Below are 288,358 nucleotides of genomic sequence, written 5' to 3'. Positions count from 1 at the left end.
ATAACTGGAAAAAAAAGAGGAAGGCCTTACCGGAATCCATGAGCAGGGAGGCTGCGAAGCCAGTAAGTGGGCAGCTCGGGGACGATATCCCATGAAGCGGTCTAGAGTGTTGGCTTGTGGAGGCTGAAAAAGAACTGCCAGCGTGCATGCAAGAGGAGTTGCACATGCATGGTACACATTTTAAAGAGGAAACCAAGGGAATGGAGGCCGACAGTAAGACGCTGACTCTGTAATGGGAGAGGCTGCGGAGAAGACAACGATAGAAACAAAATTAACATGGAGCCAAGAAATGGAGCAAGAGAAAGAAAAAGAACTATAAGAAAAAATACAAGGTAAAAAAACAGACACAGATGGTAGATAAGGAATATTTTGACAGTCAAATAAATATTGTAATGGAAACAATAATGGCTGAGTTAAGTACTATTTAAAAAAAATACAAGAGACAGATGTAAAAATACAAAGAATGGAGAACGCTATGGCAGACATGAGAAAGCAAAGTGATGAAGTGGAAGACTGAATGATAGGTGTGGAAATGGAGGTGAATGAATTAAGAGAAAAACTGGAAGATAGAGATAAGGAGATTAAGAAGACACGTGACTTAATGGCCCAAAATAATTGACATTTTAGAGAATTTCAGCAGATGTAATAATATAAAAATAGTTGGCCTGAAAAAAGGTGAAGAAGGGGCAGATATAGAAGGATTTATAAAAAGATGGATCCCACAGATCTTGGGAGTAGAAGAACTCCAAGATGAGATAGAAATTGAAAGAGCTCACTGAGCACTGGTGCCAAAGCTGCAACCACAGCAGAAACCGTGATCCATACTAATAAAACTACTGTGATATACAGCAAGAGAAAAAAATATCGGAACTGGCAATGAGAAGAGTGAAAGAAAACAAGGAACCATTGGAGTTTTTTTTTAATCCAAATATTAGCTTTGAACTTTTAAAGGAGTTTAACAAAAACTAACAAAAATGGAGAAAAGGTTACAACTTGTGTTACAGCATCGAGCAGTATTGAAGATATTCATCCCTGGTTGGCAAAATAGACTGTTTTTAGATCCAGAAGAAGCTTATCGCTTTGTAGACTGATTACCAAATAAGCAATAAGAAGAGGAAGGAAATAATAAAAGGGATGTTAAAATAATAAGTTGGAATGTACGAAAAAAAGGCTTTGTTATATTTTTAAGAATAATATAGAGATTTCTCAGGGGGAGGGCTGGGAAAGGGGGAAGACCTGTCCACTGCAAAATCTGTTGACATTTGTGGTATATACCACAACCCACGTAGAAAAAGGAGTTGTGGTTGTCTTGCGAGATGGTAATGGCAACTCAGTAAAGGGGGATTTAATGTTGTTTTCTTTAATATTATTCTTTGGTTTTCTTATGGTTTTTGTTATTTTCCTACTCGTTGTGTCGTCATGATTAGTAAAGAGTAGGAACAATCTAAAGAGTAATTTTAGAAGAAGGAAGATGGAGGAGTTGAAGAGGTGGGATAGAGGTGAAAATGGATGGGTAAGATGAATACATTGAACTATATAACTATTAATATTAATGGAATTCACAATCAAATTAAGAGAAAAGAGTTACTGACATGACTGAAAAAGGAGAAGATAGACATAGCATTTATACAAGAAACACACTTAACTGAGTTAGAACACCACAAACTGAAGAGAGACTGGGTAGGTCATGTAGTGGCATAATCATACAATTCAAAAGCTAGGGGAGTTGATATATTAGTTAATAAGATTCTGCTATTAAGATAAAGAAAGTAATAACAGACCCAGCGGGTAGATGCATAATGATGATGTGCCAGATTTATTCAGAATCTGAGAACTTGTTGAACATTTATGCACCTAATGAAGATGACCATGAATTTATGCAGGACATTTTGTTAAAGATAGCACATGCACACGAACACATTTTAGTAGGGGGCAATTTTAATTTTAATCTTGACCCATGAATAAATAAAACAGGGAAGATTATTATAAAAAATAAAGCACCTACATTTACATTGAACTCAATGCATAATTTGAAGATGGTTGATATATGGAGAAAACACCATCCAAAAAATGTTATTCAAACAGACATAAAACTTATTCCAGGATTGATATGTTCTTGTTGTTGGCTCAGATTCAAGGGAGAGTTTGAAAAACCAAATATAAGGCAAGACTTTTATCAGACCACTCACCTTTGTTATTGAGAATTGCTTTAGAGAATATTCCGCTGAAAACATATAGATGGAAGCTAAACTCCATATAGTTAAAAAAGCAAGACTTTCGGGAATATGTAGAACAACAAATTAAAATATATTTCAAAACAAATGCAAATTCGGTAACAGACAAATTTATATTATGGGACACAATGAATGCCTTTATTAGGGGACAAATAATTAGTTACACGACCAAGATTAAAAAAGAATATGATCGGGAAATAGAACAGTTGGAGAAAGGGATAGTAACTATAGAGAAAGATTTAATGAGGAGGGAAGATATAGAGAAAAAAAAACTGACAGAGAAAAAAATTAAATATGCTACATTGCAAACCAACAAAGTGGAGAAAAATTATGAAAACAAAGCAAAGATATTATGAATTAGGAGAGAAAACTCACAAATATTGGGTTGGCAACTGAAAACAGAACAAACCACAAGAACTATCATAGCAACAAGAAAGGAGGATAAACAGATCTCATGTACCCCATTAGAGATTAATGGAATTTTTTTTTAAAATTATCAGCTATTGTATCAAACAAAAAACCCAGGGAAGAATGACAAAATAGATGAGATTTTGTCAAACATTGAATTGCCCCAATTACAACTGGAAGATCAAAATAAATTACTGAAGCCCCTGACAAGAACAGAAATACATGATACACTAATGACATTACCAAATAATAAAGCACCAGGCTAAGATGGATTCCCTACAGAGTTTTACAAGGTATTCAATAATCTATTAATTCCACTCTTCTTAGAGGTAATGAAACAGGTGGAAGAGTCCCAGAATTTACCTGACTCATGTAAAATGGCAATAATTACAATAATTCCAAAAATGGGAAAAGACCAGTTGTCACTGACTTCATATAGGCCAATATCTTTACTAAATACAGATTATAAGTTAATAGCAAAATTACTAGCAAATAGAATAACAGACTCTGTACCAAAATTAGTGTCACTAGATCAGACAGGATTTGTTAAAAATAGAAGAGCAACAGATAATGTTTGTAAATTTATTAATTTAATTCATACCGCACAAATAAATAAAACAACAACTGTGGCAGTGGCTCTTGATGCAGAGAAAGCTTTTGATAGGGTGGAATGGAGTTACCTGTTTAGAGTACTACAGAAATTCAAATTACTGGAAAAAATTATTAATTGGATCAGAGCACTGTATAATTGTCCTTTGGCAAAAGAGGTAACAAATGGATATGTTTAAGACCATGTTAAATTGAGTAGGACAACTAGACAGGATGTCCATTATCACCTTCTCTGTTTGTTTTGGCTATAGAACCATTGGCAGAGCTGATAAGAATGGAATCTATGATAAAGGGAATAAAAATAAAAGAGGAAGAATTTAAAATTAGCTTGTTTGCGGATGATATTATAGTATATTTACAGACCCAGATAAGTCAATAAAAAGGTTATTTACAAAATTGAAAGAATATGGGGCGATATCAGGATGCAAGATTAATATTTATAAAAGTGAAGTGATGCCAATGAATAAAGTTGATTATACAAAATGTAAAAGGGAATCCCCTTTTAAATGGCAATTACAGGCCATACGTTACCTAGGCATCAGGATAGATAATAATTTGAATCATCTGTATAAATTAAATTACCAACCATTAATTTAAAAAAATACAGGAAGACATAGAGAAATGGAAAGATTTACCATGAACTCTAATGGGAGAGTAAACTGCATCAAGATTAATGTATTTCCATGGCTACAATATCTGTTCCAAACACTACTGATTCCCTTGACAGGGGAATTTGTTATGAAATTAAATAAATTAATAAGAAAGTTTTTATGGAAGGGTAAATGATCAAGAGTAGCGTTGGAAAAATTAACATGGGTGTAGAAACAAGGAGGATTGGAGCTACTAAATTTCAAAAACTATTATAGGGCAGCACAATTAAGATATCTATCAGATTTTTATCAGATGGGAGAAAACCCGGCTTGGCTCAAGATAGAATTATATAAATAGGAGAAAAAGTCCCTGAATATTTACACTATAAATGGGTTGAGAAACTGGTGCAATTAACAATCTACCAATACTACATCATATACTAAAAATATGGAGGAGAATACACCTGGAGCGAAAGATGATAAATGATCAAATACCAAAAATGTTACTAATGCAAAACCCATTAATTCTTTTTACAATAGACAACTTATTTTTTAAGGAATGGGCAAGAAAAATAATTTAAAGAAAAAAAGATTGCTTTTTGGGAAATAATTTATTGACATTTGAACAGTTAAAAAATAAATATGGAATATCACATGGTACAATATTTTCATACTATCAGTTGAAAACTTACTTAAAAGAAAAGTTGGGAACTAGTCTAAGATTACCTGAGAATAGCTGCTATGAATATTTAATTGCAGATGCTGCGATAGTAAAAAAATTTTATCACAAACATGTATAGTAAATTACAAATCAAGGAAAATGATGAAGCAATATATAAACCCAAACAAGGTTTAGAAAAACATTTAAATATATGAATAAAGAATGAAATATGGAAGGAACTATGTGCAGGGGCCATGATTGATGCAATAAATATGCAGTTTCATATGATACAATTGGCTACATAGATTATATGTTACACCTCAAAAGTTAAGAATGGAATCCAACAATATTGTAAACAAGAAATTGAAACAATGTTACATGCAATTTGGACATGTACAAAAGTGAAAACTTTTTGGGAGGTTTAAACCTAATATTAAATAGAATTACAAAAAATAGGATACCAAAAGACCCAAAAATCTTCTTGATAAACAAAAGATAAAGAATTAGGTCTAAAATTAGACAAGGTTCAAAAAAGATATATGATGATGCTCTTGCAGCAGCAAGAAAGTGCATAATGATAACTTGGAAAATGGAAACAACCTTAAAAATACAACAATTTTGAGAAGCTGATGATGGAAGGTTCAAAAAAAGGGTCTATATCAGAAATGTATGCATCGTTGCAAGAGAAGATGAGAAAGCCTGGCCTACTTAAAACAAAGAGTAAATGGGAGAAGGATTTAGACCTCCCTATTTCTCAAAAGGAATGGATGATGTTGTGTGAAGATAGTGTAACTAGGTTAATTAATGTAAGATATAGTTTAGTTAATTATAATTTTTTACATCAGTTGTATTTAATCCCAGAGAAGTTGAAAAGATATGGTTTTAGATTTGTGTTTTTAATGTGGAGAGCAGAAGGGTACATTTATATATTCAGTTTGGACTTGTGACAAGGTGAAAGTTTTTTGGAAGAAAATTATGGAGTTTTGGAGCATTTATTCAAAATTGAATTATTATTTGATCCATTACTTTTTTTATGACGAATTTAAGAGAAGGTTTAAAACTGGATAAGTTTCAAATAGCATTTATTCGTCTGGCTCTGGCAGTGACTAGACATTAAACGATGGCATAATGAGTTGAAATCATGTATTTATTTAGAAAAAAATAACATATAAGTTACATAATAATTATTATTTTATTTAACTAAAATTTGGACTCCATATTTAAAATGTATGGATTTAAATATAGTTTAAGTAGTTTATAGATATGGCACACTCCACTGCATGATTTATACATCAGGCTCCTAACTTAGGGGTAGTAGGGTCTTTTTTAATTGAGAGGTGGGGAGGGGGGAAGGGGTAGTAGGGAATTACTAAGTATATTGATAATAATTTATTTTAAGATGTTTTTTTTACATGTTTGTATTTTATAACATATAAATAAAGTTTAAAAAAATACAAGAATGGTACATAGAAATGAACAAGTGCATTCCATTAGAAAAAAATTGCCTACAATCTAAAAGACAAATATCCTCTATTTAAACAAATTTGGGAATCATACATAGATGACACAATTTCTTTTCCTTTTCTTTCTCTTTTTCTATTCTTCTTTTTTTAATTTATTTCTTCTTCCTTTTTTCTTTCGTTTCTTGCTTTATGTTATAAGGGGTAGGGAGAGTGGGGAAGGGGAAAAGGAAAATATCACTATATTTTAATGCTAAATATTTTAAATATTGTTACTAATGTGGTTCACAGTGAAGTATTAAATAAAAAATTATTAAGGAAGGGAAAAAAATGAAGTTGTTGAGAACTGAAGGTTCTGCAGTGAAAGGTGGGTGGTGTCCTTCACACTTCTGTGAAGCATTGCTGGTGCAGAGGGGAAACTGGTCAGAGTGGGTGAGAGAGAGGATAAAAGGGACAGGCAACTGGGTTATGCTGATGAACAATCTTCTGGTGGATTGTCAGACAAGGCTTCTCTACCCACAAATGAAACCACAAATAAAGGGACAATATGCACAAAATCCTTTTGCCTTTGATTTTGAGACTTTATCCTCGAGAACAGATGGTGCTGTGAGGAACTGACCCTTTTACACTGAAATCACTGCATCCTGCCTTTGCTGTGTGTATCCACCCACCCCACATGGTGAGTTCAGCAAAACAGATGCAGCGACTGTTGATCTGAGCTGCTCTGGAAAGTTTTGAAGTGGCCATCTAGTTTAGTGTCTCTCAACTCCTTCATGTCACTCTTCCTGCCTCCACAATGGACTCCTTCCACCTCTCAGTTGCTGCCTCTCATTACAATCAACAGGTTTTCTTCTTCTCTTTGACTTCTCTTTCCTCATTGGCTTTCTTCACCCTTGCTGGTGGTGCTCTGCAGTGAGGAAGGGTCTCAGCCAGGTCTTAATTTAATTTTTAATTTAGATATAGCAGTGTCAGGCTCTTAATCCCATTTGTCCACACTGCCCAAATATACCAATTAACCCTCAAACCCCTATGTTTTGGAGGGCAGGAGGAAACTAGAGCATCCAGAGGAAACCTATGCGGACACGGTGAGAACAAACTCTTGAGACAGCGCTGGATTCAAACCTGGGTCGCAGGCTCTGTAATACCATTGTGCTCACCATAATTGAATATGAAAAGACCTAGCTGAACACCTTAGCAGGGATGAGATGTAATTAACAAGCTCAGAACTATTTCCTGCTGAGAAATAGAAAGTGCCCTTGAGGGAGGAGAGGGTGAGTGGATGATATTCATTATTTCCCCAGCCTGGGTTTTAAAAACCATCATAAATGGCATGGAAGTACGTCACACATGGCATTTCATGCCCTTGCCCAGGCTGACATTTTACCCGGGAATTTCAGGGCTGCTCAATTTAACCATGAGGGGAGATATATACTATATATCCTTTTCCTGATGGCATTAGTGAAGTGCTTTAGGTAAGAGTTTGCTCATTCATGTTGAATCTCTCTGATTAGACTAATTATGCATAGTTTCTATTGCCTGCTGGTCGGCTTCTGAAACAAGTTTGGAAACAGCCAAGTGAGGAAGACCATCATTCCAGCTCTGTACAAGATGCAAAAGGCGCTTCTTGTAACAATTGCCATCATATAGAATGTAATAGTTTGCTTTAGATCAATTCTTCAGATCTTCAAGAGTCAGAGTCAGAGGGAAAGCCACGTTGTGAGGAATGGTGCTAGCGTTCTTAATCTCATTTTCGCTCAATGTACAAAGATAACAAATGGCCCTCAGTGCCTTGATCCACCTTCCTGTGTGGGCTGAGGCTGTGAAGGTCCATGGATCCACCTGTGCTCACATCACTAGGCAGTCTCTAGATAATGTCCAGTGCAAAAGACAATAGATTTTCTTCTCCTGAACACCAAATCCAATTTCAGTGATCTTGCCTGCCATCAACTACGAGACAATTACAAAACAGATAGACCTCAGATGGATGTTGTAGCCAGTTGAACTATTAGGGGAGCCCAAAGGGAAAGAAAGGCTGAGGAGGTCCTGCAAGGAAAGTTCAGGGAATTAGGCACTAGGTTGAAGGATAGGACCTCCAGGGCAGTGATCTCAGGATTGCTACCCTTGCCACATGCGAGTGAGGTAAAAAAAAAAGAGTAAAATGTGGGTAAATTCAAGGTGCAGGAGGAAGGGCTTCAGGTTTCTGGATCATAGTTTCATCTTGTATTCATGTGTGTGAGTTCTTTGACAACACGTGGATGAAGGAAAAGGTTATTTACTTTAAAGTTGATGTAAACAGCCCATGAGGCATGGCATGAGGCTGCAAGCCTCCATTACAGATCTCACTTACTTCAGTCTCCTGCTCTGTGTCAGCACTTGCTGGCAGCCAAGTATAATCAAACACGAACTATATCCTTAAGATCTTGCTAGTAGCAAATGCAACCATGATCATGTTCATTACATCTCCCTTTCTTGAAACAAAAATAGCTCACTTTTAACTAACCTGTTTTCTTTGTATAACTCTGCAATTTTAACTTTAACACCAGGAACTTACATTTTCATTATTATCAACATTGTTAACATTTTTAAAACTTGTTTTGTGTGTTCACATTTACGTACACTAAAACCTGAAGAGTGAATAAGATAGCACTACTTCATTCTATAACAGGAGTCTTTAAGTTTGCTCAATGAGTCTCTTAGGAGGATTCATGTGTCTTGATGATCTCCTGACTGATTGTCCTTGAATCTGAGTTGTTGCTCAGCTGTGTATTCAGGTTGTTCAACAGTATCAGTCTTTCCATCTACTGTGGTTGGTCCCATTTGAAGATCTTGACCATTTCTTCGCAGAGCAGCACCTTCATCTGTCTGAATGGTGTATGATCTTGGTTGGACTTCACTCAGGACTTCCCTTCTGAGTCCTTAAGTTTGGTTTGTCTTTTAGCCTTACTTGATCACCAGTGTAGAGTTCCTGTAGGTTTCTTGTTCCTCTGTCAAAGTAATACTTTTGCTTTTCTTTCTGTTGTTCTTTGAACTTCCTCACTTTTTCCCCCTCTTTTGTTTTTAGGAGGTTCTCCTGAATGGGTAGGTTTGAACTTAGACTATGTCCCATAAGGAGTTGTGCTGGTGACATACCACACTCAAGTGACATTGTGCGGTATACTAGCATGCTCTGGTAGAAATCCGTCCCACTGTCTTTTGCCTTGTTCATCAGTCTTTTCACTGTCTTTACCGATTTTTTTCATTAGGCCATTGGACTGTGGAAAATGTGGACTTGACATGATGTGTACAAAGTTCCATTCCTTGGCAAACTGTTGGAACTTTGAATTGCAAAATTGGGGGCCATTGTCTGTGAAGACCCTGCTTGCCACGCCATGTCTGGAGAATATGGCTATCATACCTGTTATTACAGCATCTGTAATGGTGGTGTTCAGTTTACACACCTTGGATACATGGAATAATAGTCTGTGACTACAAGATAGTCCTTCCCTTGACTTTCGAATAGGTCAGTGCCTGGTAAGGTCTGTATGGTGCTGGGTGTGGCTTTAGTGGTTCTGCAAGATTGCTTGCTTGATATTTCTGGCATATTGTATAGTTTAACACATCATTTGTTATATCATTGTTGATTCTTGGCCAGTACATCACCTCTTTTGCTCTATCCTTATACTTTTCGATTCCGAGATGTCCCTCATGGATTCTTTTTAGCATCTCTTTTCTCAGGCTCTTTGGGATAAGGATTTTATTTCCTTTGTAAATGATGTCTTCAACCACTGATAGTTCCATTCTGCAGTTCCAGTTCTCTGAAATGTCAGGTGAGCAGTCCTGCTTCACGTTGGGCCATCCATCCAAGATGTTTTTCCTCAGTTGTCTCAGTGTTTCATCTTTGACTCTGACTTTATGAGCTCCATTTTTGCATCTGATATGGGCAGTGCACTTGTGATCATATCCACAAAGGGGTTCACATCTTCATCCATTTTGGTGTTTGCAGGCTCTCTTGTGTTAACAGCTCTAGACAATGTGTCTGCTGTGTTTGCTACATTCAGTGTCTAGTGTTGCAGCCTAATCATCATTCTTTGTATTCTCAGTGGACATTCATTTAATGGCTTTTGGAACAATGAATCAAGGGCTTATGGTCAGTCTCTACACTGATTGCCTGTCCTTACACAAACTGATGAAATCTTTACCAGGCGTATGTGATGCTGAGCAGCTCCTTTTCAATTTGAGCGTATCGCATCTCCACGTCTGTCATTGAGCAAAATGCATTCACAATGAGTTGCCAGTCATCATGTTTTTGCAGAAGAACTGCACTTAGCCCACTATGTGATGCATCTAATGATATCTTGATGGGTCTCGCTGGGTCGTAAAACCTCAGAACTGGTTCCTCTGTGAGCAGTTTCTTTAGTTCCCTCCATGACTTTTCATGGTCATGATCCCACTCCCATTCAATGTTCTTTTCTGTTAATCTTCTCAATGGAGCCATCTTTTCTGAGAGGTTGGATATGAATTTACCCATATAGTTGACCATTCCATTAAACCTCTATACATCCTTTTTGCATCTTGGCATGTTCCCAATGGCAGTTACCTTTCTGGATTCTGGTCTGATCCCCTCAATGCCAATAATATCTCCAACAAATGTTAGTTCTGTCACCCTGAGCTGGTGTTTCTCTCTATTCAGCTTCAGGTTTGTTTTCCTTGTTGCTTCCAGCACTTTCCTTAGTCTCTCATGGTTCCCCATACTATGATGTCATCCATTGAGGTATCAACTCCGTCCAGGTGCTCATAGATCATATGGATAGTTTTGTGATACATTTCAGGCAATTCCGAATGGTCACCTTAGGAATCTGTATCTGCCAAATGGACTATTGAACGTGCACAATCTTTAACTTGTTTCATCCAATTTCGACTGCCAAAATCCTAATGTTGCATCTAACTTGCTGAAAAACTTTGCATTTGCAAACTGTGACATGATTTCTTCACGTGTCGGAAGCTTAAAGTGTTCACTCTTTATTGCTCTGTTTAGATTTCTTGAATGTCCACAGTGATGAGTGAACTCACCCACTCCATTGGCTCATCTATCTTCTGAATCACATTCAAGCTTTCCATCCTGTCCATCCTCCTTTAGTTGCTTTTGAAGCACAAATAGAACGTTTCTGCATGGATGTATTATTGATGGTACACATTTATCCACTCTGTGTGTTCTCCTGGAAAGCAGCCTAGGCCCTGAAAGAGGTCATTACACCCTTTCATGAGTTCATCATAGACTGTCTCTCCTTTGCTTTCCACAACAAGGGACTCTTTTCAACCAGGTTCACTTGTTCACAGGCTGTTAAAACCAGTATGGTCTGTACATCCTTTTGTACCATGATGAGTGCTAGCATACGCTCTCTGTTCTTGTGTTTCACTTTGACCATGCATTCTCCTTGCACTGGTATATCCTATCACCTTCACTTTTGTTCCTTACATCTTTGGTTTGGTTCTGATCTTCTTAAAATCAGTCTCTGATATTACATTAATTTGTGCTCCAGTGCACAATTTAACTGAAATGTTATGTCATTCACTTTTAATCTCAACATCTAGTCTCTGTTTTCTTCTTGTTTTTATTTACAAAGTCTACATAAAATTGCTTTGTTGCACTTGGTTCCTACAGCAATGGGCATAATGATTGCCTTTGTTGCACATATAGCATGTTTTACCATATACTGGACACTTTTTTTGTTAGGTGTTGTGTACCCCATCGACGACATGGCTTTCATTTGTCCCTTTCATTTTTGTTTACTGGCCACGTCTCTCTTTCCACTTTGGTGCTCTTTTTGTTCTTGCTCACTGCATCCACATTGCAGCTAGTTTCACTGAACAGCTCTTTTGCCGGTGTTCTTACAGTTTCTGTAGCCCTACAGAGTGCTTTGGCTTTATTCAGGTCTAGATTTTGCTCTCTTAGCAGTCTTTCTTTATACCACACACAAGTCTGTCTTTTATCAGCAAGTTGGTCAGTCCACCAAATTCACACATTTTGCTTCTGTTTCTTAATTCAGTCACATACTGATCAATACTTTCTTCCATTTCTGTACATGTAAAAAATCTGTGTCTCTCATGTGATGTTTAGGTGTGCAGTATGCCTCAACCTATTCCATTACATTTTGTCTCCTTCAGCAGCAAATGTGAAGTTGTTATGCACCTCCAGGGATTCATCACCCAGTCACTTTCTCTCATCAGCTCTGAATGCCACTAAATACAATGCAAATGTTGTTTGAATCTGTTCCAATTTTCAGCCACACTACCTGTCAGCTGAAGTTTCGCTGGTGGGTGTAATCTTTCCATTTTTCACTTTGTTAGTTGCTCTTCACTGATCAGTTGCTGACTTTAGATTTTACCTTTTAAAGTATTTCTTTCTAATTTCCTTCATCCCACTTCTGACACCATGTTTCATCTTGTATTCATATGTGTGAGTTCTTAGACAACACATGGATGAAGGAAAAGGTTCTTTATTTTAAAGTTGATGTAAACAGCCGATGAGGCATGGCATAAGGCCACAAGCCTCCATTACAGATCTCACTTACTGAAGTCTCCTGCTCTCTGGCAGCCATGTATAATCAAACAGGAACTATATCCTTAAGACCTTGCTAGTAGCAAATGCAACTATATTTACTATCATTACGTCTTCCAGGAAAGATGGGAACTGTTCCGATGGGACAGTTTGCATTTGAACTGGAAGGGGATTAATATCCTTGTGGGAAGGTTTGCTATTGCTGCTCCAGTGGGTTTAAACTAGATTTGCAGAGGGAGGGGAACCAGAATTCCAGAGCAGACAGAGGAGTGAAGGAGGGAAAAGATGATGTTAAAATTGCATGCACTGTTAGAAGTCAACAGGTTGAATGTGGTGGAAATGCTTCTATTTCAATGCAAGAACTATTGTAGGAAAGGCAGATCTTAGGATTGGTATGAGGAATTATGACATTGTAACGATCAGTGAAACTTGGTTTCAGGAGGGGCAGGATTGGAAGCTCAACGTTCCGGCTTACATTGCTTTAGATGCATAAATGTTTCTTTCCAACAGTATTCATTCAGGAAACGGGCACAGAGTCATGGGAAGTAAGGAAAATAATCAGTGAGCTCATGAACCTATACAGAATAAAGAGGAGGAAGTGCTTGCTGTCTTAAAACAAACAAGGGTGGATAAAGTCCCAGGGCTGATAAGATATTCCCTCGGACCTTGAGGGAGGCTAATGTAGAAATTGTAGGGGCTCTGGCAGAAATATTTAAAATATCTTTAGCCATGGGTGTGATGCCAGAGGATTGAAGGGTATCTTATGTTGTTCCATTGTTTAAGAAAGGCTCCAAAAGTAACCCTGGAAATTATAGGCCAGTGATCCTGATGTCAGTGGTAGGTAAATGTTTGGAAGGCATTCTAAGAGATCGGATATACAATTATTTTGATAGCCAGGGACTGATTAGGAATAATCAACAAGGCTTTGTGAGTGGTAGGCCGTGTTTAACCAATCTGATAGAGACTTTCAAGGAGGTTGCCAGAAAAGTTGATGAAGGAAAGGCTATGGATGTTGTCTACATGGACTTTAGTAAGGCCTTTGACAAGGTCCCGCATGGGAGGTTAGTCAGGAAGGTTCAGATGCTGGGAATTCATGGTGAAGTCATGAACTGGATTTGACGATGACTGGACGGGAGATGCCAAAGAGTGGAAGCCTGTAACTGATGGTGTGCCTCAGGGAATGGGTGCTAGAACCATTGTTGTTTGTCACCTATATCAATGATGTGGTTGATAATGTGGTAAATTGGATCAGCAAGTTTGCAGATGACATTAAGATTGGAGCTGTTGTGGACAGTGAATAAAATTTTCACAGCTTGCAGAGAGATCTGGATCAGCTGGTAAAACTGACTAAAAATTGACAGATCTAGTTTAATGCAGACAAGTATTTTAGAAGGTCAAACCAAGAAAAGATGTACACAGTAAATGGTAGGGCACTGAGGAGTGTTACAGAACAGAGGGATCTGGAAATCAGGATCTGCGCCAAGGTGGGGGTATTCATGGGCATTGCCCCCCAAGTGAGGTGCTGTGCACCTCCATATGGTCACAGCCATTGCTTGCTGTTAGTCCTGCCCCCACATAGGTCACTAGTGTACATCAAGCATCACTAGCGTGTCGCTTGATGCACATGACTCTCCACCCGCCCTCCCCATCCCCACCGCATCACTAGCATGCGTCAAGCATCAGTAGCGCCCGGTGAAGCTTGACACAATAAAAGCAGCGACCTTGCCTCTTACATCGGAGGGATGGATGGTGTTAACATTCGTTGGCATCCAACAGCATCCCCCCCCCCACAAAGGAGTTTATGAGCATTCCACTGTGCCCCCTTCTAACATGATAATGCCCCCCTTTAACATTAGTTCTGGAGCCAACCCTGCTGGAAGTACAGATACATCATTTCCTAAAAGTAGCGTCACAGGTAGATAAGGTTGTAAAGAGAGCTTTTAGTACCTTGGCCTGAGTACAGGAGATGGGATGTTATGTTAAAGTTGTATTGGTGAGCAAAATTTGGAGTATTGTGTGCAGTTTTAGTCACCTAACTACAGGAAAGTTATCAATAAGTTGGAAAGAGTGCAGAGAAGATTTACTAGGATGTTGTCCAGATTTCAGGAACGGAGTTACAGGAAAAGGTTAAACAGGTTAGGACTTTATTCCATGGAGCATAGAAGATTGAGGAGAGATTTGATAGAGGTATTTAAAATGATGAGGGGAATAGACAGAGTAAATATAGATAGGCTTTTTCCACTAAGGGTAAGTGAGAAACAAACCAGAGGAGGTGGGTTTAGGGTGAAAAGGGAAAAGTTTAGGGGGAACTTCTTGAGGTGGGAGTATGGAACAAGCTGCCAGGTGAAGTGGTAAATGTGGGCTCAATTTTAACATTTAAGAAGAATTTGGACAGGTACATGGATGGAGAGGTATGGAGAGCTATGGGCAGGTTGCAGGTCAGTGGGTCCAGGCAGAAAAATGGTTTGGCATAGACGAGAAGGGCCGAGGTGGCCAGTTTCTGCGCTAAAATTGTTCTAAATAAGGAAATTATAAGAATTACCCAATTACTTAGCTGACTTGTTCAAGATGAAATATTCTCACACCAACAGGTTCAGGAATAGTTGCAACCCCTCAACTATCAGACTCCTTCAGAGGCTCATTTAAGGACTCGTATTTTACTCATGATTTATTACTGTATGTTGATATTGACCTCTGCATTTGCACAGTTTGTTTGCAGTTCTTTCTTTCTTTGAGTACAGTTTGCAGTTACCAGAAATAGAAATTCTGCCTGACAGAAAAAGTATCTCAGGGTTGTACGTGATGTACTTTATGTACTCTGACAATAAATTTTAAACTTTGACTATTAGTCATTCTTCTTGGCCATTCATGACAAGTAAATGTATGCATTCAGTAAGCACTCCTGTGAAGTGCAATAGGATTTTTTATTACTTGAAATGATGCTATATAAAGGAAGTTGATATTGTTGTTGCCTTCAGTATACAAGATAATCGACAAAAAAATGCTCAACCTTTCGCTTGCTAGGGGCTATGGTTCCATGTGGTGTGAACTGCCTCAATGCAATATGTTCTCTGAAACCAGTCAGCATATCAACAGAATGAGCACAGATTAAAAGCAGCCACATCTCATTATGCTATCCAGTGCAGGCCAATTTGAGAGGCAAGCACATAATTACTAAAGTTCCATTAAACCCAAATCAAACTCCTTCCTGCACTTTAAGGGTTCTCTTTTAACCATCTAAAATTTTAATAGATACATGAGTCAGGTCTTTTAAAACTTCGAAGTCACAATGAAACTGACACAGATACTGGACTGAATTATAATTTCTGAGCCATTGAACATGTATTAGAAAGGAGAACCATAATGTCAATTGTTGAGGTATCGTACAAAAAGGATGAAGATGTTTGTACGTTAAACATGGAGCTACAAATATTGTGTTATTGAAGGAAAGCAGAGGTATGTCACACAATCTCTTGTACAACAGCTTTTGAACATTTGCTATTGAACAAGGATGGAGGATGTGTTGCTCAGCAAGAGGTTATACCTTTTTGATTTTCTTACACACACAAACCCCCAGCCCACCCAGAGAGAGTATGGGCAGATTAACAGAACCCATAGCACCCCAAATGTGCACAAGGGTTCTTGCAAAGTCTAAAAAGAAAATCCAAATATGTTGAGGAAGAGATGCATTAAAGAGTGAACTTGCATTTATAAATTTACTTTTATAAGCCCAGGAGATTCAAAGAATTACATTCATTGCAGTATTTACCAAGTTAAAAACACTGACAGAATATAGGAAATACAGAAGCGAATTTACACATCGTCAACTCCCACAAAAATCAATTTGTTTTGCTTCAGTTGCTATTGATTAAAAGAAAAACATTGTTCAGCAGAAATAACTCTTCTTCAATGTAGTGCAGAGGAATCATTTAAATCACCTGAGCAAGCAGAGGTTCCGTTTATAATTAGTCCAAAACACATTTAAACTGATATTGCAGTACTCCTTCATCCTGCCCATCAGACAGCACTGTACAACTGGAGAGCTGCCTTCCACCAGAGCAGAACACCCTGAGAGCAGCCCCTCTAACCAGAGCAGCACACCCTAAGAGCTGCCCTCCAGCAGAGCCCCACACCCTGAGAGCTGACCCCCACCAGAACCCTACACCCTGAGAGCTGCCCTCCACCAGAGCCCCACACCCTGAGAGCTGCCCTCCACCAGAACCCCACACCCTGAGAGCTGCCCTCTGCCAGAGCCCCACACCCTGAGAACTGCCCTCCACCAGAGCCCCACACCCTGAGAACTGCCCTCCACCAGAGCACCACACACTGAGAGCCTCCCCTCCACCACACATTGGCATGAGCCCAAATGAAGTTAATGATGTGATAAAAATTGGCAAAAAGGTGTGAGAGGATGCTCACTGAATTTGACACAAGGAATTAGAATGGCAGTGCTTCTGCTGGTCTGGACCTCTCAACGCTCCCCCTAGGGCCCTCCCATCCATTCCTACTGTTGGCAACTTCTTACAGGCTTTAAAAGGCCTGTTAAAGAGGAAATAATGTTTCATTTACAATCCTGAGACCACAGGGCCTGGGCCCAAGATGGTAGTGCCTTGGTTCAGCTTTGGCCTTGAGGGGTTGCAGACTCTGAGGGAGAAGTGGACAGGTACAGGGCACCACTAGTGGGGACGGATAGCCCCCATTAAAAAAGGAGAGGAGATAACCCTAAGGATGGTGACCACTGAAGTGGATCAGTGAGGAGTTCTGTGGCTGAAGGACACACACAGGCAGCGAGCTGTTGGAAACTTGTGGGTGAGAAGCTGCAGGTGTCTTGCAGTCAAGGGACTTGCACCAGGCTGCGGGCTACTGGAGACTGGCTCATGAGAACCACATATCAGAACCAGGATTTGAGAGGATGCTGAGGGCAAGAAAGGCTCCTGAAGGGCCCTAGACGCTGAAGACTTCCTCATCATTCATCGTCAGATTGATCAACAACAAACTCAATCAGGGACTCATTTAAGGACTCATTGATTATTTAAATTTCTCTCTGTATCACACACTGTAAGGTCACTAGGCACTGCTAATTCTAATGGCAAAACTTTGTCTGCTTTATGGCAGACTAAAGGTAATTTAGTGTACTTTTACATTTCTGTTTTATTTCATGATGAAAAATAGCATATGATCTGAGAATATTGCAGTGATATGACTAGGCTTTTGACCAAATGTCTGATGACACAAAATCCATGTGATGGCATTTTGCACTCAGATTTGAATATGTATAATTATTATCATTAGGAAAAGGATATGGGACGACCAGGTAAAGATGGTAACACTGTAACACAGGAAATAGGAGCAGGAAGAGACCATTTTAGCCCACTCTTCCAACAATGCAACCGTGCCTGACAGATGAGAAAGAGTTGGAGGGATTTGCGCTGAATGCAGGCAAATGAGACTAGTGTAGGAGGGGCATTTATCTGTCCAATCTTTCCTTAAACATAACAAGTAAGAATTTCAATGCACATGTACATTGTGTAATGTTTCTTTGGCTTGGCTTCGCGGACGAAGATTTATGGAGGGGTAATGTCCACGTCAGCTGCAGGCTCGTTTGTGGCTGACAATTCCGATGGGGGACAGGCAGAGCAGTTGCAGGGGAAAATTGGTGGGTTGGGGTTGGGTTTTTCCTCCTTTGCCTTTTGTCAGTGAGGTGGGCTCTGCGGTCTTCTTCAAAGGAGGTTTGCTGCCCGCCGAACTGTGAGGCGCCAAGATGCACGGTTTGAGGCGAGATCAGCCCACTAGCGGTGGTCAATGGGGCAGGCACCAAGAGATTTCTTTAGGCAGTCCTTGTACCTCTTCTTTGGTGCACCTCTGTCACGGTGGCCAGTGGAGAGCTCGCCATAGAACACGATCTTGGGAAGGCGATGGTCCTCCATTCTGGAGACATGACCTACCCAGCGCAGTTGGATCTTCAGCAGCATGGATTCGATGCTGTCGGCCTCTGCCATCTCGAGTACTTCGATGTTAGGGATGAAGTCGCTCCAATGAATGTTGAGAATGGAGCGGAGACAACGCTGGTGGAAGCGTTCTAGGAGCCGTAGGTGATGCCAGTAGAGGACCCATGATTCGGAGCCGAACAGGAGTGTGGGTATGACAACGGCTCTGCATACGCTTATCTTTGTGAGGTTTTTCAGTTGGTTGTTTTTCCAGACTCTTTTGTGTAGTCTTCCAAAGGCGCTATTTGCCTTGGCGAGTCTGTTGTCTATCTCGTTGTCGATCCTTGCATCTGATGAAATGGTGCAGCCGAGATAGGTAAACTGGTTGACCGTTTTGAGTTTTGTGTGCCCGATAGATAATGTATCTGACAATCATTAATGAAATCCCAGAATTCAAAAGAAGGTGGGGAGGGGAGTGTTTACGGTAAAAAGTGTGCAATTTTATTTTTAAGTTTCATTGCATGTATAAGGCTAGCATTGATTATTTAACAGTTTATTGCTGCAGTAGAGGTGACGCATCAATTTTCAGTTCAGTCTGCAAAATAAATGAGGCGGGGGAACATGAGAGAGGGTCGGAGAAGTGGCTGGAATTGTAGGAAGAGCCCATTCCAATCAACTCGGCAGGAAAAATGAAGAACTTGTTTCCACTAATCATGCATTTGGTATTCCAAAGGTTAACATGCCTGAAGAGAAACAGGCTTTGGAGGCAACAAGCACAAAGGGTTATGAATCACACTTGGACACTGTTTACTTAACATCAACATAAACTGAAATACAGGCAGGAATGCAAGTCCACATCCTCACCAAGGGAACGTAATGATGGCTGGTAAAAAGATTGCATGGATTTTTCCACTCTTTCTTCTGGAATATTTACTTTTTAACCCATTGGGAAGATTTTTCAAGCTAATAGGACATTTCTCAACAGAAGAGTGGATCTTGACATAGAAACAGAATTCTTATACATTTTGCTCTTTTCTTTTAATGTCAGCTTGGCTGCTGTCCTGAGCTCTTAGCCAGTGAGTCAGGATCAAGGCCTGTTCCAGACTGTGAGCACATGATCAAAATGACATTTCAGTGGTTTACAGAGGAAGCCACACACTGTCTAAACCAGCACCTTCCAGAATAGAAACTGAAATAAAACCATCAAACAAAAAAGTGTGCAGATGCTGGGATCAAGTGCAATACATAAAAATGTTGGACGAACGTAGCAGGTCACATGGCATCTATAGGAAGAAAAGGGTAGTACCTTTCTCCAGCATGTTTGTCAAAATAAGCCATGCCTCCCTACTCATGGGTAACTGGGAAACGACTCAGAGAGTAAGGGGAAAAGTTCTCCTGGTATCCTGCCAATGTTTATTGCCTTCTCACACAAGGATTATACAGGTTTTTGTCTTGCTGTGCACAGATTGTCTAGGGCATAGGCCAAGACAAAATTAATGACTTCATTTGGAAGGCTGTTAATGGGCAGTGAGGTAATCTGGGATCCTCAGATGGAATGAAAGGCATTACATAGATGCTAGTAATTCTTCAAAGGGGCAAGTAAGTAATTTATTTTCTGATCAGCAGTGCCAAACACACTGAAATGAAGCAAGTGTGTATTGTGCATAGTCCTGAAATTCAGCCTTTGAAGTTTGTTGACTTGAACTTCAGGAGCAAATTACAATATGTAGACACTTTCTCCCCAAATATTTGGTGGCACGGACCTGAGGAACCAAATCACTTCATTTTGTCCTTCCCACGGTCTGCTGATGGACACAAGATTGAACAGTTTTGTCTTTCATTCCATGAGAGGGACAGTCATGGTTGCACATAAGATTCCCTTTCTGTGGCAATTCCATAAGAAATAGAGCCCATCAAGCTTGTCCTACCATTTGAATCATGGCTGATGTATTTTTCTTCTCAACCCCATTCCCCTTTGATGCCCTCACTCATCAAGAAACTATCAACCCTCGCTTTAAATATCCCCATAGATTCACTGCCCTCTGGCTGAATAAATATCTCCTCATCTCGATTCTAAAGGGAAGTCCTTTTATTCTAAGGCCTTGCCCTCGGGTTCCAGTCATTTCTACTAGTGGAAATATCTTCTCCACCTCCACTCTATCCAGCAGCTTCAATTCCACTGACGTTGGTGTGGGTTGAGGAGGATGAGATTGAGGACAGGTTTCTGCTCTGTGCCCATTTGCTTATGAATTGAACATTGTGCAATCACCAGAAAACCTCCCATTTCCCACCTTCTATGCCCATTTCAACCATAAGAACAAGAAAGAACCACCACTGCCACTCCCATATGCCCTAATGATTCTCTCCTGTCCATATCTGAGGATGGCGTGTGGACTGCCTTCAGGAGAGTGAATCTGAGGAAAGCATCTGGCCTGGACAGAGTACCCAGACAAGTATTGAAAATCTGTGCTGACCATCGTACCAATGTATTCGTGAATATCTTCAACATCTCACTCTGGCAAGGCATGGTACCCACCCGTTTTAAACAGGTATCCAACCAGAGTGTAGTAACCTGCCTAAATGACTATCTACCAGTGGCACTCTCATCAACAGCGATGAATTGTTTTGTAAGGCTGGTGTTGAAGCATATTAGCCCCTGTCTGAGCAATGACATGGATCTATTCCAATTCACATATCGTAAAAACAAGTCTATGGTGGATACCATCTCACTAGCTCTACACAAAACCCTGGACAGCAACGATGACAGCAGGATGCTCTTTATCGACTAGAGTTCAGTATTTAACACCATCATCACCTCAAAACTGATAAGCAAAGTCCAAGATCAGGGACTCAACAACCCACTGGGTAATTGGCTCCAGAATTTACTCACTTCCAGACCACAATCAGGGAGGGTTGGTAAGAGTATCTCCTCCACAATCTCCATCAGTATCAGAGCACCACAGAGCTGCAGTCTTAGGCCCTGCTCAACACATTTTACAGCTACAAATTCACTGACAATATCACGATAATGGGTTGTATAAAAAGATGAGTTGGCATACAGAAGGGAGATTGACAACTTGATTGAATGGTGCACCAACAACAACCTCACACTCAGTGTTACCAAAACCAAGGAGCTGATTGTTGACCAGGATGGGAAAACCATAGATGTATAATCCAGTGATCATTTGGACAATCAGATGTGGTGAGGGTGAGCAAATTTAAGTTCTTGGGTGTCACTATCTTGGAGGATCCTTCCTGGACTCGACACATGAACGACATCGTGAAGAAAGCGTGTCAGCGCCTCTACTTCCTCAGGAGTTTTTGGTTTTTTTGGTATGATACCATAAACCCTGGCAAATTTCTACAGAGGTGTGATGGAAATTAAGCTGGCCGGCTGCCTCACAGTCTGGTAATGGGAACACCAATACCCCTGAGCATAAAGTTCTGCAAAAGGTAGTGGATACAGCCCAGGACATCACAGGCAAAACCCTGCTCACTATCCAGAACATTTACAGGGAACGCTGCCGTTGAAGAGCACCAGAAATCATCAAGGATCCACACCAGCCAGCACATGCTCTGTTCTCGCTGCTACCATCAGGAAGTCTTGTGTGCCACAAGACTCACACCACCAGGTTCAGGAACAGTTGCTGCCCCTCCACCATCAGACTCCTCAATGACAAACTCAATCAGAGACTCATTTAAGGACTCTTAACTTTGAATTTTATTGATTTTTAGTTTCCCTCTATATTGCAGTTTGTTTACATTTCCTTATCTGTTTACGTGTACAGTTATTTTTGCATTACCAATAAGTGGTAATTCTGCCTCCGCCACAGGAGAAAGAATCTCAGGGTTGTAAATGATGTCACGTATGTACTCTGACAATAAATATGAAATCTGATGAAGTTGGGCCATGTCAGGCTGAGATCACAAACTAAGTCGCAGTGACCCTGGGTGGCACTCACTGTAACGACTACTTTGGCCAAATTGATTGAGAATGAACAAAGAGAATTTGGAATGACACCAGATGCTGTAATCTGGAGCAAAACACAATCTGCTCCAGTAACTCAACCTGTGGACCACCATGTACGAGAGAAAATGAAAAAGAAAATGTCTTGATGAAGGGTTCTGACCTGAAACATGAACAATTCTTTTCTTTCCCCCTCCTCCAGATGCTGGTCGACTTGCTGAGAAGGCGGAGGCACTCAATGGGTCAGGCAGCATCCGCAGAGAGAAATGATCCACCACCTTTTCAGGTCTGGACTCTTTTTGGAGACTAAAGTGGGAAGGGGAGGTCGTAAGCTGGGTGAGAGGGTGATGGGATATTGGACAACTGGAGAGGGGGAATGAGAAACTGGAAATGGGGGGGTGTTTGAGAAAATTACAATGGGAGCAGCAGGTAAAGGACAGGTAAAGTGTGTATACGTGGAATGAGAGTTGACGGCAATCAATCTTTAATAGCAAAATTGAAGAGAAAAATGTGATCAAATGCGACCAAAACCATTGTGGAAGCTGGATATGAGACATAGTGAGGGAGCTGCTCATGAGGTTGGAGCTTCTCCAATGTGGGCAGGACAGAGGCAGAGAACGTGCCAAGGTTGGGTGGTCCCAAAGTTAATGGTGGCGTAAGGTCCGGAATGTATGTGGAGGAAGAAATGGAGAAGGCCACAGAAAGCCCGGCAAGGGAAAAGGAGCACAGGGATAGCTCTGTAAGTGTTTGAACAAGAGTGAGCTGTCGAACAGATATATATTACATTCTGATATCTCGAGCAAGTGGGTGCTCTGTGTGAGTCTAGGCAGTGAATGTCAGCACGCTTTTTAAAGATAGTGGGAGTATTGTTACGTATGCAGCTGATGTCTACAATTCATGCTTCTGAATGGCAGGAGTTGGAGATGGGGACGGGGGCAGCAGTCACTGTGCAACATGCAGTCAGGAGATTGAGAGCTGAAACCTGCCACTCAGGGACATGAATGAGCATGGTTCTTGTCGTTTATAATGCCATTTGCATTACTTTGTAACATGTTATCCTGCCAAGCACTCTTTAAATGAGTATCTATTAATTAAAGGGTATTTGTACAACATCCACCATAACTGAATGCTTTGGGTAAGATTAGAGGGAAGAACAGAGGTTCAGAACATTGGCTGCTTTAGCATTTTTCCATGAGCGTAATGTTGCCATGAGAAGTTTCTTCCAACCAGGAAGGCTCATACTTAACCCTCTGGCAGAAGGAGAACATTAACCTTGACAGCCTGTGCTATCGTTCCACACTGATGGCAAGGAGGATTGGAGCAGGATTGTAACGGTGACCTCATTCATCCTGTGGAATATACGATCACTGATGTATTGCAAGCTTTGGTATTAAGTTATAAGTTACTCTCATTAAGTATATATTGCCGAACTAACAAACTTGCTTTAAACTATAATCAAACAGGAATTAGAAAATTAATAATTCTAGTTTTTGCGACTTGATAAGTTATTACTAAATAATCCCAATGAGTTCTTCAAGAGAAACAGTGAAACTGGAGCATCAATTAAATCTGTACAAATTGGTGACTGCATTTCCAACTTCAACTCCATTTACACTTCCTGCTGCCTCTGAGAAGCAGGCCAACATATTAATGGATTAATGCCACCCCAGCTATACCCTCTGCTCCCTCTTCCAGTGTGTGAGATCACACATCACCTGATTTGAGGACAGTTTCCTTCTTGTTACTAAACTCCCAAATGAGGCTCAGACTGGTAAAATAAGGTTGCCCTTGCCCTATCCAACTGATCTCTGTCTGCAGTTCTGTTACGTGTTTAATTGCTGCACTATGCATGGGGTGACCAACTGGAATGCGTGCAAAATAACATTTTTCAGAGTACCTCGTTACACATGACAATGCATGTCCATTTCTGAGGATGACATGTATGCTGAATCCAAGAAAAGCATCTGGTCCGGACGGAGTACTAGGCTGCATATTAAAATTTGTGCTGACCAACTTAAAAATGTTTTCACAGATATCTTCAACATCTCAATCTGGCAGGGTGTAGTTCCCACCTGTTTCAAACAGGCATCAATCACACCAGTGCCCAAGAAGAGCGTATAACCTGTCTTAACGACTATTGACCAGTAACTCTTACATCTACAGTGATGAAGTGTTTAGAAAGGCTGGTGTTGAAGTATATTAGCTCCTGTCTGAGTGACATGGATACATTCCAGTTTGCCTATCGTACCAACAGGTCTATGACAGATGCCATCTCACTGGCTCTACACAAAGCCCTGGAACACCTGGACAGCAAAGCTGCATTCATCAGGATGCACTTTATCGACTGCATTTTGTTATTTAACACCATCATCCCCTCAAAATTGATCAGCAAAACTCTAAGACCATGGACTCAACACCCCATTGTGTATTTGGATCATGGATTTCCTCATCTTCAGACCACAATCACTGAGGATTGTTAAGAACATCTCCTCCACAATATCCACCAGTACTGGAGTACCACAGGGCTGTGTTCTTTGTACATATTTTACACCGATGGCTGTGTGGCTCGGTACAACAATAACACCATCTACAAATTTGCCGACAATACCACTGTAGTGGGTTAAATAAAGAAAGGTGATGAATCAGCAAACAGGAGGGAGATTGAAAACTTGGGAGAATGGTGCACCAACAACAACCTCGCACTCAATGTCACCAAAACCAAGGAGCTGATTGTTAACTTCAGGAGATGGGAAAACCAGAGGTGTACGATCCAGTGATCACTGGGGGATCAGAGGTGGAGAGGGTGAGCAAATTTAAGTTCTTGGGAGTTACTATCTCAGAGGATCTTTCTTGGACCCAACACACCAATGGCATCGTGAAGAAAGCACATCAGCCCCTCTACTTCCTCAGAAATTTTCTGAGGTTTGGTATGAGATCAGAAACTCTGGCAAATTTCTACAGATGTGTGGTAGAAAGTGTGCTGACCAGCTGCATCATGGTCTGTTATGGGAACACCAATACACCTGTGGTAAAGCCCTCCGAAATGTAGTGGACACAGCGCCAAGACATCAGAGGCAAAACCTCTGCCACCATTGAGAACATCTACAGGGAACGCTGCGATAAGAAAGCAGCAGCAATCATTAAGGATCCACATTACCCAGCACATGCTCTGTCTCACTGCTGCCATCAGGAAAGAGGTAGTGGTCCCACAAGACTCGCACCACCAGGTTCAAGAACAGCTGCTGCCCCTCCACCATCAGACTCCTAAACAACAAACTCAATCAGAGACTCATTTAAGGACTCCTACTTGAGCATTTTATTGATTTTTTAAAATTCTCTCTGTTTTGCACAGTTTGTTTACATTCATTATTTGTTTATTAGTTCTTTATTTGTTTACAGGTGTACGTTGTGCAGTTTTTTTTGCTCTACCAATAAGTGATAATTCTGGCGTGCCGGCAGGAAAAAGAATCTTCGAGTTGTATGTGATGTCATGTATGAACTCTGACAGTAAATCTGAAATCTGAACTTGATCACTTAAGTGACTACACTTTGTGAGGAGAATAACTGGATCCCCCAACACCTCTGATGCGGGTATCCACCTTGGCCCTGGCCACCTGCAGGTAGAGCTCCTGATGCCTCCAATGTGAGTTTGCATCCCAGCCCCTGCTGCCCACAAGCCCAAGCTTCCAAAACTTCCATTGCTAACCCTCATCCCTGCTGACTAGGTGCTGGAGCCACCATTGCCTTCACAGTGACCACGACTGCAAAAATATTGTAGCCCCCAACACCTCTATCGATGGAAGTCCCAGTCCTGAACAACAACATTCAAGGACCCACGCTGACTCCATTACCGGTTCCCACACCAACTTCAGTGGGGGAGGGGGGAGGGAGCAAGCGAGTGAGCGAGAAGGGACAGAGCGAGTGAATGAGCGAGAAGGGGAAGGGACGGACCAAGCAAGTGAACGAGTAGGGGGAGGGCACCATGGGGGGGGGGGGGGGGGGGTGAAGGAATCAGGGCTCAAAACACCATTTTGTTTTGTTAGTGTCGTGGCAACTGTTTAGAAACACATGTAAAAAGTAATTTAAATTAAATAAAAATCAATTATTAAAAGTTTTAGTTATTACTACCCATTTATTCTGCAGAACCCAGTTTGGGGAGTGCTGCCATAGAACATTACAGCACAGAAAACAGGCCCTTCTAGACTGTGCCGAACTATTATCCTGCTGCGTCCCACTGACCAACACCCAGCCCATAGCCCTCCATACTCCTCCCATCCATTTACCTGTCCACAGCCTTTCTTTCATCAACTTTCCCAGACCTCCTTGAAAAATATCTATATGTTAAACATGAGATACTATGAACAAAGCCAGGTTGACTATCCTGAATCAGCCCCTGATTATCCAAATACTTGAAAATCTGCTCTCTGTGACCACCTCCTATTGATGTCAACCTCACTGGCCTATAATTTCCAAGCTTATTTGGAACCTTTTTAAAACAACAAAACATATGAGCTACCCTCTAATCCTCTGGATCCTCATATGTAGCTAAGGACATTCAGAGTCAGGGACTCTACAATTTCTGCATTAACCTTCCTCAAGGTCTGAGGGAATACCTTGTCAGGCACTGGGGATTTATCTACCTTTATTTAAATGTTTTAATTTACACATATAGCATGGTAAAAGGCCCTTCCAGCCCACAAGCCCATGCTACCCAAATACCCCACTTAACATACAACCCCTGTCCATTTTGAAGGGTGGGAGGAAGCTGGAGAAAACCCATGCAGGCATCGGGAGATAGTACAAGTGCCTTACACACAGAGAACTTGGGTCACTGTTGCTGTAATCATATTGTGCTAACTGCCCATGACAAAAGATTCTTAAATATTTGCTTCAAGACAGTAAGCATTTCCTCCTCTTTAATCTGTGTAAGCTCCATGACCTCACTGCTTGTTTGCCTCACTTCCCTAGAGTCTGTGCCAATTTCCTGAGTAAACACAGCTGCAAAAAAAACCATTTAAGATATCCCCCATCTCTTCTGGCTCCATACAAAGGTGACCACTCTGATTTTCAAGGAGGCCAATTTTGTCCCTCACTATTCTTTTGCTTTTTATATACTTTAGAAGCCCTTAGGATTTTCCTTCATCTTGTCTACCAAAACAACAACTTCTAGCCCTCCCGATTTCCCTCTTAAAACTTTTTCCTGCTGTTTATACTCTTCAAGTACGTCATTTCCTCCTTAACCAGATCCCCAGTATCCCTCAAAAATCAAAGTTCCTTATGCCTTTTATCTTTGCTTTTAATCCGTACAGGAACAAACAGCAATTCACCTTGGAAGGCCTTTCACTTACCAAGTGCATTCTTGCCAGAAAAGAACCTCGCACAATCTTCACTTTTTTTGATCCTTTCTTATTTCCTCAAAATTGGCCTTTCTCCAATTTAGAATCTTAACCCAAGGACCAGTCATATCCTCATCTACAATTACAGTAAAATCCCCATTATCAGAATTTAATCAACCAAAAACTCATATAACCGGCAAAAAAAATTGAGGAAATAAAAAAATTCAAAATAAATAAGACTGGCTGGATGGACCCCATGGGGGATCTCTGAGACCTCAATGGACACACATAGGTTTGCCCCACTGAACTAGAAAGGCCCGTCAAAGCATGTGCATTCTTTTCACTGTTACATGGAGGCGAGTGCGGTTGTCAGTGCAAAGAAAGTGCACCAAGGGCCTGACTGGGACCCTTGTGTGGAGGTGAGTCAGGTTGCGCCGAGGGCCTGACTGGGACCCTTGCATGGAGATGAGATGGGCTGCGCCAAGGGCCTGACTGGGACCCTTGCAAGGAGGTGAGATGGGCTGCGCCAAGGGCCTGACTGGGACCCTTGCATGGAGGTGAGTCAGGCTGTGCTGAGGGCCTGACTGGGACACTGGAGTGGAGGTGAGTTGAGCTGTCAGTGTGAGGGCCTGATGGGGACACCAGGATCAAGAGGCAGCCAATACCGCTCACTGCATGGCGACTCTCCCAAAGTTTCTCCCTATTCATGCCTAGTAAGAGTTTTTGTTTTTATTAGCATTAGGTATATTAGTAAGGCTTTATATGTAAATTTGGGCGGGGTGGGGGGTGTTAATTATGATGACATCACTGTTACAGCGCCAGTGACTAGGGTTCAGATTTAAATTTAAATTTTGTAAGTTTTGGGAATCACTTGATTAAAGTGAACTTTACATAATTAAAGGCAACAATACTGATTTTATTTTCAAATTCCTTTACATTTTGCCTGTCTTTTATATTTTAAATGGAGAATTCTTAAATGCAAGTGTATTAGTTAGGCATTGGAAGAGTGAGTCTCAGTCAACCAGAAAAGTCACATATCCGGCATCCGTGATACCTGGAGGTGCCAGATAAAGTGGATTTTTCTGTATTTTGAAACTAAATGGCATTATGATCACTGGACCCAAAATGTTCTCCTTCTGTCATCTGTCCTGTCTCATTCCCTAATAGGAGATCCAGTATTACACTTTCCAATTGGTACCTCTATACATTCCTGATACATTTGACCAACTCTAACCCATCCGGTCCTTTTACAGTATGGGAGTCCCAGTCAATATGTGGAAAGTTAAAATCTCCTACTATCACAACCTTGTGTTTTCTGCAGCTGTCTGCTATCTCTCTACAGATTTGGTCCTCCAATTCTCGTTGACTATTGGGCAGGATTTAATACAACCCCATTAATGTAGTCATTCCTTTCTCATCCTTTAGCTCCACCCATATAGCCTTGGTAGGCGAGCCCTCTGGTCTGTCCTTCCTGCCTGAGCACAGCAGTGATATTTTCTCTGACAAGCAATGCCACTCTTCCCCCTTTCATCTCTTGCTCTATTGCGTCTGAAACAAAGGGAGCCCGAAACATTGAGCTGCCAGTCCTGCCCCTCCTGCAACCAAGTTTTGCAAATGGCCACAATGTCATAATTCCATATGTCAATTTGCTCATCTGACTTTCCTGCAATACTTGTTACATTGAAATAGATGCATCTGAGAACATTATTTCCACCACACACAAACCTCTATATCCAGCATCTTTTCTCTCTTCCACTCCGCAATCTGCTCTAGCCCTCTGGTTCCCATTCCCTTGCAAATCTATTTTAAACCCCCAACATGTGCATCAGTTTATGAGCAATGAAACCTCACAGACAGCATAAAAATAAATGTTCAAGTCACCTGTTTGAGGGATATTCTGAGTCTGATGATGCCATCAAACTGAAACATGGACCCTGATTCTCCCTCAACAAACCTGCTGAGTGTTGCCAGGATTGTCTTTTTACATGTTTTAGAACTGCTTCTTAAGAATTAAATGTTGATCGAGACCAGAGGAAGAATGTCCCCTCGTCTTCTTCAAGTACCACTGATGAACCTCAATGACACTGATGACAGTGACACATAAGAGGATATACCCATTGGTAAGACATGGAGTCCCATTGGCAAGACATGGAGTCCCATTGGCAAGACATGGAGTCCCATTGGCAAGACATGGAGTCCCATTGGCAAGACATGGAGTCCCATTGGCAAGACATGGAGTCCCATTGGCAAGACATGGAGTCCCATTGGCAAGACATGGAGTCCCATTGGCAAGACATGGAGTCCCATTGGCAAGACATGGAGTCCCATTGGCAAGACATGGAGTCCCATTGGCAAGACATGGAGTTCTTGAGCTTCTGGTGAGAGATATCTAATTAGAAAAAGACCATCTTCAAATCTATGCTGTAGTAATGAAAAAGCTTCCTTTTATTCCTTACATTTTGCTTTATTGATGATTAATCACTTCTCCCTCCTTGAACTCAGAGACCTTCTTCCCACCATCACCTCCTTTATATCAACATTGGACTCCAGAAGAGCTGCTATTGAATCACTGACAAATGGTTAAATAGTCAGATTCCATCGCCATATTGATGGCGATGTTTAGCTTTGATAATGTGGGTGGTGCAAATATTTTGTTTGTAAAACAAAATGTCTCAAGATTTTAAGATCAGAGATGGATGAACTGCTTCTCCCTGATAATCTGTGAAACTCTCTGCCCAAGGAAGCAGTGGAGCCTGCCTCACAGGTCGACAAAATTTTGGAAGATTAGAGGAATTAAGTGTTGGGGGAAAATAGACAGGTAAGTCATGCTGAGTCTATGGCCAGATCAGCCATGATCTTATTGAATGACGGAGCAGGCTCAACGGGCCAGATGGATGACTCCTGCTCTGATTTCTTATGTTCTTTTTCAACCTATCATCACCCATGAATAGTGCTATTTCACCAATTCATTACCTTGCTATGGAGCTCTCAGGAAATGTAAAGGTCTGTACATGGAAACTTCCATCTGCTGGAGTGAAAAGGAGTTCTTGCGGTCAGGACGATCCCACCGTTCATTCCACCTGGCTGCTGAATGAGCCAATAGCAGCCTCTTTGGAGAGGGTGGAGCTCGAGTCAAAGACCTACCTCTTCTCCATTTGTGGGGTAACCATCAGGAAGGTGGGGCAGGCATAAAACTGGACCTGGAATGGAGGCATCCATTCCCTCACAGGGGCAGAGGGAATCTACAATTCACTCCTGGTGTGCAACAGGCATGGTAGAAGCTAAAACTTCCAAAGCAGAGATGTTTTTCAGCCTCATTCTGTGAAGCATGACCAAACGACCCTAAAAACATCAAGAGATACAAATAAGTTGGTGGAATGAGGGTGTATAAAAATCATTACTTCCCACTATCACCTTGAGATTCACAGAGCCACTGGAACAAATGCTTCTTGTTTATTCCACTAATTATATTGTGCACATGTAATAAAGCAGAATTAGAGTATGATTCACAAAAGTGCTGGAGAAACTCAGCAGGTCACACAACATCCATAGGAAGTAAAAGGGTAACCTTCATCCTTTGTATCAGCAAAAGGCAGGCAGAAGCCTGAACTAAAAGAAAGGGGAATACATAAATGCTGGAGAAACTCAGTAAGAGAAGCAGCATCTTTTTATATTCAAGTGCCAGCCTGCTTTTTGCTCATAACTTGATGAAGAGCTCGGGCGTGATATGTTGGCTATCTTTTACTTCCTCGATGCTGTGTGATCTACTGAGCCTCTTCAGCATTTCTGTGCATTGCACTGCAACCCCTGCACCTGCAGACCTTTCTGTTTAACTGAGGTGTGACTCAGTCCCTTGGAACAGGTTTGAGGAGCTGAATGACTGGCTTCTCTCCCTTGTTCACATGGTCTGGACACAGCAGTGACGGCAGGTACGGTCACTGGGAAGAAGTGCTCTCTGCCTTTTATGATAACTGGACTTATCTTCTGCTCTTGTCTGTTTCCAAATGTTCGAAGGAGGAAGTGGCTCTTCCAACAAGTCAAGTACAACCCGAAGAAACAGCCAGATATGACACACATACAAACAAGTATTCATAGTTTCAAATAAATCTTGTTTTGTGAAATTGAGAGACTCGGAAGGTTAGTGTGAGCAGTTTCCGTGCTTGTTCAACATTCTCACTGCCCATGGGAAGGAGGAGGAGCCCATGTAATTAATTCTTCGTCCCACGATTTAAAATGAGCATTTTAAGCCATAACCCACTTTAGAATTACATAACAATAGGTCAAATGATAATTAAGTCAAACATATCTTTCTTTTTGTTTTGCTCAGGAGAATTGCATTACCTCTCAAGGTCCCATATTCACATTGAGTCCCTATTATCAGACATTATCTCAGCCCCATTGTAAGATAACAGGCTGTTGTGATTAAAAAAATCTTTTTACCATGAATGGTCCCACAACAAAGAGCGATAGCCTTTGTTCTGAGAAGTGCGTCTGAGAGTGCAGGGCTCTGCCCTCTCCACTTTGTGTAAGAGCAGCTTTCATCTCAGTATCCTGATCAAATCTCCCATTGACCTATCACAGAGCAAGGTTTCATTGCGCAAAGTGCCAGACAGAACAACATTCTAGTCTGTGGCCAGGCACCCAGTATTTGGAAAACAAGCTGACTTCACTCAAAAGCTTGGAAGTAAAAGGGAAGTTTGGCATTTTTTTTAATTACACAAAGAAGATCAAGTTACCAAGGAAAGTCATTTGCAAAGGAAACTGGAAAAATGACACAACTGTGGCTCACAAGGGAAGTCAAAGCCAACGTAAAAGCAAAAGAGAAGACGAGCATACAAGGAAACTTATATAAGTGTAGCGTGGAGAGCATTCTGGCTGGTTGCATCACTCCCTGGTGTATGGAGGCGCCAACTCTCAGACAAGAATAAACTGCAGAGGGTTGTTAACTCAGCCTGCGACATCACAGGCACCAGATTTCACTCCATTGAGGACGTCTACATGAGGCGATATCTTAAAAAAGCAGCCTCTATCCTCAAAGATCCCCACCACCCAGGCCATGCCCTCTTCACTCTGCTACCATCAGGGAAAAAGGTACAGGAGCCTAAAGACGAGCTCTCAGTGGCACAAGGACAGCTTCTTCCCTGCTGCCATCTGATTCCTGAATGATCAATGAACTAAAGACACTGCCTCACTTTTTGTGCTCTATTATTATTATTTTATTTTTTATAGTAATGTCATAAGATGGTTATAATATGAACATTTGCTCTATGCTGCAATCACTGAATGTCATGACAATAAATTTTGAATCTGATTAGTGGCAAGATAGACGATTGGTAAGTGTTCAAAAACGTTTGAACTAAAAAGTACATAAGGAGGGAAAAAATGAAGGATGAAAGTAGGCAAGCAAATAATACAAAACCTACCTGTTTCAAACAGACATCAGTCATACTGCTTCCCCAGAACCTGCCTAAATGACTATTGACCGGTGGCGCTCACATCAACAGCGATGAAGTGTTTTGAAAGGTTGGTGTTGAAGCATACAAGATCCAGTCTGAACAGTGATATGGATCTATTCCAGTTCATCTAACATAGCAACAGGTGTGTAGCAGATGCGATCTCACTAGCTCAACACAAAGTCCTGGAACACTTGCACAGCAGGGATGCATGCATCAGGATGCACTTTATCGATTGCAGTTTGACATTTAACATCATTACCCCCTCGAAAAACTGACCTGCATACTCCAAGATATGGGACTCAACACCCCATTGTATTATTGGATCCTTGATTTCATCAACTCCAGACCACAATCAGTGAGGACTGGTGAGAATATCTCCACAATCTCCATCAGTACTAGAGCACTACAGAATTATATTCTTAGCTCTCTGCTCTACTCACTTTACTGTGTGGCTTGGTTGAACGACACAAAAACTTGGCCAAATAGTGCAACCTTGCACTCAATGTCAGGAAGGTAAAACCAGAGGTTTTAATCATTGGGGATCAGAGGTGAAGAGTGTGAGAAATTTAAGTTCTTGGGAGTCACCATCTTGAAAGGTCTTTCCTAGACCCAACACACTAATGGCATCATGAAGAAAGCATGTCAGCACCTCTACTTCCTCAGGAATTTGCAGAGATTTGGTATGACATCAGAAACCCTGGAAAATTTCAACAGATGTTTGGTGGAAAGTGTGCTGACTGGCTGCATCGTGGTCTGGTCCCCAGACCAGACCACTTGTAAAGCCCTGTAAAAGGTAAAACGCTGTAAAAGGTAGTGGACACAGCCCAGGATGTCACAGTAAAAACCCCTCCTCACCATCCAGAACATTGACAGGGAACACTGCCATCAGAGAGCAGCAGCAATCATCAAAGATCCACATCACCCAGCACATGCTCTATTCTCGCTGCTGCCATCAGGAAAGACTCACACCACCAGGTTCAGGAACAGCTGCTATCCCTCCACCATCAAACTCCTCAACAACAAACTCAATCGGGGACTCATCTAAGGACTCTTTTTTTTGGACTTTATTGTTTTTTTTCCTCTCTCTATTGGACAGTTATTTTTTTTTTACATTTCTTTATTTGTTTACATGTGTACATTGTGTACTCTTTTATCTTTGCATTACGAATAAGTTGTAATTCCACTTCTCCAGATTTTCAAGGTTGTATGTGATAGAACCTTAATAATCTGACAATAATCTGAAATCTGAAAAATCTGAATGCTGGCATTCATGTCAAGAGGAATAGAATATAAGAACATGGCTGTTCAGGGTTTACAAGGCACTGGTGAGACCTCACCTTGAGTATTGTAGGCAGTTTGGACTCCTCATTTGGGAAACGATGTGCTGATGTTGGAGAGGGTTCAAAGGAGGTCCTCTCGGATGATACCAGGAATGAAAGGGTTATCACACGATGAGTGTTTGACAGTTCTTAGCCTGTATTTGCTTGAATTCAGGAAAATGATGGGGGATCTCATTGAAACATTTCAAATTCTGAAAGGCATGGACAGTGTAGGTGGAAGGATTCCTGGACAAGAAAGCACAACTTTAGTATTGAAGGGCGTCCATTAAGTAACAACATTGAATGTTCCAATGTCAGGGAGTGAGTTCCCTCTCTCTTCTTCCTAGTTACTTCTGTTCTTCACCCTTTGCTCTCTCCCATCCTCCATTTTTATCCCTTTCCCACCCAGCCCCTCCCAATCTTCTCCCTCTCCCTTTTTAGTTCCATCCTCTTCCACCCACTGGATTTTCCCCTCCCCCCAGCCCCTTCAGTTATACCTGGTTTCTCTTCATACCTCTATTGTCACTTTATCAGATACCTGACAGATTGTGGGTTTGTCCACCCTACTGTATATGAATCATCTTCCTTCAGCTGACCTCCATTTCTGGTATCTGCCAATCAACTGTCTCTGTCCGTAATCCTTCACTCCTTTCTGGTTCACCAATCCCCTGTCCAACTCCTCCCACCCTACCATACCAGCCATCTACCCTCTGCACTCATAGTCTTGACGAAGGATTTCGGTCCGAAACTTTAACACTGATGGTCCTCGGCCCGCTAGGCTCCTCCAGCAGGTTGTTTGATGCTCCAGATACCAGCATTGGCAGAGTCTCTCATGAGTCTCCAAATGGTGGATGATTATTAGATCCTCACCTCCCACTGCTCAATGGAAAACTTCAGGTGAAGTCTGGAACTCTGCCTTTATCAGGTCTTGATGCTCTGTATTACTGAAGACTCGAGATTTGACAGGAGTCTGTTCCTGCTACAGAATTTGCATCAAGTTTATATTGCATGCACCAAGGTATAGAGAAAAGGTTTGTTTCCTGTGCTGTCCAGCAATTAAACAGAATGTAGAGTTAAAGAGAGAGCTTGGAACTGTTAGAGTGGAGGGATAGAATGAAGAGTGGTTGTAGTGTGTAGAAAGGGGAAATCTTCGGGCAGCAACTCACAAAACGTTGCCTTATTCCTGTACCAGTTTTTTCCACTTGGGGGCAGAATCAGAATTTATTATGAACAAGTCACAAAATTCATTATTCTGCATTACAGGTGCAAATATTGCTGTAAATTACATTTCAAAAAAATTATTAAATTAGTGCAAAAGAAGGGAATGTGAGGTAGGATCTGTAGTTCATTCTCCATTCAGAAATCTGAGGGGCGAGTTGAAGAAGCTGTCCTTGTGCTGCTGGGTGTTTGTCTTCAAGCTCCTGTTCCTCCTTCCTGATGGTGGCAGTATGAACAGGGAACAGCCTGGGTGTGAGGACACCCCAAAAATTGAAGTTCTTTACCTTTTCCACTGCTGGTGTATGTTTTGCTGTTGTCCAGGTGATCCAGAGCTGAGTGGAGAGCAATTGTGGTGGTAGGCGAATTGCAGTGTGGCCATGACCAACCTCTCAATGCATTTCATCACAGTAGACACAAGTGCTGCTGGACAGCTCACCCTGCTCTTTTTGGGCAATAGGATGATGAATGCCTTTTTTGAAGCAGGTGGGAATCTCCGACTGCAGCAAAATGAGAGATTGAAAATGTCCGAGAACACTCCGGCTAGATGGTTGGCACAGATTTTCAGTAGTTTGCCAAGCCCTGATTCATCAGGCCCTGATTCCTTCTGAGGGTTCTGATGTCAGCCTCAGAAAGATATCACAGGGTCATCAGCTTCTGCAGGGATTCTCATTGGTTTGGGTGAGTTCTCCTTTTCAAAGTGAGCATTAAAGATGTTCAGCTCATCGGATAGAAAAGCATCCCAGCCATTTATGGTGTTTGGCCTCATCATGCTGGATGTAATGACCTGCAATCCTTATCTGACAGACTGATGTAGTCTGTGTTTCTTAAGTACCTGTTTGGCTGTAGCAAGTAAGAATTTTGGCAGTATCTGTACATTGTACTTATGTACAGTATATGACAATAAACTCTTATCTAAACAGATTAAGGATAGCTGGTCCAATTTCTGTTTGCAGGTCTTGATAAGTGCAACTCAGCTGCTTTTAAACAAAAGAGTTCCTGAACCTCAAAAGTTTTCATCATAATCATGTGTTGAAATTGGTGAACCTTTAAATAAACCCATCTCAAAAATGAGCAAGTAAAGTGAGTAGACCTGCGAAGCCTCCAAGAGGTGACACCACGGTTACCATTGCTGCCTCCCAGCTCCAAGATCGACCTCACTTGGGTAGTGTCTGGAGTTTGCAGCTTGTATCCATGCAAGTTTCCCTTGGGCATTCTGTTTCTTGCTCACATACCCAGAGACATGCTGACATGTGAATTGGATGCTGCAAATTACCCTGTAGTGTAATGGGAACATGAAGTTCAAATAAAAAGGGAGAAAAGCGAAGCTGGAAATATAAGTCCAGAGTTCATACCAAGGGTATTTAAGAAAACAAGAAAATTATAAAAGGCAACACTGCAGGACAACTACAGAGATGACAAAACCAGAGTGAGTCAGGAAGGGGCAGATCTTGCAGCATTCAAATGCAACAGCAAGTTGAGGGAGGGTCACGAACATGATATGGTAAAACTATAGGCTCCTTGTCTGAATTCATGGGTTAATAACATTCAAAGAAATCAATGGTTCTAATCTAATAACAATTAAAGAGGTGTGGTTGCTTGGTGATCCAGGCTGAGGGCTGAATAGTAGGAGTATTTGACATCTTGGGCAAAGAGAAAAGGGATGAGAACATCAGGAATGAATAAAAACACACAGAAACTCTGGATGAATTTGGCCAGTCTTGCAACTTCCACAGGAGGTAAAGATATATTACTGACATTTCGGGCCTGACCCTTTCTTCAAAGTGTAAGCAAAAAACAAGAAAACATCTGAATAAAGATGAGACTGTGTGGTGGTACACCACCGGCCTACTGCAGGGGGCAACCTCTGTACCTGCAGGAGTGTAAGGGGACAGGACAACACCTGGCCGGTTGTCAATCAGTCGGCCTGAATGGATCAAGCCCCACCCAGTCAGGTGTCAATCACCCTCCGGGCTATAAGTCTGCGACAGCCTCCCGAGGCCTCACTCAGAGTTGCTGCAGCCACAGCCAGCCTGGCTCTGTGGAAGTCTTTGTGGATTAAAGCCTGTTGTTCAGTCTTTACCTTGTGTGTGTCTGATTCTGGCTAACAGCGCACCACAATTTAATCCACAAAATTTTCTCACGGCTGCCATGGAAAAACTCCTGTGCGCAGAGAGCCTCGAAGTCAACCCACGCCACCCAGAAGTCCAGGCACACTTCGAGATCTGGCAGCACGCGGTCGAGGCAATCATCGAGGCACACAAGGGTAAGATCCTGGACTCCGATCAGAAGAAGTTGGTCCTACTCCGATCAAAGCTGGGTCCCCGCACCTTTCAGGTAACCAAAGGCTGCTCCACATAGAAGAGCACAATGGACACTCTCAAGAACTAGTACAAGCCCCCCCCCCATGAATGTGGTCTGTGCAAGGTACCTCCTCAACACCCAAGCCCAGCAACCGGGGAGACGGCTGAGTCTTACCTGGGACACTTGCGAGAATTGGCACGACCGTGTCTGGCTGAACCCGGGGTAGATGCAGAGGAGGTCGAGAGGCTGATCCGGGATGCCTTCGTCCAAGGGCTATGCTCGAGGGCCATCTGGCAGAAGCTGCTGGAAGACAACATCTATGCCCTAACCAGGACTATGGAAGTGGTCCAAATCCTGGCAGTAGCAGCACTGCATGTCAAAGCCTTCGATTCCAGGTTCCCCCAGGCTCCTCATGGCCCTCTCACACTGGAGCTGCAGCCCCAGACCAAGCTGGGAAGGAGAACGTAGCTGTGGCAGGCGCCCGGCGCCCCTGTAAGTACTGTGGGTCCTGGTGTGGGTCAGATCGATGATCGCGCCTAAACTGCCCAGCCAGGAACTAGTATTGTTCCCAATGCGGCAAGAAAGGCCACTTTGCAAAAGTGTGCCTCTCTAAACCTGCTGGCAGGTCAGCCGCCTTCTATGACCACCCCACCTACCCCGCGGACCACCCCACGTGTGCATGCTGGGCAGCGCCATTGTCCCCGCGACGACTTCCCCCTTCTCCGATTTTGACCACGCAACATCCAGCCCTGCCAGCGACCGTCACAGTGTGTGCCATGAGCATCTGCACCAGCCCCCGCCCTCGCTGGCACCGCTCACTGAGAACTACAGTAACATCACTTCAGGCTGAAGGTGTGAAGTCATTTCTGGCTGACGTAACGACATCACTGCTGCCGGCCGTGATGATGTCACTTCCCCGGCGCAGTGGACACAGCTGGGGAAGGAGGCCAGCCACGTAGCAGCTCCCCACGTGCCGCCGCCATCTTAGGCCAGGCAGTGCCTGACACGGAGGACCCCCGATGACATTGAGAATGACGTGATCAACACGGACGATGAACAGGCCACCCTACCAACGCTCCCCATACCTCTGGGTGCCATTAGCTGCCACATGCTGCACCCAACGATCGACGGCAATGTGGTCAACATGGGCGATGAGCAGGCTGCCCTACCGACGCTCCCCATACCTCCAGAGGCCATCGACTACCACATGCTACACCTCACGACCAATGTCGACGTGGTCAACACGGGAGATGACCTGGCCGCCCTATCGACGCTCCCCATCCCTCTGGATAACGAAGACTCTGGCTCCGAGACGCTGACCAAGGACATCCCCCACGATCTCCAGCGCTCGATGATGGACGTGCAAGTCAACAGGCAGGTAACAAAGTGCCTGTTGGACAGTGGCAGCACCGAGAACTTCATTCACCCGAGCGTGGCCCACTCCCTTAGTTTAAAGGTCCACCTGTTCGAATGCCCTCGCCACCAAGGATAAGACTGATGGCACCCTTGGGCGCTGCTCGGTCGATATAATGGTGGGAGGGGAGACTTACACAGGATTCAGGTTCCTGGTCATGCCCAAACTCTGTGCACCACTCCTCCTGGGCCTGGATTTACAGTGCCACCTGCAGAGGGTCACCCTTGCCTTCGAGGGGGCCCCAACCTCCATTCACGCCAACCTACCAGCCCTGGCCAACCTGTGGCCTCTCCACACTGCGCATCACCCCACCAGCGCTCTTTCCACATATTGCGCTAAGCTGCAAGCCGATTGCCACCAGAAATAGGCGCTATTGCGCTGCAGACAGGGACTTCATCAAGGTGGAGGTGCGGCAACTCCTGGCAGAAGGCGTTATAGAGCCCAGTAACAGCCCTTGGAGAGCCCAAGTCCTGGTGGTCAAAGGTGGAAGTAAGTTGAGGATGGTCGTGGATTACAGCCAGACCATTAATCGGTACAAACAGCTGGATGCCTAACCCCTGCCGAGAATCGCCGACATGGTCAATGAGATAGCCCGCTATCGGGTTTTCTCCATGATTGACCTGAAGTTGGCATATCACCAAATCCCTATCCACCCGAAGGACAAGCTCTAGACCCCCTTTGAGGCAGACATGCGCCTGTACCAGTTCCGCCGGGTTCCTTTTGGGGTCTTCCAGCGGGAGATGGATCTCATGGTAAACCAGCACAAGCTGAAGGTGACGCTCCCATATCTGGATAACATCACTATCTGCGGCCATGACCAGCAGGACCATGATGCTAACCTGGAAAGATTCTTCCAGACGGCCGCGGAGCTGAATCTCACTTACAACAAGGAGAAGTGTGTGTTCAGCACCACCCACCTCGCCATCCTGGGGTACATCGTGGCCCATGGAGTTGTCAGCCCAGATCCAGAAAGGATGCGTCCGATAATGGAGTTACCCCTCCCCCCCACGCTAAAGGCCCTCTGCAGGTTCCTGGGCCTATTTTGTTATTACTTGCAGTGGGTCCCTTGCTTCTCGGACAAGGTCCACCCACTGGCCCAAGCCACAACTTTTCCCCTCCTACCTGAGGTTCAGGCAGCCTTCACCCGCATCAGGCAAGACATCGCGGACACCAGGTGGAGAGCGATGCCTCCAAGGTAGCCCTCACCGCTACCCTCAACCAAGATGGGCGCCCTATTGCTTTCTTCTCCAGGACCCTCCATGGCTCCGAGCTAGGGCATTAGTGGGGAGAATCTGATGAGGGAGTCATGGAGTGTGGAGAGGGGAATATGATGTCACCCCACATCACTCCAGATCTCTGCCAAGGTGAGGGATGACTGTCTTGGAAGCAGAAGTTGTGGACTCTGCTCGAGTGGTGATGATAAATAATGATGTCACTTGGCAAGGCTTACAATTTACAAATCTAGAAATGTGGAGGGGGTGAGAGAAAGTTATTGCAACAACCGTGGTGATTTTAATCATGATGTGAATGGAGAAATCAAATTGGCAAGTGCGGCCTCGTCTCCTATTTGACCCACCTCTCCCACTCTCTTCCCCACTCACTGCTCATTTACTCTCCCCTCTCCTTCACTTTCTCCCTATTTTCCTTTACCCTTTTCCCCCTGCACTTACACCCCTCTCCTTCTCCACACACATCCCCCTACTTCATTCACTCCTCTCCTCTTTCACTTGCACTCACCCCTCTTTTAATCTCACCCCCTCTTGCTTAACTCACCCTCCCTCCTCAACACCCCATCCTTTCTGCGGGGATTGTCACTTCTGCGGCATGACCACTGGATGGCAGCGCCGAGCAGTTTCCAGCTGCTTGATTCGCCTGCACCGGGACCCACGCCCACTCCAGAGCTTCAGCTGTGACCAGGAACTTATTTTTATCATGAAAAAAAACATGACCAACACTTCCTGGTCACAATAATACACTTCTTTCCATTCTCTGGTCCATCCTGGAATTGCTAGATTGTGACCTGCAAGGTTTAGTGCTGGGGTTTTTAGTGGGCTTATTCTCCATGTGGGAGGGAGGGAGACTTTGAACTTGTACCTGTGAGCTGCAGTGGGAAGGAGGCAGTGCAGCTGATGGTGTTGTGACAATCCAAAATTATGTTTCCTCTTTTCAAGATTATTAATAAAAGGTATTGATTGTGGAGCAAAATTGTGTTGACACTGGATAGAAAAGAAATTACTACAACAAATGATTTTTTTAAAATCTGGTGAAGCTCGGAGGGACAGGCAGCATCTGTGGACAGGAATGGAGGGACGACATTTCAGGTCAAAACCCTGCTTCAGGATGGGGTGGGGGGTAGGGCGAGACTGGCAGTACTAAAGAATAGGAGATGGGTCAGTCGGTGATTGATGAACCGAGGAGTGAAGAATGTCTGAACCAAAGAAAGTGAAGTTGGGAGATGAGATGCAGGAGGGTAATAGATGGAAGCAGACCAAGGGAAAAAGGAGGAAGATTGCTACTGTCATAAATAATCATCTTCAGTTCACCTATATTTGGGCACATTGAGCCATGCTTTTGCATTGAACAAGATTCCATATTCCACAAGATGAATAACTTGGACACCCAAGAACCACATCCATTGATGGTCACGGCTGTGGTTCCCCTGGGGTCCCTGCCACATGGAGACAAGGGCAGCAGTCCCAGAAACCTGAGGGTTCAAACAGGATTTCTCAGTGTGATGGTGTTGAGGGATCAGTGTGTACCAGGACGCTGGGAAGACTCTGTTCTTCCTTGGGTGGCTGATTAATGGGCATCTTCAGTCATAGAACTGAGAAACAGGTCTTCAGTCTGGGAATGGTATCTGCAACCATTGGGACTGAAATGGAGATCCAGGAGACTGACCAAGCAGCCTATGATCACTCACCATCTCTTGTTGGCTCAGCAATGAAAGGCCATCAACTCTTCTTCACTCTCCTTAGATGACCTGCTGAGGTTTTCCAGTCATAATCATCCCTCTCTCTCATCTTTCCAGCATCAATAGCAATCTGAAATGAGGGAAGCAACTCAGAACAGATTAAATATACTAGAAAATCAAAGGTCAAGAGGGCACTTTTGGTAGAAAAGTTATCATAGAAACTGCAGGTGCATAGAAGGACCTGGACAAAATGCAGACAAATGGGACTAGCTGAGAACATCAACTCTGTCGGCATGGATACATTGGGCTGTATGTCCTGTTCCATGCAGTCTGATTCAATGAGAGGCTGGAAATCAGAAATACAGACAGAAAATGCTGAAAGGCAACATCAGTTGAAAGAGAAACAGTCAACCTTCCAGGGACAACATCCCTGAGATGTGAGTGCCCTTCCCCGCTCTCTCCTTCCCTCAGCTGATCTGTCAATGCAATTCTGAGGTGTTTGTCACATCTGTAGTGTTGAGCATATTCAAAGATGACAGGTATTAAGAAGTATGAAGATTGGAAAAGAAAGTGGAAGAGATAATGGCTTCAGCAGTGGTGCACAACACAAATGTGCTGGTGAAGTTCATTCATCCACAGGAAGTAAAAGGAAACCAACACTTGAGGCCCAAATCTCTCTCCGTCACTACAACACCCAGTCAAAATGCACAGCGTTCTTCAATAGGATTTCTCCCTGATTTTGTACATAGTTCTCCAATAGATATCCCAAGAGAGTTCATTCATGATATGACATTGTAAAACACTGTATAGTCCTTGGGTGTCTAAAACTGTGTGGGTAAACATCGGTGCAAAGAGTGCTGTTGCAGTACAGTATGTCCATCTGGAAGAGATAGTAAGCAGTCTACAGGAGAAACAGCTCCTAATTAAGGCATTTAGCTGATCACGCCTTCAGTATGCTGCTTCCCCCATTCAGGAGCTCAGGTTGCGAGGAGGAGATAACTGGGGCTGTTCAACCAAACTGACGTGATGTAGGCAGAGAAGTTTACAGGGCTGTGCATAAAGATTTAATTTTAGGTAGGAATTTCTCCAGGAATTTAAATTTGAAAGGATGATGAATGAGCATGGCTAGTCATAAAAACCCCATGTAAGAATTGGTTTTAACATCACGTTAAGGGTGGGCATGGCTTGCATCTATTCCTGTTTACAACTTCTCCATAAACTATCCATGACCCCATCCTAAGTTAGCTTTGGGTGACATCTGTGGCTAGCCTTGATGTTGTGAAACCACTATTGTACATATTCATTATATGCTAATACGTAACATTTCCTGGTTGACCCTGCTTCCACTGGCCAGCTCGTGACTCATCCCCTTTCTTCCCCCATAAAAGGCTGTCATGCCACAAGCCTGCCTCCAGTTTAAGTCTGAGTCAGTGTGTGTGACCAACTCAAGGATGCTGTCCATCTCTTGCAAATGAAAGTCTTCAGTTTTGATTACTTCAATCTTTGTGCAATTGATTGTTCATCAACTGACGAAACCGCAGTCCGAAAGCTGGGCTCTCTGAGAGCTTACACTTGGAGAGAATGCTTTGCATCCATGAGGCTGAATCCCTTTGCCCATGCCAGAACCTTGTTGGGAAATCCATCTGGGCAATCCCAAACACAGCCAGCAATTGGATTTCTTAAATCTTCTCATTTCATCTGAGCATTCTGAAGATCTTAAAGGTACTTCTGAGTCAGTGGTCATTAGTTTACACCTCCTGTGACAACGGTCTATTGACTGCATGACTGGAAGTAAAAAGGTCCTGTATGAGTTGATATTTCTTCTTCCTGAGGGAGAAGTATCCGAATTTTGACTAAATCATCCACACTCCAACCCAAAAATGGAAGGTGAAATGTGATCCTTTGACAAAGTGGCCGGCCAGAAGACTCGTGTTGCCTGGAGCAATCCCCCTCCCCCACCCACTAGCTTTGGCACACATTCCGATTTGTCCCTAACTCACCAGGTGCCTCGATCCCAAGCCCCCAACTTCTAGATGAGTTAGTGCTGCTAATCAGTGGGATTTCTGATCCCAACAGAAGTGAGGGTTGTGGTAAATTCAGGGCCCAATCCTTCGAAAGAGAAAGGGGAAAATTAAGGAGAGAAATGGTCCCAGTTGGAAGATCAGAGAGCTGGGATTATTTTCCTATATTCCAGGGAATTAAGTAGAAATTTAATAGAGGCATTTGCAATTATGAACGGTCTTGTTAGAATAATCATGAAGAAATTGTTCACACAAACGTACTGTAAGATCATTGGCAAAGAAACCAGAAGCAAGACAAATAAATATTTATTAACACTAAATTGTTTGGACTTGCAATGAGTCTCTTCCTCTAAAGGCAGCAGAAGCAGTAATAGGACAAATAGTCCCCAGACAGGTTCCATTCTACAAGGTCAATGGTGATTGATTGAAACTGCAAAACCTCACTCTTGCTTATCTCAATGATCTTTCAAGTCCTTGCTTATCAACACATCTATCTTCCACTGCTCAAAAGATTAAAACCTTGTGTTTTTGATTTTTAAAAAAATTTATGACTATCCCTTTAAGCAAAATTGTTGTTTTCAGTCTTACCATAGGGTTTGCATCTCATTCTTCAAAGAATCATGACAGAGATGTAAGCTCGAGATACTTTTCTTTGAATTCACCTTATTTCGTCTTAATCTCATCTTATTTTATTTTTGTATTTGTTTAAAGTTGAATATCATTATCATTATACACCATGCTTTGTTTACTCATCATTATGAAAATCTCAATGCAAAGTTATGCAAAATGTTTATTTGTTTTATCATCGAATTAAACCTATTTACAGCTGCAACTATGAAGTTTGATTTAGTGAATTAATAAGATCGTCATTAGGAATACCGTCGCCATGTTTCTTTGAAAAAGACATATTTTGAAATTGGGAAATACTAGAACTTGGAAAGTGTCATCTCTAACTGCCTTCAAAATATTCAAGGCCTCTGCTTCAAACACCCTTCGAGGAAGAAAGATCCAAATACCCATGACCCACTGAAAGTCAAATAATCACCTCATCTCAGGTTTGAAAGAACAATTCCTTATATTGTGTGGATCATCCCACATGAGTCGACATGGTCTTCACGTCCACCATACCAAGACCTATCAGGATCTCATACAGAGCAATCAAGCTACCTCTTACTCTTCTAAATATTTTTTTAGACACAGCACTGTACAGGCCTTTCCGGCCCACACTGCCCAATCACATCCAATTGACCTATAACCCTGGTCCATTTTCAAGGGTGGGAAGAAACCAGAACCCCAGGGAAAAACCCACACAGATATGGGAAGAACAAACAAACTCCTTACAGACAGCACAGGATTCGAGCCCAGGTCCCGAATGCTGGCGCTGTAACAGCATTGCACTAACTGCTATACCAGGGGTTCTCAACCTTTTTCTTTCCACTCACATACCTCTTTAAGTACTCCCTATGCCACCGGTGCTCTGTGATTAGTAAGGGATTGCAGTATGTGGGTGGAAAGAAAAAGGTTGAAAACCACTGTTTTAATCATTCCTAATTAATTCGTTATGTGCACGATTTCATAACTCCAAAGGAAATGGCCAATGACAATTTTTCTCAAGTAAAATATTTCAATAACAATTGGGTCGAGAGCAGTGATTCTCAGACTTCCCTTCCCACTCACATAGCACCTTAAGCAATCCCTTACTAATCACAGAGCACCAATGGCAGAGGGAATACTTAAAGTGGAATGTGAGTGGAAAGTAAAAGGTTGAGAACCACTGTGCTAAACTAACCGTGGTGCCCATACAAGCAAATAGGATCTTGGCCTGGACAACCTTTCCTCTTGAGACAACCCGCCCATTCCAGGCATTAGTTTAATAAATCTCCTCTGAACTGCTCCCAATGAATCAACTTCCTTAATCAGAACAAAACTACAAACAGAACACAAGGTGTGTTCTAAACACAGAAATGCTGGGGAAACTCAGCAGGTCTCTCAAGGTGTGGTCTAATAGTGCCCTAGATAACTTAATTACGACTCTTCTGCATTCAGGTGTGCTTGCACCAAGAGCTTCCTGTTGGCTTTACTTATTATTTGCAATATTAGCACACTCACTTTTTTTTGTAAACGAGGGCATCAAGATTTCTTTGCATCTCAAAAAGTTCTGAAACCTTTCAACATTTCCTACCAATGTGGATAATTTCCGATATTCTCGGAGTTGCCTGCTCTTTGCCGACTCACAGCTTCTGCATGTCCTTGAGATCTCCACTTATGCCCTTTTCTATCCATTTTTATTATCAGCATCTTTTGAAACCATAAATTTGGTGTCTTTATTCATAATACAAGTGTAAAAGGTTAAGGGCCCAGTACTGCCTTCTATGGCAACACCCCTACTACATCTTATCAACTAGAAAATGACCCATTTAAGCCGGCTTAGTCTCTGTTTCCTGTTAACCAGCAATCTTCTAACCACACCAGTATCACCTCCTACATTATACTTTTGATTCTACAGCAACCTTTTACATGACTCCTTCTCAAATGCCTTCTCTGTAGTACATCCTTTATTACTTTACCCTCAGCAACTGTTACTTCTTCAAAGAATTCTAATAAATTGGGCAAACATTCACAAAACTAAGCTGACTGTACTTGATTACCTTGACTTATTTAATGCCCTGCTGTAACATCTTTAATAATTGTCACTAACTACTCCATCAAACCTCAGCAGGTATGCCCTGGAGCCCTTAATAACTGGTGGCACCATGGCATGGGTTGGATCGCAGAAGGCTTCAGAAAGTAGTAACCACAGCCAAGTCCATCACAGGTTCACATCCTTTGAAGACATCTGCACAAGGTGCTCCTTTGATGACATATCTTACATTTTTACATATTATTATGTGACAATAAAAGGAAACTGAACCTTGAAGACAGCAACCATCACCCTGGTCACAACCTCTTCTCACTCCAGGAAGAAGGTACAGAAGCTTGAAGTGCAACACAAATCATAAATTACCCCAGCTCCACAAAATACAGTCTGCACTAATGTAATGCCGTGGTTTATTTCCTTCTGCACTATCTGTAAATATTTATCGTCTACCTTTTATATTCATTAACTCTTTCTGTACTGGAGTATTTAATGTACACTATTGGAGTTTTGTTTTTATGCAAAGGTACCTATTTGGTTGCAGCAAGTAAGATTTTGATACATCGTACTTGTACTTGGGACAATACATTTTTTTATCGTCATCAGAATCCTTTCCCTGTGATAGATGTGGTACTAATACTAATTTATTGTTCTTAATTCAGGTCAAATGGAATTTTCTCCCTTTCTGGGAGGTTTGGAAAATGAAATTAACTGTTTCATTTTCGAATCCTTCGAAAACTAGCCTCTTTTAAAACACAAGGATTGTCTATCAGGGTCCAAGAACTTGTGTAAAAGTCAACCTCATGTAAAAGTTGATCCTTTATTTTTGGCCCCTCAAAAAAGCCTGGAATTTTCCAGATGGCTCATGTAAACGTCAGCTTACCTCAGCTTCAGCTGCCTTCAATGAAGATTTCCCACCTGGTCCCGGCTGCCCACAGACCAGAGCTCCCGACGCCTCCCATGACGCAGATACCTACACTGGTCCCGACCACCCCCATTCCGGTGTCCATACTGACTCCCTCGTCAGTTTCAACCAACCTCAGCTTCCGCAAGGCTGAGACCCTGGATTTCTCCACTGCTGTATCTCACAGGCTAGTTCCCCCCACCACCACTCTTTACCCTTCCCTATCCCGTCACACCTCTCTCTACTGTAAGGTAAAACATCATGAGATGGGAATGTGTAAGGAGTTACCCTGCCCTGTACAGGGCTGTAACAAGATGTAAATGCATCCTTGTACTTACAAGATAAGAGAGACATTGATGGATTGAGAGGCAGGAAGCTAGCAGGGAAAGGATAGCAACAGTTTTAGTCATTGGACAAGTAATGATATGATGATGTTCTAAGCATGTATCCAAGGGTATAAAAAATCACCATTTTGCTGATAACGGCAGAATGCATTCTCCGACTAACATGTTTAGTCGCAAGTGTTACAATCCGGTAATAAAGAACAAAGAACCCTGATTTCGACTCAGCCTGGTGTTTGTCTCACTCATTCATGAACAAAGCAGACCTAACAATTTGGTGACCCCGACGTGATGGGTGAGTGAACACTGGACAACGGTTTCTGTTTTTTCTGACAATCATCTCAGCCGGCTGATAAAAAGGTCCAGAGAAGCCTGTTTTAACAAAATTCTCTTTTTTTTTAAAAATCTTTATGATTGTCAGTAAGAACTGGAGATCGGACAAATTAGACGACCACAATTGAAGGTCGCATGCCAGGATTGTAACACGTAAGTGATTACAGACAAGATAAAAGTCCTTAAGGTGTTTGAATGACATTTATTAAGTGCTTCGCAAGAAACTACTAGAGTTTAAAAGTCTTTATTGTGTCGTTGCAAAGTCCAATAGAGTGAGAAGGTGGTCTATAAACAATTGAGGACCTGAGTTTTCTGCCCTAAACTGGTTATTAAGAGGAGAAATCTCCCACGTGAAGGTTGGGCTTTGAAAGAAAACAAAGGTTCAGGCTTATTGGCCTCAATTGTATCTGAGAGACTGACTTATAAATGTCCGGTAGGTATGATAATGTCTGTACACTTGAGAAGTTAAGAATTTATTTCCCCAATTCGCCGTGGTGGACACTAGAGACCTTGAGACAACAAAAAAAGTACTCAGGGACGCCTGCCTGGTGAACAAGAACGACGACAGAAGGCTGCGACAGCTGTGTCCGGATCAGGTAGGAGATATTAATGAAAAAGTTGACAAACTCCTAAGAGTCACCCGGTTTATTCGAAATACTTTTGATAAGTTAAATGAGGGTATTCCCAACATCACCAAGGAGATAAAGTTACGTAAATTCATAGATTGGTACAGGGAAACAGGACAAAAGTATAGCCCAAATATTTGGTTTTCTAGTTGTAATTTAACTTTCAGACCCCTTTGGGAAAACAGAGAGTGGATAACGAGCAATCAGAGTATACAGGACAGTCTGAAGCCAATTGGAGGACAAGACTTAGAGACTGTTCCTTTAAAAGATATTAGTCATCCAGCTTGCAAGGAGACATTTTTAAAAGCAATTTTCGTTGACATAGATCCCCTAAACGGACAAGAACCTAAATTAAAACAGGCATTAGAAAGCGGTCCCGCAGCTATGGCTGTACAGTTGCCTGCTAAAACTTTTGACCAAGTTATTAAGGAAATTAATCAGGAATTAGAGGAGCGAAATACCAGTAATGCGGCATTGGAAAAACAAAAAATGCTCCGAAAATGTGTAGACCGCTGGAGGAAGAGGGGTTGGTTACCTGGGGGGCACTGAGATGTTCCTGACAGGTGAGGGAAACAAAATTTTAAAACGTAGAGGCTTAGATAAGCTGGAAGAAACAAAACACAGAAGGGAAAGGAAAAGTGCCTGTTTCCAGTTTCCAGCCACGAAGTGTCCGGGTTTGCTCTCTCCCTCCCTCCTTTCACCCTCCCCTCTCTCTCTCTCTTCTCTCCCCCTCTCTCTCTTCTCCCCCCCCTCCTCTCTCACCCACTCCCCCTCCCAATCCCAATCTGTGGCGGTGCTGCCCTGAAATCCCCAGGTTGGGCAGGGCAGAGAAATACAATTTGGTTTTAATTTTGTGCCCACAATTCCAGCTCCGCATCAAATGGGATCCTGTTTTATCCTCTCTCCCTCCCTCTTTCCCGCACCCCCACCATTGCGGGATCAGGGCAGACATTGTGGGCTGACGTGTAGCTCACTCGAGGTGGGAGGGAAGGAAGGAGTGATAGTTCCCAGTGGTGGGAGACCCAATCTGATCCAGACCAGTGATCACAGGATGAGAACCTTTTAAAACCTTTGAAACGAAAGTGTTAATCTGAAGACTTTTCTCCCAGTGGGGCCAGTGCAAGGCATTTTCTCTCTCTATCTCTTGTGCTCTGTGTATCTGCCTCTCTATCTCTTTCTCTCGCTATGCTCTCTCTCTCTCTCTCTCTCATAGTCTCTGGATGTATGTGATGTCATGTATGTACTCTGACAATAAATCATTTATAAGTGAGTCTTATACAATTATACAAACGGGACACAGAAAACAAAATCTTTAATCGCGAGTCAGCAAAAAAGAGGGTGAGAGACAAGGAGATTCAGTACCGCGATGTCCTAGCTCTATTTGAAGAATTTGGTCTCCCTGGTAACCCACCTGTTACTGCCCCTGTAGAAATAGCTTGTAGACCCCCGCCCTATGCATATGTGGAGTCACAAGGTGCCCCTGGCACCCCAGATGGGATACTGGAGTCACGTCCCTTATATCCAGATATTGAGACACTGGGGTGTGACAAGAACCTCGGGAATAGGGACACATCAGACGAGGTACAGGCCCCTTTAATAAAAATAGAAGGGGGAGTAATAGATGTAGAGACCCCTCTGGAGTCCAAGAAAATAGAAAAGGAGTTAGAGATACAGAAATGGAACATGAAAAAGGTTCAGGATAACATTAAAAACTTAAACAGAGATATTAATGTGCTGGGGCAGATCAGTGAGGATCAAAAAGAATTAATGGTAGGTGTATTGAAGGAAGTGGAAAAGATAACTACAACACTGTCAGGAGAATGGTAATAGGAGTAAAGGACGAAAAGTGTAGTACAGATGAGGAAACGAGATACGATCCACCATGGGAGGAAAGTAAAAGGAAAAGACTCGGGAGGGAGAAAAATAGACATGCCTACCTGGACATAGTTAGGACAAAAGAGAAAGATGTGAAACAACTAAACTATGGCCGAAAAGATTATCTTAGAGATGAACGTGACCAATATACCTTTGACCCTGAGACATTGGAAGCTGATAGGGACAGTGACAGTGACGAAGAAGAGTCAGAACAAGGTGGGATAAATAAATGCATGCCAAGAGTAAAGAAGGAGCAGAAATCCCCAAAATTGAGATATCAATGCCCATTACTGATCACGGGACGGGGAACTCAAAAATATTTACCCTGGTCACGAATGGACTTAGAGAGTTTAATGAAAAAACTACCTCCGTTGAGTAATGGGGCTAGTCCATGGATTTCTTGTTTTGAGCAAGAAACCTGCCAAGAACAATTAGCACTCGCAGATGTCAGAACTATCATGATAAAATTAAAGGCAGAAGGGGCCCTGAAGCAAATAGAGAGAATTGTAAGAAGCAGTAAATTGGGGGGATGAAATAGAATTTAACCCACTTCGGAATAAATTTTGGGAAGCACTTAGAGAAACATTTCCTACACCCTATAGTTTGGATGCCTTGGTAACCCTTCAACTAAAGGAAGGAGAGACTGCACACGAGTATTTCACTCGAGCATGGGACTTATGGGAAACAGGGACTGGAGAAAGACCCGACCACAGCCCCTTAGGAAGGGCTCACTTTCGTAATGGGATAATAAACGGACTACCTGCTACGGTTCAAGCAAAATTAAGGGACATTGTGGGATTAGAGACAATGTCAGAGGATTTGTGGAAAAGACACCTGACACATGCAATCAAACGACATCGTCAATCAGAGCATGCTAAGTCAGAAAGTGCGTCCCAGAAGGAGGTGGACAAAACAACCGATAAATTGGTGAGAGCCATAGAACATATAGGGGTTAAATTAGCGGCCCAACAGATAGTCCCACAGGTCATGGGGCCAGTGATAAATCCGGGACCCCAAGTAAGAAATGGTTGGGAAAGACAGCTAGGTACAATGTATAGAGGGGAACATGCAGTATGCTGGTACTGCCAAAATCCTGGACACTACCAGCGGAACTGTCCGGAGGCTGGGAGAGCAAGGGGAAAAAGATTACCCTCTATGAGAGGCTATCGGGGAAGAGGAGGAAACTTAGGAGGACAAGCAAGGGGTAGGGGTGGACACATTGATGGGCCCCAGAGAATCGGGGGGTGGCAGAGTGATCAACAAGTCCAGGCACCTCAGTGTAATGACTATATTGAGGAAGGTGCTGAATTTGATTATTGAAGGTGCCCAGGAGAATCAAAAATCACGCCTCCCTGGGAGCCACCAAAAATTTGGGGGACGGTAAATGGAGAAAAAATTGAATTTATGGTTGACACAGGGGCAGCAGTTACGACAGTGATTAAAAAACCCCCAGGGAGCACATTTTCGGGCAAAACATTATCTACAATAGGATTCTCCGGGATAAGGGAAACACAGCCCTATACAGATAACATCAACATGACATTTGGACGACAAAGGGTTAAAACGCCTGTCCTGGTTGTGCCAAGTTGCCCCATTAATTTATTAGCAAGGGACATTCTTACCAAACTAGGAATAACCATACAATGTTCTGAGAAGGGCCTTCGGTTAACATACCCAGGGGATACAATAAGACGGGGAGGACAGTTTATAGTAATGACCCCATCTAATGCTTCAGAAGACTCTGTGGAGGTTAGTATTTTCTGGAGTCGGCTACTGTATGATGAACCAGGCCCAGGGCTGATTAAACAGTTTTTTGAGTGGAGGGCCAGTATTCCTCGGTATGGGGATTACCATTCTCCACTAGATCCTATGCATGTTACATTAAACTACACCATCCACCCGGACCAGGAATATGAGGAGAGGTGGGACTCTCTAAAAGAAGGGAAGACAGAAACGATACATTGTCCATTTATCTTTGTAGGTAAGGAGGGAATAGCTGCTATGGTTGTCATGACAGAAGAACAATGGAGTGGTTCTGCTTAGGAGTGGAAAGTGTGCCTCATGTGACCTTGGGTATTGCCAAAGATCATCACGCTCAACAACTGGGTCCGATGGTAAAGGAAGCGATAGGGTGTGAATACAGGCAGACAGAAATCCCGGGATATTCCACCTCGGAGGGAGGAAAATTTGTCAGACTGAATATTGAAGCATGGGACCAGGTAGTGAATGAGAAAGTAGAAAGAGACCGAGCCATAGAAGGAGAAAATATTGATCACAGAGACTCAGACAAATATCTTTCTAATCTGAGTCCACATATATGGACAACGGGGCCCTATGATGTGGGAGTAATAAAAGGAGAGGTATTTCTAGAATTGGCCAACCCCGGGCAGAAACCAATATGGAGAAAACAATACCGCTTGTCGCCCAGTCAGGAGGAGGGTATTAAAGGAACGATAGAAGGGTTAATGGAGTCAGGGGTTTTAAGGGCGGCACCTGACAGTATGTGGAACACGCCCATCATGCCTGTTCCCAAACCGGGTAGAAAAGACTGGAGGATGGTACACGACCTCCGGGAGATTAACTTGGCTACCAAGACCATCCAGTCCCAGACCCATATGTAGCACTTAGGGCTCTGAGTCCGGAGCACGAATACTATACTGTCATTGATCTGGCAAACGCATTCTTCTGCTTGAAATTAGCTGAGGAATGCCAAGACTGGTTCACTTTCACTTACCAAGCACATCGGTACACATAAACTAGATTACCTCAGGGTTATAAGGACAGTCCAGGACTGTTCAATCAGGCCCTTAGCGAAATCCTAATGAAATTAAAGCTCCCGGAAGATGTTACACTGATTCAGTATGTAGACGACCTACTATTAGCAGGGAAAACGCCACATGGGTGCCTGACAGGGCAGCCAAACAGGTTACTGGTTATCATGAACATATACAGGGGATGATTTTGAGGTCCCATAACAAAAAAAATGAATCTGAAACTAAGGAGACTTGTAGCAGATTGAATGACTACACAGATGAGTTTTGTGGAGGAAGAGTGCTGTACAACTGGCTCCCCGCTAACTGGGATGGTCGGTGTGCTCTAGTAACCCTTAATGCGCCAGTGCTGATTGTCAAAAGGCAGGAGGGAGACGAGGATTCCCTAGAATTGCGCCACACAGAGAGTTGGCTGTGGAGAAAAAGGAGGAGTGTTGGACTCTTGGGGCCGGGAGGAAGGAACCCTGATGGGATATGGATTGATGCCATTGGCAAAGCCCGGAATATTCCGGACGAATTTAAGTTAGCCGATGAGATTGCAGCTGGGTTTGAAAGCTTTCCTGTTTTTAGTGCAATATTTCCCATCACTGTAAATAAGAATGTTAATAGGATCAACCTTATTCACTATAATGTCCAGCGCCTTGCAAATTTGACCAGGGACGTTGTTGAGGCAATACATCAACAACTGTCAGAAACTTCCCTTATGACACTTCAGAATAGGATAGCGATTGATATGGTCCTGGCAGAGAAAGGTGGAGTGTGTGCTATGTTTGGAGATCTATGCTGCACTTCTATCTCTAATAACACAGGGCCAGATGGATCACTCACTAAGGGGTTAACGAAACTTAGGGCATTGGCGAAAGAATTAAAAGCCCAGTCTGGAGTCTCCAATCCTGTTTTATCCTGGTTACAGGGAGTGTTTGGGAGATGGAGCACATTGTTAGGACAACTTTTGCTGGGTTTGTTCATTTCTGTATCAATTTTTATCACTTGTGGCTGTTGTTGTATTCCATGCATTCGAACGCTGGTCACGAGGACCATAGAGAGAGCCTTTGCTGACCGTGATGAACTGCCTCCGAAATATCAAGCTGTGCAGGCTGTGGAGCAAGACTATCTCACATTACAGGAGACGGAGAAAGTTGCTGAGATCGATCTGGAGTCTGATGGGGAATGTGATGGAAAGGAGGGATTGTGAATTAGATTGTTACACATATAATTTTAACCTTGCTTGTAACCTAAATATTATAACCTTGATTGTAGAACAAATATTATAACATTGATTGTAACACAAACATTATTAATCAGATTGTAGACCATATGTTAACTTGGGTATTTACTAATGTACGGGGGGTTAGCTAGTTTTTTGCTTGGGGGCAAATGGGATGAAACTTGTAAACGGGCAATGGGATCGGGGTGACGGATGGGGGGTGTACGCAAAGGAGGGTTGGGGGAGCCCTCGCCCACCAGCCGAACTGCCCTGTGAATAGAACCCGTATAGAGCTTGGCAATAATAGGCGAACTAATGTAACGCGGTGGTAGCATAGTCAGGGCGAGATTGTCCTCTAAAGAGGACAAAGGAGGGATTGTAAGGTAAAACATCATGAGATGGGAATGTGTAAGGAGTTACCCTGCCCTGTACAGGGCTGTAACAAGATGTAAATGCATCCTTGTACTTACAAGATAAGAGAGACATTGATGGATTGAGAGGCAGGAAGCTAGCAGGGAAAGGATAGCAACAGTTTTAGTCATTGGACAAGTAATGATATGATGATGTTCTAAGCATGTATCCAAGGGTATAAAAAATCACCATTTTGCTGATAACGGCAGAATGCATTCTCCGACTAACATGTTTAGTCGCAAGTGTTACAATCCGGTAATAAAGAACTGATTTCGACTCAGCCTGGTGTTTGTCTCACTCATTCATGAACAAAGCAGACCTAACACTACACAAGCCCCAGCTCTTCCTTCGAACTCTCCCTTTCTTACCACTATCCCCACCCTTTGTGTTTTTACTTAAGTCACTGTGTTTGGCAACTTTTGAATTTTACTCCTTATGATATTAGTTACTTGATACGATGTGTGTATTAAATGCACTGACTCTACTTTAATTCATAGTGTTTTTGTTCTTTATTAGTTCAGAGATCATTTGGACTTCCGTTAGTGATACAGTATTATGGATTTGAGAGTGAATTTCAGCCCTTCAAAAATAATATCCATATAATAGTCGACCCCATAAATTTAACATTAAAAATGGTCTAGAAAATTTGACTTTTTCCACAGGTGTATAGGGTATTTGCTTGGAACTACATTTTATAAGGCCATAAGACATTGGAGCAGAAATAGGTTATTCCACCCATCAGGTCTGCCCCACCATTTCATCATGAGCTGATCCATTTTCCAACACAGTCTCACTGTCCACCCTTCTCCCCATAACCTTCAATGCCCTGGCTAATCAAGAAGCTGTCGATCTCTGCCTTAAATACACCCAATGATCTGGCCTCCACAATTGCATATGGTAGCAAATTCCACAGATCTACCACCCTCTGGCTGGAGAAATTCTGATGCATCTCTGTTCTAAAGCAGATGCCCTTCAATCCTGAAGTTGTGCCCTCTTATCCTACACCCTTCCACCATGGAAACGACTGTTCCACATTTACTGTGTCCACACCTTTCAACATTTGAAATGTTTCAATGAGATCTCTCCTCATTTTCCTAAATTCCAATGAGAACAGGCCAAGAGCTGTCAAACACACCTCCACCCAGAAACTCCACTCATTGTTGCTCTGCCATTTTCCCCACTAGTGCCCCCTTCCAATCTACTTTGGCCAGTTCATCTCGTCTCCCATTGTAATTCCCTTCACTCCTCTAAATTATTATTATTTGAGATTAAATCAGGTTGGATGGGCTCACAGAGAAGCAAATCAAGACACAGGCTAAACAAACAAAGGATGATCTTTTTTGCACGTATGGGGAAATTGTAACAAGGAAGAAGCAAAACAACACTTGATACTAAAACAACAGAGGCATTCACATCAGATACAGTGATCTCTGATACCAATGGCCACCTACTCTCTGTCTTTATTACACAAGTGCAGTAATATTAGTAATTTTTTTTAAAGCATACAAACTTTTCTTTAAGACTACATTACAAGACACAAAACACATTCAGAGCTATATCTAAAAACCACCATTAGCACGTGACAAAAAAAATCTGTGAGAAGCAGTAATCTCTATTACTCAGTATTTCACATCAAATTAAAACACTATTTTCATCATCAACCACACACGCGATCCCCTAGGGGGGTCCAGCATTCCCGGAACTCAGCCACCATCCCCTTGGACACTGCAAGCTCCAGGTCCAATGCCACATGGGCCCGGACATAACCCTGAAAGAAGGGCAGGCAGTCAGTGCACCACATCCCTCAACCGCCCGCCACTTCGACCTGTGAATAGCCAGTTTTGCCAAGCCCAACAGCAATTCCACAAGCAGATCTTCCGAACACCCGACCCATACTCTGCTCTGGGCCACTGTAGAGCAGAAGTGTGGGGCTGAAGTGCATCCAGATTTTGAGGGGCAGCCCTTCCAGATAGGCGAAAAGGGGCTGCAGCCTCACACACTCCACAAAGATGTGGTACCCCATCTCCTCCCGGCTGCAGAAGTGACAGGCAGCAATATCTGGTGACTAGCACTAAGTATTCCCACACAATACTACAGTATTCCCACACAATACTACAGCCCTGCTCTCAGTGTAGTGCACATCTTACCAACGACTTCTCTACAGTTCATGACCTGGCATAGAGCAGCATTCATAGTCAGGACCAAGGAGCAAAGAGAATGAGTTGCTGTACATGGTGGACTTTTAAAATGCAGTAAGATGGGAGCTCCAGCCCAGGTAATCACTACATCCAACCTTGGTTAGCAGGTGATGCGACTTCCGACTAGGTTCCAGATGGAGAGGTCACGTAACTCTCCACAATTCACATTCTGACCGGATTTCAAATGGAGAGGCCACATGACCTTCCACAATCCACATTACAAATACTGACAAATTTGTTTTTAGTTTCTCCTTGTTAAATCTCAAATTGAACTCAATCGTATTGTGATCACTGTCCTTTAATCTAAGCTCTCTAATCACCTTGAGTATATTGCACAACACCCAATCCAGTACAGCCAATCCCCTAGTGGCTCATCAACAAGCTGCTCTAAAAACCATCTCATAGGCTTTCTACATATTCTTTCCCTTGTAAACCAGCCCCAATCTGGTTTATCCGATTTGCTTGCATGTTAAAATACCATAAGATTGCCTTTCTGACATGTCTTTTCTATTTGCAATCCACATCCCGGCTTCTGTTTGTAGGTCTGTATATAACTGCCAACAGTGATTTTTTACCATTGCTATTTGTTTTTGAATATTTTATTTTTGACTCATGAATTCAGACAATACACTTTCTTTCAACAGTTATGTATTACATACAGAGTCCATTTTCCCCGCCATCCCCCAATGTAGCCAAGAATAAAATTATGTAAATCATGCAAATACAAAAACATAAATCCCAGTGAGGTCATTGGACCCTTGTGAAAAACTAAAGGAAAAAACTGAAACAAAATCCCAGGCACATAAATAAAGAGAGTGCAAGGAACAAAAAACAAGATCACATTGTCTGTGCCATGTCCCACTTCTTTGATCCCAATCTTTTCCCTACTGGGATGGGTTACTTGATTTCCTTCATTCCAAAGGGGTGAAAATTATGTCTGTGTACCTATGAGTTTCAAATAAGATTGCTGCACCCCAACAAATGTATCATGTTTCCTCCTTAAATTGTACGTGGTTTTCTCCAGGGGAATTCAACACTTCATTTCTGTATTCCATTGTGAAATATTTAGTTGGGAGTAAGATTTACATGTGACTGCTATATACTTCCTGGCTACTGACAAGGCGACCTTCACAAACTGAATTTGGTACTTGGACAGTTTAAAACACACGTCTATAATGTTCCCGAGAAGGTACAATTCTGGATCCTGTGGAAAATCCACCTTTGTATTTTTTTCAGAATGTCCCCCAAGCCTTCCCAGAAGGATCTCACCTTTGTACACAGCCAGGTTGAGTGGATAAAGGTTCAAATCGTCACAGCACATCTCAAGCACATTTCTGAAATTTCTGATTTAGATCGATAGAGTTTATGAGATGTCAGGTACAGTTGATGCAGGAAGTTGTATTACACAAACCTGTACCTGGCATTAATAACAGCTGTCACGCTGTCGAGACACAGGTCTGACCACCACCCCTCATGGATTGTTGTGCCCAAGTCCGACTCCAACCTTCCCTTTGACCTGTGTAAGCCTGGCTTTGGGCCCTCACTTTGGAATATGGAATACATTATAGAGATGAACTTACCCACATTTCCCCTTTGAAGTCACTACTCGTGGGCAGGGTCATAGATGGTCCCAATTTGTCCCTTAAAAAAGATCTTAGATGCAGATATCAAAAGAATGTTCTATTAGATAAACCATATTTATTCCTCAACTGCTCGAATGACATGAGCTGCCCTCCCTTGTAACAATCTTCGACACATCTGATCCCTCTCTGGCACCAGATGTCCAGGATCTTATTGACCAGAGTCATGGGTATTAGGTTGTTCTAGGTCAAGGGCGTTTTGGGAGGTATCCCCACCTTCAATCAAATACATTGATTTATTCTTTGCCGCGTCTGAAGGACATGCTTTAGTTGGAGGGTTATCATGCTTTCTTTGAAATTAGTGGTCCCATTTGTATATAAACTCTCCTGCTATCTTTTCACCTATGGCATGTAATCCAATTTGAGTCCAGGACGGGGGTCCCACTCTCTCAAAGAGTGAGGCAATAAACCTCACCTGGGCCGCCCAGTCATAGTTTTTGAAATCTGACAATTTTAAACCCCTCAGTTTGTAATCTCAAGTCAAATTTTCCATGGAGATTTTAGTCACTTTATTGTTCCACAGGAACCTCTTGACATAGCCTGTACGTTATTGTCTATAATCCCCCTTCATCAAAGGAAAGATCTCACTCTTTATGCCCCAAGAACTTCCCATCATCCTCCAGTGTGGTCCTCAGCCTGGCCAATGACCCCACCCCCACCCTAGGTCCATCTTTAGCAAATAGGTCGATTTTGTATTCCACCTGGCCCACCTTGAACCCCTTTATGTCTGGATCCTGCCGCATGACCTCCACCAGCAGCTCAATGGCCAGTAGCCCTCGTCATTTCTCATCTCAACCCACAACGATTGCATATCTTCAGATCCTATGTCATGTCTTTCTATTTATTTACTGTTGTTCCTTATCAAGAGAGCCACACCACCCCTCTGCTTACCTACACTGTAGATCTTTGGTCATTCAGCTCCTAATAACATCCATCCTTTAGCCACAACTCTGAGATGGCCATAACATCATCATCTTAGATGATTATAACTTTTCAGAGTTCCTCCTATCTTCTAATTTCCAATTTTCAGACATTTCTGGGATATTACTCACTTCCATTAAATATTGCTTCATAGCTCCAAATCATCCTCTATTGTCAAAAAAAACAGAGGGCTACAGCAAGAGTGTCAGAGTAGCTCTTGCACAGTCATTATGGCCTACATCACTACTGCAAGTAACGACAATCTCCTCCAACATTCGAGCAACATTATGTGTTGCTGCTGCTTTCAAAAGTCAATACCATTTGCTGCTGTGAGACTGGGGCTGGCAAATGACGGTTTACATTTGTTTTTCTCTCTCACTTAGGGAGTTTTTCCCCCTTGAATCTTTCAAGTGAAGTCTGCTAACAGTTGACTCAGGAAATGAACTGGTACCACAGTAACCACATGGTAACTGCTCTCACTCTCCAAATCACGGATGACGCTCCATGGGCACCCAAGGAGTGAGAACCTTTCTCCTTGCACAGTCACGCAGCCACAAGAGGCTCAGAAGGCCCATGATAAAGATGCTAGCAAACTGCACACCCTCCAGATTCCACACAACATGGAAGCTATCCTGTTGACATTCAGTGAGCCACTGAGGGGCTCACTGTTGACCAGATGCATAAATACCCAGCGGGAAGACATTCATCAGATGAGAAATGACACCCCTGGCTCCTTTCAGACAGGTAAATACCCAAAAGGTTCATGATCAAAAATACATCCAAAACACCACCCGATGGGACTGACACTGCACTCTCTATCTAAATGAACCAAGGTTAGTGTACAGGCCAGCAACAAAATGAACTGCAGGAAGACTACTCACTAACCCCTCTGAACCACGAGTATGTATCACTTGAGAGGACAAGAGCAGGAGGACTAGGGAAAGCTGACACTTGTACGTTTCCTCCCAGCAACCTTCGTCACGGGGTCGAAATCCAGGGGCTCCCTCCCTCACAGCAGCCACCTTCACTGGGAGGACTGCAGTGAATCAGAAAGGGTGTGTTGGTGCACTAAGTGCTGGCCCATTTATTATAGAATTTACAAAAAAGGGTTGTGTGAAACTCAAAACAGGCCACAGGCTAATCTGAAATGAGAAATCAGATTACTTGGGCATTTTGACTCACGCAAAAATGAATGAGGCAAATTTACTGGTAGTGTGCAGCAAGCATATTTCACCACTGCAATATAATACCTTGACGAAGGGCTCAGGACCAAAACATTGGTTTTCCTTCCTATAGAGGCAGTGTGACCTGCTGAGCTTCTCCAGCACTTTTCTGTGACCACAGTGACTGCAGACTTCTCCTGTTTAAAATTTCTCCTTTTCCGTTCAGTCTGGATTTGTGATGTGGCTGAAATGGTGCGTGCTCTGCAGAAACAGTCACAGGCGAGACTGCAGATGCCTCACACATGCCAGAATGGGGAAATCTTCAACACACCTCTCATCCTGTTAATTATAAGACAGCCCCTATTAAAGTGCTAAACAACTTCACAATGATTTCTCAAGATAAACATAAGATAACATGAATGTTTCTGCAGTTCAGAATCAGTCTTAGAGGGCTGCAGCACTGAACCAGGCCCTTCAGCCCAACTTGTTTGACTTATGCCCCTCTAAACCTTTCTTATCTGCAGCTTTTGAAATGCCTTTCAAAATCTAAAATTGTACCCGCTTCTGCCACATTTATTTTATTTCCCCAAGCACAGTAACTTTTGGCACAAAATAGGGCAGTTCAGCTTTTGGTGTCCGTCAGCTCTTTGTCCAACTCAGTGATGCCTGACACTGCTTAATCAATGAAACACAATGCCTTCCTGCTGAGCTGGAGGTGGTCATTGCAGGGCAAAATCAATTGGGAATATGGAATGCAAATTTAGGCTATTTGGTTTTTTTTTAGGTTGATCAGTTTACTGCAGAGTAAGTGCTTATTACTGCAGCCCTTCCTTCCTGTCAGTCCTCAGAAATCCCCCCCCCCCAACTGAATCCCAAAAAGGGAGCCCATTCCTTCATACAGTAATCCAAAACTAATCCTATTGCTTTATAGCTCCAAATCATCCTCTATTATTCACTCCGAGGAAATAATAGCCTCTGGTTTAATTACTTCCTTCAACAGTTCACCCTACCTGTAAATTCCTCACGAACACAAGAAAATAGTAGCTGGAGTCCTCAAGTCTTTCCCACCATTCAATATGATCACAGCTGATCTGCCCCTACCTTAACCCCTTTCTCTGTGCTAGGTCCCCACACATTTTAATATATTTACCTCACCAATAAATTATTGTCAATATTCACCAGCATTGACGCCTTAGAGAAACACACAATTTCTATCCATAGATGCCATCTGACCTGCTGAGATTCTCCAGCAATTCTTTGCCTGCACTGACTCAATAACAGATGTAAACAGATTTTGATATTTCATCTGACCAAGAGCCTTTTTAGTTTTAAAAGCTTTCATGAAGTTCATCCCACATTGCCACAATGTTGGACAGAGATGTCGTGCGAGAGTTGGACTGAAGATTTGGCCAAACCACAGAAGAAACAAATGTCAGGGGTCAACCCTCCAATCTGCACTGTTCCTTTGGATAGACCGCAGGAACATTTTGTTACTTAATCAGTATTTTATTGGGGCAGCACAGTTGCTGTAGCAGTTATAGCACCAGCAATCGGGTCTGGACTGGGGTTCGAATCCTGCGCTGACTGTAAGGAGTTTGTACGTTCTCCTCATGTCTGTGTAGGTTTTCTCTGAGGCTCTGGTTTCCTCCCACCATTCAAAATGTACCAAGGGTGTAGGTTAATGGGGTGTGAGTTGGACAGCAAAGATTCGTGGACCAAGGTAGCCCGCTATTGTGCTGTCTGTCTAAATTTAAAATTTTGTCTCCATTGATCATATTCCTCAATGTACTGTACATGAAGCCCACATCAATACATCTCAAGAAAAAATATTTATTCCCATGGTATCTTAAAATGTATTTAGAGCCTATAAAATTTGCATAGCAATCTGATCTCCGCAGTCTGTTGGTAACTGTATCAGGTCTGCTCCTAACCAATGGTTTGCAAGAACAGTTTAGACCGAGAAGTCCTAACACAATGGAGAGAAAACTGTGACTCAACAGTTTGTAGAGATCAGCTACAGAAAATCTGCAGAGATAATTTCATGTTATTAATCAAAGCTTGACACTTGGTTCATCCAGTTACTGTATAATTATCTGGGTCTAGGAGGTTGGCACAGCCCATACAGGTGATAGAAAACTCTAGTGTTCAGTTACAAAGCTCTGCAGGGTAAGGTCATCATCGTCAGTGTCACTGGTTTGCCTTGCCATGCTTTCCTTAAAATCTTTTAACCGTTTTGGCCTCAACTTTTTCCTCATCTTTCTTTCTTCTTCAGGCAGCAGAGCAGAAATGCATATTAGTTCAGTCCCATTCATCTGGTTGACTCTATAATTGTGTCTTTGGGAGGAGAGCTTGGTGCACAGGACTATGGTACAGATGACAAAGATGGTACAGATCCCTGCCAGAATAGCAATGACTATGAGGCACTGAGTCACAAGACCAATTTTTTTTGTTGCTGCTTCAGCAGTTGTAAGTCTTTTGTAATTTCTGGTGGTGACTTTGGTGACCTCATTGACAAGTGGAATGATTGACGTTACATTGCCTCTGTTTGATGTTGTGCTGGTAGTGGCAGCAGTTGAATGGAAATCGGGAGGTTGCCTCTTTGAAGAAGTCATCACGCTGGTTGGAGGAGATTGTGTTTTCTCCTGCACACCTGGGACAATAAACCCATCAATCCCTGAAGCGTTGGTGACTGGAGTAGAGAATGATATGATCTCAGGTATCCCCGTGTCATTCACAAGGTCATCTGTTGTCCAGTGTTCAGTCCTCGGAGAGAAGGAAGTCTCCTGACTGGAATTGGTCTCTGCCTCATGTCCAGGAATGGAGGAATTGACATTTTGACTTGCTTGAGACAGATGTCCTGTTGTGGAGTAGAATAAGGTTCCTGTTGTTGGAATGCCTTTTGTGGAAGTGAGTTGGTCAGGACTTCTAGTCGTATCACCAGTGGGTGCTCTGGTTGGAGACAGAGGTGAAAGGCTTGCTAAACTCACTATCCTGCTTTCAGAGTAACTGCTGGGGCTTTGGGTCACTCCAGTGGAAACTGGCTCAGTTGAATCAGATCTCTCCAGTGATTTCCTTGTGGTTTGTTCCAGTGCCTTTATACTTGTTACAGCAGAAGATGGTTCAGTTGTATCAGATTTCTCCAGTGATTTCCTTGTGGTTTGTTCCAGTGCCTTTATACTTGTTACAGCAGAAGATGGTTCAGTTGTATCAGATCTCTCCAGTGATTTCCTTGTGGTCTGTTCCAGTGCCTTTATACTTGTTACAGCAGAAGATGGTTCAGTTGTATCAGATTTCTCCAGTAATTTCCTTGTAGTTTGTCCCACTACAACCATACTGGACACAACTGTAAGAAGCAGAGGAAGAATGGACCACAATGTCTTCATGACTGCAAGGAGCTTTCCTAAAATAAACCACAAACATTTAGAAATCACTCAATTCAGCAAGTCCATCTTCAATTATCTCATCTTAATTAAAGCTTAGAGTTCCAAAGCAGAGCGGCAACAATTAGTGACACTAAATCCGCCCAGATTCTACCATCCACGAGGGCTGAGTTACACTGGCCAATTAAACCTACCAAGCCATACATCTTTGCAATTTTGGATTTAAAAGTTCACAAAAGGCCACATGGTAAAAAAAAAAGTGACCAGTGACACAGGGTTGCTTGATGTAACAAGCAAACCAGGTTAATTCACAGCGGCTTCCTGCTGTTCCAGAAGCTGCCTTACCATCAGTGGATGGATGGGAATCTGATACAGACAGTTGCTCTCTGGTGTTAATGCCAGCCCTATTAAACCTGACTTCCATGGCCGCAGTAATTGGCCTGCCTTTGGTTCCCGATGAAATATTACAGTGTCTGGTAAATTTCAAAGTCACATATTTCATTTAATTTAGAGATACAGCATGGCTTCTCCTCTTTTTGCCTCTGGGCACCTTCCAAACGTATGGCATTAACATTGACTTCTCTGGTTTCCGTTCTGCCCCTCTACTACTTCTATCTCTATTTCTCTCCTCCCCTCTTTCCCTATCCCCTAGCTTTGCATTCACAAAGCTTCCCCCTGCCTTGATCCATTCTCATCTTTCCTCCCCTGTCCTGCTACCTAGGTTCAATTATCACCCTTGGTCTGTTGCTCCACCCCCCCAGCTCTTTCTTTCCATCTTCCCAGCCTTTTAATTCAGGCGCCTGCCTGCTGTTTACTCATTCTTTGAGTAAACAAAGTATGTTTCAGGCTCAGGCCTGAAACATCAATTATACATATTTTGACCTCCTACTGACATTGCGAGACACGCTAAGAAAACCCAGAATTTCTGTCTACCATCACAGTTTCTCCATACATTCCTGTTTCACTTCAGCATGGTGACATGCCCTTCTGGACCAGGAAGGAGCCCAATCCACACAACCCCATGTGACCACACAACCCCATACATCTTTGCGATGTTGGAGGAAACTGGAGCACTCTGAGTAAACCCACATAGTCACAGGGAGAACACACAAAATCCTTACAGGCAGCAGTAGATCCGAATCCAGACCATTGGCGCTGTAATAGCGTTGTGTTCGCCGCTACACTCGTTCTTCTGCTTCACTTGCATTTTACTCCAGATTATTTAAATGAATTTTAAACCTTCCTAATATTATGCTAGGATTCCATTTCTTTGACACTAGTCCCAGCCTCAAAATCACCTGTCCAGTGACTTAATTGCCTCCAGTTCTCTGGACTAGTTGACTGAGCAGTAGTTTGCTTGTTAATTCATTAATTCCTGTACATTGTATTCAGCTCGGTGGATGTTGTTCAGAACTAATTGACTAAATGAAGTTTTTTTTTCTCTCAGCACTGGCATGCCTGCAATCGTTTTAGAATGTTGAAATGAATTTCAAATGATGCAAGAATTTGTGCAACAGGATATCTGAGATAATCACGATGAGTTTTGAGCTGATGCTGGCACTGGGGTATCTGAGTGTAACCTTAAAGCAAGCCTCAACAACCAGACTTTGATGGATCAGTGGATAATGCTGTAGTCAGTGGCACTGCCTGGAAGGGAAGTTCCACAGGCTGAGGAAACTGTTGGTCAGATATCATCTCTGCTGCACAGAGAGGGTACTGGGGAGGTTGCTCCAGAGGCTCACAGCTAACGTAAACATGTGGTGAGCAGGAAATGCTGGAACTATTTAGCAGGTCAGCTAAGTTTTCAAGTTTTCTCCCCTCAGATCTGCATTTTCTGCTTTTACTTCCGTATTTTTTGATGCTCATAAACGTGATGAAGTTCTTTTGTTGGGGAATTCTGTTAAAGATCTGACAGACATGGAATGGCCTCCTCTTGTACTGTAGGTATATAATGATGACATCAATAGCTTGACTTACATGCCAAATATCTCACAGAAATGATTCAGTTACAAGCCCAGTGCACGTCTTTTCATATCAAGCATCTTGCAATATTAATTTCACAGATGGCCTACACTTCCCCTTCAGATCCCAATGGAATCTTGATTGTTTCATATGGGTGATCTTGGTAACATTGTCTTTTTTTAAAAAAAACTTAATGCTCATGCACCTGTTTTGTCAGAATTCACCTGACATAATAAGATCAAAAAGAGATGTGGCATTAGTGGTAACCTGGATGTATTTTTGAGACTCCAGTTAGAACCATACAACACAACAGTCCAGAAAAAAGGCCCTTCTTGTCCCACTGACCTGCACCCATTCCATAACTCTCCAGAACCTCTCCCATCCATGTATCTATCCAATTTATTTTTAAAACTTAAGAGTGAGCCCGCGTTTACCACATCAGATGGCAGCTCATTCCACACTCCCTCCACACTGAGTGAAAATGTTCCCCTAAACCCTTTTCCTTTCACCTTAAAGCCATGTCTTCTTTATCTCTCCTAACCTGTAAAAAGAGCTTACTCACATTTTATCTGTCCATACCCCTTATAATTTTGTAAATGTCTAGCAAATCTCCCCTCATTCTTCTACACTCCAAGGAATAAAGTCCTAACCTGTTTAATTTTTCCCAATAACTCAAATTCTGGGAACATCCTAGTAAACCTTCTCTGCACTCTTTCAATCTTACGGATATCCTTTCTGTAATTTGGTGGCCAAAACTGCACACAATTCTCCAAATGTGACCTCACCAAAGTCTTATTCAACCTCACCATAGCATGCCAACTTATGCACTTAATACTTCGATTTATGAAGGCCAAGAAGCCAAAAATTTTCTTCACCACTGTTGACCTATGACGCCACTTTCACAGAAATAAGTATCTGAATTCCCAGATCACTTTGTTCCTCCTCACTCCTCAATGATCTACCATTTAATGTATATGTCCTATCTTAGTTTGTCTTTCCAAAATGCAGCATCTCACACTTGATGCATTAAATTCCAACTGCCACTTTCTGACCCAGATTTCCAATTGGTCCAGATCCCTCTGCAAGCTTTGAAAGCCTTCCTTGCTGTCCACAACACCTCTAATCTTAGTGTCATCAGCTGGTTCAAATTACTACATTATCATCCAGATCATTGATATGGACAAACAATGGTCCCAACACTGATCCCTGAGGCACCACCACTAATCACAGTCTGAGAAGTTATTTATTAAAGTATTGGGTCTCATAAATATAGCAGCGAGATCACAATGAACATTTATCATGTAGTTTTCCCTAATCAGAGACAAGAGGTTAATTTTCTTTAGCACTGATTGGCTAACTGGACAGGAAATGGGACTGTGCAGAAATACATTTGACAATGAAGTGCTGTCAGATCAGCTGACTGTGATCATCTACCACAAGGTTCCCACTGCATCAAGGAGAAACGTTTACATATTTGAATGACTGGGAAACAAAATGTAGGCCCAGAATGAGGCAAGCTAAGGGGTGACTTCCTGATCCATAAAATCAAGGAGGGCATAGATAGAGTGAATGCTCACTGTCCTTTCTCCAGGGTAGATAATTCTAGAACAAAATGTCACAGGCTTGAGAGAAGAGCGATTTAATAAGAACCCAAGGGGCAACTTTCTTCCCCACAGAGACAGTCGCCCTTATTTGGAACAAGCTGCCAGAAGAAGCAACAAGTAGTTGGTTCAAATCACATGTTTGGATAGGAAGCTTTCGAAGGCTATGGACCAAATGCAGGCAAATGGGACTGATGCACCATCAATGACTCCAAAAGGCTGAAGTTGAACAAACTGATAAGTTTGAAAACTGATTAGCTTTAAAACAAAGGCACATCCATGCTGCCTGACTGTTCTGCACTGGGGAGGGGCTTTATTCTGGACCCTTTGGGAGGAACCACGGGTACAGTCAGCCAATGGGTGTGCCCAGATATACATACAGTGGTTTACCACAGAGACCAGCCCAGAATGTCAACTTGGACAGCATGGAAGAGTAGGGCCAAAAGGTCTGTTCCATGCTGTATGATCCTTATCGCTCTAACTTTTCCACAATGAGTAAAAACTTTAACGAATTCCAAGTCTGACATGATGATGAGCCAATCACCTGCCATCTGCATACATCTTTGTCAAGGAATACTCACCCCTTTTCTCCATCTGCTAAGTTTCCAAATCACCAGAAATCCTTCCCACACTAGATCTGTTCAACAGGATTTTGTCCTCCCTGAAGGTTCACCCGCTCTATTCTACTCCCTCATGGACTCAGCTGCACTCCATTCAGTCAGGGCCAATTCTGATATTCCTGCTGCTGACAAGGGCAATGCCATTGTCTTCTGGTGAACTGGTCTCTGTGTCACAGATGCCGAGCGTCGGCTCTCAGCCACATTCTCATAGCTCCCTCTAAACCATGACCTTACCATCGAATCATAGCTCAGTCTCCAATACACTCCCACGTCACATTTTCTTGGAAGATCTTCCCTTCACAGTTTCAAGCCTCACGCTGCCCCTGCCTCACAGTTTGCTTTTATTTTGTGTCTATAATCTACCAGTAGAGATGTCTGTCAAGGCTCATTGATTTGGCCTGCTCCACCAAACTTGTTTCTTCTCACCTGGTCCACTCCCTTCCCATTTACATCAGTAATATTTCTGATGGACTTCCTCAATTTCTTGGTTGCAACCAGTACCTCTGCATGGTGGGCACACATTCTCTCAGAACCTCCATTCCATATCGAGGTTTGGGAGCCCATGGCTTCTTCATTGAACATTTCTCCCTGATAAGCATACATATGGAGCTCAAAAAATTGACCCCATCTCCACCCCATCTTTGTCTTCCCACATCCTTCTCTGATGCTCTCCTTCCTTTTCTTGATCTCTGCATTGCCATTTCCACCTATCTGCAAATATCCAGTATCAATCCTACAGATTACTGCAGTTGTGACCCCACTTCTTCATGCCTTCTTTAAGGACTCCATTCCATTCTCCTTATACCTCCATGTCTGTTACACTGATTAAAGTTTCCACACAGACTCCTCTGAAGTGCTTAACTTTTTCCTTAACCCCGATTGTACTCTGCCACAGTGGGCAGAGCCCCAAGATCACAAGATAAAGGAACAGAAGTAGGCCATGTGGCCCATCAAGTCTGCTTTGCAAATCCACCCTGAGCTAAACAGTTCTCACATCTTGTTCCAATTTCCGGCCTTTTCCCCATATCCCTTGATACCCTAAATAGATACCTATCAATCTCTTCCTTAAACTCCCCCAATGATCGGGCCTCCACAGCAGCATTCCACAAACCCACGACCCTCAGGCTAAAGAAATTTCCCCTCATCTCCGCTATAAGACTGTGCCCTCTTGTTCTGGATTCACCCACCAAGCGAAACATCTTATTCCCATCCTTTCAGCATGATCACATCTCATCTATTTCCCACACACCTCTTCTCTCACTCCCTCTCCTGTTGGGCAGAGCAAGATCAGAGACCACCCCCCACCCCCCACCCACTTCTTGTTGAGTAGATTCCATTTTTCAATTTCCCTCAGCTCCGACAGGATACCCCCACCAAATAGATTATCCTCCCCATCAAAGATCTGTCTACACGACTGACAAAGCACTTTTTTGCACTATTGTACCAGAAAATTATGGATTTTTAGTGTTTATTTATTTATCTTCCTTTTATAATATTCCTTTTTTCCCCTCTTGTGCTACATAAATCAAATTGTCGATACCATGTTTTATGCATGTGGGAAGCTACAGCGCGTAAAATTTTCTGCACTAGAATGTAGGATGTGATACTGGGATTTCACTCAATTTGGATGAAACATTTCAACAAAACTTTGTACTGGCTGATTGCAGGACAATTACGTCCAACCATCTGTTAGATCTTTAGCTCCAGCTAACACAGAGTTAATCGACCTGTACCACGCCTGAGGTTAGAAAGAAGGAGAAGCAGTAAAACACCAAGTAAAATAAAAAAGTAAAAATCTTGCATCCATTTTGAGAGCTTCCAATGTGCAAGGTCTTTCAGAACACTGAATTTTAGGCTATTTGACACAAAGCAGTTGAAGTTTAATTTATTTGTTTTCAGCTATGATGTTAAGTGGTTTGCCTAAAGAATCAATCTATATCGTATTTGAAAGCTTAAATTGTATTACACCTGGAGTTTCTTACAAAATGTTCAAATTGAATTCAAACATTGAAGAGCACAATTACGAATAAAGAAAAACTTACGGCGTTGTGAAGATGATGAAAAAAAATCCTCTTGGCAATCGCAAAAGAGCAATAGCAGCTCATGCAATCCAGTCTTTGGTTTGCGATGCTATCAGCTGATAAGGTTTCTAATAGGTTATTAAAAATAAGTTGTTCTGGTTGAAGGCACTTGAAGTCCACAGAAAGCTACAACAAAGCTTCATGCGCCATTTACTTTCAAAATAACCAGTTTGACAGAAGATCAGGAAATGTGTCAGAATGAGCCTGGAAGAGAAGTTGAGGTTTCATGAGTCATTTGAGACAATGCCACACAAACGCTTGATTTCCTCACTTTTTATAAAATGCAGATGAGACAGCCACAGGATTTTGTTGGAATGGTTTAGGCGGTCAAAAAACAGAATAAAATTGAGGGAGAAATTAAGTGACAAGCATCTGTATACTCAAGGTATGTACTCACACTTTACTGAGTGTCTATATTGTGCAAAACATCACCCAATCTGCCTTTGGTTTCATCACAACAAGCATTGAATGAAAATCAATAAAAATGAATTGTCCTTCATAGCACATAAGCAGACCCTTCAGCCCTGTGTCTGCGCCAAATGTGATGATCAAATTGAACTAAACCTTTGCTGTGTGTGAATGAAACGTACTCCTCTGTTCCCTGCATATTCATTTGTCTCTGGATGCCTCTTAAACACAATGATCTCATCAGCTTCGACCACCACTGCTGACAGCCTGCACCTGAAACTCACCATTCTCTGTAAAAACATTTTGCTCCCCCTACATCTCCTTCAAATTTTCTCCCAACCCACTTTAAACACATATTCTCTTCTGCGAGAAAAGTCCTGAATGTTCACTCCACCTACACCTTTCATAATTTGATAAACTTCTCCCCTCGGCCTCTGATGGTTGAGAGAAAACAACCCTTTTATGAGTTTCATTAGGGTGCTCTGGTTTCCTCCCATTCTTCAAAATGTACTTGGGTTGGAGGTCAACTGGGTGTAATTGGGCAGCATGGGTTCATGGGCTGAAAGGGCCTGTTACCGTGCTGTATGTCAAAATTTAAACCTAAATTTGTGCAACCTCTACTTATAGCTCATACCCTTTAATTCAGGCAAAATCCTGGTAATTTCTTCCATGCCCTTCCCAAACATCCACATCTTTCTTGCAAGACTCCATGCAGCCCAACCAAAGTTTTAATTCAAGTTTATTTCTCATCCCATTGTACCAGTACAATCTGACGAAACAGCCTCCTTTGGTCTACAGTGCAAAATAGGGCAAACACACATACACAATAACACATATACAGACAAGTACAGTGTGTTTGCATATTATTTAAAGTAAATATTATCAATAAATAATGACGTCTTGAAGAGCTGCTTTAGCAGTTCATCTGCAATCTCACTGCCTGTGGGAAGAACCTTTTCCTCAGCCTGGTGCTTAGAGCTCTTTCCCAAAGGAGAAGCTGGAAGATGCTCTGGGGGGTGGGGGGGGGGGGCCGGGGTCCTCACAGATTTTGCGCGCTCTCCGTAAACAATAATCCCAGCATCCCAGTAAATTACATTGATGGGGGTGGCATGGAATGGACACTCTGTCCTCTCTGCTCCTTTTATAGTCTTGTGAATTAACCTCTGATCCAATTCTCTCCAGCAACTGTAGAACACTTTGATGCAGCTGGCCAGGATGTTCTTGATAGAAAGTTGATAGAATGGTGGCCAGTAGCCTTGTCCACCTTAGCCTTCTAAGGAAGTGCAGTTGCTTTTGCACCTTCCTTACAAGTGAGCAGATGTTGTGTGTCCAGGATCGGGTACTTTTAAGGTGTACTCTGAGGAACCTGGTACTCTCTACCCTCCCCACTACTGAACTATTAAAGTGGAGGGTGGTCATCCCTGGTCTTCCTGAAGTCCACAATCAACTTTTCTTATCCATGTTGCGATTCTGGTTGTTATTCGTGTACCATTTCACAAGATTTTCCAACTCTAGGTGGCTGATGAGGCCAACTACTGTCATGTCATCTGCAAACTTGATTTTCTTGGAGCTGGATCTGGTGACGCAGTCATGGGTCAGCAGTGTGAACAGGAGCAGATTAAGCACACAGGCCTGAGATTTGCCTAATGATGGTGTTGCAACATAACTTCCTTTGATATTCAATGCCCCACCCTATGAAGGCACCTTCTTTCCCACCCTATGCTACTTTCAGTGAGCTATGGTACCTGAACCCTAGTTCCCTCTGCACAAAAAAATGCTTTTAAGAGTCCTGCCATTAACTGTACTTTTTGATCCAAGTCATTCATATATAATCACAAAGAACAGGTTCCCAACATTTATCCCCGCACAAGTTCACTGGTCACAAGTCTCCAGCCAGAATTACTGTCCATCCTTCCACCACTCTCCTCTGTCTTCTATGGGTCAGCTAATTCCATATTCAAACTATTAATTCACCATAGATCTCTTGCATCTGTATCTTCAGAATCAACCTACTATGAGAGACTTGACAAATGCTGTACAAGAATCATTGTGGACCAAATCCACTGACCTACATTCATAAACCATCTTTGTCACCTCCTCAAACCTGCCCTTTACAAAGCTACGCTGACTGTCCTTACTCTGACCACGCCTTTCCAAATATGCTAATACTCTATAAGTATCTCCTCTAATTGGTTCCCTACCACTAATGTGAGGCTCCTCATCTATAATCTTCTGGATTATCCCCGTTTCCCTTCTCGAACTAAAGTACAACATTCACTGAGCTCCAGTTCTCCAGATCCTCTCCTTTGGCTCGTGAGGATACAAAGATTATCATCAATCTCCTCACTTGCCCCTTTCAGTGACCTGGACTCTATTCCAGCAGGCCCCAGGCACTTATATTAAGGATCTTAAAAATATGCACCACCTCATCTTTCTTGATCTCAAAATGCCCAAATCAGCATTCTCCACACCATGCTCCCCACCACTATCCTCATGTCCTTCTCCTTGGTGAACACCAATGCAACGTTCTCTGACTCCAAGCATAAATACTCTCCTTTGTCCTTGTGTGGACTTATCCTCGCTCTAGTCATCTTCTTGTTTTTAATGCAAGTATAAAATGCCTTGGTATTCTCTTCAATCCTGCTTACCAAGGACATTTCATGGCTCCCTTTAAGCTTCCTAATCTCCGACAAAAACTCTTTCCTGCAATCTTTATATTCATTCAGGATCCTATCCCATTTTAGCTTACCAAATTTTACATCAGATTCATTTTTCTTTTTGACTAAATTCCCAACCCTTCCCCCCCCCCCCCCCCCTTTTCCCTTGTCATCCCGTTCTTCTCTGCACTGGACCCTAATTAGTTGGCTTCTTAAAGCAATTCCCAATAACTTGCCCAATAACAAATGCGCCAAATAACTCCCTTTGACTCCTGTCTAATAATGTCATAATCTGCACCACCCCCCACCCCACACCATGCGTTCCAAGATTATCCTCCTTTACAGCTATCTTGAAACTTTAAGATTAAGTGTTATTAGTATTCCCAAAATGTTCTCCCATTGGCCACCTGGCCAGGCTAATTTCCCAGTACAATGTCTAGTTTGGTTCCCTTCCCTGGTTGGACTGCCATCGAGTTGCTCAGGAAACCCTCCTGGATTCACTTAACAAATTGTGACCCATCTAAGCCTTTGATGCTAAAGGTGTCGCAGTAAACATTGAAGGAAACCCTGGATTGTTGGAGGTGGCAGGGTAGGTGAAGGGGAAAGATCAGATGTTGCAGCTCCTGTGATTGCACGGGAAGGTGCCATAGGGCTCATCAAATAAGTTATCAACTCTTCTTTATTCGCCACAGCTCATTGATTAACTGAGCAATTCCAGCATTCTGGAGATCTTGGGTTTAGTGCAGTCCACAAAAATGCTGGAGAAACTCATCAGGCTATGCAACATCATAGAAAATAAAAGGCAGTTGAGGTTTGTGGCCTCAGCCCTTCCTCAGGAGTGCCAAAAATCAGGCAGATGGCCAAATAAAAATGTGGGAGGGGGGAGGGAAAGAAGTACAGGCTGGCAGGTAATAGGTGAATACAGGTGTGAGGGGAAAGAAGGTGACGTGATGGTGACAGGGCAAAGAAACATTACTCTGACAGGTGAAGGAAGGGAAAGGGCTGGAGGAAGGGAGATCGAGAGATAGGGAAAGGGTGAGACTGGGGGAAGGGTGAGCAGAAATTGGAGGTCACTGGTTCAAGACTGCTGAGATGGATCACAAGGTGTAGCTCCTCTAATTTACAGTTGGCCTCAACTTGACAGTGCATGAGGCCATGGACAGAACACGTCAGTGCAACAATAGGGTGTGGAATTGAAGCGGTTGGACACTGGGAGGTCCTTGCTGCTGCAGTGAACAGAGCGAAGGTGCTCAATGAAACGATTCCCCAGTCTGCATCCAGTCTCCCAGAAGTAGAGGTAGAGGAGGCTGCATCAGGAGCACCAGGTGGAGCAAATGACTCAGGTGAATTCATAGTGTTGCTTCACTTGGAAGGAAGGTGAATAGTGGTAAGGGAAGAGGTGCAAGTGCAGCACTTCTTATGATCACAAGCGCAGATGCCAGGGCAGGAGGGAGTTGGCAATTGGTGGGAAGAGATGAGTCGATGAGTGAATAGCTGAGATAGCGATGGCTATGGAGAGGTGAGGGGAAGATGCATCTGCTAGTGGGATTCTGTTGTAGATGGCAGAAGATGTGGAGTCTGGTGGGGCAGACAAAGGAAACCCTGTTCTTGTGTCCATGGGAGGGACAGATGTATGGGAAGTAAAGAAGATGCAGTACTAAGCTGATGGCAATAGATGGGAGGCCACATTTTCTGAAAGAGGAGGATATCTTCAACGTCCTGAAATGGAACATCTCATCTTGGGAGCAAATTCAGAGAGACAGAGGAATTGTGAGAAAGGAATTGAATCCTTACAGGACACAGTATGGGAAGAGGTGTAGTCAAGGTAACTGTGAGAGTCAGTGGGTTTTTGTCTGACGATCAGCTATTCAAAACTTTTTTTTGACCATGGCCCCCTTAGGACTCTACTCAAAGTCTATGGGCCCCCTTCCATATGAAGCAGTTGTTTAGTTGGGTTCTTTTCTCCTAGCGACTACATAAAACCAAAAAAAAAATTGTATTATGTGAGGTGAAGGAGAACAAAGCTTTTACTCTGAGTGTAACAGCTGTGGCTTGTGATTCCAGAACAAACAGGCAAATAGGAAATTATTCTTATTAATCATGTAGGAAAGACGAAAACATGAACATACCTATTACAAACATATAACAATCTTAAAGCACAATAGTTTGTTCACAGTAAGTTATGAGGGAATCTTAAGCATAAACTCGAGAATGTGAATACTTAAAAAGAACTTTAAAGTAAATCTTATACAATTAAAACATTTAGAGAGATCCTTGAGCTTGGGGTTCTTGTGCAAGTTTTGTGAGGTTTGCCTCCCAATTGGATAGTGAGGTCAAGGGTCACCTCTTGTCATGACATCAAGTCTGTTTCTGGGTTTTGTCAACTTCCTTGCTGAGACCACATCAGCTATGTTGAGTAAACAACAATGAACAATATTTTGGCCTTTCCCATAGTTTTGGAAATCTACTCTTAACCCAGAACTCTTTTTTAATTCAATTGATTGAACTTCCAGTGTGCAATTAAATCACTCTGAAGATCTATCAACCTCTCTTGAATTTCTACATTCACATTAATGGGTTGTTCCTCCAAAATCTCTCAGATCCAACATGTGATAATGAAGTTTGCTGCAGATCTCTGTGTATTGGCTTTAGGTGTTTCACATGAACACATCATCATCCTTCAGTGCTGCTGCTTTTGCGTTCAGATTTGGGAATTGTAAAAATCCCCCACATCTGACATTGCTCCAATAGACTCTGAGCTTTTGAAGGAAAGAAACTGCGGCTTCTTTACTATCACTTAGCTTGTTGTGTTCACCTTGCAAGGTCTTGTTCAATAAATTGAGTTTGCCCAAAATATCTGCCAGATAAAAACATGTTTTTCACCATGCTCACTCTGAGAAAGAAATAATCACAAAACAATTTCCTTTGGACAGCTTTAAGTTCATGACGTCAGATTCTGTATGGATTCTGAAGGCAAAATAAGCGACTCAGCGACGTTATGACCGTTTCCCCTTTCAACAATCAATTTGTCCGATCCAAGAAGACCCTTCTCTAATTTCTGCAATGTTTCAGTTATCATCTGTTTGAGTATTGGCCTTCTCTTGAAATTATCTCAGGGTTTTGAAATAATCCGAGGGTTTAATCTTTCTTCTCTTTATGTATGCTGTTTCAGCTTGCTTAGGTTTATGCCTTCATTTGAAAAGGAATCGAAACAAATCAAACACAGAGGCAACAAAGAATGTTGCAGTGGCGTCATGAAACCATACCAGTATCCCATTGGCTACTGCTGATGCTTCATTGTGGCTGAGGAACTCATTAAAACTGAAAATAACAAAAATGACCTCTTACAAAACAAAAGCATTTCTAACAAGTGTTAGCTCAAAAATCTGCTTATGGAAATAAATGAACAATACATACCTTCTTCAATAAAAGTTAGCAGAAGGCGACACAAATTCACAACCTGTTGTGAAAACATGAAGCAGAATGAGAGAACTTGCAGACACAAAAAAAATGGAGCAAAACTTTTTGGTCTAACACGCATTTCCTGGAATTTGAAGGCAATCAAACAAAGGAGGAAAGCGACGCGGAAGGCAGTTAATCTGTAGGTGCTCTGTGGTTAGTAAGGGATTACTTCACATGGTATGCGAGTGAAAAAAAAAGGTTGAGAACCACTGTTCTAGGTTGTCTCCAAATGCCTCCAACCTTGAAAAAAATCTTGTTGCTTGACAACAGTGCAGCAAAGTCCTTTCCATCTTCCAAAAAATATTTAATCTGTTCACTTTCAATGCCTCTTAAACACTTTGGGCCTTATTAAGGATTTCAGTCTGTGGCAACTTTCCCCCCTCTTTAAATGTGGTGTAGCCCCCTGGGGGACCTTTATAGACCCCATTGAGAATGGGTGCTGTAGATAATTTGCCTCCTGAAATGAACAGAGAGACCGAGAAAGGGGAGAAAATTACTGCAGGTGGATGAAGTGAATTTATGGTCTGGATGAAAGTTAGCAGCAAAGTTGACAAGCTCATCTGTGTGTGTGTGTGTGTGTGTGTGTGTGTGTGTGTGTGTGTGTGTGTGTGTGTGTGTGTGTGTGTGTGTGTGTGTTGAGAGAGAGATGCACAGTGGCAACAAGTGACCACACTTCGTACAGGTAATCTTGTCACAAAGAAATTCATTGGATGCTTTTCTTTTAAAAAGTTAATTTTTAAAGATACATAATTACAAGCATTATACCCTTTTTTGTAGTGAAAAAAATGTTTTTTTTTTGTCAAGTGTTGTGGTGATACACCACCGGCCCACTGCAGGGCGCAACCTCTGTACCTGCAAGAGAGTAAAGGGGACAGAACTACACCTGGCCGGCTGTCAATCAGTCAACCTGAATGAATCAAGTCCCACCTGGTCGGGTGTCAATCACCCTCTGGGATACAAGCCTGCATCGTCCTCCAAAGTCTCTCAGAGTTACTGCAGCTACAGCCAGCCTGGCTCTGTGGAAGTCTTTGTGGATTAAAGCCTGTTGTACATGACAATAACTTAAAGAAATTTTTAGCAACACCTAAAAAATTCAATCTTACATTTAATGAGGGCAAATGTGTGATCAATGTGACAGAGTTACCCATTCTGGGCTACATTGTCCGCAAGGGCGAAATCCGCCCTGACCCGGAGAGAATGGCCCTCCTTAAGAAGTTACCACCCCCAGACTCAGCAGAAGCCCTTAAAAGATGTATGAGATTCTTTTCCTACTACTGCAAATGGGTTCGGGACTACACCACGAAGGCATGCCCTCTGTTTGACTCTAAATCTTTTCTGCTCTCTCCAATGACCTTGAAGGTTTTCAAGAGAATTAAAGCTGATATTGCCAAAGCTGCACTCTCGTCCATTGACGAGGATGTCCCATTTCAAGTGGAAAATGATGCCTCAGATTGTGCCTTGGCAGGAACCCTTAATCAAAATGGCAGACCTGTGGCATTCTTCTCCCACACGTTACACGGACCTGAACTTAAACATCCTGTCATTGAAAAATCCCAGGCTATTATTGAAGCTGTTCACTACTGGAGACGCTTTCTAGCCAGCAGAAAATTTACTCTTGTCACTGATCAGAAATCTGTAGCCGACATGTTCAGTACTAAACACAAAAGTAAAATTAAGAATGATAAGATGGCACGCTGGTGAATAGAACTCTCAACTTATAATTATGAGATCCAGTACAGACCGGGCAGGTTAAATGATCCCTTTGACGCATTGTCACGATCTGCTGCTGGTGCTCAGCTGGAGGGGCTAAAAGAGATCCATAGCAGACTGTGCCACCCAGGAGTCACGAGATTCTTCCATTACATAAGGGCTAACAACCTTCCTTACTCTCTGGGAAGAAATCAGGAAACTGACTAAAAGCTGTCCTGTTTGCGCAGAATGCAAACTGCAATACTCCAAAGCTTTGGAGGCCACTCTCATCAAGGCAACCCGACCTTTTGAGAGGATTAGCTTAGATTTTAAAGGGCTGTTACCTTCCAACAACAAAAATGTATGTTTCCTTACTGTAATTGACGAATATTCCAGGTTTCTCTTTGTGATACCCTGCCCTGAAGCCTCGTCAGCGTCTGTCATTAAGTCACTTGACAGAATTTTCATCATTTTTGGTTTCCCAATTACATTCATACCGAAAGAGGGTCAGCATTCATGAGTGCCGAACTGCGGCGAGCCCTACTATGAAAGGGGATTGCCACCAACCGTACCACAAGATACAACCCGCAGGGCAGGTTGAAAGGGCTAATGCTAGTCTGAAAGACTGTTAATCTTGCTTTAAAAACACATAGTTACCCTGTAACCCGGTGGCAGGAGGAGCTACTTTCTATTCGGTCTTTATTGTGCACTGCAACAAATCAAACACCTCATGAACGTATGTTTGCCTTTCCTGGGAAATCAGGAACTGTGATGGACTGGCCAGCATGTTTATCTGAGCCTGGAACCGTGCTGCTGAGGAGCCATGCTCAGGCACGTAAAACAGACCCCCTAGTCCAACCAGTTCAGCTTCTGCATACTAACCCCAACTACGCTCATGTTAAATTCCCATACTACCCCTAAGAGATCTGGCCTCACCTGGTTCACCCCTTCCTTGCACCCCTACTCAGAGTGAGCCTGAGAGGTTGGACTCATCCCCCCAGCCTGTGACCCCTAGTAAGCTTTCAGAAGGCCATGCTGAGGCTCCACTGTCTCATGCTGGCGATTCTGGAGTGGGTCCAAAAGTCAGTCCTTCCCACACTACAGACCCAGGACCTGTACCAGTTCCCAAGGTTGCAAAGGAGCCACCTGTTTTGACACAAAGCACCTGAATTCATAAACAACCTGATAGGCTGACATATTCATAAAACATCTCATTATATTTCGATTGCTTGCTAAATACTGGCATATTTTGGCTGTTAGAGTATCTCAAGGCCAAGCATGGTATCCATGTATCGCTTGCTTCAATCTTTCCTAGCAGCTGTCCTTTTGATTTTAACCCTTCTTCTGCTGGGGGCAGACTGTGGTGAATGTCTGCCAAGCTGCCTGTCTCCCCTCTGGCAAGCCTTGCTGTACTAACATTGGCTGGGCATTATCTCTACCGTTAAGGACACTCCCCTTGGATATAACTGTATATGCATCTATTGTCTTTCATTATTGTACCATGAGTTTCTGCTAATAAAAGCCATGATTATTGTTTGACCACATCAACTTTGTCTACTTCATCAACTGGCACTTCAAGCCCCAACTACTCTCAAGTTCCATGACTATGTACTCACCCAGACTCTATTCCACAGCCACGTTGCCTTCCTTGCCACTTGCCTCCAGCGCCATCTTGTTCCAAAAAAAGTTTAACCAGCTGATTTTCTCAAGAATTTTGTGTTTCTACTTCAACCATGGTGTCCCACAGATTTTCGTGATTTACTTTTTTTCTCCTTTGATTCATCCCACCTTCTTTGTCAAAGTAGGGTCCCAGCTATGCCTGCCATTTACTGGCTTTATGGAGCAATCCATGCTGCAAGCCAACAAACTGTTCTTCTGCTACTTGGATGACGACATTGGTACTGCCTCGTGCACCTTGAGCTTGTCAACTTTATTCACTTTGCTGCTAACTTTCACGCTGACCTCAAATTCACTTGGTCCATCTCCCCTTTCTTGATCTCTCTGACTCCATCTTGAGAGGTAAACTTTCTGCAGACTTTTTTTAAAAAACAAAACTACCTTGACGACACTTCTTCACACACAGTCCCTTTTAAGGATTCTATTCCTTTCTCCCAATTCATCCGTCTCCGTCCCATCTGTATCCAGGACAAAGCCTTCCAGTCTGGATCATTTGAGATGTCCTCTTTCAAAAATGTGACTTCCTCTCTACCACCATAAACTCAGCCCTTACCAGCATTCCCTCCATTTCCCACTCATCTGCCCTGGCTCCCTCTCCCCTTGTCCTCATCTACCACCCCACCAGCCTCTGCATCCATCACATTATTCTTTGCAATTTCTGTCACCTACAACATGATCCCACCACCAGACCTACCTTCCCCTCTCCTCCCATTTGCTGTTGTGCCCTTTCTCCCTTATCCACCTATTGCCTGTGGTCCCATGCACCTCCCCCCACCACTTTATTCAGGCACCTGTCTACATTTTGCTCATACCTTGATGAAGGGCTCAAACCTGAAACATTGGCAATGCATCTTGATCTTTGCCATATAAAATACTTTGACCTGTTAAGTTTTTCAAGCATTGTTTTTACTTCAATTCCAGCTTCTGCTGGCAGACTTTTGTGCTTTAGTTCACAAGGATGCTACCAGGACTGAAGGCATGGATTACATGGAGAGGCCGGATAGGTTTCAATTACGACACTTTACCCTGGAGCAGAGGAGGCTGTGGGGTCCTTTTTTGGCCTCCATCAGTCGTGGTCAACCATGGGTACTGCGGTTCTGGTAGAAGCTGGAGTGGCCTCTCCAGGGTGCAAGCCAGGGCAGAGTTGTCCATGCAGTGGTACCCCCCCCCCCCCACCCCTCCATGCTAATGATAGGTCCAAAGGAATGATGAAAGTCAATACAGTTCAGTGCCAGGAATGTCCTACGAGTTTCTGTGCCAGGTACTGCATCAGGACTTTTGACTCCAGATTTTTCCTTGGGGTTTACTCCCAAAGACTTTCCCATGAATGGGTATAGCCACAAGGCAGCGGAGGTTTGAAATCGGAGTTTTTCCTCTTAGATGAGTTACCTCATCTTGCTGGAGCAACTGGTTTCAAGGTGCCAGTGGCCCGCCTTTGCCCCTTCTCCTGTTAGTGAGAACAGCTCCGCCAGGAATAAGAGCTATGCCACATGTGATGGCCAGCGGTTGTTTGAAACACATGCCCTGAAGAGCATTTGTGTAGCAGTTGGAGATCATCCCCACTACCATCCTTTGGCTATGACAACCTTTAGAGCCTATGGGGTACAGAGGTACACAAATTCATGGGGGGGGACATAGATAAGGTGAACAGTCAAATCTTTTCTCCAGGGTCAGAGAGTCTAAAACTAGAGAGCATTTGGTTATGGTGAAGGGGTGGGGGGGGGGGAGATTTAAATGGGACCCAAAGGGCAACATTTTCAACATTTTTTGAATGAGCTGCCAGAGGAAGTGACAGAGACAGGTAAAGTTATGACACTTAAAAGATATTTGGACAGGAATATTGCCAATATTCCTGCTACCCTTTTCTATCAACATACTTATACAATCTCTTTTAAGTGTCTTAACTGAAGCCACCCCTACTACTTCCTCTGGCAGCTTGTTCCATAAATGCACCACTGGTAATCTTCAAAAGTTCAGATGGGAAACTTGGTCAGTATGGATGAGTTGGGTCGAAGGGGCCCATTTCCATGCTGAATCGCTCCATGATTCTATGACTATTGACTAGGCCTTCTGTAACACAAATTTTAAAAAAAGAGACACACATCACGGTAACTGTCCATTTCTGGCCATGAGTCCATGTTGCCCAATTTACACCGCATTAACCCTAATATGTTTCGAACAGTGGGAAGAAACTGGAGCCCCAGACATGGGGAGAACATACAAACTCATTACAGAGAGTTCAGGATTCAAACCCCAGTCCAGTCTCAATCGCTGGTGCTGTGAAGGTGTTGCACTACTATTGCCAATCGTGCCATCCTGTTACTTGCCACTTTTGTCCATGGTCTTGCTCTCAGCAGACATGGATCGTTTATTGGTTGAGGAGTTGGGAGTGGAATAGAATATTGTGCCCTCATCAGTGAGCATCTCATTTCTGACTTTTAGGTGGAAAAAAGATAATTAAAGAAACTGCTGAATAGTTGGGCCTCAGACACCTCCCTGGAGAACTCCAAGGACTAGGATGATGATATCACCCATCTTCCCTTGTGACACATGACTCCAATCTTCATGGATTCTCACTTCTTGTACCTGGGCATTTTGAGCCACATTCAAGCATAGTTGCCATCATGGTCAGTTCAACCCTGCTACAGCGCCAGTGTCAGGACTGAGGGGGGGGGGGGTTCCAATCCCATGCAGACTGTAAGGAGTTCGTATGTTCTCCCTGAGTCTACATGGGGATTCCCCAGGGGCTTCAGTTTCCTCCCACCCTTCAAAATATTACTGGGGGTTGTGGGTTAATTGGGTGGCATGGGCCGAAAGGGCCTGTAGCTATGCTGCATACTTAAATTTAAATAAATTTACATTTAAAATTCAAACACCATCTCAATGACAAGAGCATTCACTTTCACTTCACTCCTCGAATTTGGCTCATTGATGTACGTTTGAGCCAAGGCTTTGAGATTGGGAACCAAGCATTGCTGGCAGAACCCAATTGGGTCATTGGTGACTGATTCTGCTCAATTACATTGTTGCTAGTAGCCATCGCAGTGTTGCTGGTTGACAGCAGACTGATCGGCAGTAGTCAGCCAGATTGAATGTTTTTATTTAGTAAATAGGACATACCTGGGAACATTTTCAAATAGATGCCAGTGCAATAACTGTACGAGAACAACTTGACTGGAGGTGGAGTTAATTCCAAACATTGGTCCTCAATATTACAGCCAGGATTTGGTCTACTCCTATTGTCTTTGCAGGAACCAGAGCTTTCAACCTTGATATCACAAAAAGTGAAATGAATTGGGTTGTGATTGGTTTCTGTGATGGTAGGGATTTTAGATGGAAACTCAGGTAATTAATCCTCCTGGCACATTGAGTATGGATGTGTTCTTGGAACCTCCTCCTTTTAGCTGTTTAACTATCCAGCACCATTCATATCCAGATTGGTCAGACTGCAGAACACGTTAACATTTTATGGCATGCTTGGTGCTGTTCCCTGTATGCTCTTCTGCAACTCATTGAACATCTTATTCTTTTTAGATCTCCCAGCCAGCAAGACAAGTGCTGTCCAATCTCCATCCAATCAGACATTCACTTTCTCTCTTCATACCTCCTGCTTCTCCACAAAGTGCCAAGCTGGCTAGATTTGTATTTGCATTTTATCCCAAGGCTTAGTTTACATGTTCAAATGTCAAGTAAAATAATGAACAGTAAGGGTTGCATCACCAGCATGAACTCAACTTCTAATCTGACAGTGTGGGGAACTACTTTTATTCTCTGACTGTAATCAGCTTTAACAATTTTTCCATCAGTTCACAGACTCAACAACCCCAGCTTTCAGCCACAACTCAGCTGTACTGCATTATATCCAAGGCTTCGATCAAAATAGAGGCTTTGGCCTTCCAGTAACATTTGCATATTTCACTTGAGTTTGCTCTTCCAATTTTCACTCATTCTTTTCACTCTTCTGTTCAGGCTTTAAGTGTGCCCAAAAAGATTTAGCCTAGTGGTTCTCAACTGTTTTTGTTCCACTCACATGCCATCACATGCATAGATGCTCTGTGGTTAGTCTTGGATTACTTAAAGTGGTATGGGAGTGGAACGAAAATGGTTGAGAACCACTGGTTTACTCAATAAGGAACAGCAATCATGAATCTATACCCTAGCTGTGCCTGGCACTTGAGCACTTCTCAGTGAAAAAAATGAAACTTATTTGCTTCTGGAGGCTTAACACATGTTCAGTCACAAATAGATTCCACTCGTGATCTATACATTCAGCATTTCAAAAATCTCATCTGATTAATCCTTGTGGTTAATCAGAGATGCTGAGCAAAATACTGGTATTTGCCTCATGACACTTCTTCCCAATAGTCAAATGTTTCTCAATTAACTTCACTCAAGCAGTGACAGTGATATGATGTGAAGGTAATAACCCGAGTCTCAATCATGGATTTCAGGAGGACCAGGAATGATCACTCTCCACTACACAAACAACTCTGTAGTGGAGAGCACCAGGTTTCTTGGAGTTCCCTTAATTAGTGACCTATCGTGGACACTCTGCATTTCCTCACTGGTCAGGAAGGCACAACAGCAACTGCACTTCCTGAGAAGACAGAAGTGGGCAAGGAAATTGGCCACCATTATGTCAACCTCTTCCTTTTTTTTCCATATTTTCATTATATTTGTTTTGCAAGTCTTCATTCTCACTTTACCTCAAATTTCAGCACTCACTCAACCACAGGTTGACAACTTTATATTGACCCCCCAAGAATATTTCACACCGCCTGTCAATTACTTCAAATACTCACCAGCTTCCGCGACTTGCCCCATCAATATCCTTTACCAACCACATAAATCTGTCCCTTCGCCTCTGACTGACCTCTCATTGGAATATTTATGCTTCTCATTAACCTTATCATCTGTTATGGCCTTTGATACCTCTGATCCCTTCAGTGCTCCATGGTACCCGAGAGCATTGCCTGCAACCAAGTGGTAACGAGGCAGATAAAAAGCTTGGTCAGACGCAAGCTTTAAAGAATGCCGGAAGAGGTTGAGGGCTTTGGGGAAAGAATTCCAGAGTTTTGGACCTTGACAGCGAAAGACAACCAGTAATTCAGTTCTGAAACGTTGAAAATACCATAATTGTCAAGGTATGGATAGCTGGAGAGAAGGGAGATATTGACAGGATACAGGAATGATGATCATTGACAAGAACATCTCAAGTCATGGAGGGATTTTAAATTTAAAAATGAACTTCCTTTAAACGTAGGTCAAATGAGAATGAGTTAGAACTCAACTTTTTTTATGCCCCACACCCCTAAAAATTTTTAATATGTTCTCGCATCCCTTAAAGTAATAAATTATTTAAGAATAAAGGTGAAGGTGACCAAAACAAATTTGTATAATCAATTTTTAATAATATATAAACAAAAATGAAACATATGGAAAAGAAAAAATATTACAACAAATTAAAAGTTGCATAAACCCTACAAAAAAATTAAATTTTCATCCATGCATGAAATTTCTTTAAAAAAAATTAAAGAACTAATGTTTAAATGCTCATAAGCCAATTTAAATTTAATGACTCTTTTGTTCCTGTTTATCAGCACTTTGTTGATGGTAGGAATCCGCACGTCTGTCTGTGCACCCAAGCGATTTCTAGATTTTGTCTTGATTGACAAAAGGGCCCTAAATCCAGACTCGCAGAAGTATGTTGTCGCGAATGGGATGAGCACGGTTAGTGCTTTTTCACAAAGTCTTGGAAACATGTCCATTGCCGAACACCAATATCGTTCCAAAGTTTTGCTTTCAAATTGCATTTCAAGAACATGATTTGTGCGCAGTTCAACAAGATCTTCCTTCAGCTCTTCATCATCTGACATATTATCCAAATTGAGGGAGTAGGGATTTATATAAAAAAAAACTGAAATGTTATCGCGTACTCCTTGGAATGCTATCTCGCATCTCCAGGGGTGCAAGCACCCCTGGTTGGGAAACCCTGAGTTAGAACAAAGGAAATTACCTTTACAGTTTTTATTACCTCATTGAAGATAGAATGAGGGATGTTGAAGAGCACCACCGTAAAGTGGGCAGAAACACGAGGGTTTTTGTAGATGACCTGAGAAACAGAAGGCAAAAAAAAAGGAAATTTTTCAGATTTAGTAACAAAGTCCTGTGGTCTGAAATTTGTCTTGGGGTTAAATATACAAAGTTGCTTATTTAGGATTTTGATAGCCGTCAATAGAATGGGAGACTGTTATTGGATAACAGAATGTGGTTGGGACAGACCTCATCAGTCTGTTCGCTAATAATCAACCTTTTTTCAACAATCACCTACTGCACAGTTATAGGACCTTTGCTTGATAAACAAAAAAAAACAATCTGAAATGAGCTATTACTGCCTCCAGACCATTGCCTATTGGGATCACATTCAAAACCAATGTCTCTACATCTGATAGCTACAGGCCAAGTGCTGGGTAATGGGGTTAATATTGATAGGTTCTTAATGGCTGGCACAGATACAATAGGCCAACGGGCCCATTTCCATGCTGTGCAACTGATTGGTATCTTGAGCATCTTGTCCCTAAATGGAGACTTCCTCATTTTGATAACCCAAATCAAATTCTACAAGACATACCAGTCTAACATTTTGGTGCACATCTTCAAATACATCTTTGTTTAATCCCTTCACATCGTCTACTCCCATGATCATCTCAGGAGAATTATAATCTTAAACACTCAGTATCTTGCAGGTCACTGAATTCCTACTGAATGACTCAATTGAAACAAATTATCATGGCCCAATAGTACTTGAATAAATGGATTCATTCAGATTATTACAATTTAGTACAGCCCCCATTTACCACTGGTGTTTTAAAACCTCTGAATAGTGATAAGATTTCTAATAGCCCTTGTAAAGAAAAAAATAATAATTTGATTTCTAGTGGTGGTTAGAAGCCTTCGATTCTAGGAAGAATAATTTATTCTCAACGTTCTTGAATCGACTCCAGGGAAAAATGGTTATTGCCCAGGTTTTATTTGGCTCACAACTCCACTGACAGAGGCAACCGGTGGTCATTGTTGAGTTAGTTGACCTCAGTGGGCAAGAACACAAAGAAATAGCAATGATGTTACAAGAAGGAATATTAGCCACATTTCCTGTTTGTTAATGCTGGATAATGCGAGGCACAAGAACGATTTCAGATTCACACAATTTTTCCTCAGCCTTTGCTAACGATTTGATTTTATTGAGGAACATATCTGAAACAACTTCTTGCTCCTATGTTTTTAAAAAGTTGCAATAAAAAGCAAACACCAGAGTAATTTTATAATCAATGTTTTATCTTTGTAACTGGAAGTATATTGAATGACAGTTCACCATTTTTTTTGCTCTATAAGAGCTGAACCTATCAAGTGTTCCTCAATGGTGTTGTACACTTATACATGGAATGTAGTCACTTAAAAACAGATACCTGACAGACAAGAGACAGACAAGCCCATTTAACCTGGAATCACTCTAGTATTAGAGTAGAGCACAAATTTGATAATATGCATAGGACTCGAGTTAGGAATAAAAACAATTAATACTTTTTTGATGTGGAAAGTGTAGAGAAAAAAGATCCCTCTTGGCATTAAAAATCAGAAAAATTCTATTAAAAAAAGTGTATTGTTTCCAACTTGTAACAAAGTTAGTCCACAGAAAAAGGAAAAAAAAAGGGTGATTTGATATTGGAAAGCTGAAGTTGCGTTGACCAGTGGTAGGGTAATGAGGGTCAGAGTTTGGTTTTGAAGAATCTGATAATCCACACCAGACAATTATACCCCCATAATTAAGCATAATACAGACTTCAGATAGCTATCTTGGCCATCTGATCCTCAAGGTTGGCAATCCGCTCATCTTGGCTGGCAACAGTGGCCTTTAGAGTTTTAATTTCCTGCAGCAACTCCTCCAACTTGGATTCGGAATTCTGAAAAAGAGAACATAATTTATCACCTGTATTTCTGCACATTGTTGAAATCAACAGCACACAAGATAACCTAACAGAATATCTTGAGAAAAATGGTAGGAAAAACATGAAAGCAAATACATTAGTAATGAACTGTTAAACACATAATGACAGTAAAATTTATAATTAAAAGCATAGAAAATTGCAGCACAGTGCAGGCTCTTCAGCCCACGATGTTGTGCCGACCAATAGTAACCTACTCCACAAACTAAACTTCCTTATGCCCATAACCCACCATCTTTCTTGAAAGATGGTGCCAGATGGTACCAGCTTCCACCACCACCCCTGGCAATGCAATCCAAGCACCCACGACTTTGTGTTAAGAAAATAAAGTCTCCCTTAAACTTTCCTCTTAAACGCCTCCTCCTCACCTTGTACAGATATCAGTGCAGGAATTAAGTCCAAAATTACAACTCAAAATAAATCTTAGGGTATCAAAACTAACAAAGTTTTGGTAAATGCACTTACCAGCACTAACCACTAAAAACAAATCTTATACTTACCATTTTACATCAAAACCATCCATTTCCATTCAAAATGAGCCCAGGCTCATTGTTCCCAGTATGGATGCAGTTTCAGCTGGCAGTTTCCCCAACAATCCTCCTTAGTGAGGTCAGCCTGCCTCAACAACTTTAACACCAAGATACATTTTGGCAGATCCTGCCCATACAAAATGACTGCTAAATTTACCCATCTAACACTTACTGCATGAAAATTCATAAAATGTCAACTCTTTAGGGCAGCTGCACAGATTGTAAGGAGGTAGCAAATTTAAAAATGACTAAATAATGCAATAAATGGGACAAGGGCAGGAATCTACTTATTGTAAAGCTAGACATTTTGTATGGTACCCAGCACTTATAACTTTCTCATCAGTGGTTGGTAGTTAAGAGGGGATATAGATTCTTAGGAGATATCTGCAGTTTTAAGATAATTAACTGCACTTTGAAATTAAACAAGGCACTAAATGAGTATGAAAGTTCATTTATGGTTTTGAGTTCCAGTTTTGCTGACTAGGTTTGCTGCCCAAATCAGACAACATTCTCACTGAGACCCATCTTGTGTTTTATTAAAGTTTTCTTTTCCACAATTTTCCTGCTTTGTGCTCCGCCATTATGAACTGTTAAACACCTGCTCTTTCCTTTAAGACATTGCTTTGACATCTTGTTCTGTCGCCTTCAAAATCTGTACTTTTGCTTCTTTCCAATTGACAAATCTAGATGAAAAATCTGCTCATGAGTTGGGAGCCAAAGCAGATTTAAGAGCTGAAGGTACATTGTACTCAACATTTCTGTGATCCACAAAGAATGAATTAGGAAAGGAAACTATATTTCAGCTAATGAAAGAACTAGATTTCAGGAATCTGAAATTTGGGGTTTGGACAAAGTGGGAACAGAAAACAAAGAAGGGCTGGTAATGTACTCACTACATTGGGAAAAGTTCCCTTCATGGGGGCATTGCCACTTTCGCTTTTCTTTTGTGGCTTGTCTAAATAGGTTCTTTGAGCTTTAAACTCCCTGCTTTTGACAGGGACATAACCATCCTTCAGAGAGATGAGAATAGGGTCTTTGTTCTTCCCTTCAAACCACTCCTCTGCTTCCATTGCTGGTTCTGGTCCAATTGTATCTGGATACAAATCATCCTGATAAAGATCAGACTGGAAAAAAAATGAAGCACAAGTTACTTCACAAGAAAGCAAAGTAAAATAAAGCAAAAATGGTGGTTGAGTTATAATTAATGTCAAGAAAATAAAAACACAAAAATGCTGGAGGAACTCAGCAGGTCACGCATCACCCATAAGAGGTAAAGATGTACAACAAACATTTTGTGTTTTTCTACAATCACAATATGTTCAGACTTTTGTGTTTCAATTTTATAGTTAGTGTTACGTTTTTTTTAAAATCCCTGGACTCCAGCATAGCCAAGATTTATTGTCTATTATTGACCAAGGTGGAGAGTGTGAATTCACTTTGTAATGGATCTGTGTTGATATTAATCCTTTGTTTAATATTAAAACTATATTTTATCTAGCTATGTTTTAATAAGTTAGTTTTGGGTGGACAGGGCTCACTTACATTCCACAAATGAACACACACAGTTAGCTGGCTTCAGCCTCAACAAATGCATTTGCATTTTAAACACTGCTGACCACAGAAGCCAGTTTGAAAGGTGAAGAAATTTTTATGATGGTTCTTCAGATAAGTGGGTCAATGGAGTGTTGAATTGAGTATAAAGGAAGCCATTTTGTTGGTAAATTCCAGACAGCCTGTAATCAAGAAAGAACCATCAACCAAAGTTAATTATTAGATGCTTTTTGCACATCAGTGGCTTTGAAATAAGTAATATAAGGTAGTTTCAATGTTTGGAACACAGATTGCAGAAGCCTTCTCCAGAACTCTTAGGCAAGAGGAAGTTTGTGAAATCACTCATACGAAGGAAAATCTCTCTGAAGGTCAACCATTTGAAAGAATTGTGAGTTTAAAAGGGCCTGAATATATGATGTTTAAAAGCACTTTAGAATTATTTCTGAGCTGAAAATTTAAGACTTTCAAGCAAGACCAAAATGATGCAAAAAATTTAAAAGCAACTTTTCAGAGGTTGGGACCAAACACACATATTTATATTTGCACATGGTGGGGGTTTAAATTTAGAGTTTAAGTTAGAGATAAGAAATGTCATGTTATTATAGTTTAATAAAATTATTTTGAATTTACCATTATCTGCTGAATTTTTGCCATTGCTGTTCCTTTGTGCTAACAAAGTCTTTTTAGCCCCTAACAACTTGTGACAACTTGAATTCCTGCTATTCAAGGAGTGAATGTGAGATACAATAAGCCCCAAATTCTTGGTTTATTCTTAGAAGGTGAGGAATATCAACCACCTCAATGTTATGCATGTACATCCATGAAAAAATGGGAAGTAACACAAAGGAATCAAACAGCATAAGTGAATTTCACAGAGAATGCATATAGTGGAATATGAAGCAAAATATCTCCTGCAGGAACAAGAGAATCCATGAAAGGAATTGGACAGTCAACATGTCAGGTCAAAACCTTGCTTCAGGACTGACAAAGGAAGACAGACAGTATTAAAGGGTAGAGCAGCTAACATGTGGACAGAGGAGGAATGAAGAATGACCAACATAAGGAGTCAGGTGGGGTGCAGTTGGGAGACAGTGATAAGTAGAAGTAAAGGATGAAAAAGGAGAGGGGCAAATGGAACCACGAGGAGCCAGGGGCAGGAAAGGATGAAGATGGAAAAAGCTGCTAAAGGAAGGAGACTGTTAGAACCACGGGAGGGAAGGTTAGGTGCCAGATGGGGGGGACAATACAGTGAGAAAGGGAAAGGAACTGGGGAACAGAGTTGGGAGTTTCTTACCACTTTATCAGCCAACTTCTGTATGCTGGCTAAGTATTGTGAGATGGAGGCATGGATTGGCTCATTTGCTGATGAATTGCAAATGAACATTTTCAATTGCAATCATCGGTAAACATCCACACTTGCAGCATTAGAATGGAAGGCTCATCACTAATGAAGCAGCTGAAAGATAGTAAGGCTAAAACTTTATCCCTGGGAACTCCAGCAGTGAAGTTCTGGGGCTGGGATGATCGACTTCTAACACCACCATCATCTTCACTGTCATTGGTATAACACCAATCATGGGATTACCAGTTTTACCAGGGCCCCTTGATGTCAAAAGCAATTCCTCTAATTTCATGACCAGAATTTAATTCTTTCATCTATATTTGGACCTTGGCAGTGAAATCTGGAGCCCTGTAGTGCTTTTATACACACCAGTGAGCAAATGTTGCTTGATAGGACTGACAACAACAGCTTCCATCACTGACGATTAAGTGTAGAGTGATTGGGCAATAATTGAATTTCTCTTCACTTTTGGGAATAGGAGAAACTCAGGCATATTTTATACTTTGTTGAATAGATGTTAATGTTGCCAATGTACAGGAATAGATTTGCTAGAGGCACCACTCATATGGGAGGGTAAGAAAGTCTTGGTACTACAAAGGGGAAGTCTCAGTACTGCAGCTGGGATGCTCTCTGGTCTTGCTGCATACAATGAATGATCACAATTTTTTCTTAATACCATGTGGAGTGAATAGAATTGGCTGGAGACTGGAGATGGTGGGGATGTCAGGAGGAAGCCAAGATGAATCAGATATTTGGCACTTATGGTGGAATATCCTTGAAAATGTTTCAACCATATCATCAACACGACATGCTTATCCCAACCTTAGAGGAGGATCTTGGCAGCTCCTTCTTCCAATCACTGTTCAATTATCCACCATTTTCAACTCAATGTGGTAGGATTCCAGAGTATGGATCTGATCCATTGACCATTCGATTACCAAGTGTTGTCTATTGCATTTGATTTAGCTGCAAATAATTTTGTATTGAAACTTTAGAAGGATCAATCTCATCCATCATTTTTAAAATATATCTGGTGCTGCTCCCAGCATGTTCTTTTCATTCCTCATTGAGGCACAGTTGATTCCTTGAATTGAAAGCAATGGTAGTGTGAGGGATATATTGAGCCCAGAGATCCAGTAGAAGACATTTCTGCTCCTGTTGACCGTTCACCGTGTCACACGATGCCCAATTAAGCTGTCAGATCTGTTCGAATTGAGCACACAGCTCAAGGGAGGGACTTTGTTTCTGAAAGGATTGTGGGGTGGTCACTTTTTTCAAATCTAATGTCTTAAGATTTAGTAGGATCAGGAGTCATTGTTGAGGACTTTAAAGGCTGCTTCTTCCCACCCATCATACTGCCACTTCTGGTGAGTATATCCGACAGGTGGGACAAGGTGCATCCAGGAATTGTGATGGGGGGAGTCTGGAATATTGTCTGAAAAATTGATTTTGATCACACTCATGTAAGGCAGTTAGTTGCTTGACTAGACTGTGGGATAACCTTTTGCTCTTTAACCACCAGACCACAGATGCTTGTGAAGAATACTATGCAAGGTCAACTGGGCTGGGACTTTGTAGTCTCCAAGTTTGATGCCTCAGTCAATGATCATGGACTTCGACTGTTTCATTAACCATGCATTACCATTTTTGTTTGTCGATTAAAGGAAGGGATAGAATATTATCTGAATATTAATGTATTTATCACTCCAAGGTCCATTTGTTTAGAATACATCTTCAACTCTCATCCCGACTCTCAACACCTCAGCAGTTACAACGTTTGTGTTGCGGCAAAAGCAACAAACTGGCGCACAAAACTCTTGAGTAATAAAGCACCATCCAGCTGCAGGAGAGCAAGAATAATGTGACCACTGATTTAAATAAAAACAAAAAGTTCTGAAAGAATTTAGCAGGCCACGCAGCGCCGAGGTAAAGATATATAACCAATAATTTTGGGTCTCCCTTCTTCAAGTGGCCACTGATTCCTTCCTTCTCTGAATATTTCCAGGCCCCACCTGACTGCTTAAAGCAAAAGAACATCAGTACTGAGGAATTATTTCAGTTTACTATGATATTACAATCGCAATGTTAATTCAAGATTCTTCTCTTCACCATGACACTTCTATATTTAGACCTTTCCTCTGTTTATGCCTTTCAGTAGTTTCATCACTTTGCTACCACAGCATGACCTTCAATTTGCTTCGTCTCAGTGGAACCAATATTGAATTGCTAATGTGTATAGATACATCTACGCCCTGATACATGGATGCTGAAAATGTGACTCACCTTCCTTGGCACAGTCATAATGATTGGCTCACACTTCCTTTCATGAAGCTTAAAAAACCTGCAAGTAGAAAGTGAAGTACATTAGGTAGTGCAATTGCCAGTCCATATTGGTTTCTTCAAAGTGCACCATTCATACAAGAATCTTGGTGAAACACAGGCTTTCACTTCATGAAACTATGCATAATTTTTACTTTTTAAAAACCATCAAGATGAGGCCAAGAAATATTTTAGGCTAACACCTTGGGAGGGAAAAAAACAATTTCCGACGGTCTAACGATTCAAATCATAGATCAAAGATGGAGGAACAGATATCATTACAGGCAGTACAGATGCAAAATTGTTAGACTAAGATCATGAAAGTGCATAAATAACACGCTACATACTTTCCAAATAAATACGAGTATCTTTAAAGATTACAGCAAATTTACCAAATAATTTCTCATAAGAGTGCTGCAAGTTTGATACCTGAAGCCATCAAGTTGTCAGCGAAAAGAAATTGTAAATGTAACCTTGTTAAGTGTATGGTGATCCTGGACAGTAACCTTAACTGCTATATCAGCATTATTCATGACTAAAGCAGAGATGTATTTGCAACACTTTAGTCTTAGCCTTGAAAGCGTTGCCGATTACTTGATGCTCATCTCCTAACGATAACAATTTTCAAGATGTATTAACAGACTTCAATGCGTTCAACAAGCTGAGAATATCTCAGTATTTTATTGTGAACAAAGTAATTTTGAAGTATGGTCATAATGTTGGAATAGTAGCAGCCAATTTGGTCTGTAATGATCATAATATAGAGGATGTTGACAACACGAATATTTTTCCATTTCTCAAACTGATTACAGACTGGATAAGCAGGATGCTTCAAAGGCAACCTACATTTTCGAGTATGATTTGGGTATGATCATTCGCTGACAATTCCAGATCAAAAAGCAAAAGCAATGTTGAATTAATCAATGTGAAAACACAGCTAAACATAAATCTATTCCAAGTAGGCACTTTCCCTTGGAGCATTATACAACATCTGCCTGAACTAACTTAATAGCTGAGAGTGTTTTTAACCATCTGTAAATTAAATTGTGGTACTCCAGACAAACCCCTAGAAAACTGAAATGCATACGTAACTATTTCCTATTGTTATAGTGAAACTTCAAGCCACTATTGAGCTCAATTTGAATTTTTCTTTTTGGCCTAAAGAGAATGCATAAAATAGAGTTAACTCACCTCAAGTACAGCCAGTGTCAAGAGTGAGCTGAAGCTACGTTATTTTATAAGCCAATATATTGTGTAAACAAGCTGTGATAAACATTAAGGTGTATTTAATATTACACAACCTTTCACATCAGTTAGGAGGTGAATTACACCAAACAATTGCATAGAAACTCCAGGCCACGGCTGGGATTGGAGCTGGAATTGGATGAACTTCCAATTATTTGGGAAGCTGAGGGGGGTTGATAGACAGGAGTGGCAGGAATTCAATCATACCTAATGAGTCAGAAGAGGGAAAAGGAACAGACAGGCAATGCAGCCATTTCCCTCAGCAACAATATACCCATTTGGATATTGCTGAGGGGGATGATCCAACTGGGCTAGGCAGCAGTCAGACCATGGCATCGTGGTCAGTTCTGAGCCTCAGAAGGGAAGGGTGAAGGCAGGTAGAGCGTTAATTATAGGGGACACGATAGTCAGGGGAACAGAAAGGAAAATTCTGCAGCTATAAAAGAGACTCCAGAATAGCATGCTACCTCCTAGGTGCCCGGGTACAGGATGTTTCTGAGCAGAATATTCTTAAGGGGAAGGGTGAGCAATCAGGTCATTGTAGATATTGGTAGAACTGACATAGGCAGTGAAGCAGAGGTTCTGCAAAATAAGTTAAGGAAGTTAGAAAAAAGGCTGAAGAGCATGACATCCAAGGCAGTAATCTCTGGATTACTCTTGGTGCCATGAGTTAGGGAAGATCAGAACAAGAAGATAGTGCAAACAAATGTGTGGCTGAAGAAATGGTGCAGGGGACAAGGTTTCAACCTTTTCTGAGGAAAAAGTGACCTGTACAAGTGGGACGGGTTGTAGCTGAAGTTGAGGGGAACGAATATCCTGGCAGGAAGGTTTGCTAATGCTGTTGGTGGAGACTTAAACTTGATTTTGCTGAGGGGTGGGGGTGGGAACCAAAGTGAAGAGTAAGAGGTGGTTGGTGCACAAGTAGGGACAGCAGGTGTGGAGTTTGTGTGGAAGGACAGGTAAATAGGAAAAAAATTGCAGTCAATGGAATGAGTTGCAATGCAACAGGGGCACAGTCTAAAGTAACAAAGGCTGTGTATTTAAATGCATGCAGCAAAAGAAAAACTTGGATGACCTTGAAGTACAGCTAAAGATTGACAGGTATGATGCAGTGGGACTATCACAAAATTGTGGCTGAACGATGAATGCCATTGGGAGCTGAATCTCCAAAGATATGTAGTGTAGTGAAAGGACAGGCAGGTCAGCAGAGTGGGTACCCCTGTGGCCATTCCCCTCAGGAACAAGTACACCAGAGGGGAGATTGAGTTCAATTTGAGATTTGACAAGGAGAAACTTGTCAAATGTGTCTGTATTTCAGTGGAGAAAAGAGAATTACATTGACATGAGAGAGGAACTGGTCAAAGTAGAATGGAAGGGGCACTAGTAGGGAAAATGGCAGAGCAGCAATGGGTGGAGTTTCTGCAAAAAAAATAAATTGCAGGATAAATACAGACCAAAAAGAGGAAATATTCAAATGGAAAAATGTCATGACTGTGGCTGACAAGGGAAGTCAAAGCCAACAGAAAAGCAAGAGAGATCATAAAGGAAGCAAAAATTAGTTGAGAGGGTTAGAAGTTTTTTTTAAATGCAGAAGGTAGCTAAAGCACTCATAATGAGGGAAAAGATGAAGATGGAAGGAAGCCAGCAAATATTAAAGAGAATTCAAAAAGCTTGTTCAAGAGGTAAGAGTAGAAAGAGGACCACCAGAAAATGACGCTGGAGAAATAATGTGAAAATGAAATGAAGAGGAACTAAATGAGTTTTTTTTTTTAATATCAGTTTTCACTGTAGAAGACATTACCAGTGTGCCAGATGTCAAAGGGTATCAGAGAAGGGAAGTGAGTGCAGTTACTATTTCAAGGGAGTAGGTGCTCAGAAAGCTGAATGACCCAAGGGTAGATAAGTCTTCCAGAACACATGGATTGCACTCTTGGATTCTGAAAGAAATAATGGTACAGATTGTGGATGTATTGGTAATGATCTTTCAGGATGTAATGGATTCTAGAATGGTCCCAGAGGACTTCAAAATTGCAAATGTCACCCCTCTATTCAATGGAGGGAGGAAGCAGAAAGGAAATTAGCTGGTCGTCAGTGGTTGGGAATGTTGAAGTCAATTTTCAAGGATTAGGTTACAGAGTACTTGGAGGCATATGACAAGATAGGCCAAAGCCAGCATGTTTTCCTTATGGGGAAATCTTGCTTGATAAACCTACTGGAATTCTCTGAAAGAGTGACAAGCAGCCTTGATAAGGCAGATGCAGTGGAAGTTGTGTATTTGGATTTTCAGAAGGCTTATGACAAGGTGTCACACAGGAGGCTACTTGACAAGCTAAGAACCCATGGTATAACAGGTATCATAAGAGCATGGGTGTAGCATTGGTTGATTGGCAGGAAGCAGAGACTCTGAATGCAGGGATCATATTCTGGTTGGCTTCTAGTTGTTAGTGGTGCTCCACAGGGGTCTGTGTGGGAAAACATTTTATGTTGTATAGTAATATTTTGGATTTTATAATCTGCAAACTTTGTGGCTAAATGAGCAGACTTAGGTAGGTGGAAGAGCAGGTCGTGCTGAGGAAACAGGGAGGATGCAGAAGGACAAAGACAGATGAGAAGAATGGGCAGAGAAATGGCAATTGAAATATAATGTTTGAAAATGTAGTCATATACTTAGGGAGAAAAAAAAGGCAGACTTTTTTTAAAAAATGGTGAGAAAATTAAAAATACCCAGATGCCAAGGGACCTGGGAGTCCTCATGCAGGAGAGCCTGAAGGTAAACTTGCATGTTAAGTTGGTGGTGAAAAAGACAAATGCAATGCTGGCATTCATTTCGAGAGGAATAGAAGACGAGAGTAAGGATGTGATGTTGAGGCTTTGTAAGACACTGGTGAGACCTCACTTGGAGTATTGTGAGCAGTTTTGGGTTCCTCATTTAAGAAAGGATGTCCTATTATGGAGAAGGTTCAGAGAAGGTTCACAAGGATGATCCTGGGAATGAAAGGGTTATAAGGAACATTTGACACTCTTGGCTTGTACTCATTGGAAGGATCTTATTGAAACATTTTGAATGTTGAAGGGTATGAACAGAATAGATGAAGAAAGTTTGTTTCCCATAGTGGGAGTCTAGATCAGTGGTTTTCAAACTGTCCCCCTAAACTCACATTCCACCATAAGCAATCCCCAAACCATAAGTGATCTGTGATTAGTAAGGGATAGCTTAAGGTGGTACGTGAGTGGAAAGAAAAAGTTTGAAAACCACTGTTTTAATCATACCTAATTGCACAGTTTCATAACTCCAAAGGAAATGGGTCAATGACAATTTTTCTCAAGCAAGATATTTCAGTAACAATTTGGTCTACAGCAGTGGTTCTCAACCTTTTTCCCTTACACTCACATACCATCTTAAGCAATCCCTTACTAATCACAGAGCATTTATGGAATAAGAATTGCTTAAGGTGGAATCTGAGTTTAGGGGGGCAGTTTGAACAACAGGTCTAGATCAAGAGGGCACAACTTCAGGATTGAAGGGTGTCCGCTTAGAACAGAGATGCATAGGAATTTCTTCAGCCAGAAGGTAGTAAATCTGGAATTTGTTGCCACAGGTAGTTGTGGAGGCCAGGGTCATTGGATGTATTTAAGGCCCAGATTGATAAGTTCTTGATTAGCCAGGACATCCAAGGTTATGGGGAGGAGGCCTGGCAGTGGAGAATATGCATCAGCTCATGATTAAAAAGTGAAGCAGACTCAATGGAGTGAATCGCCTATTTCTGGTCCTTATTAGGACTACAGAAAAGCCTACCTGGCAATCTCACATTTGGTAACATCAATGCCCCTTTTTGGCATGAACCCCATCCCTCGCTGTGGCTCCTTGGTGGTGAATATGCTCAGAAAGTGGACATATGGCGCTTCGTCGGTGATCTCAAAGTAGTGAATGCTGCAGTCACCCTGTTTTAATCAAAAGTTAAGAGTGAAGTATCCTGTTGTATTTTTCAAAAGGAGAAATGACAAGTCACAAGACCACCATCACGGAATGCAAGCTATTCACTGGTTATTTCTATGTAATTCCCTTGATCGTAAAATGTTTTGCCATTCAGACAATATGAAAGGTGTTGTCGATATACCGTTTTTTAAGTATAATGTGACTTTAAATGAAGAGGCATTTAATTTTATATTAAATATGCCCAAAATAAATCCACTACAGAGAGTGTTCTTACTTTTACTATGTTACTAAATTGCATTTGTATTCAAATAGAAACTGATTTGTAAATAAATCATATGGCCTTTTATGAACATAGTTCTGTCTCCAATTCCCTAGTGTGACAAAAACATGTTATTATACAAATTTTTTTTTACATGTTACTGTATTTGCAAAGTGTTAACAAGATCATTTGGGTCAAAGTAATTAAAAACTACATTCTCGGAGCACTCAGCAGTCGAGGCAACACCTATAGAAAAGAAACAATTAAAATTTAGCTCAAAGATGCATCATTCAAAACAATTTTACAGTGCAAAGAGAACAGGTGAAGAATGGATAGGAAAATAATATTTCTGACATTGTGGGGTAATGAAGGTATGAACCTCACTTAAATTCCCACGGTTTCTTTCAAATCTCATGTGCTGTTTTCCCCACTGTATTAGCCATAGTTGAGCCACTTGATCAGAAAACTTTACCAAAACAAGCTACATTGGGGAAAAAAACGTTTGTAAAGAAAAATCCTCCACAGAAGCATTATGAATAATAACACTGAAAATGGAAGTTTATAAAGAATGAGGAAGACAGTCTGGAATTTGCCCAGAACTAATTGTGGTACTGTTTCCTCAACCCAAGCACTCAATTTCAGACTACATGCACAATGACCACAAACTTCATAAAATAATCCCACAGTCATGACCAATTGAAACATGCACTTGAACATCGATGCAATTACCCTGCTTTCTATACATGACACTGATTTTAGTTGCCAATCTGCTGATTAACATGGACTTGGTATAACTAAATACATAGAACATTACAGCACAGTACAGGCAACTCAGCTCTGCCTACCTAATAACCCTCTATTTTTCTTTCATCCATATGCCTGTCTAAAAGTCTTGTAAATGCCCCTAATGTTTCAGCCTCCACCACCAGCCCCAGCAAGGCATTCCAGGTACCCACAACTATGTTAAAAAAAAATCACCCCTGATGTCTCCTCTAAACTTTCCTCCCTTCACTTTGTTGAGATGCCCCCTGGCTGTCCATCTTATTTATGCCTCAGAATCTTGTAGACCTCTGATATATCTTCTCTCATTCTTCTGTGCTCCAAAGAGAAAAGTCACAGCTCTGCTAACCTTATTTCCCAATCCAGGCAATATCCTGGTATATCTCTTCTACACCCTTTCCACAGCTTCCACATCCTTCTAATAATGAGGTGACTTGAACTGAACACAATGCTCTAAGTGTAGTCTCACCAGAGATTTGTAGAACTGCAACATGACCTCTTGACTCAAACTCAATCCCCTATAGGTCTTCTTAACTGTCCTATAAAACTGCAGACCTTGATAGATGTATGGATTTGGACCCAAAGGTTCCTCTGTTCCTCCAGGCTGTTAAGTATCCGACCATTAACCCTGTTCTTAGGGGAGGGGGCCGCGCGACGGAGGCTGGGGCAACGAGACTCCCAACCAAATTGAACGAGGTAAATAAACTAAATCTCATGCTAAAAATGAAGGATGGGTCATTTGTGCCAGTGGCCTTAAATGCCATCAAATATGGTAATCAATGGATTTAAGCTCAGATAAATGTTTGTGCATAAGCTAATCAATTTAGGACTGAGTTGCAGAAGCTGAAGGATTAGGCAAAGGGTAAAAGGCAAGCATGTGATTTGTAACTTTAAACTTAATCTCACCAATATCAAACTCCTTCTTGACACACTTTTGTTTAAAGCTGGTAATGATTATGGACCAAATCACTGTCTATTTTTAAATGAGATTGACTGAAATCTTGTTCAAGTATCACATTTCCAAGTTAACCCAGGCATGCAATGCATACTGATAAACCACAAATGTGTAGACAAAGGAGTCAAAGCAATTACTTGAACAATTCCTACCCCCTGCCATTGACAGTGACAATACTCATCAAGACAAAGTTGCTCAGCAGCTACACTAACTGGATCTCCATTGTGCTCCTAAACAAAGGGGTATTAACCCTTTGGATTCCAGTATAATATATACTCTGGTCAAGATCCATAGGTAAACTGCAGAACAAACACCAGTATGATCCAACTGATGGTTGGGTATAAAACAAGTCCTGGAAAATGGGAACATGGAGTATAATCACTTTTTGGTAGACTCTGAAGACAGGGATGCAGAGAGTGTATGTGCTTGTTGGTAGTCCCTGAAAGCAGGGGCATGAAGTCCAACGGGTGAAACGAACGCTATGAGACCAGTCAGTGGGAAAACTTGTGATCATGACAAGAATCCATTCTATACAGTTTATACAAAACTCAAATGAACCTCTCCCTCCTCCAAATTCCTGAAGAGAGAAGAGAGAAGTGGAAAACTTGCGTTCTTTCATCCAGTCAAGTCCAAGGCAAGATGTGATGCACAAGGAACAAAGGCTAACGGTTTGTTATAAGGCTTTTGAGAAGAACCCTCTCATATAGTTCACCATTTTACATTTGAGGGGGAAAAAAAACTGCTGGAGGAACTCAACAGATCTGTGGAGGTAAAGGGCCATTTGTATGTCACATTGTTTACCAAACAATAGTACTGCCAAGGTCTGTGACTCAACTAACTCCAGCACAAGAATAAGACGACCATCTTGAAAAACAAAGCAAGATCCTTGATATTTAAACAGAGTTAGGGTTAATTTGATTCATTTGCATTATTCAAGTGAACTGTCACATCTTCAAACCCAGTATCAAAAATCATAGATAACATTTCAGCAGCACTTGATCACATGGCCTTTTCTGAATAGTTCAACTGCTTTATTTTAGCAGCTAGCTAGATCCTGGATACCATATTTCGACCTTCATTTTGCTTCAATTATTGGAATAATGAGGTCATAATCGCTTACCTTTCCACACAAGTAAATAAGATTTGTATCTGCATCATAGAAAGGTAGAAACACACCATTGCTGGTGTCCATTTCAAGTTGGGCAATTCTTTCACAGCTTTTCTGGAAGAAAATTCAGAATCAGTAAAACCAGTGTAAACAAGTAAAAAAATTAATATCATTTCCTCCTCCCACCCCAAGCATCAAGTAATAAAGCAGCTGCAACTTTAGTCACCATCATTACCAAAGCAGCTAAAGATGTGGTCCAAAGCATGAATTTAAAGTTATATTGATGATTTTATACAAAAGCAACATCATATTCTTCAGTACAATTAGAAACACTTCCACTAATTTTAAAAAAATCTTCAGTAATTGAAAGAAGACAACTTAAGAGAACTTTTATTGGCATTATGGGGACTTCAGAGTCCTGCAGCTGCACACAGAGTTCCTTATGGTTGGAAGGGTGGTTAGAATGGCTAAGAGAGGCTATCTTCATACAGCACAATAACAGGCCCCTCTGGCCGATGAGCCTTTGCTGTTCAAATACCCCAATTAACCTACAACCCCTGTACATTTTTGAACAGGGTGGGGGAGAAAAACAGAGTGTTGGAGGATACCCAGGCAGTCATAGGGAGAATGTACAAACTCCTTACAGACAGCACTGGATTTGAATCCGGGTCACTGCTGTTGTAGCAGTGTTGCGCTAACCGCTATGCTAACCAGACATAGCAGTCATCCCTGTAATCTCTCAGAATGACAGTCTTGTCGGTACCAGAGCTTGGATCAGGTCTGCTGACATTACATCTTGGTTTTATCAAGACGGTGTTTCCAGCATTTTATTTTACCCAGGAGAGCTCTGTTGGAGTCAATTCCCTTCCTTTTACACGCTTGACCAAAACAGTCTTTCTTCTCTAGGTTCTGGCATGGCAGATGATGAGTAGCAAAGAATGCTCTTACAACTTCATTTTTTTTAAAAAAAAGTCCTGAACCCCATGACCACTATGAAGCATTCTGGAAGGAATTGAGAACTTTAAGACTGTTCCACAGCATCACAGAAGCAGAAAAAGTACATTACTTTCCAAACAACTCCAACTCAACCACTTGCCTCAACTGTGGAGAACATCCAGGCCCCACATTGGCCATATCAGCTACCTCTGATCTGGAGGGGAAACAAGTTCCAAAGATGTATGGGGTTAATAGATTAATTGATCTTATCGGCATATTGGGCAGTGCAGGATTGTAGGATGGAAGGGCCTGCTAAGAATTTATGAAGTCATCCTTAACCCATGAGGGATTGCCAAAAGTGAAGGCAGAAAGCCTGCAGTTCCAAACCCCAATTATTAAAGGTCCCAACAGTATATTCCTGCAGGCACCAGAATATATCATTCAAGTGTCACATTACAAATATTTCACAGGCTCCATTGTTATTAAAGAGCCTCGAAATGAAGGAAATATTTGATAATCAACACAACATGACAACTTACAAGTTACTATGCATCCATATATCATTTTACTCCAAAAACACAGGAGAATTTTATTTTCCTTCACTTATATTCCAAAAGTCAAATACCAACACTCACCACATTCCACAGTGCAAGCTGCCGCTCACTCATACGACTGAATCCAGTGGTGAAGACGTTACCACTTGTCAAGAACACTGCTCTCATGGGTCGTGATCCTTCATGAGCTTTCATCTCCTGCAGTTATTCAGGGAAGAAAGAATTTACAAAAGAATCTCACATTTCAATTAAAATAAAAGCAAAGAATTCCTTACTAGCGTTTACATGTTTTATATCCATGTTCTATTCCTTCAATTGCAAAGATACAAAAACTTTGAATCGAGACAAGATTCAGTACAAAATAATACTTTTGCAGCTATGCCAGGTTTTCCTATTACCACCAGCATGCCAAGTGCACCTTTTGGATGGTTGACATACAAAATGGATTCAAGGCAATTGGGGATCCAAAACTGGCTTTGAGATAGGAGACAGAAGATGATTGATCAACTGCAAGGGTTATTTTAGCAAATGCAAACCTAAGAACTGGGGTCAGTGTCAGGTTCTTTGCTTTTGTTATGTACATTACCAACTGGACGCAAATAAAGGAAGCAGGATTACCAAGCCGTCAGATCATGCTTGAATGTTGATAGGTGTGTAGTCCTCAGCTACATTAATATTGAGGAGTTGAGAAATTCGCAGAGCAGTGAAAGATGGAATTTAATCCTGAAAAATGTCAGGTGATGCATTTTGATTGCCTCATAAGGCTAGAATAAGCACAATGCATTATAGGACTTTGGAAGTACTGAGGAAAAGGAGGACATTAGTCTCCAGGTTCTCTCATGACATTTATGTATTTAGTTGAGTACTTCAAGTCCTATGTCACAGAAGGCTGCCAGTGAAGGACCCTTTACTTTCTAAGGATTTGGAAAGGGATGTGGTCTGGATCATTATTTATAGTAAATGTGAGTGGACAGTTCTCCCGAGATCAAGATAGGACCAGAAAATATTGGAAATAGTCCACAAGCATAGATAGGTATTTGGGTGAGCGAAAAAGCTCATTTTACTGCTGTCTGACTATGAATTCAGCATATTCCTAATCCCCAAAATAGTGAATTACTACTGTTATCCATGGATGCTGCCTGAGCCACTGACACCCTCCTGATTCTTACTGTTTTCCCACCATCTTACATACTCCTTTCAGCTTCAGTTTAGCAATATAAAACCACCTGCCATGGACCAAATTGGATTAAAACAAATAATTTTCAAAACCTTGACCTCAAAGCTATGGATCTTCTTCAATTATTCATTCTTCTGGATGTCAAAAAACCTAATCACTGCTTTTTAAAAAATGTATTGTAGCAGCCCTCACGTGGAGACATGGACTGGGCCACAAAATGGCCGACGACCGCAGCCACTGCGCAGACCCGGGGGTGACACTGGCTGTTGTCCCAGGTGACCTACGTAAGGCAGGAAGATGGGGAACATTGGCGAGAATGCCAGCCAATCTGAGACCAGTGCTCCGATGAAGTAGGATCCTGATGTCAATGGCAGGGGCCCATATAAGCATAACGAAATCAGTCGTTTACCAAGGCTTTGGTGTGCGCGTCGTTCTTCCCCATGCTCGCCTAGTGCATACGCTACATTGGTGACCCTGACAGGTTCAAATGGCAGTTGGACCCAAAGATGACGGATCAAGCGACCATCCATGCCGTCTCTCTTAGGCTTCTGTCATTCTGGGTGTCGCAGCCTCACACGTGGTTCAGGCAGGACGAGGCTCAGTTCCAGCTTCACCACATCACTGCCAACCACACCTGCTATTACTATGTCGTGAGCAGCCTCGATCAGGACACAGTGGCAAGGGTCAAAGATTTCCAGCAGCCTCCGGAGCAAGGCAAGTACGCAGCCCTCAAAGAGCTACTAACCTGCACTTCTGGGCTTTCCCGGTGCAAGCACACCATCCGATTGCTCCATATGGATGGATTAAAGGACAGGGCCCTGTCCACCCTAATGAGTGAGATGCGCTCTCTCTAACCGAGGGCCACAAGCCTTGCTTGCTCTTTGAGCAGCTCTTTCTGGAGCAGGTGCTCAAGGATGTACGACTCTTGCTCACAGATGAGGACTTCAGTAACCCTCGGAGGGTCACAGCCTCAGCAGACATGCTCTGGACAGCGAAGAAGGACTCTAGCACCATCAAAGACCACATCAGCAAGCCCCACGAACAACTCACGGCAAGACCAAGGACAGAGAAGCAAGTGAACACACTGGGACAGCTATGCTACTACCACCAGCGATGGGGTGAAGAGGCCTGTCAATGCGGCCCACCCTGTGGGTTTTCGGGAAATGCCCTAGCTAACTGTTGTTGATGGATGCAGAAGTTGGCCCACATGATAGCCTCCTCCACATTTGGGACTCACTGTCAGGCAGGCATTTCCTGGTTGACAATGGTGCCAAGATAAGTGTCCTACCCACTGCAGGCCTCAACACCAGCAACAGTAAGCAGGGCCCAACACTGAGGGCAGCCAACAGCTCCTACATTTGAACTTTTGGGACCCACACAATTCTCCCTTCATTTCGGCCACAACCACTTTACATGGACCTTCACCCTTGCGTCAGTGGCGCAACCGCTCCTGGGGGCCGACTTCCTTCGGGCCTACTGCTTGCATTTTGACCTCAAAGTGCAACACCTGGTGCACGCCAAAACCTTTCCGACTATGCCTCTGGGGAAAGCTAAGCTACCCGCCCCTGGGCTCTTTAACATTCTCAATGAATTCGCCTGCATCCTGGCAGTGGCATCCTCGATAGTGGCGCCATAGTTCTCCGTGGCTGAGACAAAGCCAGGATAAGGCACTACATATTGACCGACGGCCCCCCACTCCACACCATGGCAGGCCAACTCCCTCCCAAGCTCAGCCTGGCGAAGGAAAAGTTTCAGAAAATGGAGGAGCTAGGGATTGTGCGGTGCTCCAACAGTCCCTGGGCCTTTCCCCTCCACATGGTGCCAAAATCAGCAGGGGGTTAGAGGCCATGTGGTGACTACCACTGCCTCCACAAGGCCATCACGCCCAACAGATATTCCGTGCTGCAACCTGCACGGGGCACAGGTGTTCTCCAAGGTGGACCTCATCAAGGGGTGCCACCAAATCCCAGTCCACCCCCAGGAATCCCCAAGATTGCAATCATGAGCCCCCTTCGGCTGGTTTCAATTGCCCTTTGGTCTAAAGAACATGGTACAAATTTTTCAGTGGCTGATGGATGCAGTGGGCCTGGAACTCCGATTTATGTTCATCTATTTGAACAATATCCTCATCGCCAGCCATAGTCGTAAGGACCACGCTGCCCACCTGAGACCACTGTACACCTGCTTTAGTGAATGCGAGCTGACTATCAACCCTGCCAAATGCCATTTCAGTCAGGACACCATTTAAATCCGGCAGCACAGGATTAACAGTCACAAGGCTACACTCCTCTCCAAGAAGGTTGAAGCTGTCCAGCATTTCACTAACCCGCGCACGGTAAAAGGGCAACAGGAATTCGCCAGTATGATAAACTTTTACCACAGGTTCATACCGGCAGCGGCACACATCATGCGCCCTCTCTTCACGCTGATGACGGGGAAGGCAAAACACAACTGCTTGGGACGAGCCTTCCAGGGCATTCACAGAATGCCAAAGACGCACTGACCAACACCACCCTCCTGGTCCACCCCAGAGGAACCTTCCATCTAACTGTTGATGCCTCCAGCACAGCAGTAGGGGGCGTGCTAGAACAACTCGTCAAGGGCCAGTGGCAATTCCTGGCCTTTTTCAGCAGGCACCTCCACCTCCCAGAGCTCAAATATAGCACTTTCGACCGAGAGCTATTAGCACTGTATCTGGCGGTAAGAGATTTCTGGTATTTTTTGGAAAGCCGGCAATTCAGGGTGTTCACTGATCACAAGCTGCTGATTTTCACTTTCCATAAGGTATTGGACCTGTAGTCAGTCCAACAACAGAGATAATTTTTACGAGTCCAAATTTACCACAGACATTCAACATATCGCGGGAAGAGGGTGCCACGTGAGGACGTGATGTTAGACTGATAATCCCTGCTCTCCTCGAAAAAGGTGACAAAAATGGTTATAAAAGTTAAAGAAAATATATGAAAGAATTGTCTGAAGACAGAGAAGACATCAACAATGCCACCAAAGAAGGGATAAAGGACTTACTGTTGTAGAAGAAACTGAGCAAGAAAAGAGAGGTTGACCTTAAGAAAAAATCCTGCAGCTGTTCGTAAGGTAGTATCCAAAGGAGAGAGGCCAGAAGCCAGGGAGATCTTGGACAATGCCGTACAAGGTATCCCCCGACATCGGGTGAAGAAGTGATTCTGCACATGTGCGAGGAGTAGAGCACAAAAAAGGAGGAAATTAAAAAAAAGATTCCAGACACTCACAGCTCCAGTGATCAAGAAAAAAGTAGAAAAATGTGCAGAAGCTTCTTTATCTTCTGGTGAATTAAAGCAAATGTTAGATTTTTTTGACAATCCATGGAAGTGTTAACTGATGAAGTTAGGAAGAATGGTGATAAGTTGGAAAGATTAATACAACAGATGGACACTAGATTTGAAATAGTGGATGGAAAAATTAAAGGGAATGAATTCGAGATTCAAAATCTTAAAGATCAAATGAAGAAAGTACAAGCAGAAGCAGCTGTAAACAATGACCAATTAATGCAAAAGACAGATGTTTTGGAAAAATTTAGTAGATGGAATAATATCAAGATTGTTGGACTTAAAGAAGGGGACGAGGGTCAAGACTTGAAAAAATTTCTGGCTGCATTTCAAGGTGATTTGGAGATAGAACGAGCCCATAGGGCATTGAGACCGAAATCTGACCAAAGATCCCGTCCAATCTTTGTCAGATTCCTTCGATATAAACTAAGAGAGAAGATATTGGAGCTGGCTGCGAAACAAGCTAAAGAGAGACCATCACCTTTGATTCATTACTGAAATAAGATTAAAAAAATAATCCAGATATAAGTTTTGATTTGTTGAAAAAGAGAAAGGAGTTTAATCCGGTTAAAGATGTATTATGGAAAAAAGGATATGCTTTTGTTTTGAGATATCCAGCTGCTTTGAAATTATTCGTCCCGGGAGGGAGGAATAGATCTTTTACTGAGCCGAATGAAGCAAAGGTATATGCCGATTCATTGCCTGTAAAAGATCAGCAGATGGTTGTATACATTTGAATTCTTTATATAACTGAGAGGTTTTGTTGTAACTGAAAATATATAGAGTTTCAAGAGAGTTTAAAAGGGGAGGAAGGTTTAACCTATAATGTGCGTGATCTAATATACTGGATAAGATTAATGGATTAAAAGGTCATTGATAAGCTTATAGTAAGGGATGGTATAATGTTTTGAGCGAGTTAGTGGGGAATGTGATGCTGACCACTATGCTATCATCGGGACTAATATGACCAGTTTTGCAACCCGAACAGATCAGGGTGATAGAGACGCTTTAACATCAAGCGCCTCTAGGGTTTTTATCTTTCTTTTTTTCTTCCTTTTTTTTTGGTTCTTAGCCTGGATTGTTTATAGATGCAAGATATTATACGGGGATGGTTGGGTTAGATGGGGAGATGGAGGGGGACGCTGGAGGGATATAGGTTTTAATTTTGATGTCTAATGGCAGGGAAATTTATTATTATTAATATTATTGGAATACAGATTCTGATGAAAAGAAAAAGGTTATTGAATTATATGAAAAAAACTAAGTGGATGTAGCTTTTATACAAGAAACTCTTAATAAAATAGAACATGAAACTAAAGAGAGATTTGGTAGGAGGGGTATTCTCTTCATTTAATTCAAAAGCAAGAGGAGCAGCAATATTAATAATTAAAAGTTTACCAATTGAAATATTGGATGTAATGACTGATAAAGTGGGGAGGTATGTGATGATAAAATGCAGAATATATTCTGAATATTGGACCAAATGTAGATGATGGAAAATGTATACAAGATGTTTTTATGCAGTTAGCTAATGCAAAAGGGGAAATAATTATGGGAGGAGACTTTAATTTTACCTTTGATTCCAAGTTGGATAGATCAGGAGGAATTATGGTTAAAAATAAAATGACAAAGGATGTGAAAAATTTTAAGAATGTAATGAAACTTGCTGATAGAGGAAGATGCATCCTGATATTAGAGATTATTCATTTTATTCTTATTGGTATAAGACATATTCCCATATAGATATGTTTTTAAATCGCCTCTCAACTCCACAGAAGAGTCCATCAAGCGAGGATATCATCTGACCATTCACCTTTAGTTATGTCCGTTTTACTGGAGGAGGAACAAAATATAGGTTTATAGATGGAGGTTTAATACGGCATTACTGAAAAGGAAAGATTTTTGTGACTTTATCAGGCAACAGATAAAACTTTTTTTAAAATATATAAATCGGCCTGAATGAACATTCTGTAACTAATAAGTTCGTGGTATGGGATTCTTTGAAAGCTTATTTAAGAGGACAAATTATAAGTTATATGGCTAAAGTTAAAAAATATGTCTGAAGTTAATTCTTTGGAAAAGGAAATAATAAAGATGGAAAATGAATTGCAAAATTGAGGGAATGATGAACAAAGGAAAATATTGGATTTAAAGAAATTGAAGCTTAATACAATACAAACATAAAGAATAGAGAGGGATATAAGACTAGCCTGACAAAAATATTATGAATTGGGAGATAGAGCTCATAACATTTTAGTATGGCAATTGAAGACTGAACAGGTATCGAGAACAATAGTAGCTGCAAAACAAGATTTGGGTCATCTTGCTTACAAAACACAAGGTATTAATGATGTGTTTATGAAACCATATTTTATACAAATTGGAATCTTTGGAGGATGGGGATAAAATAGACAAATATTTGTCCAAAATTACTTTACCACAGTTAAGCATAGAAGATAGAATTAACAAATCCATTTACAGTCACAAAATATGATATACTGATGTCTTTACCAAACAATAAGGCTCCAGGGAAGATGGTTTCACTCTGGAGTTTCATTAAGAATTTAAAGAATTATTAATTCCGATATTTATGGGGTTGTTAGATCAAATGGAAGATCTTTGGGGCTTATCTGAGTCGTTTAAAACTGTGTTAATAACAGTTATCCCAAATAAAGGGATGGACCCTTTGCTCTCATCTTCATATAGACCAATTTCACTATTGAATAATGATTATAAAATTTTCTCATATTAGCTAATAGATTAGCTAAATGTTCACCTAAATTGAAAAATATGGACCAAACTGGTTTTTATTAAAAATAGAAGATCAGCAAATAATATTGTTAGATTTTTAAGTTTAATAGATATGGCTCAGAAAGGAAAAATACCATCAGTGTCTTTAGCTTTAGATGCAGAAAAGCCATTTGATAGATGAGAATGGGATTATTTATTTAAAGTACTGAAGGTTTTTGGAATTCCGACAAATTTTATAAATTGGATAAGAGCAATATATAATTCTTCAAAGGTGATGACAAATCGACAAATATCAAAATCTTTTTTGTTGGAAAGATCATCTAGACAAGGATGTCCATCATCTTTTTTATCTGTATTAGCTATAGAACCTTTAGTTGAGGTGATTAGAAGTGATAATGAGACTGAGGACTTTAAGATAAATGATAAAAAAAATAAAATTAGTCTTTTTTCAGATGATGTAATATTATATCTTACAAACCTTGAATGCTCATTACAAAAAGTAAATGATCGATTGGTGGTGTATGGGCTAGTATCAGATTACAAAATATATATTGATAAAAGTGAAGTGATGCCAATGACTGAGACAGACTATGTTCAAGTTAAGAAAAGGATAAAATTTAAATGCCAGATTGGTGCAATTAAATATTTAGGAATTAATGTGGATAAGAGTTTAAATAAATAATTAAATTAAATTACACATCTTTATTGAGGAAAATTAAAGAAGATTTATTAAGATGGAAAGATTTGCCAATTTCTTTAATAGGAAGGATTAATTCTGTGAAGATGAATATCTTTCCTAGAAGACAATACCTTTTTCCAATCTTTACCAATTTTTGTACCAATTATGTTTTTTCAAGACTTAAATAAAAGTGTACGAAGATTTATTTGGAGGGAAAAAATGCCTCGGATGTCATTGGAAAAATTAACATGAAAATTTGATCAAGGGGGACTTTGATTGCCTAATTTTAAAAATTATTATAAAGCAGCTCAACTTAGATTTTTGTCTTCTTGTTATCAGACCGATGAAAAGATTGCATGGGTGCAAAGTGAATTGAGTAAAATAGGAGAAGATAATTCTGAACACATTTTATATAAATGGCATGAGGGATTATTAAAAGGAAAATCATATCCACCAGTTTTGAAGCATATACTCAAAGTATGGAATGGAGAACATGTAGAAAGAGGAATGAAAATGATCAGTTGGCTAAAATGATATTAAATCAAAATCCTTTAATTAATTTTATGGTTAATAAGCATTATTTTGATGTTTGGGGTAATTGTGCAATAAAAAAGGGATTTTTTTCCTTATCTTTCTTCTTTTTTCCATCCTTTCTTTTTTTTGGTTCTTAGCCTGGATTGTTTATAGATGCAAAATTGTTTTTTTGGGATCCACTTTTTTGACTTTTGATCAATTGAAAGATAAGTATAATATACAAGTATCATATTTAAAAAGAAAATTAGGGAGGAATTTTAAATTGCCAGAACAAAGTCCATTTTAATATCTAATAACAGTTAATTTTATTAACTCTTCACTCTTTATTTTGGGGGGGGGGGGAGAAGAGGGCTGGACTAATTTTAAGTTAGATTACTAATATTGTGTTACAATGAACGGGGGGGGGGGTTATTTTGTGTAGTTTTCTGATGTAATATTGTAATTATACCATTTTAATTTTTTTATTTTTCTTTAAATGTAATTCTCTATTGTATTCATGTTATAAAATTTTAAATAAAGTCTTCAAAAAAAATAATAACAGATACGTTTATTGAAAGATTTATTACTAATATGTATATCAAATTACAAGAGACTATTCAGAAAAAGGATTTATTCAAATCCAAATCTAGATGGGAAAAAGATTTAAATATACAGATTCAAGAAGTATGGTCAAGATTATGCTACAAAAGTGTAACTAATACAGTTAATGTTAGATATCAAATGGTACAATTTAATTTTTTTTTTACATCATTTATATTCTACTCCATACAAATTGAATGCACTTCATTTTAATTGTTCTGATCAATGTTTTAGATGTAATAAAGAAGTAGGATCTTTCTGGCACACAGTCTGGCAATGTGAAAAAGTAGATAAGTTTTGGAAAGATACAAGTAATTTATTAGGACAAATTTTCAAGATGCAAATTTTGAAGGATCCCAGAATATTTTTTATTGGGAGATATTTCCCAAGTGAAGTTAGAAATTTATCAAAAGAAGGTTAAGTGTAGCAATAGCAAAGAAATCGATAGCTGTTACATGGAAATCTGGTGATACTGTGAGGTTGAATAGATGGAAAATGGAATTATTAAATTGTATACCATGAGAGAGAATAATGTATAATTTACAAAATCAACCAGAAAAATTTGATAAGACTTGGAAACCCTACATGGATTTTGTTGCTACAACTTTACCTGCAGCATCCACCACACACCCCACCCCCCGCCAACATCCAACCCTCCCTAATTAGTTATGATTTTAAGACTTATGTAAACTGCAATTAATTAATTAAACATTATAGGTTTATTAGACAGGCTTTTTCTTTTCCTTTTTTCCCTACTTTTTTTGGGGGGGTGATGGTTGGGGGTGAGAAAATATATAAAAACTGTATTAATTTTGTGTCGTAGTTTTTAATCATTTTTATGTTATGGATAAATACTGTATATGTTTTTACGCAAATAGAATTTTTAAAAAATTGCGGTAAAAACAAAGTGGTAGCCGATGTTCTGTCATGCCCTGCAATTAAATTGATGAAGGTCCCAAGGGGTCTATTATGTGGCCTTCACCAAGGTGCAGCAGCAGGACCCTAAGATCCTCGCTTATAGAACAGTAGTCTCTGGTCTCAGGGTGGAGGATATCCCCATCGCCCAGGTAACTTGACCCTGCTGTGTGGCGTTTCTGCCCCTTCCCCATTGTTCAGCCTGCATGGAGGCGCCAGGTTTTCAAGGCCATCCACAACCTGGCACAAAATGGTGGCCAACAGGTTTGTCTGGCATGGCTTCCGTAAACAGGTCAGCCAATGTGCCAAGACCTGCACGAAATGTCAGTCCTCCAAAGTGCAGGTTCACACCAGAGCCCCCACACAGACTTTTCAGTCGGTGTGGCGCACGTTTGGCCTTGTACACATTGACTCAGTGGAGCCGTTACCAGATTCCCATGGGGTGAGATGCCTCTTAACCTGCTGGCTGATATCACCACAGAAATCTGGCGGCGCACCTTACCTCAAACAGGGGGGAAAAATTCACCTACAGGCTCTTGGCAGCACTGGCTAACTTTCTGGGGACACAGCTCCATCATACCATGTCATATCACCCGTAGGCTAATGGTTGGTGGAGCGTTTCCACAGGCACCTCAAGGCAGCCTTGATGGCTTGACTCAAGGGTCCCAAATGCCTTTTTGTCCTATTGGGAATTCATAATGCGTCAAAGGAGACCTTCAGTGCAGGCAGCGGAGATGATCTTCAGCGCACCTTTAATCATCCCCAGGGAGTTCCTGGCCCCCGATAAATACCCGGAAGTCCCCATGGCGACCCTTGACAACCTGCGCCCAAAACTGGGGTCCTTGGTCCTATGGCAACCCCCACCGCATAGCCAGCCCAAGCATAGCGTCCCAAAGGATCTAAAGGCATCAGTACGTGTTCATGTGGAGAGGGATATACAGGCCGCCCTTACAATGACCCTACGAGGGGCCCTACAAGGTCATTAGAGACAATAGTTGAACCTTCGTCCTTGACATTTATGGTAAGAAGGAGACTTTTACTGTCAACTGGCTGAAACTGGCATATCTGGACTGTATCCACTCCTCCCCCGTGATGTGTGTGTGTTATCATGTACCAGCCTGTAGTGCGGACCTGGGGGTCACACCGGATACAGGTGATCTCCACACACTGGGAAGATGGGGAACTCTGGTGAAAACACTGGCCAACCTGAGGCTGGCATGCCGATGACATGGGGCCCACATAAATGCGATGGCTAGAGCAATAAATCAGTCTAGTTTACCAATGCTTTGGTTTGCATATCATTCTTCCCCACGCTCACATGGCGCATACGCTACAGTATTACGTATTTCTGAGGGTTCTCAATCTGACGTCCCACATGAATAGAGAAGTTTTTCTCCTCTCTTACAAAATGCTAAGTGCTGCAATTTAATGTACTTTTGGTTTCATAAAATTATTGCTTACATTGTGAGGTATTGGACACACTTGATCTTTTACTGATAAGAATATTAAAGGACTCACAGCAATAACTTCCTCTTTCCGTGGATCAATCACCCTTAAATTCTTGTCCTTGCATGTGGTACAGAGTAGACTCCCATTATAGTTCCAGGATGTGCTGAAGATTAGATCTGGGTGCATGTCAAGTGTTATCATAGGTTCAGCTGTTCCCACATTCCAGATGTATATGATATTGTCCAATCCTAAACAGATTGTATATGATAAATGGAACATTTAGAATGCACTCAGTTTTTCTCCACGATGTCTCAAAGTACATTTATGCAAAATGCCACAGGTATCTGTGCTGCTGGCAGCCCATCAATGAAATTCATTTTTTTGACCAATAACATCCCTTCAACATATGCTTAAAGGAAGAGTTTGAAAACTCCCAAGCTGCATGTGGATCTTTTAGTCCATTTTTTATTCCAAAAGGGCCAAACAATGGCCATAGCAGAAATATTGTGCTCATTTCAGTTTTACACAGTTTGCATTTAACTTCGTTTGAACAATCAGTTAATGCAGCAGGGTCAAGAGGTACTGCAGAATACAAGGGAGAGAGGAGAGCAAGTGGACCAGGACTGACACATCTTTCAGTACTTTGCCGATGATAACACTGTTGTCGGCAGAATCACAGATGATGAAACGTACAATAGGGAGATAGATCAGCTTGTTGAGCTGATTGTGGACTTCAGGAAAGGAAAATTTGGAGAAGATGAACCAGTCCTCAAGTGGTCAGCAGTGGCCCCCACGCCGATGCAATCACGAAGAAGGCTCACCAGTAGCTATACTTTGTGATGAGCTTGAGATTTGGTATGTCACCAAAGACTCTTGTATACTTCTACAGGCATACCATGGAGAGCATTCTGACTGATTACATCACTGTCTGGTGCAGAGGAGCCAATGCACAGGACAGGAGAAAAACTCGAGACTTGTTAACTCGGCCTGCGACATCACAGGCACCAGTCTCCACTCCATCAAGGACATCTACAAGAGGTGGTGTCTTAAGAAAGCAGCCTCCATCTTTAAGGACCTTCAACATCCAGGCCATGCCCCCTTCAGATTGCAACCATCAGGAAGGAGGTACAGGAGCCTGAAGTCGAGCACACAGCGGCACAAGGGTAGCTTCTTCTGTCTGCCATCAGATTTCTGAATGGACAATGAATCTCACATTCTCTTATTTTTTGTATAATTTATTTGTCTATAATGCAATTTTATAGCAATATTTGCACTATAATCTGCTTAAAAACATGAAATTTTGTGACATGTTCATGACAATAAATTCTGATTCTAAAAATTCTTACTCTAAAGTTAATTTTATTCTTTTTTTAATGTCATATCATTAAAATTTGCAAATAACATACACTAATTGGATAGTAAGAGTTCCTTTGCAAGACATGTTGAAGAATTAGAAAATTCCAAGTTACCACAGCTCCAAGACAGGAGCAAATTGAAATCTTCAGTCAGTTTCTCGTTGGTGCAGTCTGATCTTTTGATTATTTCTAGCATATTTTTGTTTTGCAGCAATCAAATGCCTTCTTTACTGATGCAGGTCAAATGGAAATATGAACAAAGAATTTGATGAAGTATGGAAAAAGTGTGAGGGCTTGCTGAGCTTGTCCAATTTCTCCCCCAATCTTCAACCAATGCACTTGTTACCTGCCCAGATTACTTGGTGCTGCTTTGTATCCACCAATTGGTTTTCGGTTATTTTTAAATGGAAAGAAAGCAAAGACAACCTTCAGGTTTAATCAGCCTGGATTACATTAAACCATTATAGTAATAGTCGGGATGAATTATGCACACTGTAAAACTTTGAAAATCTGTTTCTGCAGACAATAATGGCTTGTTTGATAGGCACCCAATCTATAATCACAACAACCCACAGGAGCATCAATTTGCTCCATACTGGTGAGGTGCACTGCAGCAATGTTTAATTTGGAAGATGGTGTCACCTGCCATTTACACAGTGCTCTGCCTGCGCTAGATGCATGGACTCAAAGTTATCAATACCATCACTTCTGCTCCTTTGCTGCTTTAATTCATCCTAAGATTGTGATTGCCAAAGGTCAGTGGGTATTACACTTGCTCAAAATGGCTTTTTGAGTGAATCCTTGAATCTTTTCCTTGTGAGCTTGAAATTGAGTGCCTGTTCTGGGAGACTGGTGGGAGAGATGCAAATAACTTGAATCCTCATAAATGGAAGCAACCATGTCATCAAGTTCTGGGATATTGGCCTGCGACATGACCCCAATGTTGGTTTCCTTGACCTAATAGTGAACTTGGAGGATAATGTGGAGATCAGTGGTATCTTTCAAATGTCCTCTGTTGGTAGGCTAGGTCTCAGAAGTATATATAAGACAAGACATAGAAGCAGAAATAGGCTACACAGAGTCTGCCCTGACATTTAATCATGAGCTGATACTTTTTCCAACTCAGCCCCAATGCTTGGCCTTCTCACAATAACCTTTGATGCCCTGGTGAAATCAAGAAGAGGGAGTACTGCTGCCTGCTATATCACGAGGTTTATGCCAGGTCTGAGATCCTGATCTTCAAATTCCCTCTTGCTGAATTGACCAGGGACAATGCTGACACACCGAGGGAGATGGTGAATTGTCATCTTCAGGCTTTGCCTGCACCAAGACTTGGGAAGCCAAACGTTGCAAGGCAGCTTTGTGCAGCAGTAGTCAGTTTGTGGAGAAACTGGTTGATCAAGTCAGAGTGCAAGGCTTATTCTCTCATCGCATCCATCGCATAACAGAGGGCATTGACTGTGGTAGCACCACACAAAACAGCTGGAGTCAGATCAAGGAACCCAGGGGATTGAGTGTGTGGGTGACCTAAGACAGACTGTTGCTTTCTCTCAACAATGGTGTTGGGAACCGCTGAGGTAAAAAGATAATAAATGCAAAAGATTGATCAATGCTGTTATCACTGCAAAAAAGTGACATTACAATAGTTCAGACAGTCCTTTGTGGTGTCTATGATTAGTGCAACAAGGGCCCAATAGCCATTGGAAAGAAAGTGTTCTTGAACTTTCAGTTGCTAAAGTGGAACTAAATACATTTTTGGCACAGAAGAGCCAGCAAGGCCTAGGGCAGATCTTCCATGAACACAAGTGGCCACTCCTGCTAACCATCATGTAATGGATTTGATATTAATTTCTCATTATTATGTATTTTGTATCCAACTACGATTACATGTAGGGAGAAACTTGTAAATGTAAAAAAATACACTGTTTAAAAGACGAAAGACAGTGTAATTTAAAATCATTTGAAAAAAATCTGTATTGCAGCCTTTAAATATGTAACATTCAGTCGAATCAGGCTATTACTATAACTAATCAAATTTAAATTTGATCCCTGGTCACTGGCACTGGAAGAGCATTGTGCAAACTGCTGTGCTAAGTGTTGCTGTTATCATAATTAACCCCCTTGTGGTGAATGTCTGCCAAGCTGCCTGTCTCCCCTCTGGCGAGCCTTGCTCTACTAACATTGGCTGTGCATTATCTCTACTGTTAAGGACACTCCCCTTGGATATAACTGTATATGCATCTATTGTCTTTCATTATTGTACCATGAGTTTCTGCTAATAAAAGCCATGATAATTGTTTGACCACATCGTCTTGGTCGACTTCATCAACTGGCACTTCAATTTTATTAGCAGAAATGGATGCAGCATTCAGGCCAGAGCGGGTGATAATTGACCAGTCTGCCCCGAGGGCCAGAGAAATTTTCAACCACTGGATTGCTTGTTTCGATTACTACTTGGCTCGAAACAATGTGGTTGATGAGGCGATACACTGGGGCCACCTGAACTCTCTGCTGGGTGAGGTCCCTTTCTCCGTAATGCAAGGAGCTACTACTCTGGCTATAGCCCAGGAACGTCTGACTGATTACTATGCAATGCCACGGAATGTGGTGCTTGCTAGACACCAGTTGCTGACTAGACGCCAGAAACCCGGGGAAAGTGATTCTGCCTCTGCAAACACCTGAAAAATGCTACTTCTGTGATAAGAGTTGGCACCCCAGACAGAAGTGCCTGGCTCGATTTGCTACCTGCAGCTATTGTGGGAAACTCGGCCATTTCGCTAAAGGGTGTATGGCGAAAAGTACTCCCACTGATAAGAAGAGAAGCACCAAGAAAATGCGTCCTGGAGCTGCAGGATTTGAAGACAACTGTGAAAAGGGGGAATCTTCAGACAGGCAGGCTTATTCGACTTCAAGTGACGGCAAGGTGAGATTCCCTGTGATAGCTCAATTGACTGTAAACCTTGGGGGATGCTACGGACTGAAACGGTCGACTATGAAGGGGGAGGTGAATGGTGAGACTCTTGATTGTCTAATAGACTCGGGGAGTCTAAATTTGCAGAGATATCCAGCGAACCGAAAGATATCGATGGCTTATAGTGAACTTACAAAAACTGCATGGGACAAGTTTAAAGTTACTTTAAATTTGCAGGGACATTGCCTTGCTGATGAGTGGTTCTTTATTATGCCAGAGCTCTGCGCCCCTGTGTTACTGGGATTAGATATTCAATCTCAGATGAACAGTGTAGTGTTATATTTCAGTGGGCCACTACCCACACTTACCATCCCCGGCGCTAGTTACTGCAGTCTGTCCGCATTAAAGATCAAAGCTCCTTCCTTTTTCAGTGATTTATCCCCTGGAGTGTCAGCTGATTGCCACTCATGAGTTTATCAAAGCAGAGATCTAGAGACTGCTTAAAGAGGGAGTAATTGAACCTAGTAAGAGTCCATGGCGGGCCCAAGTGGTAGTTGTGAAAAAAAAAAATCACACAAAGAGACGAATGGCTATTAACAACAGCCAGAGAATCAACTGTTACACTAACCTGGATCTCTAACCCCTGCCACGCATCAATGAAATGATTAATCAGATAGTGGAGTACACTTTGTATTGCAATATCGACCTCAAAGCAGCTTATCACCAAATCCCCATTAAGAAAAGAGAATGGCCCTATATGGCTTTTGAGGCTGATGGAGGGTTATACCAGTTTAAAAGGGTACCTTTTGGGGTCATTAATGGTGTGTCCATGTTTCAGAGGGAAATGGATAAGATTGTTAGGACGTATGAGTTTCAGGGTACGTTTCCCTATCTGGATAATGACCCTATCTGTGGAAAAACACAGGCTGAGCACGACAACAACAGAAATTTTTAGCAACAGCTAAAGAACTCAACCTTACATTTAAAAAGGGCAAATGTGTGATCAATGTGACAGAGTTACCCATTCTGGGCTACATTGTCCGCAAGGGCGAAATCCGCCTCGACCCAGAGAGAATGGCCCCCCTTAAGAAGTTACCATCCCCAGACTCAGCAAAAGCCCTTAAACGGTGTATGGGATTCTTTCCCTACTACTGTAAATGGGTTCGGACTATGCCACAAAGGCACCCCCTCTGTTTGACACTAAATATTTTCCTCTCTCTCCAATGGCCTTGAAGGCTTTCGAGAGAATTAAAGCGGATATTGCCAAAGCTGCACTCTCCTCCATTGACGAGAATGTCCCATTCCAAGTGGAAACGCCTCAGATTGTGCCTTGGCAGGAACCCTTAAAAGGGCAGACCTGTGGGATTCTTCTCCCACATGTTACGCGGACCTGAACTTAAACATCCTACCATTGAAAAAGAAGCCCAGGCTATTATTGAAGCTGTTCGCTATTGGAGACGCTTTCTAGCCGGCAGAAAATTTACTTTTGTCACTGATCAGAAATCTGTAGCCTACATGTTCAGTACTAAACACTAAAGTAAAATCAAGAATGATAAGATGGCACGCTGGTGAATAGAACTCTCAACTTATAATTATGAGATCCAGTACAGACCGGGCAGGTTAAATGATCCCTCTGACGCACTGTCACGATCTGCTGCTGGCGCTCAGCTGGAGGGGCTAAAAGAGATCCATAGCAGACTGCCACTCAGGAGTCACGAGATTCTTCCACTACATAAGGACTAACAACCTTCCTTACTCTCTGGAAGAAGTCAGGAAACTGACTGGAAGCTGTCCCGTTTGCGCAGAATGCAAACCGCAATACTTCAAAGCTCCAGAGGCCACTCTCATCAAGGCAACCCAACCTTTTGAGAGGATTAGCGTAGATTTTAAAGGACCGTTACCTTCCAACAACAAAAATTTATATTTCCTTACTACAATTGACGAATATTCCAGGTTTCCCTTTGTGATACCCTGCCCTGACGTCTTGTCAGCGTTTGTCATTAAGTCACTTGACAGAATTTTCATCATTTTTGGTTTCCCAATTACATTCATACCGATAGAGGCTCAGTATTCATGAACGCCGTACTGTGGCGAGCCCTGCCATGGAAGGGGATTGCCACCAGCCATACCACGAGCAACAACCCGCAGGGCAATGGGCAGGTCGAAAGGGCTAATGCTACAGTCTGGAAGACAGTTAATCTTGCTTTAAAAGCACATGGTTACCCCGTTACCCGGTGGCAGGAGCTGCCTGTAGATTCTATTCGGTCATTATTGTGTACAACAAATCAAACACCTCATGTACGTACGTTTGGCTTTCCTGGGAAATCAGGAACTGTGATGGACTGGCCAGCCTGTTTATCTGAGCCTGGAATCGTGCTGCTGAAGAGCCATGCTCGTGTGCACAAAACAGACCCCCTAGTCCAACCAGTTCAGCTACTGCATACCAAACCCAACTATGCTCATGTTAAATTCACAGGCGAGAGTACTGACACTGTATCCCTAAGAGATCTGGCTTTGCCTGGTTTGCCCCTTCCTCACACTCCTACTCAAGAGTGAGCCTGAGAGATTGGGCTCACCCGCCCCAGCCTGTAACCCCCAGTAAGCTTTCAGATGGCCATGCTGAGGCTCCACTGCCTCACGCTGGCGATTCTGGAGCGGGTCCAGAAGTCAGTCCTTCCCACACTGCAGACCCAGGAACTGTACCAGTTCCCAAAGTTGCAAAGGAGCCACCTGTTTTGAGAAGAAGCACCAGAATTCGTAAACAACCTGATAGGCTGACATATTCATAAAACATCTCATTATATTTCGATTGCTTGCTAGATACTGGCATATTTTGGCTGTTTCAATTGAGTATTCTCAATGTCAAACATGGTATCCATGTATCATTTGCTTCAGTCTTTCCGAGCAGCTGTCCTTTTGATTTTAACCCTTCTTCTGCCAGGGGGAAGACTGTGGTGAATGTCTGCCAAGCTGCCTGTCTCCCCTCTGGTGAGCCTTGCTGTACTAACATTGGCTGTGCATTATCTCTACTGTTAAGGACACTCCCCTTGGGTATAACTGTGTATGCACCTATTGTCTTTCATTATTGTACCATGAGCTTCTGCTAATAAAAGCCATGATTATTGTTTGACCACATCATCCGTCTACTTCATCAACTGGCACTTCAACCCTCCCCCAAGTTAACAGACAAAGCTTTACTAATACAGGTACACAATCCTTTATCCGGAACCCTTTTGGGGGGGGGGGGAGGGGTGGGTATACAGTGTGTTCTGAATTTCGGATTTTTCCAGATTTCATAACAGGAGCCAGCTGTCCCAGATTTAAATCCACCCGAATTGTGCTGCCGTATCCACCCCCTTCCAGTCACGCTGCCGTCTCTCTCTCTCTCTCTCCTCCCCCCACCCACCCGAGTCACACTACTGTCTCTCTCCCCCCTTGCCCACCCGAGTCACACTGCCGTTTATCCCTCCCAGCACCAGAAAAAAAATGCCAGTTTTTGGAATTTTCCAGATTTTTGATGTCCAGATAAAAGATTGTATACCTGTACTAATAAAGACTCTTACCGGGCAGGGATAGAAAGACACCTTGGGAGAGTTACCCTAGCAGCAACAACTGGCTCTTCATCCTGGGCACAGCATTTCCGCTGGCTCCGAGTCAAGTATCCTGGTCAGGCCCTAGGTATACTCTTCTACCTTCCTCGCGCTCATAACCTGACTCACCTCCACACAAGTGTTCCAGTCAGGCCCTCAGCGCACCTTCCTCGTGCTGACAATCTGACTCACCTCCACCCAAATGTCCTGGTCAGCTGCTCGACGCTCCTTCCTCAGAATATCAACCCGACTCGCTTCCTCGCAAGTGGCTATGGTGAAAAGAATCCACGTGCATTGAGGGACATTGCGAGTTCAGCAGGGCAAACCTGTGCGTGTCCAACGAAGTCAGCATCCGCCCAACCTTATTGATTTGAAATGTTATTCATTTCCTCTGGGTAATTTTTGCTGGCTGTTTGAGTTTCCGTTTGATTGAATTCCGGATAATGGGGATTCTACTGTGTGGCCCCCACAGCACATCACAATCTTAATTTTGGAAAGAAAGCTGGACTAGGGAAGTTACTTATCAATTCCTGGACTTCCAATAGAATTCGGAAGTAAAGCATCTCACATCATGACCAAGTTTTTTTGTGAAATTATGGCTGTCTCAATTAAATTTAAATGTAGACATACAGTACTATAACAGGCCCTTTCGACCCATGAACATGTGCCACCCAATTCACTACAACCCCCGCCTGCTCGGTTTTGTAGGGTGGGAGGAAATTAGAGCACCTAGGAAAACCCACGCAGACATGGGGAGAAGGTACAAACTCCTGAGACAGCACGGGATTGGAACCCTGGCCCCATTCACCAGTGCTGTAGAGGTGTTATGTTATCTGCTACGCTAACTGTGCTGCCCTTTATTAAAATTAAATTTCCAACGACTTGAGGTTTTGCTCATATCCAATATCACTTTTTTGTTCAAAGAAAATCTCGATTACTATGAACTCAACTATTAGAAAAAATAATTTAGATTGGAAAGAGAAGGTAATAATATAATGAGATTTTCACTTGTCAAAGAGAACAAACTGTTACAAGGGTCTTTTTGAGCAACTAAGTGCTTGAAAACTGAAACAAAAGTCACTATATTACACTCTGGGCTGATGTAATGCATGGATTCAACCCAGAGATTAGTGAAGATTTTTATCCAAAAGTACAGAAACTGTGCTGAAATGCTCAGAAACATTTGAAAGGGAGCTGGTAGTTATAGTGAACAATGTTCTGAAACATCGTTTTGTTATTCGCTGAGATTAGTGACAGAAATGACCAGGATCAAAAGACTATTAAGCTCAATGCTTTAAACACATGGTTACTTTAAAGTATTCTGAAATAAAAAGGCTACAAATCATCAGAATTAAAACACTCCCACTTTCAAGTTGGAATTCAGTGCAAGGTTTGGTGGTAGGGTTGGGGTGGTTAGGTAGGCTGGAATACATGAAACTAGTCCCATTTCTAGAGATACCCGACAAGATCCAGAACTTTGCTTGAATTTTTCATGCTCGATTACCTCAACCCAACGATAGGGTCTGTCATCTCACCTGCACTGAGGAGAACATTGCGCGCTGTTGGATGCCAGGACACAATCCCAACTCTCTTGGAGTGTCCCTCCAAGATGACAACAGGATCTGTGATCGGAGCTGTTAGTCCATTCTCTGGGATCTGCCAAATCTATCGAGAAGAGATAAATTGAATATTAAAATGGATCACAAAAAAGGATCAGAGTACCCTCAAAATGCTTGAGAATAAATACAAGGAACATAAAAATTATCAAGTTGGTGCAAACATACTCTAGCCACAGGTTTGGGTCAGTAGGTTAAGTGATAATTTTGTGGTTAACAAGTTTTGAAATGCAGTAATCCAGACCAAAATCATTCCAGAAATTTCCATACAAGTGTCTTCTGGAGGACTGAGGAGTCTCAAGGTGAGTCACTCACTGCAGACCAGTGGCAAAGGCCACAGCATTCCTGGAGATCCCTTTGCTGAACACCTAGTGAGTGGTGCCCTCCAGAATGTTGGCTGGAGATCCTCAATGAAGGCGGGATGGTTCTCTCTCATTGGAGATAAAAGAATTGGCAGATAATGACAAAGTAAACATTAGTTCTGGCTTGGAATGTTCACGAGGTCTTGATGCATGCTGGTGTATGTTGACATGGAAAGTACATAATCACCAGTGAAACAATATGGACAGAAAATTGGCTTGGAAGTGAAGGTCGACCATTAGACAAACAAATCATGAGTATGCCAACTGACCTCAACACTGCTCCACCATCATGACTATTTTTGATCTGACTGTAACCACATTCCCACAACTTCCTTGGTCATCTTCATTATGTCCTCGACATGCATCGATTCAGTTTAAAGAGGTACATTGGGTTCTTATGTTGAAAGATAAATTGGCCCACATCTTTCCTAATGTTAGTCCTATGTGTGATAGATGTAGAACACAAGTGGCCACACTAATGCACATGTTTTGGTCTTGCTCTGCATTGGAGAGGTATTGTTCTGATATTTTCAAAACTTAGTGAATTATACTGGGCATTATATTGCAACCTAATCCATTGACTGCTATTTTTGGAATTATAGTTCTAAAGATAGTAGTAGTTCACAGACAAGTTTCTCTTGTGTCTTGGTGTGAGCTTGCAGGGGCCTCAGATTGAAGAGACTGCCATCCGTGCAGAACCGGATGTAAACAGCGTCTTCATTGTTGAGGTCTTTCATGGCTTGGTTCAGCATCATGCTGAAGAAGACTGAAAAGAGGGTTGGTGCGAGAATACAGCCTTGCTTCACGCCATTATTAATGGAGAAGGGTTCAGAGAGCTCATTGCTGTATCTGACCCGACCTTGTTGGTTTTCGTGCAGTTGGATAATCATGTTGAGGAACTTTGGGGGGCATCCGATGCGCTCTAGTATTTGCCAAAGCCCTTTCCTGCTCACGGTGTCGAAGGCTTTGGTGAGGTCAACAAAGGTGATGTAGAGTCCTTTGTTTTGTTCTCTGCACTTTTCTTGGAGCTGTCTGAGGGCAAAGACCATGTCAGTAGTTCCTCTCTTTGCGCGAAAGCCACACTGTGATTCTGGGAGAATATTCTCGGCGACACTAGGTATTATTCTATTTAGGAGAATCCTAGCGAATATTTTGCCTGCAATGGAGAGCAGCATGATTCCCCTGTAGTTTGAGCAGTCTGATTTCTCGCCTTTGTTTTTGTACAGGGTGATGATGATGGCATCACGAAGGTCCTGAGGCAGTTTTCCTTGGTCCCAACAAAGCTTGAAAAACTCATGCAGTTTGACATGCAGAGTTTTGCCGCCAGCCTTCCAGACCTCTGGGGGGATTCCATCCATACCTGCTGCTCTTCAGCGCTTGACGTCCTGTTTTGCGGAAACTGCCAAAATGTTTGGCCTGGAAGTCAGCCTGAAGAAAACGGAGGTCCTCCATCAGCCAGCTCCCCACCATGACTAACAGCCCCCCCACATCTCCATCGGGCACACAAAACTCAAAATGGTCAACCAGTTTACCTATCTCAGCTGCACCATTTCATCAGATGCAAGGATCGACAACGAGATAGGCAACAGACTCTCCAAGGCAAATAGCGCCTTTGGAAGACTACACAAAAGAGTCTGGAAAAACAACCTACTGAAAAACCTCACAAAGATTAGCGTATACAGAGCCGTTGTCATACCCATACTCCTGTTCGGCTCCGAATCATGGGTCCTCTACCGGCATCACCTACGGCTCCTAGAACGCTTCCACCAGCTTCGTCTCCGCTCCATCCTCAAAATTAATTGGAGCGACTTCATCCCTAACATCGAAGTACTCGAGATGGCAGAGGCCGACAGCATCGAGTCCACGCTGCTGAAGATCCAGCTGCGCTGGGTGGGTCACGTCTCCAGAATGGAGGACCATCGCCTTCCCAAGATCGTGTTATATGGCAAGCTCTCCACTGGCCACCGTGACAGAGGTGCACCAAAGAAGAGGTACAAGGACTGCCTAAAGAAATCTCTTGGTGTCTGCCACATTGACCACCGCCAGTGGGCTGATATCGCCTCAAACCGTATATCTTGGCGCCTCACAGTTCGGCGGGCAGCAACCTCCTTTGAAGAAGACCGCAGAGCCCACCTCACTGACAAAAGACAAAGGAGGAAAAACCCAACACCCAACCCCAACCAACCAATTTTCCCCTGCAACCGTGTCTGCCTGTCCCGCATCGGACTTGTCAGCCACAATCGAGCCTGCAGCTGACGTGGACTTTTACCCCCTCCATAAATCTTCGTCCGCGAAGCCAAGCCAAAGAAAAGAAGTTCTAAAGATGGATTGAGTTCCCACTTCTGCTCATCGGGTTGTAGCCTTTATTGCACTGTTGGCCAGAAGAGCCATTTTATTTAAATGAAAAGATCCTAATTTATCTTTGATGCAATGGTTTTCTCATGTCATGTTTAAGATTAGAAAAAAAAAATGAGAAGTTGTACTTTTGATACCTCCATTAAGTTTGAAGAGAATTGGTGTCCTTTTATAAATTATTTTCGTAAGAGTTCATCTGTATTTTAATTTTACCTTCCAGACTGTTTACGATTTCTGATTTTTAAAAAATTATTGGGAAGGACCAGATAAAGTGTTTGTATTGATCTCAGTTTAGGCTGCCCAGCCTTTTTTTTTTTGCTGATTTATTTTTGCTTATTTTGGTAGGTTATATTCCAAATTGAAGAGAAAGAGATAATATTATTCAATTGGTTATAATGTTACATGTTGTATTATACGTTGTAATATATTGAGGTCTGTTTTTACTATTCGATTCTACATTCTATTCTCCTCATGTATTGTTTACTTATATGATTAATAAAAATACTGAAAAAGAAAAAATATTCAAAAATTCTGTTTCCATCATCCTTTGAAGAGATTCCAAAGACTCAACACTCAAAAAGTTTTAAATCAATGTTTTTTAAAAATAAAAAGCCATGTCTCCTTCTTGATGCTTCTACACGAAGAAACATTCCCTGTAAATCCACACAATGTACATTTCAATCAAATCCCTTTTCACTGATGCAAGCTCAACCTAACTGTTCCTTCAAAGAAGTCATATGTTCCAGATACCAGCCAAGCAAATTTGGATGGTTTCCAATCCATTAAAATCGTAAGAACACTTCTGCATGCTCAATTCAAGATGTGATGTCACAAATGCCCTATATAACTGAAACATAACCTCTACTTCTGCAATCAGCTCCTTTGCAACAAACAGCAGCAGCTCTGTTAGCTTTCCCACTTGTAATATCAACATATTGACATCACAAGAACATATGAAATAAGAGCAGGTGTTCAGCCTTAAAGCCTATTCCGCCATTCAATAAGATCAAGGCTCATCTCCCCCTACCTGCTTCTCCACCCCCCCACCCCAAATGTCCCCCCAGTTGTGGTCTCCACACCAATGGAAACCTACCTACCTCTATCTTAACTATGTCTTCAAAAATTTTGTATGTTTCTAAAACATCTCTCATTCTTCTATATTCTAGTGAGTACAGTCCCAGAAGACTCAATTTCTCCTCATAATTTAATTCCACCCCCCCATCTCTGCAATCAACCTGATAAACCTCCACTGCACCATCTCCACAACCATTACATCTTTCCTCAAGTAAGGAGACAGCAGCCCGCAGTACTCCAGATACAGCCTCACCAGTACCTTGCAGCAATAACCTTCCTGCTCCTAAATTGCATCCCTCTAGCAATGGAGGCCAAATTCCATTTGCCTTCTTGATAGCCGGGCACATACAGTCCCAAGTTCTTCTGCATGGCAGCATGCTGCAATCACTTGGCATTTAAATAATACACTGATCTTCCATTTTTCCTTCCACAGTGGAATATAATGTTGGCAAATATGAGGTTAGCCATCTGCTAGACCCTTGCCCACTCTCTTAACCTATCTAGCTCTCTGCAGACTCTCCGTATCCTCTGCATAATTTGCTTTTCCACCCAATTTAGTGGCATCAGCAAACTTAAATACACAACGCTCTGTCCCCTCTTCCAGATTGTTAATGTGCATCGTGAACAGTTGCAGGCCCAGTACCAACTTCTGCAGAACACCATTGAGAAATACTCCCATGTAGCCCAACTCGCTAATACTAATGCTAATACATCACTCTCAACTTTATGCATCCTTAGCCTCTGTACACGTCTGATTGCAGCACCTTATCAAATGTCATCTGGAAATCCAGATAATCAGCATATGCTCCTCTCAACCTTCTATGCTCATTATATCCTCAAAGACTTCCAGTAAGTTTGTCAAACAGGATCTCCCTTTGCTGAATCCATTTCAATCCAGATTCCTCACTATTTCTTCTTTAATGGTAACTTTAAGCATTTTCCAAACTACAGATGTTAAACTAACTGGTTTATATCCTTTTTTGAATCGCAAAAGGATGCCCTTCCAATCCATCGGGACCTGTCCAAAGTCCAAGAGAATTTTGATAAATTATCACCAAATCCTCGACTTGTGCTGTTTCTTTCAGTCTCCTGGGGTGCATTCCAGCAGGATCAGGGGACAGAACTTTAGACCCTCGATTTTTTTTTAATGTTACCTCTTTCGTGATAGCTATTACATCCAAGTCCTCATCTCCCATAACATCTGCCTTTGGCTTGTTCAACAAGCCCTCAACCATGAAGACCGACACAAAATAGTTATTGAAACCCTCAGCCTTCTCACCATCCAGTATCAATTCCCCTTCTCATCTTCCAAGGGACCAACCCTCACTTTCACCACCCTTTTGTGCTTTATACAATTCTAAAAACTTTGACAGTGTTTTTAAAAATTCTGTGCTGATTTTTTTGGTAGCCCTTTACTGTCCTCTTTACTCCACTTCATGGTTCTTCACTACTACATCGTTTAGCAAATCCTGGACCATGACACAAAGATCTTCCTGCAGCTCTGAGCTCCCTGTTTACATAATACTTATTTTTCCTTTGTCCTCTCATTTGAACCATCTGTCTGCCTTAGCAGTTTCCTTGGAGCACTTCTTCAAAGTTTACTTTCCCATCAGCCTTTTTCTGTCATTTGCAAATTCAGCAACCTTAAGTGGCTTTAATCCAAGTTAATCACAAACTTTTAAAAAAAACAAGGGCCTTGTGCTGATATCTGTGGCCCATTTATGCTTACCATTTCTTGTCAGCCAACCAGTCTTCACTCCACACCTATATTATTTCCAACCTCAGGCTTTACTTTGTGCAATAACTTTTAACACCACCATCTTATTGGAAAAATAGTTTAATAGGTTCCTCTTTATTCACAAAATTTATTGTCACATACTTCTTACAAAAACCTTCAAAAAATTGCTCAAACATGATCAAGTTTGCTTGATTACCCTGTCCATCAACATAGCCTTGCAATAACATCATGGAGATTAGCTTTTAACATTTCCTATATAGCTTACAGGTCTGTCATATCTGGATTTCTGTCTCTCTCCCAGTTTGAATAAGGGAAGTGGTACTTGTTCTTCACTCTTAATCACCAGTTTCATATTTATGGCCAACTTCCCAGTACTCCAATTTGTTCTTCCTTATTTATCTTTTGATCTTTATCCAGTCCACCCTCAACTTCACACCCATTTTTGTGTTGTGCAAGAAAGGGTGCAGGGCATGTGAAGAGCCCAAGGAGTCAGTACTTGGACCATGGCTTTGACTTGACTGGGGTGCACTGGATAAATTCCAAATTTGTAGATGGTGCAAAATTAGGAGCCAGAATGAACTGTGAGGATCGTCAGCAATAGACTTTAATGACATGTGGACCAGATGGAATGAGCAGACAGCAAATGAAATTTAATGCTGAAAAGTGTTAAATTTTAATCGGAATAAGGAGATGGCAATATAATTGGGGGTACAGTACACAAATCTGGGATAGTTGTGCACATTGATTGGAGATGGCATGGCAGGTTGAGAAAGTTAAAAAGAGAATACAGCATTAAATGCTTTATCAATAGAGAGATAGACCGTACAAGAGCAAAGAAGTTGGGAACTTCCAGAAAACATGATTGGGCAACAGCTGTCCAAACTGAGGAAAGATGCTAAGGCTTGAGAGAGAATTTTGCAGAGAATTACTTAAATAGTTTCAGGGAAGAAGGACTTGTCAATGGACTGGAGAAACCAGGATTGTTCTCCGAGGAACAAAATGTTGAAAATTGTATGCATTGACAGGAAAGCATGAAATAAACAAGGGATTAGAAAAAAAATTATTATTTTTTCTTTGTTAATGGATAGAATCCGGAATGCATTGACAGGGTTAACAGCCAAGGAAACTAATTCAATTGTAGCCTTTAAGAAGATATAAACAGACTGATTGAAATGGAAAATACATCACAACGGTGCAATTTCACAGCACCAGTGGTAAGACTTAAATCGTGACCTTGCGTGCTGTGCTCTCAGTGGAGTGGGCATCTTCTCCCTGTAACTAAATGGATTTCTCCCACTCCTTCCCCAGGTTCTCCAGTTTCCTTGCATTTCAACCACATGCCAAATGGATAGGTTTAATTGGTTACTGTAAATTTCTAACTGAAGGTAAAGAGTGGAAGATTGAAGGTAGACTTGATGGACACAAAAGAATAATACAGCAGTGAAATGAGTTGGGAATGGGATTCAAGGAATTATTCCAGGAACTCGTATAAAAGAATAATTTCCATCATTTCAAAATATGGATGAGGACGTGAAAGGAAAGAATTTGCAAGGGGAGTGGGTAGGATGCAAGGGAATCAGACTAGGTGGTTCACTCTTGAAGAGGAAGGCAAAACACAATGGGCCAGATGGGTACCTTCCACGATGATACTCTTTTGTAATTCTGCAATTGTTAATGGATGAGAACACCATTAAGAACATCCAATCTTAAGAGAAGGACACAGCAGTCAAGGATAATGGTATAAGGGAAAAATTGAAGACTTCACAAATATCTTATCTAAAATGTAGCACTTCTTCCTTAGTATGCCTCATTAACAGATTCTGGTCGAGAACACTGCTAGATGTGGGAAGCTAAGCACAATCTGCTGGAGGAACTCAAGAGGGTCAAGCAGGACTGGAGGAGAAATAATGGTTGATGTCATGAACTGAAACCCTTTGTTGAGTGGTTACATGTAGAAGAGGACAGGGTGGGTGGGATAGGTTAACCAGGTAGAGGTGAAACCTGATGGATGGAGCAGTAGATGGCAGATGGAAGAGAGAAGCAAGGAAAACCAAAGGGGTCAGATAGAGTGGGCCAACTGATGAAAATAATTAGATAAACAGATATACTGGAATATGTAACAGTTAGTGAACTGATTAGCCCGACGTTATTATAGCATCAGCAAACCAGGTTCGAATTTAGTGTTGTCCACAAAGAGTTTGTATGTTCTCCCAGTGTCTGCACGAGTTTCCTTTGGGTGCCCCTGTTGCCTCTACATTCCAAAGACGTATGGAATTAGTAGGATAATTGGTCACATGAGTGTATTTGGGTGGCACAAGCTTGTGGTCTGGAAGGGCCTGTTACCTCCAAAATTAAATACATTTTTTATTCTCCTTGTATTAGTTTGTTTACATTTGTTATTTGTTTACAGTTATTTGCCTACATGTGCATGTTGTGCAGTTTTTTTTGTGCACTACCCAAAAGTGGTGATTCTGCTTCACCCACAGAAAAAAAATCTGAAGAGTTGTACGTGATCTCATACATGTACTCTTACAATAAATCTGAATGTAACAAACATTTCAAGTGTTGCAACTTGCAATAATGGCTTCCAACAGCAGAGGGTAGTCCAGCAAAACCATCAGTTACACACTGTACATGGGAGATGAATTTCAGAGCCATGAAAGTTCAACATTCTTACTAATTTACAAACACCATGAAGTGCAGATGCAAGAGATCTTGATGTTCCAAACCAGTCCAAGCAAAAATCACCTTGGCCTCATGCGATGAATATACCATCAGCTCAAAAGCGATTGTTTCTGTTGATAAGCACCAAATTAGTTCCCTACATTGCTCCAGGTGCTCAATGTGATCTCTTACTCAAATCTGCATAAACATTTGTACAAAAGGACCGAAGGGCACCAGAGTCAAAAAATGAATGGGTGGGTGAAGAGAGCTGAAAACAATAGATTCACAAAGAATAATGCTGGGCTTTGTATCCCAACAAATATGCCAAGGAACCAAGTGAGTATGTGAAACTGCTTACTCGATACCACACAAAGGACTCACAGGATCAGGAGTGAATGACACTCCTGTTTTTAATCACCCCTGCATTGAATCCTCCGGTAAAAGCAAGCCGTTGCAAACAGATTACTCTTTTTCTGTCAGAGTTTTCAATGATTGTCCAAAACTAATCACAGAAGTTTCTGCAGGATGCCTCACAAAGCCAGAATGAACCATTCCCTGCCCAAAAGGTTGTCCAAGCATCCTGATGGTCTTCAGGTTTAAAATAATTTCACAGTCAACTCACTAAATGGCACACATTAGTAGTTCAATCTACTCACAGCAGGGTGGGGGGTTTAAAAATTCAAAGTGTTCAAATCACCATTTAAAAAATACACAAATTATTATTTTAAAAGGCAAACACCTAAACAAAAAAACATTTCAGTCAATCCTTGCTTTTGAATTTTCAAAAGGATTTTAGGCCAAGAACCATCAAAATTTTAGAATTGAAATTAAGGGGTTGCAAATCTAAATTGTAACGGTTATGTAATGAACACAAACTACAAACATATGTTACCATTTAAAAAACTGAAATTCTTGAACAGTGATGAAACCAGCTGCTAATACAATAGGAAACAGATTCCGGATCATCATAATCTGGGGTTTCGACAAGGAAAGTCTGTTCAGTGTCTAGACACAGAAAAAAAAGCTTGTGCAAGTCAGAAGTTAAAGCTGTAACTAGCCTGAGAGAGTTAGCGAATCAGATTTAGGAGACTATAACCATGTGAGAAGATAGCTCAAGTAACTGTATGTGAAGTTTTGGTCATGATTAACCCCCAAATCATCAAAAATTTACTTTGAGGAAAATGAATTTTCAAAAAACATGCAATGGCAGGCCATGACTGTAAAACATTCTTTTGGGGAAAAACATTAACAAAAATCAGAGATACTAAATTCATCTTTCACAAACCACTTAATGGAAGGTCCAGAAATATAACAGCAAATTTTGCAAGGCTCGACAAATGACAGCAAAACCAGACAATAAAAATTAATTGAAGTGACAGCAGAGTATAAAGGAAATTTAACTTGGAGAAGAGATGGTAAAAGGCTCTTCCAGCCCGTGCTACCCAAATACAAAACACAAACATGGTGGAGAAACTCAGCAAGTCACACAGCATCCATATGAGAAACCAACATTTCAGGCCAGGGCTCTGAAGCAGAAGCAGGCAGGTGCCTGAATTTAAAAGGGGGGGGGGGGGTAAAAAAAATCAATCGGGTAAGTAGGAAGGGGAAGGGATAGGAGCACAGGCTAAAAAAGTAAGACGTGAGAGGGGTGACTGTAGATAAAAGGAAGAGGTGAGTAAGAAACAAGACTGAGGGAAAGAAAAAGGAGGGAAAGAAAAAGAGAGAAACCAGGGGAGGGGGTTAACTGAATTGGAGGCGATGTTAATGCTGTTTGGTTGGAGATAGCCAGGACAGAATACAAGGTGTTGCTCCTCCTCAGTTTGCCAGTGCATGTGGCTGTGGATAGACACTTAGCGTGGGAATCAAAATGGTTTGCCACTGGGAGGACTTCGTTGTTGGAGCAACAAATCAAAAGTGCTCAATGAAATTATTTCCCAGTTTGCATCCAGTTTGGTTGATGTAGAGAAGGCACAGCGGGGGCACCGGAATCAGTAGACGACTCCTGCAAATACACGGGTTGCTTCCTTTGGAAGACCTTTTTGGGGCGCAAATGGTAGTGAGGGAAGAGGTGTGGGCGCAAGTAGGGCATTTCTTGCAATCACAGGGTAGGTCTGAGAGGGCAATTCCTGGGACAGGATGAGTGAGTTGTGGTTGGAGCAGTCTCTACAGAAATTGAAGAGGAGAAGGTGTGTCTGCTGGAGGGCTCCAATTGTAGGTGGCAGAAATTGCAAAGGGTAATATGTCGGATGCAGAGGGTGATGGGGGTGATAGATAAGTACAAAGGGCAATATTGTCCTTCTTGCGTCTTGGGTGGAAGGCGTAAAGGCAGATGTGCAGGATATGCAGCTGAGTTAATGGCCTATGAACATTTATTTCCTTTTTACTCAAATTGTTATCCAGTCTCTCCCTAAATGTACATATTCTACTCATCCATCTTTTGGGAGATGAAATTCCACATTCTCAAACAGTTCAGACTTCCCTATTTAATTTCCTGATACCCAATCTACATTTGCTCAGAAATGAATGTACTTTTCGTTCATGATTCAATGATTGCACAAGTACATCCGATGCTGCAGCCTTCTCCAGTACTTGATGCAAAACATGCCGACACACAACCAGTCACAACATGCATATAGATAAACAATATATATGCAGGACATATATTCACATAAATAGATAAATATTGTTTTGTTCAACTGAGTGCCGTGGTTGGTCAATGTGAGCAGTTTTTGGCCATTCAGCATTCTCACTGCCCATTGGAAGAAACGGTTTCTCAGCCTACTGGTGCTGTCTCTAATACTCCTGTGTCTCTTTCCCAATATCAAGAGCTGAAAGACGCTGTGTGCAGGGTGGAAGGGGTCCTCAACAATTTTGCAATCTCTCTTCAGACAACGATCCTGGTAAATCATATTGATGATGGGGTGGGGGGGGGGGGGGAGGGAGAGAGACCCCAGGGATACTCTCTGCCACACTTCTGGTCTATGGACTGACCTCTCGATAGAGCTCTTGTAGAAGGTTGACAGGATGGTGGCTTGGTAACTGTGCCAGCTTGTTTTCTCATGAAGTGTAGTCACTGTTGCACCTTCCTGAAAAGTGAGGAGACGTGTATACACGAGTACATCACTAGATAAGTGACAGTGGTTATTGCTGGTCCTCCTGAAGTCCACACTCATCTCTTTCATCTGGTGAAACTCAGGTGTTACTCTCACACCATATCACAAGATTTTTTACCTCTTCTCTGGAGTGTGACTCATCATTGCTTAATCATAGTCAGTGCCACAGGGTAGAAGTCATTGAGGCCTGTTACTGTCACCCTCTTGGATATCGGAATGAAGGTTGCTGTCATGAAAACGGCAGGGGGGGGGGGTGTTGATGTCTGAAGACTTCTGTCAATTGGTCTGCACAGTCCTTCAGAACCCAACCTGCTATGTTGTCTGGTTCCGCTGTCTTGTGTGATTTCATCTCCGTCACGGCTATATAGGGAGCTCATTCACCAGGGAGATGCAAAGCTTTCTTCAGCGTCACCCTGTTCCGCTCATCAAACTGTGCATAGATGTTCAGTCTATCTTTTAAAGGAATGTATCATTATCTTTAGCTCACAAGGTTGACTATGATCTGTTATAGTGTTGATCCCTTGCCACATGAGCCTTGTGTTACCCATGTCACACAACTGTCTGTGGATCCTCTGCATACCTACACTTTGCCTTCCGGTTTGCACAGAAGAGTTCTGCCCTGGTTGACCTTAGTGCCATCTTGTCCCTGCCTGAAGGCAGCTTCACAAGCTTTGAGAAGGGATGGACGTCTGCATTCAACCATGGTTTCTGGTTAGCCCTGTTTGCGCAGCATTTGATCTCAGAGACACCTCAACACATTTGTTGAGGTAACCAATCTCTGAACTCATGTACTTATCGATGTTTACATGGCCATTGTAGATGGCCACCTCCCTGAAAATAGCTCCAGTCTGTGGTCTCCAAGCATTGTTGTGACCTCTCCACCACCCCACCCATGTCCTGTTCTCCCTGCAAACTGGCCTAGTTTGTTTTGCCAACAGTCTGTACAGCAGGGTTAGCAGGACAGACGTGATCCAAGCAACCAATGTGGAGGTGAGGAGCAGCCTTGTATGCACCAGGGATACTGATGTACAACAGATCCAGGGTGTTCTCTCCTCTGATAGTGAAGTTGATATGCTGCTGGATTTTTGATGGACACATCAAAGAGTAGGAATAGGCCATCCGGCCCATCAAAGCTGCTCCGACATTCAATGAGATCATGGCTGATCTGATGATAGGCTCACCTCCACCTAACTGCCTCCCCCCCCCATATTCCTAATTCCCTTCCTATGTAAAAAATCAATCCAACTTTGTCTTAAATATATTTACTGAAGTAGCCTCTACTGCTTCAATGAGCAGCGAATTTCACAGATTCTCCATCCTTTGGGAAAACTAGTTCCTCCTCATCTCCATCCTAAATCTACTATCTTGAAGCTATGTCCCCTAGTTCTGGTCTCCCCAACCAATGGAGACAACTTACCTACCTCCATCTTATCTATGCCTTTCATAATTTCATACATTTCCATAAGATGCCCTCTTGTTCTAAAATTCTAGCAAGAAGGCTCAATCTCTCCTCAAAGGCTTACCCATTCATCTCCTCAGCACCGTCTCCAAAGCAAGTACATCCTTCCTCAAATAAGGAGACCAGAACTGCATGCAGTACTCCAGGTGCGGTCTCACCAGGACCTTGCACAGTTGCAGCATAACCTTCCTGCTCTTAAATTCCATCCCTCTAGCAATGAAGGCCAATATTCCATTTGCCTTCTTTATAGCCTGCTTCATCAGCAAACCAACCTTTTGTGATTCGTGCACACACACTCCCAAGTCCTTCTGCACACCAGCATGCTGCATTCGCTTGCCATTTAAATAATATTCTGATATTCCATTTTTCCTTCAAAAGTGGATAACTTCACATTTGCCAACATTGAACTCCATCTGCCAACTCCCCATATCCTCTGCACAATTTGGTTTTCCACTCAATTTAGTGTTTATCAGCAAATTTAGATATACCACATTCCACCCCCTCTCCTAGATCATTAATGTATATTGTGGGCCCTGCACCGGCCCCTGTGGCACTCCGCTCAGCACTGATTGCCAACCAGAAAAGCACGTGCTCCAACTCTCTGGTCTCTATTGGTTAACCAGTCTTCTATCCATGCTAATACAAGTACACAATCCTTTATTCGGAAAATTCCAAAATCTGCCTGTTTCAGTGGAGGGTGGGGGGTTGGGGGGGGAGAGATAGAGAGAGAAGTGCAACTAGGTTTATGCAGGGGGGGGAAGAAGAGAGACGGCAGCGCGACTCGGGCAGGTGGGGAGGGAGAGAGAGAGAGAGACGCCAGTGCAACTGGAAGGAGGTGGATATGGCACCACAATTTGGGTGGGCTTAAATCTGCAGCAGCTGGCTTTTGTTCTGAAATCCAGAAAAATCCGAAATTTGGAACACACTGTCCCCCAAGGGTCTGGATAAAGGATTGTGTATCTGTACATCACCCCCAAAGCTCCAAGCATCCATATCTTCTCTGCAATTCTTTTATGGGACACCTTATCGAATACCTTTTGGAAATTCAGGTATACAACGTCTATCTACTCCCCTCTATCTACCACACTCATTATAAACCCTTGTAAATTTGTCAAACAGGACTTGTTTTTGCTAAATCCACGCTGTATCTGCTTGATGCATCCATTTTGCTCTAAATGCCTTGTTATTTCATCTTTTATGAAAGCGTCAAACATTTTCTCAACTACCATTGTTAAATTAACTGGCCTATAGCTCCCTGCCATTGACCTATATCCTGTGAATTGAAGCGTGACATTCACCATCTTCCAATCCACTGCAACCTGCCTAGAGTCCAGAGAATTTTGGTAAATTATTATAAACTTCCACCATTTCTTTCAGTATCCTGGATGCATTCCATCAGGATCAGGAGATTTATCTATCTTCAGATCCTCAAGTTTTCAGAGCACCAGCTCTTCAGTGATAACTATTATATCAAGGTACTCACTTCCCATCACATCCATAACATCTGTCTTTGGCATGTTCGACATGTCCTCCATTGTGAAGGCTGACATAAAATAGTCATCGAAACCCTCAGCTATTTCCTCATTACCCAATATCAATTCCCCCTTCTCATCTTCCAAGGGTTCAACCTTCATTTTAGCCACTCATTTGCACTTTATATTATAAAATCTTTTCTTGCCTATTTTTATATTTTGTGTTAACCCATTCTCATCATCTACCTTCCCTCACTTTAAAAAGCAACAAAGAATCATGAAGTGAGCAATAAAGTTTTTCCAAACTTCTTATTTCCCACTGCTCCTAATGGTTTTGTAAGCACGAGATTTTAGTTTAATGCCTTCCTTTATTTCCTTACTTATCCAGGACTGGTTATCCCTGCCCTTGCTTTTAACTGGAATATCCTTCTGTTGAGCAGAGTGAAAAATCTCTTTGAAAGTCTTCCACTGTTCCACAGCCATCCCACTGGTTTTAGATGAAACTATTCTATCCTCCCTTTTATGCGAAAGTTAATCATAGGAATCCTCTTGGAATGACTCATCACATGAACTACAAGATTGTTAATTTTACCCATCGATTTGCACAGGGCCAGATCGAAGATAGCATTTTCCCTTGTAGGTTTAGTAACATTCTGTTCATGAAAGCCATCATGCATACACTGTATGAAGTTCTCCTCAAGGTTGCCTCAACCAGCCTGATTCAGCCAGTCTACGTGCATGTTAAAGTCCCCAACAATAACTGCTGTTCCATCCTTGCATGTCTGATATTTTTTGGTTTATTGCCTGTGCCACCATAATGTAATTATTGGTGGCCTATAGGCAACTCGCACCAGTGATTTTTTTTTTTAAACTTTACTATTCCTATTCTCTGCCCAAATGGATTCAACATTTTGCTCCTTCCATCTAACATCATCTCTCACTATTGCCCTGATATCATCCTTATACAAGAGTGCTATCCACCACCCTTGCCTTCCTAGATAAAAACAAAATGCTGGAGAAGCTCTGCAGGTCAAAGTGTCTTTGATGTAGCAAAAGTGAAAATACATAGCTGACATTTTGGGCTAGAGTCCTTCATTTCGTGATTTACTTCCAACCCTTACCTTCCTGCCTGTCCTTTCTCATTACCTGATATCCTTAGATATTTAATTCCTAGTCCTCTCCACCCTGTGCCCATATTTCTGAAATGGCCACAAAATCATACCCCTTTGTACTGATTTGTGCCACAAGTTCTTGCATAACTTTGTATTTTTGAGACTGTGTTTAGAAATCTTTCTTACTTTTCTAAAGGCCTTTACATTTGTTCTATAATGTTGCAACCTACAGCACATTGGAAAACACAAAGAAAATTGCTCAGCTTCATGTTTTCTCCAGGAAAAAAAATTTATAGCGAATTTATAACTTTTAAGTACACAAAGAATTAAAATAATATGTAGGTATTGATTAAATCTCTTCCATTTAATGTAGCATTCAAATTCCTAATGACACTTTTTGAGTTTGTTACTGGAAAAGATAAACATTCAGCATATTCTCTCAAAAGAATGTAGTCCTCTAAATCACAATCAGATTCCATTTCATGGAGAAGCAATTTTGGTGAAATCTCAACAAAATTTCCTGTACCAAATTTATGCGCATCTAAACACTAACAAGTTGATTTAAAATGCTTCACCCGAATTAAGATTATTGTGGAGTTGATAAAGACTGCAATTCATGGTGGATTCCTTTTTTAATTTAAACCAGGCATATGATAAAATACTGGTTGGAGGTGATTTTTATTGTCATCTGATTTTGTTGTTAGATAAATCCCCAAAAACAGTAGTTAGAACAAAAATGGCTAAACAGTTAATGACAGTAATGAAAGAAATGAATTTGGTAGAGATTTGGAGGAAATTAAATGCAACTGAGAAAGACTTTTCTTTTTACTCATCTCAGCATGATTCTTACTCGAGAATAGATTTGTTTTTTTAGCATCAACACAATTACAAGGAAGAATTTTTAAAGCTGAATACAAGAGTAGGATTTTGTCTGATCATTCTTTGTTGTTAATTACTTGTACTAATTCTGAGATAATGGAGAATCTGTATAGATGGAGATTTAAATATGTTGTTGAAAAATTCTGACTTTATTATGATGGATTATATACAGTTCTTTTTAAAAATAAATGTAGATTCGGTTGATAGTAAATTTGTTTTGAGGGATGTCTTGAAAGCTTATTTGAGGGGACAGATTATTAGTTTTACAGCTAAAATTAAAAAAAACATTTGGCTGAGACTAATAAATTAGTGAAAGAGATAGAGATTTTGGAAAAAGAATTACAGAGGGAGGCTACAGAAAACAAAAAAGTTTGTTTAACTTGAAATTGCGGTATAATTCATTACAAACATATAAATTTGAAAAGTTATTGCAAAGGACTAAACAATGTTATTATGAGTTGGGTGAAAGAACCCATGAAGTATTAGTTTTATGGCTTCTGGGACAATAAATGCTATTAGATGTGACTTGATTACATAAACCTCAGGAAATTAATGATGAATTTCATTGATTTTATGATATATTGTATACTTCTGAAGCATTGGAATACTAAAATCGATACCTTTTTGTCTTAATTGGCTTTACCGTCTTTAAGGGTCGCAGAGATTAAAGACTTAGATGCTTTTTTTTATTGTTATGGAGGTGAAGGAAGCATTATGGTCAATGGCTGGTGGAAAATCTCCAGGAGAGGATGGTTTTACTTCAGAATTTTATACAGAATTTCAGGATTTATTAATTCCTATATTGATGGATGTTTTGAAGCAGGTGATGGAGACTGGTTCTTTTTCGGATTCCTTTTCAAGAGCACTTATTACAGTTATTCCTAAGAAGGATAGGGACCTATTAAAAGTGTGATCTTATTGATCTATTTTATTAAATGTGAATTATAAAATTGTTGCCAAAGTTCTAGCTAATAGACTAGCAAAATATTTACCAGATTTGATTCATGTAGATAAAGCCAGCTTTATTAAATTATATCACACATCTCAAATGAAATACAAAAATAAACCAGAATTTTCTAACAGATGTTTTAGGTGTGGAAAAGATTTTTTACATTCCAGCTGGTTATGCACGAAATTAAGACCCTTTTGGATAGAAGTGGGAGAAGTGTGGATAAAAATTGAGGGTGTGAACTTCCCTCTAGACTCGGAATTGTTGTCAACTTTTCCGAAAGTAAATTTAAATTTAATAAAATTGTGTTGTTAATAGCCAGGAAATGTATTGCGGTAATGTAGAAATTCCTACTTCACATGTTGGAACATCGAAGTGCAATGTTGTATCCCCTTGAGAAGTTTACTTATTAGTCTTAGGAATACATATAGTATGTTTGTCAAAATTTGCCAACCTATTAGAAATTTAATACTTTTAAAATGATGTGACTCGGAGATGTCAAACCTTGCTCCTGTTGCTTTTTCTTTTCTATTTTCTTTCTTTTTTTTAAAAATCTCCCTCCATTCCCTGCTGTCTGTCCCCATTTCTTTCAAATCTGGGGAGGGGACGTTGGGAGAAGAGGGACTCTCCTTTTTTTTCTGACTTCATAAAAAGTTTTTCTTTGATTTTATATTCAATATATTATTGGTACATTAATTGAGTCCGACATACTTTATTTTCTTAAAATAAATAAAATATTCAAAAAATGTAAATAGTAGATTTTTCTCAAGGTACATAAAGTACAATTTTGTTGTACTTAAAAGACACAAGAGCAACTTGTCCGTGAACTGCTCTTTGCAGACGATGCCTCTTTAGTTGCCCATTCAGAGCCAGCTCTTCAGCGCATGTCGTCCTGTTTTGTGGAAACTGCCAAAATGTTTGGCCTGGAAGTCAGCCTGAAGAAAACTGAGGTCCTCCATCAGCCAGCTCCCCACCATGACTACCAGCCCTCCCACATCTCCGTCGGGCACACAGAACTCAAAACAGTCAACCAGTTTACCTACCTCTGCTGCACCATTTCATCTGATGCAAGGATCGACAAAGAGATAGACAACAGACTTGCCAAGGCAAATAGCGCCTTTGGAAGACTACACAAAAGAGTCTGGAAAAACAATCACCTGAAGAAACACACAAAGATCAGCATGTACAGAGCCGTTGTCATACCCATGCTCCTGTTCGGCTCCGAATCATGGGTCCTCTACCAGCATCACCTATGGCTCCTAGAACGCTTCCATCAGCGCTGTCTCCGCTCCATCCTCAACATTCATTGGAATGACCATCACCAACATCAAAGTACTTGAGCTGGCAGAATCCGCAAGCATCGAATCCACGCTGCTGAAGACCCAACTGCGCTGGGTGGGTCACGTCTCCAGAATGGAGGACCATCGCCTTCCCAAGATCGTGTTTTATGGCGAGCTCTCCACTGGCCACCGAGACAGAGGTGCACCAAAGAAGAGGTACAAGGACTGCTGAAAGAAATCTCTTGGTGCCTGCCACATTGACCACCACCAGTGGGCTGATATCGCCTCAAACCGTGCATCTTGGCACCTCACAGTTTGGCGGGCAGCAACCTCCTTTGAAGAAGACCACAGAGCCCACCTCACTGACAAAAGACAAAGGAGGAAAAACCCAACACCCAAACCCAACCAACCAATTTTCCCTTGCAACCGCTGCAATCGTGCCTGCCTGTCCCACATCGGACTTGTGAGTCACCAACGAGCCTGCATCAGACGTGGACATACCCCTCCATAAATCTTTGTCCGCGAAGCCAAGCCAAAGAAAGAAGAAAAGAAAGAAATTCTTTTCCATCCTCATTCATACTCAACTCTGAGTCCCAACTATTTCCAGAAATGTTTAAAATTTCTTCCATTACCCAATTCTCCATAATTCATCCCAACTCTTACAGGTTTGGCTCAAAACAGCACTCTTTCTTGTTCTTTCACTGATCCTGCTTGATCCAGATTTCCTTCAGCAGATTGTGTTTCACCAGATTTCAGCCTCTATAGACTCGTGTGTGTTTTCATTTTTATTAATCACTTCCTTTCTATATTCTTCTAGTTCCCACAGGTTTTTAAGAACCTCCTTTTGTTACTTGCTAGTTTCCCTTCTTAACATTTTTTCCTACTTCCTCCACTGAACCTCAAAATTCCTATGCTTACACTTCATTGTTCAATAATGCAACCATCTTCCTTCAAACCTTCAAGTTTTTCTTTAATAGCTGTGATAGGAGCATATTATTATTCAGGTCATCAATAAATTATACATTAGGAGAATAAAGCTTTCACAAAGATCATTTCTTCAACTATTATGAATCAGGGGAAAAAAATTGGAGTCACCTTGCATAAAAATGTAATAATCTCTTGAAAGCATTAAATATAATAACTAGAGGAAGGTTTAAAGTAATTGCATATTTTTCTCTGGCTATCATTCACTAAAACTATAACTTACCATAATTGAGCAATCCTCCGATCCGCTAGCAATAATCTGGTCATTGTGTGGACACCATTCAATGTCCAGCACTGGTCCTGTGTGCCCACAAACAGTTGGATATGCTTTATCAATCCGGCCCGTCTGTGAACAAAGAATGATACAGGTTAAAGTATGTTTAATCAGGCAGTAGTGACAGTTTTCTAAATTCCAAAACATTTGATGCTTTTGAGTTCTGGCTAAATAATTCCATTGATGTAATGCAAACTAAATTCTCACACCAATCACCTTATCATTTGTTATCTCAACTCATTTACTCTGCGTGCATTTTATATTTAGGATTCATCACAGAGATTTAGTAGTTGTGCCTGTGTTTGTGCTAGTAGCTCAGCAAGTGCCAGTATCAGTATTTCTCCCACTGTTTTCCAATGGTTTACCCAAACTATACTATGTTTAAATTTAGAGAAAATTAGAAACTCTGTCTATGAATCCCCTTCTAAGTTTGAGTTAACCTGGCGATCATTTATTCAATATTTTCATTTGTGGTGAGTTGATCTGGCTCTGTTTTCTTTCTATGATTATGTATGATAATTGGGCTGTAAGATGAGATCGGAGTGATCGGCGTGGTTTAGCTATATCTGTAGGTTTTTTTTTAAGTTTTTTTAATTCAGATTTGTTTTTTCTTCTTTTTTGGGGTTTTTTTTTCTCTTTTTTCATATATTGTTATTAATTATCTTTTTTTTTAGAGATAGTTCACACCCTAAACTGATCTAAAATTTTTTTTTATGATATATTTTTATTCTGTAATATTATTGTTTAATATCTCTGTATTAATTCATTACTTACTATGTATTTTTTATATCTCTTTGAACTGTATGTGTTTATAAATTATAATAATAATAAAAAGATTGAAAAAGAAAGTATCAGTATTTCTAATTCAGAAGTATGCTTGTCAAATGATCTCTTGAGAATACCTGAGAAACAGGAAACTGCACAGGTTCTCAAACAATTAATCCTTTTATACTTTGGGAACATCAGGAAATTAAGTAGCCTCATGAACAAGTTACATTTTGATTTCATTTATGCCCTTTTCATTTATGCCCTTCCCTCAAACTTCCATGTTCCTCTATGCTTCACACATCCTACAGTGGATGTCAAACTCCCAGATTACAAACTTTTGATTCAGCTTGTCCTCTCCACATAACCAGAACCAACCCCTACTTTTGAATATGATCACAGCAAAAATAAGTCAGCTCCATTTACAGCATTTAAGGGGCAGATACTTAGTAACCCAACATGGAGCAGACACATGTCAAACTCCCAGATTATATAAACTTTTGATTCAGCTTGTCCTCTCCACCTAACCAGAACCAACCCCTACTTTTGAATATGATCACAGCAAAAATAAGTCAGCTCCATTTACAGCATTTAAGGGGTAGATACTTAGTAACCCAACATGGAGCAGACACATTTTGGATTGGAAATCCTGTTTCAATTCTTCAGGATAAATTCGTTTTAAGACACCAAATCCAAATTAATTTGGAATTGAGATGGGAGAAATGAAGTCCATCACAACATGTGCATTAATTTTGATCTGAGTGCCCATGGACATTACAAATTCAGAAATTATTTAAGTGATCATCAAGGGAGCACTTTGCTGAAGTGAAACTCATGCAGTCATCAGCATGTTGACATCTCTGCATACAAGTTCATTGTCAATGTCCAACTGCTTTATTTTCACAAGTTCCTCTGGTTACAGAACCCTGCCAATTATTAACAGGCAGGAAGCTCACGACTCCATGTTAGTCAGTGTTATAGATGTCCAACTATTCCACTGATCTAGGGGTTAAATAAATTAAATTAATCACAATGTGATTGATAATGGCATTCAAGCTGTGAAAATCCATTTAAAATTTAATTAACAAACATGATTTGAGAATTTAAAAACTGATAAAGTTGATGGGTTTTCTTTCTTCACCTAAAGAAATATTTCCAAAGAGGAACCATTTTTGTAAGAAATGTGACAATCGATATTTAGAAAGGTAAGTTTTGGGCAGAACAGGAGGTAACAAATTTGGCCTTATTTGAAATATTCCAATTTTATGTTTGACATCCACATGTCTGCAAAGAGAGCCACTGCTCCACATTTAATTTGAAGGACCACCACACGGAACGCCCTCAGTACTACGTTGGAAAGTTAACATGCTTGTGTCTCTTAAGTGGGATTTGAGTATCAGGAATGCTATCAATTGTACCATTTATTTTAGAATGGTCAAATTTGGTCAGCTCTCCAAGGTGCTTGCTTCACATGAACCACTGCCCACATTCAAACTGCTCAATCCAAGATGATTTTCAAAACACCTATTGGATTGAGCCACAAGTTTAATCATCATCAACAAATAATATTTCACCACGTTGGCCAATTTGCCACAGAAATGCAGAAAAAAAAACAAACAAAAAAAAATCAGTAAAGATGTATGAAAGGAGGAGTTTGCATGACACCATTTAAAGGATCACATTAACTGGGAAATGAAATACAATGCAACAATATATTTTTTGGGAACACTGATGTCATGATTCAGGAGCAAAACTGGAGTTATCTCCCCACTTAATTTTGAGATTAAATTCCATTTTGACCATTTCAAGTTCAGTTACAATGCCCTGTAAAATCTGGTGAACTAAAATCAGGTTGAAATTCTTGCAACCAGAATTGAAGGAGGTCACTGTGTGAAAATTCCTTTTGTAAAGAAATTAAAAGGTGGCCATTACCACATTAGAAAATTCCACAAAGTCTCTCGTATTCCCCTGCCCAGGTTGTAAGTCTGCAGTGATAACCGTCATCTCTCTCCACATCCAACTAAAAGACCCATGCGTAACGAAACTAAGAAATCAATGCCTGGAGAGCAGATTCTGTGGACTCTTCTTTTGACTGAATGGCTTGAGATTTTGTTTCTGGAGTTTTATTTTGGGCTTGGACTGTAATGGTCTGGGTTTTTTTCCTCTCCACATACACATGATGAATATCTGTTGTTAGTGGTTTATTGAGTTAATTGTATTATTGACAAATGTGAATAAATTTTTAGTTAAACTTTTATGTTTAAACCATTTGTTTATGCATATCTCAATTGCCACTGGTGATGTGTCACAGGTATAAAACCAGTCCCGGAAAACAGGTGCACAGAGTATAATTGCTTGTTAGTAGTCCTTGAAAACTGGGACATGGAGTCCAGAAGTTTTATTATTGTTTTAAGCATCCATATCTCAAAAAGTATTTTTAGACAACAGAGGAAGAGAAACATGGCTCCCTTTGTTTAGTGTTTGGAAATGGCATACTTTTATATGTACCTGAATAAATGAAAAGCAATTCAATTGAGCTAATAGACCTGCAGCAATCTTTAGCTTTAGACTGATAAAAAAAACAATTTTTTTGTAACAACTTGGATTTTATCTGCCATTTAAGCAAAAAAAAACCCCCAAAACTTTCAGTGCCATGACATGCAAAAAAAAACTGTTCAAGCTAAGCTGAAAGACATCAGAAGAGGAAGTATATTTTATGGTGGTTATTAGAAAAGAATTACACATCTCACAGTATGCAGAACAAGGCTATGAAATCCCATTCACACATTAGAAAAATTCTTGTTCAAGTTTCACATTACATTGCCTGAAGGAATAGTCTTCTAATTGAGTGATTAATTTAAACATACAGCATGGTATCAGGCCTTTTCAGCCCGCGCTGAACAATTACACCTAATTGACCAACAACCCCAGTACGTTTTTGAACTGAGGGAGGAAGCCTGAGCACCTGGAGGAAATCCCAATGGGCATGGGGAGAATGTACAAACTCCTTACAAAGAGTGCAGGATTCAAATCCCGGTCCTTGTCACTGGCATTGTAAAAGCATTGCATTTAGCGATTCTGACCGTGCCACCCTAAGTGGAACCTTTGCTCATCTTATCAGAAAAACAGAATGCTGTTATTCTAGCCAATAATTATCAATCAACTAAATATTGCAGGTCTATTATCTGGTCACTCTTAGCAGGTTTGGAGGATGAGAGAGCTACATTTCCATCTGGTTTGGTTAGCATTTATATGACGAAGAAGAAGAGCCAAGCTTGTCAACAAGAACCATAGAACATTACAGCACAAAAATAAGCCCCTTCAGTCCTTCTAGCCTAGTCCCACTAACCTGCACCCAGTCCATAGTCCTCCAAACCTCTCCCACCTATGTACCTGTCCAAATTCTTCTTAAATGTTAAAATTCACCACCTCAGCTGGCAGCTCATTCCACACTCCCACCACTCTCTGTGTGAAGAAGCTCCCCCCTCATGTTCCCCCAAAACTTTTCTCCCTTCACTCTAAACCAATGTGCTCTGGTTTTTATCTCACCTACCTTCAGTAGAAAAAGCATATCTACATTTACTGTCTATCCCCCTCATAATTTTAAATACCACCATCAAATCTCCCCTCATTCTTCTACACTCCTGGGAATAAGACCTAACCTGTTTAACCTTTCCCTTTAACTCAAAGAGCACAAAGAAAATTTGCTGGGATGTTGCCCAGACTTCAGGAACCATCTTATTGATATCTTTCCTATAGTTAGATGACCAAAACTGCACACAGTACTCTAAATTTTGCCTCATCAGTTTTTATACAACTTTAACATAACGTCACAACTCAAACTCCATTCTTTGATTTATGAATACCAATGTGCCAAAAGCTCTCTTTACAATCTTATCCACCTGTGATGTCATTTCCAGGGAATTATTTATTTATATTCCAAGATCCCTCTGTTCTACTGCCCTCCTCAGTGCCCTACCATTTACCATGTATGTCTTTTCTTGGTTTGTTCTTCCAAATAGCAACACCTCACATTTGTCTGCATTCAACTCCATCTGCCATTTTCAGCCCATTTTTCCAGCTGCTTCAGATCCTTTTGCGAACTTTGAAAACCTTTTTCTTTGTCCACAACATCTCCACCCTGCTGATCCAATTTACCACATTATCATCATTGATATAGATGACAAACAACAATGGTGCCAGCACCAATTCCTGAGGCACACCCCTAATCACAGGCCTCCAGTCTGAGAAGCAATCATCTACCACTACTTCCTGGCTTCTCCTGTCCAGCATTGTCGAATCCAGTTCACTACTTCACTATGAACACCTAGCATCTGAACCTTCCTGACCAACCTCCCACACGGGACCTCGTCAAAGGTCTTACTAAAGTCCACGGAGACACCATCCACAGCTTTTCTTTTGTCTACTTTCCTGGTAACCTCTTCAAAAAACTCACTAAGATTGATTAATACGATCTACCACACACAAAGCCACGTTAACTAACCCTAATCAGTTTTTGTATATCCGATCTCTTAGAATACCTTCCAATAATTTACCTACTATTGACATCAGGGTCACTGGCCTATAATTTCCAGTGCTACTTTTGGAGCCTTTTCTTAACAAAGGAACCACATGAACCTCTTATCCTCTGGCACCACTGCTGTGGCTAAATATTTTAAATATTTTTGCCAGAGCCCCTGCAATTTCTACACTAGTCTTCCTCAAGGAGGGAATATCTTGTCAGGCTCTGGGGATTTATCCACCCTTATTTGCTTTAAAACACCAATCATTTTCTCCTCTTTAATCTGTATAGGTTCCATCCATGACCTTACTGCTGGTTTTCCTTACTTCCCATGACTCTGTGCCTGTTTCCTGAGTGAATACTGATTAAAAAAAACATTCAAGACCTCTCCAATCTCTTTTGGCTCCATACAAAGTCAACTACTCTGATCTTCAATTTTGTCCCTTATTATTCTTTTGCTCTTATCAAAACTCTTACAATTTTCCTTCACTTAGTCTGCCAAAGCAATCTCTTTTTTGAAAAAAAAACACTTTCCTAAGTTCTTTTGAGGTTTCTCCATCACTTTTTAATACTCTTCAAGTATTTCATATGTTCCATGATGCTTACACCTGCTATACACCTCTTCTTCCAAACTAGATCCCCAATACCCCTTGAAAACCAAGGTTCCCTATGCCTGCTAACCTTGTCTTTAATCCTGACAGGAACATACAAATTCTGTACTCCCAGAATTTCAGTTTTGAAGGTCCTCCATTTACCTCGCACATCCTTGCCCGAAAACAACTTAACCCAATCCACACATTCTAGATCCTTTCTCATTTCCTCAAAATTAGCTTTTCTCCAATTTAAATCTCAACCGGAGGCCCAGATCTATTCTTCTCCACAATTAACTTGAAACTAATGGCATTATTATAATGGGACCCAATATGTTCCCAGACACAGACCTGTTCTGTTTCAGTCTCTAAAAGGAGATCCAGTATTGCAATCTCTCAAATTGATATCTCTAGAAAACTTTCCCAAACACACTCTTCATAGACTCTCAGATCTATTCTCTTTAAAAGTTAAAGCATGAGACCAGCTTTAGGACATTGCAAACCCAGCAGGCTTTCATCTGCTTGCATAGCCAAATGAATATTCCACAAACTCTGACATGCACTTTTGGAATGAGTCCAGATAAATGCAGAGAAAGCAACATTGTTAAAGCATAGCTGATAGAGCTGTAGACTACTTCTGCCGTGATAAGCAATAACCATGTATACACTGCACATTCTTTTGTACCAGCAAAAAAATCCTTTACCCTGTACCCCATTACAAGTGTTGACACCAACTTTCATATCTGCATTTTTTCATTTGGAGAACAAGCAGAATTCTGAAGATCAGCACCTCTCGGTTTAAGAATACAGTCGTTTCTTTCAGGTTGCTCTCTACCCTTTAACCTCTTCTTGTTGTAGTAATCATGGACTGATCTGACACCACAGAAGCTCTGTCTGCACTATTGTTATGCTCCTTTAATTTCTTACACTAAAATGACTGAATATTTATTAGCTATTATATTTATTAGGTATATATTTTAATGCAATTTTAGCTTTTTTAAATGGTCTGTCTTGGCTGCAGCAAGAATTTCATTGTACAATTTGTCAGACAATAAACTTATCAAAATAAAATCCTGTCTTCTATTTGTTGCAGATGATCATTTAATATCACAGTCTGGAATGTCCTAATGCTTGATATTGAGGAAGTCATCATTTCAGGGCTCGAGTTGCGAACAATGGGTCAGAAAAATGAGCCACGGTCAGAATCATTTACTGCATGTAACAAACACCTTGGCCTATTTCACTCTCCAACAACCAGCATCAGATAGTCAACCAGCCAAACAACAGGCATAATTTGGATACAAAAGCGTGGGTGACTGGTCATCTCTGATCATTACCATAACAAATGACCATTACTCCAATCACTCAGCTGTCTTCATCATTCTCTTACCATTACAGAATCAAACAGTTCTTTAGCAACAAGTGGCAAGACGTCAACTCTCCCTCCGCAAATAGTTTAATTCCAAGACACTGTTCTCAAGAGAGATTAGACTCCCAAATGATAACATGGCAGGGGCTACATTTTGATGGTCACTTGGACCAAATAATTCTGTGGCTCCTTCCACAGGCACAATCCATTAGAGAACTCTTCAAACGGGATAAAACATACTAATTCAAAACTACAGTGCATGTTGCTTGCAGATGTCACCAAACCAATTACTTCAAACATTATCCAGGAGAGGTGCTGTGGTGTCCAATTATGCAATGCAGAGAGCCAAGAGTAGAAAAGGGGTTGGGAATGTGCAAGGAATGGGGAAGGTTAAATAAATTGCAAAAAAGGAGTAGCACAGTTAGCACAGTGGTCAGGACAACACTGTTATAGCACCAGCAACCGGGGTTTGAATCCCATGCTGTCTGCGAGGGGTTTGCACGTTCTCCCCGTGTCTGTGCAGGTTTCAATTTAAGTTTATTATCATCTGATTGTACAAGTACAACCCAATGAAACAGTGTTCTCTGGTCCTCGGTGCAAAATACCCACACATAACACGCAGACAAATAATAAATATGCAGGTCAAATGTTTCATCCATAAAAGTAAATAGTTTCATGAATACGAGAGTCTCAGATGGTCAACGTGAGCAGATCTTTTGGTGGTTCAGCATTTTAACTGCCTGTGAGAAGTGTTCTTTGGTCCTCAATGCAAAAACATGCCAAGATACATGCAGACATAACACATGTGCATACATTCAATACATCTGCAATATGTACAATATGCTTATACGTCAAAATAAATAATTATTGTTAAATAAATAGTAGTCTCAGATTGTGTGAGCAGTTCAGTCATTCAGCAGTCTCCCTGCCCGTGGGAAGAAGTTGTTTCTCAGCCTGGTGGTACTGGCTCTGACACTTCTGCATCTCTTTCCCCAATGGGAGCAACTGAAAGATTGGAAGGGGTCCTCAACGATTATGTACATACTCTTCAATGATCCCTGTAGATTACATCAACTGGGGATTTGTGGGGAGGGAGACTCCAGTGATCCTTCTTGCAACTCTTAATCGTCCTATGGATTGACCTCTGATCCATTTCTTTTCTACAGCACTGTGATGTAGCCAGCTAGATCTCTTTAGAGCTCATACAGAAAGTTGATGTAATGGTGCCCGGAAGCCTTTCCTGTCTTCTCAGAAAGTGCAGTCACCATTGCACCTTCCTGACAAGTGAGAGATGCGTCTCTACAATAGGTCACCAGTTAATTCAACTCCAAGGAACCTGGTGCTTTCCACTCTCTACTAGAGTTGTTGATGTGTCATGGAGGGCTGTTGCTCCTGGTCCTCCTGAAGTCCTTGATCATCACCTTAGTCTTATTCACTGTTGAGACTCTTGCACCATTTCATAAGATTTTCCACCTCTTCTCTGTAGCTGACGAGTCCAACTGCTGTGTCATCTGAAAACTTGATGACATTGTTGGAGCTGGATATGGTAATACAGTCATGGGTCAGTCACGTGAAGGGGGGCAGGCTGATCACATAGCTCTGAGGTCCACCAGTGCTCACCCCACCCCATTCATGTTCGACATTCTGCTTCCAACCCAGACAGACTGTGGTCTTTTCTTTCAGAATTCCAGAATCCAGTTAGAGAAAGGGTGTTTTTTTTTGTGGAAAGTTTTATAACAAACAACAAAGACCATATATCACATTATTATAAAAATTAAATATATGTTGATTTTTATTAGGAAAAAAATACAAAAAACCCCACCTAAACCCTCCCTCCCAACCCCAACTACCCCCCTCTTAAAAATAAAACCACATCTAAATTACTAAAATACATAATGAATATAATTATACATTAGATTGGATTATTTCAGAAAACGCTCAAAGATCCCAAAAACATTTCACAAGAGAACATTATTATAAGAGATGGGTGTTGAGTCCCAGCGAGGACAGCTTCTCGATCAGCCTCTGAGGAATGATCGCATTTCCTCCCACCTTTCAAATTGTACTGGGGGTGTAGATCAATTGGGTGTATTTGGGCAGTATGGGTTTATGGGCCAGAATGGACTGTTACTGTGCTTTATGTCTAAATTTAAATTTAAAATGTGAAAATCCAAAATAAAACAAAGGTTTAGCTGAGACTTGCTCAGAGCAGGCATTCACAGAAACTCATACATTAGATTGTACACATCCTTTTCTGACATTTGAGCCGATTCACTTCTCAGTGTCCAATGTCCTACCATAGCTATCAATTGCTGAAATTCTCAGCCTTGTAGCTCCCAGGCTGGAATGTTCCAATGAGATGCTGGCCTGCCATCTTCCATGAAGTTTGATCCATTGTCAAAGAATGCCATGAGTGCATTGGTGATGAACTAACGAGTCAGGTGGAAGATTTCAATGGCTCATTTCTGAAGGTTCAAAGGAAATTCTTCAGACACCAACAAAAAGCAGTCATGACTAATAGCCAAAGAACCAATTAAATATTTACAAAATCTGCAGTGTTTTCTCAAAATCCCTGAAAATCAACCTGCTGTCAATGAAGTTCATTTAAAGGCATTGGATGCCTGGCAGGTGCAAATACAATGGGAGATAGTATTCTTTCTGGCTGATGATTCACTCCCATGCAGCAGTTGCACCCATCTGGCTGCTTGTGGGATGCCTAGCAACAGCAGCCAAAGATCAGCACAGCTACACTATTGATCCCATCCTCAAAGAACTAGAAGCAAATACAATTTCCTTTCATACATCCATGCTGACAATTATTTTATTCAAAGGATTTTTATTAATTCCTTTAAGTATACAAATTGTAAACAATCAGGTTATGGCCCTCTTAAAAAGCATCAATTTTAATTCATTTTGTTTTGTGGAGTTTAATATGCAAGCATAAAAAGGCTCCAGTTTCCTGATTAACCAAGCAATTCATGCCCGTAATGTGAAAGGTTTGAGCTCAATGAGAGACCCATCTGAAGCACAATATCTACTCTCTTTTTCAGATAATGGTCATCATCTGCTTGCAATGCACAAGTGTGCTGGAAAAACTCAGCAGGTCACACAGCATCTATAGAAAGTAAAGGGTAACCAACATGCCAAGCCTGGACCCTTGATCACGTTTAACTGCATCATTTGCTTTGTAGTCGCAGGTAGCATCAGCAATTTGCAAGAAAGAATCTGAGTAATGATTAAACACGGGCTGCTGGAATTGTACAAAACTTTTTTTTCCCCAGTGAATTTTCTGTGAAGTGCAACAAAAAGGTTCTGTGGCTGCTGTGGTGATGCAACCACTACACTGGCTGAACCAGGCAACTGCAGGGGGCAACCACTGTACCTGCAGATAGGCAACCTGGGAGACTGGCCCCACCTGCCCACTGTCAATCACCAACCCATATATAGACTCAAGCCAACTCTCCCCCCTCCCATCCCACCCTTTGGAAGTCAGTAGGGCACATGGAGCCAGAAAAGTACAGAGTGAGTGAGTGTGTGTGTGTGTGTGTGTGTGTGTGTGTGTGTGTGTGTGTGTGTGTGTGTGTGTGTGTGTGTGTGTGTGTGTGTGTGTGTGTGTGTGTGTGTGTGTGTGTGTAAGCTAATTAAAACCTGTTGTATACTCTGCAAACTTTGTGTCTGAATTCTTTGCACAGCAGTCCTCACACCTATAAATGTCTTCTGTCCAAATTGAGATGCAGGGTTTTTTTTTAAAAAAGCACTGCTTCACCTCACTACAAATAGAAAAAAAAAGACACTCAAGAGAATGATCAGCTTTCAGGTACAGCCCTGAGGGACAATGGAACAAACCCAGTTATTTCATTTGAAAATTTAACAGCATACATCTGAAGCATAAGAAATTTAGGTGGGATGTGGTTGGGTAGGGGGGGGGGGGGGTGGGTAGAAAAGAGAAGGAAAGACTTCAAAATCATTTATTTATAATCATTAAACATTTGACATATTTGAGCCCTCCAATATTAAAATTATATTAAAATTGTGGGCTAAAATACCAGAACCAAGTTAGCCAATTTTTGGATGCATAAGTGCTTCAAACCCATTCTCTCCGAGTACACTTAAGCATTGCGTTATCTGTTTATGTAAGCTATTGCATAAATTAAACAATGGATTAAGGGCACACCAAAACTTACATTCTCAACAATGGGGAAGAGTTTAATAAACAAAAACAGATTTGAAAATGTGCACGTTTGTGTGGCATTTTAACCAACGAAAGACAAAGAAGGTTCTGCTGCGAAATTCATTGCTGCATTGACAGAATTAACATTGTTTATTGATGATTTTTTTCCTTTGCAATGCACCCTGCCTCGAATCAGCTCAAGTCCTTGTCCTGACTATCCAATCAAAAAGAAACACAGAACATTTTTCTGGACGCTTCAGACTTGGAGCTAGATGACCATATATGGTAAAACTTGCTGCCAGCAGTTTGAGTGGAGGCTGCAGCTTTTTATATCACACAGGAAGAGGCAAGATCCAAGGAACAGGAAGACAGAAAAAAATGGAAGGACAATGCACTAAGTGGCATCTCAGGAGAGAATTCTCTATTTGTAAGCAGAGCAAGTCAGAAGCTATGGCTGCAGGGTCAGCACCGTCTTTTCTTGGCTGCTAATTTGTCTCCACCCAAAGAAAGAATTTTAGAACAAGACTGAACGATAGCAATACTCCGACATGCTGAGGCTAACATTCAACAAGAATGTCACATTTACAATAAGCCATTTTTAAACTGCCTGTCCTCAATTGTAAAATTCATGGTTTTGGAAGGGAATCACTGCAAATTGAACATTTCATTTCTGGCACAACAAAATACTGCCAAGGTCTTATAAACCAATTAATAAATGTTAGTGCAATAAACTGCACATGAAAGTCTGCAGACACCATGGTTAAAGCTGGTCAAACCATATACTTTATAGAGCAAAGATGAAGATACACAACCAACGTTTCAGCAAAACCCTGAATACAGCAAATATGCAGAAAGTTGATAAACAATTGGCTCATTCACAAAGATAGTTTTGGAACATGTTTACAAATCTTCACAGTTGTGACATTGTAAGCAACAACTTGTAAGTTTAAAGGTAGTAATCTCAAAGTTTGAGACATCAGCTGCAGAAGACATGGTCATGGCAGCCTGCATGAGGGAAGTACAGAGATTTGAAGTTTGTACAACTGAAAGATGATAGACAGCAGAGAATTTACACGACACATTTAAAAAATTAGTTATAAAAAAAGAAACAAATTTCAATAAATACATGCCATTAAAACCTGGGATAATTGAATACCCAGGTTACTACATATGCCGGCATACAAGACGGGGCTTGAAGTTTAAAAATGTCACCTCAAAACCAGGACTGTCTTATATGGCAAGTATAAAATCTGAACCTTAACAGCGAAGTCTCGACACTCCCCCCACTCCCCCACTGGGTCCATCCGTCTGCTGTCGGCTCTGTACAAGCTTTAAATGGCCTGTTCAAAGGAGCCAATGGTGGTTTATTTTAAAATATGCTAATAAAATGTAAACCTTTGCTGGCTAATTTGCTTTTAAAATATTGTGAATCAGTATATTAAATATGCCAAGCAGCATCACTCCACTGGTCAACAGTAAATGCCCGACTTGGGGAAGTCTTGTCGAACGAGTATAGCTCAAAACCTACATCTTGGGTGGAAATTCAGGTCTTCTACATGTCATCTTATACACTGGCATGAAAAAACAGTGCAGATTCAAAATTTGTCATGTTAATACTTGGGCAATAATGGAAAGTTAATTTGAAAAATATTCTCTAATTGTTCTGCAATTTAACAGCTCAACAGTGCTTGTGTCAGAATCATCTGGTCATGAACACTAATTTTGGAGCAGAATAAGTTTGTTTAATTGTTTTTTTTTGAAAAGAAACACATCTGCCATCCTAGCGAGTCCAAGATCAAGTCAACAACGGATTTGCAGGTCTCAATATTTGTAGTTCACTGCCCATGAACGGATGCATGACCTGGATTTGGATTTTTACTGGGATTATATGTAGTACTGTATTACCCAAAAATTAAAATGCATTTGTACTCAACATAGTACCATCCAATGATTGGCAATAAACTATTTTGCTTTTAGTGAGACAAGGGCAGTCTCTTGGGAAATCAGTGGACTGGGATTAGGGACAGTCTCAGGCTGAGGGTGATCCATTAAGGATGTCAATGAGGAGAAATTTCTTAATGCAAGTGTCAGAGGACTGTGAATACAGTCTTCAATATCTCTTTTAAAAATATCAGTTTTAAAGATTACAGGAACCAAAGGAGGAAAGATGACTAAAGGTACAGAAAAAGCCATGAACTTAATAGCAGAGCAGAAAAGAGGAACTCAAGTAGTCAGGAATGCTATACTGGTAATAAATTGGTTCTTGGTTCAATTCAAATAACAAAAAGTTGAAACTTTTCCCTACATTAACTGCCATGAAGGATTCCAGATGATTTATGCAAATCATTGACATGGAAAGTGAAAATATAAATCACAAAAATAACCCCAAAGCCTTTTTAGGGCTGTGCTTCTTACCAAAAAAATGTTTTTGCCAGTTGGAAATCCACAAACTCTATCACTTTGGTGATCATTTGACATCACGTGTCTCATAATAGCACAAAATAAACAATTTTGTAAGGCCCGCTTATAATGTAAAGACTCACTTAAGGTAGAGAGTGTCTATGGTTTTGGATTGAAAAGGCAAATGAAGGAAAAGGATTTGCAGGATTGCAGAAAAGAGTGGTGAATTGGGTTGATAGGATGGCCCAACACGGATGTTAGACTTGTTGAGCCAAATACCTGCCCAGAAGCTTAACGATTTTACAGTTTATTCTTTAATCATGTATTGTATAAAGTTTCATGCAAAACGTTCTGTCATACTTTCAGCATTTCAATGCAAAATACCATGCAGAAGAAATTTATAAAAATTGTTAAAAAGCAAATCTCAGTCAGACTGCATATTTACAATAAATAACAACCTAGTAACACAAGTTACTATCAGCCATTTGCCAGTTGGAGTTTTTAAATAAACTGCCTGTGAATTTCTACACAAAATGAAGCTTCAGCAGTCACAACATCAAACTAATCACTTATCTAATCAGCTTCTACTCATAAGCCTTAGAACAATCTTAACACAAATGCACTTATTTGTGCTGATGTCACCATTTGATTTCATCAGCAAGTATGTAATTTCTTGCAGGACCTTTGAACTTACAAAACAATTGCAGATTTTGGCCATTCGGGTGCCCATTGCTTGTTAAACTATCGCTACATTTCAAGCAAGACTGATGGTGATAAAATTACAATAAATTGAAGAGATAAATTCAAGGCCAAGTGGGCAATATGTAACACAGCTTTGAAATACATTCAGATACAGAAGGCAAATAAGCCCCTGAAGCCAGCTCCAGGGTTCAATAAAATCAGGTGATCATCTAACACTGCTTTTCCCACATCCCTCAAATTTGCCATCTCCTTCTTGAATATACTCAATGACTGCTACAAAATTCCAATGGGCCAAACTCCTCAGTCAATGTTTTCTCATTTCAAGTATGCTTCAGGCGCAGTTGCCACAAGTTGCATCCATATTTTCCATTTTCACAACACACCCCTTGCAATAATGAGTAGCATTACTTTTAGCCTTCCTTTGTGTACTAGCACACCAATCCCATGTATTCCATGCAATCAGATTCCCAAGATTCTTTTGTAGTGTTATTGTCATTTCATTTCACTAAAAATAAATGGCCTTTCCATTCTTCCCTCCAAATCCAATATCCTCCCACTTTATTCCATCTGCTTGGATTCTCAATTAACTGATCCAAATCCATTTGCAGGTTTTTAATGTCTTCTCACAAATTGCTAATGCACCCATCATTAGTAAATTTGGCCAAAGTATCTGATCCTTTTCCTCAAGTTATTACAAATTTAAAAAGTGGACCCCAAGTGATTAAGATCAAGTTCGGAAGGACTTGGTAGTCCTCGGAAAGGATTCTCTGAAAATTAATGTAGAGGTACAGCAAACAATAAGACATTATTTTGACCTTAACTGCAAGAGGATTTGAGTGCAAGGGAAAAAGCACCTTGTTGAAACTAAGGGGCAGCCTCGTGAGATCCAAATGTAATAGCGTACAGAGATGATCACCCAAAGGAAGGATATCCTTGTAAAAGAGAGAGTGCAAGATGTTGCAGATTTAGCCAGGGATGGGTGATTTTTCTCACAAGGAGAAATTAAGTAGGCATATTGAAGTGCAAAATTGTATATCTTTTGAAAAAATTACATATAATTTAAGAAATTGAGTTGAAAATTTCTATAACATTTGGAAACCATATATTGATTTATGAATAAAATTCCATCCACCTTCTCCACCCCTCTTAATTAGAAGCGATAAAGATAATCAATCAATACTATATATGGTAATAATATTATATGTAGAAGTATATGTTCTTTTTCTTTCTTTTCTTTTGGGAGAGGGGGGGTTGGGGAAAAAATTGAAATTTTTTGGATCATGTGTATGACTTATGAGAATTCCTATATTATGGAATTATTCCTTTTTGTATTGATACAAATGATAAATAAAATTTACAAAAAAAAAGGAGAAATTAAGTAGACCGGGTCTATACTCTAGAATTTAGAAGAATGAGAGATCATCTGTCAGAACAATTTTCTGATGCAGTGTACATGCACCAATAACAACTTCAATGTCACCAAAATTAAGGAGTTGATTGTTGACTTCAGGAAAGCAAAACCAGAGGTATACAATCCAGTAGTCACTAGGGGATCAGAGATGGAAGTGAGCAAATTTAAGTTCTTTGGATTCACCATCTCAGAGAAACTTTCCTGGACCCAACACACTAATGACATCATGAAGAAAGCATGTCTGGGCCTCTACTTTCTCAGGAGTTGGCGGAGGTTTGGTATGACACTAGAAGCCTGGCAACTTTCTACATCTGTGTGGTGGAAAGTGTGCTGACCAGCTGCATCATGGTCTGGTATGAGGATACCAATACCCTTGAATGTAAAGCCCTCCAAAAGGTAGTGGACACAGCCCAGGACATCACAGGCAAAACACTCACCACCATCGAAAACATCTACAGGGAACGCTGCTGTCAGAGAGCAGCAGTAATCAAGGATCCACACCACCCAGCACATGCTCTGTTCTCATTGCTGCCGTCAGGAAAGAGGTATAGGTGCCACAAGACTCGCACCACCAGGTTCAGATACAGATGCTACCCCTCCACCATCAGACTCCTCAACGACAAACTCAATCAGGGACTCATTGAAGGACTTGTGCACGTTATTGATTTTTTATTATTCTTTGTGTTGCACAGCTTGTTTACAATCGTTATTTTTTTCTAATTCTTTGTTTGTTTACATGTATAAGCTGTGTACAGTTTTTTGCACTACTAATAACTGATAATTCTGCCTGGCCCACAGAAAAAAAGCACCTCAGGGTTGTATGTATGGACTTGAACAATAAATCTGAATTGGTATTTTCACTGTCTATAATCCTTGTAAATAATAACATGAAAAGATCAAAGGGTAGAAATCTTCAAGACCCGCTCAATTCAAATATAGTCAATTTCCTGAAGTGGTAAGGGGTTGTAGTTAAAAAGTAGCTTTCATAAACTCCAGACTTAGAAACAATTTCCCAAACTTGTCATATTACTTCAATCTTTCCTCTTCTCCTCTAAAGATCAGTAATAGCTTGTGGTGACTTGCATTTGTCCATCTTGGAAACATGGACAATCACTTGAAAAGCCTTTTGTGAAATAATATAAAATTACCTGTAACACAAATTTCTTGCAATGATAGGCAGTTTCACATTTCTTTGAATAATACGCGCAATTCTTATTTGCAGATTCTTGATCAGAGTTCTACACCACGAAAACAGGGCCTTCAGCCTAACCAAATGTCCCATTTATTTGCCAGTGCTCTGCCATATCCCTGTAGAGACCTTCCTAATCATGTACCTGTCCAAGTGTCTTTTGAAAGTTACAATTTTCCTTGCTTCTCAAGCTTCCTTTGGCAGCTTGTGCATATACCCACCAGCTTTTCAGGTCCCTTTAAAATCTTCCACTAACTTTTTAGCTTTTCTTCCTCTTACCTTGGAAAAGGACGATGACTATTTACCAAATAAGCTTCTGCAACATCCTATGCTCCAATGAGAAATGTCATCTATCCAGCTTCTCCTTGTACTTCAATCCCTCTTGTCTCTGTTACATACCCATGAATGTTTTCACCACTTTTTGCAGCTTAATCTCTTTGCTATAGAAGGTTGAACCAAAACCACAAATACTACAAGCGAGATCTCACCAATGTCTGAGATACACAACTGACATTTCGGGCTTAAGCCCTTAATCAAAGTATGAGAAAATGCCAGCAAGCGTCAGAATAAAAGAGTTTTTTTTGGGGGGGTGGGGGGGGGGGGGGGGGGGGAGGTGGCAAGGCAGGAGATTATAGGTGGAGTAGGGAAGGAGGGGAAAGCAGCACTGAAGGCAGGGCTATGTAGGTGAAAGAACTGGAAAGGCAGGAAATGGAGTAGGGAAAAGAAAAGGTTTAAAGGAAAGCAATGAAGTTAATTTTAATGCCATCTGGCTGGAGAATGCCCAGATGCAAAACAAGATGTTGCTCCTCCAATCTGCAGGTGATCAGGTTGTGACAGTACACAAGGCCATGGACAGGCATGTGAGTGCGGGAGTGTGACCCGGAATTGAAATGGTTGGCCACTGGGTGATCGCTGTGGTTGTGAATGGAGCAGAGGTGCAGAGAGAAGTGATCTCTCAATCTGAAACTGGTCTCTGATGTAGAGAATGCGACAAAGGGTGTTCCAGATGCAGTAAATAAGCCCTCTGGATGTACAAGTGAAGTGTTGCTTCATGTGAAAGGCATATTTGGGGCCCTGGATCATGGTGAGAGAGAGAGAGAGAGTCATACAGAGGCTGATGAGATGGTAGGTGAGGATAAGGGGGAATTCTATGTTGGTTGTATCTGGGGGCAGAGGGAGCCAGGGCAGATGAGCCCCCAGATGCAACCAACCACTCCCTCCGCGATTCCCTTGTGTACCCATCCCTCCCCACCCACATTTCTGGCACCTTCCTGTGCCCACAGGAGGTGCAATACTTGTGCCTACACCTCTTCCCTCTCCACTGTCCAGGGCCCCAAGCAGGCCTTTCATGTGAAGCCACACTTCACCTGCACATCCATAAGACTCATTTACTGCATTCAGTGCACCCTTTTACATCTGAGAGACCAGTTGCAGATGGAGAGATCGCTTTGCTCAGCACCTCCACTCCATTCGTAACCACAGCGACCTTCCAGGTAGCCAACCATTTCAATTCTTGGTCACGCCCCTGCACTCACATGCATGTCCATGGCCTTATGCACTGTCCCACCCTGAACATCTGCAGATTGGAGGAACAACACCTTATTTATCATCTGGGCACCCTGCAGCCAGATGGCATGAACATTGACTTCACTGCTTTCCATTAAAACTGCTCGCCTTTTCTTTCCCCTCCCTCATTTCCAGCCTTTCCAGTTCTTTCACCAATATGGCCCTGCCTTTCACCCTTACCCCTCAGTGCTGCTTTCCCCTTCCTCCCTTCTCCACCTATCATCTCCTGCCCTGGCATCCCTCTCCCCCTCCCACTGTTCTGACGCTCACTGGCATTTTCTCATACTGTGATGAAGAGCTCAAGCCCAAAACGTCAGTTATGTATCTCTGGCTTTGCTACATAAAGGACATTGACCTGCTGAGTTTCTCCAGAATTTTGTGTTTTTACTTCAACCACAATGTCTACAGAATTTAATGTTTTACTTCTCACCAACGTCTTGCACAGTTGCAACACGATTTCCCTGCTCCTGTACTCAATGAGCTGAGCGATGAAAGCAAGAGTGCCAAACTCCTCCTTCACCATTGTTACTACTTTCACAGACCAAGATATCTGTATCTTCAAGTCTCTTTGTTCTAAAGAACCCCCCCCCCCCCCCCCCAGGGCCTTTCACTATGCAAATCATGCCATGGTTTAACCTACCAAAATACAACACTTTGCATTAGTCCAAGTTAAATTCTATCTGCCATTCAGTGGCTCACATTCCCTGTTCATCTATATTCTGTTGTAATCACAGTCTTCTTCATTTTCACTATACAGGTACACAATCCTTTATTCAGAACCCTTGGGGGACAGTGTGTTCTGAATTTTGGATTTTTCTGTGTTTCAGAAAGCCCACCCGAATTGTGCTGCCTATCCACCCCCACCCACTTCCAGTCACCTGGCTGACTCCCCCAACCGTGGTCCCTCGGTCGCCTCCCCCAACCGCCGGTCCCCACTTGCCGGATTTTAGGTGTCTGGATAAAGGATCATGTATCTGTACCACCAATTTTGGCCTCGTCTGCAAACTTATTAACCACGCCATCTACTTTGTCATCCAATACAAATAGCAAACAACCATGAACCCAACACAGATTTCTGTGGCACACCAATGGTATCAGACTCCCAATCTTAGTAACAACTGTCCACTATTTCCCTACCACCTACCATCAAGCCAATGTTGAATACAATTGCCCTGCTCACCCTGGATCTCCTGGGAGACATTTATTCAACCATTCTAGAGTTTACTGATTTAAGAAATCAAAATATAACTTGTGTCATTACCTTCAAAATTAAAGAATAGTAGTTCCAAATTGCAAGGCAAGTGACTAATAATTTGCTGAAATGTTAATAATTCAACACACAAAGACTAACACTCAAGATATTTCTGCAGGTCAACAATCCATCACATTGTTTCATTCACTCTTTTCCCTCAAAAGGGCACTACTGATGGAAAATGTATACTGTACAATCACTAACATCTTGTGTCAAGTTCCATACAATTCTGTTATCAGAGGCATGAGGACTCATTGCTTTCTCCAAACAATTTATGTTTTTACCCCTTCACATTGGGCTTCGGAAACACTGACCCCAATTAATGTGCCAGGCACTCAAGAATCAAATATCAATCACTTTAGGAAAGAGAAAGGATTCTCTGCTGCTTTCCTTATTCTCATAAAATTAGCAACTTGATCAAGATTATTCTTCCCATGAGACATTAGAAAGAATGGGAATTTTCAGCCAGAGAATTTCAAGTGTGCAATCTTCAAACATGCTCCATTTGAAGAGGAGATATTTAAAAAAAAAAATCACACAATGCTAAGCACGGAGAAAAATTAAATTCCATCTATCAGCATTCCATCTGATCAACATCCTCGCTACCCACAAGACAACCAGCTTTTGTCTCCTTCGCAAATTTACTAATCTTATCGAGGATGGACTAAATCGGCAGCGGCTTTTCTTAGAGCAGAGGAGGCAAGAGGTATCTGATTTAGATATACAAAATTATGAGAAGCATGACTAGGGAAGGGTTGTCCATGACTAGAGGGCATGCAGTGCCCTTTATAATGTTTGGGACAAAGATTTTTTCCTTCATTTGCCCCTGTGCTCCAGTTTTAAATTTGTAATCAAACAATTCACATGTGATTAAAGTACTCATTCCAGATTTCATTCAAGAGTATTTGTGTACGTTTTGGTTTGACCATGTAGTAATTTCAGCACTTTTAAAAAATATACATTGTCCTCTCATTTCAGGACACTATAATATTTGAGACATAACAATGATATGTATATTAAAGTCATCATGTTTAGTACTTTGTTGCATATCCCTTGCATGCAATGACTGCTTGAAGCCTATGATTCATTGGCATCACCAGGTGCTGAGCATCTTCTCTGAGGAGGCTCTGCCAGGCCTTCACTACAGCTATCATCAGCTTCTTGCTAGTTTCAGGGGTTTGTCCCCTCAAGTTTTCTCTTCAGCATATGAAAGGCATGTTCTATTAGATTTAGATCAGGTGGCTGACTTGGCCATTCAAGAATTTTCTAGTTTTTAGTTTTGAAAAACTCCTTTGCTGCTTTAGCAGTGTGTTTGGGATATTTGTCTCGCTGCAGGAGTTTGGGGGTATTTGCTTGATTATGATGTTTTTATACAACTCAGAATTAACTTACTACTGCCATCAGTAGTTGCATCATCAATGAAGATAAGTGCACCAGTACCTGTGGCAACTATACATGACCAGGCCATAAAACCCCCACGACATTCACAGATGAAGTGGTGTGCTTTAGATCTTCGGAAGTTCCTTTATGCCTCCACAATTTGGTCTTGCCATCACTCTGATACAGATTAATCTTGGTCACATCTGTCCAAAAGACAGCTTTCCAGAATTCTGCAGGATCTTAAATACTTCTTGGCAAACTGTAATCTGGCCATCCTGTTTCTGTGACAAACCAGTGGTTTTCATCTTGCATGTAGCCTCTGTATTTCTGTTCAACAAGTCTTCTGTGGACAGTAGTCATTAACATATTTACACCTGCCTCCTGTCGAGTTTTTCTGATCTGTCAAACAGGCTTTTGTGGATATTTCTTCATTATGAGGAGAATTCCTCTCTCATCAGCAGTGGAGGTCTTCCTTGGCCTACCAGTCCTTTGTGATTAGACCTCATCAGTATGCTCCTTCTTCTGAATGATGTTCCAAACAGTTGATTTCAGTAATCCTAAGGTTTGGGCAATGTCTCTTCCTGTTTTATTCTTGTTTTTCAGCCTCATAATGGCTTCTTTGACTTTCATTGACACAACTCTGGTTCTCATGTTGAGAAATAGCAACTCGACCAAAGGTAATCAATAGCTTAGAAGCAGGCTTGAAGCAATTAAACATACCCAAGTAATCAGAAACACATGTGAAGCCAAATGTCCCATATGTTCTGGTGCCCTGAAATGAAGGAACTATGTATAAAAGTGCTGTAATCTCTACATGGTCAAACCAAAAAGTCTACAATTAACTTTGAATAAAATCTGGAACGTGCACTTTAATTACATGCAAATATCTTGAGCACAAATATAAAAGAGTGGATTTTGTTGTGCATTTGTCCCAGACGTAATGGAGGGCACTGTAGATTTAAGAGGCTAGGACAGGAATGGAGGAATGGCATGAACGCAAATTTAATGCTCTTCCCAAGAAGCTGGTGGATTCAGGTACTCTTACAACTTTTAAGCACCTAAAAAAGCATTTAGATTGGTGATAAATGGGATTAGATATAGGTGGGTACATTGCCAGCACAACCATGGTAGGCTCTTGGGCTAGTTTCTATGTTGATATTCTGGGACACTTGTTTATTGAGAGAAAACTAGGTCCATAAAATTTTTTAAGAGATTACCCATGGGGTGATGGACAATGCAATGAAAGTGATAACTGTGGTTATATGTCCTTGAGGAATGAATTATAATCTCATCAAGAACAAAAAGTCCTCACAAAAAAAGTGTACAATATACTTCAGGGCAGAAGTATATTACCAAAATGCTTTGATGCAAAATCTGGCACTTCAAATTGGAGCTACCAGTCAAAAGACCAATGGTTGGGGAAACCAGAGAGGGTACATTTCCTCAAATTTCACTCAGCTCCACAGCTAAAGCACTTAAAAAAAAATTTAAAAAATAGCCACACTTTAGCTGGCTGCCAGCATGACTACCTCTCAGGAAGGTCGCCGCTCAGGACAACGTAGGTTCGGCAAATGTCTGCGTTAAAGACAATATCATGGAGTTAAGGCAACCAGGGAGATTGTGCAAGTTGAAGGGCAAGGTTTTCAGTTTCCAATTCTGAAAGATACTACCCCCACTGGTTCACAAACTGGCTCATTTTCAATAGGTAAGCATGAAAATAATAGTTTGTGATCTTACATAATGGAAGAATAGGCTAGAGTGGCTACCCAGCAATTCTTGCTCAGATTTCTTTTGGTACCACATGAACATACCTCCTTTTAACTGCTTATTTTATGCAAGGCCAATAAATTTAATTAAAATAGGTTTAAAAATATTAAATTTATCCACTTTGCTGCCAACTTCCACTTCAACTTCACTTGGAACATCTCTAGCAACACAGTCCCTTTTCTTGATCTCTGTCTCGATCTCGTGAGATTACTCAACAGACATCTAAAAATCCACCAACTTATAAAGCTACGTCAACTACACCTCTCGACACAGTCTCCTGTCAAGATGTTATTCCTTATTCTCAATTCCTCCAAATCCATTGCATCTGTTCCCAGGAACAGGTCTTCCATGCTAGATCATCAGAGAAGTCATCCTCCTTCAGGCAATGTGGCTTTCCCCTCCACCATCATCTCAGCAGTCACCCACATTTCCACCATGACCTGTAGATCTGCCCTGGCCCCCTTTGACCCCACATACAAGGACATGTTCCTTGTCCTCACCAGCCTTCATATCCAACATATCCTCCTCCACCATTTCACCACCTCCTACATTATCCCACCCACAGACATATTTCCCTCTACACCTTCTGCAGAGATTGCTCCCTCCGTGACTCCCTCATCCACTCTTCCCTTCCCACCAATCACTTCCTTGGCATCTACCCTGTGACCACAGGAGATGGTTCACATGAACTCACGCCTCCTGCCTCACCATCATTCAAGTCCCCAAATGGTCCTTCCAAGAGAAGCAATACTTCATGCATGAATCTGCAGGGGTCATCTACTGGATCCTGTGCTCCTGTTGTCATCTCCTCTACATCAGAAAGACTGGGCACAGACTGGGAGATCACTTTGTTGAGCACCTCAGCTCTGTCCCCCATAATAGCATGATATCCCAGTGGCCACTCATTTCAATTCCCCTTCCTATTCTCTTGCTGACATGTCTGTCCATGGTCCCATGCACTGCCAAAATGAGACCACCTGCAAATTGGAGGTACACCATCTCACCTTCTGTCTAGGCACCCTCCAAATGAATGGAATTAGAATTTCTCCCTGTTAAAACTCTCTCACCTCTCCAGCTTGATCCCCATCTCCTTCACTTATTCTCTCTCTCTCTCTCACCCTTTTCCCGGTCTCCTTTCAGAGCCAAAATTAATTCTCACCTTTCCTCTCATCATATCCAATTAACACCCTCCCCCTCCCATTCTTCCACATTTCTCTGCCTTTATTAAGATGTCTGCCTGCTTTTGCCCATACTTTGAAGGGCTCAGGCCCAAAACATCAGTAATATATCTTTATCTCCTATGGACACAGTGAGACCAGATGAGTTCCTCTACTGTTTATTACGTTTCTAAAAATATTGAAAGCACAGTCTCTTTAAAGCTCTTTGAAGTAGAAGCTTGCCCTACTTCCATTTAAACTAGAACCTGACAGGTTCAAGGTTTGTGGAGTTTTTCTTTCTGAAGTTTAAAACCAACTTCACACACAACCTGAACCTTGCCCTTTCCCTGACACCTTTTGTATTATAAACATGAGTAAACAATATTTTAGGCAAAATAAATGATCCATTGTCAAACCATTTACTATTCTGATTTTTAACCTAACTTTTCTTTCACGAGTGAAAATAGCTTTAATTCCATCCAGGTTTCTGCCCTTTTATAGGTGCTTTAATTACCACGTGCCAATTCTTGATTGGCTGTTGAATGAGCTCAAAACCTAGTCAGAACTTTTAATTAAGCAAAGTAAAAGAACTTCAAAATCTCTTCATTGTAAGCTCTTCCAGTTTTTAAAATGAATAATTCAAGTTCTATCAATTATAGATTTAACACTTTTTGAAGTGTATTGCAACCTTACATGACCTGTTGGGTTGGAATTTTCCTCAGACTATTTCACAATCTGAAGAATAAATTGTCTTATTTTTGAAGGTCAAAATATCTTGGCGTACAACACAAGTAATTGAGTAATTGCTCATGCCCCCTTTGTTTTAAAGGGAGCAAACAGTGCAGCAAAATGATAACCATTCTTAAGTAATATTTCCTATGTGCAATTACAGTAAAACCCCTGGTTTCCAGAATTCAAACAACTGGGAGAAAAACAAAAGGGAAAATAAATAAATAGCAATATATAAGAATCAAATAATTGGTTAAAAAAATATACAAGTTTAAAATTGTCAAAGTAAATGCTCTCTGAAGTAACACAAAAAATCTTTGGTGAAAATGGGAGTAAGTATTCAGCCAGTAGCGTGCCTTAATCATGCGTTGTGTGAAACAGCAATTGTGTCACCAAGGATCAAGAGCTTGTTGATGCCACTCACCGTTGGGGGCGACTCTCTTAAAGTGTCTCCTTATCCCTGCTTAGTAAGAGTCACCCCGGTCAGAGCCTTAATCTGCAAATTTGGGGAGTAGGTTTAATTATTTATAACGTTAATATTCATCTTTTGAGTGGTTCAGTGGAGGGAGTGGAACCTGCAGATGCAGTGTCTGTTAACTGTTTACAAAGAATGTAACTGAAAATAAAATAAAATGCTTTAAGGTTTATATATTCATGAAAGTAAAGTTTGTTCAGTTTAAGTATAGTATTTTTGTACTTTAAATTGTTTATTCTTAATACAGGTGTATTAATTATGCATTATACGAACAAGTCTCAAGCAACCAGAAAATACATTTATCTGGCATCTACTAATCCCAATAGGTGCCAGAGGTTTTACTGTATAATGCAAGATTCTGAGTGAAACAAAATCTTAATAGCCTGATTTCCAAATTCCTTGATGTAACCTTGTTTATCTTTCCCCCACCACAGAAGTGTACAACTGCTCATAAATTCATAAAAATAAAATCAAAAATCTTACTTTTTACTATTATATTGAATACAATTCCTATTGGCTATTTAAATACTAACATTTTTTTGACATTCAAAATCAAAGAATCGCTGTTAAATCAAACAAGTCATCATTTTGATTTATTAATCAAAATAAGTCACAGTTCAGAGTAACTCGTATGTTAATTTACAGACCCAAGCTACAACTGTCACAATCCCAACTTCCCAGCATTGGGCTCTTAGCAACACAATTATTTGGACAGACCATAATTGTCCCATGGAGAGCAGATATTAAGTAGGCCGATGCTGTCTTGACCTTAGAAGAATGAAAATTATCTAATTGAAACTTAGAATTCTTACAGGCTAGCCATTTCCTTTCACTGTACTCCAGGCTCTACCATAGAAAGCAATGATCACACAGGAAAAAAAAGATACACAAAGCCTCCTCGAAGAAATGAAACACTCCCATTGACTCCTGGGAATCTTTTGCCAGAACCACAAAGTGAAGAAACAGTATTTAGGTTACTATTGAGAATCTCAAATCCACATGTCAGATGCACACATATGTCTTGCATAAGTGACAGAAAATGCACACCAGCTCACAAACTATCCATGCACCTGCCCAGTTAGTGCAAGAGCCTGCAGTTCCCACATCTGCCTTATTAACCACCTCAGAGTGAAACCAGGTCTTTCTAGATCAGGGTTGGTCAAACCACGGCTCACGAGTCACATGCAGCTCTTTGACATATAACGTGTGGCTCGCAGAAATATGTTGGCTGAGACAGGAAATCGCACAAGCCAATGCTCATAATGGTAGTTTTAATGGGCGCGGCTCGCAATTAAAAATATCTGGAATGTATACAAGTATGTAATATTTAATCCCCCAAGGCCACAACTGCCAATTCTTTCCTAAATCCCAGCCACCAGCTATCTGAGCTCCTGATGCCCCAACCGCGGACTCTCACTTTGGCTGCTTGCCCTCCAGAGCTTCTGATGCCTTGACCAGGGTCTCTTGCCTAGGCCCAGGTTGCCTACCTACCAGAGCACTCGACGCCCCAACCAGACTTTCACCTAGGCCCCAGCCACCCAGTTGCAATGCCTGAATAACATAGGGCACATAGTGGTCAGAAGTAGTATATCAGTAATAGTTGACCCCTAAAAATTTACCCACAAAATTTGACTATTACATGAGTATATATGATAAATATACTTTTTGATTATTGAAACCAATACAAATTGCAGTTTAAAACATACTGTACATGAATAAATGTATATGCATTTCTTAATATTTATAACCATTTTTGTTACAGTAAAAACGAATATGTAACATTTTTTTCATGTCTTGCGACCTCCAACATATGAAGTTTCTTGTACGTGGCTGTTACGTTAAGCAAGCTTGGCCACTCAGATGACAATGATATAAGGTGTTCCAATGTGAGTGGTTCACTTCAAAAGCCTCTTTTTTATCATCACCTCAGCAGCGCCCTTCACACTTCATGAAGTAAATAGTGTGGATGAAGTGCATCTTTGTCAATCTTAGTGCTAATAGATTTATATTGGACTAATTGCAGCTCAACTTGAGCAAGGCAAATTGATTTAACAAAACAATTTTAAAATTTTTTTAAAAATCAGCTCTCAGGTGAAACAGGCTTCCCATTCAAATTTCTAGAATGGCATGCTTGTCCTATGGAGGGGATATTAAGCAGTTCATCGATCACTCCTTTGCCAAATATTCCATTGCTGTTTCAGTCAGATTGCAGCAAGAAGTCAAGAACCACCATCAAAACTCTAGTCAGAATGAAACACTGTAGCGGGTGCACAATGCAGCAATGCGAACCGTCACCGGTGCAGTTCTGTGGGTGTGCGGAACCATAATCCGAATGTCTGCCTACTCACCAGGACCACATGCAAGAGGTACCGAGTGCCGAGGAACGGCACATTGAGCCGTTGAATCTCCTGCTGATTGGAGCCTGGGACATGCAGAATATAAAAGAAGCCTGTAAACCCTGAATAAATCAGTCTTCAGTTGACTAGACTGGTGTGTGCTTTTGTATTATTTCAGTAACTCTACTATAGTTGCCACAACACAACCTTTATTATCTTTCTTTCTATAAATTTGTTTCAAGATTAAAGGCCAGAATTGGTAATCATCAGGAGGACAGGATGGATTCTTGAACAGTTCCCTCTGCAACAAGTATCTTTTATATTTAGGCCATTGAAACAAACCAGGAAACAATGTTTTAATACCTTGGTCTTCCTTCTCCAACCCTTTTGATTGCCATTCTTCAGCAACAAATTATTTCCAGGAAAGCAGATTTATGTAGTTAAATGGAAAATTAAAATATCATTGTTGGGGGAAAAAATATATAGAAAAGTCAAGTACAGAAATAGAGGAGAACTCTGTTTGGGAGTGGGAGGTAGGGTGTAACAGGAACTATGAAAACCAATTTTGAAACAAACGAGTTTTAATTTCCTTAAAGAATCTAATTTTTTTAAAAAGATTACGTGAAGGGGCAAGATGACAGTAAATGGATAAAAAAGGACAATGCACTGAACAACTGTGAAAGGTATTTAATTTTGTTTCAGTTTTATTTTTAATTTTAAATTAGTTTTAAAACCCCAGTATTCAATTCTCCTGCTCCATTCTATTTACACCAGAACAGCTTGATTCTTGCCTCAGAAACTACCATGGCAAACAAGCACTGTGCATCAAGGTAATCTACATATTTCTTCTTTGGCTTGGCTTCGCGGACGAAGATTCATGGAGGGAGTAAAAAGTCCACGTCAGCTGCAGGCTCGTTTGTGGCTGACAAGTCCGATGCGGGACAGGCAGACACGATTGCAGCGGTTGCAAGGGAAAATTGGTTGGTTGGGGTTGGGTGTTGGGTTTTTCCTTGATCTGGGACAAAATAAAATACTGCTGGGGCTGTTGCCTTCAAAGTTAGTCTGAACCGACAGCAAGGGGGTATAAAACATTTTGCTTTTAATTTAAAAAGATTTTTACCTCAATTATGCAGCAAATCCAGATGTTTTATTATTCAATTCTCCAACAAAACTTGAGAGGGATTATCCAAATAAGAGTACAGTACTGAATTCCATTAATTCATCAGTACATTATCCATTGTCCTATCCAATTAGACTGCTTTATCACAGTCAGGTTATCAGAGGTCAAGCTCCATTTCCTGAGGACACACAGGGACCGCACATTTTGGAGAAATCAGTGAGCTGAGCACCATCAGTGGGAGAAAATAAAGTCAAGACTTTGGGCCAGAACCATTCATCAAGACCAAGACTACAGAGGGAACGTAGCCAGTATATTGAGGGCAAGGGTCTGTAGGGGACTGGTGAACCCAGGAAGGGATGAAGGACAATTGCACAGTGAATTGGCAGGTGCCAGACAAAGGGAGAGAGGGGCAACAGAACAAAATAAAATTCAGGTGGGGTCAGATGAGTAATATAGGGTAGAAGCATATAGTAAATGGAAATTATTTCCTTACGTTTTTTTCAGATCTTTAGATACTTTCTATTATTAGAATGTAATATGCTCTTCTTGACAGAGATTGAGAAATGTTAGATACCAGTAACTAATGGTTCGAACAGCACCATGTTTCTCTGTGCACACGTAATAATTCTTCGAAGGTTGTCAAAAACCTGACGCAACAGTTAGAGAAATTGGAAATTGAAGTAACACACATTTGAGAACCACAAGAAATAAACAAAGGTTTTACCAGATGATGTTTAAATCTGGCATCAGCTCAAGGCAACTTTATTGACTAAAATGATCAAATCTAGAAAACCAATGTTAACTATCAATGTGGACTTCAATTTCAAACTCAACTTTGAATATTCGAGGACTGTAGCTGAGCCTGTATTTGAGTGGGACTTTCATAAGTCATTGCCTCTTCACTTTTGGAAATAGCAGAAAATTGAAAGTTTTGCATGTGCACAAGAGAAGGTTACAGAGCTCAACCAATAGGTGCCTTGAATTTTGTGAAATGTATCAATGACTTGGAAATGATTTGGACTTGCTGAGAAAAATGGAGGGTTATGCAGTAGGGAAATTCTAGGAAGGTGTTAGGAGTAGGACAGCACAACACTGGGGGCTGAAGGGCCTGTACTATGCTACAGATTTCTACCTTCCATGGTAAATATAAGAACAGTGATTCTTTGGTTTGCAAATGACAAATATGGTAATAAATTTAATTGTTTAAAAAAGTTATGAGTTGCAGAAAGTCATCTTCTGACAAGTCACATGGATAATGGAATTTAACTCTTGCATCCCAGGGAAAAGGAAATAGAACAAAAGAATTTACAATTTTAAGACAGATCCCAGAATATATACAAAGTTTTAATGCTGCATATTTGACACTTCATAAAACACTGAGTAATCTTGCTGTTTAAAAACAGCAGGCAGGCCACAACAGGTAGAATTTTCTAGCTTATTTCCCAATTCTAATCACTCTACTAGATGGTAAGCATAACAACAGCTAGGATGTTGCCAAGTCTGCAAAACTCCGGTTGTATTCATCAGAAGAGTCAGGAGAGATTTTAAAACTTGTAATACTATGATACGTCTAAGAGAATGTCAAATGCTCAACTGATAAATGGAAACATTTTCATTGTTGGCATGGATACAGATTTTAATTTTAATTTTGATTCTGGGCACTTAAAATGGAAAGTCTACTTCCAATGGATTTTCCTCACCTTCACTAATATTTTTCGATGAACTAACATTATAAACTCACTCACTTTCATGCACCTTGCAACACCACTTCCCATCTAATTTCCAATATTTTCTTTGATACCTGAACTAAGAAGGTTCTTAATCCATTTACGCTTACTTTCCTAAAACACGGAACTTATACACTTTGCCAGTAGTCCATACTATTTATTCATATGTTTTGTTCCATTATTTGTCATCCATATCAAAAGCCACCAGCTCTGGCTCATCTCTTTCCCCATTGTTCTTGGCTCCCTCAACACAAAATTGGCTATAGAAATTCTCTTCCCACCCACCAACTCCCTATGCAAATGTCCACTAAAAAGTCTCCTTCCTGACATTGAATGTTCTATTTTCTTTCAAAACTATCTTCAACATATTTTATTCTGCAATGGAAAGCAAGTCTTCAGCTAATTAGCTCTATACTCAAGAGCATTCTACTTAACTGCCAAAAATTGTTCAGCCACTTTTGGTCATTTTATTTTAAATATCATCCCCAACTACTCACTCACACTGATGGCATCTCTTTAAAGTATCTTTAAAGTATCTACACAAAAGGTGCTGAAGTAACCATGTAATTTTGTCCATGATTACACATGGTTAAAGTGTGCACCCACCATTGCTTCTTCACTAACAGGGAATAAAAGATGTTACATTAAACTGCAGAACAGTGACAATGTTATTGATAAATTGCACTGAATTCGCTCAGGAGGAAAGTGACTACTGTACAAATTATTCTAATAAAATTGAACATCACCAACACGTTAAATGCAGCATCTTTTACACTTACCTTCTGCAAAGGAAGCACCATGAATGCTCCACCACCACTAGCTTCCACAATTATTGCCACAAACTTGGGATTTACAGCACAGAAGGAATTGTCTGAGGTAACTTTGGAAACTCTGATGTCATCATAGCACTGGTCACTTTTCATAGTCTGTCCAAAAACATGCCGAAACTTGCTCTGGCGTACAACCCTCCGCTGATTCATCTCTGCAAAAAATTTTAAAATTGTTAGTCTTAGGCAACCATTGCTTGCTTCTGATTGAGAATAAAATGCAATTTCCTTCAAGTTCTAATGAGTGCATGAAGGTCAAATATTTGACTCATTTGAATGGCAAGAGTACCAACTAAAAATATAAGTATAAATTTTGTCCTTCCCAAAGTCAGGTTGGGTCATATTCTAACCTTCAAATCTTTTGAGTTAAATATGCCTGCTACTATCTACAAATTTGCAGTTTTGTCTGGACCCCATATCTACAGAGACCAGAAATTACTTTAAACTGGATCTGGAACAAACTCTGGAAAACAGTCCTCCTCAAAGTTTCTTCATACTAACCAGTCTCCCACTTGGTGTCAAGTCAAAGCTTTGTGAGGTATGTGCCCAGCATCTGCACCCCATTTCCAATCATCTAAAAGAATCTTCATTGTCAAAATTTAAAAAAATTGAGATTCACCTGCTCTAAAATGGGTATTGGCCACAATTTATTTTAAAATAGAAGAATAGTGCTCTTTTCAGATAAAGACATCAACATTTGCCTACACTTTGGAGAGATTAAACCCATTGTTTTCAAGACTTCTGGCACACACCACAACCAAAAGGATTATAAAATTTAATTTTGAAGAGCTCTGGAACTTGCAGCCTCATTTCTCAAAAGGCTTCATCATACTCATGGGCCGTAATTGCACTGAGATACAGAAATATAAAAACTTTTTTGTGTGCCATTGGGCAATCAATCTGGAACAAGTACAAGATAGTGCACAACAGACAGAGCTGAATACAGTGTTTAAAAGTAGATAAAACAATGAATGGGCAAAATGAAGTAGATTTGTGAGATCAAAATCATTTACAAACGAGGTCCTTTAAAGAGTTTGATAACATTCAGCAAGAAGCTGCCCTTGAATCTTGTGATATGCATTTACAAACTCTTTCTTCTGTGTGATTTTGCAGGGGGTGGGGAGCGTGGGTCGAGAAAAGAGATTATACCTGGCTTTTGGGTACATTTGGCTAGAGCCACTCTGGTATCACCTCTTTGATGTTAACTTTTTTTTGTTGGAAGCCCAGGGTTTAAAACATCCTACTCAGTTTTTGATCATCTGAAAATCTCACTTCCAGAGATTCCACCTTGTTTGTTGAAAAATATTTCTCTGATTTTCAATGTAACCTCAGTTTTTCTATCCTGCTCCCAATATTGCCTAATTTTCAAATTCAGATTTGTATCACTGTTAATCCTAATTGCCCTCCTTAATTCTTAATAGCTTCTGCCAATAAGCATGTACAAAAATCCACCTGTCTATGGTAAATCGGTGCCAGCACTTCACATAAATCATGGTTCAATTGAGAAATTAGATTCTGAGTTTCTATCAGTGCTATTAATTATTGGTGCATTACTGAATTTGGGTTTTAGCTGGATTGTTTGTTTAAAAACATGAAATGTATAACATATTCACAAGGCCCTTTAGTGAAGCAGGTATAATTTTTTTGCTGTTGTGCTAAATAAGATAGTACTGTAATAGAAAAGCATGATCAAAGAGGTAGAACTTAGAATCTTACAAGAGGGGAAAGAAAGGGAACAAAGATTCAGAGAGAATATTGGAGGCAAAAGTTTAGATAATTGAAGAGTCTGCCATAATGCTAAATGATTTAAAATTAGGGCAGATAAAAAAAATAAAAGGACAGATCTACAGGTGTGTTAAGACTTGGGGACATGTAGATTTCAGGGCTGAAAGCAATAGCATAGAGATGGGAAATATTAAAAAAGTTAGAGGAAAACAAGGCCAAGAAATTAAGGCACTGTCAGAACCTGGATTTTTTAATTGGTTATTGGAACCATCCTTGAACTGAATATTCAGAAACAAAGTGTGAAATACTTGCGTCAATTTTTGACTAGTCAATACTGTCGTTGAAACTTTTTTAAAAAACGAATACTTCTTCGTTCCTGAATATCAACTTCTGCTTTGCAAAACCCATTTAGGTTTACAATGAGGCATTCTGACTACTCCATAGTTGAGCTTGTTTTCATGTCTCTTGACAAAAAAAACCAAAATCCATTCACTCATAGTACAGTGAGCAGCAATCACCTGAGGGAAGGCGTGTGTGGCGCAGAATAAGTGATCTTAATCAAAGTAATATGATTCAAAAGCTCAAAGCTCAGATGTTTGACAGGCAAGAATCTGTGTCCTCAGCTGATAGGTTGTTAGCTGTTTTCAGGAAAGCACCAACTGGTATTTTAAAATGGAATAGCCCATGACATTACCAGGCATCTATAATTAGGGGACAAGGCTATATTTTATCCAGAGTAAACAAATGATGCTTTCATCCCAAAAAAAAAGTGCAGGAACCAATCACATAGCTCACCTTTCACTGCCTCATAAATGTACTTGGTTTCTTGTATAAAGCAACTAGATTTTGTAAAACAGCTCAGTTCTCCAAAATCTTTTTAACCATGGCAATAAATTTGTGTAATGACTCCCCAACCAAAACAAACTTTATTAAGAATTACATCCTTTTGGATTTGAATCCACTCTCAATGTTGTTGTTCCTCATTTCCAAGTTACCTTAATTACCAAGAGCACAAACCTACAGGTTTTAATGACCCACCCTTCCTCGAAATACTGAGATTTGATTGTACCCAGCCAAGTGGGAAAACCATAGAGTACATTAAAAAAAAATCATATTTTCAGTGATACTGACCTCAGCTAATCTTGGAAAGGAACTGCAGGATTCAGACCAAGTGTTACATACTTGGTCAAAATTGTAACATAATCTGCATGTGCCAGGGAAGGAAGCAGAACCTTGAAAGGGGGCATTTATACAGCATAGAAAATCTTCCAAATGTGCTAAAAACAAAAATATAGATTCGGATTTAAAGAAAGGCATTAAAAAGATCCAAAATCATACCAAATTTGAGCTTTGTGGATACTTAAGAATTGACAAGTAAATAGCAAGAGATTGTTTCCAACAACTGGAGATGCTAGATTTTGGGGCAAGGACTAGTCATTTAGTAATCCTAAAAAGTGGGTAATTTAATTTAAACCCAAGCACAAATTGTCTGAATGGCAAAGAGCAGAAATAGAAAGCAAAAGACCAACATTGCACATTATCACAAATGGACTTGATGGTGCACATAGAACATGATCCCGATCTCCCACAATTCAGATAAAGATGTACAGCGCTCCAGTTGAAGTTTACCTTCTTGCCGCACCCTTTCACTCCCACAGAACTATTTTAAAGCCAAATCAGTCACATTGAGGTAAAAGTAGAGCAATCCTCACTTCAAAAGGAAATGCATCCTGTCTAACATTACAATGCAGGAAGTAGCCTGACAATTGTATTCAATCCAGCAACATGCATTTGTGGAGCATGTTTTTTTTTTAAAGTAAATGACTTCCTCTGGGAAGAATAAAGAAACAAAAAAAAATGAAGATATTAGAATCTTCTGCAAACAATGAGCTGCTGGAGGAATTCAGCAGGTCAGACAGCGCTCACAGATAGAAATTGTTAGTCAATGTTTTGCATTGGGACCCTTTGTCACAATAAAGAGTTCCAACCTGAAATGTTGGCTGACCATTTCTATCCAAAGATGCCTCCTGACCCACCAAGTTCCTCCAGCAGTTTGTTGCTTTCTTTGGGAAGAATGCCTGGTTAAAGAACTTTCTTTTAAAAAAATGATCAACAAATTTGAATATTATTAAGTTTCTGAAACAAACAGGCTGGTGATATTCTGAACAGTGTGACATAATATAGATATGTTTTTGGGAGATAAATTAGGGCAGGTTTTTTTTAGTGTATGTCACATAGAAAACACTTTAAAACAGATGTTATTTAAAATACTGGAGCTCTGCTCATACTGGACATGTCGGGGCCAACAGCCTTTGCAAAAGCTTTGGAGAGTGCCCAAGAGACTTCACTAATGGATCGTTGTTTACAAAAAGGCAACAGATAAAAGAACTTGTCTGAGCCGCAAATTGTCTGGTGTTCAACTTGCTGTTTGAAGAGAGTCATGTGGTTTTGCAAGCGGAGAGTCAAAAAGGCTTTCTGTGTGTGTGTGCGTGCGTGCGAGAGCGCAGAGAAAGAGAGAGAGCGCGCAAGCGCAAAATTCTACGGTGATACAGTCAGCAACAGCAGCTGGGACTGGAACAGGACAAGCTGGGAAGCTTGTGGAAAACCCCATTTTGAAGACAGGTTGTGAGTGCTTAGTTCAGACTGGTCAAAGCCCTTGTGGTTCATACAAGAGGAGAGGACTGGCTGTCTAATGTTTCACTTGGAATAATAGAAACAAAAAGGAACTCTGTGGTGACCTGAAAGAAAGAGGTTATCATCTGGAGAACCCTGAGGGGGCAAGTTTCTTCAGCAAGACACTAAAGTGGCTGATTAAAAAGGAATCAGTTTTGGGTGTCCAGCGTACAACAAGTCTCTAAACCGACAAGAACCTTCCTGAGCGGTAAACATTTACCTTTCAAGCACCAAAGCCTGGTGAACTTCATAAATGTTAAATTCTGTGCATAGTATAAGAATTGCCTGCAACCAGTGAACTTGGAGGAATGAGAAGTGAGATTGGACTGTGAATCAAAGAACTTTTCTGAACTTACACACACATTACATACGCATGTGCTTTGAATTAGAAGGGGGTTAAGTTTGGTTAGTTAAGTCAATATGATAAGTTAGTTAAGTCCATAGTGATAAGTTAAAGTGTGATTCTGTTTTCATGTTTAAAGATAATTAAAACCAAGTATTAAAGAATTAATCACTCACAATGGAAAAAAAAAATCAGTCATTTTAATGCCAAAAAAGGTAATGCTTCTGTTTTCGCCCTCAAGCAATGAAGATGATGAAAAAGATGAATATAATAACTTCTCTAATTTAAGAAATGCAGTCCTAAAAATTAATCTCAACTCAAAAAGTTCACATTTATAGTTAGAGTAAATATATGCTATCACTTACAACCCTGAGATTCTTTTTACTGCAGGTCAATCAGAATTTCCAGTTCAAGATTTAATTTATTATCAGAGTAATGAAACAGTGTCATATTACATGAAATTTCTTTTTGTCTGCTGCAAGGCAGACAGATATACCACCAGCAGGAATTGCCCAGGCCGTTCTTACAATCCTTATAGTCAGACTTACAGTCAGAGAGAGAGAATCAAAAGAGGGTCTCCCCACACTCATCCCCCCCCCCCCACCCCCGAGTCTCCAAGTGCCTAAAAATTTGCCTCCAGTACTTCTGCAGCCCTGCAGCCACACAGAGTCCAGTCAAAATCAATGGCAACTCGAGCTCCAGTTCCGAACCTCTGGCATGGTCAGGAACTTTTCAGTGCCCTCTGCACATCCTCACGTCCAGGTTCCGATACCTGGTACTCCTCCAGCCAATTCGAGCCAGTCTCCAGCAGTCCGCAGCCCACCACGAGTCTCCTGACACCAGTCTCCAGCAGCCCACAGCTTCTGCGGGTTCCTCACCTTGAGTTTCCAGCATCCCACTGCATGTACTGGTCCTTCAGCCTCAGAGCCCCCTCACTGGTCCACCACTGTGCTCACCATCCCCACGGTCATCTCCTCCGCTTCTCCCTCTCAGATAGGGGGTGGTCTGGTGCCCTGCTCCAGTCCTTCACTTCCACGGAGTCTGTAGCCCCTTGTGGCTGTTGCCGATTAATAAGCATCTGCCATCTTTGGCACAGACCCGCGGTCACAGGATTTCAAATAAAATCCCCAATCAGCTCACTCAATGGGTCATTCAAAGCCCGTTCAGAGCTGACAGGAGTTGACTGGCGGATGGACCCCTTGGGAGCACTGCATCTCTGCTCCTCGCAGGTCTGCACCAGCACTGCCATTATAGCTGTTCCAGCAGCGCTGTCATCTTGACACTGTTCTCAAGTGAAAGATGAAGAGTGAAAAGTTAACAAAGACAAATATAAACAAACTGACTGCATTATGGAAAACATTCAATAATAAATAATGTGCAAAGTAAGAGTCCTTAAATGAGTTTCTGATTGAGTTTGTCTTTTTATTGAATGGGTTATCAATTGGAAAATTACATCAATTTGTGAGGACAAATTTTAGTGTCCTGGAAGCCTTATGTTTTAGGTCAGGGGTGTCAAACTCAAATTCACGGAAGGCCAAAATTAAAATTAGGAGGATAATGTTACAGGTCAGGAGTAGTTAGCTCAAGTTCACCCTTTGCTTGACTTGACGGAAACCTATTTGGTCCCTGTGGAGATGTAGTCAGCATTCACAGGCTGTGTCCATTTTGGCCTGCATCAGGACTCGGCATTTCCTGCTCACTCCTCAGGCTCTAGGCCTCTATTCAGCCTCGACCCACCATCCCTCTACCTGACCAGTACTTTACCCAACCTCTACTCACCCCTCACTCCACTCGCTCTGCCTCTACCCACCCCATCCTATACACTCCCATCTACTGCCTCTCCCCTCAACCTGTTCCTCCCTCTACCCGTCTCTCACCCTCTAATCACCCCTCCCCTACTCGCCCTGCCCCTCCCCTTTTACCTCTTCCCTATCCACCCCTCCTTCTACTCATCCCTCCCTCTAACTGCCCCTCGCACCACCATAACTTCCCCTGCCCATTACTCCTCACCTACACCCTCTGCCCACCCCTGCTTACCCACCCACTCAGGCCCAGCGCACTGCCGATCAACCTTTGCGGACAGTCACCATCTCTCTCTTCACGTGCAGGGCCGAACCAGCCGTCTCTGGGGACCGCGCGGGTGAAAGCGCTGAAGGCTGTGGCGACCGGGAGAAGTGCGCTCACACTGTGGAAGGGCCGTCCGGTGCCAGTCGCGTGGGGCTCGCGCTGCCCGGGGGCCGTGCGCAGCCTGCTATGCCCGTCGCGCCGACAGGAAATCACAGGCGCTCGCCCATCCGCCGCACCGCTCAACAGGTGGGAGAAGTGACTGGTTGTGCGGGGAGCCTTCCAACTGGCTTGCCGGCTGATGACATCGACAGACTTCTCGTGTTACAATTTTGTTTTTCCCGTTCTTAAAGTTTGCACGGTCAACCTGCAACACTCTTGCTCCCTCCGTGTCCCGTGGATCTGATGCCTGGGTGTTGTCAGGATTCCCAGCAGAAGGTTTGTGGAACTTTACCATTCTGGATTCCTTTTTGAGAATATTCTGGCCATCTTTTAAGGGGTGTGGTTTTAGGGGGGAGGGGATAGTTAGGGGGTGGGGAAGGATGTGCAATGAAGGGGGAGGATGGTGGGGGTGACATTACCAAAAAACAGCATCGGCTCTCGCTGCAGGGCGGGCCACCTCTAATACATTTTTGAAATGATCTTGCGGGCCAAATATAATTATATCGCGGGCCAGAGTTTGACATGTGTGTTTTAGGTGAACATCACTAGTACAGCGAAAACAGTTAAAAATGACAATCAGAACTAAGATTACAGATGTTGAAAATTTACAGTACAAATTGAAAATTATGAAAACACTAATCAGCTCAGGCAGTCAATCTGAAAAAGAAATTTAATAGTTGAGATTGTAGATCCTTTGGAAGTACAGAGAAATAGAAAATTAACAGACCATACAGCATTGTTGTAAAGATAAAGGATTTTGAATATTGGCCCATCTAGTTAATTCTGCTCACTGAAGAAGGATTTAATTTTGTTGGGTTACAAATTTAATTCAAGGGATAATTGTGTGGTGGTTCAAGGATAGGAAAAGTTGAAGGGGAGATTTGGAGGCAAATCTTAGGGACATAAAACCTATGTACAAAGTTGAACACTTCACAAAAATTTTCGTGTAAATTTGTGCACTGAAAAAGCAGACGAGGGGCACCATGTCTGAAACTTGGTTTACCTCTGTGACCTAAGCCTAGTCTGCAATACTCTCAGTAAACGTGAATACTTGGTACCCAATCACAACCCCGGAAGCAGTTCAAAGATCTCATCCAAGCAAAATAGCTTGATGCAGATGTCTTTACTCCATTTCAAAGCATTCTACCCATCCCCATCTTATCACCCTTACAGTCCAGACCAAGAGGTTGAAAACCATCAAATAATAATGCATCTGGAGAAGAATATATTCTAGAGTTTTAAAACTTCACCAGGATGAAATTATAAACACAACTTCATAGCCTCATCTCCCTCTTCCAGTACCATGATATGTTAAGGAACCTTAAGAATGCCATCATGATTATGTTCAAGTGGAGAAACTTTGCATAGAAAAGTCAAAGGAAATTACTACACGAGTTTTTCTTAACCAGTGGCCTAAGAGCTGCCCCTATTTCAATGTGAATGCTTTCCGCCAAGACAAATAGGCACGATCTTCACTACAAAACCAAGGGGGAAAAAAAATCAGCTGGTAGAATCAACTGGTACAAAAGAGATTTACAATTGTTTACAAACCTTTAAAAAAAAATCAATTGAGAAAGTTCATGGATATCCTCACAAATTTGTCTGTGGTGAAAGTCATTGTTATTCCATGCCTGCTTTATGTGGACATGCAAGGCATATTTCTAACCACTTATCCAGTCCCTCTCCTAGCTAGAGTTAAGCAAGACTGTCAAAATCTCCCATCAATATTTCTCTACCTATCAAACATGATGCATCAAATGTCCCATTGCCATCTCCAACTAAGGTTGCTCAAGCCTCATCGACCTAGAGTAGAAAGACAACCTTCACCTCTTATTTTGCTCACTGAAACTTAGGGGAGAAGCCTTACACCAAACATCCACAAAACAAAGTCTTCTATGAACTTTCTATGCTACACAGCACAACGAATGATATCAATCCAAGAATGAGTTCAAAAATCAAGTTTATTGTCATCTGATTTTACACGTACAACCCGATGAAACCGTGTTCTCCGGTCCTCAGTGCAAAAACATGCAGACACAATCAGCCGTAACACACTTACAGGACAGGTGTTACAGCTATAAAAATAATTTTAGTGCAAATGAGAGTCTCAGATGGTTAGTGTGAGCAGTTCCTTTGGTTGTTCAGCATTCTCACTGCCCGTGGGAAGAAGCTGTTCCTCAGCTGGCAGTGCTGGCTCGGATACTGCTGTATCTCTTCTGCGACAGTAGCAGTTGAAAGATGCTGTGTGCAGGGTGGAAAGGGACTCAATGATTTTGCACGCCCTCTTCAGACGAAGTTCCTGGTAGATCATGTCAATTGGATGGGAGACTCCAGTGATCCTTTCTGCCACTCTTCTGGTCCTGTGGATTGACCTCCGATCCATTTCTCTGCAGCAATCACACCACACTGTGATGCAGCCAGTCAGAACACTGTTGATAGAGTTCCTACAGAAGGATGGCATAATGGTGGCCAGTAGCCTTGCCCACTTCAGTCTTCTCAGGAAGTGCAGTCACTGATGTGCCTTCCTGACAAGTGAGATGTTGAGTGCCCAGGATAGGTCACTAGTCAAGTGAACTTCAAGGGATTTGGTGCCCTCCATTCACTACTGCAGTTGGAGTGGAGGGTGGTCATTCCTGGTCCTCCCGAAGTCCAAGATCATCTCCTCCTTGTTCACGTTGAGATTTGAGTTGTTACCCTCGCACCATTTTATGAGATTTTCCACCTCTTCCCCGTAGGGCGACTCACTGATTATCGACGTCTCTTTCTCACTGATAATCAACACAGGTGCACCTCAAGGATGAGCGATTAGCCCACTGCTCTGCTCATTCGACATGCATGACCATGTAGCCAGGCACAATTCCAATTCTAACTTCACATTTGCCAATAACACCACCGTTGTCAGGAGAATCACTAACAGCAACAAACTTGCGCTCAACTTTAGCGAAACCAAGATGACTGTGGACTTCAGCAAGAAGTCAGGGGAACATGACCCAGTCTTCATCGAGGGTTCAGTAGTGGAGACGGTCAAAAACTTAAAATTCCCGGGTGTCAACATCTCCAAGGATCTGTCCTGGAGACTCCATGTCTATGCAATCACAAAGGAGTGCTAGTGGCTATATTGTGAGGAGTCTGTATGTCACCAAAGACTCAAAAACATCTACAGGTGCAGCATTCTGGTTGGTTACATCACTGCCGAGTATGGAGGTGCTAATGCTCAGGACAAGAAAAAAGTCCAGAGGGTTGTTAACTTGACCTGCGACATCACAGGCACCAGACTTCACTCCATTGAGGACATCTGCAAAAGTTGGTGTCTTAAAACAGCAGCCTCTATCCTCAAGGACCCCCTACCACCCAGGCTATGCCCTCTTCACTCTGCTACCATTGGGAAATTAGGTATAGGAGCCTAAAGCCAAGCATTCAACACAAGGTCAGCTTCTTCCCTGCTGCCATCAGATTTCTGAATAATCAAAGAACCAGACACTGCCTGACTTTCATGCACTTGTTAAAATTTATTGTTATAAAGGTGGTTTACATGAATGTTGGCACTCCTGATGCTGCTTCAAAACAACCAATTCCATGACTTATTTATGACAGTAAATTCTGATTCATTGCTACTGATGAGGCCAACTACTGTTGCGTCATTTGTAAACCAGATGCCACTGTTGGAACTGGATCTGGTGATGCAGTTGTGGGTCATTACCGTGAACAGGATTGGGTTGAGCACACAGCCTGGAGGTGAGCCAGTACTCAGCATGACGATGGTCGACATTCTGCGAGTCTTTCTGGTCAAAAATCCAGGATCCAGTTACAGAGAGGGGCACTGAGTCCTAGCGAGGACAGCTTCTCCACCAGCCTCTGGAGAAAGACTGTATTAAATGCAAAGCTGAAATCAATGAATTGCAGCCAGGTATGTGAGGCGTTGTTCTCCAGGTGGGTCAGGATGGAGTGATGGAGCAAATTAAAGCAGATCCAGCATCTCTGGGAGGCATGCTTTCATGCGTTCCAGACGCTTGAAGCATTTCAAAATAGTGGAGGTCAGTGTCACAGAACCATAGTCATCAAGGCCTGTTATTATCGCCCTCTTGGGTACTGGGATGATGATGGTCGTTGTCTTGAACGCTGTAGGAACGATCAACTGCTGCAGTGAGGTGTTGAAGGTGTCCATGAAGACCTCCATCAATTGGTCTGCACATTCCTTCAGTACTCAACCAGGTAGGTTATCTGGTCTAGTTGCATCATGTGGGTTCATGCTGAATAGGGTTCTCCTCAACCTCAGTTATGTGGGGGGGCTTATACAGGGGAAACAATGAGCTCTCTTTGGCATCATCCTGTTCTTCTCATCAAAGTGTGCATCGAAGGTGTTCAGTCTGTCAGGAACAGTATTTCAGTGAACGGAATATTACGATCCCCTTTTTCATTTGGTGTGACCGTCACTTTAAGGGTTAGTACAGGCTGCAACCATTCACAGGTGTGGAGAGTCTGGGTGGCACCATCAAGTACAGACTATACCCAAAATTGATACTATGGAGGAAGGGAAAAAAAACAATGGTTGTTTTATCCAGGAACACAGGTGGTGAGAGAATCATGTAAGTGAGGCTTTTTAATTACTTTGACCACCAGACATCTGATGAACACAGAAGTGGAGTGACTCGGTTATGAAATGAATAATTCGGCAAATTCTCCTTGTCAGGGGAATTATTGAACCACTGTGTTGCAAGTCAAGGTCACTTTGATTGACCCATTTCTGGATAAAGGAGGCAGAATTGCTGCATTGAATCATGATCGAGGTAATGGTCATTTCAACTAACCAGCCCCTCCCTGGGTTTTGGAAGCATCGTGGAAGTCATTTCCCCACACAAGGAAAAGGGGGCTGCGACAGCTGTTCATCCAAAAGGTTATTTCTCAGCAAGAAACGACAAGGATTCGTGAGTTTTCAGCAGTCCAGTCACTCAGTCTCTCCCACCTCCTTCGTAATTACTTCTGGGCATCAGTTTAAAAGTCTGAGTTTCAACACAGGATTTCTAAGGCTGAACTTTGGAATGACTTTCCAGAATTGTGCCGAAGCTGTAATGGTTTGGGTATCCCACACACAAACCTGTATTCGCGCAAAGTTGGGGTAAATTTAATTAAGATGTTACATTAAAACAATAAATTTATAACTATTAATAAATAAAAACACTAACAGTCTCTTGGTGAATTTCTATTGCTGCTAGTCTGTGATGTAACAATGATAAATTTGCTTCCAAGTCAAGTAGATCCACATGACTTTGGCCATATGATGACTGTTTGAAGACCTCAACTTGGCATTAAGCTTAATCTTAGAAATGGTGATACCACGCTGTCCTGTTTGCTCCAAACACGAACTATCTATAGCAGGCATCTCAAACCACTCAAGTAACATTAACAAGATCTTCTCAACTTCTTCCAAACCCTTTGGAAAAATGAGCAAACCAAATGTCAGTGCCTTCTCCTGGGCCAATTTTCCTCAGTACTGAGACTTCAATGGTGCTCAGCCAGCACTGCAAGACAGCCACATCATCCACATGCCTGATATCACACTCCACGCACAGGCAGTGTATGCCAAGTTCCAGCAGCATGGCAAGAGATTTCTGGGTATTCAAACTTGTTGGAAAAAAGTGACACCACGGTCTTGAGGATTTCTGTCACCAGTGACTAATCATAATGCAAGAGCAGCAGTCCAGAAGAATACTTTACTGGAAGCAGAACCCCACCCCTGCAAAATAAAGTTCATTCCTTAACTGTTAAGGGCAATTAGGCATTTCTGCACCTGCAATGGCCCTTATTGGCACTAATGACAATGAAGGAAAGAAAGAGGAGATTCTGGAAGCAAACTCAAAGAAATTTAGTCTCCCTGAAGGGAGTAATTTTTTTTTAAGAATAGAGTGCTCCCATCTATAAGCAAGTACAGAGATGGGTCAATCCAGGTGAGTGTGCAGCTGTAGGAATGGTGCAGAAGGGCAGTCAGTATGATCTCAGGGCAATTGGATGAGACAAATACAAGAGAAAAGTGTCAAGCATCTTTGAAACTTGATAAGCCTTCAAGTCATGAAAATACATCCCCAACTGATTCAAAAAGACCAAGTCAGTAAATTCCAGAGAATGCTGATCTTTTTCTAATCTTCTCTGGTTAGAGAAGCTGAGGACTGTTAATGTTGAATTGATGTTTAACAAGGATGAAGGGATAAATCATTGCTGGCCAGTTATTTCAATTTCAGTGGAATGTATATTGTAATCAATTCTGAACTACAGTATAAACCTTTATTTAGAAAGCCACTCAATCAAAGGCAGTTAGCATAGATTTGTTATAGGAAGGTCAAGTCTGACTAATTTCAGTGGTAGTAACAAGGTTTGATGAGCAATGCATTTGATGTTTTCAAAATGCATTTTCCAAGGTTCATGACATATTCACATGGCATGCTCGACAAGATCCATGAACCTCGGGAGAAGGAAACTGGATCCAAAATTGGCCTAGCAACAGGAATCAAAAAGCATTATGACAGATGGACAGTCTGCAACTGGAGGGCTGTTACGAGTGGGCTTTCATTAAGGCTCAACTCCTCATGTCTGACTCTTTGTAATCTACATTAGTGATTTTAGATGAACGCAAGTGGCATGATAAACTAAGTTGCCAAGTAGAAAATAGATTGGCTAGGTGGCTGGCTGTGAGGTTATAGACGACAAGAAGATATTGATGGCCTGGTCAGTTGGAGGAAACTGGGGTAAAAACACAGAAGTCTGGAGACACAGTGATTGAAGCAAAAAAAAGCTGAGTGAGAGAGAGGGTGACATAACGTTAAGGACATTTGGGTTATATGCATTAGCTTTTATTTCTCTTATGGCTAAGCAGGCAGTATTGCTCAGATGGAGGGTCGCTATCCTGCCTAATCCATGCTCAATGGCTATGTGATGACATGTTTAAATTTAAAGGTTAGATGCTCAATTTGTAATTTGAATTGATCAAACACTATGGGGACCCTTTTTTAATTACTTTTATAATCTTTGATTTGTTTAGAAGGAAGAAATGTTGAATAATGAGGTCATTTATCACTAAAAAGAATCGTCTTTTTTTGGCCAAAGAGCTTCTTTCTTGGAGTGGGTTTACATTTTCCTTTTCTCAATTATATCAATACAATATAATCTATTTGATTAAAATATGGAAAATCTTGGATGTAATGATATGATTTAAATGTAATTTATTCTTTTGAATTTTAACATACATCAATATGTACTGTAATTTTGGATGCAAAATTTCAATGTTAATAAAAATATTGAAAAGGAAAAGAGAAACTCAGCATGTCATATAACATACTTTACATAGCTAAGATAAAGATATATAACTAACGTTTCAGGACTGAGCCCATCAAGGGTAAACTGGGATTTGATTTAATGGACTTGCTAAATAAAATAGGACTAGATAGGAAATATGAAATTGTAGTGGGGTCGCTACGATTAAAATGAGGTTCTAGCTTGAGGTTGAAGAAAGAAGACTCTCACATGAAAGGACCTCAATCGACACCAACTTTATTGAGCTCCAGCTCTGCCTTTTATAGGCAGCCAGTCGCGTCACCACCGGGGCAAGGCTTGAGCGGGGCTGGCTGCCGAATGGCTGTCCCGGCTTGGACCCCCTGCAATCTGCTGGCAGTGATTGGTGGGTTCGACCACTATACCTGCGGCTTAGGGGGAGGGTCTCACATCCTGCGTGCTGTTTGCTTGATTGCTGTGTTCGACGGCCATTTCCTGTGTCAGCATTTCTCAGGACAAACACGGAGTATTGATTGGTACAATCAAAGGAGATAAGTAAAAAAATGTCTACAGAGTGGCAGAGATTTGTCCAAATGGATGATTAAAAAGTTTTTAAAAAATACTTTGATATATACTTGAAAGCCATGATTTGCAGAACTTGAGATCAAATGCTGGGAAATTAGGCTGGGTAGTTCTTTTTCAACAATCACTTCTTGTATTGTAAACATTTTAAGTCTACTAAAAGTAATACATCTAAACATCAGCCATTTCCTGGGTGAAGCCAAATTGCAAGTACATGAAATTGTAACAATTAAAACAGTACAACTGAACAATAACTGATCAAGTTACATAAAATGTTTCATTTTCTCCAATTGCCTGAGATTTAATGTATCCTCTTCACAAGTATCAAAGACACTGAATTCACCCACATGTACTCAAGACCAGTCTTTATAGAGTAATTCAATATATGAAGCAAGTAATTTTCTCTTTAAATTATAAAAAGTTTTAAAGTGAACATTTCACTTTAAAGCAGCAGATTAGTTCACAATTAAAATATAATCCAGAGTGCATGATTAAGGATTTCCATTGAATGATTGAGCAGGGATGATGCATAGAAATGCACCACATGCAAACAAGTTATCGAATTAATCTTTGATAACCATGTTGAAACCTGTATTTGCCAAATTAATCCAAATAAAAATTGATAAAAAAGAAAAAAAACAATAGTGGCATTTAAGAGCTTCTGAGACAGGCACACAGATGAAAGAAAAATAGAGTCACGAGGTAGGAAGGGCTTTTTTTTGGTAGGTATACTTTGGTCTGCACGGACATTGGCGACTTCAGGGGTTTCTACGAGGCTCTAAAGGCTGTGTACGGCCCCTCACCCCAAGCCCAAAGCCCGCTGCGCAGCTCAGACGGCAAAGTCCTCCTCAGCGACAAGATCTCCATCCTCAACCGATGGTCAGAACACTTCCAATCTCTTTTCAGTGCCAACCGCTCAGTCCAAGATTCCGCCCTGCTCCAGCTCCCTCAACAGCCCCTAAGGCTAGAGCTGGATGAGGTTCCCACCCTGGATGAGACATATAAGGCAATCGAACAACTGAAAAGTGGCAAAGCAGCAGGTATGGATGGAATCCCCCCAGAAGTCTGGAAGGCTGGCGGCAAAACTCTGCATGCCAAACTGCATGAGTTTTTCAAGCTTTGTTGGGACCAAGGTAAACTGCCTCAGGATCTTCGTGATGCCACCATCATCACCCTGTACAAAAACAAAGGCGAGAAATCAGACTGCTCAAACTACAGGGGAATCACGTTGCTCTCCATTGCAGGCAAAATCTTCGCTAGGATTCTACTAAATAGAATAATACCTAGTGTCGCCGAGAATATTCTCCCAGAATCACGGTGCGGCTTTCGCGCAAACAGAGGAACTACTGACATGGTCTTTGCCCTCAGACAGCTCCAAGAAAAATGCAGAGAACAAAACAAAGGACTCTACATCACCTTTGTTGACCTCACCAAAGCCTTCGACACCGTGAGCAGGAAAGGGCTTTGGCAAATACTAGAGCGCATCGGATGTCCCCCAAAGTTCCTCAACATGATTATCCAACTGCACGAAAACCAACAAGGTCGGGTCAGATACAGCAATGAGCTCTCTGAACCCTTCTCCATTAACAATGGCGTGAAGCAAGGCTGTGTTCTGGCACCAACCCTCTTTTCAATCTTCTTCAGCATGATGCTGAACCAAGCCATGAAAGACCCCAACAATGAAGACGCTGTTTACATCCGGTACCGCACGGATGGCAGTCTCTTCAATCTGAGGCGCCTGCAAGCTCACACCAAGACACAAGAGAAACTTGTGCGTGAACTACTCTTTGCAGACGATGCCGCTTTAGTTGCCCATTCAGAGCCAGCTCTTCAGCGCTTGACGTCCTGCTTTGCGGAAACTGCCAAAATGTTTGGCCTGGAAGTCAGCCTGAAGAAAACTGAGGTCCTCCATCAGCCAGCTCCCCACCATGATTACCAGCCCCCCCACATCTCCATCGGGCACACAAAACTCAAAACGGTCAACCAGTTTACCTATCTCGGCTGCACCATTTCATCAGATGCAAGGATCGACAATGAGATAGACAACAGACTCGCCAAGGCAAATAGCGCCTTTGGAAGACTACACAAAAGAGTCTGGAAAAACAACCAACTGAAAAACCTCACAAAGATAAGCGTATACAGAGCCGTTGTCATACCCACACTCCTGTTCGGCTCCGAATCATGGGTCCTCTACCGGCACCACCTACGGCTCCTAGAACGCTTCCACCAGCGTTGTCTCCGCTCCATCCTCAACATCCATTGGAGCGCTTACATCCCTAACGTCGAAGTACTCGAGATGGCAGAGGTCGACAGCATCGAGTCCACGCTGCTGAAGATCCAGCTGCGCTGGATGGGTCACGTCTCCAGAATGGAGGACCATCGCCTTCCCAAGATCGTGTTATATGGCGAGCTCTCCACTGGCCACCGTGACAGAGGTGCACCAAAGAAAAGGTACAAGGACTGCCTAAAGAAATCTCTTGGTGCCTGCCACATTGACCACCGCCAGTGGGCTGATATCGCCTCAAACCGTGCATCTTGGCGCCTCACAGTTTGGCGGGCAGCAACCTCCTTTGAAGAAGACCGCAGAGCCTACCTCACTGACAAAAGGCAAAGGAGGAAAAACCCAACACCCAACCCCAACCCACCAATTTTCCCCTGCAACCGCTGCAATCGTGTCTGCCTGTCCCGCATCGGACTTGTCAGCCACAAACGAGCCTGCAGCTGACGTGGACTTTTTACCCCCTCCATAAATCTTCGTCCGCGAAGCCAAGCCAAAGAATACTTTGGTCTGCACCACAATCTGTGGAAGGGCCTGAACTGTGCTATAAGGTTCTAGGTAACCAAACAATCAAAGCTTGGTGAGGAGCCTCTTCTGAATCAATACAATTTTCCTTCTTTCTGGATTTTCCAAATAAAACTGCTTACAATGAAGGAATTCATTCATACAAATAAACATTACAATTAGACCAGCCTTTTAAACACATGGGAAAACACTCTAAATTAATGACAGGTACAATTTCCTCCCTAATGCATTGAAGCTCTCAAGATGAGCATCAACATTGCATTGGCCTGATTACATTCTGTCGTTGCGTGTTAGCTTTGGCAATGCTTTCATTGCAAGCCAATTTGTCCACCACCACTGAAGGATACTGGCAGTGGATTTTGCCCTTGAAATAACCCCAGAATCAGAATTTATTGTCATGAACATGCCATGAAATTTGTTGTTTTGCGACAGCTTCACAGAGCAAACATTTTTATCAACCGCATTTCAGAAAGACAAAGACAAAGTGAAGTAATATCTGATGGCAGAGGGGAATAAGCTGTCCTTGCACCGCTGAGTGCTCCAATGTCAACCACTCATTGGTGTATGTCCCTTATAACGGTCCCCTCTCATCCCTAATTTGCAAAGCAATCCATTTCATTCACAAAGCCGATTGAAAAAATATCATTGATGATTTAAAAAAGGTAGAGGCACAGCGTAAATCCACAACCAACAACACATTTTGTCAATACATCAATTTCTAAAGTTTGCAAAGTTCCCATAAATGTAATTGACCATGCCCGATCATGTGCTTTCATTTTTCTTAAAATTAAATGTTCGAACTAAATTGAAAATTAACACCTCTTGCTTCCAGAACCAAAGTCCATACTTCCTCACACCACGACTGACTGGATTTGCAAACTCTAAAGTTAAAATGTCCAAAATTAGACCTCAAGTTGGTTTTGAGTGTTGAAAAGGAAGTCTGATAGACAATAACTGATGAGCACAAATAAACAAAACTAAAAATTCCAGTGTTATGGTTTCACTTTTTAAGGTGATTTTTATCTACCTTGTACAACTTTATAAAACATTAGTCAAGCCATATCTGAAACATTGTGCGCAGTTTTGATGGTCCACTGTAGGAAGGATGTGATCGAGCTGGAGAGGGTACGGAGTGTGTTCACCAGAATATTGCTTGGATTTCAGTTTAAGTGGATAGGCTCATGTTGTTTTCTTTGGAAAGAAGGGGCCTGATAATTGTGTAACATTATGAGGGAGACAGACGAGGTTGAAAATAATTCCCCCACTCAGTCTTGGACAAGGAGGCATAAGGTTTTAAGTGTGTGGCAAATTTTGAGGGGAAAAAAAATCAACACACTGAGATTGGAATGCACTACCATGGAGGGAAATAATCTTGACATTCAAGAAGCAGCTACACAATACTTGAATCTCAAAGGCGTACTAGGTTACGGATGTGGCACAGTCAAATGGGATGACTGCAGATAGGTACAATGGGCAGATGAACATGGTGGACAGAGGGACTTGTTTATGCGTATTATGACATCACATATGGCCTTCGAACCCTTTTAAAAAATGTGCAAGAAGAGTTTCAGAAGCAAAGCATTTCACAGTAATATTTCCCAATGGTGATTTTTAAAATCTATTCCAAAGTATTACAATCACCCTTCCAAGAGAAAAACCGATCAAAAATTATTTCCAACTCATCTGCAATACCTCTTCATGATTACAAACTGTCGAAGGCACAATGCTTGCCAAGGACCAATTTTAAAGAACAAGCTGAAAGGAATGCAGATTGGATACTATTAATCATGTAATAAAACAGGAATGCAATATTACACAAAATTTGCTTTTGTCTGCCATGAGGCCGTCAAAGATTTGCCAATGGCATTGCCTGGTCAGAGAAAGAGAAGCAAAAGAGAGTCTCCCCAGAGTCACCAAGATTCCAGCACTTGCAAAGCCTCTGCAGCTGCACAAGGCTCCAGTTCAGTTCAAACCATTTGCAACTCCAGCCCAGATCCAAACCTGACAACACAAAAAAGTAGGAAATAATGACAGGATTTGATCCACAAACAAATGAACTCACTGGGGTAGTTGAAATACATTCAATTCAACAACACCCTGTCATTTTCAACCTCCTTTTAGATATGATGGAAATTGCATCATCTCCCAAGCCTACCAATTTCTCTACAGCAACAAGCTGCGGGTGCAACATCCTGTGAACACAGTTGAGTTTGTTATTGCTGAAAACTCTAAACTTGGCGGAGCTAGGCAGTCAAACAAAGATGGGGAATGTCAACCTCCATGACATTCAACAAAATGGAAATGAGTGACTGTACAGGCTGTTAGCATAACAGGGTATGCAGTCACCATTAGCCAAGGCACAACCCTGAGTGGCTGAGCCCCTTCCATTTGTATCAATCCACTCCACACCAGCCCTCACAGGCAATCTTTCTGCAGAGAAATGAGTAATTTATTATTTCAGGAGACTCATACTAGGTTCCCTGCACACCAAGAGGAAGGAGCAGAGGTTCATGCCAGGTCCCCAGTACAGTTTCCTTTTTTTGTAAGATCTCTCTCAATAATGTAATAGCACAAAGGGTAAGCACAGCAGTTAATGATGCTGCTACAAAGCTACAATAACTGGGATTTGATTCTAACCACAGGTGCTGACTGTCTGGAGTTGCACATCAACCTCATGACCATCTCTCCTCACATCCCAAATATACATGGTGGTCAATTGGTTATATGGCTACTGTGCATATTGCTTAGTATAGATGGGTTGTAGATTTGTCAAGTTGATTGGTGTAGAGAAAATGTTACAGGGAAATAATGGGGGAAATCTCAGGGCCCGATCCAAACTAAATTGTTTTATGCATCAGAAGTTGAACACCTCCTATCACAGATTCCATTAATACTTTTGTTCCTGGTAATGTACCCTTAGTGTTAAGTGAGGTACTAATTTATGAAATTGGCTCTTACTATCCTGTCAACATCACATCCCAGATCGTAAGACGCTGAGCATTATGCTATTAATGTCTTCTCAATGGCTCACCCCGAGTGATCTTTATTGGGTCAAAGTCAGCTAAACGTTCATTACAGACAGTTTATTGCAAATATCAATACACATTATGCAAAAGCAAGCTCAAGTTCCTGATCATGCTTAATAAAAAAAATCACTTACCATCGACAAATGAGAGCAACAGTAAAGCTGATCATCTGCAATATTTAATGATGGATAGCATCTAAGCCCAAAAGTCTAATATGAAATAATGGAGCCAGACATGAATAAGACAAATCATAAAAGCAAAATCCTTGCTGCTAATCACATAGTGCCTTTACTGGCTGCCAGTTTTGCTATTCTTTCTAATCAAACACCATATGCATTCTACTGTGGAAAGGATGGAGTGGCAAATAGTAATCATGAAAATTAGGTGAAAGAGCAAATACAATGCAAGGTTTATATCTCAGTGCTACTGCTCCAAAAGAAGAAATTATACCACATTAAGTGTATCAGAGATTGAATTTGTTCAGTTTAAACAGGAAAAATGGTCCTGTTGAAAAATTCCTTTTAGCTTTGCACCTGAATAACTTTATACAAGTGGGTTATAAACCATCATCTTGGCACTCCCAACCTCTCACATTTTATGCTCCAAGATGATACTTTTTGCATCTTGTACATCAGTTTTCATTAATTCAATCCCAATAGCTGTGTACCTACACAAGCACTGCACTTTTCTCTTCAAATGTCCTTAAAACTATCCAGCTAAGTTTTTGGCTACCTGTTCAACTCTCCTAACGTACTCATGTTTGACAACTCCGAAGCTATTTCGAACATTCTACTACATTAAAAACATTTTTTAAAAATAAATTAATACTCACATATACAAAGCAAATGTCCATTTTTATATGCAACCATACTGCTGATTTTAAGGACTGATACAGGTGTGTGCGTGCACATCTGTATGCTTATTGTGGAAAGAGGGGATGGTAGTGTTAGTGTTACATACAGACAATATAGTGGACTCCCTTGAAGCTCTGTACAAGGAACAAATGAAACACTGATAATATTGCTTTATCAACCAGCATTCAACTATGAACAATATCCCAGTAAGCAGTTAACATTTTTAGCAATTCTTGTCCAGGCTCGAAACTTCAAATTTATTGTCAGAGTACATACAATACATACATTTTTACTGCAGGCCAGGAATTTCTAATCAAAGATAATTGTAATCAAAAAATGTATATAAAAAAATACAAACAAAGAAATGTAAACAAACTGACTGTGCAAACACAAATAAATATTCATTAATAAATAATGAGAAAAGGGTTCTTAAATGGGTCTCTGAATAAGTATGCGTTCAGGAGTCTGTTGGTTCGCTATGAAAAATAACAAGGGAAAATTAGCTTGAAAACAGATCAAGCCATCAACAAGCCCATAAAACAGATACACACAGATGGTAATGAGGAAGTGTACAGAAGTAATGTTGTAAACACAACCTTGCATTCAATGTTAGCAAAACTTCAGGAGGGGGAATTTAGGAAAACACAAACCAGTCCCCATCATGATTATTGTTTGACTACATTGTCTTTGTCTACTTTATCAACTGGCACTTCAGGACCCTCACCATCCAGGGCATGCTCTCTTCTCACTACTACCATCAGCAAGGAGGTACAGGAGTCTGAAGACAGACACTCAACGATACAAAAATAGCTTCTTCCCCTCTACCATCAGATTTCTAAATGGACAATGAACCACAGACACTGCCTCCCTTTTCTCTTCTTTTGCACCAATTTATACATTTTTAAAATGAAATTTAGCACTTGAACATTGCCACAAACCAACAAACTTCATGACACAGTCATCACAAATTCTGGTTGTGAAGAGCAAATTTTCCCATTAATCCAAAGTCCCTGATGCCACAAAGCTGGTTAATGCAGTTCTCACTGGCTGTGTTCTCCTTACCCCTTTACCACTGGCAGATGAACCAATTTATCTGAAGGAATGAAATTTATGACAAAAACACATCATTTTTGACTTAAGACAATGTAGCTTAGACAGCAAATATATTTTTGTACCATCCAAACCTTCATATGCTTAGTGCCACAGTATTACTGCAAGACTCCATTTACAGTCTGCAGATTTGGCAAATCTACAAAAGTACAACTATCAAGGATTTATTTGTTCGCCACAAAGACATTCTACTTCCACAATGAAATTATATTTTAAACCTTACCTCGCCTACTAAGAACCAGAAAACAGCTACTATAAATCTTACAGATTTCTCAAATGCCTTAACTTGAAGGGGCAAATAGCCAGCAACCAGATTTTTTTTAAAAATGAAATTAATTTTCAGGAATATGTCAAGAGTCTAATCCTGGCTGGTATTTAAGCTTCTTGCAAACCTTCTTTCAAGAACCCTGTTAATGTATCTCTCCAATGCTTCCCCCCGCCCCCCCCCCACCCCCAGATTTGCCTTGATGAAAATGAATTCCATATTCTTGGATTATGGCGAATGAAGTTTCTTCCAATTTCTCCATTGGATTTATTATTATCTTAATTATGATTTCAAGCCCTGGATTCATACACAAATGGAAAATGCAACCTTTCAAATGAATCACAAATTTTAGCTGTTCATCCCTCAGTCTTCCAATTTCTAAACAGAGGACAGCTTTAGTGTTCAACTTTTCCAGACAAGAATAATCATTTAATTTATCCGTCAGTTATTACCAGATAATGCAAGATTAATTTTTAAAAATGTCACTTCTGTGGTTCCTTTTTCCCTCAGAATCGTAAAGCACATCAAGGTTAATTTGTGATGAACAACCTTTCCTCATGACAATCAGGAATCTACTGTCACATATGGGCAAGGCATCCAAAAAAAGTCTAATATGTTGGCAAACCTATTATTCTGCACTCTTTATACACAAGGCAGATTTTAAAAATCGCAAATTTTATTCATTTCTTAGCAAGTCTGAAGAAGCAAGATGCTAACTACAGCTGTCAGCTTTTTCTCAAAACCCCACCAAACCCATTCCAACTTTCAAGCTCAAATATTTGTATATCCAATTAAAGCAAGGCTTGCCCAGGCAGACACCACCAGAAAGAGTCTTTGCTGACAAAAGCACATGACTGTTGTGCAATCAGATAACCAGTTCAAGATTACTCTGCATCTGTCCACATTGCTGTCTTCAACACAATCTAAATGTTTCAAAACATGAAAATTACAAAATTCCAGTGCATATCTGTAGACATATCACACACATCAATCTCAAAATAGCAGTGAAATTGCAAACATTAACAGAAGTTCAGCAAATCAGCGCACCATCCAACATCTGCACAAACTTGCCTTTCAAAAGAAGTAAGGGATAAGGTGCAGAAGCTTGATCAATTTTACATTTATAAATCTGGCAAGTATTTCCTACTTAATTTTATTTCTGATTTCAGCCAATGTTATGTCTCACTGCTCCAACATTGTTTACTGCCCACCCCCTCCATTCATCTCCCTATTTTAACAATTCTCCTCTCATTCAGCATCACAGCATCCTGTTACGAGCCCAGAGGACCCCAAAACCCAGCAGCAATAGATATTTACCAAGACAAATGGTTACTTAAACAAAAGTTGCTTTTAATTATCTTTAAACATGAAAACAAAAATCACACTTTAACTTATCACTATTGACTTAACTCGCCCAACTTAACCCCCTTCTTATTCTAAGTGCATATGTATGTAATATGGGTGTAAGTTCAGAAAAGTTATTTGGTTCACAATCCAATCTCACTTCTCATTCCTCTAAGTTCACTGGTTTCAGGCAATTCTTATATTGTGCACAGAATTTAAGATTTATTAAGTTCACCAGGCTTTGGTGTTTGAAAGGTAAATTTTTACCGCTCAGGAAGGTTATTGTCGGTTTTCAGAGAGAGATTTGTTGTACGCTGGACACCCAAAACTGATTCCTTTTTAATCAACCACTTCAGTGTCTTGCCAAAGAAACCTGCCCTCTCAGGGTTCTCTAGATGATAATCTCTTTCTTTCAGGTCACCACAGAATTCCTTTTTGTTTCTATTATGCCAAGTGAAACATTAGACAGCCAGTCCTCTCCTCTTGTATGAACTACAAGGGCTTTGACCAGACTGAACTAAGCACTCATGTCAGCTTGACCTGATCCAGTCCCAGCTGTACAGTCCCTGACTGTAACACTGCAGAACTGATCTGTCTCTCTCTCTCTTTCTCAGAGAAAAAGCCTATTTGACTCTTCTGCTTGCATAACCACATGACCCTCTTAGAACAGCAAGTTGCACTCCAGACAACTGCGGCTCCAACAAGTTCTTTCATCTGTTGCCTTTTTGTAAACAACAATCTATTAGTGAAGTCCCTTGGGCCCTCTGCAAAGCTCTTACAAAGATGGTTGGCCCAGACATGTCGAGCATGGGGCAGAGCTCCAGTATTTTAAATGAGATCCATTTTAAAGTGTTTGTATGTGACCTACTCAAAAACCTGCCAATTTATCTTCTAAAAACATTTCTACATACACCAAACGAACACAACATAATCCGTCACAATCCACCATCTGCATTCTCTTAGTCCTCGCCCCACCACACATTCCTTTTGTTCTCTCTGCTGCTCCCATAACTTAAAACACTTTTCTAGTTTTGTTGAAAGGTCATGGTCTAGATTTAACATTTTCTCCAGATACTGCCATTTATTTTATTTCAGATGCCTAGCGTCTACATTTTCTCTCTCATCTCCCCAAGTGCAATTTATTTTTAAATTTAGACGTACAGCACGGTAACAAGCCATTTTGGCTCACGCTGCCCAATTTTACCCAATTAACCTACAATCCCCACTAGGTTTTTGTGTGGTGGGAGGAAATTGGAGTTCCAAGGGAAAACATATAAACTCCTTACAGACAACGCAGGATTCAAATCCCGGTCCCAATTTAGTGTTCCGCTAACCGCTAGGGTAACCGCAAGTTTATACAGTCAAAATATTGAAAGGTATTTTATGTTTAATTTCACTCATATACACACACCATGATCTTAACCTTGGTATCACATTGGAACTTTTATATCTTTTTCACCATGTCCCAAATCAACATTTTAAAATAAAAGTGCTTGCTCTGTTGCAACAACTGCAACAGCATATTTGTATGCTCTCACCATCAGATTATTTGATTTTCATTTATATAGACTGAAGGATAAATATTGCTTAGGATACAGACAATAGTGTTCCTGTTCACTTCATCATAATATTTTTTTAAATTCATGCAATGATCATTTGTGGGCAGCAAACATTTGTTTTAGTACCTCATCCTCAACCCCTCTGAAAATGCAACACTACCTCAATATCTTAGTGAAAGTTTGCATTGAAGTCTGGTGTGGCATTCAAACCCAGAACCCCAAAACTCAAATTGGAGTGGCAGCACAGCACTGATTGTTACCAACCAATACATGAACAGGACTGCAAAATTACATTCTAACACAAATAACTACTCGAAGATCACAAGGAAGCCAGGAAGGGTGGGCAAATCAAACATATACCAGAACATTGTCAAAAGTCTTCATTAATGTCACCAAAGATGGTCACTCCCTCAGTATAAAAAATATTTTATGAAAATTTGTTTATACTCAACAGAATTGGCCTCCAATTATGGGAAACCCCTATTCAGCTCTGTGTTTGGTCAAACATCTGGCAGACAAGCATCCAGCTCACACTAAGCATTCCATATGAACTTCATAAACAAGTGGAGAATTTTTTAAATTCATATTGTTTGGTCAAGTGTGCAGAGGCAAGGCAGTTTAGCAAAATTTTATGATACAGAATAATGGGACTGATTTAGATCCAAAAATCTGTATTTGAATGTTAATAAAACAGAAGAGACAGTTGTCGACTTCAGGAAGGCCCGGGGGATCACGCTCCACTGACGACTCGATAATTGCGGTCGTCAAGAGCATCAGGTTCCTTCGAGTACACTTGGCTGAGAATCTCACCTGGTCCCTTAACACCAGCTCCATAGCCAATAGAGCCCAGCGGCACCTCTACCTCCTGCGAAGGCTGAGGAAAGTTCATCTCCCACCCTCACTAGATTCTGCAGAGGATGTATTGAGAGCATCCTGTGCAACTGCATCACTCCCTAGTTTGGAAGCTGTACCACCTCTGACCACAAGACCCTGCAGAGGATAGTGAAGTCAGCATAAAAGATCATGGGGGCTCTCTTCCTACCATGAAGATCTAAAACACTTGATGCAGACAAAAGGCAATAAACATTGTGAAGGACTCCACACATCCCTCATGTAAACTGTTCTCCCTTCTGCCAGGAGCACTTATGTCCTTGCATCCAGATTAGGCAACAATTTTTTCCCCCATGCCATCAGGCTCCTGAATTCCAAGAACATGTGGATTGTGTACCATGGAATTTTACTGTACATGTCTTAATATTTTAATGTGCTTAACTTTTATTCTAACTTGTATTAATCCAAATATGCTCAGTGGTTCTGGAGAAACACCATCTCGTCTTTACCGTGTGAGCCTGGTACAAAAGATAAATAAAGGTGACTTGACATGAAAAAATTCACAATTCTGCATCGCCCCATTCCCAGTACATTTAGCTATTGTGGGAGAAAAAAAATTGTTACTCTGTAATAAATACTTCAACTTCAAGCCTCTTCAAAACTGGATGCAGTTCCTGAACTAAGGCACAAAAAGCATAAAATCCCAGATGCCATTCCTTGTCCATGACAAGTTAAGACAGAGGAGAAATAGCTTTGATCCAACTTGACAGCACATCTTCTTGGTATGGAAGGAAGCATACCACAAGAATCAGCCAATTTCAGAGCTCATGGATTAAAGCAAAATAGATTGAAAAGCTACACTATTTTGCATCATTAATATTCAGCCATAAAGAGTGGATTCATAAAGACCTTTAAGCTTCAAAAAATTAGAGTTTTATGTATTGCATTTTCATACACAAGCTAAGTTGGAGAGAATAAAAACAATTAGTTTAAAAATATGTAGCCAGGGGACGTCACATGATGCTGTAGGGTTAGGACGTTGGAGCCTGACACTCCAAGTGAATTATTAAAAAAGTGCACACTAAGGAATGTTTTAAACTCTAAAAATGCATTCAAACACTTCTACAACACTCTCAAGATGCCTCAAAAAAAATAAAAAATAAAATAGCTGCTGCCTTACCTGGAGTCTGATGTTATGAGAAGAGGCTTACAGTGTGTAAGTCAAAAGCTAATGTTGCTCCCTACAGCATCAGGGAGATGGGGTCAGAGAAGACACCGGTAGCACACTGAACGTGCATGAAAAATCATGCAGACATGAACAACCCGGGCCTTCCGAATGCCATTGGAAGTGGAAGAAGAGGAGTCAGGCTCCCAACGGCCCAGCAGTGAAGAGGATAGAGATGAAGAGGAAGCTCAACTACAAGAAAAGGTATTAAAAGAAACCATAACTTTAAAAAAAAGTAAAGGATACAACCAGCATTGGTTTATTAATTAAAGAATTTCATGAAATTAGAAGCAAAGTGAGATGAGAAATAAGTGAGTTGTGGTTGGAGTTAATAAGCTGAAAAGAAAAATTGATAAATTAGATGGGAAAAATAAGTACGTACAGGATGAAATATAACACAGATGACAGAGTTACTGGAGTGGAAGATTCCAAAACTGCCCTAGTTATGTGAAATTTATAAATTTTAATGTTAATGGGTTAAACGGGTGGATGAAAATAAAGTATTGGCACATATTAAGAAAATGGGAGCAGATTTGGCTTTTCTGAGAAAGAAAATCTGAAGTTAAAAAGAGACTGGGTTGGGTATGTGGCAGCTTCATAGTTTAATTCTAAGGCAAGAGGAGTAGGAGTTTTAGTGAGAAAAAAATCTTCCAATTAAAATGCAAAATGTAGTAACAGACCCTGGAGGAAGGTATGTGATGACGCATTGTCAAATATATTCAGAATTGTGGACTCTTCTGAATCTCTATGCACCAAATGTAGAGGAAACTTTTTGAATTTAGCAAAAGGAGACTAATTTTTGTTTAGATCTAATTTTAGATAGAACTACTAAAGGAATGTCAATAGCTAAAGGAGCAAAAAGCCAAATTGGTATTAATGAGGAATTTGAATTTAATAGATGTTTGGATAAGAATACATCCGAGAGAAAGAGATTATTATTTTTATTCAAGTAGACATGACTCCTATTCCAGAATTGATCCTTTTTGATTTCAGCATAATTGCAGGGTAGAATATTAGATGCAGAATATAAAGCAAGAATTCTGTCTGATCATTTGCCTTTATTAGTGACAATTGTAAGGCCAGATTAATAGAAATCAGTTCATAAATGAAGGTTGAATTCATTATTATTAAAACGGTCAGGTTTCCATGATTTTATTAGAATACAAATACAATTATTTTGTGATATCAAATTGAATTCTCTGTATGATAAATTTGCAAGATGGGATGCCTTGAAGGCATATTTGAGAGGCCAAATTATGTTTTACTTCTAAAAGTAAGAATATATGAAAGAAGTAGATCAATTAGAACAAGAAATTATGGTTTTAGAAAAAGACTTTCAAAAAAAGCTCAGAGGATAAACGTAGGCAACTTGTCAATATAATACATTACAAACATAGAATGGAAAAGGTGATTACAAGAGGTATTATGAAAGGTGAAAGATCACATAAAGTACTCACTTGGCAATTGAAAGTGGAGCAGGTATCAAGAACGATTAATATAAAAAATTATTTAAATATTGTTAGTTTATAAACCTCAAGAAATAAATGAATAATTTTAAAAAATTTATTCTGAATTATAAAGTACAGAGTATTTAAAATATGAGAAAATAGATACATCTTGGCTACATTTATCTAGATTGAGCACATTTATCTAGATTTATCTAGATAGAACAAGCAGAACTATATGTTAACATTACACAATTAGAAGTGAAGGAAACAATTAGTTCATTACAAAGTAATAAGCACCAGGAGATTATGGTTTTCTACCTGAATTTTATAAAGAATTTAAAGATTTTTTGATTCCTCTTCTTTTGCTGGATCAAGCATCAAGAACCCTTACTCTCCCGGAATAATTTAACAGCAATAATTACACGGGTCCGTGAACCTTTAAAACCTTTATCATATTGACCTATTTCATTATTGAATGCAGATTACAAGATTCTTTCTAAAATACTGGCATATAGGATGACTAAATCTTTACCAAAATTAATAAATATGGACCAGACAGGGTTTGTCAAAAAGAGACAATCAGCGGATAATGTGGCTAGACTATTTAGTATTATACATATGGCACAAAAAATAAAAGATTAAAGTGTTGTTGTGGCCTTAGATGCAGAAAAAAAGCTTTTGATTGATTGGAATGGAACTTTTTAAATTACATTTCTGGACAAATTTGGATTTTGTCAAACTTTATTTAAAAAAAAAAATCGGATCAACACCTTATTTAATGGACAAATATCTACTTAATTTCAAATAACGAAATCAAGCAGATAAGAATGCCCTTTATCTCCTGCATTGTTTATATTAGCTATAGGATCACTTCCAGAAGTAATAGGGAGTGATTTTGAAATTAAGGTACATAATAAAATCTCTGGGTACAAAATAAATTGATACAAAAGTGAAATTATGCCTCTGACAGGAGATTATAGCCATTGTCAAAGAAAATCCTCAATTTAAATGGCCAAAGGATGGGATTAAATATTTAGGGATTCGTGTTGACAATAATTTTTAAAAATCTATAAAAATTGAATTACTTGTTTTTTTTTAAATGGATAACTGCACCTATAACATTAATGGGATGTGTTAATTGTATAAAGGTGAACACATTTCAAAGAATTCAGTATTGTTTTCAAACTTTACCTATATTTCTGCCACAAAACTTTTTTCAAGAATTAAATATGTAAGGAAATTTCTTTGAAAAGGGAAAGTGTCAAGAGTTTCTATAGAAAGGTTAGTGTGGAAATACAAATTGGGAGGCTTACAACTCCATAACTTTAAGTATTATTACCAAGTGGCTCAAATGAGATTCCTTATTTCTCTTTGAAGGGGTAGAAAAACCAGCATAGGTCAAAATAGAGTTACATAAAATAGGAGAGAAATTAGCATAAATAGGATTCAAAATTACTAATTGGGGGTAAAGAGTCACTATTGTTGAAACACTTGATTATTGTTTGGAATAAGATAAAAGATGCAATTGGAATAAATGGAGATATATTGCCTCCGATGCCCTTGATTAAAAAATAAATCAGCTTTTTAAAAAGGTTAACCGGTTTTTGACCATCGTGTTTAGTAAGGGTATTAAAATACATCAAAGAATGCTATGAGCAAGGTCAATTGATGTCATTTGAAAAATTGAGGAATAAATATTTAAGGGACAAGTAAGGTTTAGAAATGCATTTCCATTAGTAGTGAGGTGGAAATTCTCATCAGGAGAGGAAATAAGAAAAAAATTACTTCTGCAATATATCTTTTAATGCAAAAAGGAACTATGAAACAGGGAATGCATAAATCAAGCCAAAATAGGAGTTAGATCAGAATATTACAATTGATGAGCAAAGATGGTTAGATCTCTGTCAAGATATTAGTTCAATATAATTTTTTTTTAACATCAGCTATATTTAACATCATAAAAATTAAATTGAATTAAATCAGATCAATGCTTTAGGTGTGGTGAAGAGATGTATACTTTTTTTGCATTTCACTTGGTCATGTTCCAAGGTAAACCAGTTTTGGGTGGATTTATGAAAATTTTTGGAACAAGTTACAGGTACCTCTATTTCCATTAAATCAAGATTTATTTCTATTGGGAAATATAGAAATAACAAGACCCAAACTAAAATTGTCAATACATCAAACAAGATTTGTTAAAATAGCATTGGCAGAAGCAAGGAAATTTATTGCAGTAACTTGTAAATCAGAGTCATTTAGATATGGGAAGAAGCAAGCAGAAATTCAAAGCTATATCCCTTTAGAGAAAATTACATAACAACTTGAGAAATAAATATCCTATATTTTTGCAAAGTTGGAGCCTGCAGACACAAATTTTGGGTATAAATATGTAGAAATGCTCTTCCAACCTCAAGTCCTGTGTTAACTTTCTTCCTTAAAATTAAAATGTTCATATAAAATCTGTTGAGTTCCAGTGCGGTGGGGTGGGTGGGGGGGGAGGGGGGTGGGGAGAGAGATTGCTCTGGACAATCCATGATACCATGTTATTTCTTTCTCTTTTCCTTTTTATAAGAGATATAATTCTTGATAAACATATTTCATTTTCTCTCTGTACAGAAATTAGTCAGTTGTCATTATCCTGTCTGCAATTGGTTCAGAATACTGCAGCAAGGTAACTGACAGGAGCCAAGAAAAGAGACCATAATCACCCCTATTCTCGCTTCCCTTCACTGGTTGCCATTACGGCTCAGAATAGATCTTAAAGTTCTCCAGTTCATTTATAAAGCCATGAATGGACAAGCCCCCTCCTACATCACTGATCTCCTAATGCCCTACTCCTCTTCAAGACCCCTCAGATCAGCTAATTTAGGGCACTTGGTTGTTCCATGCTCAAAATCAAGGGAGATCACGCCTTCGCAATAGGAGCCCCCAAACTATGGACCAATATTCCTCTATCCATCAAATCAGCCCCATGCGTTTTGACTCTTGAATCCAGGCTGAAGTTGTGTTTTGACGTGATTGCTGATTGTTACCATGTGGTAGGTACAAATCTAAACCTCAAGTATCTGTTTTATACTGCACTTTAAATAGTTGCTTAAGTTAAGATGCAATTTATATCTGTACAGCACTTTGGTCAATATAAGATGTTTTAAATGTGCTACATTATTCTTTATGAGGGAGGGGAAGGGGTAGTGAGGGGTTATATCCATCATCTAACAAATGAGAATTTCTTCATATTAATTATTAATTACATGTATGAAAATAAAAATAAAACATACAAAAACTTAGCCCATCACAATTCAAGAATGAAAACAAAAAAAGATTAATTTGTTTGCATTTAAAAATACAAACCAGTCTCAAACAGGATCACTAATGCTGCACAATGAGGCATAATAGATTTAAGTATATGGTAAACACACTTCCGAATGTTGAAGGGAAACACTGAAAACACAAGGTCATGACCACTCAATTTTAATCAGACTAGTCAAGTATTGAAAGGACATGGATGCAAATAGAAAAGAACTTGCTTGAAGATCTGACAGAAATACTACTGCATGCTGAGGCATGAAGGATTGTTTCACCAATACCTCTCTTTGATGAAGCATTGAACAACAGGCAATTAGCCCTCTTAGGTACTAAATTTACAACACTTGCATTTCTGTTTAATAGCTAACAGGCACTCAAGTTTTGAACTTAATTGTTAAATTTACAAACAAAAAATCCTGCAAACAGGATTTTCTGGAATTGTCCAAACATGAGATTCTGCAGTGACAAGGCATTGCATCACATTTTTGGCCCATGAAGCAAAAGAAAATACTGAACAAGTCAAATAACTTGCAGAGTATCTGTACCTTCTGAATATTCAGTCAATGCCATTTGAAGACAGTTAAAATTCCACTTACAGTTTTCCAGCATCTGCAGTCACTTCAACTTTATGACTGGGGGGGTGAGCTCAATCGCTTCCATCCAAAATCGAATCAAACCACTCCCCTCTACACCCCCGCCCCAAATTCTGGACTTTTTTTCCTCTCCAAATCCAGCCAATTCTCCAGGCACACCATTAGTCTCACAGCACTGCTTTTTTTATTTTCTCTCTTAATTGTAACTTGAATTTCTGCACATTTAATTTTACACCATTTTTCTTTTGAACCAGTCAAAACTGCTCAATATAAAGAGAAAGAAGAACACTGGAAAGGAGAGTTGGTTTCCTCAATTTCAGCTTCAATTGGGAGTAAAGGTACCAGGTTTAGTACTCAAGCATTGCATTAATCGAGAATGACTTCTCAAATAACTAATAAGCAGGCAATGTAATGGTTAAAATGAGCAAAGAATCAAAATGCATTTCATGTAACCATTTACAGCACAGAAACAGACCACTTCTCCCCTACTAGTCCTTGCCAAATATCTTCTCCCTTCTATTCCCACTGACCCGCATTCGGCTGAAAACCCTCCACACCTCTCCTATCCAACTTTTCCTTGAATATTAACATCGATCTCACTTCTACAAGCTATGCCGGAAGTTCATTCCACACCCCCACCACCCTCTGCGTGAAGAAATTCCCCCTCATGTTTCCCCTAAACTTTTCCCTTTTTACTCTCAATCCATTCCCTCTTGTTCGAATCTCCCCCCATTCTCAATGGAAAAATCCTATCCACATTGAATCCATCTTTCCCTCATAATTTTGAATACCTCTATCAAATCACCCCTCAATCTTCTAAACTCCAGGGAATAAAATCCCAGCCAACTCAACCTTTCCCTGTAACTCAAACCCTGAATTCCCGGCAACATTCTCATAAACCTCCTCTGCACTCTCTATTCTGTTTATATCCTTCCTGTAATTCAGCAATCAAAACGCACACAGTATTCCAAATTTGGTCTCACCAATTCCTTATACAATTTCAACATAACATCCCAACTTGTGATTTCAATACTCTTGATTTATGAAAGCCAACATACCAAATGCCTTCTTCACCACCCTATCTACACATGATTCAACTTTGAGGGAATTATGTACCACTGCACTCCTCAATTGTCTATCATTTATCATGTCTGACTTATTTTCATTAGTCCTATAAATATACAAATAATATCTATATAACAATTTTCTACTACAACTCTCTTGCATCTGCTGAATCTATTTCACTACTTAATCATTAATACTAATAGCTCCACCTTTCTCACCAACCTCTTATGAGGAACCTTGTCAAAAGACTTACTAAAGTCCAAATAGACAACATCCACCACCTTCACCTCAACCTTTTTAGTAACCTCCTCAAAAAACTCTACAAGATTTGTTAAACGTGATCTACCACATACAAAACCATGCTGACTACTCCAAATCAATCCCTGTCTTTCCAAATAGTTGTATATGCCATCTCTAAGAACACTTTCCATTAATTTACCCACCACTGATGTCAGACTTACAGGCCTATAATTACCAGGTTTACTTTTGGATCTTCATTTTGAACAGTGGAACAACATGAGCCACCCTCCAGTCCTCCGGCAACTCCTACGTGGCCAGTGACATTTTAAATGTTTCCATCAATGCCCCCTCTATTTATTCATTAACCACACTCAGGGTCCGAGGGAATATTTTCTCAGGACCTGGAGATTTATCCACCTTGATCCTTTTTTTAATACCGCCAACACTACCTCCTCATTAATCCTTATATTAGCCCAACCTATTTCTTCACTTCATCTGGCTCAATATTCTTTTCCCTAGTGAATATAGAAGAAAAAAAATTGTTTAAAATTTCTCCCATCTCCTGACTTCTCATGGAGCCAATGCACCTGATCTTCAAGGGGTCAAATTTTATCCCTCACTATTCTTTACTTTTAACGTACCTATAGAAACACAGGATTTATTTTTACTTTGCCTGCCAAAGCAGCTTCATATCTCCTTTTAGCTTTTCTAATTTAAGATTAAAAAAAAACACTCCTGGTATTCCTTAAGCAATTCACCTATTCCCTGCTGTTTATACCTGTTGTACTCATCCCTCTTCCTCCGAACCAAGTTCCCAATATCTTTTGAAAACCAAGGCTCCCTGCAGTTTATAACCTTTAATTTAATCCTCATGGGGGACATACCAACTCTCCACTCTCAAAATTTCTCCTTTGAATATCCTTCATTTATCTGCTACATTCTTCCCTGAAAATATCTTATCCCAATCCCCACCCTCCAAATCTTTTCTCATCCCCTCGAAATTTGCTTTCTTCCAATCAAGAATCTCAACCTTTGGCCCATCTCTATTCTTTTCCATTACTAGCCCAAAACTAATAGTATTGTGATCACTAGACCCAAAGTGTTCCCCAACACAAACCTGTCACCTGACCTATCTCATTCCCTAATAGGAGATCCAATACTGCTCCCTTTCGAGTCGGTTCTTCTTGATTAAGAAAACTTTCCTGAATATTTCCACTGAATCTGTAATAAACATTCAATAACAGTCCTGCATCATTGAATTCCTGTGATTACGAGGATAAAATAATTTGGTTTGGGAAGAAAAGTCAAACTTTTATGTGACCTCAACTAAATTCCACTAGTATCAAGCCCATTTCTGGGCTCCAATCTTAAAGAAGTTGGAGCAAAAAAAAAAGACATGCTAGTTGTCAAAAAAGTTACTTGTATCTGGAAATGGCAACCAGACTGGGAATTTCCCCCCCCCCCTAAGGAGGTCAAGACAGAGGGGTGACATGACTAAGACTTTCAAAATTAAAGTCTTTTGAAGAGATCAAAACGTGCTTCCATCTTAGAGGAAAAACAGCATGCTACAAATAAAATTGTTAAAACAAATGCAGTAGAAATGTAATTATCTAAAGAATGGAGCATCCCATCACCGAAAATGCACCGACATGCATTTAAGATGAAGCTTGATAAAATGGGGTAAAACTAATAAGGAGTATGCTGATGAAGTTACCTAAAGATGCAAGTATAAATGCAAAAAACTGGCATAGGCATAGTTTGATTCTGCTGTGCATTATGCAATTCTACAAAACCAAAAGGTCAGACAAAAAGAAACAGAATTGAAACAATATATGGGGGTGGGAGAGGGAGGAAGAGAAAGGAGGAATAAAAATGTATTTCTACATCTGCTAATTTCAACACACTGTTACTGGTTAGGCTTTGTGGTACGTGAGGTCGCTGTTGCTCACCATAAAAACCACACCGGATTTCCAGTTTTTAAACTGCAGACTACCTTACATATAGCCAGCAAAGTTGATGATAATATCAGTCTCTGGTGAAATATTTTCTAATGCTGCATATTTTATTTGGTCTGTGTACACAGTTTAAAAAAAACACTCCATTGCCAGAAGTTCCAAACGAGGATGCTTTCCAGCTACAATTGCTTCTGAAGGCAGATGATAATGCATTTAATTTTAGAGATACAGCACGTAACAAGCCCTTCCGGCCCACAAGATGAGCAGAGAATGCAATTGCCAATTTTAAGTTGTGCCTTAACTGTGTACACAGACCAAATAAAACATACAGAATAATTTTTTTTAATATACTATTTTATACTTCTGTCAGGATGTGACAAAGTAATTGCTTCATTGTGTTTTTCATCTAATTTTAAACAGAAAAAATAGTGTAGATCAGGACAATGTGGTATGATAGTTGCAGCAGTCTGCTGGAAAGAGTAACGTAAATGTGTGCACTTTTTTTATGTCAATTATTTAATGCTGCAGTACTTTCTTCACAAGAGAGAGGAGCCTTGCTTGGATTTACCATTGGAGAGTCAGAAGCTTTTCCAAAAGGGCCAGATAGCATCATATTATCACAAAGTTTTTTCCCTGCTGGATGCATTAAGTGACTTGAGCTCAGTCTCGATATTTCTCCTGTTAAAACTGAACATCATTCCAAAACTGTCTGAGGGGAACAGTACAACCATCTATCAGCTGGCTATTTTTTTTCTGAAGAAAAATTTCAGGGACCAGAAATCGGAATGGTCCACAAAGAGAAACAAGTACAAATCATTTTGAAAGACATTCCCCACTAGTCAAACTGACAAATTTGCACATCTACTGACAAATGTTTGTCTAGATCAGGGGTGGGCAACCTTTTAATTTTTAATTTAGACATACAGCACTGTAACAGGCTATTTTGGCCCACAAGTACATATCGGAGGTGTAGATGAATTGGGTGGCACAAACTCATGGGCTGAAATGGCCTGTTACTGTGCTGAATATCTAAATTAAAAATTAAAAGGTTGCCCACCCCTGATCTAGATCGTAAAACATCAGCAAAAAAAAAATAGATTTAAAAAAAAAAATCAACCTTTATTTTAAATTCAAACCTTGGCTTGGATATAGCAAAGTCAAAATAATGTAGGATGCTAATCAGCCAAAATTAGCCTACATCGATGCCAGAATATATTATGCATTCAGGAGCCATCAACTGAATTAATCTCCATCGTAACTTTGCCTACAATTAATTTTCAACCTCGCAATGCTGCAATCACCTGCTTCAAAAGGGCATCCTGGTGCCCAAGAGCAATGTGAGCTGCCTCAATGACTCTCGTCCAGTAGCACAAACATCTACTGTGATGAAATGCACGAGGAGGTTGGTCATGGGCAGAATTAACATGTACCTAAGGAAAGATCTGAATCCATTGCAATTACGCTGATCATCACAATCTGTCCACAGCAGATGCATGTCGCTGGCTCTCCACTCAGCTCCGGAACCCCTCAAAGAGCAACTCATACATATGGCTGCTTGTCATCAACTATGGCTCGGCCTTCAACACCTTTATTCCCTCAGTGCTGGTCTAGAAGCTTCAAACTCCTTCTAAAACTGGATCCTTTACTTCCTCATTGGAAGTCCACAGTCAGTATGAATTGGAAACAACATCTCCTCCTTACTGACTATCAACACAGATGCACCTCAAGGATGCATGCTCACCCCACTTCTCAGCTCACTCTATACCCATGACTGTGTGGCCAGGCACAATCCCAATGCCATCTACAAATTTGCTGATGACACCACAGTTGGAGGCAGAATACAAACAGCAATGAGGAAGCGTACAGGAGGGAGATAGATCAGCTCATTCAGTGGCGTAAAACCAACAACCTCATGCTTAACGTCAGTAAAACCAAGGAGACGATTGTGGACTTCAGAAGGAAGTCAGGAGAACACGATCAAGTCCTCATCGAGGACTCAGTCATGGAGAGGATCAAGAACTTCAAATCCCTGGGTGTCAACATCTCCAAGGATCTGTCCTGGAGCCTCCATGTTTCTGTAATCACAAAGAAAGCTCACCAGCGGCTATACTTCGTGAGGTGTTTGAGGAGATTCATTATGTCACCAAAGACTCTCCAAACCTTCTACAGGTGTACCGTGGAGAGCATTCTTGCTGGTTGCATCACTGTCTGGTACAGAGGTGTCAATGCTCAGGGCAAGAAAACTCAAGTGTTGTGAATTTAGCCTGCAACATCACAGGAACCGACTTCACTCCATTGAGGACATCTGCAAGAGGCAGTGTCTTAAGAAAGCAGCCTCTATCCTCAAGGACCCCACTACCTTGCCATGCCCTCTTCACTCTGCTATCATCAGGAAAAAAAGGTACAGGAGCCTAAAGACGAGCACTCAGCGCCACAAGGACAGCTTCATCCCTGCTGCCATCAGATTCCTGAATTATCAATTAACCAAAGATACTGCCTTATTTTGACTTTTCATTCACTATTTTCATTTATTGTTGCAAGGTGGTTTATATGTTTGCACGATGATGCTGCAAAAAAAAAAAAAAAAAATTCATTACTTGTTCTGACAATAAATTGCGGTTCACAATTCAATTAGATTGCAAACCTATTGGTTCCCAGATGTAATTTAAGCCCTCTATTAAACTCTGCATTCATGTAGATTTTTAAACAAGAATGAACAACTCCAGAAAAGATATACATTTGCATCATTTTGGACAAAGTATAGAATCAAAGATGAGCCACAATGCTCATGTCAGATTTGTGGTTGTATCAAGAATATTTTCAAAACCAAAATACATAAATAGGACAATATGCATCCAAAACACATTGCAAATAAATTTCAAAACAATTTGTGAAATAGTTTTCAATTTGAAACGTCATTGAAGCAACTGAGATCAAACAAATTTGTATTAAACATTTGCAATCTGAACAAGTATAGATAACATCTATAGCAAAAATGGTACTTCTTACATTTCAGAACAGTAATTATTGCCAACAGTATACATCCTTGTACTGTATCTCCTCATCACCAGCCTTCAAGATATTTAAAATAAGTTAATCCTCAACTGAGGAGTTGTTACTAAAATATCAAGCAGACTGGAGACAATATTTTGGAATCTACCCAAGATATTTTGCATATTTGTTCAAGTATACACACGGAAGGCAAAAATAAACATGGCAGCACATTTCAACCAGGGATAATTCTCCAATGCATCACCAATGCTGTTCATTGCCCTACTATATGTCCTTTTAGCACAAATCAAATTACCCAAGAATATCAACAAGATAAACTCCTTTGGCAAGATAATCAGTACTTTACATGCCCCATTACATCTAGGTTTCCTCACCTCATTTCCACCCTCAAGTTCTCAGACTTAAACAACCTCATGATCCCAAATGAAATGAATCCTATCTAATCAGCCATACCTCTTCCATATCATTATTGCCTACCTGCTACATCCATGGGCCTGAATTCTGGAACTTTCACCCTTAAAAACTGAGATTGCTTCTGCCCCATTTGTGATTAGCTCCAGGCAAACCTCCCCCAATTGTGATACTTGGCACCTTCCTTTTTTGGGAGTTGAAAGGTGCATCATGCTTGACTTGCCTTGCTCTGCTCAGTGACAAGCTAAAACCAACAAAATCCAAATAGTTTCAATAAATCACCTGGTCTGCACAAAAGATAAGCAGGCATCACATGCAAAATGATGGCAATAGACTGGTCCAATAGTTGCCAGCTTATGCTTCACACTGTGCCAACATGTCCAGAAGAGATTTTATTTTGTTCAGAATTTTGACCTTGCCAGAACCACTACAGTCCTTTTGGTGAATGTAACAATTCTGCTGATAATGGAGTTCCAGGACTTAGAGCTGTTAACAATGAAGCAACAGAGATACATTTAAATCCTCACAGACAACTTAAGTGGGGAATCTGTTGGTGGTCCCATGTACTTGCTACATGATCCTTCTTTATGGTCATGAGTTTCGGTAAATGATGTTGATGCACACTTGAAGTGACTAAATGGCAGAGAATGTGGTCAAGATGGTATACTAGCAGAATGAAGAAAATATCCATTAGGGTGGGAAAATTGAAACATTCACAATTCAGTGGAGGTTGGAGCACAAGGGTTTAGGCTGGCATGAAGGAGAAAAATTTAAAAAAAAAACTACAAACACCCACACACAAAATATGCAGCCTCAAATTTAGTGCCAGTTCACAACAACAGAAAGCATATACTACTTACACCATATAGCATAACCACAGGTAGGTCTTGTGGCGTTTATGTCATAGGTGTGGCCATTAACAATTTCTGATATAACATTCTTCTCATGTGAATTCAATTCTAACAAACAGTGACATACTTTAATCACAGTCAAAGTCTAACAATGGCAAAGCATAGTATAGCAATCACAGAAGGGAGTTTGGTTTTGTTGGTTAACTGAAGTCAGTTGAGGTTGCATGCAATAGTTAACACAAGTTTTCAATTTGTGATGAGTATTGTGTTGGATACGATTATCTCTGAGTTACAACAACCAAGCACATTAGCATCTTTAAGTCATAAAGTATGGATCTAGTATACTATTGCAACTGTTCCAAAACACTCCCTCAATAAGCAATTACCTATCCATAAAATTGAATCATAGATTTTGTGGTTATGACTTCACTTGGGTGGGGACCATAAAAAAATACTTGCTGTCATGCCAGATGACTGTTCTTTAAAAGCGGCATTTAAATAGTTGCAGGACTAGATTCAACTAGTAACACAAAATGGATCCTGCAACACACTTCATCAACAGAGCAAATAAATTAGAAGTTTCCAAACACCATTCCATGTGAAACTGAAAAATAATTATCTCTGGTAGTTTATCTCCCACATTCAATAATTCAGCAGGCTTGAGAAGAGACTCTTTCACTGCCATTGCAAGAAAATTCATAAGCAAACTAGAAACCTTATTGGCGTCTGAAAAACAGATGCCTTCAAGTACTCGGCAAGTTAGGCAGCATCTGTCGAGAGAAAATAAGCTGACAGATAAGTAATTTTTCCATTAGGGCCATGAGAGACATCAGTTGCACAAATCATGGAATGGGAGTCAAGAATGCCACAACGTCAAATTGTAAATTATCATTTGTACCCTCCTTCCTTTGGCTTGACTTCACGGATGAAGATTTATGGAGGGGTAATGTCCACGTCAGCTGCAGGCTGTACCCAATCTACTAGCTTAGAGCTCAAATAGAAGATGGTTTGCGATATGTTTAGGTCAATGCCCCCATTTTTAACATTCATACATAAAACTACTGCACTTCCGAAATTGGATTACTGTTGTCCATCAATACCAAGCAGGCTTTCTCATCTCCTGAAAACTATTTGATGAACTTGCTTGCCTTGTGCACACCCTCAACCATTAGAATTGATGTCCCTTTCTCCTTATTTCGCATTCAGCTAAATAGATTTTTTTTTAAATATACACACGTCATTTTTAAAAAACTATGCATTTTGGCAGGAATATCATGGAACAAAGATTCCCAGCACACGTGAAAAGTACATTAAAAAACCAATATTCTCACGAGGTAACTTGGTAACCAGAGGTACAGGATGTTGATCTTCATCAAGCATCCTCTGCCCAGTTTTCTTCAGAGATGCTAAAAAAATAATTACACCAAGAAACAATCACTTCCTGTGAAAGCAAAATCAAATGCAGGAACACTGAGGGATGTATTTCAGTCATGTTCCACGGACCATGAACTTTCATGGAGATCTCAGAAAAACTGTACTTGATTTTAAAAAGTAGTTTATCATATCCACATTTCTGCAGACAAGTGTGAAAGTTATGATTCTGCAGAGACACTGCTACCTTGAACCATTACCAATGATGTAATGTCAAAAAAAAATTGAAATCCAGCTCAGTACAGAGTTCTTAATCTTGTCACAGTACTGAGAACCCCAAACACTGAATTCCAAAGTCATTACAATCTGCTGCAGGCAAGTCATTCGTTCAACAGAAAATGGAACATTATTCATGCAGACATCCAATTCTATTACACTTTGAAGAGTGCAGTGAGAGGATCGATGCCAATAATCTTTAATCTCTCACTTCAATTTAAAATGTTTAAATCTAGACAATTTGGCCCTTCGAGTGTGTCACTCAATTTACACCCCATTAACTACAGCCCAATACATTTTTGAAGTGTGGAAGGAAACTGGAACCCCCAGAGAAAACCCAAGCAGACACGAGGAGAACATACAAACTCCTTACGGACATTGCGGAATTCAAACCACGTCCAGTCCTAACCGCTGGCACTGTAAAGGCATTGTGCTAACTGCTATGCCAACCATCCTGCCACAAAGATCTGTTCTAGAACTCCTGCTCTTTGTGATTTTTATAAGTGACCTGGATGAAAAGGCAGAAGGAAGAGTCAGTGAGTTTGCAGATGACACAAAGGTTGGAGGAGTTGTGGGTGGATTGAAGGTTGTCGAAGGTTACAAGAGGATATAGACCGATGCAAGAGTTAGGCACAAAAGTGGCAGAGGGCGATCAATCCAGTTAAGTGTGAGGTGATGCATTTTGGAAGGACAAACCAGAAGGCTGCTTACAAGTTAATGGTCAGTTACTTAAGAATGTGGATGAACAGAGGGACCTTGGGGTTCAAATCCATTCATTCCTCAAGGTTGCTAGAATAGTTAAGACCGATGGGATGCTGGGCTTCATTAATGGGGAGGATTGAGTTCAGGAATAGAAGGCCATGTTGCAATTCTACAGATCTCTGTTAAGACCACACTTAGAGTATTGGGTTCAGTTATGGTCACCCCATTATAGGAAGGATGTATAAGCCATGGAGAGGAGATTTACCAGGATGTTGCCTGGATTGGCAAACAAATCTTATGAGGCAAGGTTAGTGGAACTGGGACTTTTCTCTTTGGAGCCTAGATGGATGAAAGGAGACGATAGAGGACTACAAGGATATGAGAGGCAGAGATAGGGTGGACAGCCAGCACCTGTTTCCCAGGGCAGGAATAGCAAACACAAGAGGGCAGGAATAGCAAACACAAGAGGGCAGGAATAGCAAACACAAGAGGGCACATGTACAAAGTGAAGGGAGGGAAGTTTAGGAGCAACATCAGGGGTACATTTTTAAAAAATACAGAGTTGTGGGTATCTGGAATGCCTTGTGGTGGAGGCTGAAACATTAGGGACATTTAAGATACTCACCAGGTAACATGGATGAAAGAAAAAATAGAGGGTTATGGGTTAGAAAGAGTTAAGTACTTTTTTTAAGGAAAGTATGGGTCAGCTCAACATCAAGAATTGAAGGGCCTGTACTGTAATGTTCTACAAGAGAATTCTGGTTCTTTTTTTAAATCTAGAGAAACAAATGCTTAAATCTTGAGTGAAGAAAGAGAAGCTGGAGACTCAGTGGGGAGGAAAATAAAGAAAAATAGCCAGTCTCAAAGGCCCCAACCCAAAACATCAATCGACTCTCTCCACGGATGCTGCCTGATTCACTAAGCCAATCCATCTTTTCTTTGATCATCCCATGTTCTTCAATTAAAAGCTAAAGCAGATGTCCTGGTGGCTACATCATTCCCAGGTTTGAGATTTGTGAAAATTAACTCCCATATTGCTTATATTATTACTGCACCATCCACATTTCAGAAATAGTTTCATGGGTTGTAAAGTTTTTGGGGAGGCTGAAATCATGAAATACTATTCTTTAAAAAAAGTTCACTGTCCACCTTCTTCAGAACTTAAATTGATCTATTTACTATTTCGTTACAGTACAAAATATACAAATTATGTCTTTCACCTTTGCTGTAGCATCTTCCTTCATGGCTGGTGAACCAAAAGATTTTCTGAAGTTGGACTATTGTCAATTACCCAAGAAAACTTTACATGGTGGGCTTAGTACCTCCAAAGATATCAGTGCATTTCAATTCTTGAACACACCATCAGTTTGGTCCACACTACAGCTTCAACATACTGAAAAAGCATCACTAAAAACACTGCAAATATTGAAATTCAAACATTCGAATTGGATTTTGTTGTTAAAATATTGGTAACCTGATTTTGAAATGATAGCAATTCCACAACTACTCCAACTACCTTTTGCCAAAATGCAATGCATTAATCACACAGAAGACTGCCAAACTAAGCAAAATTCAGCAATCAGGAGTTTTAAAAAAAATTCTCATGGTGAATAGATACTTACAGCATCTCGAAGAAGACATTTTGTAATTTTTGAACATCATACTAACAATGAATCTTATTCTAGTATCCTTTGACTTAGTCACACTTAACCAGTGAATTAAAGCCACTTTTTAAAATGGATGGCAATAAAAGGTTGTAATTTTTGAACATCATACTAACAATGAATCTTATTCTAGCATCCTTTGACTTAGTCATACTTAACCAGTGAATCAAAGCCACTTTTTAAAATGGATGGCAATAAAAGGCCATTCTTATGCTAATATGAATCAGTTCGTGTCATTGTGACTGCGAGTGCTTCAGGCTTTTTAGCAGAGGATCCACAGGTTCCTCAAAAGGGATTCAGTGGAAACACTGGGAACTCTCAAAGGCCAAAAACTGTCCAAACATTATACAAATAAAAAGCTGCATCTAGTATTAACAACTAAAATATTTTTAAATGCCATTGATCAATTTATTCATCTCTAAAGTTCTGGCCAGTTTTATATTCTAAGGAATAAATTTAACTCATAACTAATACAGCCACAATAATGCAGAAATCAAGTAAGTGGCCCATCTTGTATCTCAATTAGTAAGAACAGGGAACACAGTGATACATGCCAACATTTGGTCCTAATTTGTGTTGAATTAGCCAATCTCAGGCAGGGAACCATTCAAAGGTTCAATGCACAGGAGTATTTGGCATCAGTTTACTTTGCCTTGGAACATTTAGATAGTTGGACGTTGTATTATGGTGATAACAGGTGGCCTGGAAATTAAACAGCTCTACACAGTAGAGCTTCAAAACCTTCAATTGAAAAAAAGTTTCTTCTGAATTGTTATCCAGTTAACCATTGCTGTAACTATACTCACATGCCTGGTGCATTAAATTATCGATGAATTAGTTGACTTTTATCACATCCTTTCAGAAAATATTCAAATTTAAATTTAAATTCAATGAGATATTACAGAGAGTGGCAAGAATCAGAAGAAATTTGGGAAACCAGAACATTAAGCCCATGTAACGTAAACAGCTTTTCAGGACAGGATGGTCAAAAGATAGGACAGTAATGGATTTTCAAAGACAATTCAGTAATAGATACAAAGGATCTACTACTCGAGTCAACAAAACAGATTGGAGTTGGAAGAATACAACTTTCTTACAGAAATGCAAGATTACAAAATTACCTGCTGCAATGGAGACTACAAGGGAAAAGAAAGTCACTCCAGTAAAAAAAAATTGAAAGTAAGAAAAATTGGGGTTTATACTGTCTGTCTATAGTTCTAAACAAAGCAAGAATTTCAGAACTTTTAGACTATCGACAATGACGAAACATTAATTCTGCTTCCTTTCACATTCAGCCAAGCTGACTCTCAATTCATTACCAACTCCAGGAGATAAACACTTATGGCAAAAGACCAGATCCAAGGTGCAAGTCTAAAAGTAGTCCACGGAGCTCAGCTCTTTTAATACATTTAAGATGACACAGGCACACTGACAAAACAACTACACACCTTTATTGTTCCCAAAAACTTCTAACAGATAATCAAAGAGTTCAAAACATTCAATCTCTTCCCTACTCTCCAGGTTAGTCTTTTCCCTATCATTCATACATGCCTATCATGTTTATTACACACGCCTCAACAAAAGCAGAATACAAACATTAACCCAATCAGTCAACAAGATGGACCAAACCAACGAAAAAGTTACAACTTTTTGTAAAGTTGAAATTTCCTCATACGTCAAATAACTATAACGACATCATCTATTCAAATATTCATTGCGCACCTACACAGTCCTGAAAGGAGGCAATGTGACAATTTGGAGGTCAGATTTTGGCAAGATACAATCCGATTTTGATGTGCAATTCATCACCTCACTTAAAAGTCGACGCAAACTCGAACAAAATAATGATCTGAGGATAACGGCTCAACTCCTGCACACACTACTCTGAAGAACTTTTTTCACCAATCCGTGCACCAGCAACAGCCGGAGGCGGGTGGGTGGGGGGGGGGGGGGGACCTGAAACCTTTTCACTATTAAATTGCCGAAAACCACCGCCAGTGCTGGGGGTGGGGGCTAAGTTGGAGGGCACCCGAGCCGGGGAGTCTTGGAAGTGCCCCATCAATGCCTCTGCGTCGCTCTCGTGGTCCCCGCAGTCACTCTGCAAGGCGCCAATGCCAGCTCTCCAGAATCAAACAAAAGTCTCGCCACTGATAACGCCGCAGTGCTTCTGGCCCCTCTCTCACCCGAGCTGCCATTCTCACTTACTTCGAGTTTTCACCCTTTTCTTTCCCCTCGCGCGCCGTCGCCAGCTCCGAGCCCTTCGCTCCTCACTCACACCGACCGGAAGCCACGCCCAGCCGCCCGTGCGCCTGTGCGGCCTCCGCGCCCCTGAGTGGCCACGCCTTGGCCAGGCCGCCGGAGCGACCAGCCAATCGAAGCCCGCTCTCCTGAGCCATCCGGGAGACCTAATATGGAGGGCGCCTCGGATGCGGGAGTTGAGCGTCGTCCGCACTGAGGAAGGGTGTGGCTGGGGTCCATTGTTTGCTTCAGCAGGACTTCACTGAGCTTCATTCTTGGCTGCCCGGGTCTCGAAGGTTTTTCCGCACGATCAACTTGAGCGACGGACCGCGATCGACGTTGGTGAGGTGGCAGCGATTTCTGATGGACAGCTATATCAGCCAATCGAAGATCACAACAGGCTGCCTGGAACCATCCAGCTGCTCATTTGGAGGAAGAAACGGGCTAATGTTTGGCCAGAGAGGCGAATAATTTGTGCTGAAGGGTTGTTGATGTCATGGTAACAATTCACATTGTGATTGAGCAGTTGAGAAATCGAGGGGGACTCTATTTTTGTTTAAGTTCCTCCGGAATGTTTGCTCCTCCCGTGAATCAAAGCCACGACTGATGAAGGAGGTACAGAAAATCAGAGGAGAGAGAATGCTGGTCAACAGCAATTGGACCATCGCTTGAAAATCCGTGAGCACCTCCATCTCTAATGCTCTCATCAATGTTTATGGAGTTCCACCTCATTATGCACTAGGTTCAAACTTTGAAGAGCCCCATTTCCCAGGCAAATTCAACGGAACACCCATGGGAAAGTCTTGCTCAGGGCACACATTACAACTGGGTGCAATGCTAAGGACGAGAATTGGATTCCCAGATCTGAACACAATTCCACTGGCCACCGAGACAGAGGTGCACCAAAGAAGAGGTACAAGGACTGCCTAAAGAAAGCTCTTGGTGCCTGCCACATTGACCATCGCCAGTGGGCTGATCTCGCCTCAAACCGTGCATCTTGGCGCCTCACAGTTCGGCAGGCAGCAACCTCCTTTGAAGAAGACTGCAGAGCCCACCTCACTGTCAAAAGACAAAGGAGGAAAAACCCAACCCCAACCCGCCAATTTTCCCTTGCAACCGCTGCAACCATGTCTGCCTGTCCCGCATCGGACTTGTCAGCCACAAACGAGCCTGCAGCTGACGTGGACCTTACCCCTCCATTAATCTTCGTCTGCGAAGCCAAGCCAAAAGAAAAGAAAAGTAATGTGACACTTGTGGTTTGTGACATTTTTTTTCTGCATGAAAAATAGTTGGTTGAGCAAGAAAAGGATGTGTCTTGGAATTGTCTACCTGGCATTTGGGAGCAAAAGGAAAAATTTAAACAACCCTTTGATCAAGGTTGGTTAATCTTGTAGAAAATGCAACAGCCACGCTGCACATGACGAGGTCTTGGATGCAGAGGGCAAAAAATAGTAGATATTGGCCATTGAAGACCATTGGACGACAATGACAGCGAAAGCATAGAACTAATTTTGGAAATTGTTTTGAAATACACATTGTCTATTTGTCACTGATCTTCATTTTTAGATCTTTTAAATGGAAGAGGGAGATGAAACAAGAATTTCAAAGGGAATATTAGAGACAATGGGGTGGTAGTCCTGCAGGATTGTATGAAATTGACAGGTCACCCTAATTTTTAATTGCAGGCACAGACGTTTACTTGAGTGCTGGCAGAGTGAGGCCCTGCAAAAACCAAGTAAAGGATGGGCCTGGTGCACAGAATTTTTTAAATGGTGTTTTCCTGAGAGCATTGCATTATTTATGCGTGAGGAGATTGAGGAATGTATCAAAATTTCCATGAGAGAATGGAAAACATATCCAGCAGTCACAGCCAACAGTTTTTTTTCTTCATTCCCCACCACCACCCCCCATCAAGCAACAAATCTATAAAATCTTCACAGAAGATAGTAAATACTTCCATACTGTGACGAAGCACACTTCTGGTACAAGTGCAGCAGACAGCCATCTCTCTTTTCCTTCTCCCACCCCAATAGGGTCAATTAAACTGTTCCAAGCAAATGGTTCTAGTGTAACCTTATCCAAATAAAATTAAAGCTTGTATTCCACTGTGGTAAATACCAAATATTTTTATCAGGAAAGAACATTAACAGAGACATTTGGTTGGTTATGGTATAGTATTTTCCAATCGATTCCATAAGATTGGAGTTAGCAGCATTGCAGCATATTAAACTCTTAAGCCGAGACCATTGATGTAATAACAGCAATGGGGTGCTTCTACTGAGCCGGGAAAAGCGCGGTGATGCGAGGTGAAGCGCGGTGATGCGAGGTGATGCGCGGTGACACCTCATATCTGGCTGCACTGTAAACACATCTGGCTGTGGCCGATGTGCGGCGATTCAAGGTGCTCCGGCGTCCTACTTTTGAGGTGGTCGATGCGGGGTGATGCAAGGGACGACCTCGCAGTGGAAACACCACGGGTGACTCACCGGAAGTCGCAATTATTCACCCGTGGTTTTCACCTCGCATCACCTCGCATTCCTCGCATCGCCCTGCATCACCGCGTATTCATCGCTCGGTAGAAACAGTTCGGGTAGTCCTAAAATGCGCGGTGATGCCAGGGACAAAAAATCGCGGTGATGCGAGGTGTCCTTAGTATAAACACACACAATGATCAATATCATTAAGGATTTGGAAAAGTGGTCAGATACTGCCATTAAAATGTAAAAAAAATTTCCAGAGCTTCAATGAATAAGAATTTTAGTTGGAAAGTTTCAGATTGTCTGGTTTACAGAAATACCAATTCCATAGAGTCCATAACAATAAACTCTCCTCATCTCGTGCACAGCCATTTCAATCACTGAATTTTCATTGTACTTTTAATATTCAATGCAAAGATGGAACAACAACATACATCTGTCAGCAGGTGTAGCATTTATTTGAAGTGAGGAAATCCTATAAACTTTCTTAAATCCTTGTCTTGGAAAGGATCAGGGTTGGTGTCATGGTGGGGGTGGGGGGGTTTGTATTCACAGACCATGCCACCAAATGAGTTATTGTGCTCCCCACCTGAACACGAATGGCACATGAAACTGCCACATAAACATCAGTTTGTGCCCTCCCCACCCCCCCACAATTATCCTAATGCCCTCTGATTAGATCTGTTCTGACGCCAGCTCTGGAAAGGATGAGCAAAAGAGATAGATGAGCATTGGTGACCCAAGCAGTTGGTACAAGATTGAAAAAAAGCTCAGACTCCGTAGGAAGAAGCTGATTGGGCAGTTGAGGTCAGGTGACCCAAGCATCACTTTTATAGACTGAGTGGTAAGGCTTTGGCTCAAGAGGTGGAGGAAATGAAACAATTAAAAGCCAACCCATTCAACGAACAAAAAAGTATTCTGCAGGTCGGCTCCTTATAGATTGTTTTTCTTCAAGTCATAGACAGGGGGAATGGCAGCCAGGGCAGAGAAATGCTCCTGTTGTAGTTAAGGAAGCCAGCAGCATGCCTGATGACTTCACCTATGAGAAGTGTATCCAGCTTCAGCTCCTGAAAAATAATTAAGGAATTGGAGCTGGCATTGGATGAACTCCAGATCATGCAGGAAGCAGAGGGTGTGATTGACATGAGTTACAGGGACACTATCAAACCAAGGTGACAGGAGGAAGGTAGATGGCTGACAAATCAAGAGGGGAAAGGGAACAGGAAGGCATTGCAAGGTACCCCTGTGGACATTCCCCTGAATAATATGAATACCATTTTGGATACTATTGAGGGGGATGACCTACCAGGCACAAGCCATGGTGATCAGGTCTCTGGCATGGAGTCAGGTCCTATGGCCAAGAAGGGAATGGAGGAAAAGAGGTGAGCTGTAGTGATAGGGGATTCCATAGTCAGGGGGACAAATAAGAGGTTCTGTGGAGGAGATAGAGTATCCTGGATGGTACATTGCCTCCCTGGTGCCAGGGTCCGAAATATCTCAGATCGAGTTCACAGCATTCAAGGTTGGAGGGTGAGCAGCCAGATGATGTGGGTAGGAAGGGTGATGAGGTTTTGCAAGGAATGTTCAGAGAGATCGGCATTTGGTTGAAGGAAGGGACCTCCATGGTAGTGATCTCAGGATTGCTACCTGTGCCATGTGCAGGTGAGGTTAGAAATAGGAGGATAATGCAGTTTAACATGTGGCTAAAGATGTGGTGTAGGAGGGAGGACTTCAGGTTTCTAGATCATTGGGCTCCCTTCCAGGGAAGGTGGGACTTGTTCCGACCTGTCTTATCTGAACCAGAGGTGGACAAATATCCTTGCAGGCAGGTTTACCATTACTTATCTGGAAGGTTTAAACTAGATTTGCAGGGGAGGGGAACCAGAGTACCAGAACAGATGGAGGAGTGGAGGAGGGAAAAGATCATGTAAAAATTGCATGTACTGTTAAAAGTCAACAGGTTGAACATGGTGGAAATGTTCTCAGGTGCATCTATTTCAATGCAAGGAGTATTTATTGTAGGAAAGCCAGATGAACTCAGAGTGGATTAGCATGTGGAATTATGACATTATTGCTATCAGTGAGACATCTGCAGGAGGGGCAGGACTGGCAGCTCAATATAATGGGGTTCCATTGTTTCAGATGTGATAAAGGGGGAGGAATGGCCTTGTTAGTCGGGGAAAATATCAGAACAGTTCTCAGGCAGGACAGACTAGAGGGCTTGTCTATGGAAGCTAAATGAGTAGAACTGAGGAACAGGAAAGTTATGACCATACTCATGGTCATTATTATCGACCGCCCAGTGAGAATTGGAGAAGCAACTATGTAGAGAGGTAGTAGACCGATGGAAGAAGGAGATTTTAACTTTCCACATATAACATTCCACATACTGTAAAATGGCTGGATGGCTTGGAGTTTGTCAAATATGTTCAAGAAAGTTTTCTAAATCAATATATAGCGGTACTCACGAGAGAGGATGCAATACTGGATCTCCTGTTAGGGAACCAGATAAGATAGGTGACAGAAGTATGTGTAGGTGAATATTTTGTTTCCAGTGATCATAATGTCATTAGTTTCAAGTTAATTATAGCTAAGGATAAGTCTGGTCCTCAAGTTGAGATTCTAAATTGGAGAAAAGCCAATTTTGTGGAAATGAGAAAGGATCTCGGAAGAGAGAATTGGGCTAAGTTGTTTTCTGGCAAGGATGTGTTCATTAAGTGAAAGGTGTAATTTTGAGAGTGCAGAGTTGGCATGTTCAGGATTAAAGGCAAATTTAAAAGGCATATGGAACCTTGGTTTTCAAGGGATATTAGCAATCTGCTTAAGAGGAAGAGAGGGGTGTATAGCAATAAGGGGTATAGAAAATGTAAGAAAATACTTAAGAAGGAAATCAGGAAGGCAAAAAGAAGACATGAGGTTGATTTGGCAGATAATGTAAAGGTAAACCAAAAGGGTTTCTACAAGTATGTGAAGAGTAAAAGGATAGTAAGGGACAAAATTGGTCCCCTATAAGATCCAAATGGTCGTCTATGTGTGGAGCTAACAAAATGGTGCAGTTTTTTTTTGCATCAGTATTTACTCAGGAATCTGGAATATGGTAATATTATGTAGAACTAGATGTTAATATCCCTTATTGCATGTATCAGAAAGGAAGGGAAACAAGCAGTAGTGGCATGGAATATATAGAGATTAAAGAGGAGGAGGTGCTTGCTGGCTTACAGCAAATAAAAGTAGATAAATCTCCCGGGCCCAATAGGATATTCCCTTGGACCTTGAGGGTGACGAGTGTAGAAATTGCAGGGCCTGGGCAGAAATATTTAAAATGTCGTGAGCCACAAGAAAGAAGCTGGAGGATTGGAGAGTAGCTCATGCTGTTACATTGTTGAAAAAAGGCTTCTAAAGTAAATCAGGAAATTACAGGCCAGTGAGCCTGACGTCAGTAGTAGGTAAATTATTGGAGTGGATTCTGAGAGACAGGATATACAAGTATTTGGACATCCAAGGCCTGATTAAGTATACTCAGCATGGATTTGTGCATGGCAGGTCATCTTTAACGAATTCAAGGAGGTTACCAAGAAAGTAGATGAGGGAAAGGCTGTGGATGTAGTCCACATGGACTTTAGTAAGGCCTTTGACAAGATCCCACATGGGAGGTTGGTTCAGACACTAGGTATCCATGGAGAGGTTGTAAACTAGATTCAAAATTGGCCGAATGGGAGAAGACAGAGTGGTAGTGGATAATTGCTTCTCAGACTGGAGGCCTGTGATTAGTAGTGTGCTTCAGGGATCTGGGCTGGGACCATTGTTGTTTGTTGTCTATATCAATGATCTAGATGATCATGTGGGAAAATGGATCAGCAAGTTTGCTGATGACATTATAATTGGCAGTGTTGTGGACAGTGAGGAAGGCTTTCAAAGGCTTGCAGAGGAATCAAGACCAACTGGAAAAATAGGCCAGGAAATGGCATATGGAATTCATTGCAGAAAATTGTGAGGTGTTGCATTTTGGAAGACAAACCAAGGTAGGACATGCATAGTAGATAGTAGGGCACTGAGGAGTACAGAGAAACAAATGGATCTGGGAATATAGATGCATGATTACCTGAAAGTGATGTCACAGGTAGACAGGATTGTAAAGAAAGCTTTTGGCATCTTGGCCTTCAAAAATCAAAGTATTGAATATAGGAGTTGGGATGTTATGGTGAGGTTGGGCAAGACATTGGTGAGGCCAAATATGGAGTATTGACCGCAGTTCTAGTCACCAAATTATAGGAAGGATATCAGTAGGATGGAAAGAGTCCAGAGAATTTTTACTAGGATGTTGCCAGGTCTTCAGAAGTTGGGTTACAGGGAAAGATTCAACAGGTTAGGGCTTTATTTTCTTGGAGCATAGAAGAATAAGGGGAGATTTAATTGAGTTTTACAAAATTATGAGGGGTATAGACAGAGTAAATGTGAATAGGCTCTTTCCACTTCGATTAGGGGAGATAAATACGAGAGGACGTGACTTTAGGGTGAAGGAAAAAGTTCTGGGTAAACATCTTCATCTAGAGTGGTAGGAGTGTGGAATGAGCTACCTTCTGATGTGGTAAATGTGGGCTCACTCTTAAGTTTTAAGAATAAATCGTGAATGAACTGTATGTAATGTAATTGATTGTATGGCGTCTATAAATAAAAATCTATAAATATAAAGAATCATGGATGGGAGAGGTCTGAAGAGTTATGGAATAGGTGAAGGTCAGTGGGACTAGTAGAATTATGTTTTGGCACAGTCAAGAAGGGCTGAATGGCTTGTTTTCTGTGCTATCATGTTCTATGGTTTCTACAGGTATATTTAGAGGCAAAAGATAGTAAGGGACAAAATTAGTCCCTTTGAAGATCAGAGTGGTAGGTTATGGAGCCAGAAGAGATGGGGAGATCATAAATGGTTTTTTTGCATCAGTATTTACTCAGGAAACTGGCATAGTCAAGGGAAATTAGTAAAATAAGAAGTGATGTCATGGAAGCAATACAGATTAAAGAAGAGGAAGTGCTTTCTGTCTGTAATGCGCGTCGAAAGAACCAAAGACTTGTTGATCCAAACCAAGACTTTTATTAACTAAAAGACTGGAGCATATCACAAGTAGGTCGACTAGTCCAGAATGACCTGGTCTGGCTAGGAGCAATCCTTTAAGACCTACCAGTAGGTGTGGCTACACTCTCAGCCAATCACAGTCATCCTACACTACCATCTGTACATATGTACACACATTGGTGATAGAATCTGTACTATCACACTGTCTTAAAGTAAATAAAAGTGGATTAATTCACAAACAGATACTGACAAGATATTCCTGCGGACCTTAAGAGACGCTCGTACAAAAATGGGGCCGGAGGATTGGATGTTGTAACATTTTTAAAAAGCTCTAAAAGTAATCCTGGAAATTATAGGCCAATGAGCCTGATGTCAGTAATGGGTAAATTATTGGAAGGTGTTCCAAGAGATCGGATATACACGTATTTGCATAGCCAAGAATTAATTATATATAGTCAACATGACTTTGTGCATGGTAGGTCATGTATAACCATTCTGATAGTTCATTTGAAGAGGTTATCAGGAAAGTTGATTAAGGAAGGGTTATGGAATTTAATAAGGCCTTTGAAAAAGTCCCACATGGAAGATTAGTCAGGAAGGTTCAGACGCTCAGTATTCATGGTGAGGTAGTTAACTGGATTCAACATTGGCTGTATGTGAGAAGCCACAGAGTGGTAATGGATATTTGCTTCTCAGATTAGAGGCCTTAGACTAATGGTGTGCCTCAGGGATCAGTGCTGGGATCATTGTTGTTTGTCATCTATATCAATGATCTGGATGATAATGTGATAAATTGGATCAGCAAGTTTGCAGATGACTCAAAGTCTGGAGATGTTGTGAACAGTGAAGAAGGTTTTCAAAGCTTGCAGAGGGATCTGTACCAGCTGGAAAAGTGGGCTGAAAAATGGCAGGTGGAATTTAATGCAGACAAGTTTGAGGTGTTGCATTTTGGAAGGACCAACCAAGAAAGGACATACACAGTAAATAGTAGGGCACTGAGGAGTGCGGTAGAACAGAAGGATCTGGGAATGCAGATACATAGTTCCCTGAAAGAGGTGTCACAGGTAGATGGGGTTCCAATTTGATAATTGCAGAAACAGGTCTATGGTGGATGCCATCTCACTGGCTCTACAAAAAGACCTGGAACACCTGGACAGCTAAGATGCTTTTTTATCAGCTACAGTTTGGCATTTAAAACCATCATCCCCTCAAAACTGATCAGCATACTCTAAGGCCTGGGAGTCAACACCTCACTGTAATTGGATCCTCATCAGTACTGGAGCACCCCAGGGTTGTGTTCTTAGCTCCCTGCTCTACGCACTTTACACCTATGACTGTGTAGCTCAGTACGACAATAACACCATCTACAAATTCTGAGTTGTGTAAAGAAAGGCAATGAGTCAGCATACAGATTGAAAACTTGGCTGAATGGTGCACCAACAACCACCTCGCACTCAATATCACCAAAACTAAGGAGTTGATTGTTGACTTCAGGAATGGAGAACCAAACGTATACAATCCAGTGATCAGTAGGGGATCAGAGCTGGAGCGGGTGAGCAAATTTAAGTTATGTCAGAGTATCTTTCCTGGACCCATGAAGAAAGCACGTCAGTGCTCTACTTCATAGGAGTTTGCAGAGGTTTGGTATGACATCAGAAACCCTGCCAAATTTCTACAGATGTTTGGTGGAATGTGTGCTGACTGGCTGCATCACAGTTTGGTATGGGGACCCCTAAATAAAGCCCTCCAAAAGGTAGTGGACACAGCGCAGGAAATCACAGGCAAAACCCTCCCAACTATCGAGAACATCTACAGGGAAGGCTGCCGTCAGAGAGCAGCAATCATCAAGGATCCACACCACCCTGCACCTTGCGTCTACTATCAGAAAAGAGGTATGGGTTCCACAAAATTCACACCACCAGGTTCAGGAACAGCTTCTACCCCTCTTCCACTAGACTCCTCATCTACAAACTCACACTTATTTAAGGACTCCTATTTTTTCCAGTTAACATTTTTATACTCTGTGATTGGAAGTTTGTTTTCATGTGTACATTGTGTATATTTTTTTTGTAATACCAATAAATGGTAATTCTGCCATGCCTGCAGGAAAAAAGAATCTCAGGGCTCTATGTGTTGTTCTGTATGTACTCTTGACAATAAATCTGAATCTAAAAGCTTTTGGCACATTGGCCTTCATAGATCAAAGTACTGAGTAAAGGAGTCGGGATATTATGATAAAGTTGTGCAAGACATTGGTGAGGCCAAATTTGAAGTATTTTGTGTAGTTTTGCTCACCTAACTGCAGGAAAGATATCAGTAAGATAGAAAGAGTGCAAAGAAAATTTACTAGGCTGTTGTCTGGACTTTAAGATCAGTGTTACAGGGAATGGTTAAACAGGTTAGGACTTTTTTCCCTAGAGTATACAAGAATGAAGGGCAATTGATACAAAATTATGAGAGGAATAGACAGTAAATGTAGCTAGACATTTTCTGCTGTGGGTAGGTGAAATACAAACCAGAAGACATGGGTTAAGGATGAAAGGGAAAAGTTTCGGAGGAACTTCACACAGTGGTGGGAGCGTGGAATGCGGTGCCAGCTGAAGTGGTGAATGCAGGTTCAATTTTAACATTTAAGATGAATTTAGACTGGTACATGGATGGGAGAGCTATGGAGGGCAATGGGTCAAGACAAAAAATAGTTTGGTGCAGAGAAGAAGGGCTGAAGGGCCTGTTTCTGAGCTGTTATGTTCTATGATTTAATGTTTCTATCAAACTATAAAAGTAAAGGTGTTCATCAGAACTAGTTCCACCACTAGCCAAGCTATTCCAGTACAATTTCAACAATCGCATTTGGCCAACAAAATGGAAAATTATGCAGATATGTCCCATTCACTAAAATTTAAGACAGTTAACCAGTCTGGCTAACTATCAAATTAATTTTCTTTTGATTAACAACAAATGATGGGTTACAGTTGAAAAAATTATCAAGTGGCACTTGCTCATCGATAACCTGCTCACTGATGCCCAGTTTAGTTGATGCCAGGAGCATTCTTCTCAGTTCATTATAGCCTTGGTCCAAACATGGCCTAAAGAGCTGAATTCTGGAGATCAGGCAAGAGTGAGTGCCCTTGAGACCAAAGCAAAATTTGACCCAGTGTGCCATCAAAGCCAACTGATAAAACTGAAATTAATGAATATCAGGAGAATCTCTTTAATGGATGAAATCTTGTATGATTGTGGTTGTCAAAGATCAATTATTCCAGCCCAAACATCACTATAGCAGTTCATCACAGCAGTATCCGAGAATAAACTATCCTCGGCTGCTCCCTTACATTGTTCGGCCAGAAATGGGAATGTTCACTGATGATTGTGGTTCAATTTGATTCACAGCTCATTAGCAAAACCAGCAGTCAAGACCCATGTTACACTTGGTTCTGGACTGATACGTTGCAAGAAAACTTCAAGCCACATCCATCTCCAGCAAGAAAGGTGAAGTGATGTAAGAATCTCCCCTTATTTGGATGAATGCAGGGCCAATGACTTCTAATAAGCTTGACACCTTCAACAACAAAGGAGCCTGCTTGATTGGTAAGCTACTTATACATTCATTGGTGCATGATGGCTGCAGTGCCTCCAGGCTACTCCATCAACACTTCCCCAATCAGTTACGTTTAACCAAGAGGAACCACCAAGAGGAAGACCAGCACCTGCAAGTTTCTTTCCAAGTCACATGCCATCTTTACTTTTTAAAAAAAAAATTACCATTAGTTCTTCATTACTTGTTGGGTCTAAATTCTGTATTGCTGAACAGCAGTGTGGCAGTGCCTTCTCCAGAAGAACGACAACATTGCAAGAAGGAATAACGACTCAGCTAACAAAGTTGCTTGCTCACAGCTCCAATGATCCAGATTCATTTTTTTTAAACACTTTTTATTTAATATGTCACAATATAACCAATCTCTAACAATATTTACACAAATGGCTTTTTCCATTTTCTCCCCAACCCTTTTCCCTACCACCCCCCATAACTATAGAGAGGAGAAAACAGAATCGAAAGAGAAAATAAGAAACAAAAAGAGGGAATGTGTTATTTACAGATTGTGTGATTCACTTTTTCCTTGCATATACTTTTTTGTTAAGAGCTGGAGGCCTGAGGTTGCGATTACCAATACATTTTATATATGGATCCCAAATTTGTTCATATTGTGCATAATTGTCTCTTAAATTATAAGTAATTTTCTTTAATGGGATACATGTATTCATTTCTGTGAGCCACTGCTGCATTTTCAGCGATGTTCCCATTTTCCAAGTTATCATTATGCATTTTTTAGCTGCCGCTAATGCAATCTTGATAAATTGTTTTTGGAATCTGTTTAAATTTAATTTTATATTGCTTAACAGAAAAAATTTTGAGTTTTTTAGTATCTTGTTTTTTGTAATTTGATCTAGTATTGAATTTAAATTCTCCCAAAAGGGTTTCACTTTTGCTATAATAGTTTTTGTTACTTGCTCTGTCTTTAATTGCCAAGCCAAGATTTTGTGAGTTTTCTCTCCTAATTCATAGTATCTTTGTTTTGTTTTTATTATGTTTTTTCCTATTTGGTATGTTTGCAATGTATCATATTTCAATTTTTTCTGTCAATTGTCTTTTTTTCTCTATATTTTCTCCTTTCACTAATCCTTTCTCTAGACTTACTACATCTTTTTTCTATTTCTTGGTAATTTTCTTTATTGATTTTAGTTGTACAACTTATTATTTGCCCTCTAATAAATTGTTACATGCATCCCATAATATAAACTTATCTGTTACAGAATTTCCATTCATATCAAAATATATTTTAATTTGTTCTGTAAATTGCCTAAAATCTTGTCTTTTTAGCAAGATAGAGTTAAGTCTCCATCTATATCCTTGAATTGGAGTATCCTCCAGTGCAATTGTTAGCCATAAGGATGAGTGATCTGATAACAATCTTGCTTTATACTCAATATCTTGGACTCTCCCTTGTATTTGGGCTGAAAGTAAAAACATATCAATCCTGGAGCAAGTCTTGTGTCTGTTGAATGATATGAGTAATTTCTATCTTTTGGGTGTTGTTTTCTCCATATATCTTTTACTTCCATATTTTGCATTGAACTTAATGTAAATTTAGCTGCTTTATTTTTTTTTGTTTTTCCTGGTTTTTATCTAATAATGTATCAAAGCTAAAATTAAAATCTCCACTCAGTAAGATATATCCTTGTGTATCTGCCAATTGTAAAAAAAAAATTGCATAAATTTCTGATTATCCTCATTGGGCACATATACATTGAATAATTTCCATGATTCCAAGTAAATCTGGCAGACTATTATAGCATATCTCCCAGCCGGGACTGTAACTACTTTTTCTAGTTTAATAGGCAAATTTTCTTTAATTAAGATGGCTACCCCTCTAGCCTTTGAGTTGTAAGATGATGCTAATGCTACCACATGACCTACCCAGTCTCTCTTCAATTTAAGATGTTCTTCTTCTAGTAAATGAGTTTCCTGTACAAATGCTATATATATTTTTCCTTTTTTAGTGATGAAAATAATCATTTTCTCTTGATTTGGTTGTGTATTCCATTAATATAAAGTTATAAACTTCAACGTATTCATTTTGTTAGCCCATGTTTTTTTTTTTACAAACCACCCTCTCAGATCCTCAAACTCTTTCTCCCACCACATCTCAAAAATTTAACATATCTTTCTATACTTGTTGACAAAAACACTCTGAAAAAATTAAATACCAAAAAAACGAAGAAACTGTAAAATGGAAAACATGGAGAAAACCCCCCCTTATTGAGTTGCCATTGTTGACCTGCCGGACAACCACAACACCCTTAACTTTACAGGTTAACCCTACTGTAATTGTCAACTGATTTTGTAGCAGACCATCCCTCCCTAGCCCCAACCCTCTCCGGGAGAATTAATAACATATTTTCTAAACACTTAAACAAACTTTCATATAATCCAACTATTGATCAACCGGTTAACCTCCAAACATATTTACATATATATTGTCTTTAACGGTTTCTTCATTCTGTCAATCACTCTCTTCCTTGTTGAATATTTGTCAGTTGTTCAATGAAGTCTCGAGTTTTTCTTGGGTCATCAAACAGTCTATTTTGTCTGCCTGGGATGAATATTTTTAACACTGCTGAGTGTTGCAAGACAATATTGTAACCTTATCTCCATAATGTGTCTTTTTATTGGATTAAATTTCCTTGCATTTCTTTAAAAGTTCAGAACTTGTATCTGGGTAGAAAAATATTTTATTCTCAATATGTTTCAATGGACCTTTAATTTATTTTGTTCTTCAGGTCGCCAGTTTTAATATTTTTTCCCTTGTAGATTACCTTAATAACAACCACAATGGACCGTGGTTTATGCTGTGCCTATCAACATTCATTGGAGCGACTTCATCCCTAACATCGAAGTACTCGAGATGGCAGAGGCCGACAGCATCGAGTCCACGCTGCTGAAGATCCAGCTGCGCTGGGTGGGTCACGTCTCCAGAATGGAGGACCATCGCCTTCCCAAGATCGTGTTATATGGCGAGCTCTCCACTGGCCACCATGACAGAGGTGCACCAAAGAAGAGGTACAAGGACTCCCTAAAAAAATCTCTTGGTGCCTGCCACATTGACCACCGCCAGTGGGCTGATATCGCCTCAAACCGTGCATCTTGGCGCCTCACAGTTCGGCGGGCAGCAACCTCCTTTGAAGAAGACTGCAGAGCCCACCTCACTGACAAAAGACAAAGGAGGAAAAACCCAACACCCAACCCCAACCAATTTTCCCCTGCAACCGTGTCTGCCTGTCCCGCATCGGACTTGTCAGCCACAAACGAGCCTGCAGCTGACATGAACATTTACCCCCTCCATAAATCTTCGTCCGCGAAGCCAAGCCAAAGAAAAAAAAAAGATTAGCTTCGGTGCCAATGTTCTGTGGGCTCTTTCAATTTCTATTTCTTCCTGAAGTTCTTCCATCTCCAGAATTTGTGGGATCCATTATTTTAAAAATCCTTTTATGTTCATACCTTCTACACCTTCTTTCAGGCTCACTATTTTAATATTATTATGCCTATTAAAGTTTTCAAGAGTGTCATTTTTTAGGCCCAATAAATCCTGTGTCTTCGTGACCTCTTTACTCCTTGTTTCTGCTTTTTCCTTTAAGGCAGTCATTTCCATTTCTACACCCTTCACTTTCTCTTCTACTTCTTCACATTGCTTTTTCATATCCCTTATTACATTTTCAATACGTTGAAATTTTATATCTGCTTCTAGTACACATTCTCTATTAAGTCTGATTTCTGTCATTAATAGTTTCCATCATCAGTTTCATCTGATTGTCAAAGTACTTTGTGTCTACTGTTTGTTTTTGGCTTTTACCTTTAGTTTTCTTCTGTATCTTTCTTGTCTCTTCCAAGTCTTCTATCTCGTGCTCTGTGTCTTCACTTGATGTAGAGTCTGTTTCCAGAGCCATTTCTCTTGCTTTACTTATTGTTGTGCTTGCAGGAGCTTGCTGCTGGTGACTGTTCTCTTCAGTGTCCTGACTGAAGTTCATTCTGCATATGTGCGACTCCTCGTGCATGCGCATTAGCGTTGCACTTACTTTTTCAAACAGCCATCACTGGAGCCCACCCTACGATCTCCCACGCTGATGCTGCTCACCTGTTGGTTTCGCAACTCAGGCCATCGTACCCAGGGGAGTTTCTGGTTCTGGCATGTAGGCAAGGCCTTTTTTTTTGCTTTCTGGTGATTTCTTTGGTTCTTCTTTGCTATTCGTCAAAACCTTTTCTTTCTTAGCCGTTTTCTTTCTTTCAATGTCTGTCTTGTTTCCTGTATTTTTAAGTTGTAACTTTGCTTTTTTTTCACTTTTTGAGTTATTCTCCAGAGAGGGCTGGTTTCACCCGTCCAATCACTACTCCATCACGTGATTACCCCCCCCCCCCATCCCCGATCCAGATTCAATCTTGATCTGACAGTGCAGAGTTTGCATGTTTTCCCTGTAACCACAAGGTTTTTATTTTATTTCTTAAATTTAGACATACAGCATATTTCCAGTCCATGAGCTGGAGCCACTCAAATACCCCATTTAATCTCCAACCCCTGTACATTTTGAAGGATGTGAGGAAACTGTAACCTGGAAGAAACCATTGTAGACACAGGGAGAACATACAACCTCCTTAAACGACAATGGATTCAAACCGGGTCACTGGTGCGGTAGTAGCATGGTGCTAAACACTCTCGTAACTGTGCTGCCCCATGGCATTAAATAATTGGCCTTGTGGCATCCAGTTATGGAGAATGATATAAAAAATTCCATTGGATGAGCCATGAGAGGTTTGGCATTTCATGTGGAACTCCACCTTGTGTGAGTCAGTGCCCTCAGTAGGTAGTAAAGAGAAATATTTTGTGGTTTACATCTTTAATCTGTTCAACTACAATATATATGCCCAACATCATAAAATCCACATGTTCTTCCAGTTAATGACCCATGAGATATTGCATCTTGACATTGCCTTTCAAGCACATGTTATGCATTTTGTAACAAGTTGCACCTGTGAAAATGTCATCATACTTTGAAGGCATCTATTCACATAAACCGTGTTTCGCCAAACAATCCCATGCAAGTGTGATGTATGTACAGACTTGGATTTACTCTTGTCTCACACTCAAAGTTCTAATTTCCTGGTTAAAATCAGCCAGCCATGTGGCACATATTTTCAAAGGTTTCAATCCAGACAACTGGGCAAGTCTTTAAAGGGTCAGTGTTGTGAAGTGGAAGGAAAAAGATAGATGTTTACTTTCCCACTGTCACCTGCTGAACACCCAACTAGTGAGCAGTTCTGTTCTTCACCTGAATAATACCTTGAAATGTTTCATGCTCCTAAATGAACCCCACAGCAGTGCTCTCATGTGGCTCTTAGAACTGCATAGACTCAATGGGCTGAATGGCCTCTTTCGATGTCACTAAGAAATATGATAATAACCAGAAATTTTGTTTCAATGTCTCTGACCAGACCACTCTTTAATTCTTATAATAAATATGTTATAAAATCCACCTGAAAAGTGACAATGGTGCCCTGGCTACTCAGTACAGTTATGTGCCACCTAATGTCTGTCCAGGCAACGTCCAACCACACATACGTCTGTGGCTCCATAATTATTCAGTTACCACGAGCAAGTCCGTAGCAATTCAGAAATATCGAGATCTCTTTCATTCGTTTTATTGAGTTTTTACAGAACAAACACACATTGTATAGAGTACACAAGGTTACCAAATATGATGAATATAAATAGATTTCCAAAAATAAAGCAAGAGCAATATACCCCTTCCCCATACAATGTTGTCAGAGTGACAAAAAAGAAAAAAACCTAAGAATTCTAACCCTCTACCAAAAAAAAAGACTTGGATGTTTTGACATAAAATTAAAGGTAGTAGAGTTCTGCTGAATCTATAAAACATTAGTAACGGAAGGAAAAACCATATACATAAATAAATACTGTTAGTCCCCGACTTATGACCATAATTGAGACTAAAGGATTGGTTGTAAGTCAGGTTCACTCTATGCGCAATCTTAACGAGGTCTTGAAGTAATTTTTCAAAAACATTTTTAACAAATGAACCTTTAATGAAGAATCTCAACCTATGTTCTGTACAGTACCTTTAATAAAGATACTCAACATATGTACCTCAAGTACAGGTAAATAATAAAGAATTTAAACATGTATACAGTATTGTACTTTTAATATAATGTACTGCACCATTTCATCAGATGCAAGGATCGACAATGAGATAGACAACAGACTCGCCAAGGCAAATAGCGCCTTTGGAAGACTACACAAAAGAGTCTGGAAAAACAACCAACTGAAAAACCTCACAAAGATAAGCGTATACAGAGCCGTTGTCATACCCACACTCCTGTTCGGCTCCGAATCATGGGTCCTCTACCGGCACCACCTACGGCTCCTAGAACGCTTCCACCAGCGTTGTCTCCGCTCCATCCTCAACATCCATTGGAGCGCTCACACCCCTAACGTCGAGGTACTCGAGATGGCAGAGGTCGACAGCATCGAGTCCACGCTGCTGAAGATCCAGCTGCGCTGGATGGGTCACGTCTCCAGAATGGAGGACCATCGCCTTCCCAAGATCGTATTATATGGCGAGCTCTCCACTGGCCACCGTGACAGAGGTGCACCAAAGAAAAGGTACAAGGACTGCCTAAAGAAATCTCTTGGTGCCTGCCACATTGACCACCGCCAGTGGGCTGATAACGCCTCAAACCGTGCATCTTGGCGCCTCACAGTTTGGCGGGCAGCAGCCTCCTTTGAAGAAGACCGCAGAGCCCACCTCACTGACAAAAGGCAAAGGAGGAAAAACCCAACACCCAACCCCAACCAACCAATTTTCCCTTGCAACCGCTGCAATCGTGTCTGCCTGTCCCGCATCGGACTGGTCAGCCACAAACGAGCCTGCAGCTGACGTGGACTTTTTTTACCCCCTCCATAAATCTTCGTCCACGAAGCCAAGCCAAAGAAAGAAAGAAGAAAAAGAAAAGAACTGTACCTGTACAGTAGATTTAATAAAGATTGCCAACATTTGATCTTCATTCAGAAGTCTCTTCATTTGAACTTGATCCCATCCCTGCACTTGTAGTGGTACTTGGCTGTGGTTCCTCAGTCTTCTTCATAGGTTGATGGGCAGGGGGTTGAAGAAGGCCATTTGAAGAACATGCCTAAATTCATTTGCACTGTTCGTTTCTTTTTTTCATCATAAATTTGATGATAAGAACTTAAAACATCCTGAATTTGTCAAAATCTTTGAAAATTCTGGTCTGCTTTTAAACTAGGTAAGGGTCTTTTTCATTTGTGAAAACACATTAGACAACCCCTTAACGATGAATCTCTCCTGTGGTTCCGCATCCTCTTTTTTTTCCTCCTCTGCAATATGTTCTTCTTCTAATTCAAGTAAGTCCTCATTGGTCAATTCCTTTAATTCAAGATCTAATAATTCTTCTGCATCTTCAATGACAACTACCGTTTCAAGATCCATTGCAAGCGTCACATTGTTCTCTAATCTCGTCAAGCACCTCCTCCTCATTCAAGCTTGTGAAGACATAGCGTTTGAGACATTTTTACAAATCCATTCATGATCTTCCTGAACACCTTTGTGATTTCTTGATGCAATTAAGAATGCTGTAACCTTTCCAAAAATCATGTAACAATGTGTGATCATTGTCGATTGCTGCTATGACCTGTGCAAATATTGCGCGGAGGCAATGAGCTTTAAGGTCACAATCACCCCTTGGTCCATAGGCTGAATGATAGAACTTGTGTTTGGTGGCAGAAATATCATGTTAACATTCGGATTAAGGTTTGACAAATGGGTGGGGGGGGGGGGTGTCCAGGCATATCATCTAAGATTAATAAAATCTTGAAAGTGAATCTATTTTCTAAACAATATTGCCGAACATTTGGAATGAAATAGTTAGCAAACCAGTCTTCAAACAAGGCCATAGTCAACCAGGCTTTGGGGTCAGATCTGGACTGTTAATGTTTTTGAATGCACATGGATTCTTGGAGAGGTAAATCAGGAAAGGCTTCAACTTAAAACCAGCAACATTTCCTGCCAGTAACAAGGTCACTCAGTCCTTAAATGTTTTAAATCCCAGCATTGTGCAAGGTTCCTTATGGATGTTCATTTGTTCTGGCATCCTCTTCCAAAAAATTGCCATTTTGTCCACATTGAAAATGTTTTCTGGTTGATGACCACCATCACGGATGAACTCTTGCAGCCTTTCAATGAACTTTTGGTGGCTCCTTCATTGGCATTTCTGCTTCACCTGAAACTCGTACGTGGTGCAAGCTGTACCTTCTTTTATATATCTTTTATATCTACTAAACCAGCCATTACTTGCTCCCAATGTACTCCTCTCCCCCTCATTCCTTCAATGCTTCGAAAGACTTATAGCTTTCGTCTGAATCGTCCTTAAATTCAGTGGCATGCTTTTCTGAATCAGGTCTTCCAACCACACCATTAATAACTTCTCCATCTTGTGAATGGGTCCTCACTGTTGCTTAGTTAAAATGGTGCTCTTCAAATTTACATCCTTTAAAATCATTGACATGGTGGAATGCGACAACGGTAGACTGCATGCAATATCATTGACCTTTCTACCTTGGTCTTGTTGGTTAATGGCTTTCATTTTTACCTCCAAAGTTATGATTTTCCTTGGTCTCTTAGCAGCTCTATCAGGAAGGGATATGTTTTTTCTCTTGCTTGCCATGTCTAGTGCGCTTACAAAATGGTGACTGTGCAGTGGGTGGTCGTAACTCACGTAGGTTGTAAGTCGAGGACAACCTGTACATTCAATGATCAGGACAAACAGATTTAATGAGCATAAAAATAGTTCATAAAAGGACTCCAAATTTTATGAAAATTAGTGTTGGCATACAACATGGAATACCTGATCTTTTCTAAATTAAGGCAAGACATTGACATTACCACTGAGTACTAATGGGTGGAACAGGATATTTCCATCTATGTAGATAGTTCATTGTGCTATCAAAGTTGTAAATAGTATGACTTGACGATTAGATGAAGAAAATCGCTTGTTAATATCTAATACTCCAAACAAAACCATTAAAGGATTAGGTTCAAGATTAACACGTAATATTATTGACAAAACATGAAAAATCTCCCTCCAATAATGTTCAAGAGGTCGACCAGACCAGAACAATGTATCAAGGTTACTTCCCCATCATTACATTTGTCACATCGGGGATTTAGATCAGGAAATATCTTTAAATCCGATGTACAATCTTGAACTGAATAAGAGAATGTTGAGCACATCGTGAAGAAGTGCTAACTAATTTAAGAATCAAATCAAATCCCAATTTTTGTCTGAGATAGAAAACTATAGATCATGGTTCCGTGCTCTTTTAATCTTATTGAGGGAATCCTGGTGTGATTTTGAAAGTGTATCACATAGAAAGATCATTAAACCCTTCTGGGAGGGTTGTAATTTTAAAATTACATCCAGCATGTTAGATTCACAAGCCATGGGAAAATTTGGTAATTGAACCTGTTAAAAAAAATTCTCATCTGCAAGTTTCTAAAAAAAAGTGAATTTGGTCAATTAAACCAAATTTCATGGTTCAAAAGTCAACAAACAAGTCTCAAAAACACTGCATACCATTATTGCACCAATTAACAAATGTTAAATCATATAAAGAAGGAGGAAATACATAATTAGATAATATAAAACTTGATAAGGAAAAACCTTTTAAAACAAACAAAAAATTCCTGAATTGAAACCAGATACACAGGAATGTTTTACTACAGGGCTGTAGATCATTCTGTTAACTTTAGCCTAAGAAAAGGAAGAGCCTCCTCCTAAAAAGGATAAAACAGAAAACTCAGCAGACCTCAGTTTCTAAAGAGACCCAAACTGGGTGGTCTAATCTCTAAAAATATTGAATCCATACCAAGACCAAACATATATCGATTGCCCAGTAATAGTATCTAAAATTCGGCAGTGCCAAGCCTCCATTCCTTTTTGAACTTTGCAAATGAAGTTTATTCAGCCAAGGTGGTTTGTTGTGCCAAGTATAGGAAGATATAATAGTCAAAGGAATCAAAAAATGACTTGGGGATGAAGACAAATAGTATAAAAAAGGTATAAAAATTTGGGTAAAATAATCATTTTGATATATATGACCCACTAATGGAATAGAGAAAGGAGACCATCCGCTAGCTATACCCAAACTGATCTGATTGCCCTGCTGTCTCCCCACAGTCCTGTATCGGTCCCATCTACTCCCATGCGCCGCGCTCTTCCTGCAGCCCTATTTCAGTCCCCACACTGAGCTTGCACTCTACCCACAGCCTCGTGTCAGTCCCCACACGGATCCCGCTGGCCCGCTCTCTGCTCACAGCTCCATGTCGGTCCCCACACTGATCCCTACTTACAAATAAAATGTTGATAGATATACTACAGTATCCTATATATCTTTATTAAATATATATGGTGTTTGCACAACAGTCACATCGCATAATGCCCAATTTCACAGAACTTATCTTGGACGTTAAGCGGCGCATACCTGTATTCTCTTAGGTAACGTGTTTGCAAACGACCCTGAATTTTGTGTTCTTATTTATAGATTGCAACTCAACTGACAACCTCTGACTCGGATAATAGTGGACCACCTCTCTTTTCAACAAGCTGAAGCCAGGCCAATAACTGACGTGTATTACATACCCAACACATCCACCCTTGTGAAAGTTTGTCAGATTCCTGTATGCCAGTCTCAAGCTCTGAGATGTGTTTACAGATAAACATGGTAACAGTTTGGTAATCCCTGCACACACCTTTAACATCTCATCTGAAGAACAGTACTTCTGACAGTGACAACCAACCCCTTCTTGAGTTGAGGCCAATAACTTTTATCATAAAATAAGATAGAATTAAAAACAGAGATGATTTCCACTGCCCTTCTGTATCTCATTTCAGGTACTCAACCACATTTTCCCAAAATGAAGATGCTCAAGCCAGATCAAGTTATGTAAAATCTATCAACTTTGCCAATTATGGATTAGATTACTGTCCTTAAGCCTTGTTGTTTAAATAAGCAATAATCTTTGCAGAACAGGATGTCGGTATATGCTAATCAAGAATTATTAAAGCCAATTTGCATAAGCAGATGAATGCAACTGAAAGGTTAAAGGGAGATGTTTTCCAACCAGCTGGGGAGTATTTCAGGAACCATCCAAAACATGTTACAACTTGGACTGAAACCCTTGCTGGGCAGAATGTTTGCAACACAACATCAAAGCACACTCATAATAATTATTTTGTTCCACTGTTAATTTGTTGCCAAGGTAATGTTCATTGGCAGTGGTTGTCCTTGATCACTTTGCCTATCTCGATGCTGATTTTAATCATTCTCCCATTGGCAGCTTTGCTTTCAACAGACCAAGCCCAAAACTTTCTGCCTCTCTTCCTTTCTTGAAAAGAGAGGTGGTCCAGAACGAGCCCTGCCCCAATTCAACTTGTTCCAGTGCAATTACAACATTGACATCGACTTGACACTGTGGAATGTTGCTCTCTGGCATTCACAAAAAATTCAATCCATCTAATATTTGCCCAGCCTGCCATCAGTCATCAAGTCTTGCAAGGTAACGTTGACAGATTTATCAAGTGGCTCTTTCTTGTGCGTCACCTGTTCACAACGCCCACTTTGATTTTAAATCGACACTACTCACCTCCAAGGTTCATCATAAACTCAATCCAAACATGAACCTGAAGAGCTAAGTTGCTATGGTAAGAGTGACCAACTTTGTCTCAAGGCAGCATTTAATTGAGCGTAGCATTGAGGAGTTTTAGTAAAACTAAAGTCATTGAGAATTAAGGGAAAACACTTCAATGATTCACACAAAGGGAAAGGGTTGTGATTATAGGTGGTTGATCATAAAGCCCAGGACACCACTGTAAGAGATTCTCAGGGTGGTGTCTTAGTCTCAGCTATCTTCAGCTGCTTCATCATAGACTTCCTTCTATCATAATTTCATAAGTGGATATATTCACAAACAATTATATAATGTTCACTTGCATTCACAATTTCTCAGCAAACAAAGCAGCCCAAGTCTGCACGCAGTCACTATTTGTATATCAGTTGATCAGTGGCGAGTTACATTTATGCCACAATTAATGACCTTATCCAAAAAGGAGCCTCATCACCTCAACGCAACTTTCAAAAGCATTGCTATAACCCAGTCCTTCCCACCAACATCCTGGGTGAGGAGAGATTGCCATTGATCAGAAACTTAACTGGATCAGCTACATAAATAGCAAGGCTACAAGTGCATGTCAAAGCTACAAAGTGAATAACTCAGCTTCTGATATATTAAGGCCTTTACATCATTTCAGATTTATTGTCCAAGTACATACACGACATCACATACAACTGTGAGATTCCTTTTTCCTGTGCACACGGCAGAATTACCACAAATTGGTAGTGCAAAAAATAAACTGTTCACAGCGTAAAACATAAACAAAAAACTGTAATCAGATAACGAATGGAAACAAATTAACTGCAATGCAGAGAGAAAAAAGAAAATCAATAAAGGCTTATGGAATTTAATGCTGATAAGTGTGAGGTGCTTCATTTTGGTAAGAAGAATCAGAACAGGACATACGTAGTAAATGGGAGAGCATTGATGAATACAGAAGAGCAGAAGGATTTAGGAGTAACGGTACATCATTCCCTGAAGGTAGAAACTCATGTGAATAGGGTGGTGAAGAAGGCTTTTAGTATGCTGGCCTTTATCAATCATTGCATGGAATATAGGACTTGGGAAGTGATGTTGAGATTGTATAAGGCATTGGTGCGGCCTAATTTAGAGTTCTGTGTGCAGTTCTGGTCGCCTAATTATAGGAAGGATATAAACAGAGTGGAGAGAGTGCAGAGAAGATTTACAAGAATGTTACCTGGGTTTAAGCATCTAGAGTACAGGGAGAGATTGGGCAGATTAGGTCTTTAATCTTTGGAGCGGAGAAGGTTGAGAGGGGATTTGATAGAGGTATTTAAGATTATGAAAGGGATAGACAGAGTGGATGTGGATAGACTATTTCCGTTAAGAGTAGGAGAGATTGAAACAAGAGGACATAAGTTAAGAGTTAAGGGGCAGAGGTTTAGAGGTAACATGAGGGGGAACTTCTTTACTCAGAGAGTGGTAGCGGTGTGGAACGAGCTTCCAGGAGAAATAGTGGCGGCAGAGTCAATTTTATTATTTAAGACAAAGCTGGACAGGTATATGGATGAGAAGAAGGTGGAGGGTTATGGTCATTGTGCAGGTAGGTGGGACTAGAGAGGAGTGTTTGGTTCGGTGTGGACTAGAAGGGCCTAATGGCCTGTTTCCGTGCTGTAATTGTTATGTTATGTTAAATAAAATGCACAAGTAAGAATCCTTAAGTGAGTCTCTGATTGTGTTTGTTGTTGAGGAATCTGATGGTGGAGGGGTAGCAGCTGTTCCTCAACCTGGTGGTGTGAGTCTTGTGACACCTAGACCCCTTTCCTGATGGTAGCAGCGAGAATAGAGCAAGTGCTGGGTGGTGTGGGTCTTTGATGATCTGCCTGATAAATGCAACTGGAACAACAGCCAAGAACCTAAATATCATCCAGATGAAAGCAGCTTGAACACCATCTGCCGCATAAATTTTCATTCTGCCTGCAATGTGTACCAACTTCATAAAGCCATGCAAATACTTCTCTATGTTGCTCAGACACCAATTTCCACACCCACATCCTCTACTACTTCGAGAGACAAGGATTTTAGGCACATGGAAATCTTCATATTTGTATCAAAGTGGGACAATACCCTGACTTGAAAATACATTATTGATCCTACATTATCTCTGGGACTAATTCTTGGCTCTCACTTACATAATGCATTTTCGAAGTACCTTTACCAAAATGACTGTGGAGGTTTTGAGAGGAAACTCAGCACCGCCTTCTACTGGCTGGTGAGGGATGGGCAATAAACTTTTTCTGGAAAAATCCTGGTCTTAAAAAAAATACTAAATGAAAGGAAAATCTTAAGTTCTACCTCTCATCAAAATTTTGATAATTTTCAATTTTCCTTTTGTGCTGTTCTATGCACCTTGTAATTAAAGACTGTAATATTTAATGGGACTTCCAAATCATATTTGGGTGATTCTCAATGATCTTTCAAAAGATAGTAAAGCATTTTCTCCAACCAGTATCTCTAACGGTGCAGTTTTCCATCAATAGCGTTCGCGATCGGGGAGGAGTCACGTGATGGAGTAGTGGCCGGTCAGGGAACTCCAGCCATCTCCAGAAAAGTAAAATAAAGACAGTGAAAAAATGAAGGCACAAACACAAAAACCAAAATAAAGTGAAAATAAAGGTGTGGAGAAAATGGCAGCGAAAAAAGAAAAGTCGAAAGCAACGGGAAGAAGAGAAGAAGAAAGGACGTCGGAAGAAGAAGGTGAAGGCCTTACCTGTCCGAGGAGGCCCGCTGCGGAGAGAGAAGCCCGCTCCCTAAGGTCAGTTGAAGCCCCGAACTCGGGACTACAAAAATGGCTCACGGAGCCAAGCAAAAGTGCGCAACCGCGTAAGACAAAAATAACTCTGACGGGAGGGGGGACCAGCTGAGGAGTCGATCTCCACAGCTGAGATTGACAGGCACAACAAAACAGCAAGAGGAAAACACAGAAAATAACGAGAGCAAGAAAGAAGAGAGTAAAAAGAAATCAAAGAAACCACAGATGACCAACCCAGAGGAAGAAGACCAACACCAAGACACTTCTAATAAAAATAAGAAGACCAAAAATACCCAACAAAATAAAACAAACAAACCAACAAGAAAACCAGAAGAGACAGAGGTAAAGGACACAGATCCTGGAATGGACTCAGAAGAAGAGGAAGAACACAGAGAAATGGAAGATGAAGGGAAGGGCAAGACAATGGATATATTTTTCTTTATAAAGAATATATGGAATCAGTAAAAGAATGGCAGTCACAAGAATTCAGTGAAATAAAAAGAGTAAAAAGTACAGAAGAAAAAATGAATAGATTAGAGATGATCATGTCAGATATAGGAAAAAGAGTGGACAAGGTGGAAGAATGAGAAACAGCCGTAGAAATGGAAGTAGAGGACTTAAAAAAGAAATTAGAAGAATCTGATAAAAAAAGTTAAAGAGACACAAGAGCTGTTAGCTCAGAAGAAAAATATAATGGAAAATTATAATAGAAGAAACAATATAAAGATAGTGGGCCTTAAAGAAGATGAAGAAGGCAAGAATATGAGAGAATTTATAAAAGAATGGATCCCCAGGGTCCTAGGAAGACCAGAATTACAGGAAGAAATGGAAATAGAAAGGGCACACTGAACATTAGCCCCTAAACCACAACCACAACAAAAACCAAGATCCATTCTAGTAAAATTCTTAAGATATACAACAAGAGAAAATATATTGGAGAAAGCAATTAGGAAAATAAGAGAAGACAAAAAACCACTGGAATACAAAGTCAAAAAATTTTTTTCTATCCAGATATAAGTTTTGAACTCCTGAAGAAGAGGAAGGACTTTAATGCAGGAAAAACGATCTCATGGAAAAAAGGATATAAATTTATGCTAAAGTATACTTAAAATAGTTATTCCAGGGCAGCAAAATAGACTATTCTTTGATCCAGAGGAAGCAAGAAAATTTGCAGAACAACTACAAAACAGACAGAGAGGAAGATATGTCACGAGAACAAAAATGACCACAAACTATATGTATGTGTGTATGTAGGTGTGTGTATATATATATATATATATATATATATATATATATATATGTGTATGGATATATAAAAAAAAATAGAATATAGGTAAGAACCAAGAAGGGAAAGAAAGGGAAGAAAGGAAGTATGGGGGGAATTAAGAGAGTAACCTTTGTTGTATATGAAAATTAAAATCTTTTCTGGGGGGGGGGCTGGGTGGGGAAGAGTTACGGTCACTGCGAAGTCAGTTGACGCTTGCGAGTGAATTCTCAAATCCAAATGGAAAGGGGAGATGTGGTTGCCCGACAAGGGATAAAGGGCAACTCAGGAAGGGGAGGGGATAGTGGGGTTAAAGAAATTTTAGATAGGAGAATAAGGGAAATGTTTTATGTTTTAGAAATGTTGTCTTATAAAGTGTTCAAAAAGAAAGCAGAAATGGATAAGAAGGAAAGGTGATGATGAGGAAACAGAAAGGAAAGATAAACAAAGTATGAAATGGCTCTGTTGAACTATATGACTTTAAATATTAATGGAATACATAACCAAATCAAAAGGAAGAAACTGCTAAATTTAAAAAAGAAAAAAATTGATATAGTATTCGTACAAGAAACACACTTAACTGAAGTGGAGCACAAGAAATTAAAGAGAGATTGGATAGCACATGTAATAGCAGTGTCATAATTCAAAAGCTAGAGGAGTAGCCATATTAATCAGTAAAAATGTACCAATTAAAATAGAAGAGGAAATAATAGATCCAGCAGGGAGATATGTAATGATAAAATGTCAGATATATTCGGAGTTTTGGAATTTACTCAATGTATATTCACCTAACGAAGAAGATCAAAAATTTATGCAAGATATTTTTTTGAAGATAGCAGACACGCAAGGGAACATACTAATAGGAGGGGATTTCAACCTTAATTTGGATTCAAACATGGATAAAACTGGGAAAAAAATTGACAGAAAGAACAAAGTAACCAAATTTATAACTAAATCGATGCAAGAAATGCAACTTTTGGATATATGGAGGAAACAACACCCAAAATAAAAGGAATATTCATATTATTTGGGTAGACATAAAACATACTCAAGAATAGACCTATTCCTGTTATCAGCTCGCATGCAAGACAGAGTTAGGAAAACGGAATATAAAGCTAGAATATTATCAGACCACTCTCCCCTGATATTGACAATAGATTGGACATCCCTCCAAGAATGTTTAGATGGAGATTAAACTCCATGCTACTGAAAAGGCAGGATTTTAGAGAATTCATTGAACGACAAATTAAAATGTACTTTGAAATAAATACGGAATCAGTGAAAGATAAGTTTATACTATGGGACGCAATGAAAGCGTTCATCAGAGGGCAAATAATAAGTTATGTAACCAAGATGAAGAAGGACTACAATCAGGAAACAGAGCAGTTGGAAAGGGAAATAGCAAATATAGAAAAAAGAATTAGCAATGAAGGAAGACACAACGAAAAGAACAGAATTGGCAGATAAAAAATAAAATATGAAACACTACAAACATATAAGGTGGAGAAGAACATAATGAAGACAAAACAGAAATATTATGAACTAGGAGAAAAAACGCACAAAATTCTAGCGTGGCAGCTTAAGACAGAACAAACTAAGAGAATGGTATTGGCATCAAGGAAAAAAGACAAACAAATCACATATAATCCAACGGAGATTAATGAAAACTTCAGAGAATTCTACAAACAATTATATCAAACTGAAAACGAAGGGAAAGAAGACAAAATAGATGATTTTTTAACTAAAATTGAACCTCCGAAATTACAAACAGAGGAACAAAATAAATTAACAGAAGCATTTGAAATAGTAGAAATACAAGAGATAATAAAAGAAAAACTACCAAATAATAAAACACCAGGAGAGGATGGATTCCCAATAGAATTCTATAAAACATTTAAAGATTTATTAATTCCTCCCCTCCTGGAAGTAATCAACCAGACTGATAAAACACAAAGTTTACCAGAGTCATGCAAAACAGCAATAATTACAGTAATACCAAAGACAGGGAAAGATCTACTCGCACCAGCATCATATAGACCAATATCTTTACTTAACACAGATTATAAGATAATAGCTAAACTATTAGCAAACAGATTAGCCGACTATGTACCAAAAATAGTAAATCTAGACCAAAATGGATTTATTAAAAAAAGACGAACAACAGACAATATTTGTAAATTTATTAACTTAAATCATGCAGTAGAAGGAAATAAAGCTCCAACAGTAACAGTTGCTTTAGACGCAGAATGGAATTATTTATTCAAAGTACTACAAAAATTCAGTTTACCAGAGAAATATATTAATTGGATTAAAGCATTATATAAGGGGCCATTGGCGAAAGTGACAGTAAATGGATATACATCAAAACAATTTAACTTAAGCAGATCAACAAGGCAGGGATGCCCACTATCACCATTATTGTTCGCGTTAGCCATAGAACCACTGGCAGAACTGATAAGAACAGAAAATAAAATAAAAGGGATAAAAATAAAAGACAAGGAATATAAAATCAGTTTATTTGCAGATGACATTATAGTATACTTAACAGAACCAGAAATATCAATAAAAGAATTACATAAGAAATTGAAGGAATATGGAGAAGTGTCGGGGTACAAGATTAACGCAAATAAAAGTGAAGCAATGCCAATGAATAATGCGGATTTCTCAAAATTTAAGAAAGAATCACCATTCAGATGGCAAACGCAAGCAATGCGATACCTAGGTGTACAAATAAATAAAAACCTCGGCCATCTATATAAACTCAATTATTATCCACTAATGAAAAAATTACAGGACGACTTAGAGCATTTGAAAGACTTACCACTAAGACTAATAGGAAGGATAAACTGTATTAAAATGAACAGTTTCCCAAGGATACAATACCTATTTCAGGCATTGCCAATACACTTGACAGAGAAATTCCTCAAGGAGTTAAAGAAAATAATAAGGAAATTTTTATGGAAAGGGGGGAAACCGAGGATAGCACTAGATAAATTAACAGAATGGTATAAACAAGGAGGCTTACAACTGCCAAACTTTAAAAATTATTATAGAGCCGCACAATTAAGATATCTATCAGATTTTTATCAAACAAGGGAAAAGCCAGATTGGACTAGATTAGAACTAGATAAAATAGGGGAGAAGATACCTGAACATATACTATATAAATGGGATGAAAAATTGGTACAACGTAAGAATTCTCCAGTATTACATCATCTGCTCAATATTTAGAAGAAGATTCATGTAGAAAGGAATAAAACAAATTACCAACTACCAAAACTAATACTGACGCAAAATCAGCTAATCCCTTTTACAATAGATAACCTTTCCTTTAGAGAATGAGAGAAAAAAGGGATCAAAAGAATAGAAAATTGCTTATTGGGAAATAAATTATTATCCTTTCAACAAATGAAGGATAAATATAACTCACGATACAGGGTTGGCATACTACCAACTGAAATCCTACTTGAAGAACAAATTGGGAAGCAGTCTGAGGTTACCAGAGGGAAGTAATTTTGAATATGTGATTACAGACACAATGATAATCAAAAAATTTGTAACAAACATGTATATTAAACTACAAGAAAAGGAGAATGAGGAAACAAATGGTAAAACTAAACAAAAATGGGAACAAGATCTAAACATAAAGATAAAGAAGGAAACATGGGAGAAGTTATGCTCAGGAACTATGAGAAATACAATAAATACAAGGTTACGTATAGTACAATATAACTGGATACACAGGCTATATATTACACCTCAAAAGTTAAATAAATGGGACCCAACAGTATCTGACAGATGTTTTCGCTGTAAAAAGGAAATGGGAACAACAATTCATGCAATATGGACATGTGAGAAAGTGAAAAAATTTTGGGAAGATCTAAACCAGATATTAAATAAAATCACAAAAAGCAATATACCAAAAAACCCAGAGATCTTCCTCCTAAGTAACATAAAAAACAAAGAATTTGGACTTGATTTGGATGGTGCACAAAAAAGATTTGTTAGGATAGCCCTAGCTGTAGCAAAAAAATGTATTATGTCAGCCTGGAAATTAGAAGATAACTTGAGAATACAACAATGGTATATAGAAATGAATAAATGTATTCCATTAGAAAAAATAACATATAATTTAAGAAATAACATTACAATATTTGAACAAATATGGGAGCCATACATGAAACATAATAGAGAAAACCTACCGGGGACATCTACCACCTAAAATGACAGAAGGAGAAGAGAATGAAAAGAACTGACTCAGTGGAATTTCTTGTTTATTTTTATTGAGTGACAACATTGTTTGACGGGTTTAATGTATCTTATTTTCTGAACTTTAAATGAATGGGAGGGGAGGTAGGGAGGGAGGGGAGGAGGGAGGGGGGGATAAAACGACACTGTATATGTTCAAGAGGGAAAATGTATGCATCTTGATCAATGTGGTTTATAGTGTGAAAAATAAAAAATTTAAAACAAATTGCACTTGCGATCACATGGGAGTGGAATATGAATCGCCAGTGACAACTCAGACATTCTTTGTCACGGATGGTTCTAAATAACGGTGATGCACCATCAATGACTCCAAAAGTCTGGAAGTTATGTAAAACCGACAGGCTTTTATTCACAATAGAATGGATTCACATCCTTGCTGGTCGAATGTCCTGAACTGGGGAGGAGGCTGTGGAACAGTCATCTTTATTTAGGAGTCTGTGGTAGGGGCCACAGGTACAATCAGCCAATGGACATGCCCCAATAGTTAAATATACAAACAATAGCCAGCTCTTCAATGTTTGGCCTGGAAGTCAGCCTGAAGAAAACTGAGGTCCTCCATCAGCCAGCTCCCCAGCATGACTACCGCCCCCCCCCCCCCACCACATCTCCATCGGGCATACAAAACTCAAAATGGTCAACCAGTTTACCTATCTCGGCTGCATCATTTCATCGGATGCAAGGATCGACAACGAGATAGACAACAGACTCGCCAAGGCAAATGGCGCCTTTGGAAGACTACACAAAAGAGTCTGGAAAAACAACCAACTGAAAAACCTCACAAAGATTAGCGTATACAGAGCCGTTGTCATACCCACACTCCTGTTTGGCTCTGAATCATGGGTCCTCTACCGGCATCACCTATGGCTCCTAGAACGCTTCCACCAGCGTTGTCTCCGCTCCATCCTCAACATTCATTGGAGCGACTTCATCACCAACATCGAAGTACTCAAGATGGCAGAGGCCAACAGCATCGAATCCACGCTGCTGAAGATCCAACTGCGCTGGGTAGGTCACGTCTCCAGAATGGAGGACCATCGCCTTCCCAAGATCGTGTTATATGGCGAGCTCTCCATTGGCCACCGAGACAGAGTTGCACCAAAGAAGAGGTACAAGGACTGCCTAAATAAAGCTCTTGGTGCCTGCCACATTGACCACCGCCAGTGGTCTGATCTCGCCTCAAACCGTGCATCTTGGCGCCTCACAGTTCGGTGGGCAGCAACCTCCTTTGAAGAAGACCACAGAGCCCACTTCACTGACAAAAGACAAAGGAGGAAAAACCCAACATCCAACCCCAACCAACCAATTTTCCCTTGCAACCGCTGCAACCATGTCTGCCTGTCCCGCATCGGACTTGTCAGCCACAAACGAGCCTGCAGCTGACGTGGACATTACCCCTCCATTAATCTTCGTCCGCGAAGCCAAGCCAAAGAGAGAGAGAAAGATATACTACACATCCCTTGTTTTTAAAAGGGTTTGGCAGGATGAAGTGCATCAGATGTTATCATAAATTAAGTCTCTTGGGTGGTCTGATCTGCTGCTGCGATCATCAAAGTGGCGGCTGCATCGCAGCAATGGGGTCCTGGACAATCTGGGGTGCCTGTATGCAATTATCTGCATTGGTTTGCTGGATGCATGGCGACGAGTCTGGCATGCCATCCTTTGAGACTGGAGTAACTTGCCATGACCCTGGTGCATTGTGGGTGATGGGAGGTGTAGGGTGATCAGTAATGGTCTCCAGAACCCCTGAGAGCGCCAGGTCCCTAACAGAGTGTGTCCTAGTGCCGATTAAGGTACACTACATTGGCATATTGGGGGTTGCGTGGAGGAGGTGGACCCTTTTGACCAGTGGGTTGGACTTATGGCTCCTCGAGTGCTTCTGGAGTAGGACCGGCCCTCGGGATGTCAGCCAGGCCGGCAGCATGGTCCTGGCGAGCACCAGCCCCCTAACACTATCCTGAGTGTGCACATGCACGAAGACTCTTCAGCTTCTGAAGAAGAACGTCACTTCGCGTTAGTGCCATCTTATCTGGGGCTCTGCAGCCCAGGTGCCAGCATTATCCTTGGAGTAGCCAGCTGATGTCACTGGGAGCGAGGAGAAACATTACCCAAGTCACCTGGATCCAGCTCTGAGGTAGGCCGAACCTCTTCCAAGCTCACCGATTGTTTTAAAATCGTAGTTTTCATAGTTTGAGCTCTAGTTTTTTTTCATAATTATTTCCAACTGTTCCAATAGTACACTATTAAAATTTATATATTTAAAAGGGCATTTGTAAATGGGTTTTTATTACAAATCCGTTGGAAGAGATGACTACCCATGTCTCTCTCCTACGACATCACACCACGCACCCCCTCCCCCCGCCCCCCACCTTCCCTCCATCAACTCTATTTACACTTCACCTTGTTTCAGGAAACCTAGTAACATGAAAAAAGATCACAGATGATACACATGCTTTAAAACGCAAACCTCCAGCTTCAAGGATAATTTTCCTTACTTTTATCAGACTAAAATCAATTTTCCACTGACAAAAGATGATGTCCTTGCACTTTTGCTTTATAGAGTACTTTTCTCTATACCCTGTGGTATTTGACTCATTATAACACTAGTCCTTTTAGCACTGTCATTTAGGGAACGAGCTAGGTCAGGTAGCGGACATTAATGTTGGAGAACCAATTGGGTCTAGTGATCATAATTCTGTTAGTTTTAGGGTAGTTTTAAGGAAGAGCAAGGAGAGGTCTAAAGTTGAGGTTCTGGATTGGAAAAGAGCAAATTTTGAAGGAATAAGAAGGGATTTGGGGAGTATTGAGTGGGACAGGATATTTTCAGGTAAGGATGTTAATCAAAAATAGAGGATATTCAAAAAAGAAATTTTGAGGATACAGAGTAGTTATGTCCCAGTCTGGATCAAAGGAAAGGCTGGAAGTCATAGGGAGGCTTGGTTTTCGAGGAATATTGGAAATTTGGTTAGGAGAAAAAGGGAGGTGTACAAGAGGTATAAAGAGCAGGGAGCTGTGAAGTTGAAGGAGGACTACTAGGAGTGTAGAAGGAATCTTAAGAAAGAAATTAGAAAGGCCAAAAAAAGGCATGAAGAGGCTTTGGCTGACAGAGTAAAAATAAATCCAAAGGGTTTCTATAAGTACATTAAAAGTAAAAGATTAGTGAGAGATAAAATTGGACCCCTTGTAGATAGCGAGGGTAGGCTGAGTGAGAAGTCTGAGGAAATGGGGGAAATTTTGAATGATTTCTTTGCCTCGGTATTCACTAGGGAAAAATGTTGAAACAGTTGAAGTAAATAAAAATAGTGGGGAGGTTATGAAGCATATAAGGATAACCGAGGAGGTAGTGATGGCTGTATTAAAAAAGATAAATCTCTCGGACCGGACAAAATATTCCCTAGGACACTCAGGGAGGCTAGTGGACAGTTAGTGGGGCCATTAACAGAGATATTTAGGATGTCACTGGCCACGGGGGTGGTACCAAAGGATTGGAGGGTGGCGCATGTGGTTCCTCTGTTTAAGAAAGGGTCCAAATGCAAACCTGGGAATTATAGGCCTGTAAGTCTGACGTCTGTGGTGGGCAAGTTGATGGAAAGTGTTCTGAGGGATGCTATTTACAAATTTTTGGAGGTACAGGGATTGATAGGGAGTAATCAGCATGGTTTTGTCAGGGGTAGATCATGCTTGACAAACCTGATTGAGTTCTTCAAGGGGGTTACAAAAAAGGTTGATGAAGGGAAAGCTGTGGATGTTGTCTATTTGGACTTTAGTAAAGCTTTTGACAAAGTTCCCCACAGGAGGTTAGGAAAAAAGGTGGAGGCATTAGGTATAAATAAGGAGGTAGTGAAATGGATTCAGCAGTGGTTGGATGGAAGGTATCAGAGAGTAGTGGTAGAAAATTGTTTGTCCAATTGGAGGCCGGTGACTAGTGGAGTTCCTCAGGGTTCGGTCCTGGGTCCACTATTATTTGTTATATATATTAACGATCTGGATGTAGGGGTGGAGAATTGGATAAGCAAGTTTGCGGATGACACAAAGATTGGTGGTGTTGTGGACAGTGATTGTAGATTAAAAGGTGATTTAGGAAGGCTGGAGGTGTGGGCTGAGAAATGGCTGATGGAATTTAATACAGATAAATGTGAGGTGCTACATTTTGGAAAGGCAAATTTAAATAGGTCATATACATTGAATGGTAGACAATTGAGGAGTGCAGAGCAACAAAGGGATTTGGGAGTTATGGTAAATAGTACCCTCAAGGCTGATACTCAGGTAGATGGTGTGGTGAAGAAGGCATTTAGAATGTTGGCCTTCATAAATCGGAGTATTGAATTCAAGAGTAGGGAGGTTATGATGAAATTGTACAAGGCATTGGTGAGGCCAAATTTGGAGTACTGTGTACAGTTTTGGTCACCAAATTATAGGAAAGATATAAACAAAATAGAGAGAGTGCAGAGAAGGTTCACGAGAATGTTGACAGGATTTCAGGGTCTGAGTTGTGCTGACTGGGGCTTTTTTTTCTGGAGCGTAGAAGATTGAGAGGGGACTTGATAGAGGTGTTTAAGATTTTAAAAGGGACAGACAGAGTAAATGTGGATAGGCTTTTTCAATTAAGAAAGGGGGAGATTCAAACTAGAGGACATGGTTTAAGATTGAAGGGGGAAAATTATAAGGGGAACATGAGGGGAAATTTCTTTACGCAGAGGGTGGTGGGGATGTGGAATGAGCTTCCGGCAGACGTGGTCGAGGCGGGATCATTGGTTACATTTAAGGAAAGACTGGATCGTTACATGGATAGGAGGGGACTAGAGGGGTATGGACCGGGTGCTGGTCAGTGGGACTAGGAGGGTGGGGATTTGCTACGGCATGGACTAGTAGGGCCGAACTGGCCTGTTCTGTGCTGTAAGTGGTTATATGGTTATATTTGTTATTATTATTCTAGCTGCTCCATGAGTTGACTTGTCTGGATAACATGCAAAACAAACTTTTTACTATATCTTAGTACACGTGACAGAATACAATTCAATTTGATTGAGATGTTATAATGGAGAATGGATTTTGTTGATTGCTGCAGCCTATAATAAATTAGAGGTCAAAATTCAACACAAATGGTTTGTGTGAATTCTGAATGAAAGGGCTTATTTCCATGATCAATCTCTCTATGATTCAACTTAGGAAGGTCTCCTGTGTGTCTGGACAATGTAAATTTCTCAGAATATATTAATTTCTGTCTTATGGAATAGAAGCTGTTGGTGCACCATTGCACATTGGCTCCCCCAGACTTCACCGCATGGTCACACACTGCTGGGAATGCACATCAACATCTTTCAGCCTGCATATATGGGCTCCTTTGCTCCACTGTCTCCTATGCCTCATTCCTTTTACCCACTCTGCCTTTGGCCCTCTCATTCTGATTCTCTCCCTCTGGCTGTAATATTTTCAACTCCATATTCCACTGTTTTCCGATTCTCCCTCCCTTCCTCAGTTCCCTCTCTGCCACAAGACCTGCCTTTCTTTCTCTGGCTTGACTTGGCCATACTCCCAACTAGGTGTCCTACTACCATTCCTGGTCCCCGCCACAAATCCACCCATGTTCCCAGCTACATACTATTTGCATTCCTGGCCTGCTCCCAGTCACACATTTGTCCAGGCGCTTCTTGGCCTCACCCCTGGCTATGTCCAGCGACATACGGGCACAGCTTTGGCCCCTAGTGCAGGGCCTGCTCCAGTCCTGCATTCCCTCTGGTGTTGTACCCAGCTGTTTACTGAGAGTGGATAGTTTTGACAGAAAGAGTGAGCATGACAATCAAAGGTGGCTAGCTTGCTCTCTGACAGTGAGCTCCACTCCTCTGTGCTTTCCTGGCTCCATCTTGTGGCAGGAGGGCACAGTTATTGGATTGAATGATCAACGGAACAGTGCCCCCAAAAGGAGTTCACAATATGCTTATTTAAGATCAAAACTACAAAATGTGCTGCAGGGGTACGTCATAATATCTTGTCGTCGTCTCCCCCCACCCCACCTCACACAGCCTCAATTTATCCTCCCACATTAGTGTGCAGTTACTGCAGTATCTCTCCACAAATTCTATTACTGTCCCTCATCCACACTGTTGAATTCAATTATTTTGACCCTTGCCATCACCTATTCAGTACTGTTTACACCCTCCGACAATTCTTGGAAGGCCCAAAGTTGTTTTGTCCATGTGGAATTTAAGTTTTTTTTTTAAATAGTGGCTTTGGATTGAAATCATCCCATTCAATATTAGTAACAAAATCTATAATTAATTCAAAATACTTTGATTTGATGTGAGGTAGGCAAGGATTAGGTAGTTGTGGAATAGGTCATCACAATATCATCGGCCGAAGGGCCTGTACTGTACTCTAATGTTCTCTGGATGTAATTGATGTTTTGGGCCTGAGCCCTTCTTCAAGGGATAAGCAAAGTACAGGATGGCATCAGAATCAAGACAGAAGACTGGTTGGGAAGGAGTCCAGTCCGACAAAAGGTATTAATTTGATATAATAAGAGGAGAGATGAGAATTGATTTTGGCTTTGTGAAAAGGGAAAAAGGAAAAGGGAAGAGACAGAGCTGGGGGAAAGGCAACAGGGGGAAAATAAGATGGGGTGGAGGGGTTGGGGGAGTTTAAATGAAAACCAGAGAAGTTCATTTTAATGCCATCTGGTTGAAGGGTGTCTAGACAGAAGATGAGGTGCTGTTCCGCCAATTTGCAGGTGGTCTATGTCTGGCAGTGCACAAGACCATGGACAGACATATCAGCAAAGAATGGGTGACCACTGGGGAGATCCATGCTATTGGGGTGGATAGAGCAGAGGTGACCTTCAAAGTGATTGGAGCAGAGGATCCCAGGAGGATGTTTTCCATGCCAAATCATCCTCCTTCTTTAAACAATGTGGCTTTCCCTCTACCTCCATCAAATCAGCCCTCATCCACATATCCTCTATTATCCGCAAATCTGCCCTGACTCCCTCCACCCCCGTGCACAACAAGGATAGCATTCCCCTTGTCCTAATCTAGCATCCTACCAGCCTGTATCAAACATATCCTCCTCTGCCATTTCCGCCACTTATTCAATGGTCTACCTGGCACTGACTGGGAGATTGCTTTGTTGAGCATCTCGCCTCTGTCTGCTGCAATAGTGTATCTCCCAGTGGCCATCCATTCAATTCCCAATCCATTCCCTTGCTGACATGTCTGTCCATGGTCTCATGCACTGCCAGATTGAGACCACCTGCAAATTGGAGAAACAGCACCTCATCTTCCATCTGGTCACCCTCCATCCAGATGGCATTAACATCGACTTCTCCAGTTTCCATAAAAACCCCCCTTCACTTCTTTCTCCAGTTGTTTTTTTGTTCTCATTCTCTCCCTCTCCCTCTTCCCCCTCTCTCTCCTTCTGTAAGATCAATTCACACTTTTCCTCTTATCATATCCAATTAACATCTTTTGTAGGTCTGGACTCCTCCCCCTGCCAATCTTCAATCTTTATTCTGACATCTTCCTGATCTTTACTTACACCTTAAAGGAGGGTTCAGGGCCAAAATGGGGGTAATGTGTCTTTATCTGCTATGGACGCTGCGAGACCAGCTGAGTTCCTCCAGCATTCCTGAGTTTTAACCACAATCACAGTGTCTGCAGATTTTCATGTTTTACTCTATATGTTATCAGCCACCTATAGTCTGCATTATTACTTAACACAAAATTATGTACAAAATTAACGTTTATATGTTTTATTTTTAAATATTTTTCCTCCTTATCTACCTCTTTTGAAGACTGAAGAATGTCACATTCCTGATAACTCCCTGTCAATAAACATGTCCTGCCATGTTTGTCGGGAGAAGGAGGGTGAGAGTGCAAGGTTGGGGCGGTGGGACGACAATAGGGTATTAATGGTGAAGAATGATACCATTGAATGTTAATTTCTACCTTATCAAAGCTTCAATTAGTAAGAGCATCTCCCCCAACCCCTGGCCAAGTGTCGAGTTGGAGCATTGGACTAGACTATCATCCATCTCATGATTCATTCTTCAATGAACATTTGGGGAATGTGTTTCATATCCTGCCAGCACAGAATCACCAAGTACCAACCCTCCCAGGGAATCTGGCCACTTTTTTCTGTCACACCCACTTGATTATATTTTGTAAGTGTACTTTTTTCTTTCATGTCAGGCTGCACGGCCAATGCAGTGAAAAACCACCCTCCAATCCAATATAAAAATTGACATTCCCACTCCAGAAACTGAAAATGATTAGTATCATTGTTCTATAATAGTGGAACACCTCCTTATTCATCCTTCAGTGGAACTTTACAAAATGCTAAACTATTTTTAAAAAGAAAATTACCTGATTTCTTCTTCGCATCTGGCACCTTTTTTTTCTGATCCTTTTCCTCAAATGCTTTTTTAATATCAGAAACATTAACAGCCTCTTCAGAATCAGGCTTTCTCTCACTCAAATTATCTGCCTCGTTGGCAGACTCCTTTGCTGGGCCTGCTTTTATCAGAAGTGGTTCTGGAAATCTGTTCAATGCTACAGCATCAACAGCTGCTTTAATCCCAGCGTCTGAACTTGTATGAGGTGGCCAGTGTTCTTTTCCCTGTCCAATCATCACATTACTGAAGTCAATAGGACTGCTGCCCCTTTGAGGCACACGAGTCAGTTCACCCTTTAGTTCTTTAACCTCCATGCTAATATTTTGGGAAGGTGACTCCCCAAAATCAGCTGGGTCACGTCCATTAATAACACTGCTGGATGAGGTTTTGCTCAATACACTCTCTTCCCTAATAAAGCCCTTCTGTGGGGTTTGATTAGCTTTACCAGGCTGCTGATCATGTACCAGAGTGTTCTTCTCACATTGTATTGTGTGGTCAGAGTGACTGTCTTCAGTCTCATTGAGCATCTTGCTCAGAACACTTTGCTCTCTTTGATCAGACTTAGTCAGCTGGTCTGCTTGTTTCAGCAGGTTGTCCTCTCCATTAATGTCAGTATCATGAGACGTACTGAGTTGTTTGGAAGTGGCCCTCTCGCTGTAGAGAGTTGCACTTGTGGTTACATACTGCATAGCTGGCACAAGGTGGTCCATTTTAGATTCATCAGCACTTTCCAGAACTTGGAGAGCCGAAGCCCCTTTTCTATTCTGTTCAAACGTGCGAGGATAATCACAGCACACAATTTGTTCTGCATCACTACCCTGCACCCAGTCAACATGACATGATGTATCGGTTTGTTCTGTGGGACTGATTCTGTTTAACTCTTTGCATGATGCACTTCCATTCAATTTACTGCTTCCAAGCCTGATCTCCTCAGCCTGGCTGAAATTATAGTAAACATCACCTTCTGAAGTTTGCTTTGACCGGCTGTCCTGGTCAGGGATAGTGGTATGACCAGACATGTCATTATCCATTTGTGCCTGCATGCCAGAAACAGGGGAATTGTATTGTACACCTTGTGCATCATATTCACTCTCATCAGCAGATATGGGTCTCTTCACCACACATTTTGTTCCAGTTTTTTGTTCAGTTTGATTGGGTTCTTCAGTTTCTGAACTTAGCTTTGTGTTGCTGGGCAGGATAAATTGGTCACCTTGTGAGGTCAGCTTGGAAATACCGACATCTCCATAAGGAATTGTATTCGGATCTGATGTGTCTCCTGTTTCATTAAACTGGCTTGCTTGTTGGTCTGGTTTGGTGAGATACAGCTCAGTCTGAGAGAGGAAGCGCTTCAGCTTTCGTTTACTTCCACAAGCCTTTACCTCGTCATCAACAATCTGGTCATCATCTTGATTTTTACCCAAAATATTCTGCCATGAACCTGCTGCTGTATTTTCAATTGTTTCTCCTCTGGTGCATTGTTTTTCTTCTTTCTGGTTGAAATTTTCCACAGAAACAATCTGATTCACAACCATCTCAGGTGCAGCTCCTCTCCTTTCACTCATTGTCACTGCAGCATCTTCGTGCTCACTCACAACATGACTTGGAGCAACCTTACCTTCCCAAATGTTCTTCCCTCCAGGTGATTCCTTGTCAAGGCCCACTGTTTGGCATTCACTGTCATCCCCTTCCCATTTCTCTTCAAACAGTTGCCCAGTGGGTTCCAGAAATGTGCTGTTGTTTTTTTTGCCTTTCTCCATTTCAGTGCTGTTCACAGTTTCTGAGGCATTTTCTTTCTGTTGTGCAGGTGATGGAAGGGCTACCTGACACTTATCTACCTGTTGCTGCCCAGCAGATTCACTTACAACAACACTCTGGCATGCAGAAACAATCCAGTTATTATCTTTAATTTCTGCTTTCATATCACAAATTGAATCAGCTTTCTTTTCGTACTTACTATTTTCAGAATCCTTCTTGTTTTTCATAGCAGTAGAATCTAATTTCTGTACCAAACTGTCTTCATACATGCTCTCATTTTGCAATCGTCCTTTTGTGGCCTGTTGCTTGAGGAGCACACTGCTGGTGTCATCTTGCTTCACATTGCTGCTGGGGCAGGCAGACTCCAGGCGCTTCAAATCCACCTTGTTGTCCGAATTGCTTGTTTGGGAGAGGTAATCATCATCTGTACTTTCCCAGGTTTCCTCAATGTCATGAAACTTCTGTGTTTGTTCCATTTCCAACACTTGATTAAGAGGAAGAGAAACACAAGGATTTAAATGTAAGAGTAGAAACCTTCAAGTCAACAGAAAGCAGAGCTTCTTTCAGACCAACCAATCCCTAATGAATATCTGCAAGGCACTGTCCTTTTAAAGCCATGAAGTTGGATGCTTGGCCAAAGTGCTCATCTCTTTCCTACTAGGGTGATGCTGTAGACGCGATTAAACAAGAGGCAGCTGATTGGCTGGGTTTAATTCGGCTGGGTAACACAGAATGACTTGTGCTGAGAAAATCCACTGCAGTACAGATAAACAAGCAATAAAACCCACTCCAGAGGTACAGATACTGTCCATATTCAACCACCCACTTTGTTTAATATTCCTCCCTCTTAGACTCTTACCTTTCTTTTCACAGAAACAAGATTGCAGAGACCAGAACCTGACTGTTATTGAGTGAAACCTCAGACAAACTCATGCAATGGTAAAATCTCTTTTTATCTTGATCGCTGACCTTTAGTTTACATACCAACATGAAAAGTACTTCGCATTGTAAGCCTGGCTTCTGTTCATTGGTTTAAACAGTAACTGTGTCATTTGAAAAGATAAGATTTCACATTCTTTGCATGGGTTCCTGACTAAACTATACTGAATGCTGCAATCTGTTTGACTAACTACTTTTGAATTTCACTTGCATAGAAACACTGCTCTCAACTTTCATTCACAGTGAGAGCAATTTGTAGACATGGATCGATTTTCACAAATCAAATCTGAAGTGCCTTGATTAATTGGTAAATGTGCTAACTCAGGGGTGTCAAACTCAAATTCACAGAGGGCCAAAATTAAAAACTTCGACTAAGTCGTGGGCCAAACTAAATATTTATTGAAAATTTTCAACAACATCTGCATGTTTTCTCTTCTTTCAACATATGTAATGTTAAACTTTTTCTTATTAAAATAAATGTTTAATAATAGTTTTGGTTAAACTCTTTCCAGAAGAAGCATTAACAAATGAGAAATAAAATATTCAATAAATAATATTTCTCTATAGCCTTTAAGCTCCTTTTAAATGTATTTTTTTTCACAAGCTAACAAGTCAAAAAAATAACAACTTGCTTCAATGAAAATGCAATCTTTCAGCGATGAACAGTCCAAAGTTAACCAAAGAAAATATTAATCCAAGCTTAGCTTGCTACACTGTGATTTACTCTGATGCACCAGGGTCTAAACCAGATACTTGGCATCTCTTCTTAGATGCAAGTTCATCAAACTCTGGGGTCAGAGTCTGCCTCCCACCTGTCTTGAAAGGTCCTGTTTTCTGTCTTTCGTTTGGCCATTTTCCGTAAGGGGTTTATTACATGTGAGTTGGGCGACAGGTCGCAGATGCTAATGAAAGTAAAGAGAGGAGGTGGGGGCGATTAGCGGGCTGACGGGACGGTGCCAATGCATTTGCAAAGCATTCTGGGATTTGTAGTATTAGCTGTGCATGCGCTATACTGGCGCGGCGGCCAGCGGGCCAGCTCTAATACATATTTGATATGATCTTGTGGGCCAAATATAATTATATCACAGGCCAAATTTTGCCCGTGGGCCTGAGTTTAACATGTGTGTGCTAACTGCTCCATGACTGAGCTGGAAAAGACAGAACCATCCCATGTTCATTGGTCAATAACCAGACAGGAAGATTAACCCAGCAGACCGGCATAGTTTTAGGTGGAGGAAATTTAAAGAAAAATGCAGCTACATTTCTTTTTAACATCTCTTCAGCACGCCTGGTAAAGAGGACTTGTCTGAATAGATTTGGCCGTGATAGGCAAAGAACAGAGTTTGGTGATAAAATGTGAGGAGAATGGATGACATATTTGCTCTACTTTTATTTGGCACTTTGAGGGAAGGGAAGAAAATGTTTGGATCAATCATTTTTGAGGACCATGAATTACACAGTAATTCCAATAGCCTCTACATGAATGGATTTTGATTTGTGATTATCTTGCATATGATTAGCATGCAGGAAAGCTGCAAAGTTTTTCCGAGATTCTGCACAGAAGACCTTCAAGGTTGGAAATGATCATCTTGATGAAGCATTGAGCTTGGAACTCATCCTTTTGAAAATAGTGCAGAACTCACTGTTCATTTCAAGTTCAAGTTTATTGTCATCGGATTGTATAAGTGCAACCTAATGAAGTGTTCTTCGGTTCTCAGCGCAAAAACTCACAAATAGACATAACCTGCACACAGACAAACAATATATATGCAATACGTTTATACATATACAAAAATAAATAGTAGCATTTTGGAGGGTTTGTATGAGTAGTTCATCAGTCATTCAGTAGTCTTACTGTCCTTGGGAAGAAACTGTTTCTCAGCCTGATGGTTCTGGCTCTGATACTCCTGCATCTCTTCTTCAATGGGAGTAGCTGAAAGATGCTGTGTGCAGGGTGGTAGGATTCCTAAACTATGATCCCGGGAGATAACATCGATGATGGGGAGGGAGACCCCATTGATCCCTCTGCTGCCCCAATCCAATTCTCTACAGCAACTGTGCCACACTGTGATGCAGCTGGCCAAGACTTGTAGTCTTTCCAAAAGGAAGTCCAGGATCCAGTTACTGAGAGGGGTATAGTGTCCCAGCAAGGACAGCTTTTCCACCAGCCTCTGGAGAATGCTGATCTGAAGTTAACGCCTGGCGAATGAGGCATTGTTCTCCAGGTGGGTCAGGATGTGGAGTGGAGAAGTGGAACAGTTCCAACTACAGGCAAATTCAAATGGGTCCAATGTCTCTGGGAGGTGCGATTTGAAGTGTTCCATTAACAGACGCTTGAAGCATTTCTTAATAGTGGAGGTCCGTGCCACTGATCAGTTGTCATTGAGGCCTGTTTCTGTCACCCTCTTTGGTACCGAGATAGTGAAATGTTGAAGATATCTGTAAGGTCCTCTGTCAGTTGGTCTGCGCAGTCCTCTAATACCTGATCAGGTATGTTTTCTGTTCCTGCTGTCTTGAGTAGGTAAAACTTGGATTGGGTTCTCCTTGCCACATCTATAACAAAGGGGTCTGTTCACCAGGGGTACATGGAGCTTTCTTGGCATCAGCCTTTTCTTGGCAAACTGTACATAGAAGATGTTCAGTCTGTCTGGAAGGGAGGTATCATTATCTTTGACTCGCAGTGTTGTCCTGTGGTCTTGTAGTTTTGATCCCAAATCCCATTTGTAACCCAATCATGATACAGCATCCCAAGACGAATGTTGCAGCTTCTATTCTAGCATATGTATGTAGCAGTCACCTATTGTCCAGGAACTGCAGTCACACCTTAACTTGTAAATTACAGCGAGGAAAAATGATGGCAGGTTCCGACAGTAATTCAACCCCTGATCCCATCAAACAATAATTGCAGAAGCACCATGTAGAGAGAATGACGGTTGTAATGTATAAACCATATTTGGAAATAATTAAGATATGGCAATAGAAGTTTCATTGACTGCCGATTTTATGTCAGAAAGATTGGAATAGTCAAGTACAGTCATGAGACATGGATGAGAGAAGATGAGGTGTTGGACTGTTGAGGAACTGGGATTATAATTAGTGGTATTAAACACACATGTTTTTCCCAAAAATAGACTTTATTCACAATAAATTATTTATAAACAAAAAACCAAAATTTCATATCCACACATTTCCATCACTGTACATTGTTTCCTTCATTTCTCTTTAGCAGTATTGTCACCACTGTGGCACCCCTCGGTTGTTTGAGGGGCTTCCCTGCAGTTTCAGAGAACTCGAGACTGTGGTTCTTCCCCACAGTGCCCTAATTACACAAAGATACTTTCATCATTGAGAGCACTTTGTTGGTGGCTTCCCTGATGAAGAGTCCTGTTTTTAGTCTTAGTTCCTTTGAGGAACACAGGGCAGGAAACTGCACTATATTGTCACCGTCTCCATCTAGAGTCTGCAGGGAGTCAGACAATTAAATTTACAAAGTCATTACAGCTGCTGGCAATTTTGTCCTCGTTTTGCACTGTTATTTCAGCTGTGGTTTCAAATGTTGTAGACTGAACTGCAGCAATTTCACACGCAGAGGAGTGCTGTGTGAATACTCTTGTTGGATATGGGCTCTTTCCTGACCTGCGTCATGTGGATTCTGCTTATTCTCAGCCAAGCTACATTTCAAGAGGGATGCGTGCTTTCCCACTCATGTTTTATGTAATGTGTTTAGCACAGAAACCTTGAAATCAGCAAAGTGCCTTTTGGCCCCTTCCACACCACTCTGTACAGATATTGGCAACCTGAGAATGCACCCAAAACTTGGAAACTGCAAAAATTATAGCAACAACCAGAAGAAACTTATCTACAAGTAACCCTGCAAGTTATTAGTGATTCTCTTAAATGTTGATTATGACAGGTTTGTCCTTCTAACAATCAAAATTGGACAGTCACTTGAGAGTTTAGCTCCAAAATGGTGTCACAGAAATCAATTGGTCCCTGAGGTAGTTTGACATCACAAATCTTTGCTAATACTCTCATTAAATGTATCAAACCTAAAGATTCTTCATTGTGCTGCACTATTACATTAGTATATTTTAGCTGCTGCAGTGAATTCTACCTATTACCAGTGTCTCAACTATCTATTCATTGGTTGTTTATTTACTGTATATCAAGTGAACGAAAAACAGGAAAGTATATTGAATTTTCCAAAGGTGGTGAAAAGATTGACCACTACAATAACTTGCTTGTTAGTGTGATGGAAGAAAGTTAACTAAACTAAAAGATAGATTGATAGGATGGAGTATGGCGGGCTTGTCTTCATTGTGCAGGACATTGAGTAAAAATGTAAGGAAGTTACGTTGATGCTATATAAAACTTTGGTCAGGCTGCCCTTTGAGTATTTTATGCCATTCTGGACTCCCCACAACAGGAAGGATGCTGAGGCTTTGGAGAGGGTACACAGGATTCCTTCTGGATTAGAGGGTACAAGCTACAAGGAGAGTTTGGACAAACTTGGATTCTTTTATCTGGAGTATCAGAAGCAGAAGAATGACCTGATAGGAGTCTATTAAGATATGAGAGGCATAAATATGGGGGAGGGCATGCATTATGGTGAGAGGGAAAAACTTTAAAGGAGATGTGTAGGGGAAGTTTTTTTTAATATCCAGAGAGTGGTAGGAACCTGGAATGGGCTGCCAGGAATCAGGTATGGCAGTAGTACTTAGGAAGCTTCTGGATTAGTTTATGAATATGCAGGGTATGGAGGGATGTGTGTCATGTGCAGGCAGAAAATATGTAGTTTAATTTACATCATGCCCAGCGCAGGCATAATGGGCTGAAGAGTCTATTCCTGTGCTGTTTTATATGGAAGAAGCATATCCCAATTAGAAGTCTATTCCTGTGCTGTACTGTTCCATATTTTATATGGAAGAAGCATATCCCAATTAGAAGTGATCAATAATTTAAAACCACTGGGAGAAATTTTAATCTTGTCTCTTACTATCTACTTGGGAGAAAATTATGATCAGATTTCAATTTAAATCTGGCTAACAAGTGGTAAATTGTTCAGACTGAGAATGTATTTAAATGATGACTCTTTGAAACAACGTGGAATGTTTAATTATCTCAACATAAATCCAATTCCAGTTAGAATAGTCAAACCTACCACAGCTGTTTAGGATGTAGATGGGAAATCATCCAGAATTCCCAAGTCAAAGCCTATGGGTTTTTTTTTCCACTAAACAAATATTGAAGCCAATTGGAATGTCTTGATCACTGCAAGATGAGCTCGCAGACTAATATTTGAATTAAAAACCATTCTTTTTTCTGAGCTTGGAAGGAATTCGACCTTTGTACATTAACAGTTAATTTTTGTAGCTGTCATCCATCCGTAAATAATTAAGATAACTCTGCAACAATTCAAATCCCACAATAAGCTGCCACTTGTCAAAATGGTGCTGACTCAACATCTCAGAATTCTTCTTCTACCTCCATTTTAACTGAATTAATGCAGATAAACAATTCACAAATAAACCTCCTATCCTTTGTTTCCTAGGTTACATAGCTTCCAGTCGCAAGTCAGCCTAAACTTCTGATGAAGATAGATTTCCTATAATGGACTGTGTATTCAGAATCTACGAAGCACTGAGTAAATTAGCAGCATGTCCCAGCATAGTAGAAGCAGATTCCAGCCATTGAAATTCATGCCGCCCAATTAATTTACTAACCCATACATTTTGGAGATTTTCCATTGCTATCTGGCCAAACCCATACTTTCATGCAATTAATTTTGTGTAAAATTGCTGCAACAGATATTCTCTCCAATTCCTAATTCAGCAGAGTATTCCATGGGTTAACAATCCACAGGAACAATATCATTTGTTGAAAGATTATTGCACTCTGTCTCCATGGTACCGATATTTTAAACAAGTACGCAGGCAAGAAAAAGGCCAAAATATAGTGCACTGGTGAAATATTGAGTAATGGTGAGATTAGTCCAAATAACAAAAAAAAACTCTCATCATGCTTTAGTTGGCGATGTGGCAAGAGTCATTTTAAAATTGCTACATTGTGGCAGGATTTACTAGATTCCATGACTGCTTCTTCCAAAAAGGCACAGCTTTGTGTACAGCAGCAGAGTTTGTTCTGAAATTCTGTGGGCTACTCCTTATTTCCTTCTGTAACAATGGTATTTTGTTCAGATCTAGGCATCTGTCATTCAATTGTCACTGTATTTGACCAATAGATGTATCATGCTATGTATGTATCAATCAAAAATAATATTTGAATCAAGGATTGACTAAGGTATAAAATCACCCCCACCACCCACTACAGATCAGGATTCTCTACTTTCCACTACAGATCACTTCTCCCACTTTAAACCTTCTTCCTCCTCCTGGACACCTTATTCTCGTCTTTTTCCTGTTCTGGACCTATATTTCCAACTGCTGCTGAGATATCAACCATACCAACTTCACGACTTCCCTCACTCATTCCAATCTTACCCCTTCCCTCACTCATTCCAATCTCACCCCCTTGGAACACCTGACTCTCAACTTTCTCTACACTAATCCCAACCTCACCATCAAACCTGCAGGCAAGGGTGGGACTGCTGTGGTCTGGCGCACTGACCTCTATCTGGCTGAAGTTAGGCGACCACTCTCAGACACCTCCTTTTACTTACCCCTCCAACAGGACCCCAGTAAAACTCATCAAACCACTGTCTCATGCACTATATCTGAACTCATCACTTCTGGTCATCTCTCTCACATGACCTTCAACCTCATTGTTTCTCAACCCGCACTGCCCATTTCCACCCAAGATCCACAGAAGCAATTGTCCCCGTGGACCTATTGTGTCCAGGTGTTCCTTCCCCACCAAATTGGTATATGCTTACCATGACTCCGTTTGTTCTCCCTAGTCCAATTCCCACCCAACTATATCCAGGACACTTCACATGCCCTCCATCACTTCACAACCTCCAATTCCCTGAACTCAATCACCTCATGTTTATTATGGATATCCATTCACTATGCACCTCCATCCCCCATATTTTTTTTATTTTTCACACGATAAACCATACTGACCAAAATACATACAGACATTTTTCTCTTGAATATATAGTGTCATTTTCTCCCCTTTTTCCCCCCTCCTTTCCCTCCCTCCCTCTCCCCCCCTTCCCATTTATTCAAAGTTCAATCTATAAGATAAATTAAACCCGTTAAACAATGTCGTCACTTAATAAAAATAAACAAGAAATTTTTATCTTTTACTTTTATATACTGAGTCAGTTCATTTTGGTGTTTTCTCCTTCTGTCATTTTGGGTGGTGGAGGTCCATGGTAGGATTTCTCTATTGTATTTCATGTACGGTTCCCATATTTATTCGAATATTGTGATGTTATTTCTTAAATTATGTTATTTTTTCTAATGGAATACATTTATTTATTTCTATGTACCATTGTTGTATTCTCAAGTTGTCTTCTAATTTCCAGGTTGACATAATACATTTTTTTGCTACAGCTAGGGCTATCATAATAAATCTTTTTTGTGCTCCATCCAAATCGAGTCCAAATTCTTTGTTTCTTATATTACTTAGAAGGAAGATCTCTGGGTTTTTTGGTATGTTGCTTTTTGTGATTTTATTTAATACCTGGTTTAGATCTTCGCAAAATTTTTTCACTTTCTCCCATGTCCAAATTGCATGCATTGTTGTTCCCGTTTCCTTTTTACAGCAAAAACATCTATCTGATACTGTTGGCTCCCATTTATTTAACTTTTGGGGTGTGATGCATAGCCTGTGTAACCAATTATATTGTATCATGCGTAACCTCATGTTTATTGTATTTCTCATAGTTCCGGAGCATAGTTTTTCCCATGTTTCATTCTTTATCTTTATGATAAGATCTTGTTCCCATTTTTGTTTAGGTTTACAGTTTGTTTCCTCGTTCTCCTTTTCTTGCAATTTGATGTACATGTTTGTTATAAATTTTTAAATTATCATTGTGTCTGTAATCACATATTCAAAATTGCTTCCTTCTATTCACCTCAGACTGTTTCCCAATTTGTCCTTCAAGTAGGTTTTCAGTTGGTGGTATGCAAACCTTGTATCGTGAGTTATATTATATTTGTCCTTCATTTGTTCAAAAGATAATAATTTATTTCCCAAAAAACAATTTTCTATTCTTTTGATCCCTTTTCTCTCCCATTCTCTGAAGGAAAGGTAATTTATTGTGAAAGGGATTAGTTGATTTTGTGTCAATATTAATTTTGGTAGTTGATCATTTATTTTATTCCTTTCTACATGAATTTCTTTCAAATGTTGAGCAGATGGTGCAATACTGGTGAATTCCTACGTTGCACCAGCTTTTCATCCCACTTATATAGTATATGTTCAGGTATCTTTTCCCCTATTTTATCTAGCTCTAATCTGGTCCAATCTGGTTTTTCCCTTGTTTGATAAAAATCTGATAGGTATCTTAATTGTGCTGCTCTATAATAATTCTTAAAGTTTGGTAGTTGTAAGCCTCCTTGTTTGTACCATTCTGTTAATTTATCTAGTGCTATCCTCAGTTTCCCCCCCTTTCCATAAGAATTTTCTTATTATTTTCTTTAGCTCCTTGAAGAATTTCTCTGTTAGGTGAATTGGTAATGATTGAAATAGGTATTGTATCCTTGGGAAGATGTTCAACTGTTTTAAAATGAACATCCCCCATATTGAAGGACGTAAAGCCCTTTGTTTCTTTCTGGACAATAGACAACCAGTCCCCCTCCACCACCACCCTCTTCTGGCTGGCAGAACTTGTCCTCACCCACAATGATTTCTCCTTTGACTCATTGCACTTTCTCCAGTTCAAAGGAGTAGTCATGCGTACCCGCATGGGCCCCAGCTATGCCTGGCTTTTTGTTGGCTACATGAAGCAATCCATGCTACAAGCTCACACAGGCAAGGCCACTCAACTCTTCCTCTGCTACATTGATGACTACTTTGGAACTGCCTCGTGCACCTATAATGAGTCGTCAACTTCATCTACTTTGCTGCCAACTTTCACCACATCCTCAAATTCACTTGGTCCAGCTCGAGCAACAATTTCTCTTTCTTTGATCTGTCTCCTTCTTCTACAAACTCACCAACTCCCACAGCTACCTTAATTCCATTCCCTTCTCTCATTTCCTCCGTCTCCATTGCATCTGCACCCAGAGCGAGATGTTCCATGCAAGGTCATCAGAGATAGCCTCCTTTTTCAAACAATGCAGCTTTCCTTCTACCACCAACTCAGTCCTCACCCAGGTATCCTCCATTACCTGCACATCTGCCCTGGCCCCCTCTACCCCCAAGCACAATAAGGACAGGATTCCCCATGTCCTTATGTACCACCCCACTAGCCTCCGCTTCCAACATAGTCTCCTCTACCATTTCCACTTCCTGCTTCATGATCCCACAACTAGACACATATTCCCCTCTCCATCTTCCAGAGGGATCACTTCCTCCATTACTCCCTTGTCCACTCCTCCCTCCCCACCAATCATCCCCTGTGACCAATGGATATGCTTCATTTGTGCTCAGACCTCCTCCCTCACCACCTTTCAGGGCCCCAAACAGTCTTTCCAAGTGAAGCAACATTTCATTTGTGAATCTGCGGGGTTCATCTACTGCACCCAGTTCTCTCGCTGTGGTCTCCTCTACATCAGTGAGACTGGACGCAGACTGGGGAGATCGCTTTGTTGAGCACCTCAGTTCTGTCTGTCACAATAGTGTGGATCTCCCAGTGGCCACCCATTACAATTCCCTGTCCTATTCCCTTGCTAATATGTTTGTCCATTGTCTCATGCACTGCCAGACTGAGATCACCCACAAATTGGAGGAACAACACCTCATCTTCCATCTGGGCACCCTCCAACTGGATGGCATTAACATTGACTTCTCAGATTTTCATAAACACCACCCTCCCTTCTTCCTCCTGTGGCCTTTCCGCTCGCTCTCACTTTCTCTCTCTTTTCCTTTTGTCTCCTTTCACAGAGACAAAATCAATTTTTATCTTTCCTCTCATCATATCCAGTTAATACTTTTGTTGGTCTGGACTCTACCCCCATCCAGTCTTCAGTCTCTTTATACTTATGCTTTCCTGTTCTCTGCTTATTCCTTGAAGAAGGGCTCAGGCTTGAAATGTCTTTACCTCATATGGACACTGTGGACGGGCTGAGTTCCTCCAGCATTTCTGTGTGTTTTCATTATAATTACAGTGTCTGCAGTCTTTTGTGTTTCACTTTATAAAATCAGAAATAATAGGGAGTAATAAAAAGAGGATTTACTATCCAAGATCTAAATTTTGCAAGTAAAAAATCACCATCAAGATGAAAAAACACAAACATTTTTTAACGATCATAAGCACATTAATGAGCATTAGTTAGTTAAGGAAACCAGGACAAAGAAATACATTATTCATGTTATCTCTCTTTGAATGGTCTGTGCTCGAGGGCACTTCATATTCTTAAGGAACCTCTCCAACTGCACTCTTGTTTAAACACCTTGCAATGTCCAATTACGTGAGAACATCAGTAAAACCTGTCCTCCATGTTAGCACTGTGTTTTACATTGCCTTCAAGCAAGGCCTGTCCAACCTTTCCTGATACAAGACAATCTGCCTGTTCCAGACTTGCTTCTGTATTCTGTTCTCTGAATTTCATAATCCCCTGATATAATCACCTCCTGATGAGACTACAGCCTTTCCAGGTTGGCACAGAAAATGATGATAATTCTGCACCCTCTCCTTGGCATGTACTATCGAATCTGACACAACTTAATGAAGTGCTTTCAATTTCCCAGTCGTTATTTCAGTGGAGAAGTCTTTCACTGCTTGCACTTTCCTGTTCCATCCTACTGATTATTTTCAGTGCGCATCAGGGCTATATCTTAATGCTATATTGGCAGCCATCACTTTTTTTCTCCTTCATTGTGACCTTTATTGTCTTGACTTATACATTGCAGATATCCTCTTTATTGATGCCTGAGCCATACAGCTTGAAAAGAGTTGTGACAGTCCTATCACAAAGGCTAGTAAGGACCAGCAAACAAGGCTTAATCTCTTAAAGCAGCAAGTCACAGGGTATCCTATCCATCTCCTGAGAAGCTAACATGTCCAGTCTTTTTACTGTGGCTGACAGAAATCCTTGTTTTGATCTAGTGGGCTTTATTCATCAGCTCCACTGTCCAAACTTTCTTTACCAGACCAATTGACACTTCATTGCCAATAAATTTCAAAAAACACCTCTTGAACTAACCAAACTTTCTGAAGCTCAAAACAAATCTTACTTCTGCCATAATTACTAACTGGTTTGCATAGGCAGCTGACCTACATCGTACCCAGTGTTCAGATACAGGCTGAAACAAAAAAAAAACCCAACCCATTAAAAGTAAAGAAAAATGTTGATGCTAGAGATCTGAAATTAAAGCAGAATAAATGGTGGAAATATTCAGCAGGTCAGACACCATCCGAAGCAAGAGAAAAGCAATGTCCTCAGAGTGTGAATTACCAAGAATGGGAAATAGAATTCATATAGATTGGTACATAATTTACCAGATGACTATAATTAGGAAATGTAAGAAATCAAAGATACTTTAAGTTGCAGAGAAGGGCGAATGGCAGAGAGAATATAAGGGATGTCTGAATTTCGTGAATGGTGTTGAAGTGATCCATTCCCAAATCCATTCTAACAGTTTTCAAATTCTTCTCAACCTCCTTTTAAATTCAAAACATGTTTAATCTTTACCTTTACTTGGTTCTGATGAACATCTTCGATCTGAAACATTAATTATTTTTCTCTCCATAGTTGCTGCTTGAGTTGTTGGGCACCTTCAGCATTTCCTGTTTTCTCTCAGATTCATGCCACAGGCCGACAGAATCCATTTGCAAATGAAGCGAACAGCAAGTGTAATGGATTTTGCAAAGAATTACTCCAAGCCCTCATTATTCACTGACTCACTATTGACGGAGTCATATATTTGCCAGGTCAGCCATGTATTACTGGGAGAATTTCTCCAGTCCTACAGAATTCACTGAACAATGCAGAAGAGAATCCTGTTTGTCAGGAACTGGATAGTATTTGATGCCATATGCTGACAGGAGACCAACATCAACAGTCTGTAAGTGGCCAGAGCCAGAGGTAGGAACTTGGGATGGGTATTTTTTATTTGATGCTTTATTTAGTAACATTAAAAGTGTCAGACATTGTAGCACTCATCAGTTTTCAAACTTTGAACATGCCTACTATTTTTGGTCAATATTTTGAACTGAAGCTTAAGGGGTTGAATTCCACGTCTATGTCAATGAATGCCTTTCATTTGCTATGCTTGTTGATCACTTGTGGTATTGCAAGAGAAATAAAGATCTCAAAGTATTCAGGTCATGAAGCACAATTGAAGACCAAGAGATCAGAGATAATCAGGGCAAGAGAGAGAGAGAGAAAGAAGCAAGTTATATCATTCTAGTGTCATTAAAGCATTCTATTATCATTCTAATAAAAACTGTTGGCATAGCAGTTAGTGCAATGCCTTCACAGCACCAGCAATCGGGACTGGTGTTCGACTCCCATGCTGTCTGTAAGGAGTTTGTACATTCTCCCTGTGTCTGCATGGGTCTTGCCCGGGTGCTACGGTTTCCTTCCACTGTTGGAAACATGTACTGGGGGTGGAGGATAATTGGGTGTAAGTTGGACGACATGGACTTGTGGGCCATATTATATTCAGGTTAAGTTTCTAATGTGGAGAAGTCTTGAATATGAAGAATACATGAAGGGAATAAAGTGGATGGAGAACAAAATGAAGGATAGGAGGATTAACAGAGAAGGAGTGAAAGAGTTAAAAAGGAAGGAATGGAGGGAGACAGTCATGTGAAGGAAGGGAGGGTGGATAGTGAAGGGAAGGTAGTTCAGGGAGAAGATAATTGAGAATGGGAGCACGTGGGAGGAAATGAAAGGGAGTGCAGATTGTTGTTGTTTTGATGTTTAATGCTCGAGAGAACGTGTACCCATGGTAACAATTTTACCCTGTAAGTAGATATTTTCTCACTACAGGTTCTCATAGTGCTAGTTAACGTTGCACAATATTTCACATTAAACACAACTGCATCACCAATTACAAATTCAGAAAAGAGTTGATATTTAATAATCTATTTATCCATGAAGCCAATTACACGAGAGATTTTGCAAAGAAATGTAATATTGGTTCTATTGTTTTTAAAAAAATATACATAATGCAAAATAATGAAAAGGAAGAAAAATCAAATATTTTAGACCTCAAGCCAAAATAAACTTTCCTCACAGAGTAATATAGATTTCCTGTCCAAAAGCAAGATGCTGATTAAAGTACAATATTGATATAAATCATTAAAACTCCAACCCCAGAGCAATCACATGGAGGAACAGGCTTCAAATCCACAGGCCTTAATTCAACAGTGAGGACTGGCTGGTTAGATTGGCACAAAATGTTGCTTCTTTAACTTGAGACTACGAAGATATTTTTAATCATTTTCATTCCCTTCGAAATGTTGTACCTTCCTCCAGAGATTATTGACCACCGCCAGTGGGCTGATATCGCCTCAAACCGTGCATCTTGGCGCCTCACAGTTTGGCGGGCAGCAACCTCCTTTGAAGAAGACCGCAGAGCCCACCTCACTGACAAAAGGCAAAGGAGGAAAAACCCAACACCCAACCCCAACCCACCAATTTTCCCCTGCAACCGTGTCTGCCTGTCCCGCATCGGACTTGTCAGCCACAAACGAGCCTGCAGCTGACGTGGACATTTACCCCCTCCATAAATCTTCGACCGTGAAGCCAAGCCAAAGAATATCTTGAAGTACAGGACTATGAATCAGTGGTAGTTATTTCAGGTGATTTTATGTGAGAACATATGATGTGTTTAATTTCTATCTGGTAAAATTTATGAATTTCTGTATTTTAAATATACAAAACCCAAAGGAAGTCATTTGTATAGTTCAATTAAGTTATCAGTCACTATTTCACATATCAAAACCATCAGAATTAAATAAAAATACTTCCTTGGGATACTGAATCAAAATGTAACATGAAAACACCTCAAGATCCATTAATTTCCACATTTAAAGCTTTGATTGCTCCCCAAATATTCTTAGAAATTTAAACAGCAACCTAAACAAGTACCCAAACCTATTGGGACTAGTCTGGTGTAACATAGCCTTCAGCACTTGTTCCAGCTGTTGTGGGATGAATCCTGTTAACAACTTCTTTCACATCCGTGTGAAACAGGCTCCCAAGATTATGGAGTATGGAAACCAGAGGCTTGTGATCGGATGTTAAATATGCTGTAGTTTTTACCGTTAGTAGTGAAACACAATAGTCCACAGATGCTGTGATTATAGTAAAAATACAGAAATGCTGGATGAACTCAGCAGATCCCACAGCGTCCATCGGAGGTAAAGATATCTCACCAATGTTTCAGGCCTAAGCCTTTCTTCACGCCCAAAACATTGGTGAGATATCATTACCTCCGATGGACACTGCATGACTTGCCAATTCCTCCTGTATTTTTGTTTTTATTTGCTTTAGTATTTGTTTTCTTAGAGATTGAGAGTAATAGCTTTATTATTTTTATTTTGCGGATTTTTAAAATATACTGTTTTTATCTTCAGCATTCCCCTTAATGATTGATTTAAATATGTTTTGCTTTTAAGCTGTCGGCAGGTCTAATTTCTTAATGGGTTTTTCTGCATCTTTAATTCTTCAGCAGGGCATCCAAAAAAAATTTAGAGAAATAGACTCTAAAAACTGCTTAACCATTTACTAAGATAGCTGATCTGATTGTAAACTTAACTTTCCATCCAGATCTACAATTACAATGGTCAAGTGTGCAATTCATCAACACCTTCTCAAGGGCAGTTAGTAATGGGTAATCACTGACAGTAATTGCTGGATTCCTACATTTAATAGTAGGAGTGTTTAATGCAGAAGTTTCTATAAAGTTCACATTGTAAAGATGGTGACTGCTTATCGTTTTGCCAATATTACAGTTGCATTATCCAAGCCCAATGAACTTCTCAATGGAAATACATTTTTTTTTCCCTCATTTCTACAAACTCTCCCAAACCTAGCAAAATGCCAAATCCTTTCAGAATTGAATTATGGATTGATTCTGGCTGTCATCATAAGACAGCTGCAAACAATAAAAACTTGAACTGCTGTTAATACACAGCTGTTCAGGCGGCAATTTTTTCAAAGGGAGCATTATTGGTGCTTCAAGTTGAAACTATCAGAATCCCAATGCAATATTACCATGTCTCTTTTAGTCTATGATATTATGCTACCAAAAGAAAATCTGAAGACTTTTAAAAATTCTGAAGTATGAGATGTTGGGTATCTGACATGGAGAATACTTAATGAAGCTGTTATACCAAATACAATGAAAGGCTAACATGTCAACAAAGTTTAATGAAGGGTTTTAAATTCAAAGATTGTATGTTTTTCTTTTCCTCATTGGCCTGACAGAACGAAGAAATTATGGTACAGTCAAACTATGGTCAGACCTTCTGATAGAAATTTTCTTGGCCTATAATTAATACTAAATTATATGAAGATCAGGACATTTCATGTACTCAAACAGAGCACAGAAAGATAACAAAATAATTTAACAAAATTTGGGGGGGGGGGCAAAATTATAATAATAATGTATTTTTTTTTCCAGGATATTTTTACATTTATTTCCATTAAGACCTGAAACAAAAATTGCTCAAGGTGAATGAAGACTAAATGAGGAAGTGGGATTGAGGCTAAAATCAGGCAACCCATGATAGAGGAAGCTTGAAGGAGAATTTGGAACATTTTATAAAAATCTGCACATCAATTAATATTGTCCTGGCTCAATCATTGGGACAATTTCTTTGCAGGTTAGAAAGCTGTAGGTTCAAGCCCTACGCAAATCCTTTGACAACAATGTTGATAGAACTGTAATGATTGAAGAGGGTAATGCAGTGATTATTTTAAACTGAGCTGAATATTATTAAAAATTCCATGGCATTTGTTCTTCAGCTCAAAGACCAGAGTTTTTCTTGTGCCCTCATCTAAAATAGGCTATGGGTTTCCTGCTTTTGGTATTTGTTGATAACATTTCTCATAATACTTACTCAGTAGTCAGGAAAGTGCAACAGTTCCTATACTTCCTAAGGAAGCTGAGGGCAAGGGCTCCATCTTGACAATCTAGTACAGGAGCACAATTGAATGTCCTGTCAGGCTGCATCAATATGGCATGGTAACTGTAAAACATCAGACAGAAAGTTGATACAGCAGCTCATTAAAACAGCCAAGTGGATCACTCCATTTTTCTAAAGACAACGTTTACTGGGCTCAAAGAATTATAGAAGAATCTTTCCATCCGGAACGCAGCATCTTCAATCCACTACCATCACAAAGAAGTCACAGGAGCATCAAAATCAGGACTGCTAGGCTAGGAAATAGCTTCTTCCCACAAGGATCCTGAAACTGTGACAATCACTCCAAATATTTATCTCTTTTTACTTATTTATTTTGATTATTTGTGATCCTTAAGTACCGTGTGTTTTTGTGTGTATACCATGGTCTGGAGAGATGCTGTTTCATCAGGTTGTACTTGAACAATGTTATTGTGTGTTTTCCATAAAAACCTTAATATGTTACCAGCAGGAAATCTTTTTTGATGTTGTTTAATTAAAACATTTATTTCTAACATACACTTGTACAGAACATATCAACAGATATTAAAAGTGCACTATGCATACAGTTACCACAAGATTCACAGTAAAACAAATATATATTTTTAAATAATTGTTGAAAATTTTGAAAATAAAGCTCAAGGATGCTGCAAATACTTATTAATACTTTCAATACATACATTGGAAACAGAACTTTTCAACATTAAACATTCAACCTGGACAGTACATTTTACAAACATGCTTTCACTCATCACAGTATTCACTGAAGGCACTGAAATATATTGATAAAAGTTTAAAAAAATGTTAAGCAGCATTTTCATAAAATAAAATCATAGCATCGCTTCAACTTCAGATCATCTCATCTAAAATTGTTTCTGCCATAAATTGATCATACCTAATTGTCAAATAAAACCTCCAAGAATGGTAACTTTTATATCTGAGATAGGACAGGTCACCAGATTTGAATGGCAAATACCAATAAATATTATTGATGAAAGGCAGAACTACACTGAGATCCAAATACTCCTACATTTAGCCCCAAATGGTCTCTTTCTGCTATTTATCCCCAAATGCCTTACTTGGATAAAAGGGTTCTAGAATGAATGAACAAATGAATCAGTAATTTAAATCATCAAATCAAATTATAGAAATTTTAACACAAAGTCTGCATGCAAAAGGGACAAGAAGCAGGATGAAATGATTGTTCCATTTTCCTCAGTTTTCGGAAGAGCATCACATCTTCAAAGACAAACTCAAGTACACAAGCTTTATGATGGGATGTTCCAATAGAAAATACTGTAGCTAACTAGCAATTACATTTTAATTAATACAATGACCTTAAATGATGTTTAACAGCTAGTACAAAAGTATTAGAAAACTGGCCATGTTTTATCTCAAGTACTTATCACTGAATGTGAAATGAAATTCCTTTCACCAGTCTGACATGTTCCCATTCATTTACTGATATCTTGGTGTGATTATTTTAGCTTATTTTACTGCAATTCATTTGTTAAATGTTGGCTCCGGCTCCATAAGTAGTGGCAGATGGATATGAAATGTCACTGTTAATTGTTTAAAAAAATGTTTAATGCTTCTCCTATTTTCATAAACTTGAGAAAATTACTCCAGTACTTCACGACATTAATGTTCTTAAGCTGGTCACTAGAGAACAAAATCTGTTGCAGTAAAACACCCCTGGTATCCAGAATTCAAGCAATCGGCAGCCTCAAGCAATGGGCAAAAAAATAAATAAATCGAAATTTAAGAATAACAGGTAAAAATACACAAGTTTAAAATTGTGAAAGAAAATGTTCTCTGAAGATGGGAGCCTTGGTCATGCTTTGCTTGTAGCAGCGATTTGAATAAAGTTGTGTGAAACTGCAATGGTGTCACCCAGGATGAAGAGCTAGATGATGCCTTTTGCTGTTGGGGTGAGTCTCTTAAAGTGTCACCTTATCCCTGCACAGTAAGAGTTGCCTTGGCCAGCAGCTTTATCTGTAAACTTGGGAGAGTGGAGCTAATTTTATTAATATTGTACTAACTTACAAAAAATGGAATTTCCTCCAAGCTTTATTCAGCAGAGCTAAAATTATTCACAATATTGTTTTTTTGATGAAATTGTAACATTTCAAAGTCTAATTTGAACTTTTGCTTTTCAGTATGCGCACCTCGAATTGTTATGAATAACAAAATACCGGAGCCACAACATTTGCAATTCCTTACCTGACCTTCCCACAAAGCATAAGCTTTGAGCAGCAACTATTTTTTTTTAACCCTGCTTTGACTGATCAATTATATTTGGAAATTTTAATGGGAAGAACACCTACATCATACATGGGCTGGAACTTTAGAAAAGCCAGTCACATATTTATTAATATATACAAAATTGCTTTGAGATCACTTGTCATATTTCAAACAGAGCTTGAAAGACAGTAATTTTCTCTTCTTCACCTAGAACCAAAAATTTTGTTACCACTTACAAATAGCCATTAAAATGATTGGCCATTTTTTGGGATTTGGCAAGAAAATACCTACAGGTAATTAAGAACTAAATGATAAACTGCCTAATCCTTCATGTTAAAAAGTCCAAATCTATTTATTTCATAACATCCATAGACTGTTAATGTGGTGAAAGAGGCAATTGAACACTGAAAGTCATTTTAGCAACTAAATTCACATCAAAACACTCTGATGCGTCTTGCCCATAAACTAACACATTGATCCCAGCTTTGGAAGCTAATTGTATGACACATTTACATTAAAGTTTCAATTTTTGATCTCCTGTTTCATTATTTTTAAACTTGACCACAACACAATGCAAGGTTTGATTATAATAATCGATACCCATTTTCTGACAGATTTAATTAACTCCTTTGTGATTCTAAAAAATTGGAATATCTAATGGTACAATATGACTGAAATCTGAATGAAACTGAAATCATTGATATCATGTGGAAGTGGATAATTTATATCAGCAGACGAGGTGAGAAGGAAATGGGGGAAAAACTATTGATTGGAACCATGCAGGTTTTGGAAATACCATTAATGTTAAGATTTACTTGTAAACAGAAGTACTTGAAGCAATCTCACCTTGGATATTTGTAGTAAATTAGACATTGCCTGCCACACACACAGCAACTCTTTAATTTTGAGGAAACAACACTTTTGGAATGAAGTTCACCCATGCAACTACAAGAGATGAAATAAAACTACTAAGTAAATATTTACAACCTAATTTATCTCCATTAAAAGAATTTTGGTAAAAAAATAATGGAAAAAAAATACAGACATCTTTTTGGTAATGAAACATAACATAATTAAAAAAAAATTATTTCCATCTTTTGGTAAGCGAAATTAAACAAGTTTCTTTGGCAATCAATTTTCTTTTTCTTCGAATCACTCTTCTGTAATCATTGAATCATGCTGAGTTACACTTCACTGATACTCAAAATACACAATGTACCTGTGTAGAAAGAAAATGAGTAAACGTTTCAGGTCGAGAACCTTTAATTGTAATTGTAGAATAGACATCAATCTGAAATGTTAACCATTTCTCTCTCCATAGTTGTTGTCTAATCTGTTGATTTTTTTCAGCTTCTTTTCCATTTTTGAAGTTTTGTTTTTAGATTGCACTTCATGGACTATCAAGTGGTTCTTTGTCATTTTCTAACCAAAATATCGTCTTCTAATCTTCTAAAGAGATTCTAACCAAGCTAGATGTGGGCTCACCTTCAACCAGCTTGTTTGAACAGAGCAAGAACACTGGATAATATTCTTACCCTTGGTCAATGGGTATGGACTGTAGTATCCTTTCAAGATATCATTGCCAAGATCAACTAATTTCACAGCAATCAATAATAAAATTTAGTATCACTTACTCTATGTTGTTCAGCAATCACTTGCTTCACTCAGGAACCTTCATGCCTCCACATGTATGTTAAATAAGACCCCGTCTTCAAATAATTTAAAGAGCTAAAAATAACACCTTAATGGTAATTCATTTACTTGTTTCATAGAAACAGGGATAACTAAAAACAATAATTCCTTCAGTTTTATTGCATGCGATACCAGCAAAATTTGAGCTAAATCTGTCACTATTAAACAGGTCAAGCTTGCATGCTGATTAAGCTTTTCATGAAAACTCCTCAAACAAATTGTTGGAGCCTATTCACAGGAAAAAATTCTCAAATATACAAATGCTGATCTGCAGACAGAAGCAGACATTTTATCAATTCAGTCAAAATAAAGAGTATGCACATTATCCTGCAAGAGGAGGAAACATGCAGGAAACAGAGTACTTAGAAATCTTAAATGTGAAAGACAGCTATTGCATTATAATTACAGTACTTTTTAAGATCAGAATGGAAATGTTGCAATGTCATAATGGGAATTTGCAGGATATCAAAGAATTAAAAAAAGGTCTGGTGTACATTTATTGCCAACCAAGATCACTTTTGAGAATATTTTCAACAGTGAACTCAAGGAAAAGCTTTTCTGTTTGCATGGTATTTCATTCAGTGCTTCAGTTTAAAGAAGGGCTGTGGAAAAATTATTTAAAGTTGGTTCAAAAAGAAGCCTTTCTCAATGTCTTTATTTGGGCAGAATAATTGCTAATTTCATAGCACAAGTTATTTTACTCTATCCAGATCGAATAGAATTTGCAGAAAGCACAGAATTTATTCCCCACCCAACCAAAATAGGGCAGTAAAAATGTGCAATTCCTGCAGGATCTGAAGAACAATGATGTAGATTAATTGCAATCATGAAATTGTTGCCTTATCAGAATGACTTTCTATTATAATTGTTTTCTGTTGGTGTTGAGTATTTAACCATTAATACATCTCTGACCCAAGGAATATTTAAGTAAATATTCTTGTATTGAAACAGCTGAATGGAATGTTTTTTTAAAAAAATTAAAAACTATGAGGTTACAAAGGTTGACATTTGATTACACATGGAAAAATGCAACTTTATGTTGAAGCAGCAAACTATACAACGATAAACTATATTTGGCAATATGTTTGCGTATGACAATTTTTGAGCTGTTACAAGAGATTGTACAGCACAGGGCAGAACTGAAACTATTTTTGGCTTAAGGTTCACATTTAAGAGAGATTAGAATGCATTATTTGCTAATAAATCACATGGTATTATAGAATGAATTGCTGCTTCATTTTTTTTCCCACAGGTTTTACTGAGATTCCTGAAAGATTGTACATACTGTTCTTGAGAAGCAAAGGAGGTAAAGTCCATACATTGCTGTGTAACCTCTGGATAAGCAATGCTAAATTTGGATGGCGAAAGCATTGAGGAATGATTAGACTGGGATGTGCTTTGAATGTTAAACAATTTGAATGCTTTATACTGTGATACAGAATTAGAAATTTCAATTGCTTTATTCAGCTGCTTTATGAAGAAAACCTATTCCCATGTCGATTTATTTCCTTGTTGAGATTTTTCCACCTCATTTTCTCAACAATACTTGGCAAGAAAAAAACTGTTTGTTTGGCTTAATTTGAACTGATAAACGATTCAGCATCTTGCACAGATCCTCAGAAGCTAAAGTTCAGGATTTCAAGAATGAGATGACTTCATCTCTGAACAAATCGTCAGTTCTGTCTGATGTATCCTGCTTCTTTTTCCTGTGTTTACAGTTCAACGAGACTAGGTTGCCCTTGAATACCGTGAAGGCTATCGCTGCTGGAGCTACATGTCAAGTTTGAAGAATGAATAGATGATAACAGTGTTGAAAGCATTCTTAGTGAGAAAATTAGAACCACTTCTTTTATTTGCACAAGGTGCTGATGTTTTCTGGGATTTATCGGCACAAAATTAAAACTATCATTGCTGGCTTCAGGCAACATATTGTCCTCCACATTCTCACAAGCTTGTGCTTGATACTGCATATCTATGACAGATTCCTGCATCATCATATCCAGAGAGTCACTTTGTGCAGACATAGCTTTCCAATTTTGAGTTTAGTCTCTGCAAGTGTTTGTTTGGTGTCCTCAGAAATGCTAATCTATCCTTACCAACCCAGCTTTCTGAAGCTGGAGGATTGATTCTTGATGCTGCATAAGTAGCTATGGATTTTCAATGTTTCCTTCTCCTGGTTATATATCAGTTTTTTTTTAAAGTCTTTCATCGGCTTGCTATTCAGACTCTTAGAACTGTAACTATCTCTTGATTATCCTCTATTGATTGTCTTCTGGATGGTACAGAAACCTAAACCTCAAGTTCTCTGTAATGTGCAATATTATGCTGTCCATTTCCTAAAGATGAATCATTACTATTTAACATATTTAATTTTCTGCTTGCCTGTCAGTCTTAGAACCTGTGTGAATAAATGGATCCTTTGAATCGATTAAAAATGTTTTCTGACAGTTGTGGATACATGAACTTGTGTTAAGACCTGTTGCCTTCTGATTTGTGAAGCCATCATTACCAAGAACA

General features: G+C 40.6%; 2 protein-coding genes across 5 annotated transcripts; both read right to left on the bottom strand.

Annotated features, from left to right (window-relative positions):
* Positions 1-58,254: 58,254 nt before the first annotated feature.
* Positions 58,255-77,597, bottom strand: selplg (selectin P ligand). 2 transcript variants are annotated; one of them, XM_069932764.1, is made up of 4 exons: positions 77,522-77,597; positions 71,001-71,243; positions 65,897-66,713; positions 58,255-64,795 (listed from the first exon to the last, which is right to left on the bottom strand). In XM_069932764.1, the coding sequence occupies exon 4, from the start codon at positions 64,776-64,778 to the stop codon at positions 63,534-63,536; it is 1,245 nt and encodes a 414-aa protein (XP_069788865.1). In that variant the 5' UTR covers positions 64,779-64,795; positions 65,897-66,713; positions 71,001-71,243; positions 77,522-77,597; the 3' UTR covers positions 58,255-63,533. The 2 variants fall into 2 exon arrangements, with proteins under 2 accessions (XP_069788865.1, XP_069788864.1); XM_069932763.1 differs by lacking the exon at positions 65,897-66,713.
* Positions 77,598-88,246: 10,649 nt separating this feature from the next.
* Positions 88,247-265,240, bottom strand: LOC138761122 (coronin-1C-like). 3 transcript variants are annotated; one of them, XM_069932760.1, is made up of 11 exons: positions 262,973-265,240; positions 176,438-176,640; positions 144,980-145,102; positions 125,235-125,364; positions 115,913-116,091; positions 104,533-104,649; positions 102,974-103,075; positions 99,719-99,864; positions 94,642-94,699; positions 90,359-90,589; positions 88,247-88,893 (listed from the first exon to the last, which is right to left on the bottom strand). In XM_069932760.1, exons 1-11 carry the CDS (start codon positions 265,230-265,232, stop codon positions 88,774-88,776), a joined length of 3,669 nt encoding a protein of 1,222 aa, XP_069788861.1. In that variant the 5' UTR covers positions 265,233-265,240; the 3' UTR covers positions 88,247-88,773. The 3 variants fall into 3 exon arrangements, with proteins under 3 accessions (XP_069788861.1, XP_069788862.1, XP_069788863.1); XM_069932761.1 differs by lacking the exon at positions 262,973-265,240 and adding an exon at positions 223,414-223,523; XM_069932762.1 differs by lacking the exon at positions 262,973-265,240 and adding an exon at positions 179,342-179,359.
* Between the last annotated feature and the right edge of the window lie 23,118 nt (positions 265,241-288,358).

This window comes from Narcine bancroftii, chromosome 4 (assembly GCF_036971445.1).
Source record: "Narcine bancroftii isolate sNarBan1 chromosome 4, sNarBan1.hap1, whole genome shotgun sequence".
Classification (NCBI taxonomy): domain Eukaryota; kingdom Metazoa; phylum Chordata; class Chondrichthyes; order Torpediniformes; family Narcinidae; genus Narcine; species Narcine bancroftii.
The sequence above is the reverse complement of the archived record's forward strand: the minus strand, read 5'-3'. Positions and strand labels throughout refer to the sequence as shown.

Bases quoted from the DNA above. Each gene is read 5' to 3' on its own strand.
- LOC138761122 (XM_069932760.1), bottom strand. From the start codon at position 265,232: ATGGAACAAACACAGAAGTTTCATGACATTGAGGAAACCTGGGAAAGT. The intron at 145,103-176,437 runs GTAAGTGTAAAA...CTTTGTTCACAG, and splicing joins TGGTGCTTCCTTTGCAGAAG to ACGGGCCGGATTGATAAAGC. The intron at 99,865-102,973 runs GTAAGCGATTAT...TGATTAAAACAG, and splicing joins TTATTTACTTGTGTGGAAAG to GGTGACTGCAGCATTCACTA.
- selplg (XM_069932764.1), bottom strand. From the start codon at position 64,778: ATGAAGACATTGTGGTCCATTCTTCCTCTGCTTCTTACAGTTGTGTCC.